At 45.8% G+C, this 272,025-nt stretch overlaps 7 protein-coding genes and 1 long non-coding RNA gene across 41 annotated transcripts; 4 read left to right on the top strand and 4 right to left on the bottom strand.

Annotated features, from left to right (window-relative positions):
• The first annotated feature begins 12,738 nt into the window (after positions 1 to 12,738).
• LOC142601921 (uncharacterized) lies at positions 12,739 to 17,548 on the top strand. Of its 2 annotated transcripts, XR_012835495.1 has the most exons (3): positions 12,739 to 13,030; positions 14,287 to 15,106; positions 16,485 to 17,548. It is a non-coding gene; the product is annotated as an uncharacterized LOC142601921 (long non-coding RNA). The 2 variants fall into 2 exon arrangements; XR_012835494.1 differs by lacking the exon at positions 16,485 to 17,548 and having other exon boundaries at positions 14,287 to 15,149.
• A 25,176-nt stretch (positions 17,549 to 42,724) lies between these two features.
• PHF21A (PHD finger protein 21A) lies at positions 42,725 to 172,777 on the top strand. 29 transcript variants are annotated; one of them, XM_075754509.1, is made up of 20 exons: positions 42,766 to 43,193; positions 55,395 to 55,522; positions 55,599 to 55,808; positions 74,996 to 75,036; positions 79,512 to 79,647; positions 83,796 to 83,828; positions 85,876 to 85,941; positions 144,915 to 145,115; positions 148,748 to 149,002; positions 150,795 to 150,881; positions 153,086 to 153,382; positions 155,102 to 155,200; positions 156,289 to 156,340; positions 157,165 to 157,244; positions 157,702 to 157,762; positions 160,179 to 160,342; positions 166,802 to 166,957; positions 168,798 to 168,873; positions 169,202 to 169,305; positions 171,185 to 172,777. In XM_075754509.1, exons 5-20 carry the CDS (start codon positions 79,594 to 79,596, stop codon positions 171,437 to 171,439), a joined length of 2,040 nt encoding a protein of 679 aa, XP_075610624.1. In that variant the 5' UTR covers positions 42,766 to 43,193; positions 55,395 to 55,522; positions 55,599 to 55,808; positions 74,996 to 75,036; positions 79,512 to 79,593; the 3' UTR covers positions 171,440 to 172,777. The 29 variants fall into 29 exon arrangements, with proteins under 29 accessions (XP_075610628.1, XP_075610624.1, XP_075610632.1 ...); XM_075754516.1 differs by having other exon boundaries at positions 42,787 to 43,193; positions 150,798 to 150,881; positions 171,185 to 171,735; XM_075754526.1 differs by lacking the exon at positions 160,179 to 160,342 and adding an exon at positions 160,085 to 160,107 and having other exon boundaries at positions 42,787 to 43,193; positions 150,798 to 150,881; positions 171,185 to 171,735.
• Positions 172,778 to 181,375: 8,598 nt separating this feature from the next.
• Positions 181,376 to 207,066, bottom strand: LARGE2 (LARGE xylosyl- and glucuronyltransferase 2). 3 transcript variants are annotated; one of them, XM_075754497.1, is made up of 16 exons: positions 206,946 to 207,066; positions 200,400 to 200,554; positions 188,101 to 188,274; positions 187,541 to 187,797; positions 187,053 to 187,135; positions 186,645 to 186,768; positions 185,934 to 186,105; positions 185,650 to 185,754; positions 185,270 to 185,382; positions 185,033 to 185,158; positions 184,725 to 184,880; positions 184,454 to 184,617; positions 183,892 to 184,170; positions 183,428 to 183,574; positions 183,087 to 183,282; positions 181,376 to 182,964 (listed from the first exon to the last, which is right to left on the bottom strand). In XM_075754497.1, the coding sequence occupies exons 3-16, from the start codon at positions 188,198 to 188,200 to the stop codon at positions 182,767 to 182,769; spliced, it is 2,220 nt and encodes a 739-aa protein (XP_075610612.1). In that variant the 5' UTR covers positions 188,201 to 188,274; positions 200,400 to 200,554; positions 206,946 to 207,066; the 3' UTR covers positions 181,376 to 182,766. The 3 variants fall into 3 exon arrangements, with proteins under 3 accessions (XP_075610612.1, XP_075610614.1, XP_075610615.1); XM_075754499.1 differs by lacking the exons at positions 200,400 to 200,554; positions 206,946 to 207,066 and adding an exon at positions 190,366 to 190,471; XM_075754500.1 differs by lacking the exons at positions 200,400 to 200,554; positions 206,946 to 207,066 and adding an exon at positions 188,394 to 188,416.
• A 21-nt stretch (positions 207,067 to 207,087) lies between these two features.
• On the top strand, positions 207,088 to 213,542 carry PEX16 (peroxisomal biogenesis factor 16). The gene is made up of 11 exons (XM_075754535.1): positions 207,088 to 207,285; positions 207,450 to 207,485; positions 207,749 to 207,825; positions 209,091 to 209,224; positions 209,530 to 209,636; positions 210,134 to 210,214; positions 210,653 to 210,805; positions 211,145 to 211,217; positions 211,516 to 211,635; positions 211,845 to 211,909; positions 213,039 to 213,542. Exons 1-11 carry the CDS (start codon positions 207,129 to 207,131, stop codon positions 213,095 to 213,097), a joined length of 1,062 nt encoding a protein of 353 aa, XP_075610650.1. The 5' UTR covers positions 207,088 to 207,128; the 3' UTR covers positions 213,098 to 213,542.
• Positions 213,543 to 214,456: 914 nt separating this feature from the next.
• Positions 214,457 to 215,683, top strand: FREY1 (Frey regulator of sperm-oocyte fusion 1). Its single transcript, XM_075754536.1, has 4 exons — positions 214,457 to 214,811; positions 215,031 to 215,104; positions 215,217 to 215,422; positions 215,562 to 215,683. The coding sequence occupies exons 1-3, from the start codon at positions 214,576 to 214,578 to the stop codon at positions 215,351 to 215,353; spliced, it is 447 nt and encodes a 148-aa protein (XP_075610651.1). The 5' UTR covers positions 214,457 to 214,575; the 3' UTR covers positions 215,354 to 215,422; positions 215,562 to 215,683.
• MAPK8IP1 (mitogen-activated protein kinase 8 interacting protein 1) lies at positions 215,665 to 240,064 on the bottom strand. The gene is made up of 12 exons (XM_075754501.1): positions 239,950 to 240,064; positions 233,263 to 233,368; positions 226,288 to 226,521; positions 222,405 to 222,486; positions 221,309 to 222,184; positions 220,054 to 220,129; positions 219,423 to 219,595; positions 219,029 to 219,138; positions 218,765 to 218,887; positions 217,668 to 217,738; positions 217,191 to 217,289; positions 215,665 to 216,733 (listed from the first exon to the last, which is right to left on the bottom strand). Exons 1-12 carry the CDS (start codon positions 240,033 to 240,035, stop codon positions 216,661 to 216,663), a joined length of 2,109 nt encoding a protein of 702 aa, XP_075610616.1. The 5' UTR covers positions 240,036 to 240,064; the 3' UTR covers positions 215,665 to 216,660.
• A 3,968-nt stretch (positions 240,065 to 244,032) lies between these two features.
• Positions 244,033 to 271,121, bottom strand: CRY2 (cryptochrome circadian regulator 2). 3 transcript variants are annotated; one of them, XM_075754496.1, is made up of 13 exons: positions 271,067 to 271,121; positions 269,194 to 269,250; positions 263,671 to 263,779; positions 259,985 to 260,127; positions 252,460 to 252,644; positions 251,056 to 251,144; positions 249,867 to 250,007; positions 249,070 to 249,381; positions 247,857 to 248,008; positions 247,514 to 247,716; positions 246,957 to 247,046; positions 246,323 to 246,464; positions 244,033 to 245,837 (listed from the first exon to the last, which is right to left on the bottom strand). In XM_075754496.1, the coding sequence occupies exons 2-12, from the start codon at positions 269,199 to 269,201 to the stop codon at positions 246,325 to 246,327; spliced, it is 1,572 nt and encodes a 523-aa protein (XP_075610611.1). In that variant the 5' UTR covers positions 269,202 to 269,250; positions 271,067 to 271,121; the 3' UTR covers positions 244,033 to 245,837; positions 246,323 to 246,324. The 3 variants fall into 3 exon arrangements, 2 of the variants coding, with proteins under 2 accessions (XP_075610611.1, XP_075610610.1); XM_075754495.1 differs by lacking the exons at positions 269,194 to 269,250; positions 271,067 to 271,121 and adding an exon at positions 266,690 to 266,928; XR_012835713.1 differs by lacking the exons at positions 244,033 to 245,837; positions 269,194 to 269,250; positions 271,067 to 271,121 and adding exons at positions 246,692 to 246,834; positions 266,690 to 266,928 and having other exon boundaries at positions 246,328 to 246,464.
• Positions 268,430 to 271,689, bottom strand: SLC35C1 (solute carrier family 35 member C1). Its single transcript, XM_010306573.2, has 2 exons — positions 271,067 to 271,689; positions 268,430 to 269,250 (listed from the first exon to the last, which is right to left on the bottom strand). Exons 1-2 carry the CDS (start codon positions 271,608 to 271,610, stop codon positions 268,691 to 268,693), a joined length of 1,104 nt encoding a protein of 367 aa, XP_010304875.2. The 5' UTR covers positions 271,611 to 271,689; the 3' UTR covers positions 268,430 to 268,690.
• Positions 271,690 to 272,025: the final 336 nt, after the last annotated feature.

Below are 272,025 nucleotides of genomic sequence, written 5' to 3'. Positions count from 1 at the left end.
AACAGGATTATGGATCCCTGTCCTCTCTGATCCTTACTCCAACCAACACTCAGGAAAACCACTTATAATAATCCCATTGAAGAAGCCCTGATGTTTTATTAATCTGTTCCTGCTTTCATGGCTCCACAGACTTGAGTCCCAGCTCCTGGCAGGGGCTTTCTTGGTCACAGGCATATGGAGAAAAATATAAGACAGCGGTACGTCTCTCCTGGAAGAAATGAGCTGAAAGCTGCCAACAGTGAGGGTCCTGGTGCAAATTTGAGGCAGGCTGGAGCCTGTGCTTGAACCAGACACTGGGTTTCCATCCATCCAGGCTCTTGCTCCGTGTTCCCCACGGGTCTCGGGACTAACAGCACAACCCAAGGTGCTCCTTGGCTACTTGTTGCACAAGCAGCTGCGTGCTACCTCCTGCACACAAAAGCCTTTATACTTGCATACACAATGGGCTCTTTCAGTTACATTTACTTTTACCTTATGTTTCAGTCAAGTGTAAAGAGCCTTTGGGTAAAAGGGTCAGAGACATAAATTCAGCCAGGATGGAGTTCTGCTGAGAAAATAATGCTGTTCCTCCTTCCCTAAAGGTAAAGAACCTCTCTGTCAATGTAGGTGCCAGTGGGTTTCTGGCAGAAACCTTTGCCACTGTAAGATGTGGAGAAGAAATATGTCCAGGCCCTTCAGCAAGAAGCAAACCTCTATCTCCAAGCAAGGAGAAAGACATATTTCCTTTAACATCCCAGTCAGCGGGGTTTGCAGCTGCGAGGAGAAGAAGGGCCGAGCCCTGCGATAGCAATGGGGTGACAGCCCAGGGTCACGGAGCACGGGCAGAGCCACGACAGGGGCAGCTTCCACCTCCCGCCGCTAAGCAAACACGGATATCGCTTTCCTAACTGCGAAGACTCACCGATGAAACCAAGAGTTTCTGGTTCAGTGCCTCACCCAAGTTAACACAAGGAGGCCTCTTCTCAGGACACATGCTGTATTTATCCTCAGCGCCAGGCCGAGGAAGCTGAGACGGTGTCAGCTCCAGCGACTGTTTGCGCAGCATGGGTGGCAGTGTCATCAGAAAAGGTCAAGCAAAGTAAACCTCACTTGTTTGTCTGCACTCTGAAGGAAAAATGCTTTGGCACATTCAGATAGTAATTGTGAAGTCCATTCTGAAAATTCAAATATCTTGAAAAAAATGAAGTTGCCTGCTCAGAGACCCTGCTTCTATTTAATACTTTTAGTACTGGACATAACTGCCCAGACACAGCTCCCCCATCTATCACTGCTGCACCTTTGCAGGCAAGGAAGGATCCTAACAAACCTCTCTGGTATCATGCTGCAAAGCTGCTCTGTCCTGTCTTGGAGAGCTCTGATAGGGACCCCCATCCCTAGCACTTGTGTAGGGCTTTGAAATGGACACCTTCCCCCGGTCAGACAGGAGTGCAGTCCATCACAGGCAACGTGAACGTTACCTCTGCCTTCAGTGAGTGTTGCTGCTGACCCTCTGAAGCCAAAAGGGAGAGGTATTTCTGCAGGTGAGCAGTTCTGGACTCCCAAAGAGACCTGGGGAAAGGGAAAGTGTTGACGGGGTGAGGGGAGGTGATCTCAATTTGGAAAGAGTCGCACGTGCTGCTGCAGCTGGCAAGGGGTGCCCGCAGCGAGGGGGAAAGGGACAGGCCAAAGAGCTGGCAACTGCAGTGCTTGCAACACTGGAGCAGTGTTAGCAGCATCACATGTCTGTGAAAAAGGCAAATGCCACACTGGGATATAGATGTAGGAATCCTCCTACAAAACCTTTACGATGTGAAGCTCCCCTTCTGCTCTGCAGAGGACCAATGCAGAATATGGTGTTAGGCAAAATACCATGCCCATCTGGGGTGCCACCCCTCAAGCAAGATGGGGACTAACTGGGCTGGGTCCAGAGGAGGGCAGCAGGAATGACTGGAGAAAAAGGGGACCCTAGGAAAGGACTGAGGGAATGGGGCTTCTTTGGTCTAAAGAGAAGACTCTCACACCAACAGTCTTTAGGCATTCAAAGAGCTGCAGGAAGTAGGAAGGCAAGAACTGCTCTCCGTTGCCACACTGGAGGGGACAAGCAGCCAAACAAGGTGCCTGGGAAGTGGCAATGACACCCTCACCGGAGCATCTTTAAAACCAAGTTCTGCAGCCATCTGTTGGGATAGATAGGGCTGATCAGGAAGCCCCTTGAGGCAGGGGCTGAATCACATGTTCGCTCAAATCCCTTTTCAGCCTTATTTTCTCTGATGTTGTATTTAGATTTATTTGCAATCTGATCACAGCAGGCGACCAAAACAGCAACCAAGTATGTTTAGATGGAAGAAGTCTCAAACTGACAGCAGATAAGCCTTCCCAGCCTCACGACATTTGATGCTGCGAACACACATGTGTGACCAAACTCATTTTATCAGTGCTGAGAAGTGAATCATCAACCCAGTTTTCCTAAGAAAGGAATCCTGCCTGGTCTTGCTCCCACTGCCTGTCCTTATACCCATGGAGAGAGAACTGCAAGTCCCTCATAGTCCCACCTTGCATTCACTTTGCCTTCACCCCGCACCATTGTGAGCAAGACGTGCAAGACTGGAAGCAGCAGCAATCCAGGCCATTTTGCAGCCTGCAAAGCTGAAGCTTTTGTTCCCCTGGCCCAGACCGAGCCAGGAGGTTTCACAAACTCATCGAGGATGAGTGTTTCTTGAGGAATGTGGGGCAAATTGCCCATGTCAGTGATTTTTGGTTTGCTGCATGCAGGCTCCGTTGTTACAGGAGGGGTCGTCTGCCTGGGATTTGCCCTCATCTGCAGCCTGGAGAGCTACTATGGGGATGAGTCATGCTGTTAGAGCTGCTTGCTTTGGGGGTCAGCCTGGCTTTTTAGGACTGCCACCACAGCAGAGCTTTTACTTCAAGTCTGGCAAAAGATACCATTTGTCCTGTTTATTTTTCCAGCTTTGGTGTTCATATGGATGGAATAGCTGGTTTCTGCTACAAGCCATCTTCCTAGCCACGAAAGCTTTCTGGAGCTGTGCAGGCTCCGTACTTTGGCCCTCCAGTAGCTCTTCATAGCAGTCCTGCCTTTCTTTCTCTCCATCTTTTCTCTGGATTTGATTACCTCTCAGTATATTGCTTGGGGTTTTGCTTACTGTTTTATGCCACACACTGCTGCAGTGCAGGTCCCCTCTGCTCCTGAAGTCCCGCTGAGAGCAAGGTGAGGATGGAAACCCAGTTCAACCTAGTTCAAATAAGAGGCTCTGCAGTCCCTGGGCAGTCCCTTAGGAGTCAGGCCACGTGCGATGGCACAAGTAGTTAGGTATCCAACACTCAGGCTGAGATTTCTTCATTTAGGTTTTATGGGAATGATTCAAAACCCATGAAAAAGTCAAGATGGGAGGGGAGGAATCCAGCAAAACGTCCTTTAGCAAAAGGTAACTTTCGAGGAAGGATTTGCAGACGCTGGAGCCTTTCTCTGCCCTCTGCTCCACAGCCCCGCCTCATCCGGGAAATCCGGCTCCCTTTTGATTTCCTTCCAGCGGCTGGTTTAAACTCTCTCACACACATGCTTCTCCCTCCAGCCAGCTTTAGCTGCTTTCTATTTCCTCCTTCCTCCTGGGTGCTGTCTCCCAGCCAGGTGCCCAGCACACCTGCTCCCACCACCAGTGAGCAGCAGCAGGACAGGGAGGGGAGCCAGCAAGTAAATCACACCTATTTCAGCTCCCTGCTAGAACCAGAGAAAGGGGGGGCAGACCTGTGAAATCTTCATAAATCTGCTGCCACAGCTCAAAGAGGGAATGAGTTGTGTTGTGCACGTTGCTTTGCATGCAGCTACCCAGACCTGGTGCTGCATCAGATTAAATGTCTGCTTGCAAGCAGACACGTTTCATTGGTAACCACTGAGTCCGGATAGGTGCGAGCCATGCTGGAGCACTCAAGTGAGGTGCAGACACACACGTGTGCCTGTGCCAAGGGGCTGTACACCATGACTTGTGCTTTTTTCCCCCGCCCATGCTTGGGAAGTAGAGGGAAAAGTGAAGAGTATATTAATTGCATGTTTGCATATGGCAAGGATCCATGAATGCTGTGGTTTCAGTGAGCACCCTAATGCTATGTGGGGAATGAAAGGGAAGCCACAGAGCTCAGCACTGCAATTATTATTCTTTCTGGGGTGAACTTAGGACCCTTGGATAGATCTAAATTGGCCTTGCAAACCAGGAGTGAGTGACAGGCAGGGAAGTGGGGAATACAAGACCTAGGGAAAGGAAAGCCTTGAATACAAGACACCAGACTCTAGCAATGTCCCTCTGTGGAACCCGTTCAGCCTCCTGGGAATGCGGCTGAGCTGCCTGCAGCAGGATTAGATACATCGGAAAGTAAAGCCCCAAAATAGTAAATGGATACTATAACAAAAGGACTGAAAACTCACCACTTCAAAAGTAAATGATAAAGGGGGGAAAAATCACCTTGTACCTCCTTCACTTCTTCATGGCGGGCTAAGAATGCTTCTTTGCCTCGTCACACAGCATCTGCCCTCCCTGCTGTATAACTCTGAAACAGCAGAGATGGCCTTTTTGGTTTTTTGGGGGGGTTGTTTTTTTTTCTGGAAATCTCCCTGAAGAACCAGACAACTTTGAGGGTGACTAACTGAATGAAGAGTAACTCCAGTCTGAGTGCATTTCCTTCCAGCAGTTTGTCAGCATTTGAAGACACTGTAAATAACTCCCCTTCAGGAAATTCAGGTGAATGGGAAGCTACAGAACAGCAGAGGAGCGTGGCTGCCTCAGCTTCCCATGCACTAATTTTTTATGTATTCTAACAGGCTTCTAGCCTGCATGGTTGCAATGCCAGCTTGCAAAAGGAACCCAGGCAGCCTTCATGGGGCTGCAGACAACCTGAAGAGTCATTCTGAGGGAGCCGTATTGCCTCATTTCTCTTAACCATTTTCTACATGTCAAACTTTTTCCTGGGAAAGATGAGGGGAATAGCTGCACACTCCGTTTGACTGAATTTTACCCCAAGAAGATACCTTGCATCAAGGAGTTGGAAGCAGATAGCTTGGGTGTAGGAGGGAGCTGAAGAGCCTCTGGAACAGGACTAGCCGAGCTGGGGCAAGGAGACCGCAACAGCTCTGCTTTGACACATTGCACGCACCATTCAGAGTCAACTCCAAAACCCCAGTTACCCGCGTGATGACTAGGGGGCAATCCCTGCTGTTTCATGCCACTTAGCCCCTCGAGCATGGCGGAGAAGTCAGACACTCGCATCTTGGCTACATCCAACATGATCTGCCCCAATCGGAGCTAAGCAGATCCGGTGCATGCTGGCTGGTTGGAGGAGTAGGGGGACAGCATTCCCTGCCTTGCCAAGGGTTAAAAGCAAGGTCCGGATCCACAGGCAGTCCTGCCGAGGAGAAAAGCACAACCCAGCAATTCAGGCATGTCTCACCCCCGTTCAAATGACATTGTTTCAGTGCTGTCTGCCTCGCCCCTCACTGGTAATTACAGACTTTCACTACAGGGGAAAGAGAGACACGGCAGAGGAAACCTTCATTACAGACTTATCTCCTACAGCAAAAGCAAGCCCAGTGTAATGTCTGGGGCATGCTGCCAGAATCAGCCACCAAAGCAAAATGCTTACATTTAGGACAAAAATAAAAGCGGGAGAAGTGTTAAGTGATTTGGGAAGATCAGAAGCCCACCAGGTTGGCTGCTGTACAGCGCTGGGTGTGGGGAGTACTTTGGAGGAACTGGAAAGCCACCCTGGTTTTAAGCAGTGCGGTTTGCATCTTACATTCTTCCTTCCTTCCTCCTTCTCCGTGTGCTCGTGTCCGCTGCGTGTGTCCCTTTGTCACCCCTGGCAAACACCAGTGGGCTGGGAAGGGATGGTTTCCCTAGGCTTCCTAGCTTGATGTTCCTCAAAGGGGCAGATAAAGCTGTAGGTGTCCTTGGCTGACCCCCCTTTGCACACCCAATTACAATATATGCTAATGAAAGGGCTTCTTGTATCCAAAGCTGGGGGCTCCTTCTCACCTTGTCTATACCACAAGGGCCCAGAGTTTGAACTCTGTTAGAAAGGATGCAGGAAAGATGCAGGAGGGTTTTCCTTCCCAGTAGAACACTCCTCTGTTGCAGCACATGACTGTTTCCCATTGCTGTGGTGCATCTCTTAGGGTTGGCCTTGACCTGCCTACAGGTGGCTGACACCTTCTCTGGCAAACACGGTCTCATCCCCACTGCTTTCTTCCTCGTCCCAACTTTCTGTTGGCAAATGACATAGGTCCAAGCTAAGTTGCTCTTCTTACCCCTGGGCAAGTGTGAAACTGGGAGCCGCTATCATGGCACGGTTACCTCAGTGTCTGTGGGAGAGCTCATTGCAGTGATAGAGAGTTTTCCTGCAGAGCCCATTTCAGTTGCTGGTGGTAACACCTTGCTCTTGCAGGATCTGGGTTTTGATGCTGTATTAGAAAGATCCTTTAAACCTAGAGGCCTTGTCCCCAGGCAGCTAACAGCAGGGATGGGAGAGGACCAGGAGGAGAAAAGTGTTCAATCAGATTGCTCTTAAGATGTGTCTGGGTAACTGGCTGAATTTTAATTGTTCTTTCCTACTCGGTGAGTGAGCACAGGAAAAGATTTACCTTCTGGCCTTTCCATTTGGGCATGTTGACATTTCCAGGCGGCACTTTCCTCTGATGGAGAGGTTTGACGTCAGGTGGGCTGATTAAAGCCTGCAGTGCCTCTGACTCATTTGGCTATGGCCTGCGCAAGGGGATTTGTAACGTGTCTCTTCTCTTTCTATCACTCGTTATGGTTGGTTTTAAATAAATAAAGCTAAGCTCAATTCACAACTTCAGGGAAGATGCAGTTCGGCTCAGGCTCAAATATGCATTGCCATGGCAACAGATGCTGTCAGACACAAGCAGACATGTCACTCTCTGCAGTGAACTCCCCTGCCCAGCTCTCCCTGCCCGAGCAGAAGGCTGGCACTGCCCATGCCGGTTGGACATGCAGCTGCATTTGGGAGCAGCCCGGTGCTGGCCTTGCTGCTCTCCCAGCCTCAGAAGAGGTCACCTGAGCCAGCCAGCCGCCTTCTTGCTGAGCAAGAACCGCTTTAGGGGCAGTGGGGTTTGCACAGCTCCCCACTTGACCAGCATTTCCAGACTGAAAAGCCCTAGCGTGGCTTTTTCAACCTGCAAAAATAAAGAGAGGGACTTCCTGGGTCAACAAGTATCATACAGCTGCAGCCAAGCGTGTAATGCAACCCTCTTCATGCACTGATCGAGCTCCGAAATAAAGAGATAAAAATTATCTGCTGCCTTCCAGAAGCCCCACTGAGCAAAGCCCTCATGCTTGCTAGATAGATGCCCAGCAAGGAAACAGAGATGCAGAGAGATGTGGTTTCTCCAGCTGACTAGGGGGTAGATAAGCAAGGCAAGGCAAGGCAGTAGTTCCTGGTTCCTCTGTCCCGGAGTACCTGTCTCCTTGGCATGCTGAACATGGTCCCTTTGGTACTGCTGTATCCTGTACAGCTCTTGATTCATCGAGAGCTTGAGTATGGCAGCAGCCCAAAACGTGAAGCATGAAACATGCCCAAAGGCAGCAGCAGTAAGGAAAAGGCTCTTTGAAGCACTCAAGAACTCACTGCCCACGGCACTGTGCCTGTGCGTCTCTAATGTCCACTGATGTACAAGAGAAATGAGAGGTTCTGGTTTGTGTGGCAAATGGGGCTAGCGGCATTGCCAGATCTTTCTTTCTGCAGGCATCTCAGGACATTTAGTGGTTTTCTTAAAGCCTGAGCACCTGGAGTCCCGGGCACGTGGAAGCTTCTCACCTCCCCTGCTCTTTTCTTAGATGACCTCTGATAGTTGCAGGGAACTGGCTGAAAATGCACACCCCCATGGCTACGACACAGGTGGGCAAACCTAAGAAACCATCATTTACTAGTTTCAATTCTATTATTTTTAGGCCACCCCCACTGACTGAGCTCTGAATTATGGTTTTCGCTTTGGATCACAGGGGAGCACAACGCACGCAGAGAGGTACTTGGATGCTCTCCCACTGACCTGAGCTGCACCAAGAGGCAGCATATAGCCCATTGGACACTTTGGAAGAGCCAGAAAACAACCTGAGCCAAGAATCCAGTCTTCTCGCATAGATCACTAAGATTGGGGAATGGTTTCAAGGTTAATCTTCATTTTGTAGGTTTAATGCTTCCCCAGCTGAGGTGCCAAGTCATTTTTCTACCACAGCTGATTTGAAATTAACCTTACCTCCTACAGTCACTGTACCCTGCCACATCAGGGAACTTAATAGCATGAGAAGAGTCTGAACATGTGAAATGTTTTTATGACTGCATAGATTGAGCCACATTTCCATGACAAATCACTGAAATCTGAGAAATCTAATTTACAATACAAATTCCTTTCCTTTGTATGTCTTTCCCAACTCAAATTCAAGTCAGAAACTCGCTGGGTTCTGCAGTAACTCTAATCTAGCAAAACTGTGGGTGTAAGAGAGATGAAAAACAATTGCATGAGGTCTCCAGGGCTGGTCCACAATGACTCCAAACCCTAAATTGCTCATCCCTTGAGCGTGGTTTACAACTGCAATGGATCCTGGCGGAGCTGTGTAACCAGCACTTAAATAAAGGGGAGGCAGCAAGCCCTCCTGAATCAGTGGCATCTGTTCTGGGAAGGGCTGACCCAGAGACAGCCACAGCAAGAAGGTACTGAAACCCACTGTCTCCTCCTAGAAACAGAATTGAAGGTCACAAAGTAAAGACCCCTGCAACCAGTGCTGGCCTCTGATTAAAAATAAATCCCTTTCATGCACAGACAGTGGTTTGAGAAGGGGAAATACTGAACTGTGGTGAAAGCTTGGAGAGTTGATGGCTGGGCATCTTGGAATGGAAACACAAGTGGCATCAATTCAGGTACAGCTCTATACCCTCAGCCATTGGCATCAATGTACAAGCGTGCTCCCTCCTCTTACACTTTATTTTTTTCGCAGTAAAACTGATTCTTATGGTGCCTTCATCTGCGAGCAAATGTGAAAGCAATTCGGTCTTAGGAATGACAGAGATGAAAGGCTGCTTGGTGTCCTACCCCTGCCACCTCTGGAGCCAGGAAAATCACGGTCCTCTGTGGACAGTTGGTGCTTTGCCCCAGTACAAGAATTAGCATCCTTATTTCCAAGGGATGGGGGCTGCCGCTGACTCTCGCCAGAATGATAAACAAAACCAGCACTGTGGTGTGGTCCTTCCACCCCCTGTATCATACTCTCAGGGCTAGCAGACAGCACAAATATTTGGGCACTTACAAGGCTCATTACATCATTTAAAATGCAGTAGAGGAAATACTGGTAGAAAGCCTTATATAATTGGCCCACATAAGTTATTGCTGTCAGTTATAACTGCGAAGTAACTGTGAGAAAAGGATCCGACGTTTATAGGGGTGGAAACATCCTCCATTATGCCATGCAAGGGAAGGGCATGGCTTGCAGCCCCATGAACCCTTTGAAGAAGACAGGTTTTCATGAAGTACCTGAAGCAGGGGATTGAAAATGGAGAATCATTAAAAACCCTCAGCACCCTAAACTCCAGACCAAACCAGAAATGTTTTTTATGAGCAGGTCAGTATATAAATATACTTCCTATCATATCTGTATTTCTGCGGAAGCCCCTTAAGTTCCCAGGAAGCACGCAGTGCTGGCCCCTAGCAGAGGCTGGGCTACTGACCAAGGGAGGCTGTGACCCAGAACAGCAGCTCTTACGATCCCATCACAGACAGAAAATTTTGCAGTATCCTACGGAAATATTAGTCCTGGTGCCAGCGAGTAGTTCTGCCTCGTCTTTTGCCATCTGATCAATCCCGTGTAAGTCACTCTTCCTTCACTGCAGGCTGCCATCCTCTCCTCCTTGACCAGATACCCAGTGGGTTATTTTTGTCTTGGATCACACAGTCCCAATGTTACAATTACATGCTGACCTCAAAGACTTGCTTTTAAAATTACCCTTTTTTTTTTAGCAAACCCTCTGTCTAGTGGGTTGGGTGGTTTTTTATTTTTTATTTTTATATCTAAATGGTTAAATAGTGGGTGTGGTTGAGGAGAGAGGAAAAGAAGAAAGAAAAAGAAGCAGACAGAGCAAGCAATTGAGGGGGAGGGCTGTGAGGGTCACAAGTGTCCTCCTCAGGACAGGGAAGTCCATGTGCTCCAGAGAGGAGGCACTTGGCTTCCTCTCTTTCCTCAGCAGCATCTTCTTTTGGAGGGTCAGTTCTCCTTGCTGACGAATGTCATTTCACCACAGAGACACTGTCAGTCCTTCTTCCTCATAGCTACACCTAGGGACTTATTCTTGCAGCCACTACCTAAATGCAGCGACCCAACACACCAGTGTCCTTCAAACATGGTATGAAATTTGGGACTCTCCTGCAAACACTCACTGATGATAAACTTTTTCTAAACAGAAGAGACAGAAAAACAACTCTGAAGTGCTCTGAAAGGCCTAGAGATGAACAGGTCTAGGACAGCAATAGGCAGACACAACTGCAGAGATGTGTTCATGGTGAAAACCATGTAGGATAGGGGTAACATGTCCATGTTGCTGCTCAACTGACAGTTCCATCAAATCCCTGCAAAGCTTCACAGAATGCACAGAAACTTCTTCAGAAGAGGAGAGATGAGCATCTTCTTCAAGGATGGAGAGTAGGAGGGAATAGGACACCAGTCTGTCCTAGCAAGGAAAAAAACGGAAGGAACTCACAGGCTGACAGGAGAAACTTGAAATCTGCAACTTCTCACATCCAGGGTGCTCACACAACTTCATCAGTTGCAACACACTAGGCCTTTCTCTCCATGCTCTAAATAGCTTTAAAGCCCAGCTGAAAGGGTTTTAAGGCTGACTGGAGACACAATGAATTGACTCCAAGTGATACAAGGAGCTTTGGTTGGGCTGGTTGTGAAAGCTGGCCTTTTAGCAGCCCTCTGTCACCTGGCCAGCAGCTGCGCTTCCAGCCACCATGTTCTTGTGCTGGTCTCCTTCGTCTTTAGCCATGCATATTGTTTCCACACTGTTCTGCACACCTTATCTTCCTATAGTTTCTTCTGCACACCGGCTACGTCTCAGTCCTGACAGGGTGAGCTTTCATTGTGTCAAACCTCCCCAACAAAAAGCCAAGAGTAGTACTTGCAGAGGAGACCTGCAAACAGTGCCCTGAGCTGCAGGTATTTGAGAAGAAGGCATCTGTCACTCAGTGCAAGCCTGAACCTCTGCTCTGTGCTGTATGTGGCTCTGTGGGTGTGTATGTGTTCAATTGTATAAGACAGATCTGAACACCATCAGACTGGAAATGATCTCAGCATTTCTGGTAAAGTCAATGTCCCAGGTGTTTGGGAGGGGATGGTCCTCTTCCCTTCATTCCTCCTGCAGCTCCCCTTGGACACAAAATCTTTTCCTCTTCTCCACGTTCTACACAGTTGTGTTGAGGTGTTGCCCTGTGCTGTCACACAGCTGGCCTCACCCACATCCGCAGTGGCCGCATTTCACAGTGAGTGAACTGATATTTGGTTTGGGGAGGGGTTTTTTTGGTCAATTTTGTGAAATGCTTTTGAAGCCTGTGAAACTGAAATCAATTTGATACCCACTGGAAGAGAGTACAGGCACAGCCCAGGCAGGGGCAGAAAATAATACCAGAGCTCCAGTTAAGTGATACCTACAAATCCTGGGTAGGGACATGATGATGATGAACAGGCATGTAAGGACTCACCACTCCTCTCATTTGGATTTACAGTGCCAAATCCACCTACCAACATTTGCTGCGTAGTGTTTGTTTCACTGGTATCAGTCAGCAAGACATCAGTCAAAGGTATTCATCTCTGAAATAAAAAAAAAAAAAATCAAATTCCAAACTCTGCTCTTTTAATGAGCTCCAGTAAATTTGCTCCCTTTCGCAGTCCTGGGGTCAATCAATTAGCGACTGCCTAGGGAGAAGCTTAATTAAGCTCAGATAACACAACAGAGGTTTCAGCCCCTTGCCCTCCCTCTGTACACATCCTCTGTTACACATCTGGATAAAAGCTTCGCTGCAAAGCCTGGAGAGAGCAATCGCTTCAAGCAGAGAGTCCCCAAGAGCACGTCTGAGGTCCCAAAAAGCATTGCAAACTCTTGCATCATGCAGAGGCAGGAGAAGCCAGAGCAGCTAGGAAGTGAGAAGATCCATTCTGGCAGCTGCTGCCACGGGGATAGGGTGTCACTGGGAACAACAAAAGGTGTTTTTACTGAGGAAACGTTGTGCCACGAGTTATTAATCTTCTAGCAGAGGCAGGAATCCTAGGGCTGCTCTGATGGTGCTGCTCTTGCAGCAGGAGTGAGCCAGCCATTCAGGACTAGTCTGACAAATCTGGCTCCAGCTGCTCGGCTTTATTAACGACAGAAGCCCTCAAGGGGTGGGATCCAGAGGCATCACAGAGATTTTTTTCCCCTTTCCTAAGCACAAAAGACAGAAGTGGAATGTAGCTGAGGAATGCTTCGCCCTTGGAAGGGATGTAATAAATCTCCTTGGATGTGATATTTGGTTTATTTTGTGGGAGTCATTCAAAAGGAAAATGCAGATTGTGGGGCTTAGCACTCAGCCTATGCTGGCACAGGATCCCCGACAAAGAATGTCCATTGGCAGGGAATTTCCTGACTTTGCAAATGAGCAAACGCCTCTTTTTCGGTTACTCTAAAAGCTGTCTTGCTATTATGTAAAAGGTTGCTATAAGGCAGACTGCAATCGGTTCTTCTCCAGATCCACCAGAAGAAGGGCAAGTAATAATCGGCCTGATTTGCAGGAGGAAAGATTTGGGCTGCGCTCAAGAAAGCGCTTTCTTCCCAGGATGGTCTCCTGGGTCGCAGGGGGCTGCTGGGGAGGCTGCGGCATCCCGATCGCTAGAAGCATTTCACGCACGCGTCGGGCACTGCTCCTGGGTGACTCCACCTCGGAGCTGGGGGGGGCGGGGGGAGATGGCTTCGGAGACTTCCTGAAGTCCCTGCCAGCCCTCTGGTGATTATTACTGTATGATTATTATTTAACAGTGGGAGTGCCGCCTTTGGGACAGGCGCTTAAGGAGGATTCTTCCTGCACTGAAGGTCACTGGACTTCGGGATAGGTTAGCAGGCAGAGGTCGGGGAAGAAGAAAACAGAAGGGAACTGATGTGCAGATGGACTTGATTCACTGCAGCAGCAGGGCAAAGAAAAAGCCCAAAGGTGACTGTGGACCTACCACAGAGCAAGACGAGGCCAGGCATACTAACAGAGGTGGGCAGGGAGTAGGGAAGCTATTACTTCTGGGGTCTATCAGTGAACTCCTTGGGGAGGTCATGATGGAGGCCTGACGGATGGCAGTAAACCATCTGGGAACCCTAAACCAGGATTGAAGAGGACCTGGTGAAGAGGAGCAGACTGCATGGAGCCAACCACAGCTGCCTGCAGCAGTTCCACCTGTAAGGGAATCACCGTAGCGGAAGGTAGAGGGGGAAGTAGAGCTGCAGGGCGCTGGGGCAGAGGTGGAAGAGTGGTCCCAACACACACTTGGTGACCCCTGCTGCGAACCACAGGATCTGCCCAGGCTGTGCCCTACTAACAGCAGCTGAGTGGTGGCATCACTGATGGTGGCCAGAGCTCCCTCGAAGGGGTCAGCTACAGAAGCTGTCGGCTCGTCACTCCCTCCATCCTCCAGAAATGCAATTTTGCTCACTCTGTCAGGTTACTGGGGGGATTCCCCTTTCTTGTGTACTTGTGAGAAGAGATGAAAAAGAAAAAAGGTACCATTAACGAGGAGATGTTTCTTAAGATTTTAATTTCCTAGAAGAGGAAGTGTGTGTTTGCAGCCCTCAGTGGAGGTACTAAGGCCCTCACAATAGATTTTAAGACAGTCCTCCAGATTGTTGCCTGCCATTGTCACCTGCTGGAAATGACATGTTTTCAGCGTTTCCTTTCTTGTCAGGGAACACAAGTATCTTCTGTTCTGCACCCTGTGTTTTCATATGGAGAGGAGCTGCCCGTGTAAAGCAAGTGACCTTATCAAGAAGTTAGCAGTCTTGGGTTATTACCAGAGCTGGACTAAGCACTTTGCTGCTGTTATCATTGCTATTGATTTTACATTTATAGAGAGCTGCAAATTTACACAGTACTTAATAAACACAAAGTTTCCTGGACTGCAACTAGTGACAGGAGAATTAGGTGGCCTTTTTTTTTTTTAAAAAACAACTTTTTTTTTAAACAATTACATGATATTTCTGTATTATTTTTTCCACTAGAACAATAGGGTGAAGATCAGAGGAGTTGCTGTCACACTCCTGTATGGCCACACACATCAGGACACAGTGAGAGCAAACGGATCTAACATCCTCCCAGACGGAACGGCAATTTTATACCACTTACCCAATGATGTCATCCAAAGTTTTGGACAGATGTGTCCAAAATGTGCTGGGTAACAGTGAACCAGCACAAGGTCCTGAGTTCTACTCCTGCCACTTTAAATTTCACCCTGGTTTTCCAAAGATGAAGCATTTTCTTCCTGCAAGAATGAGGCTGTGAGTCTCCGACCAGGATACAACATGGGATATCGCTGGACTGACGTATCTGCGGGCGGGAAAGTCCAGTAATATAAGATACGCAAGTGAATTCCCTTAGAGCACAGCACCATTATCAGCACAAATATTTTTACTCTGGACAAATTATTTGTTCATCAGCTTAAAAATGAAAACCTTTTCGTGGGCATTTAAAGAATGTTTTTTCTAAAGGGACTTTTGAGAACAGGATTAATGGCCCCTGTCCCCTCCACCACACATCCAAAAATATCACTTTCTGCAACACTTTGTGGCAGAGAGACTCAAAAGAAGGAAAAGGAACAGCAAACAACCATGGGGACAGGGAGGCTGGAAGATGCAAGGAAAGAGTAGCAGAAGAAAGGGAAAGGACCACACACTGAATCCAAATAATCTCCAACAAATTAAAGTGGGAGGTTGAACAATTCCTGGATGAAAGCACTGGTTTAGGCCTCAGGAGATCTGAGTCATCACACAGTGGTGCTCAAAGGGAATTAGAGACAGCAATGAGGTTAAACCCAGTGTTTAGGTAAGTGGAAACAAATACCTGAAGGTGATTTGGGGGGGGGGAAGGCTTTACATGCAGAGATGACATGTGCCAAGGCTGTGATATGGCAGAAACTCTGACAGGAAACCCTGTGCTCCCTGTAAGTGTATCCTCCAGGAGTTTGGGTCCTCTGCAGCAAGTTCTGTCTTCAGCTCCTCACAAGTAGTCAAAAGTTCTGCCACTCTTTGCTCACAGCTTTTGCTGCAGAGATCTGGCTGTGAATTGAGGCGTACCGCTCACGCAGTTTACCTTGGCAGTCTGTGAACGTCCTACTGCTGGCTGCAGGGTGTGGCCGAGTGTGCCCAGGCCCTTTCTGCACAGCTGCTCCATATCCTTTAGAGGCTGGCATGGACGTATGGCCCAGCCTTGGAAAATATTATCATCTCCCAGAGAACGCTGGTCCTGAGCTGTACCCAATGGAGGCCAGGCTGCACTCGGGGAAAACTGGGATCTTTAATGAACAGCTGGGTGAAACTCCCTGGGCTCTACACACAGAGAGAAGTAAATAACTAGGCTTTTGAGAAGTTCACCTGAGAATATTCCCTTACATCTTTGCCCTGACACTGTGCTTTCAGCCCAGCACCTGCCTATGTGCTGTAGTGTCCCCTGATTTGTATGTCTGGAGCGCTGGCCACTTGTGGATGCAGCACATTTCCTTGTCTTCCACCAGACTATCCCAAAATACCTGACAAGGCATTAACAGCTTGAGACTCTAAGGTCCCACAGCAGTATTTTCCCACCAAGCATTGTTTCTAGTGAGAAGGACCCTGGGAGCAGGTTTGAAGCCCCTTGGTCACACTTCAGGCACATCCAAGCTCAGCTCTGCAAGGCCATCTGTCCAGGTATCTTCCTGAACCTCTCACGTAGAGGCCAAAGGCATTCTGTCCAGCTCTACGTCATGATCACACAGGGAATTACATATTGTTCTAAATGCAAAGTTTTCCTCCGTATGCTACTGCAGATCTTAGCAAAACAATCGTGAGGGCTAAGCCACGGCGGTTCTGCTGTGCACAATTTTATTGCAGAGTCCTTGCCAGCGCTCTCCACAGAACATTTCAACTTCACTTTAACCCACCATTGCTCCATCTGCACATCTCAGTGCATTTGCCAGGCACATACAATGTGATTCAATTTGATCTCGGAGTTTCTCTACATGGGCCAGTAGATATCAGAGTCTGAGTATACGAGTTATTTTCAGCTCGTCTGTGACATCCAATTCCACCCACCAGGCTTGCAGAGATATATAAATCATGGAGGTGTCTAAAATAACAGGCCCCGAGGAAACATCTGTCACCTCCAGAAGCTTGTGAAGGAGGAGGATGAAGCATTCAACTCAGCAACTTACTGAATTTTATTTTAGCTCCAAGAAAGCAGAGAGCAGCAAGTCTTTCTGACACAGCCCAGATGCCTTGGCAGTTAGATTTTCACATTGCCTTCACACTGTATTTGACCTGTGAGCGTAACGCAGGCAATACAGAGATGCTCAGCAATTTGGATGACATTTGTGCCACCTCACCTTTATCTTCAAAAGGAATGGATTGCTTCAATTCCTTTTTGTTTCTGGATTTTTTCCCAAAAATTGACTGGCTGGTTGGCCCTTTGCACCCAATCTCTTAATCAAAGGAAGACAGAACTTGCTGTGCTGGAACCTACCGATGGCTGCTCTAGTCCTGAAACCTGCCACCTCCTGTGCTGATGAAGCATGTGGGCCAGAGCCTTGTATATCCTACAGCTATTAACCTTTTTACATGAACAATCGGGAAGAGAGCTGAGAAGTTATATTTTCGCTGTCTCCCTCCTCCCTTTTGAAGTGATATGATCTTCTCTCTCGGACCCCAACTTCACTCGTTCTCTGCTGGTCTTCATAGTGGAAGAGACAGCAATGGAGCAGTGGAAGAAGGAAAAAAAAAAAGCAAATTACACTGTATGGAGTGCTACTTATAGGGTGAATGCTGGCAATTTGTGAAGCATGTAGGTTTTGGAAAAAGCAAAGCAGAAGACAGATGGTGCTGCTCTCCCTATGCTGGCAGAGGCAACCACTGGAGAGGAATCAGGGCCAGGCACAGCTCACAGGACTGGGCGTACGGGTGGGGGAAGGCAGGATCCATCTTGGCCTCCGCACTCTCCGACCTCTGTACCAGAGGCACCGGTTCTCCCCGACCCAGGGGTGCGAAGCAGAGAACGGGAAAACCCAGGCCCCTCCCACCTTACCTGCCAAATATTTACGTTACGGTGGGTGGAAATATTACAGAGGGCGAGCGGGGACAGCGCAGGCCGCCGGGCGGATCGCGGGGACCTGACCCCTGCCAAGAGGCCGCTTCGCCCGGCCCTAAGGGACCCCGGGCCGGGAGCACGGCCGGCAGCCCCTCCCGCCTGGCCTATCGGGGGCCGTCTCCGGGTAGCCGCTCTCCGAGAGTCCCCCGCTCCCACCAGACGACCCGCCCGCCCTTCTGCAGCCGATCCACCCCCCCCCCCAGCTCCGTCTCCCTCAGCCCCCGGACCGCCGTGAGGCGACGCACCCCCCCTTCACCGCGCGCGCATCGCCCGGCCCGCGGCGGCACTGCCCCCTGGCGGCGGGCGGGCAGCACTGCCGTGTCCGTGTCCGTGTCCGTGTCCGTGTCCGTGTCCGTGTCCGTGTCCGTGTCCGTGGGCTCAGAGCCAAGCCACCTTGCCACCGTCGAGGTGGTTTCGATATATAAACCTGCACGAAGGACCCACTTCCCTGGATGGAAAAGGAAAGCTAAATATTCCCTCCTTCAATTTATTTCACGTCGCCAAACTATATTGATGATTTTTAATTTTTTTTTTTTTTGAAAGTTTGCGCAATGTAACGTCATTTTATTTAAAAAAAAAAAACAACCAAAACCCAAACACTTGTCTCTGCTGTACCTCAGTACTGGGGAGGTGATGATAAACTTGGAGGGGGAGACGGACGGGATGGGACGGGAGAAGGCGGGGGGGGAGGGGGGGGGGGGGAAGGTTAGCCCGGGCAGCACCGGGAACCGCTCGCACCCGTCACGACCGCCAGGGGGCGCTGCCGCAGCGGTCACGGCGGGTGAGGGCGGACCCGAAGCCGCCGCCATGAAGGCCCGACCCCGCAGCCGGAGGTGTTTGGGGTTTTTTTTTTTTTTGGGGGGGGGGGGGGGTAGGATAGAACACAGGGGATCCTAAAGCTGCCTTTCATAGCAAGAGGGCTTTGCGTAGGGGATGCTTTACGTCACTGCACTGATGTATATGAGCAGCGGACTCGTCCGAATGCATAGGTGGGTCCGGCCATTCGAGTTCTCCCCGGAGGATGCTCCGCATCCTCCGGGGAGAACTCGGACGGCCGGACCCACCTATACATCTTTATATGACTGCACTGATATATGAACACCAATGCCAAGACGGATCCGAGATGTAAGTATGGAGGAAAATCTTGAAGGAAGAGATAACTGAGGATGTAGATTAGTCGTCCAGGCTGGCTGTGGTTTTGTGCTTCCTACTCAGATCTAACGGTGGGTAAAGGTGTTTTTTTCACTGGTAGCTTGGCTCCTAACTGGTATGTTGTGAGTGGCGTGATGTCTCACGCAAACTATAAACTCACTGAAAGACCCGGGCACTGAACGCCCAGTAGCCATGGCTATACTGGTAGGAGTTGCTAGCTGGCAGCTGGCTCCAGTCTGTCTCCACTGCCCTGGCAGCAAGGTGGCCATGCAGTGAGAAGCGCTCTTGCCCATGGTGTGCCAGTATGTTGATGGTGTCGTGTCATCTGTTCCCTGCAGGAGCCTGGGGCTGCAGTGCAGAAGGATGGGATAAGCGAGGAATTGATTCTTTCCACTTTTCCAGCCTTTTGACTCATGTTCTGAATTGCACCAAACACCTACCTTTTGCAAAACCACCTAGTACGTAAAACAAAATCCAAACAGAGCTAGGAAACAAAAGATAAGTGCAGAGTTAACCCAGGTTAGCTCCCCGCCCTTGTAAAAACTGGGATTTATAAGGGGTTCACAGCGCTTGGCTAAAGGGAAAACTCTGTATTCAAGAAGTGATCAAACTTATAATAGGTAGCAGATAATTACAAGAACATGGAAACTTTCACAGACATTAATGTTCTTGGTGTCAGCAGACTGAACTGGCAAATATATATACATTTGGCAAAGTGATGTAAATGGTAGCAGATCACCTTAATCAGATGGATAGAAGAAGGAGGTGCATCAGGACATCCTTACAGATTCTTCACACGTGCAAGAGCTGATCGCCAGTGTCATTGCTGTGTCAGTATCTTTAATGTTTTATCTTTGATGTTGGCTCAGCACACTCTCGGACCTGCAGTTTCTGCACAGAAGCGGCTCCTTAGGCTGCCTTGGGCTGCCAAGCTGTCTCCAGGTCACGTGGAGGAAGGAACATCCACAGAAACAGGAGTGGAAATCAGTTGAAAATCTATAGAGGGATGCTAACTTAGGAAAGATCTGCTAGAAAAAGGGGTTCAAAATGTGCCAGCAAAGCTGAGCATGTTGTTTGTGTATTGCATTTGGTAGGAAACTATATAGAAAATTGCCTGTGGACTGAAAGCACAGAGATATAAAGGATTACAAAAGGCACACTGGGGCTGAGCTGTCTACTCCATGGAGGGCATGGGCAGAGCTTTCCCAGCCACAAGGCACCACCAAGACTGCAGCGAAGTGCAGCAAGCGGAGTACGACACACAGAAGACCTCAGTCTGAAGTCCAAATCACGGACACGTGAGATGATGATGTGAAAGAAAGAAGCAGGAAGCTGCTCAGGAGCAGCTTGTCTTGGAACCGTTCACCAAACATCTCATCCCTTTTACCAGATATCGCATGGGCACTTTCTCTCTCACATGTAGCGCGTGCTTATTTAAAGGGGGAAATATCTGGACGATTGGCTAATTCCTCAAGAGATGGCAACTAAGTTCAAACAAATTATATGCTGAATAAAGACATAGATTCCACTGGGCTTCTAGTGATCGTGGATTTTGATTTGGTTAAAAAGTCGCCAGAACCAGAGTCTGGAGATATTTAGCCCTGGAAGGTTATTTTCCTGTCTACCCCAGTACCTGGTTACTGTTTCTGACATTATCATCTGCTTTAATAAGCAAATTCCCTCCAACAGCAGTTGGCCCTAATATATCTTTCCTCTATTCCCATCTCCTTGGCCACATATTGCTTACTGTGCTAAGTGCTAAATGGCTCTTGGAAAGTGCTAAGAGTGTGTTGTGAAAGGGCTAAGCCGAGTTTTACAAACAACTGCCTATACAGAGAAATAGTCCCATCGGTAGGATGGTGCCAGGAGGCCCAGCAGCAGTCTGGTTGAAGTCTCTTGTTTTGACAAGGCTGGAGAACTGAACTTCACGGTTGCCTTATTAAAATAATTTAAAAAAGACATTTTCACCTTCTGGAAGTGAAGTTTTTTTGACCCTAACTGAAATGAAACCACTGGATACCTAATCAGAAATATTCGACAAGATCAGTATGTTCCTGCTAACCAGGTCAAGTTCATCTGCTCTGCCTGCTCCACCAGAAACCAGCTCAGCCGGCAACCTCAGCACTCGATAATTCTCAGAAGTGAAGAGTGGTTCCTGGAAGACGATGTGAACAAAGCACCAGGCCCACCAGCCCTGGTGTGAACTTGGCTTCTGAAGCCTCAGCCAAAGTCAGGGTGAAACCCAAGGCAGCCATTCTGCAAAGAGGCACCGAGACGCCAACGCCAATTCAAACGTTGCCAAACTGTATTGGGTTTGCGTGGCAAGGTTTTGGTAGCGGGGGGGCTACAGGGGTGGCTTCTGTGAGAAGCTGCTAGAAGATTTCCCTGTATCTGATAGAGCCAATGTCAGCCGGCTCCAGGATGGACCCGCTGCTGGCCAAGGCCAAGCCAATCAGTAACGGTGGTAGCGCCTCTGGGATAAAAAAAAAAAAAAAAAAAAAAAGAGAAAAAAACCACCAAGGGCAATTGCAGCTGGAGAGAGGAGTGAGAAGATGTGAGAGGAACAACTCTGCAGACACCAAGGTCAGTGAAGAAGGAGGGGCAGGAGGTGCTCCAGGCAGAGGAGGAGAGATTCCTCTGCAGCCCGTGGAAAAAACCATGGTGAGGTAGTCTGTCCCCCTGCAGCCCATGGAGGTCCATGGTGGAGCAGATATCCACCTGCAGCCTGTGGAGGACCCCACGCTGGAGCAGGTGGAGACACCTGAAGGAGGCTGTGACCCTGTGGGAAGCCTGTGCTGGAGCAGGCTCCTGGCAGGACCTGTGGCCCCATGGAGAGAGGAGCCCACACCAGAGCAGGTTTGCTGACAGGACTTGTGACCCCATGGGGGACCCACACTGGAGCAGTTTGCTCCTGAAGGTCTGCAGCCCGTGGAAGGGACCCACGCTGGAGCAGTTTGTGGAGAACTGCTGCAGCCCGTGGGAAGGACTCACGTTGGAGAAGTTGGTGGAGGACTGTGTCGCGTGGGAGGGACCCCACACTGGAGCAGGGGAAGAATGTGAGGAGTCCTCCCCCTGAGGAGGAAGGAGCGGCAGAGACACCGTGTGATGAACTGACCGTAACCCCCATTCCCCGTCCCCCTGTGCCGCTGGGAGGAGGAGGTGGAGAAAACTGGGAATGAAGTTGAGTTTGGGAAGAAGGGGGGGTGAGGGGAGGTGTTTTAAGATTTGGTTTTATTTCTCATTACTCTATTTTGTTTGGTAATAAATTAAATTAATTTTCCTAAGTTGGGTCTCTTTTGCCCGTGATGGTAATTGGTGAGTGATCTCTCCCTGTCCTTGTCTCGACCCAGGAGCCTCTCATTATATTTTCTCTCCCCTGTCCAGCTGAGGAGGGTAGTGATAGAGCGGCTTTGGTGGGCAGCTGGCCTACAGCCGGGGTCAACCCAGCACACCAACTAATCACCATTGTCTGGGCACGGGCAGAAAGTAAACCGTCCGATGTTTTTTATCTTCTCCAACAAGTCACACCATGTTGGGGCCACCAACAAGCATTGGCCAGTACATAAATTTCAACCTGCAAGTAGAGGGGAAGCTTCACCATATAAGAAGCCACTTACTTGCAAGAACATTTCAAGAAAGGAGTGGATGGGGTCTTTTAAGATAAGCAATTTCCTGGGTGACCCAGCTCAGTCTGTGCTCTCGCCTTGTCTATCTGCTTAACTGTTGGAAGATGTGGATCTTGCCCCCCGTGCATATGAATTGGGATCACAAGACACCTCTTTGCCCTGTTAGTCACTGTCACTTGGGGGATCTCTGCAACGCTGGGCTGTAACGTGGGTTTGATCCAGTGAGTGCTGGCATGGACTGGCTTCCAGCCCGAGTGAGCAGCCACTCTGTGACTAATGGGTAGAGTTACTTGTTTTAATTCTAACCCAATAGGTCTGCAAAAAAAAGCCTGTCTTTAGTTAGTGATTATTTTGTTTATTTTATAGGGTGCTTCAGATACTATCAATTTCTGTGTAAAAGAGATGTAGTATCGTGAACATTGAGCGCTGCCTTGCTAATTGTTTTAATTTTGCAATTAAATTTTTGCAATTAAATTACTGCAGGTTAGGTGCTAGCTAATACATTTAAATCAGCCCAATGAATTGGGTTTTTTTTATACAAACAACACATTTTGAAAGCACATGTTTCCCTTAAGAAAAATAGCATCTGCAACCGTTTTACTGAGCTATTTGGGTTCTGAAATGTGTTTATTACAAAAAATGCCACAGAGCCTGTTATGTCCTATGTAGTATTTGCCATGTAAGCTATTTATAAGGCAAGTTATTTGTAAAGAAAGCCATTCACAAGGAAAGTTAGTTTAAGTTATTTAGAAAGAAAAGCTAGGCTCACGATCTCATTTTATAGATGGAGATGTTGTGGCACAGGGACAGGTGAAACAGTTTTCCCAGTGTCATGCAGCCAGTCCGATTAGTCCCAGCTCCCACCACCTGCCCGTTCAGGCCTCTGCCCGCTGAGCCACGCACTTCTCCACGGTGCTATTTGTTCTTCTCCCCCTCACTCCACAACGGACAGGATAGTTCAGTTTTGTTGCATCCTTTCAGCTAGAGGTCTACTGCAGAGGATACAGCTTCCTAAGTAATGATGGATCTCCATAGAGCTTCTCAACTTCCCAACTTTTACTAGAACCCTAGGTTTCTTGATCAATTTTCAAGTCCAATATACATCTGCTAATCCCATTTCACCCAAAAGAAAGGAGACATCAGTCACTAAATTTGGCCGGTGGAGGTTAGCAAACCCATATTTGCCACTCGCCATTGGCTACACTTTCCTTCCCCTGGTTGAGAAACAGGGTGAAAAACTGAGTGGGTTCCAGGATTGCTCTGTGGTTTTGGTTGTTTTTCTTCCTCAATGAAATTCAAAGCTCCAAGATTCAAAGAAACTGCAGCCAGCTCTAGTGAGAATTGAAAGTGCGGAGGAAAATATTGTCATTTTTTTTCCCAGTTAAATCACAACAGAGACTAGCAGCTACTGAAAGGAAAAATGTCCACATGGATGTAGACAAGACACAGCTGACAAGCAGAGACTGCCTGCACTGACAAGGGCTTAGGCACTTTATATTGCCTCCTGGAAGCCTCCTGGGATCTCCTCACCAAGATGTTCAGAATGGTCTCAACAGGGGAGGCTGGAGACATAACTCATGGTCTTTTTCCACCAGCCGCCATAGGGTTTCTCTGCAACTTGGTAGGCAGGAGGAAGTTGCTCTGCTTTCACTGTCGAACTGAATGTTGGCATCTTGGGGGTTTACAGCAAAATAAGTCATCTTGACTTCATTTCTCTGGTGGCACAGTTTAGCTGTGGCCACCCTGTGCAAATGCCTTGAGCTTGTTTCCATCTGCATCCTACATTTGCCACCCACTGGCAGGCCTGGGCATATCTACAGCATCCCTGGAGGAAGCTGGTCACAACGTGTTGAAGGACACCGTACATGGCCACCTCGGTAGCTCCACGACTTCATTCCCTTATGTCTAAATGGCAGAGGTTTTCATACCTTACGGGGATCTCTGTTTTGAAGCAGAAATGTCTTCTTGTCCCACTCACAGTGATCAGTAAGAACTTTTCATCTTTACAAGCCAACAGTTACTACATCATTCTCTAGCCTTGCCCTTCTTAAACAAACCTTCTTAATCTTTCTTCGTGGGATGTGCTTTCAAAGCCTTTTCTCAGGTTTGCCGCTCAGCTGCGAAACCTTCAGTTCATGTCCGGCCTCTCACGTGCCAGGAAGAGCAAACCGGTCACCTCCTGCGTCGTGCACCCAACACCCTGCATTAGCTCTGCCTGTTTTTTTGGAACAGCATCATACTGTTGACTCCTATTGAGTTCATGGCTCACACCCCGAGCTGCCTTTCTGCAGTACTGCTGCCTGGCCACTTATTCCCCATTTTGTCTTTGTGCTTTTGATTTCCTCCTCTTAAGTGTAGCACTTTGCACTTTTCTTTACTGAGTTGTTGATTTTCTCCAATTTAGCAAGATCATTTTGAATTCTCAGTCCATCCGCCAAACTGTTTGCATCCTCTCCCAGCTAGATGATGTCTGCAGATTTTATGAGTACTCTTTATTCCCTCGTCACAGGTTGTTAATGAAAATACTGCATAAAATGGATTCCACACAGATGTTGGAAGGACCCCGTTTGAAAATTCCTCTAAGTCTGACAGAGAACAATTGCGCTTTAAAGTTGGTTTTTTTTCACCAGCCATTCATCTACTTTATGAGGATTTCATCTAAACTATATTTTCTTTGTTTGCTTAGGACAATGCCATGTGGAATCGTGTCAAAACCTTCTGAGAATCAAGATGTACGACAACTGTTACTTCCTCCTTACCTGTGAAGAAGGGTGTATAAAGCCCACACTGACCTAAGCTGAGAAAAGTGTTTTTATACGGACTTGAACTGCTTTATCAGTTTCCAATCTTCAGTTCAATCGCTGCAATTTTGTGTGTAGCCATAGCCCGAGTAATTGTCTCCAGTATCTCAGTGATTAAAGCTCATTCAAAATTCCAGCAAGCTTCAATAAAACATTTTCCCCCCTCGCTAGGACAATATATAGTCAGAGATCAGAGACTTTTTTACAATCCCAAATTCAGCGAGGGAGAAGTCAGCACTAATATACACGTAGCAGCAAAAAAGTCCTTTGCAAAAACATGGAGATGCAGGTAGATTCTTGAGGATATTTCCTACTTCGTAAAATCCACATTCAAGGAAGCACACTGACGTGTGCTAATAGTTGTGTATCACATCAGTCTAATGATTTTAATTTATGTACTGTTCTGCACTACTATGAAATTCCTGATGCAATCAGTATCATTGCAAGAAAGTAAAGCTGTTCTTACAGATGAGTTACAAATCCTCATTAGCCATCAGATGTTACATTAGACAAGCATTTGCTATATCCTCAATATATTATGCACATTTTAGTGCTGTTTATTGGTCACCTCTGTACTTAATAGCCTCCATCACCCCAGTATCTAAGCAACTTGATCCCGCATCACCTCGTGTTAAATAGTGGCCCACCTCTAAGAGTCGCTTTTCTTTTTAGGGAAACCAGTAGTTCATCCGAAGGAATGAATGGTTATGATTCTGTAACATTGGAAGTGACTAATCCAGTGTTGTAAATGGGATAAAGGAAAATGGAATGTATTTTGAGAACAAACAGTAATCATTGACACAGTAATTTGCATCCCTAGATGTTATAATAATGACTAAGTATCACTTCCCCTTGTTTGCATAAGCAAGAGTAGGCAGAGAAATCCAGTGATTTGGCTAGTGCACCGCCAGCAAGCCCCTGGAGAAGAGAAGATCTGAAGGTAGATTCGTTTTTCTTGCGGATTGTTTTCCTGTAATCTGCCACATGTTTGAAATACAGTGTTACAAAAGGTGTGATCCCTTCCAGTACTAAAAACTCCGTAAGGATTTCACTAGTTCACACCAGAAATAGCCAACAAGAGTTGGTCAAGGCTTGTGGCGGATTTGAGAGAGACGGGGCGCAGTGCGTTGCCTTCGGAAGAGCTGGTTTGCATGGGTGACTTGGGATTCCTGACAATTTACATATATTAAGTGCCAACAGCCTCAATCTGTGCTGTCTTGCTGATGGAACGAACATATTTTTGCTGCCTGAGGAAACTTTCTGCTCTTCAGAAAGTGATTGCAATTGTAAGGACCAAAGTATATTCAGTGACCCTTTCTGCTTCACGACCAACTTATGTGGATTCAGACAGGGAGTACTTGCTAGGAGTGGATCCTAAAGGTGTATTTGTACAGTGAACAGCTCTGCACAAACAACTCTAGACAGGCAGTCCCCCGGAATTCAGAACCACTGCATCAGAGGGATGGAGTGTTCACAAGCTGAAAAGCAAATATGTTTAATGTCTTAATTTTTTTAGAAGAAAATTAAGCACCTGGGGTACAATTTGCTTTGTACTAAATAAAAGGAGTGCAAAATATCATCAGTAGGACCAGTGACAGCATTCTAAATTGTCTTTGAATTTTACACTGGCTGCATACCACAGGACTAGGGCAAATAGCAGTTATTACAACCTTTACTTAGCTTCTCCTGACAAATATAAAGGGTGAGGCAGCCTTGCATTGACATACGGCCAGATATAGGGAAGACATACCTAGAAAAGGTAATCGCTCTTTATTAATTATTTCTTTTCATGTGGTTATGGGTCCAAAGGGAAGGTCTACCCAAAATGGGTAGATCTTACAGACTTCACTGTCCCAGAATAGGATAATTTTTAACAAGGGTCAGTCTAGCGCTTCTCTCTAGTTCACGTATCTAAACAGGGGTCAGACTTTACTGAATACACGATGTCAGAGTTATTGGGAGTGTGTAGGGTTCAGTTAAGGGATGCAAAGAACAGAGGAGCAGAGTATCTAGCTGCTGGACATCTCCTCAGGCCAAAGAGGAGTACCAGAGCTGGTGAGGACCAGGCTGTCCTGCCAGAGGGATGATCCTGGCTCATCTGTGGACAAGCATCTTCAGGTATTTCAGGTTTGGTGGAAAAAAACCCTCAAAATGCCCCAACGAGTTATTAACCCCCGTACCTGACACCCACCACCTGACAGCTTTTCAGGCGTGCTGTACCTTCCTCCCTGCTCTTTGCCTTTGCATTACAGCAAAAATGCTGCTGGGGTTGCAAGGTCTCTCGTGTGTGAATAACTGTGCCGTGCTGCGGGTTGATTGGCACCCTTTGGGCATCACTGCAATACAGATGAAAAAATATTTGTTTACATTTGAATAGGAGATCGGAAACTCAGTGATTCTGACTCATTGCCACAGTGCCAGATAACTAGGAACACCCTTATCTTTTCCACTGCGTTTTCCAGCTGGGTTGGGGTTTTTTTGTGTGTGTGTCTCTCTCCCTGCACCGCGTCTGAGTGTTTTCATGACTCTTAGTTCTTCTCTCTTTTTGCCTCCCTGATCTCATTTCCCTTCTTTTACTTTCTACACGCTTTGTTTCCTCGTCAGCTTTCCTTGTAGCTTGTTCTTCTCAAGTTCTCACTATAAGTGCTTCTTTTCAGGCTTGTCCCTCTCACGGGCTGTCCCAAGCCTGTCTTCCCACAAGGAGAAGGAGAGATGGAAATATTTGGGCTGGAGGGAGGGCATTGGCAGCAAGGGAAAGCTGGGGGCCAGGGGAGTTGCAAGCGAGCAAGGAAGAGGATGGAGGGAGAGGAAGGCAGGGAGGGACACTTACTGTGATACAGGCAGGAACAAGAAGAGGAAAGAAAATGTCAAGGAAGGATGGGGGGGAAAGATGGGAAGTTAGGGAAAAGCATTAGCAAGAGCGAGGGGAAGTGAAAGATATGAGAGAGAATGTGCATTAGGAGGCAAGAGAGAAGGGAGATTTCATGGAGGGGAGTAATTAAAGGTAGAATTACACTTGTAATGAGGAAGGCACTTGGGGCTGAAGGGAAAGAAAGGGGGAAAAGAAGGAATGAAAGAAAAAAAGAAAAAAAGAACAGACGAGGGAGAGTTCATGGGGCTGGGGGCAGGGGGGAAGGGGCTAGAAAACAGAAGACAACAGTAATCCTAAAACATAGTGTGAGAAAAGGTGAAGATTGTTTGAATCGTGGGGGAAGACAGAAATACAGGAGGAAAGGAGAAGAGCCTCAAAGTATTTCAGAATCCATCCCTAAAACAGCTCTGAACTGAATATTTATAAAAAATATCACAACAACAATATGAACACATATTTTCTTAAGCATTGAAATATTTTCAAGCACACTCACTGTTCCTGGTCCCAGCCCTTACCGCCCTTACTTCACCATAAAATCCTTGATGTCCTGTAGAGCCCTTCCCCGTACAAAGGACGCAATGTAAAGCCACACACTTGTTACTGAAACAGCAGTGGGGAGGCAAGAAGATCCCTCCATGTGTAAACCCCAGTATCCTCCCCATTACTTAACATAACTTGCCTCGGGCAGCAAGTCAAATCTTCCAAATATTCACTGCAGTGAGAGATAGGAAGTGAGGAACTTGCTTATCTTTTCAGGTGGATTTCACAGTCTGGTTTTCTCTCTTTGTTCTCACTTTCTCCCTGGTTCTGTTGTTTTTTTATCTTTTCCTTTCACATTTTTCAGCCCAATTTTCACTTTCTGCCTACTGTTCTCAAACAACTTACTCAGTTTCGGATTGTATTGTCCTCACCCACCTCAATCTGATACCCTCTGGGGGTTCTTCTGTTGCCCATGCCTCCTCTTCATCTCTCTCCCTCTCTCTCTCCAGGTGCCCACCTCTAGAAGCCATCTCCTACCTAGCCCTGCCATAGCCGCATATATCACCAAGACTGGGTACTCTCCCTGATGATCTCATGCAACTTCCCAGGGTACCGTCAGTATTTCATTCCTTCTCATGAAAGGGAAATATCTAAAACATTACAGTTCCTCTTTGAACAGCAGTAGAAAGGAATATCCCTCTCCACCATGTGTAGGCCCATCACACATCTATTCTCTATTCATTTTCAACGCTTAACCTCGTGGTCTCTCGTCCCCTCTGCTTCATATTCAAACATCCCTAGTCTCTTTTGACCTTCTGTTCTGATCCAAATATTTGATCTGAATTAGAAAAAAAGTGCAGGTTCCTTTTTCTCTTTTTACCCCATTATGGCTGGCAGGCCTTCCCCCACCCTGGGGTGCTCTGCCATGCTTTTGAACTGCAATGAATGGTAAGGCTGGAAGATCAGGACCCAAGAAGGAATGACAGTGCCTCACCAGGACACTTTCTGAGCCTCACCCTAGCTTGCAATGCACGTTCCCACCTTGCTCTGCCGCACAGGGACTAGTGCACAGCAATCGCCCTCTTGCCTTTGACCATGGAGGTGCTTGCCATACCCAAGAGTGCTGCTCAGCCCTGTGTTTCCAACCCCTCAGCCAAGGCTCGCTGCTAGGCCTGGGAGCAGACATGGGAAGCCCGTATAAATTTGGACGTGGATATTTTCCTACACTCCTCCCATCAACTGCATAAAGATTGCCTGAAGTACTGTTTAGACCAGGTGTCTCACCAGGAGATGAAGGCACAATGGATCCTGCCAAATTAAGAAGCCAGCGACACAGCGGACATGGTGCTCAGCACTATGGGTGCCTTCCAGCTGAGTTGCCTGGTACCCTCCCAAACCCAGACACCCAGAGATCTCCAAGCTCTGCTCTTCTGACCCACCATACTCAGGTACCCTGGCAGCACCATGGAGGTACCCTTGGGCAACCTCTTCTCCACGAATGGAGGTTCTCTGGTCCCCTCTATATTGCACAGTACTGCACTCCAAAAGCTGGTGTGCTTTGAGCTAACTACCCATCCAGATGGTTGTATCCTGACCCTCAATATTGGCATATTGAGGTCAATGGACTGAGGCATGTAAACCTCCCCGAATGTCAAGCGGCCCCTGCACGCCCCTCACAGAATCAATGCACTGCAGCGAATCTGAGGTGTCCTGTCAATGCCAAACTGAGATGTCCCGCATCACCACAAATGTAGGCTTACGGGACGGTTATGAATCATTGCAGTCTGAGGTCTCTTTCTTGAGGCATTGTCCGTATCTCTGGGACTGAGGAACCTCAGGTGGTCACAAAGCAAGCACCTCAGTCCCCTTGTAATGGAGGTGACCAGCTCTCACCTTAAAATACCGAGGAATCTCAGCCTCCAAATTACTCTGTTCTGGGTCCCACTGCATGGCAGCACCCCGGACCACTCCAGATGCAGGTGTACCCCCCAGGCACCACCCTGCCCCAACCCACACACTGTTGAGATATCCCAGACCCCCACAGATGAAAGTGTCACAGGGGCCTTCCACACCCCATACCACTTGGAGTCTCTCTCAAAGTGACACATGCTGAGATGTCAACAGAAAGGAGATTCCTGATTGCACTAAGCTGTGGCAACGTGGAAAGACACAGCCCGCAGTTGTAGAGGACTCCTTATTACCACATTCGGTTTCTTCTTCCAGGTGAAGATAAGGATGATATCTGAATAATCCTAATGCTTCACGCTTGTTCTGGCACAGGCATATCCCCTCTGCAGATGTTAAGCCCAAGGTTAGAACTGGCAGTAGCAGTAAGACGGGTAATGGCAAAGGGCACATTTCTCACTGCATGCAGTTTCAGACCGAGATAAGGGCTGGAGTTGGTTAATGCCAATGCTGTATATTATGTTTTCAGGGATGGAAATAGTCTTTTCCTCAGCTGTTTGCAGAGTGCTCAAAAAACATGAATCTCATCTGAATCAGGTGTTGGTGCTGCTGTACCATGACAAGCACTGGTCATCTGGGACAATCTCTCCTTGCAGCGGAGAATCCCCCTGCTTCCCAGCACAAGCTCCTGTGCCTGTATCATTTCAAAGCACATCTAGGGGGCAGCTGTATCTTGAGCCAGAGGATGCAAAATGACACTATTGTTTATCTATCTAACCACAGCATTTTATCCTCAATATTGAAACAAAGAAGGAGCCTCTAAACTTTTCAGATGTGTAACAGAGAAGTAGGACAGACTGGCCTCAGAGGCAGATTCCCCACCACGCAGTTCACACCAGAAACCAAAGGAAGAGATACGATCAACTAGGAAGCCAAAAATCAGCAAAAAAAAATCTCTGCTGCTTCTGCAGCTGCCTGATGGTGAAAAGGAGCCATCTCGATGCCAGAAGGAGATAATCCGCTGACAGCCGGTTATGCTAGTAAAGATAAATAAACACAAGCTATTCGATCCCCTCGAAGGACTCCACGGTAGAAGGGATGTAACTTCCTATCCCTTAGCTCTTTACAAATAGCAGAGAAACATTTGTTTCTGGGGAATAATTAATTTCTTTCAGGTCTGGGTGAAAGTAGAATTGCTGAGGGGTGTGGTGAGCTGAAAATGGTCTTTTAGCACCTTTACCTATTTTGACATTTTCCTTGAATTTCTCTCTAAATCTGTAGAGGAGGCATTTCTTTCTCCATGAGGGCAGGCAGAGTTTGAGGTCTTTCATTTTATCCATCAAGGTTAATATTCCTCACACAGTCTTCTCATCTCTGCCAGGAGGGATTCCCTAAAGAATTTTAAACTTCTGAATTAATTCCCCAGAAATATCCATTGATATAATTACTCCTTGGCCCTGTAAGTTCAATTTTGCTCATACTGAAGCCATATAAAGTAGCAAACATCCCACGCAAGTGAGGAAAGACATGGTTCATGTGAAACTAGGGAGTTAAAAATATATTTTGCCAAGTCTCAATAAGATATTTAGTAGTGCTGTCATTGCCATGGTCTAAGGATAAAGAAGGGCAAGTCTTGAAGGTAATTATACATATATATGTATATATATTCTGACATCAACCAGTATCACTGGGAAACATAAACAAGCTTTTAGGCACACAAGCCTAACTTTCTTTAGGTCCAAACTGGAAGCTGCAAATTTCGTACAGATATTTGTAAATAGAACTTCATTGTTGTCATAACATGCATGGCTTCCTCTCTGAAGTGCTGTCGCACAGGACATTTCACCTCCCTGATCTCACAGGTCCCCTCAGGAACAAGGGATCCACTGTTCCCCTAAGTTCACACGGTGCAGGGAGAAGGGTGTGGATAGCGGGGTGACTTTTCATTCCCTCCCAGTAACATCTCTGCTGGAAACGAACCAGCCCCTGCAGCTCCCAGTGACCACCCCTCTTCTCTTGTGCACCTGTTTTGGGTTTGCGTGGCAAGGTTTTGGTACTGGGGGGCTACAGGGGTGGCTTCTGTGAGAAGCTGCTAGAAGATTTCCCTATATCTGATAGAGCCAATGCCAGCCGGCTACAAGATGGACCTGCTGCTGGCCAAGGCTGAGCCCATCAGTAACGGTGGTAGCGCCTCTGGGATAACATAGTTAAGAAGGGAAAAAACCAAAACCCCTAGTGACAGTTTTTGCAGCCAGAGTGAGACGATGTGAGAAACTGTGCAGACACCAAGGTCAGTGAAGAAGGAGGGGAAGGAGGTGCTCCAGGCAGGAGGAAGGGACCCACACCCACGCTGGAGCAGTTTGTGGAGAACTGCTGCAGCCCGTGGGAAGGACTCATGTTGGAGAAGTTGGTGGAGGACTGTATCCCGCGGGAGGGACCCCATGCTGGAGCAGGGGAAGAGTGTGAGGAAGAAGGAGCGGCAGAGACACCGTGTGATGAACTGACCACAACCCCCATTCCCCATCCCCCTGCGCCGCTGAGGGGGAAGAGGGAGAGAATTCAGGAGTAAAGTTGAGTTTGGCAAGAAGAGGGTTGGGAGGAAGCTGTTTTAAGATTTGGTTTTATTTCTCATTATCCTACTCTCATTTGCTTGTTAATAAATGATTTTTTTTTTCCTAAGTTGAGTCTGCTTTGCCCGTGATGGTAATTGGTGAGTGATCTCTCCCTGTCCTTGTCTCGACCCAGGAGCCTCTCATTATATTTTCTCTCCCCTGTCCAGCTGAGAAGGGCAGCGATAGAGCGGCTTTGCTGGGCACCTGGCCTCCAGCCGGGGTCAACCCACCACAGCACCTCAACAGAAAGCGTAGTTCTTCATACACATTTGCCAAGTGGTTTACAAACAGATGTCCTCATGTCTGGAAATAAATCCTCAAGACTGCCATGTTTTCAGAACTCTTCCCTCTCCACTTCCTCTTCCTCCTCCTCCTCTTTGTAGCGGTGGCCCCTAGTGGGAAGCTGCTGGGTGGGTTGACCCTAGTCTCCATCTCTCCAGGGAAGAAAGAGGCTGGCTGGGATGGGTGTGTGTCCGGGGGCAGCTGCAAACCCACCACGGGGGCCCAGCAGAGCCACACCGGGCACCACCGGGCACAACCGGGCAGTCTCCCAGCCGGCTTCTGCCTGGCGCCGGCTGTCTGCAAACAGAATTTCAAGCGGTGGAGAGATAGGATGCTGTTTTGGATTGTAGAGACGTGTAGCACAGTTCCTCCACGGCCTTCAAACAGCCCCCTTACGTGATTCCTGTTCGCACAATCTGTTTTTATTAAAAGATAAACTGCCTCCCATTCCAATAAATGTGATATGAATGACAATGTAAGGCCTGTTTTCATTCTCAGAAGAAAAAAACCCAACCCACAGTACAAGAAGTTTCACTCTATTCAAGTAAAGAGCAAAGTCTATATGTTATCGGCACACATGAATAGAGAAGAAGCCTCTTGCACTGATTATTTTTCTCCTCCACCAAAATATTACCACTTCCTTTATTCCTGAACTCATAAAAGTGACAATACTGAAGGAGACCAAAGATGCATCATCTAGCCCAGCCTTTTTCTGATAATGTCCTGACTCAGGTAATTAAGGAGGACTGTAAGAAATGGGGTGCATCCAAAAGGATCTTCCTCCTGGAAGCCTCTGGCTATCAGTGGTAAAAGGGCTGAGTCAGATGTGGCATCCTTCAGTAGATTTGTTTCACGCCTGTCTGAACCCATTTATACTTTCAGGCTCCATGAAATCTTGCAGCAATGAGTTCCAAACGTAATTACGCATTGAGTGAAAAAGTATTGGGTTTTGTTTGGTTTAAACATTGTCTAACCATTTCACTCAGTGCCACTTACTCTTGCATCTTGAGGAATGGTGAGCAATCGCTCCCTATTCTCCTTCTCCATGCCACTCGCCACCTAGCAGGTCTCTTGTGTTCCCTCTCAGTTTTCTCTTATTTCAACTGAAAAGTCCTAGTTCCTAAGTTTGGGGGTTTTTTCTCAAGGTGAAAGTTATTCCCCTTCCCTTTTGTTGCCTTTCTAATTCTAGCTATCTTTTTTGAAACAACATCCTTCAGCATGGTCTGTGGGGTTGGGCTTGTGATAAATAGGCAAAATACAAGGTTCCATTGAATTTTATAGACTTGGGATAACTCCCAACTCCTTGTTTAACTATCTGGCTGATGGCAAGCACCGAGTCGATGGTTTCAGGAGCCCCACTGGTATTACCAGTGAGACTAAGGTGAACAGGAACTTTGCAATGTTTTCAAACTATCATAGGCTTTTACTCAAATTCACTATGGTATTTCCAAGTCCACTGTGAGAGAATCTAATCAAATTATGTCATGTTTCCACCTGATTCCCTAATAGAGTTTTGAAAGAAACAGCCTTTTCATTCTGTCCCTCCTAGTGAGAGAAAAATGTTTATCCTTACGTGTACTATTCATATAGGGAAGCGATACCAATGGGATTTGTGAATATATTGACATTATCTAACTGTCTTTTAGCTGAAAAGCATAATGTTGGTGTATCTTACTGTTATTAATCAATTTTGAACACAAAGAATGCACAAACAGGCTTAATTGCCAAATTCCCTAACTCTTGAGTGATATATTTTGCAACTTGCCTATCACTCAAACAACAGAAGATTTGAGTGGAAGATATTAAAATCAATTACACATAAAATATCTGTGTACACCTCTCTCTCCACACATGTGTCTCTGAATTTATGATGCGGTAGATGTATTGTAAGACACGACTAAGTAAAAAGGGCATTGTCTCACTCTGCAGATGCCTTCCATGTCCGTCAGGTTTACTGACTCTTTTTTGATCTTCGCTTTCCCCCTTCCCACTCTGTTCAAAACGCAGCTGCACTCAACTCCGGATTATCTGAGAAAGTGGCAAGACAAGATAACGCAGCCAAAGCAGAAACCCAGAAATAGCCAGACCTGCCCGGGAAGCGCAGAGACGTGGGTGTCACGCCACAGGGACGGTGACCCCAGAGGATGCGAAGGGCAGGGGGCCACAGCTCCTCAGAAGCTGCAATGCCGTGTGGCACGGCGCTGTGTGAGCACAGCAGCGCTGCCACCAACCCAGCTAGATCAGCATCGGTCACCTCGGGGGTACCTGCACCCACGACACACTTAATCCCAGATAATCTGGAGTTGACTATTTATTGCTAGGCCATGAAAACACAGCCTGAATCCCAGCACTGGCACTGGCCTCTCTGTCCACCGAGTCATCGTTAACTCTCTTATTCTCGCGTGCAAAGCCAGGCACAGCTCCGCTCCTGGATTCCACCTCCCCATCCCTCCTTCATAGCAGTTGTTTCACAGCTGCTCTCCCCTCCACTGTCCCTGTCCCTGTGCTGGGCTACTTTTCAGTACAGTTAGGGCAGGACAACATGTAATAAATACATGGGATTCCAGTAGTTTAATACTTCCCAAAGCTTACCACTTCTGCACTGCTCTCAAACACTGATATTCTTCTTGCTATATCATTCTGTAGGAGAAGATGCTGCTCAGCTGGTAGTCCCAAACTGGCAGATCAACTACATGCATAGTTAAATACTTCAAGAGAACTGAATTGCTTTTTAGGTGCTCCATCCACTCAAACCCCAGGCTCTTTAGGTATCAAATGGGGTCAAAGTTATGCAAATATTTTGAAAACCACAATCAGTACATATATTTGAAGTACTTCACATCCTGAAATTATCATCATCACCTAGTTTTCCTAAGGCACCTTGTTTCCCCACCCCTCCCCTGTAATGCCCTTTTAAACAGTATGTTCCTTGGGGCAGGCTCTGCTTTATCACATCTCTCCTGCAAGGTGCCAAAACGACCATTAACACCTAAAAGAACTAAAAAGGCATGACGTCCTGTCTACTGGTGGTGTACCCTTTATAGGAACGGACATTTTTTTGTAGACGCTGTTTGCCGCAATGTCTGATCTCTGTGCATGTGGGAGGTCTACCTGTTGAGATGTCTATATGCCTCCATTGCAGCCTGGTAGTTGCCATCACGGTCTACGGTTTGTGCCCTTGGTTTCCCATTCTGCACTTCTATTTGCTTATCAGGTTAGTGACACACTGAAACGCTCCGTTACAAAAGTTGTCACTTCCTTGAAAACTTAGCGGTTCCATTTCCATCCACAGCTTTCCAGTTCTACTAAACTTTCTCCCCTCCAAGCTCCTCAAAAAGAAAAGTGAGAGAACTTTGCCGAAGTCATCTGGAAAAGGGTATTTTGATGGAGACTAGATATCCCTAATCACTAGTGGTCCAACAAGCTCCAGCTGAAGAATTTAGTGTGGTGACTAACATTACAACAAATCAGCCTGAATTAGGAGGCATTACGTTGTTTAACAAAAAGGGTAGTGAGCCAAAAAGATCCTCTTTTACCTGATAATGGAGCTGCAATTGCTCCTAGGATACTTCATACTGCTGGCTTAGAAATGAGAAACTGTTCCCTGGACCGTTTGCATCTTGCCACACAATTTTTAGCTCATTGTGATTCTAAAGAGTGTACGGGATCCGTAAGCATGCTTAGTCAGCCTGGCCAGCCACCTGAGAGCCATGAGCAATGTCCCTTTTATGACTGCTCACATCTACTTAAAGAGAAAAGATAAAAAAAGGGGCAAGGAACCCCATTCCTCTTGATTCCCAGAGACAGCATTGCTGCTCAGATCTTCCTTCAATCTAGAAGTGGCCAGACCACCAGACCGTCTGAAAGCAGATGCATCTCCAGAAGCAGAGCAATGGCTTGTGAAGGGTAAGGTACACTCTGGCCTCCCCAAATTGCAGGTCTGATACAGAATTACTAGTTGAAATAGCCAGCATTTTGCTGGAGGTCAGCAAGGATCTGATAAGGAGCCGCCAGCCTTCCTGACTTTACATACCGAAACCTTAACATGACTGAAACACTGAGGGCAGCCAAGGAAGAAGAGCTCTGGGAGCTGCTGGCAGGTACGAGAAGGTGGCGGGTTCTCACAGGTCCTCCCCGCTCTCTGGTGCAACAGGCCAGGCTACCCCCTCTGAGCTACAGTCCTCTACTTTCTGTATAAAATAACCAGCATCTCCAGTAACCAAAACAGTAAGCGATCAGGGGAAGAGAAAGCGAGACAGAGTCATCTTTTCAAGGCTAACCTCGGAAGAGCTCGCGTCCCCAGTGAAATCCCACTGGAGAAATGATGCTGTGCTGCGCTGACATGCCTTCCCTGGCTCTGCTGCTGGGGGCAGCCTGGAGAACATGAACTTTGCAAAACGAACAGGGCAGCCCGAAGGCTGAATTACCTTTCCTGGAATATAGATCCCAGGCAATGCACTCCTATAGATGTTTTTAGCTCACCCAGTCAACCGCTGCCTTCCAGGCAGAACATCAGAAGAGCAAGATTTGCGGTTGCACCGCTCCCGGCTGGACTGACTGAGAGCTGCCGAGCGAGCAAGTCCTTTTGGATGAGCTGGGGTAAGCAGGGGCCTGCTTCATTGGCTGCTGTAAGCAGTAGCCCCTATGTAAGGCAATAATCCACGGTTGAAGTTTTGTGTTAAGCAACACGGTTTGTACTTAGGCTGATGTCCTGAATGGCGAGCATCTCCTGTGCATCACGTTTTCAGGCTCCATTCCCAACTGGTGGTCTAAACCGTCTGCCTAATTTTCCTTATCATCTGGAAGTGAGTGATGCCCTGTCCTTCCCCGACCCTGGGAAAGAGGAAGGTATTTGTTGCAGAAGCAGCTCTTTGCCTGGCTCCTGCTGAAGAGATAACCCTGTGCTCAAACACCGATGAGAAAAACAGGCTGGTTCCCGACTGTTTTCTTAGGCTGGGGTATGTCTTGCCTGAAATGGTCTTGTGGCTTTCTCTTTTAAGCACGGCTGCACAGGCTGCCTCCCCTCTTATTTGCAGCCATCCAGCATCCCTGCCAAAAGCACAGTGAAAATCAGCAATAGGCAAGTAACTAACTCCTGGTTTATTTTTTAAGGCAGTTTTGTTGCTGAAAACCAGAGGAAGTGCTACGTGGCTGCTACGTGGCTACTCCGCTGTCAACTTAACCTGTGACCTGTAGGTTAGGAGCCTTTGCGCTCGCTGCTAATTCCTTTTAACATGAATTGCTACAAGACCATTTCTGCACGTTAACTAGCATCTTCTCGGATTTGGCTCTAAGTATTCTCAGCAAACAGCACTGTAAGATGGGCTGGATATAGCAAAGCTAGCACGTTATGATGTAACTAATTATTTTGAACACTTATTACAATAATTGTCAGTAATGACAACTGGTTACTCTTGAGACACCCCTGCATTAATACTTTACATGGACCGTGCTTCTTTCTCCAAAATTCACCCAAACTGATGAAACATCATCGAACGAGAAACATCATCATTAAGCAGCTGCTTGCAAATTCTCATCGAAAGCCTGTTGATTTTTGTGAGTTTTCCACTCATTTCGGAGAGGCTTCGGATTTGCCCTGTACTTGTCAGTGCTCTTAGGAAACAAACTTGGCAAAGGGGATGGGGTGAGTATCCAGGGTGATGTGATCAGGCAGAAAGGAAAATCTGGACAAACCAAACTATGACTTTTGACGAGCAGCACGAAGACCACATTCGGAGGCAGAGGTGGGGAGGGCAACTTTGTGCACACTCAGAAAGCAAAGGAGGGATTTTTTTTCCCTAGGCTTCTAGCAAGGTTTCCTTTCACTGCAAAGAAAGCGTGAAGCCAACAAACAAAAGCAGCCAGTTTATTCAAGCATTTAGCTGCGCATCGGACGGTACCGTTGCTTCCAATTTTGTAGATGAAACCACTTCTAATGCTACTAGAAGGTGAACGCTACACACATACCTATGGAGACCCTTTTTGCTGACGTGGAAGCAAAGCTAAGCAGCACGGAGGCTGGGACGACTCCTCTTCATCATCGCAAGTCTCAACAAAGGAGTGGTGCATGTGCGCTGTTTTTAAAGGCAAAACTTTCAGCATGTCTGTGATAATCAGGATCTGTGGCTTTAACTGCGGAGTTCGAGGTATAAAATGGTCTGAGCCACTCTACCCGGCTGTGACCCAAAGATCACCGTGGGTAGCGTGCACTGAATATAACCAGTATCGCGAGATACCCACCAGACTCTGAGTTCTAAGACAAACCATGTAAAATTTCTTTGCACATCTACGGTAACAGCTAATGATTTTTTTTTCTTTGAACTTTGTCCAAAGTTCATCTCTAAAACAAACTTTAGTCAAACTGCGTGTATTGACTCCTCGGCAGAATAAACATGCTGAATCTCTAATAATGCTTTATCACTCGTTCTACCTTCTTTTAACTTGCTTGTTAACCAGAAAGATAAAAACCAGTTGAAATAAACAGGCTTTACTTGGTATTTATTTTTCTGGTGCCTCTATCAAAAACTCTGAAGGACAAAAGCAACTCTGGTCTGATTGTTTTCGGAGTAAGCTGACTCCTCTTCTTGCTTCAAACCCTAACTAAAACTAAAATCCAGGCTGTTGTCTAGGTTGTAACACTCTGCCTCCAGGATTTGAACTGCTGGTAGTAAAAGTTTGTGTGGAGGGGGGCAAAAATCTGAGTATCATCGGGGCTGGGATTTTCAGAGGGGTTTAAAAACTGGTTATGGATTCAAGAGTGGAGGGGTGAGAGGAGGGACGGGGCTGGACAGTCCCCCAGCCCCAAGAGAAATCTCAGCAAACTAAAGTGCAGATCTGACAGTAACTGACCTGATCCCTGTATTACTTATCTATTGAGTGGCTGTAAAGTAGAAAGAAGTATAAAAAGCAAATACGCATTTATTAAAAAAAGTGTCATATTTTTATTATACTAACCGTAACACTTCTTGTCACAGTCTGACATGTTAGAAAACCAACTGTGATGGCTGTTAGATTTTTTGGTAGTCCCGTGCACATGACCTCACCTGTTAACCCATGAATGGTGCATCTATCAGTAATTACTTGATGAGCAACCTTGTATTTTCTGTTTATATTTTTAGTACTCCATCAACCCTGCTGTTCAGAATCATACCTGGCTTGCAAAAGAAAAAACAAAAGAAAAAAAAGAAAAAAAAGGAAAAAAAAGAAGAAAAAAGAGGAAAAAAAAGGGGGGGGGGGGAGGAGAGAGTGCCTCAAAAAGAAAAAGCCAAACAATGTGGCAGTGGAAAAAAAAAAAAAAAAAGGCATTTTTGGATGACTCTATTTGCTTCATACCTTTTCCTTTTTGTGCCTTTAAGGTTTGTGTCTTCAAGCTCATATCTACAAACCCACAGGCTAGAAACTTAATTTAAAAAAAAAATAAACCCGAGTTTCTTGCATAATTGTATGAGTCCAGGAGCTACAGCTTTAAGAAAGGCACCAAATGTTGTAAAGTTCACAATTAAATCACACACAACTTGGCAACCGATGGAAAAAGAAGTAGAAAATTAGCAGTAATTAAATAAAGAATGGCATGGTAGCCCAATTTTTTGACAGTTGAGAGGGAAACTTGCTGTAAATCCCTGCTCACGTTGAGCACACCAGAATCCTCCAGATGATAAAACTGTGCATTACTGCCCAATTACGACGAGTCCCTGAGTTACTCATCATGACTGCTTTATGGATTTAGTTTCACAACATAATAATGAGTTCATCGTGGTTTCCTGAAGCATCTGCAGAGATAATGCAAACACTTACTTTTCTTCCCAACTTGTGAACGTTTTGAAGAAATAAAGTGATGCTAGAGGCTGTTAAAAAAAAAAATAAAAAAAAAAATCGGGTTTTGCATTGCATCAATCCCCGGCTTTCTGTACAAGCTCAAGCAAATTCCGCCGTGCCCAGGACATGTCCCACTGCTTTAGCAATGGTGGCTCTGATATAAAGGCGAGCTTTTAAGTGCTTCTGAGACTCTGGAGACTTTCAGAAGCCAGAGATGCACTGGGGGTGCATGCCATGCCTGTAACTTCGGCTAGTTTATCGCCGGTAAGGACTGACCCTGCACGGGTTGGCTGTTTGGGTTTGGGCAGCGCCCAGCAGCCCATGGTGCTGTGGCTGGAAACTGCGGGGGGAGCGCTGGTCCCCGAGGTGCCTTTTCATGCGGACCCAGTCCCTTCTCTAATATTTTCATCCTAACAGTCGTGTCCCTCCCCCCATAAAATTCACATTTATTTGCCTTTCATGCCAACAGGCACCGCAAAAACGTTAAAATTCATTATATAGAACTTCACTGCTTTGAACCTGCCTATAAAACTTTCTGACTCGCCACGATTTTTTTTTTTCCTTTTAGGAGAGGAATTAAAAAAAGGGAAGAAAAAAAAAGGCAGGAAAAGCTGATGCGCTGCCGTTCCCCGCTGCTCGCACGAAAGCAAATGGCAGCATCGCCCGGCACTGGAGCAGTAAGTTAATAAATAAATAAGCAAACCCCATTGCACGAACGGCAAGGCGGAAAGCGGCGGCGGAGGCCAGCGGAGGAGAGGAGGGGAGGGAAAACCCTCCCCGGCCGCACGGCGAGCGGCTGCGCTATTTCTGCGAATAACATGGCAGGGCCGGCGATGCGCCGGGGAAGGAGAAGGAGGGGAGGGCGGCTCTTCCTGGGCGGGCGCGGGCCCGGCCGGCCGTGGCGCATCAGCCAAGCCCCTCGCATGGGGACGAGGAGGAGGATGATGCCGCGCGTCCTCCCGCCCCGCCGCCGCAGCGGCAGCTTCCTGCGCCCCCCCCATCACTGCCCCCCCGTCACTGCCCCCCCGTCACTGCTCCCCCCCCCCCCGCGGCCCTGTTGCATCAACTTCCTGTGCGGAGCCCCTCGCGGCGGGGCCCCGCGCGACTCCTCCCGCCCGCCCCAGCTTCCTGCGCGCGGCCCCGCGCCCGCCGGGCCGCGCGCCCGCGCGCGCCGCCCGGCCGCGCGCGCCGCCCCCACTGAGCCCCGCGCGCCGGCCGGCCGGGCGGGGGGAGGGGAAGCGGCGGAGGTGGGGGGGTGAGGGGCGCGCGCGCCGGCCGAGCCCCCCCCCCCCCCTTTCACTCCCTCCCTCATTAGCGTCGCGTCCCCCCCCCCCCGGCCGGTAGCGGCGGGGCGGGGCGGCCGCCCGGTGCCCCCCGCCGCCGGCCGCGGTGGCGCCGCTCCGGCAGAGTTTGGTGCCCTACTTCACTCTACTTTAGTTTCACTCACTTTACATCCGGGCTTTTTCCCTAGGCAATGGGGGCCGCAGCACAGCCCGTTCCTTAGGCAAAGGGAAATAAATTCGCCGCACCGACGCGTCAAGTAGTCCCCCTCAGGAGGAGCCGCCGAGCCCGCCCTCCCGCCCTCTCGACTGCCCCCCCCCTCCCCGGCCCGGTCCCGGCCGGTGGCGCCCCGCCGCCGCCGCGGGTTGTGTGTGGGGGGCGTGGGCCCGTCGGCCCGGGCTCTCCCTGCTTTCCCCGCGGGTCTCCGGCGGCGGGCCGGGCCGAGCCGGGGCGGGCGGGGGCGCGCGCGGCGGCGTGTCGGGAGCGCGCCGCAGGCAGGCAGGCAGGCAGGCAGGGAGGCCGGCGGCGGAGGGATCCCGACGAGCGGTGCTGCGGCCGGGCCGGGTGAATGGGATTGAAGAAGAGTTCAGCTTCTCGGCTTGTTTTTGTGTCACAGTTTCTCTCCTCCTGCGCCTCTCCGGCTTCGTGCCTCCCTCCCCGCCCGCCCCCTCCTCCCCGCCGCAGGAGGAGCCCCCCGCGGAGAGGGGGAAGGAAAAGGACCCCACAGAGGCGAGAGCGAGTGAAGAGGAGGAGGAGAAGGGAGCAACCTACCATCTTCCACTCCCCGCTTAGCTTAAAGAAAGTGAGAGGAGGAGAGAGAGAGAGGCGCCCAGAAGAGGGGGACAGGGAGGCCCGGAGGAGCGGCGGCGCCGGCACCCTCCCCCTATGAAGAAGAGTCCTCCCCCTCACAGAGAGGTCCTGCCAGGGGGACCCCGGCCGGCCCGCAGCAGCACCGCCGCCGCCAGCAGGGTGTAGTATCCCACCTTTCGGATTCGCCTCCTCCTCCCTGCCCCCCCCCCCCCTTGCCCCCCCGGGCGCCGTCCCCCTCCCCCTTCCCCCCCGCGCCCCCCGCCGCCGCGGGGCTGGGGGCGCCGAGGATGGCGGCGGCTCGCCCCACACTCTCTGGCCAACTTGGCGATGAGGAGCAGCAACTTCGCCGCGGCCCCCGGCCCCTCCCTCGGGGGGGGTGGGGGGGAAGAGCGAAGCGTCCCGGGGCGCCGCCGCGGCCCCCCGGCCTCCCCGGCGGGCGCCGGCAGAAGTTTGCGAGCGGGAGCGGGAGAGGTGGAGGAGGGTGACACTTGGGGTAAAAGGAGGAGGTGACACATTGGGGTTGGGGGGAGGAGCAGGGGAAGGAGATGACACATTGCACTGGGGATGGGGTGGGGGAGGGAGGCTTATCCCCTCCCCTCCGGTTTCCTTCAGGATGATTATTTCCAGGCCCTTTTCTCTCGGTCGGGTCCTTCGCCGCGATGCTGTCGGGGAAGTTTTATTATTATCTGGGAAATGATGCCGCTTTCGGTGATGGATAATTCGTAGTAAAGCCGCCGCTGCGTTTTTTTTTTTTTTTTTTTTTCTCCCTTCTCCCCTCCTTCCTTTCATTCGTCTTTGTGGCCCGAGCAGCGCCGGGAAAATTCCGTTTCTTCTGCAACTTGTTATTCTGGAGCCGGGCCTGTCCCCCTCTCCCTGGGGCTGCCCTTCCCGCACAGGTACGGAGCTCGGGGCCGGGGCGCCGCCGGGGTTTCCCACTCCTGCTCCGGCACCGCTGCCGGCATAGGGGACGGCTACTTCTTTATTTTTATTTTTTCCCTCCCTCCTGCGTCTGTGTAGGTGGAGTGGGGCTCTATGTGGGACTCTGCCATTTGGTACAGTCCTCTTGTGCATGCTCCTTTCTTCACGTGCCTTTCTGCGGGATTTTTTTTTTTTGGTGGTGGTGTGCGTTTTGGTTTATTTTCTTTCTTTCTTTTTTTTTTTTTTTTATTATTCCGAGCTTTGCTGTTGGTAGAGCTTTTCTGCCAACCACCTCTGCAGTTTGGTGGGAGCTGGCGGGATTGTATGCTGAGATTTTTAGGTGAATTCGTATTGGATTAATGTATGGAGCCCTTCATTCAACTTCTTCTCAAGTGTCAAAAAATGAGGCTATGAACAGATGTGTTTCAATATGGAGAGATTTCCAAGTTCCTAATTCTTGGGGGTGGAGGAAAGAGTGCCATTGGAGAGTGGCTTTTGTTTTCGATTGGTGAACAAATGTCATCACATTTCAGTCACGTGCTGTAATATTCTTTGTTCAGCTATCAAAGTATGATATCTGCTACACCTGTTCCTACTTTTTAATTGTAAGTAACGGTGATTGCCTGCAAATCTTATAATTGTGGATAGGCGCACTTCCCCTCTTTCTCCCCCTCCTACCCCCTGGATGTTTGTTTGGGCCCAAGTGCTGAGCTTGACAATGAACTTTTGTTCACTGTGGAGACTGCGTGTAAAAACGTCCCACTGGGGGTAATAACTTGCGTGTCGCGAGAAAGTTGTGTACTGTGATGTACGGTAGGTCTGAGCGTGGAAAAATCAGGTGGGGATGTGCGCTCAGTAATGGCAGGGCTCCAGTAAGGGATAGGCTCGTTTGGGCCAGTGAAGTTTTCTGAACTGGATGTACTGTTGCTTGTTATCGGGTTAAAGAACAGATACTCCTATATACCCGTGTGGATAGGTAGATATGTCTTTTTTTTTTTTTTTTTTTCTTAGCTGTGGATTTTCAGGTATCACAAGTAAAAAGGATTTTGCCTGTTTACTTTTTTTTTTTCTCTCCTTCATTGTGCTAACTTCTAACAATGAAGACACCTGCTTAGTTTCAGTTTTGTAAGTCAGCTTCCTCTGGTTTTCCTGTGCTTGCCCAGAGCTAGCTGGTGAGGCTGGATATGCTATGTAGCAGGGGAATGTTTAACTTTGATGAAAAGAGGCTTATTTTTGTGAAGAAAATAAGATTCTTTTCAAAGCCTTGGGGAAAAAACCCCACAACAACCATAGAGATCTACAATTCATGACTTCTACCTGGTTAACATGTAATGCTAAAACTTTCACATCAAGCTTGTTAGTGATTGTGTATTATATAACTTTAAATAGTGACATTAAATTACTAGTAAGAACAGGATCTTGAAAGAAAGAAACAAAAAAATGTGCATAACTACCCATATTAGTTGGAGAAGTTAATTACTACACTTTAGTAGAAAGATCACAGGCTTTGGGAATTTTATTTATATCTGGGCATGTTTCACGATAGCTGAATGAACCTGTTTCTTTGGGGGCATTTTTTATTATTATTTTCTAGAAAGGAATTCTGTAGCTCAGTAAATAGAAGTTTAAAAATGTATTTTAAAAAAATAAATGCTTCTCGCATGTTTTTAAACCTTTCAACTTCACTGTAGTAGAGAAATTAGATTATTTTATGATAGTTACATCAGCTAGAAGTTTGAGCTGATGCAGAGTGAGTGTGAAGCAACCTCTTTATCCATTGATTTCATGTTGCATAGTAGCACGTATAGAGTATCACTTCAAGGTCTTAAGAGACCAGTTGTCCAGCAGAAGGTAGGTGCTTGCTCACTGAGTACTTACCACCAGCTGGATGTCAACTATGTCATACCCACAGTTTTTATCTATACTGACCTGAATGACAAGAAACTTGGAGTGGATCCCATTATGACTTTATTAGTTAAATGAAAACTCACTAAAAGCTAACATGGTGTATAAGTCAAAATGTCGTGTTAAGGAATATTTTGTTATTAATAATTATTTTACTATTAGTCATCATAAGATTTCTACCTGAAAGCTTTTAATCTTTGCTCTTCTCTATATGCATCCTGAATTGGATTTGTTGTGAGGCAGAAGGTGGCATTTGAAAGTGGTTTTTCTTCCTTTAGGGAATGAAAATACAAAACTTTCCTTCAAAGAACTTAAAGCAAAAGTAGGAAACTGAAACTTATGCTGCTCGGAGAAAAAATGGTGTTGTGTTTTCCAGCTTCAACAGTAAGATCTCTGCTTTCAGTTTAGGTTTTGTAAAGATCTCTCTTCCCCCTAGGCCATTCAGCTTCAGTTGTGTTTCAAGCATTTGGCCTAAATAGTTCTTACTCCAACTTTACTTCTCTTTTGTAGCGATGAGGTTTTGTGTGTGTCTGTTAAACATCACTGTAAAAATTATGATTTAAAACAAAATAAAAATCCTTGGACTGAATCTGTACAAAGGAGGCAATTTTCATGCATTTTTGTGTTTTCTTTTTTTTTTTTTTTAAATTTAATTTTAGGAAAATAAAACATGTTTTAATGGCGCCTTGGAAAGTTGTGAAATTCTGTGTGCAGTTGGAAAGCTTTAATAGTGAGCCTGGCTATCACTTGGATTGTTCATGCAGTTTGTTTATAATGGTCATAATTGCATCTGAACGCATCATAGCTGCTCAGTTCCTTTATACTTATGCTCAGAGCCCTGAAGAACTTTATTCAGTCAAATGAATTAATACTACTGGAATTTGTTTACAATGGAGATTTCTCTTTCATTTCAATACCAGTTTGTAAGAACCTTGATGGACTATCTTATTTCACATGTTATGGGCATTTTGCACAGGTACCAGAAACTCAAGATGAACATCATGTGAGAAACACATGTCGGTGACTTAATCTTTTTAGTATTGTTTCGGGTTTGTTGTTTGTTGGTTTTGCTTGTTTAAAATCTTCCAGAAAGCACTTAATAGTGTGATAGGGCTTTGCTTTTCGGAGGGCCATCGCATGGTGATGTGAGCCGTAAAGCAGACCGGCCTTTAGGAGAGGCTCCTTGTGTAGAAGGGGCAGTGCTAAAAACCTATTATTGAGCTTCTAATAGTATTTCTTTACTGTCCTCTTCACCCTTTATGTTCACAACTGTGCAGTCACATGCGTAGCTGTAGACTAGAAGTGTAAGACTCCACAAAAGGCCTGGCTCCTGTACGTTCGTGAATTGCCCTTGTTCAATTACTCTGTGCCAGAAAGCAGCTCACATCCTGTTTCTGATGTATTTTAACTGCACAAAGGTTATTTAGGAACAAACTATATGCTGGAAAGGTGGGGCAGTGCGCAAAAGGATTTTGAGATGCCTGCCGAATGCAAGGGGCAAGATATTTACTTCTGTACCCTGTAAATAGAGGGTGAACTGAAGGATAGTTTTTATAGGTATCTTACATTAATATTTCATGTTCAGTACAGCACAAAGCCAGTGTCTGGCTTGTGCTGGTGGTAGAGATATGCATTATGCAGGCAAAAAAGAAGTTTATTTACATTTGAGGGGGGAGGAACTTTGTATTTTCTTATTTTCCTTTTTTTTTTTTGCCTTATTGCAAATACAGTCTCACTTAAAAAAAAAAAAAAAAGCCCCTGTGTTTCCTTTATAAGTTTTAAATAATTTATGGCTCCTGCACCTTACCAAGTTCCTCACTGGATTAAAATTGGTAAAGTTTGATTTTAAGTTTGTTTGACTCTGCTTTTGTTATGTCAAAACCTCACAAAAGCAAAGTGGCGAGTGTAGATATAGAATGGCTATAAAATGTTCAAGAATCAAGAGAGTTTTAAAAAATGTGTGTAGTACTGAGGAAAGGTGCACTGGCATGACAATCAGACTTTACAATTAGAATCACCTGTCCTTAAAATAATTTTTAAAGCTGTAGAAAGTTCTGAAAGATCCCTTCCTTTGGTCTGAGGGGATTGCCATGCCTGTTGCCCTAACAAAGCCCCAACTTTACCACAGAATCTTTTGTTTTAATACTCTGATCATCCCAGGATTTTGAGGAAAGAATGTGGTACTTGGTATAAGCTTCTCTGCAGCATTTATTTTCTGTTTTACTGTTTAATTATTATTTCTGTTGGAATTATGAAGTACCCCGTGCCTTAAAAGCTCTTTGCCTTGCTGGCTTGACTTACTATTCATTCCCTCTTACCTGAGATTTCTTTTTCACTACCATTGCAAACACTCACCCTTTGATTAGAGATTGTACACTCGAAGCATGCTTTAAAAAACCCACCCCAGAAAACAAACACACACCCCCCCAGCCCCCCCCCCCCCAATACTATTACACCCCCACTCCCCCCAGCCCTAGCCTAATGTTTGTTGTTACTGGTGGGAATGCATTTATACATAGTCTGTAAGGAGTGAGGCTCTGCTTAATTCGAGCTCATTGTAGGCCATGTTCACGCAGCTTCTATCCCTTTTTTAATGTCAGATTTCTTAAAATGTATGTTTCCCAAATTCTGCCCTTCCACCTGACAGTACTGCGCTTGTGGGACAAAAGGGAATGTTACCAAGTTCACTTGCTACAGAAATTGTGTTGCGTGCCTCCTAAGTGAGGGACTCTACCATTGCATGTGTAATTAAAAATACGTTTTGAAAATGTAGCCGATGTGTTTCTTGAATGGGAGTACAGATATGTGAATGGTTAAAACAATGAGATTTGAGGCTGTGACTCTGAGATGGTCTGTGCTTGGACTCGGTCTCCAGGCCTGCAAGAGGAGAACTCTAGCAGAGCAGCCGAGCTTACGGTCCGTTTGGTTTTGTTGTTTCTGCCTGCGAAATACAAGCTGTCAGTACGAAAGGGAGAAGGAACATTGATTCCTTCCCTTGTTCCTCTACAACCCTGCAGATCCAAGTGTTGTTAACTATGTGGATCCTGAAGGCAGCATAGTTGCAAATAGTTAATTTAAGAAATCAAGTGGTAGCCTATTGAAGCTCTAAATTGTTTTAACAAAACTTCTGAGTAATCGCAATAATTATTTTCTGATAAGCTGGCTGATAGTAACTATGGCAACAGCTGTCTTTGGCCTATGGACAGTATTGCTGTATTGACAAAACCTTTAGATGCTCCCAAGGCCTCTTGCCTCTATAGGGAAATGCATCAGGATGTCTTTCAGGTGACTGAAGCGTCACCATTTGCCTTTCTGTTGCAATGGGACGCTGTCTTTCTCTTGGGTCAGAGTCTTGGTCCTTTTTTTCTTCTGCGTGTTTTTGCGGGTGCTGCCTGCTAACCTGGAAATGCTGCAAAGACTGTCTTGTTCTACAAGGACTAATGAAACATATAAGTACTTAGATGGAATTATATATGCATATTGTTGTTTTTTAATAATAATAATCCAGAGCTCAGGGAAAAGAAAGGAGGACTTACTCATTTTGATCCCTGGTTGTTTCCTTTCTCGATTAAAACCTTCTTAGAACAGACTGGTAGGGGGAGCTGCCCTTCCCTTTACTGAAGTATAGCGTATTCTTCTCTGAGGCCTACGCTGAGATACAGCTATTTAATTTTCAGCGAAGCACTGCTTCTTTTTGGAAGAGAGGCAAGCTCCTGCTTCAGTACGATTTAGAAATGGAGGAAGAGAGTTATTTGTTTCCAGATTACTAAATTCTGGACAGGGAGAATATGCCCTTCACCAAACATACTTTTCCTATTGATATTCAGAAGAGCACTCTTTAATGTTAATAAATGTAGCTGTCTTGGGGGGAAAAAAAAATTCTTACTGCGCTTCAGTGTAAAGATGTTAAAAAGCCACGACCCATTCTGCATGTTTGAAAGTAGCTAAACTGCTGATTATTCTTCAGGAATTATTGGTTAGGTGACTTGTTATTTTTACTGAAATCTTAGTCCTCTTAACTTTGATGTATGGGAACTGGATATTGATCCAGCTTACCTGATGATTACGAGCAGTGGTTTCCCTGTACAGTATGTGTATGTTGTGTGCTGGCCCGTGGAAGCGTGCAATATGGCCTACATCTGGTCTCATCTTCGGTAAGAATGTGGTTCGTGGAAACTACAGGCCCCAGTATGCAGTGCTGTGTTTTTATCTGGATAGCTTGCCTGGATTGTGATATACTAATGCATCCTGGGACCTGTAGTTTTCATAAGCAGAAGTCGGAGACTCGGGGAGCCAAGTGAAAGATGCTATAATGTTCTAGGGACTGAGTCGCTGATACCATGTGCCGTTCTTAGTTGGTCAGCTTAAACCTGTGCTGCTATTACTGTGCAGCAGGGCGTATTTTTATTTACAAGTCAAAGACAGTTTATAGTTGGGTAGTGTGTTTAGGGAAAAGCAGTCGATGAAAGAAGTCTTCCAACTGCCTATGTGTTTTTGTACAAAGAATATATTCATAACTGCACTAATACCTTCATTTGCTATTGCGGGTATCCTGTTCGATATTCTGGAAACTCTTAATCTTTCAAGGCAGCGTTATGGATGGAAACATTCAGCAGAAGGCTTCCGTTACTGGCAATATGGCTGCCACGTTCTCCTTTCAAACTGCTGCCCAACTGTCACAGTGGGCTTCTGTCAAAGCGAAAGGGGATTTGAGTGGCTTTTTACCTGCTGAGGTCTCACTTCTCTGCCCTGTTTCTTGGGGTTGAGCAGTGACGTGGCTGCCTTATGCAGCAGAGCAGGGGAGCCCGTTTGTCCCCTGCTGTGGGGGTTAGTGACGTCACTGCTGGTTACCAAGGAGACGCAGGGTCTCAAACTCAGGTATTGGCAGGTGCGACCAGAAGCAGAGCACATCTGGCAGTTTGTCTGGTGTGTTTGAGCCCTGACCGCTACGCTTGAACTCGAATTGGACTCGTATCAAAGAAGGTGAAGTGTTTATGGAGTAGGGGTAGAGGAATAGTAACTTTCAGAACGCTTGGGGTTTTTTATATCCGTAAGATTTGTGTATTTTCACGCAAGAGGTTAACTAATAACGTTCAGTGGAATTTGCTAGAGTTAATGTGGACATTGATTTCGGTTGTTAGGCCAGTAGCAAGTTTAGTATTCGCTGTAGTCTTGTGTGCCATGCTTTGGATACTGCAGTTGTCTTAAGTGTTTGCTCACTTAAAAATTAACTTTAACTGATCCCAGTCAATTTCTTTGTTTTTCAGTTTGTGTGAGATAATAATAAAAAAAGGTTTGTATTTAACTGCTGAACAATATGAAATAAACCTTTTTGATGTTTTCGGAAGAATTAATTAGAGCTCCAGTCTTGCAAAAAGTCATGTGTATTTTACTTTAAGTCCTGCAGAAGTCAGAGAGAATATCTGAATGCCTAAAAATGGAACCTATATAAGTAGTAGTAGGATCAAGGCCTCCAAACTATTAGTGTTGGAAAGTAGCTTCTTTGTATTTTTGTATTCACCACAATTAGCTTATATCTAGGTCTGTGTGGCAAAATTATTCTTTTAGTAAGTGCCCAGAAATTCCACTTATTATAAATTGAGTTCATATTTGCTTCATAGTTGTGCAAAAAAAAAAAAAAACCACCAACAAAAAGTTGCTCTCACCTTCACCTGTACAGATTATAAATATGACAGATACTTAGGTGGTAATAGCTTCTTTGAGGCAGGGGATGTATTTTGTCAGCACTGATGCGTTGTACATGCTGTACATTGCTGACACTTCTGTTTAAAACTGATACAGAAAGGTAAATCTATACAGAGATTCATCTAAAACCTTACATATGCTGTAACTGTAATAGAGTTTGTAAACAGTTAGTAATATAGTTTTCTTTAAGTGTTCCCAACCCCTTCATAGCCCATGTGGAGCAAATTGCTGACAGGACACATGGTTAGCTGAAATAGTTACTATTAGTATATTGACATGATTAGAAAGGCTGTCATTGTTGCTGTGCAAGGATGAAATTCCCTCTCATTGACTGATTGGGCCTACACAACAGGCAGGAGAAGAAACCAAGATAAATCTATATGTAGCAGAACGATGATGTATCTTGTCCTTCAAGGACGTTTTACCCTCTGTAGAGAGCCTGCGACAGTGCCCTTTGTAACACTGCTGTATCAGGGTATTTTAGATAAGGAATGTGGGTAACAGGGATGTACAAAAGGGTTTGATGCATCGTTGTAAAGAAAAACTCCTCTATAAGTATTTCTTATCTCGTAAGAGCAAATATGTCCTGATCTGCAAGAAAATCCTGGCCCTGTGCAAGTCAATGAGAAGCTTCCCAGTTGAATCAAGAGTACCAGGATTTCATTCTTTTCCCTCAAAAAGGTAGTTTTAAGTGGATTTTGCAGGGCTGAAGCACTTGACAAAGTTTGAAGAATCTGGTGTCTGTTTAAGATGCTGCTGCTGGCCTTTGGGGGATCTTGCACCAAGTACTTTGTTTCCTAGTGTCTTTGCTGTTCCTTTAAGAAGTGGATAATATTGAGCCCCTGTAATGCTTTGTAAGAACTTAAGAATCTATTTATTCAGGGTTTTTGCTTAATTTGCTAACACGACAAAATTTTACATCAAGGACTAATTTCTGGCTTTCATGCATCCAAGGAATACTTTTTGTCTCTGACTCTTCCTTCTTGCCAGTGTGACAAAACTACCCCAATTAAGATGTTGAGTTTGAAATTTGAATAACCTGACTTGTGACGGATTAGAAAACAAACCAAACAAAGCCCCTACAAAACCCTAGCACCTCCCCCAACTAACAAACCTTTTCCATAACTTTATAAAAGGATTACAATGGCCTATATTACTAATAACAAAGTTTTTTTGCGAATTTGCATCTAGCTGGAGCTCCAGATACCTTACTATTTCACTGCTGCTTAGCTTGCAGTAATCATTTCTGATAAGCATCTTTATCATGTAAATCTATTGTGCGTAGCATGAATTTGTGGTATTAAGGATGCTCTTGTCGGCGACCCCAAACGGAAAGGATGTGGCTACCTGACCTTCCCTTATTACCCTTTGAGAGTACATTCTGGTCAGGAATAAATTGGGAAGCACTAGCAAGGTTTACGCTGTTTCTGAATACCAGGTACCTGCCCTTGAGTCAACCACAATCCTACTCCCAAGGAGGAATCCCACCATGCCCCTTATTTTGCATTCGAAGACAATCCTGCTGAAATCAGTGGATTTGTCCCCATGAAACTTGTTTCAGAATCAGAGACTTGGTTTCCATTTCCCACCTGCATTTTGGCATATTTTACCAGCTGTACTTTTTCTTTGAATTTCATCCTCTGAAGTAAACATGGAAATCTCCCCCTTCGCATAATTCTCATCTCTGTATGGCAATTTCTTCTTGGCTTAAAACTCAGTGTCTTCTCCCACCTTACTTCTTGCAGGAATTATATTTGGATGCCTGGCTGTTGATGCAGAACTCTAATAGATTGTGCAGTGTATAATTTAATCAAATGTTTTTTCCTGTGATGATGAGCTGCAGTTTTTTGCAGCCAGTCAAAACCTGATGTTGGCCTGTTAAATGCATGCTCCAGGTTAGTTCCTCACTGTAGTAACAGTATCTTCTCAGCTGCAGAGTTGATCAGTTCAGCATAGGTCTGTGTGTGAATACCAGTACCTCAAGTTGTTGTTTTGCACTGACATTGTCATTGCCACAAAATTGCGTGAGCAAAAATACTGATCTTGGGCTCCTTCCTGATGTAAGATAAACATGTATGACTCCTCAAAAGTTGGGACCTTCTTTCTGGTTTCCCTTTTCTAACTTAATCTTACCCTTCTCTGCCCGTGATTGTTTTTGTCCAAATACGCTGATTTTTTTTTCCTTATGCCAAATATATTGTTAATATAATGGATGATTTCATGATCATGTATCATAAGCCATCTTACTCTAAGACTTTTGAAAACTTAAACTAAGGAAAGGGACAAGTATCTCTTAAATCCCTGTTGGTTGTATGTAGAAAGTACTATATGTGAGACATGTCTGTATTTTTCTCTTGGATATATCAGAAACTCCTGCAGCTTCTTCAGGAACTCCTGCGTAATACAGGAAAAGTGGTAAATACAATCTGTATGTGTTTTCCATAATTTTTGCCATTTTCCCACATACGCAGGATAGGTTTTAAGCCTTCAGCTATGCAACCTCCATTGTGTTGTGATTAGGTTTTTGTTTTCTCTACAGTGCTTTCCATGCTATGGTCTTTGGTAGTCCAGTAGGCAGTAAGACTTGTATGGGCTTCTTGAGGATCAGAAGTTGTATTAGAAGGGACTTAAAGTCATGCAATAAACTTTCATGTATGTTTCTGGTCCTCATATGGCTTTTTTCCACCTCTACTGTGTAATAACCGGAGTCTAAACTGAGAGAAGCTAGAGTTTTTCTCAAAGGGTTTTAAAAGGAAAAAAAAAAGCTATCCTTGAAACAGCAAGGAGAGGAATATGTAAGGACCATGTGATGAAAGGAGCGCATGAGAATTTCTCTCTGTACGTGTGAGGAGAGAGATGTGCTTAAACATTTTTTTTCTAGCACAGCAATAGGACCATTAAAAATCTGGGCATTAAATTTTAGATAACAATTTGTTTAAAGAGTAACTTTGCAAAGAAGTTACTGTAATGATGGGCACTACACTGATACCACAGTAGTGCAGTGATTGTAAACATATCATTGCGAGTGTTGGTCTTGGATACTACTGTGGCATACGTAGTACTAGTTTGGTGCCCCACACAGTTTTGTCTCATCTTAATGTCTGCTGTTACGGTAAGCCTTCTTGCTGTGTGGTGGCCGTCTCCATCTTCTCAGACGCTGTTGGAGAGGGGCTGTTGTGAATGTGGAATCAGTTGGTCCCAGGAGGGCAAGTGAAGGATGTGGTGATGTTGGTGTGAGGGGATGTGAAAGAGTGTCCCTCAGCAGCACGTTACTGCCTTCTCCTCTGGGTGAAGCCCCTGGGGAGTAGGTCCTGGCTCCTTGGGAATAAAAATAATTTCATGGAGAAGGAAAATTGAATGCCACTAGCAGCCTCCTTCAAACTGCTGATCATTTTAAAAAGCATAATCATACCATACTCTGTGATACCCTTTCACACTCTATTGGCATTGTGAAAGTTGAAAATGGTATTGCCTTTCAGTTGGTTATAGTAGCCACTAAAAAATGGATAAATCTACAGTTTAGCCTTTCTAGTTCAAGTAAACAGTCAGTTAAAAATCCATGGCAATCAGTGCAAGTAAAAATGTTTTGGACACTTTGGTTTTTCTTGTAGCTGAAGTCTGCTTTCATTGTACAGCAGTCTTGCACTCAGCTTTTCTACCCTTGAACACTAATTGTATACTTATGTGATTCCATGTTAGATTGGCACAGTGATTCAGTGTTATGTTTATGTGATATAGCATGTAAATCTTTTTACTTATATTGAATAATCATGGTTTTGAGATGAAAGGAACTTGTATTAAGTGTATGGTTACTTGAATTCTTCCTTTCAGATTAGTGATTACCATCAGTACTCCCACACTGAGTGTGACTACCCCAGCTACAAATACCATTCTCCAGATGCTACAGTTCCCATTCGTGTGCTTTTGAGAAGGAAGAAAAAAAAAAAGGCTTTTAAGGGGTAAGGAGGGAGAACATAATAAAAGGGGAAGAGAAGACAGAATTTGAGGTTGATACCTGTGCCTGTATATTTACAGGGAGCAGCGAGAGCCAGCTGACTGGAACGTAGGGGAAGGAAGATCGGAGCACATCAGTGAAATAATTTTGGAGTGCTTCCTGTTGACTTGTTAATACTGCATGGAATTTGGCCCAGGCAATCTGCTGTTGTGAATCAGCATAGTTTATTCACTTGAGTATAGGTGTGCCTGTTTATTATTTGAGAATCTGCTCCACTTGAAAGATAACAGGTCAGTCTGGTAAGTAGTATTGTTCCCATGTTTCAGATTAGAAACTGAGGCAGAGAGAAATTGATTTATTCCGCATTGCAGTAATTTTATTGGAGACCTTAAGCTAGGAACAGAGGCCCTCGCTTGTGTGTTTAATCTAGTAAATTGCCTGCTTCCTTCTAGTCCTGAATCTTGCTATGTTGTGAGCAAAAACGAGCCTAAAAATGATTTATTGATTAAGTATGAGTGGTACCAATAAGTAGTGCTTGCCCCAAAGGATGTGAGACTCCTGTGAAACTGATTGTACAAAATAAATAGGGTACTTTGTTTTTGAAGTTTTGGACGTACTTTTTTTTTTCATGAGGTTACCTTGGGTTGAAGGAAAAGTAGATGTTTGAATGGGGATGGGAGACCTGATGCATAGATAATGATTAATAAATGTGAATTTGAAATCCAGTGAAATCTGAGTTGCATAGGTAAGCACTGGTGCCAAGAAACAGTCCTAAGTTCTGCAGAACCTGAAAAAATATAGAAGAAAGATGGTGGCAGCTGTTGTTGAAATTTTTCTGTTTCTCTTTCTGGCTCTCTTGCGTTATACTACGGTTAATACAAGAAATTGCATATTACCATGTAGGCATGATTATGATTTTACATATACTGTTACATGGGCGCATACCATCCTAAATGTATCCAGAGGGTCAGAGTTAAGGTTTAGTGCTTACATTTACCAAATTGAAACACATCCAGAATGTACTTTGTCTATGACTAGTGTGTGAATGAAGTTCCAATATCTTTACTGCATAATATCACTGCTTCTGTATCATACTTTCAGAGTCTGGTACAAAGGACTTAACATAGCTAGTTGCGTGGAATGTGCACAGCAAAAGTAATACTGAGTAACTAGTCTCATCAGTGCTGAAGTCTTAACTACTTGTTGAAACTATTCTGTGTATAGCTTATGTGAGCAGAATGCTCCAATCCTCCCAAGTGAGTATTGTTGAGGGACAGATATCTTGTTCTGTTAATTTGGGCAAACCCCTTTTTCAAGTGGAAAATCAGTAGAGTCAGCAATAACCAAATTTCTGTATCTGTCCCAGTTGGCTGGGTCCAGCATTGCTTCCACTAGCTCTTTTAGTGCTGCTTAATAGGGACACTATATTCCAATGCAAACCTGAAAGATATGGCTTCCTTCTTGTTATGTGCCTTGCTGTCTTACTGTAAATAGCTCACTTACAGGTGTGAGTCTAGTGTTTAGAACTCCATGTGATTGATTCTGTGACTACCCATGGCATTAGGCTCTTGGGCTCTGGTGGGGTATTACATCATGTTCTGGAGTGTCTCTTAATGGCACTGCTTGTGGTGTCTGCTGGTGTCTTAGAGTATTTGTGGAGATCAGGAACTTTGGCGTATGCCCCTTTAATGTTTCATTAGAGTTGTTCATGGTTTGAGATTCTGGTTCTGCATAAGCCTGGGGTTGACTTTTGGCAGTAAGCTGGTTTAGTACACTCTCTTTACTGAAATGTTTTTATATTGTGCCTTCTCAACTCTGTAACTGTGGAGACAGCTTCAAGGCCAAATACAAGGCAACTTCAGTAACTACTGCATCTCATACTTTATGATGTGACTTCTATGAAGTAGAATTCTGGTTTTGGTGGTCTCTTGATTTATAGATGGTTGTAATGAAACTTCCTGGTGTATCTTCTTGTGTTAACAATTTAGTGATGGGCGTGCTTCTCCTGTTCATGTGCAGTCAGTCCCACTTACATCACTACTGCTTACTGAAATGATGTTTCTAAAATAATTCTCAGGTATATTGCCTTGGCATTAAAGGCCTGAGATCCAAAGAGATATTGTGGGCTGGCACTGTGTTTTTCAGAGAGAATACTTTCAATTATTGTTCACGTTGCCAAAAGAAACAGTTCTACTTTGTATGCCAGTGTCATGGAAATGTGAAGTAAACCAACATGAGAACTGTATTGCACTGGAAAGGTTAGCCTGCATCATCACTAAGACCAATGGCTTGGAATTGCAGGCAAATGGGCATACATCTGGAGACATCCATACAGTTGTCCAGTTCTTCCTCCATCTCCATGCAGCATAATGTGTGAGAAGAGAAGAAGATACATCAAAATCATTGCCTGCATTTGGGAATATTTTGGAATCAACTGGGTTTTCCTGTGTAGTAGTTGAAGTATCAGCAGATATGGGGGAAAACAGAAACTCCCCTGGAACTTAGGAGGAGAGCAAGAGAATAAGCAATTTTTTTTTTTTTTATTTTATTTTGAGCAAAAAATGTGAAAGAGATTTGAGAGGCTTCTTGGTCTGCATGGAGCTCTCTTACACCTTGCTTGGTACTAGAATTTGCTCTCAGTGAGAGATGGGGGACTTCAGAAGAAAACTTTCCAAGTTATGTATCTGGAAGACAAATTATGCATCTGTGATGGGCTTTACTGGTGGGATGGAGAAGAGAAATGTTGCCCCATGGATGACCAGCAGAAGCACTGAAGGATGAATAAACTTGGTACACACACACACACACACACACATTATTATTAAATCTTCTTGTGGTTCTCTTGGGGATGCCAGCAAATTCAACCTGAAACATTCAGCCTATGACAGCATGGAGTGAGAAAAGATCTAGTAAATCTGAAGTTCCCAACTACAAATACAAATGCCAATTTCTTTGAATTGTTAGTTTGTAGTGCTATTTGTTGCCTGTGTAGTTTGCACAAATGATCTTTAGGATGACAGGGGCATTATGTTGCTGTTTTCTTTCAGCAGGACCAATTTCAATGCTATTACTGTCCTGTATAACAACCTCCCCTCACAAAACAAAAGGAAAGAACCCCAAACCAACCTGTATGATTTCATATGCAGAATGTTATTTAAATAACAAAATGATACTATCCCCAATGTGAAATCAAAACAAAATATAGCGCAGCTCGAAATTCTTATTTTGTTGTCTTTTTGTGTGACTTAAGAGATTTCTCATGTAAATTGGATCATGGTCAGCTTTGTCACCAGTATAGCTGAGCAATAATTTTGTTCAGGCAATGTCTGCATCTTCATGAAACTGATCACTAAACTTCTGCTCTTTCTTATACGTTTTTATCCTTGATACTTGCTTTTTCCTGATAAGGACAATAAGCTTATTGGGTACATCCATCTTCATCTTACTGCCTACAGCAAAACTGAAAGGTGGTGTATACTGGGCACTTGGTTTGTTTTCCAGACCCTTCATTTCCAGACCCGTTGTAATTTGTGCTCTAGAAAATGAAACTTCTATGTTTCTCACAGATTGAGACCTGCTTGTTTATCCTACATGGCTTTCAGCTTGGTTATCTTCAAAAGCTCATCTGTCAGAAGAGAAGGAAGCTGACAGTGATGAGAGAGCAGACATTCACCAAATTGTTTAGGCAGTACTTTCTCGCAGGATTAGCAGTACTTCCTAGCAGAATTCTGTTTGTCCTGGGCCTCAACTTGAGGTTATTCATTTTCTACGACAGTAGTACTTCTTCAGCTAGACCTCGTAATTAAAAAAGGAGAGCATCCAGTACCGCTCCAGGGTCAGACAGGACCTGATGACTTTGGCAAGTTCAGTTTTCTTGGAGAGGAGTCAGACATTCATCTACATACTCCTTTGCATCCATTGGTTCAGGACATCTTTCCTCCGGTCAGCTGGGAGGAAGCCAAATTGTTGCCAATCTTAAATGGGTCTTGGCAGTTTTTCCAGCAAACATCCATGGCTTATGTTTAGTGCTGCTTTCCAACCTTCTGGGTCTTTCTCAGTTAAGAGAAATTAACTGCCTGAATCTCCTTGGGTTGACATCCTGATTAGTGATGGACTTATTATAGGAGAATTTTTCAGCATTCTGATGAGTTATATAAAAACAAAAAAACCCCCCATGCCCTTGAATATTTGATCATGTCTTTATTTCAGTGTTTCATTATGTTACGCAATAGAAACAAACCAGTTTGATTACTGCTTCAGAAGTTACAATTTCTCCTTTTAACATTACCTGCTTGAACTATAGCCTGGTTTATTTACCAGAAGATCCAACCTCCAAACCAACCCAAGACATATACCAGTATGGCTGCTCAATGTGATTAAATGTAAGAACTAACATACTGTGCTGGACCAAATGTCCATCTAATTCAGCATCTTGCCTTTATCAGTGGCCAGCAGCAGCTGACTGAATGGCGTAGGAAATGGTTGAATTCTGTCAGCTGCTGAAATATTAACAGTAAATTTCTGACAGACACTTGTTGAGCTGCTGACTGAGATGGAAGCTACATTTGGGCTATTGCACTGTGAACAGCAACATCAAACTACTTATAGGTGAATTTGCTGCCTTTTTGAACTCATTTATATCCGTGGCTTCTATAGTGTTCCACAACAGCACGTTCCACATGGTTTAACTGCATTTTCTGTGTGCATGGTGGGTTGATGCAAGAAAAATAGTTTCATTTGTTTTAAATGTGCTCCCCAATTGTCATTCCTCTCTGTACCATTTCTAGCTCTCACCTTTTTGAGGTGGAGCAGCCAGAATTACGTGCAGTGTGCATCACCTGTTCGTTCTCTGTTCTAATACCTTCTGAGATTTTTCTCTGACTTTTTGCTGCTGGGAGTTGAACTGTTTGCTTGCAATAATCTCAAAATCTTTTTTGTAAGTGGTAATGCCTAGTTTAGACTCATTGTTGTGTATTTATAGCTAGGGTTATTTTTTCCTCCAAGTATGTTACTTTGCACTTGTTGACACAGGATAATAAAATGACAAATGAAAATCAATCATTCAGTATTATCAGATCCTCTATAAGTCTTTGAAGTTTGCTTTAATTTTAACTATCTGGAATAATGGAAAGCATCATAATGTCTGCAACCTCCCTTTTTGCCAGATCAGTTAAAATTACGTTCACAGACTGAACCCTGATCCTTTTGATGGTTACTTCCCAGTTTTTTGACTGTTTAATGTTTTATTTTCCATCTTTTAATATAGTCTTAAGAAAGGGGAAGGTCCTCTCATAGTTTGCTCTACGGTGGTGTGAAATGTAGAAATGGGTTCACCTTCCTTTTGGTTTTGTTGCAACATGGTGTTTGAACCTTTTGCTGTTCAAGATGTATATATTCCAGTGTCTCTTTTTTTTTTTTTGCTTTGAAGTTGGATGTCCAAAAACTTCATTTCATTAAGATTGTAATCTTCTATATGAATGCTTAGAAGAGAATGTTCCTCAGAGATGTGGGTGGTTTGATTTTTTTATTTTTATTTTTTAATAGTTTAAACGGCCAGTGCTTTGTAAGCTTAGTAACATAAAATATATCACCTCTGGAAGGTAGTGGCATTTCCTGCCACTATCTTTCAATTCTTTCCTCTTCCAGTTTGTGGAAGTCCCTGTCTTCCCTTTTTAACCAAGTCTGTCATGTTTTTTGTCATGACAAGCTGTAAGTTTATTTTTTGCATAAATATCAAGAATCCACTGCTTATCTCTTTTTGTCATCTTAGTAGGATTTTCATAGCTTTTATTTGAAACAGAGTTGAAAGCTAAAACTTTTCACTTGCCCAACATTGTTCTCAATGAGGGATATTGTGATCAGTTTTAAGGCAATTTGACTGTTCAGGCAAAGGGCAGATGTTAACTCCCATAGGTTTAATCCTTGTTTAACTAGAACATCTCAGTTTGATTTTGGAGGACTTTGTATTAACTAGTTGAACTTCTAGGAAAGTGGGAACAGACACTTTTCAGAGAAGAAATATTGCTAGAAAGCAGTGCTGCTTTTGATTATTATGCTTCTACATGTGAATTTACCTTTTCCTTGCTGCTGTAAGTATTGATTGAGGATTAAATAATTAGACTGAGTAGTACATGCATTCTTTCTTATATCTAAGGGGCAGGAAGAAGGGCTATGACAGACACTCCTGTCCGGAAGACTTCTAGCCTGGAGGACAAGACGACTAATGCTTCATGTATGAACAGGCAGATGTGACATCCAGACTGTAACAATTTACCCGCTGGAGGAATTCCATCCTTTACTTCAGCTTTGCTCGCTGTGTATGGATTGTGCAGATTTTCAGATATCTAGGTGGCTTAGTTTATTGTTGGGGGAATCAACCCTCTTTCAACCTCCTTGCTATTTGTGCATTTGGTAATTTGAATTATAGTTTTACATTATTATATTTGGAAGCTCTTAGCAGCTTGTGCTCTTGTGTGGGTGCATACTTGTGATGCTTCACAAGTTGTGGAAAAAAATTTTTTTGGTAGGCTAGTATTAATATGTTGTGGAATTTGAACAGTCTTCTAGTGCACTGTGTGACTGCAGCAGGAACTTAATAACTGAAAAAAAAGTTTAATTCATAAAAATTACTGTTATCTTGGCTGCTCGTATAAGAACTTTTATGCAGATTTTGAAAAAGTAAGACTGACAGTTTTAGATGTTCATGAATGAGAAGTCTGAATAATGTGTTTTGGTTTTGTAGCACATGTAACCTAAGCAGCTGGAGCTTGCTTCGGTTCTCTGTCTCTACCTGGAAAAAACATTTTTTTGTGTATTAGTGAACTTTATTCAGACACTTCTAAAAACATAGAAGCCAAGAAATGAATATTTACATTGTTATAAACCAGGTTTCATTATTGTGGGTTTGTATTTGGAACATGAAACACTGTAAGTGACTTGATAGAGGCTGTTCAAACAAACTGGTTCTGAAATTGGCAACACGTGCTACTCCTGATCCCAGGATCCTTTGGTCTGTTCACTAAACAACTATCCTGTCCTCTTAAGGAAAAAAATACTTCTTAGCATCCTGCCTTCTTTCAGGACTGGGGCCTGTAGTGTGTATGAAAGGATGATATACAAGCCACTTCCCCCACAGAACCTGTGCCAGATATTATGTGCTTGTTAATGCAACTTGAGAAAATAGAAAGGGCTGAAATAATTGAAATTCTTAATGTTTCTCCAATAGATGATTTGAAAATACACCATTTAGCACCGTTTAAAATGACAATAGGGACTATTATTCACTAGGAGTGACTTCCCAGACATTAAATGCCTCTTGTTTTAGAATTCTTTAAAATGCGTGCGTTTTGTTTTAGGAACAGAAATACCTCCTGCCTGGTACAAAGATATATGTTACCTTGCAGCAGAGCGGGCTGAAAAGGGTGTGGAGAGTGGTGTCCTCCTGCTTTTCCTTCCTTCTAGGGCAGGTCTTTCTTGGAAGACAAGGGACTGAAATAAACCTTGTAATTTAGTTCAGGTGTGTTGTGCAGGACAGAGAGGGGGAAATGGCTGCTCAGATTTCGAGATCAGAAAACAAATCTGTAATGGGGAAGAGAAAATAAGTCTTTCCAAGGTGTGTATATAAACTTGTTCTCACTTCTCCATCTTCTCTTTGTTGGTTGTTGTCTAATAGTGAGTTCCTTAGGACTCTGTCATAAATGTTTTATGCATCAAGTGTTGTGAGGGTTTCCATTGCAAGGAGCTAGTTAAATCACTGTTTAAATAATTGTATGTTTTAAGAAAAGTTGCATATACTCCGGTTTGTCTGGGAAATATTTTAATTTTTAATTGCTGTGGACTGTTCCTTGGAAGACACAAAATGATTTTTTTTGGGGGGGGGGAGGCTGGTTTTGTTTTGGATTTTTTTGTTTTGTGGGGTTTTTTTTTGGTGTGGATTTCTTATTTTTAAAGAAAAAGTACAATAAAACCATTTTTGCCTCTACTATGCAGGTAGAATGTGCATTTCTCTACCTACCTCTAAGTCTTAGTGTTCTTAGATTATTTTTTTTTAATGCAGTATTCTGATAAATATTTGACCTGCAGAATGTTACCCCTTTTTTGTTTGGCTTGGGGAACATGAATTTTGAGAATTCATCTTTAGTTCCTGCTGTCGTGTGTCTCCAGTAGTTTTGTGTCAGTCTCATGAGACTGTATTGCATCAAGTACTTTACCCAAAATGTCATTCAGGTTAAAGCTGTTAAAAAATGCAGTTTTTACCTCAGTGTTGTTCCATCTTGTCTGGATGAGAAAGTTCATGCTATAAGGAGACAAAATTTTTTTTTTTTTGTCTTTAACCTGGGTGTTGCAAAGCTACAAGGTAGACAGGAATTCTAAGAGCTGAAAAATATTGAATTAGGTAAAGTAAAAGGCTTTAAAGTAGTTGTCAGAATGGGATTAACCTGGCAGAGAACTAAAGTTCTCTATAAGAGAACTCTTAAGGTACTCGGGCCACCACTTAATTGCACTTTTATTTAATAGTTTTGTATGAAAATAAACAGAGGAGTAAGGAATTGGTGTTGAGAGAGAGAAATGTGTGAATATTGAACCACTGTTGGACTTGTCTATCTGTTGAGAGAATGGGGAAATCTGAATGTTCACAGAGCCCAGCAGGAAGGAAGCGAGGAAGGGATTTTTTCCCCTTAGAGGTATGCTGCGAAAACAGTGATGCAGCCTGGCAGACTAAGTCCTGTTGCATTCAAGGAACAAAAAACAACAGCTGACGATGGCTCAGAAGCTGCAGGGTAGCTGGTGTAGTAAAGAAGAAAAAAAATAGGGCCAAATCTTGCAGAGTAAATTGTGATTCCCTCATCTTTTTAAATACAGACACTACAGCTAAAGGAAACAGAGGAAAAAAAGCTGATGCTGGAATGGTCTGGTAGCTTAAATCTGAAGGGAAATGGGGAAGAGGGGTGGACTCCTGCTCATCTGCAGCAGCATTGCACACAGAGCCTACCTGGTTTAGGCCTAGCGACAGTTGCGTTGGAGGCCTTAGGAAGGCAGATAGCTCGGCAAGTGTGTTTTCTCAGTGTGACGTACTTGGGAGTGTGTACAGCCTGCATGCTAAATGTGAGTGGCTGGGTTTGACTTCACTTATAACAGTTCTAAGAATGTAATGAAATCCCTTCTCACTCACACTTTTATTTTGGGATGGAGGGGGAGAGAAAGGAGCTTTCAATATTCTGTTCAGTTCAGAGTTTGAAACAAGCGTGTTTTACCTAATTCTGTTTACTGCCTTTTTGTTTAGACTACTTGTAAAGCATGTTGATGCCTTTAAGTGCTCTATCATAATTTATCAATATACAAAACTAGAAACTCATGAAAACCCTAATGCTGTTTATTTTCTTTATTTAATCTATACACAGAGCATACTGTACTTATTGTTAGAGGTTCTTAGGTTGATCTTTTACTTTTTTTTTTTTTTTCCAGTGAGTCTCTGTGCTCAGGAGATCAGGAATGCCAAAATAGTACAATGAAATAATAGCTATTTAAACAAAATAAGTTTGACTAAAAAGCAGATCAAATTCAAATGTAGAATGAGAATGTTTTTTGGGTTTGGGTTGTTTTTTTTTTTAAGTAAATGTTAGAAGGCTGTACTTGGAACAGGTGTTGTATTTATTCAAGAGGAGAGGAAAATGTGATACCTTTCTGGTAGCAGCAGAGGGTCCCAGCTGCCTTTTACAGGGTTCAGAGCACCCAATAAAATCAACAGAAGTCTGAGACTTATTTGCATGGAACTGTGTGAAATCAAGTTGCCAGAATTCTTTCTAGAAAAAAAAATCCCTTATCCCTTCTAGTAGGTGAGAAGCATTACCTTTTCCATCTTGTTCTTAAAATTTGAAGACAGATTAAGAAAGAAGCAATTGTTCTTTGATACTTTTGTCATGTGAACATCTGTTCACTAACAAATCATTTTCATATTGTCTTCTGACAATTATTCAGAAGCCTGTAACATATTAGAGCCAGTGATCTGTAGTGTTGTAAAGGCAAGAATTTATAGTTTCTCATTTTGAGCCATCTTGCTTCCTGTTAAAACAAAAGTTCTACAAAAGATAAAATGAGCTCCTATATTCTTTTAAGTATTTTTCAGCATCGTAAAATACAGAACACAAGAATGTACACTAGCAGGTGATTTTCAAGTTTATGCTGCTGTACTTTATATACATGAAATGGCTTATTTTTTAATGCATGTGCTAAAATAATTAAATGGAAGAGGCCAGTTTATTATAAGAACTGTGCCAGACAGGAAGTGTGGACCAGGACTTGTTCCAGTATGTTGATATGAAAGTAGACCCATAGGAAAAACAGCACAGGTTGGTTTAATTTTACTGGACAATACAATAAACAAGTAAAGAACTGTTATTCCCTGTGCCACAATGATGATAAGCAGAAAATAATAGTGATTTCTATTCTGCTCAAGTACAAGCAGAACATACAGAATTCAGGTGCCTGGCAAACTCAGATGCCTCTTTTTTCCCCGTCCCCCTGTAGGTCTTCCAGTCACAGAATGAAAAGAACATGTCTACGTGACTGGATCACTGAAAACATAACTCATGAATCAGACTTCTGACCAGGTGGGGAAAGTGAAAGATGACTGCTTGATGATTGTTTTAGTTAAAAAGAAAGCATCAAAGTGCTCAGGCTATTACTCTCTCTAGCACCTTGGAACTCAATGACTGCTGAAGGAAGGAAGGAAGTCTCCCTTCTGCTGCTTAATCTTGTGCTTGGTGCTACCCAGACCTATCGGTGAATCACTTCAACTTTCTGTGGAGTGTGACACCGCCCCCCCCCCCGCCCCCCCCCCAAAAAAAAAAAAAAGAGTGCAGACTGATGGTGGTAGGACTTCACAGCTGGAAGAGAACATAAAGGAGAGCCTTGGTCAGATAGATTAGCTGCCTGTGGGAGTGTTCCAGCTGCAGCATAATTTAAATGAAAGTGGAGAAACTGGAGGTAGAACTGTAAACTCTGAGCAGAACTGGGATTTACTTAAACCTTCTGATGTACTGTTGGTCTAATCTTTCCTTGTCCATGCTTGAAGAACTATCATTCAGTTAGCAGGTTTCATGGACGCATGGAGTGAAGAGCTTTACTGGAAGGACAGTATCTGATTTTGAAAGAGCTTTATAACTATGGAAGTATGAAAGATTGCATGTTGTTGTAAGGTGCCCTAACATATAATCACTAATCACAATTCATCTGCATTTTTTAATGTTTGCTTATTATTACTTTTGTGTACCTAGCTTCTGTTTGATGTTTGTGGGAAGGTAACATCAGTAGAAGCTTGCATAGTTTATCTCCATAAATCTGTCACTGAAAATCTCCCTATTGCTCCTTGTGGTTCTTAGCCTGTGATGCTTTAAACTGATGGTCCTTGTGATTGCAGGGCTTGTCTTTTTTTTTCATTGTAGATGCATGTTAAATGTCTTTGTTCAACAAATTCTCACATTTTGGTTTTCTATTTCTTATTTTTAAAATGCATTGTGTAATATCTATTTCCTGTCTGTTGCATGCAAGTTGCCCTTCATCAAAATGTGTTTAACAGGGATTTATTCCCTTAACTGATACCACCTTTAAGTAGTTTTCACTATACTTTGTAACCATGGAAATGGTATACAGATAATATTTATAAGGTAGAAGGAAAAACAGGGTATCTAATGGGACCCCTGCTGTTCTGAAATCTCTTCAGCAAAAAAAAAGTCCAGACTGTTGGGATTCTGTATAAATGTAATAGGAAATTTTCTGTAATGCAGAATGATTTTCTAGAATATATATATTCACTTTAAATAAATTAGTTCATACATTCGTGTTGGATAGTCCTTTAAAAATTCATATTCTTTGACCTCAGTTCTCTCAGCTGTGTAATCACAAAACTTTGTTCTTCATTGAAATCCTAGATTTAAGAAAACTCTAATTGATTTGCAGTCACTCTGTGCTAACACTGAAACTGAAAGCTTGTTTTTGCTTGCTGGTACTGTTCTTAAATGCTTATTTTTTTTGGACTGTCACTTACACTATTTCCTCTCTAAAGCCTGGAAGAATGAGGAAAATAGTTATTTTGAGTTGTATATACCTCCTTTATCCTGCCTCCCCTCTCCAGGAGCAGGATCTTGCCATTCCTTAACTGCTGAGGATATCTGGGAGGGATTGGTTTGTTTTGTTTAATTTTATTCCTCATCTTTTAGTGTTTTGCTCTTTTAACTTTTTTCACTTGTTTGGCATTTCCCCCTGCTGGCAGATTGAGTTAATAGCACTTCTGCTGTGGAAATGGAAGGCCGTAGTTGTCCTTGAATGTCACTGGTTTGTGGTTGAGGCGTTGGCTGCTTTCTGATTTCCCCCCCGCCCGCCCCCGAAGGTCTCTGGTAAATAGATAAAATTCAAAGAAATAGTTTGTACAAGCAGGGGATGTGCACGTACCTGAAGTTCTCGCCATCAGAAGTGTAGTAGCACTTCCAGTGATAGTCAGGGATTCCTCTAGTTTTGCATTTCGTGCCTGCAGTCTTGCAGCACTACCCAAATTATCTCCTTTTGTACTCTGGACCTCTTCCCAAAACTCTTAAGGCATTTCTGCCTCACTAAGACATCATTCCTGCAAGACAGTTCTTTCCAAGATAAAGTGGATTGCTAGAAGGGGAAAAATAGTTTGGCACTCAATATGAAATTTCTCCTCATCTTTAAAAGAAGAAATCGGAGATCACAGAAGTTGAATTTGAGGGGAAAAAATACTTTAATCAGTACCAGTGTAGAATTTTCTTAATTTTTTCCTTGTTCCTTGCATCTTCAGTTGTTAAATCAATTACTAGGATTTCCTGTGTTTTTTCTAGAAAGTAGCCTTCTCTCCTCACAATTCCTTCTCCTCTGTCTCTGCAGTATGAAAGCAGGGCAGAAACTTCTCAATGACTGGAATGAGAACTTTACAACACACCTTAAGAAAAGTAGAGGTTAATGAACTGATTTTTCTGGGCATGTTTTTAAAAAAACAAAACCCTACAAAAAACCCCAAACAAAACGCTAGCCTACAAATAACTTACCTTTGAATTTCCTGTAAATTTTGAGACAAAACAGTGAGCTAGTAGAGCTGGGAGCAGGCAACTCCTGTTTTCTATTCATCTTTCATCTTTTTTCCCTCCTGGCTGTAGGTATACTTTCTAAATAAGTTGAAAATAACGTTTAAAAAGTAAAAAATTCCAGTTCTAAGACTTAACAGATTAACTGACATTTTTTGAAGTTTAATTGCTAAACTTTATTTTCTAAAAAACCCCCACATTTCTAGCAACTTAATGGAATATGTCAGAATGCAGCAAAATTTTTTAGAAACAAACACTGAATTCTGCCTTCCACTGATTTATATCTTTATATTATGTAAATATTTTAATTTTTGCAAAAAAATCCTTGGCTCCCTGCTTCAAATACGAAACTTTGCTGTTGCACTGTTAGTAAAGCATAAACTTATAGACTTAATTAGGACTGCCATTTCCTCTTAGTGTGTGTACAGATAAACAATCCTTCTAAATAACGAAGTAATTCACTAAAATAAAAGTTCAGGCCATCTAGCCTATTACATGAGTAGGAGTTTAGCCACACTACATAGAAGATGGTTTTGTGTTTATTTGAAAACTGGTGAATGGTAACTCACTGAGTAAAGTGAGGCTTAGTGTTCTTGTTAGTTTTTCTCTCTCTGCTGTACCAGAACTTTTGAATGCAACAATGTTGTAAAACATCCCCATACACTGGTTTCTGGGTACAAAAAGCAGAATTATACTGATGATAACTTTATGAATGTTAGAAGGGATTAGATGGGGAATACATTGAACCCTTGGTATCAAGTCAGGAAGAACTTCTGCCAGGCTTACTAATGGCCATAGTTTAGAGAGGCAGTCTTCCTGTAATTTTACTAGTTTAGTTTTTATTAAAAAAAAAAAAAAAAATCTGTTTCCCTGAATGCCATATTTATCATATGAAAGGAAATAGAAAAGCAGGGAGTTGAATTTGTTGTGGGTTGTTTTTGTTTTGTTTTAAATGGCAGCACTTTAATCTTGTCTTTCTTTTTTTCCTTTAGAAGGAGGGAAGGTATATGTGTGTGAGAAGTGGGAGGATGAGTGTTTTATTTTAAAGATGGCTTAAATGGTTAATCCTTGGCGAGTTAAATTATGGAAACTTTTTCAAGTGTAAGTGGCTTTAGGATGTGCTTCTCTGATTCAAGAAATATACTAAGACTGTTCAAAGAAGAGAGGGTTTTGTGTGGGTAAAAAGTGCAAAGCCACATACCTTAAATCTGCTCAGGTGAGAGAGACGATCCTGAGATTTTAAAAAATACTTGTGCTAACTTTCCACTAGGCCAAATGTGGTTTTTCATTTTGCTAGAGAGCGTGGTATCATCGCCCACCTCACACTCTAGATGCCAGGAAAGACTGCGTTCAGGAAGAGTTATTAATGCCTATCAGAGCTGTAGTCATAGGACAAGCAGAGCTAAGAGAGTAGTCTTCAGCAGCTTGTATGTGTTCGACTGTCATGGCAAGTTTTGGTTGATATTTTAAAAATCAGATTGTGAAGTGGTTTTTGCCTTTACAATAGGGATGGTCTTTTTTGCTGTGATGAGTCTTCTAGCATATTTTCTGTATGTTAAATATAGTACTGCTTTTGCAAAGACGAATGATGGTGTCGCATACTTCCATTTAAACGTAGTTTGGTTTTATACACTGTTTTAGAGAAGGTGAAGCAATCTATCCCTAAATGAAATCAGCTTTTGGTGTCTTAAACTGCAAATTGCATCTGTTTCATAGCTAATCATAGCAGCAGAAGGAACTTGAAGGCAGAACTGAAGCTTGTAATTTGAATCCTGGAAGTTGTCTGCATGCATCAATAGAAAATCCAAGCTCCTTGACCCTTTTAGTGGGAGTTACCCACTAGTATTGTGTTTGGATAGGGAGAAGGAAGAGAGAGAAGTTACAAAGGAGTTGTGCAGATGGACAAACTGGAAGGCGTGGCTGGTACACTTCAGTGCAGTCTCAGTTATCTTGGGCAATCCTGTCAGTCCCTTTGCCACCTGCTTGGCATGTGTTACTGGGGCTGACTGGGAGTTCTCCCAGCTGCAGCACAACGGCAAGATCAGATTCCCTGCACTGGCACATGGGAGGCTTGGATTTTAATCACAGAAGCGACAGCACCAGCGCTGCTAACAGTGGTCATGGAAATGTGAGCCTTATAATAATGTAACTTGAAATAGCTTGTGTACCCCCTGTCTGGGCTGTGTTTGGTCTGTCTGTTTCTTGAGACTGCAGAAATCTTGTTCTGTTAATGAATATGAGTTGTTTCATTTCTGACTTGAAAATCACAGTAAAGTAACTTATGACTTGTTTTCCTAGAAGGTACTGATAGAGTACACTCTATATACAGGATGCCTTTCCAATATAGGAAGAAGAGCTGTTGCTTTGAGGACTACGCATCTAAAGGCAGAGATCCAGAGAAAATTATTAATCTTTTCTGTGTGCAGTATCTTTTGCACCCCAAAAACCCCTCAAAATTAACTTTTTAATTAATGCTTTACCCTTAATATTGTCAAGTAACACTCTGAAATGTGAAAGAATGTCAGGCTCATAATTGCCTGTGCACAACAACTACTCCTTTTTCATCTGAGTCCATCCCGTGCACTGAACAAGACTGAGGTCCTATTGGCAAAAAAGTAAAAAATACATAATTAAATATTGTAATGTGATATGTACACGTAAAGTTCCTGATTAAAGTTACATGGTTTAACAGTAAATGTGTGCTAGCTGCCAGAGTTAAGAAAAATACTAACTAAAAATGGCCAAATGTGACTTTTTTAATTTCTCCCATTTTTTCCCAGATGAGTCTGGTTACAGTAGCATAAGCTTTATTGTATAACTTAAAAGTAATAATAAGTATCTGATTGGTGTAACCAAACATCTTAATATACAGGTACTTAGCATTTAAATAGTCTTAAACCTTCAGGTGCTATATGCTAAAATGTTTAACCACCACCTGTAGTTTTTCTGATATCCTCAGGGGCTGCCAAGCCTTAAACGTAGGAGTTCTGTGTTTGAGGTCTTTGTTTTCTTAACAGTCCCATGAAATGAGTAACTTTTCTCCTTATTTACAAACTTCAACAAAAAGTTTAAAGTTGATCTGCAGAATATGATTGTTTTGGTAATGGTGGTGTATTTTTCCTTACATATGTTGTCTGGAGTTGTTGAAAAGGTTAAAAGCCTGTATTTTTTTGGGGGGTGTGTGTGTGGGGTGTTCCTTCTTGAAGTGTATGTATATATCAAACCACCCTTCCTGTTAGTAACACTAACATCAGATTCTCAACAATCAATTTCACTAAGAAAAATGTATTTCTAAAACTCTGATGTTTTACTTGGTTAATGCTAATTTTAATTGCTTTTTGTTTTTAGCTTGTAGTAAACATAGTAAGCATAGCAGAAGCTTTTCTTCTGATCGTATGTATGTTTGGGGAAGACAACAGTGTTCTTAAGAGGTGGATATAGAAATATGATTCCCAGAGCTGGGGTTTTAAAACCCCTAAATATTGCAGAATATACTGTTATAATCTGAGTTACCCATGCAGACTCATGCCTCGGACAGCTTACAGCACACGTTTCTAGAGCCTTCAAAAGGCAACCTCAGTAAAATGAATAGCTGAGATTTTGTGATACATTTCTACTTCCTGAAGTTTTTGTTAACAAAACCTGCAAAATGCTAAATTCTTCAGACTTCTCTGTTGATATGGGTGATTCTGAGCTGTCTAATCTTAACTTTCTAATGTGTTTTGTAGTGAGAGTGAGAGAGGCAGTGTGAGTTTATTTACGTACTCTTGCTGTGAAAAAGAAAATCTCATTTCATCTATAGAGCAGATTTTATGTGGTACCTTTTTCATTAATACTATTCCAGGTTGGTTCCCAGTAGCCACAAATGCAGGGAATTGTCAAGAACCAAAGCTACAGATTTAGTTGGTCATAAACTGTTCTCTATTATAAGAATGTTAAGAGCAATGAAAAACATAAGTCTGTTTAAGATATTTGGGGCTACCAACCTTGGATCTTTGTTCTTCATTTCTCTGTCTCAGTTCCCTCTCTAAGAAAACTTGCCTGTATCAGGCACAAGTTTTTCTGTGGCTCTTGTTAGTGTGCTGCTTATGATGAAACCAATTCTTTATTTGCTGTAGAGCTCAGATGTTAAATTAAAAGAATATATGCAAACTGAAAACTCAGAATGAAAAGAAATTATTCAACTGATAGTTCATTCTTTAAGCTTGTCCTCTCTGCTAAATGAGACAGAGATGCCAGTAAAAATACTATACTTTCATGAGGGCAGATTTAAAGCATTTTGTATTTCCAAAGGCTTGACTTTCAAACATTAACCTATTCTAAACACTTAAGAAAAAGCCTGTAGTAAATTACGTACAGAAGAGGATGCAAATGTATTTCCATTCCCTGTCTAGGTCCTCTGTAAGTGACTTCTCCAAGGCAACACAGCAAATCACTCGGTTAGTCACGATTAAACTCCTGGTGTTCCTAACTTTGTCCTCGGGAGCCCCTGGGTTCTCAGCCTGGGGTTGCAGCCCTTCAGATTGTTTAAATGCAATCTGAAGATTTGTAACTGTGCAGTTTTTTTCTGCACAGTTTAGTCTTGATGAAGCTAGGGTTCTGTTATGGAGGCAAGTCTCTATATAAGGGGGGGGGGGGAAGGAAGGCAGGAACAGTTCATCATGCTGTTATTTTTAAGTGACATTTTTCTCTTCAGTTTTTATTGTGTACTAGTAAATTGATATATTTATTTTTTAAAATAAAAATTATGCTGTCTTATTCTAAGACTGTATTTGCAGGTGTGTAGTACCGACCATTTTGTTTAGCTTTCCAGAGTCTGTCATCTACAGCAGTGAGATTTTGTTTTTATTAATAGTGTGGAGATGTTGTTGTAGTTGCTTGTTGAAAAGAGACAGTTAGTGCTTGCATGATGGAGTTTCCTCTACAGATTTTTTTTTTTTTAGGCCAATGGTATAGCTGATTGATACTGGGAGGTGGAGGTGACAACTAAGGTTTTAATACTGACAAAGAAACAACAAGAGTTTGAGAATCACACTTGTCTCTTCAGCACCCTCAATAATGAGGGTATTTCAAATTCTGTAGCATCCAGAGCAAATGCACTGAATTTGAATATAGCCTCAAAATAGTTTGTCCTCCCCAGTTCATATGCTACCATCTTAGCAGTTGGATGTTGTTTAAACTAACCTGAAATAGCTCAAAAATGAATTTGACACCTTATCCTCTGTAATATCTTGTTGTTCAAAATGCACAATAAAACTTGAGACTAGGAGTGCATCAGTAGTTGAAGTCACTACCAGCAGTAGGCTTCCTGTTTTCTGTTCTTGGTGTTCATCAGCACCCTGGTTCTGCTGGTTAGTAAATGTAAACTCCTCCACTTGTGCTGGTCTCCATTGAGAGGGAGATGATTATGTGGTTTTTCTACTGCCGTATCTATTTATAAAGCTGGGGCTTAAACTTCAGCTTGGCGATGACTTACGTGTGGATAGGAAAGTATCTGCAAAGATCTTGTTAGCTGTGGAGTTGAAGCTTAAAATAGGCTAATATTTTAGTATTTTACTAGAAAATTGGAGTATTTTGGAGGCTTTTTTTAGCATCAGGCAAAGTAATTGAGCAAATGAGTTATCATTTATATTTTAGCTATCTTTTTAGGACTCTGACTCACGAATTTTTTATGATTCATATGATGATGATTTAAGAGGTACTACCTTGCTCCGCTGCTAAATGTTGTTCTTCCCATGACAGAGGCAGCGTGATGGGCAGTGTATCTTCTCGGCCTCTGCGGTTCATGACCTAGCATATTAGCTTAAACTGCCATTGATTTCAGTTTACATTAGTACTCTGGGATTTGAGCTCTAGTGACTGTGCTGACACACCACCTGCTCTACCATCTTTGTTGTGTTGGTATAATCTCCAGCAGACGTGGTGGGCAAATGTCTGGGGTGGCTAACCTTGTCATATTTAGCTGCGGCAACTGACAGGGCTTGTGATTTAGATGTTAATAAATGTGATGGAGAGGAGATATTTTCCCCAGGGGAGGGGGATGCAGGTCTCTCACAGAAGTAGAAAAGCTTGTACCTGTAATCTCCTCTTCCCCTTGTGACAGTAGTAGTTTGTATTTTAATCCAGATTAGAATTGTAGATCTCCTTGACTTTTTCTGCCATGTCAAACAGATTTGCTTTCCTAGTGGTATTTTATAGTTATTTTCTGCATTTAGAAAAAAAAAAAAGGCAAGCTGAAACCTGAAAAAACAAACAGAAAACCCCTCCCCAAAGAACTCCCACCCCCCCCCCCCCCAAGTTTCCAAATCTTTGAATTTTCTTTTTCTGTTTCAAGCTGCAGTTAAGCTGTTTGTAATTATTTTGTTTTTGTTTTGTAGGAGGGGGTAGAGAGCTGAAGGGAATAACTTTCTCAAAACCGGTAAGTACTTCTTCCCAGGACTAAGATGGTTTACCTAAGAATAGATGATACAAAGAGCTGGCATCCATTCCTGGAAGAGTTTGATGTTTACTGAAACTGAAATCCTTTCTATTCTTACATTCAGAAATTAATTCTTAAAAAGTAAATGTTACTGATGGAAGCCCCAGTTCTATAAATAAAATCACTGTAGGGCTGAGATTTGGGCCCAAGTGTCTGTAAGTACAATGGACATTTAAATTCATCTATTCAAAAATAATTTTTTTTTTTCTGTGTAAGGTGAAAACCAAATTTATTTGAAGGGATTTTTGGTGCAGAAAGACTTCTGTCTAAAATTCTAAGTTATTTAGAATCCTTCTATACACACAGAAGGCATTCATGGCTTTTGTATGGATTCTACCTTTGGGTTTTTTGTATATAAATACCTTGTGAGCTGTGTTTTTAGTGTACTTTCCCAAATTGCCATAGTTTAAATAGCTTTGTGATATTTTAGAGGTTCTGATGTGGATTGGTTTTAATTGAGATAATAATAGAGAAGTGCTAATGGACGTCATTATTGTAGAGTTTAAGGTTTTATTCAGTCTCTGAATATTTATATAGTATATAAACATCTACTACCTTAACTGTGATGCATTGGGGTACTTATCCAAGTATGAAATTTTAAGTCTTGAAGCAACCACGTAAGAAATGAGGGATTATTTATAACAAATGCGTGCCAGCAAGAAATTGAATGGAGGACTGCTGCCTCCAATAGTTGAATGAATCCAAGGAATGGCAAATTTACCTCTTGCTCTCAGTGCTCTTCCTGGCTGAAGCTTGGAAGTTTGTCTGGTGTGCAAGAGGTGCATCTACTTCACAATCCTCTGCTTTTCTTTTGGAAATCACTGATTCTAGCATTGAACAAGGCATTTGCATGTTTTTCTTTAAAAACTAATGGGACGTTTGCAGACCAACCCATCCATGCAATTTCAATCACCTACAAGCTTTTTAATTAAAATAATTCTACTGTCATAAGAGTAAAGTGGAAAATGCAGTATGTTTTATGATTAATCCAGGGATGGTTTTATACATCTTTAGATTTGGTATTCTAGGTAGCTTTTAAAGGAAATACTAGTGATATTTAACAAGCTGCCCTCATAGATATTTCTAGACATTATTCTACATAAAACAAAAAAATACAGTCTAGGATTTGGATGTGAGGAATGATCACTTTTTTCCTTTTTTTAATTAACATTGTATAAGTGTTCAAGGTACTTCAGGGGAATTTTGGTTAGTTATTCCTGCTTGGGGAGGGAAGCTACAAGTGCATATTCTGGAGTGTTTTAGTTCTAAAGGTGTACAGCTAAATAACAACTGTATATATTTCATATTCAGAAGTCAGCAACTTGAACAAATTTTTAAAAGAACATCTTATTTAATGTGTTCTCCCACCCCACCGATGATTTAGATGCTTAGGACACTTCAGAACCTCTTAATAAATTCTTCACTGTCCTTTGTCTGTTTCCTTGTCTTTAAAGTGATGATGGTGATGAATGCCTCAGCTGGGATGCCATGCCAAATATGTGGTATCTTATTTGTAATTTAACAAAATTCTCATAATTGCTTGTTCTGATTCTCCTTTTACTAAGGAGCACACGTGCTGCTAGCCAACAAGTACAGCAGCTGGCAGAGGTGATTGCAAAAGATCATTCTTTACTGTGTGGTCTTTGCTGATAAAGCAGCATTAGTTTCTCTTTCCTTACATATCAGACACCTAGTTTTTGACGAGGAGGTTGTTTCCTGTGTTTAAAATGTGTTTCAGTGTAACTTTGCTGTCAGAAGGTAACTGGAAGTAAATGATACTGCAAAGCAAGTTGCTTTGAGGCTATAATGGGAATGCTGAAGGAGGGGAAGTAGGAAGAGTTAGAAAACCTACCAAAAAAAAAAAAAAGGTCAAAAGTTTGTTAATCTCTCTTGCCTTTTCTTGGAAGCCTCCATCTTATGAACAGAAATGAATTCTTCAGGATGTTACAGTATGGCACCTATATAAGTTTTAAATATATTGAAGGAGTAAATTTCAAGGAATCTTAAAATCTAACTTTTTAAATTACAATGAAAGAAAAATCTGAAATTGTAACAAATATTTTGGGATGGAACTAAATGAATGGTGTGTTACTAGAATTGTTTTGGTTATTTTTACTTGTCACAATACATGTTCCTCAACAGGACAGTGAATTATGTTTGTTCATGTCTACACCCCTGTAAACATGGCTAGGCTGAGCAACCACTTGCTTCTGCAAAGCACTATCACTTTTTTCTTAAACCTATTAAAAATTAATTTTGAAAAATCTTTCTAGCTGTTCAAGGCATCTAGGAAATTAGGTTGGATTAGTTTTTATGAACCATCAATACTATTTCTGTCTGTCAAATTAAGTTGTGTGTTAATAGTAGTTGCTCAATCTTTATATGTTGGTGTTATGTTTTGTGGTTTTTTTTTTTTTTTTTTTTTTACAGAAGTACTGTGTCATTTTTCCCATGAACTAGTACTGGGCTTTACAGACACATGTATTAAAATTATGGATATTGTTTACATTCTCAGTTGAGATAGTCTCTTGTGCTGTTTTGCACTTTGAAGTTAATATGTAGTTATAGAGTGATACTAGCTATTCGTCATGAGTGCCTTCTCGTTCATTGAAGATACACTGAGAAGGAAACTGTGGCCATATCTGCCTGTAGTTTTACCCCAAAATCGCATTTCCAAGCCTTATGAAGGACTTTTTACCTCTGCAGTGGGTTCCAGTTTTCATTAGGCAGTTTCCCATGTGGTTTTCTGAAGCATGGTTTCTTTTGAAACTGCAATGGTAGGGACTTAATGCAGGCTATAGTTGTTCTTGTCAGTGAGTGGAAGTAATAATCTGGGATTCTGTTTTCTCATTACTGTTTGTGGTAATAGAACAGGGAACTATATGTAATTTCCATGTATCCCTTGATACAAATTACAATTTTATAGAGAGTAGTGCTGCAAAGGCAGCTGTTCTCGCTCGTCTCTGTCACATGTGGGAGAGGCCCTTGCAGAAGGTCATTCCATGTGTTGACTAGAAAGTCTGATCAGGCCTTTGTTATTTAAATAAGTAACTTTAAGCTAACAGCAGACAGCCCTGACAAAGAATGAGTTTAATGCTTTTTAAAACCCCTTTATAGTCTTCTCTTTTGGTAACATTTCTGTTAGGAAAGAGAAACAATTAATTTAAATAAACAAAACACCCTACACCCCCCTCACTCCCCCAAACTTATTATTTTCAGGAGTTCACAAACTTGTCCAGCACTTCAGTTTATTGTAGCGAGACAAAGTTAAAATAAAATTCTCTAACTTATGAGAGTTATTCTGTTTTTACAGCCTACGTGTCTAATGTAAACTGTCAATATCCTTTTGAAAACAATGAAGGCCTCTGAGTTGGATGTAATACCTGTACAATAATTGTGAACAATATTAAAATAAATTAAAAATGGGACTATTTTAACACTACAGCAATTCTTTAATGTGTGGTGTCTGCATGGAAAAGTGACTAGAAAGATTGCTGTGTAATGTTTTCCAATGGCTTTTATGTGTATGTATTTATAGATGTTTTTTCATCCAGTTTTTACACAGATTCCATTGTGATTTGAGCATATGGGATGGAAACAGGAATCTTAATCCTGTTTCAGAAGCTGATACTTTTGACTTATTTCTGAACAAAAATCTCATGTCCAACTTTCAAGGCTTTTAGAAGTATGGCTGATAATGCTTTTCTATGTCAGAGGTTGGGGGGATTAATTTGTTTTGTAGTACAGCTGAAAATAGTAAACTTGTACTCATGTTCTACAAGTAGAATTCCAGTAGAAGGAAAAGATTTTAAAATTAATTATTTCGAATAAGCTTCTTTATATCAATCTTGTATTCCTTCAAAATAGGTTTCAACTGAAATGACTAGCTCAGCACAAACTTTAGTCAGTAGGTTATTAATATAGTAATGTTGTTCTGTCAAATTGCATGCAGACCATCCCATCTAAGAACGGTTCTATAGTATCATGGAAGTATGTTAATGCATTACATTCTGTTTAACAATTTATTGACATTTGGGTTGCAGAATTTTAGTCTCCAGAATATTTTCTCATCCACATGGATTTTTAAAACACTCTCAGTAGTTAAATTTTCTAATTTAATATGCAACTGCAATAGGATACTGGTAGGAAGTAGCTGCCTGCAAACTAAGATAAGGGACAAGTATGAGAACTTTGGGATATGTGGGAAGTAACAAATTTGGCTAAATGACTCTGAGGCAGGCATTTTGTACAGCCTGTAGATTTCTTGTGTTGGAAACATTGTTTGTGTTTACACTAGAAAGCTGCAGTTGAACATAGTTCACTACTAAATTCCTGTCCTGTGATAATCTCCTTTTTTCAAATAGACTTTTCTCCTTCACTAACCAAAAGAAAACTTTTTTTTTTTCTTTCTATAGCACTGGTGTTATAGAGGAAATCAGAAACTAAAGGCACTGGAATCAGCAAAGACACTTCTAGAGAAAGTGGAGAAGGTAGAGAATGGAGCTGCAGACTCTACAGGAGGCTTTGAAAGTGGAAATTCAGGTTCACCAGGTAATTTGTATTCTTTATACTTTTCAGTAATAGCAGCATTAGTATTGCTGATAGTATTACTACTAATGGTAGCATTAAGTAATAGCACTACAACCATAGTAATAATTGTTTTACAAGCTTGAAACTACTTTAGAATTTTATACTCTGCATTTTGACCCCACCACCTGTTGTTTTTTAGCAAATGTGAAAAATCTGCATATCAGGCTGTGGGTGGGATTTTTTTTAATTATTATTATTTTGTAGCAGTGATAAAAATATTCTAAAATCTCTTTGTTCAGCAACTTCTGGAAGGTTTTTATAACGTTCTGAAGGTAATTTCAGTATTCAGTTGGCAATGGAAGAATATGGTGGAGGAACTTTGAAGTGAAATGTGTATAGTGCTGCAGTCTCATCTGACGCTTCTCTTCTGGAGCATCTTCTACTTTAGTACCTTCTAAACTTTAATTGTATAGTTTTGCTAACCAAAACGTTGTTGTGCTTGGGCTTGGAAATTTTTACATGTTGAGTCTTTTTACTGGTAGCCTGACTGATACTGTATGGCACTTGAGTTGCAGTTTCTCGTTATGTTACAATACAAAGGAGAAATATTAAAAATAATAATAAATCTAATTTAGCAAGTGTAAGAGGACATATGCACATTAATTCTTGGAGCAAAATTCTTACAGCCATAAACACAGAGTAGCTGCCAACTTGAAATGTTAAATTTATCAATGAGACCATTTTTAAAGACAATTCTCCAAGTATTTCTATTGGGTATCTGACACTCACAACTGTTACACAATGGATAAAAGAAACCCATAATATAAAACTTGAAAAATGTTTCCGAATTGCCTGGTGACTTGTCTAAACAAGCATTCTAGATGACTTGTTCACTAGTTGCTGCAATGATGAGTATAGTGCAAGAACTTGAATGGGTGGATTAGTAAAATGATGCTATGTCTGCTTTAGCAAAAAAACCAACTTTCAACAAGGGAGAAAAACGTGAAAAAGCTAAAAATTAATTTCCAGAACTACAGACAGGTACTTTATTCCAATACTTGCAAATTTTGCTCTAACTGCAAGACCCTTGCATTCAAAACTTCAATGCAGTTTTGTTATGGGGGTAAGGAAATTCAGAAATTACCCATGGCGTATTGCTGCAGACATTAAAATGTTTAAGGCCAGTAAGTATTCAAGTATTATCTGCTCTATGGTGATCAGAATGCTAGTCACACTTGTGTTTGTATAAAAGTATTTACTTCTTGTGTGTATCTTTACTCCCCTTTATGCCTAAGCTAATAAAAATTTTAAGACTGTGAATTTTGAATAATATTTAGCATCTGTTCGTAATGATGATGATGAACATGGATGAAGACTGAAAAATGTCCAATGACTGTTTTTTTAACAGCTTCAATGTTTTTTGACCCTGTTTGCCTTAGCTTTGCCCAGTCCTCATTAAAAGTGAGCTCTGCACTGAAATAAACTTTAATTCAATTTGGTTTTAGTTGGTGAAAGTAGACAAGCCATTATATTACAAGAATGTCTGGGTTTTTTTCTTTCTCAAGATACTGTATATTCACATAATTAAGGCTATTTTTGTTTGTAGAATAGCTTCTTGTTTCCTGCCTATTCTAGTTCACCTCCAGAACTTTGTCTAAAGCTTTGCTGCTGCTGCTTTGTCAAAGTGTATCTTAAACTGCCAGTAAGGACCCAAAGGAGGTGTTCAGTTGTTTAGAAAAAGCTACTTTGTTTTGTTTTGATGATCGAAGAATCCTTCGTAAATGAAGTCTAACCAGGTCTTGCTATATCAGAGTACAACTTGAATATTCAAGTATCTTCCATGTCAAAGCTATATTGCTTGTCCTGAGAAGAGATGCATCGAATCTAAGTAGTTCATTCTGCTACTGTGTTGACTTAATTAAGGTTATTTTGAAACAGTCTGCTCTTCATAGTTTTGATCACAAGAGGTGTTAAAGGAGTTATATTTAGCTATTCTCACAGAAGGGTTGGGCTTCAGGGATGACTCCTCGAGCTGATGTGTGGAAAGAACTGAAAACATCCTTTTCCTTCTCTCTTTTCGTAGCAAAAAGATCAGTAGGTTTTAAAATATCTTAAATTTAGTTTGCATTTCAGGTCAGTGCAAAATAGCTTTTTTTTTTCCTTATGATTTGGTGACACAGTATTGTGTGCTCCATAAATTTAGCAATACTTTATGAACAGTTTACAGTCACTGACTGTATTGTCTTATGACTGAGTCTGTACAAGCACTTTGTATAAAAACGAACAGATTTGTTGCTTGTCAAACTCTGATATGGCAGAAAGCACCAAGGAGAAATAAACTAAGCACGTAAGCAAAAGGGTAACATAGCACCTCAGCACCCGTGACACTGAATGGCAGCAAGACAAAACAATAACATTCAGTGTAGATAAATGCCAAGTGATGCACCTTGGAAAAACAATCCCAGTTTCACATCTGCAATAGCAGGCTGTGATTTAGCTATGAGCACTGAGAAAGGACTTCTTGTAGTACAGAATATTTAAATGTTGCATGCCGTTTTAAACTTTGTCTCCAGATGATAGAGACGAACTGGAGAAATAAGGGAAGGGTGCTAAGAGTGAACAAAGCAATGGAATGATTCGTGCATGACAAGACTTTCAATCTGAAGAAGCAATGACTGATGGGGGAATGTATGGTGTGGAAAAAATGTAGGAAGAAGGTGAATAGAGAAACAGTCATAGCATCATAGAGTATCTTGAGTTGGAAGGGATCCATAAGGATCATAGAGTCCAACTTCCAATTCCTCTTGAATCAAGACTGGTTTCCATAATCTTATTTGCCTCTCATGCTTGCATTATCAGGAGGCAGATTCAAAAGAAAAAGGAAGTCCTTTTTACCTAAGAGACCTGGAGTTTAACTTTGGAACTTATTGTCATAGAATCTTGAGTGTTTTCCTGAGTTCAAAAAGCGATTAAGGCAGATTAATGGAAGAAAAGTGTGTAACTAGCTATTAAACCTAAGGCATAATCATTGAAGACATCAGAGATGTAAAGTTCTAAAAGATGGGAGATAACAGTCTATACTTGTCCAGCATAGACATCGTGCTGATGCCTCTGTTTGCTATTGCCTAGTACTAGAAAGAAAATGCAGCAGGTAAACATGTGGTCTGACACAGAATTATCTTTGTTATGCTTTTTTCTGATTAATACTGTTTTTAGTTGGAGAAATGAAATAAACTTTTAAAGAGAATTAGTTGAAAAAGTCTGAATTCTCTGAGTGGTATCAATGCAGGTGGAATGAAACATATGTTTTTCTTGCTTGCCTTGTCCTTCTGGTTTCTTTTCTCCTTTTCCTGATTCTGATGAGAAAATGAGGAAGAAAGTACAGGCTTCATATTGTTCTTTGCATGTGTGGAAGGGACATAGCAATGTGATGATTAAACATGTCTGTAACCAAAAAAAAAGAAATTGGGAATTTTTGGTTTATATTGCCTCTTCATTCTGGGCTCTGGTTTTCTTTGGTGTCAGCCTGGTAACTCTTTTCTTGCTTAGCAATAGACAGCATTCTCCTGCAGCTGCCTGAAGGAAGCGAAGGAGGAAGAATAGTGAATGGTAGCCATCTGTCTGCTTTCCCTTGGATGTGGAGGGCATCTCTTCTACAATGATCTCAATCTCTCTCTGAGGGAGAAAAGTGGCAAAGATACTTCTGAACATGGGTCTTCCATGTGGTACCAGCCAAACTAACACACAGGCGGACCCTTAGTACTTGAAACGTTCTGCTCTTGAATATACAAACAGCTTTTGTGCCCACAGCAGTTATCTGTGATTTGTGTTTCTTGCGACTGCAAGCAAAGAAGGCAGCAGTTCAGGAGGAGACACAGCTATTAGATTGTCTTACCCAGCTGGCTTAAATTGTCCTTAAAAGGCATCACTTGTTCAAGAGCTGTTTAGGAGAAGGAGCAAAAGTAGTGGCTTAGTGTGGTAGTTTTGCTATATTAATAAGAATGGATTTGGAAATTGTATAATACTGGATTCCAGGCCTTGCTATTGAAATGCTGTAAACTGAATATTTTACTTTTACAAAGGTTCTTAAAAAATGTTGAATTTTAAACTGTTCAACGAGATCCATAATGAAAATCTTCATTGTATTCTTACATCTTTTTTCTTTCTAGAAATTGGTTGCCCAAATGAAGCAAGATCCGCAGGTAACTATTTATTTTTATATTACATTATTTACCCTTAAAAATACAGGAAATAGCAGTGCATGAAGCTTGACAATTTTAGCTATTTCTTGATCATGTTCTTCCTTGCTAACACAATGTTTAGAAGAAAACCATTATGAACAAGTCTTTAAACGATGACTGTTGGATAGTTTAAAACAAACCCAAAACTTTTGCCTTTATGGACCCTTTTTCCTCATATTCTTAATATTTTAAATCAAGTGACTTGCGGGCTGTGGTGCAGTTCAAACATGCAGTAAGATTCCGATTCTGTTAGAAGTAGTTCTTTATAAAATCTGCCATTAGTAGCGTTTTTTTTCTTTTTGAGTAGCAGACAGTTCACAGTTGTAGAAGAAGAGATAGGATATTTTGTCCAAATAAACAATGAACCTTAAAGCTGTGTTCAGATTGTCTGTCTTAGGTATCCAACTTCAGCACTGTAGTGTCCAAAGAGTGGGCACTTGGCCTTGGAATTTTTCAGAGCTACTGAAGTTGGATAACTAGACTCCTTGTGTAGGAAGCAGAAGTCATCCCTTTCGGAATGACTGTGTAAGGAGACTGGGGTTTATCTTGTACAGCAATTAAGCACTCTGGTGTGCTGAATGAGGAGTTTTGCAGAGTTCTCTAACCAGTCTGAAATGTTGAGTAGAGGGATAAAGGCAACTTACTTGAGGCTTGCTCTTAAGTGCTTGTGTCCCCATACAGTACTAAATGCCCTGTAATTTTTCTGACCATATATTTTTCTGAGTTCAGCGGAGTGGGTGGGATGAGCAGGGAGTAGGGTGGTATTAGAAAACTTGCTTTCTAGAACTTCCTTGTTCTAATGGGATTTGGGTAAGGTCTGCTGCTCGCTGGGCAAGTCTGCAGTTTGCTTTCGGTTCATATATGCTGAAAGTCAGGTCATGTTGCCAGCAGCCATGCAAAGTTCCTGGAGTCAGGTAAATCGGGTTCCTGCTTCCAATGCTCTTAATGTGTTTTTATCCCAGATTATTAAGTGGAATCTAGAAGAAGGGAGGATGACTGGTCAATATCTGGTTTTGCCAGAATTGTGTGTATGTTGGAGAAGACTATCCTCAGTAATGCATTTCAAAATTGTATGGAGGAATATAAAAATAGGGAAGTTGTCTTCAGCATGAAGTTCCTGTAATGATACTAGTCCTATGTTGTAATACTTCTGTGTAGCACAGCAAGCCTGCATAGTCTAATGTAAAGAGTTTACAACATAAATGAAAACAAAAAAGTGGAAAAAGAAAAATGCAGAGAAGCTTGCTTCCCTGTCATGTTTTTACAGAGCTTCACAGGCTTTAAACTGAGGATAGACTTATTTTATTTTATTTTTAGTAGGAAAGAAATAGTAAAAAAAATGTTTTCTGGCTGCATCTTTATACTGATGCTTACAGCTTTCAAATCTTAAACTTAAGAAAGTGCTATTGTAAGCAAAGTGCTGATATGGATGATGTGCTAAGGCAAATGTAATTCTCTTAAATACAGTCTAAAGCATAAACTTATATGGAAGTAAAGACTTAGATATGTTTGCCTTCATTTGACGTGTGTCAATTAGGATTTAATAGATATGTTTGCTGATGCTCTACACAGTCAAATGGATGATAATGTCTGCATAAGTAGCACAGGTGAGAATGCTTTAGGTAACATACCATAGCATACTACTGTATACAATATGATACTATTGTATTACATATTAACAAACAATTCTCATTTAATTTGTAAGCTTGATGAAATGTATAAATGTGCTTTATAATGCATTAAGCACTAATGGATGTTTTAATGAAATCTTCATTCTGAACTGGGCTGTCTCTGAGTGCTAGAAAGGTCCTCTGATTATTGATGCACTCAGTGACTTAAATAAGGCTTTGAGCCTCTTGCATTGTATTGGCTGTACATCCAGAAGTGCTGTGCTTGTAGTACGTTATGCAAAAAACCAAGAAAAAACAAAACAAAAACCCCTTCCTGGTACTATTCTATGTTAACAAATGGAATATCTTTCTCACAGATATTTTTTCTTTCTAATCAGAATGCTGATTTGAAGAAACAGCTTCATGAACTTCAAGCCAAAATCACAGCTCTGAGTGAGAAACAGGTAGGAAAACAAAGATGTATTTTTAACACCCTATTCTAAAGATGTCTCTTTTCCCAGCTTCCAAGAGAGCTGCTAAATTTTTAAGTGCAAAAATAAGTGTGGGCAACCAGACATTTTTGATCTTTATTTGATTTCTCAACAAAAGATAGGATGAATTATTGCAAGTCTATCAAACAAGCAACTAGTGTAATCAGTGGAAACTACACCAATTTTTCTTGTGTCTAAACTAATGTTTTATACAAAGGGAGCTGGGAAAATGAATTTTGTCACTTTCTTTATTGTTATCTTGAAACTTATTCTAAACCAAACCATTCCGGTTTAGACAAATCTTTCGATTTTTGTCTTAATTGGTCCACACTGTACGTCTGGATGAATGTGCTGGAATTTTTTTTCATGTCTAGACCAACTAAATTCATGTCAGCTATGGCTACCTAATAGACAACTTGGAAATTAGTTGTGTATTGTTACTGTGATAAATTACACCACAATTGTCTTATGTTTGCCATTTGGTAGGAATTTTCTTTCACAGGTCTAAAGTATGAGTGATAATTGCAACTGAATGGTTAATAGAAAGAGTGTGGAACTTGAAGATGCATCTTGTGGGTAAACAGAAGAAAAGTAACATTGAGAGATCTGCAAAAGCTGTTCTCACGTTTTTAAAAAAACAAAACAGGAACACACACACAAAAAAACCCCATCATACACAAAATTCCCCCCCAAAACCTAAACCGACTTAAGCAGTCCCTTAATTGTATTGGTGCTGTGTCAGTAATGGAACCCAATTAGGTCAACAGATAATACCTTTGAAGAGGGGAAACATTTTAGAACGTGTGTGTAGGTAAGAATGTAATTACACATCAGTGTCACATCTAGATACCTGCATTCATCTGTTATTATCTGCATGTGTTCCGTTTTGAGAATTACCTTTCCTAAGGAGATGGGCAGACAGTGATTAACATTTATCTAGAGATTTTGTATACTAAAAAATTACAGTACACTTTAGCCATGGAACAGTGAGTCTAGGAAGGAACATGTAAGGATAAGAAAGAAAATGTTTTGGTTTTTTTAAAATGGAATACTAATTCAACAAAAACTGAGGTTTTGCTGATGTGGTGGCATGCCTCTCTTGAAGATGATTTATTCTCTAAAACCAGCGTGAGCCTCTGCATGTGGCTATGTCTCACAGCAAGCAGCTTCAGAATTCTCTGGTAAGCTCTGGAGGCCCGTGGTAATTTCAAAATTAGCTTGCCTTGATGCCATGAAGCAAGTCATATTGACTACCAGTTCACATCGTCAGCAGAGACAGGCAGTGAGATGGTAAGAAAGAAGTAAGTATATCTTACTGTAACTTTTAAACTTGGATTCATAACTCTTTAAAGTTATGTCTATGCTACTATATATTTTAAATTACCTGTCACCACAAATGCAGCTGTATCCTTTCTGCTGAAAATTACAGTTCAAAGTACTAAAGTGCATTTGTTCATGGGATGAACATGGGCTAAGTTTCCAAAAGATTTTGAAAAATAAGTTTCTGACTTCAGTTCCATCACACAGTGAATACAGTCAATATGAAATCACAGTCCAGTTTCCCTCTTTGTATTTTTATGGTTTTGATTATCAGTACCACAGTGAACTTCTCTATGATTGTTGAAGTTGAAATATTTTGTTATATCTGCCACTGGACCACAGGGCTGCCAGTGTCACAGGTGATAGTATTGTTAAAGTAGTATGGCTGCTAAAATGCAATTGTCACGGCAAATGCGAGTTCTAGGAAAAAACTCCACAACTTTGCAATGCAGAGAAATGCTCGCTACCTCTTATTTGTAGGAATCTGTTGTATAGGCATTGGTAGCTTAGCAATGCAGGAGTTGAGTGGCATTTTAGAGACTACAACAAAGCCCTTTTTTCTGTTCTCACTTTCATTTCTCTTTAGGAAAAATAATAATTATTTTTGAGACAATATTATCCAACAATTTAATTTTAACACAGCATGGAGAAACATGCAATTTTGCATAGTAAATAAATACTTTACACTGTGCAGTGCATTTCTTAAGGAGTTCAACATGTGTTATCTGTACCCTTCTTTAGAGCCAGGTAGTCTTAATGTCTGATGAATAAACTCCACTGTGGACAGTTGTGGGAGGCATAACTGTCACTGTTTAAGCTTTTAATGAAGTATGAAAATCCAAAAGTTCCAGTGTCTGTGCAGCGTCCCTACTTGGAGACAGTGGTGTAGAGCTGAGACCCTGGTGTTAGAGAGGCAGAATACTGAAATATGTCTGGCTTCTGAAATAATATGTCAGCCTAATGTACCTTTTTTCTTTGCTCTTTTATTTAATGAAGTTGCATAAAGACTTGTGCAAGAACCAAGTCAGTGGTAGGTTAGCTAAAAGCTTTTAGTTGCTTTAGGACTTCTCTCCATTTCTGAAGCGTTGTGAGAGTAGTGCCGACACTTGCTGCCAGTCGCTGCAGTGATTCATAGTGGCTTAGGTTTCTTGCTGAGAATTAATGATGACAGCTCTGTTCAGAAGTTTGTGAAATTGAAGAGATCTGGCAAAGTACAAAAAGAAAGCAAGTAGGCTGTGCAGTGTGTAGGCTTAAACCTAAAGAAATTTGTTAGCTGATGCAGGGTTAAATTGTTACAGCACAAGGTATGTCATATATTCATATGGGTTTTTTTTAAAATGTCAAAGAGGTAAAATAAATGCTTTGAGTTGTTTCACCTGAGAGATGATGGAGCAATGTATACTGATTGTGTTATCATATGGAAGAAAAACTTCAAAAAGAAAAAAATTATTTGAAGATAATTTGTATTTAAAGGACGGTAAACACGAATCCTTCAGATGATTATTTTCCTCTGCTAGTTTCTTTATGTTATTACTGTGGAGTTCTAAACGGTGCTTACCTTATTGCCCCCAGATTAGAAAAATAAGGTGAATTCAGTTTAACAGTCTCGTTCCTCAGCTATGAGTGCTGCAGTTTGGAAACCCTGAACGCATTGGATGTAAAACTTGTTTCCTCTTACTTCCTCCACCCCTCTCCTCAATAGAGAAGTCAAGAGTAACTTTTTGCGAAATGGTTTTAATTGCTAAACCTAAGCTTGGGTTTTAAATATGAATTAATTCTGTTGCTGTGTAGCACTGGTTTTTGTTACGTTTTCACATCTCTGTAAGAAAGTAATAGTTTTAGCACTCTTTCCTTCACTTCGTATTCCACAATAGTGTCTTCCTTTGGTGTTCTGTTTTGTGGACTTTTACCCACCATTACCTATCACTGCTCAGCTTTTGTCTGGGCTAAGTACACTCCTTACAATAAAAAAACCCCTAAAGAATGTATTCTTGATTTTTTCCATGAGGAAGTTTACCAGTGTGTACTTTTTTACTTTGAGGAGGTGGGGTGGAGACCGTTAGCAGTGACGCTAGTGAAAGACTGAGGTAGAGCAGGGCTAACATAAAGGAGCAGGAGGGATATAATCTTGAAGTAACACCTTTTTTCTGCTTCTTTCTCTCTGTAGTTAATTAAAAAATAATAATATGATCTTGCAGGTATATCATCAAGTACATATCATAACAATACTTTTTTCCAGTGACAAGAAAGAGGTCGTATTTATTTGACTAAAGAAATGTAAAGAAAGAAGTAGGCAGCAAACAACTGATTTTTAGCAATATCATGTCAAATACAGAGGAATGTCTACATCTGTCCTTACAACAATTTCTTGGAAAAGTTGGAGTAACATTCTGTCTTAAATGTGGAAGAAAGCTTGTGGGAATAGTCTTGTGACCTTATGGTAAAAAGATGATGGTGATAAGCATATACTAAAGAAATTGCATGGCTCTTCCTCCTATATATGAAAATGAAAATAAAATTAAAACGTCTCTTACTGTAGTTGCAGTGAAATTCATTGAATCTTCAAGAAAAGTGTCTTGTGAAAACTAGACTTGTATTCTAATGCATTTGCTCTTGACATGGAAAGAATAAAGTGGATCCCTTTGTTACTCTGATTTCTGAAGAGCTGTACATATTTGTAGGAAAATGTACTCCAAAATAGTTGTTAACATAGGGATGCTTGTGATTTTCTTACAGGGGGAAAAAGTTTAACATACTTTGTTGCAAAGAATATAGTTGAAACTGTAGAATATCTTCAGAAAAAATGCACACTATAAAAGCGAGCTTATCTCTATTATTATGAATAGGCAGATCTGCTGACTTTTGCTTGTCTTTAAAGTTTACAGCAAATCGAGGTAGTTGAGTTTATTCTAAATCCTGTATGTTCAGGGTGAGACTCCATTTAACCTTGCCACTAAAAAGCAAGTAATGGGAAAGGATATTTGGGGGGATTTTAAGAATGGTAGTGTAACTTAACCGTGGTTTTGTAGAGTTGAATAAATGTAAACATGTAGTTTAGACTGACAGAGGAAACTTACTATTTAAGTCTTCAAAACCTGTCAGAAATAAGTTTAAGCATTAATCTTGCTATATTTATTACAGGTACCATAACTAAGTAATGAAAAGATTGGTAATGTGCATAAATTCATCCTGTGAGACTGTTCTTCATGAACGCTTGTCATCCATAGTAAAGGTGAATTTTTATGGATGCTTTTTGAACACATTATCTGAAAATTGTACGCGAAACATGTTCCATCATATTCTGCAAAGATGAAAGGCTGTGTTTTGGTGAGAGGAAAGTAAGCACAAGAAAGCTGGAGAGCAGGAAGGAAACTGGATACAGTTAATGGGTAGAAAAGAGCACTTAGAAATGCTTTTGCCTAAGAACATAGGCAAGATATGCCTGTATGTATACCCTGTATACCTAATGAACACCATAACAACTTCAGGCCTCAAAATCTGGAAATAAATAATGAAGTTGCTCACATCTCACTCCTGCCAGTTTTGTCTGGAGTTTCTAATCCCTCTTTTCCCCAAGATCTATCAAGGGCATATTAAAATGCTACTTATGCTGTCAGTAATGGAGGAAGTGTGCAAATATGCCATACGAATGTGTAGTACCTAATAACTTGAGGCAGGTGGTGCTTAATTTCAGTTCCAGTTGTTTATCTGGAACTGTACGTATTACTGAACACCTATCTTTTTAAAGTAAATGGCATGAATGATAAAGATATGCTAATTTCCATGTAACTGCAAGCATCCATTTATGCCAGCTGTTTATAAAGCAGTCTTAAAATATATGAAAAACAATATTGCACCTTCCCAGACTTTGGTTTTAATAATGAAACCCTGTAGTGATACACTTAGCTCTGCCTCCTTCCATAATTGACTATTCCTACATTCCTTTCTTAGACTGAAGTAGTCACTCATTTTTCCTGTCAAAAAGATCCTGGTCTACCTGGATGTAAGGAGGAGTAAGTTAACTACCTCTGTGAATAGTCAGACCCTTTTGAACCCTCTGGTCAGTGTGAACAGCACCTGTTTAGAAGGTGAATGCTTGTTTGAGAAATTGGCATGAGCTTACTATTTTAATCTTTGGTATTTATTTAATTTGCATCCAAATATTGTGTGAAAATGTGAATATAATGACTTCTCATTAAGTTATCATCTTCCGTATTCTCAGGATATACTGGCTGAAACAAATTGTGAATGTACAGGTGATTGTAGAGAGGCAGAGTGCATGCATCTCTCCCTGCTGCCTCTTTTGCCCCAAACTCTTTTGCAAAGCTGATATTATAATCATTTGCATAAGACTGAAATATTGCTAAGCTTTTGTAACGCTTAAATCATGATTAAACCCATACTGGCATCTAAACTTAGATTTCCCTTTTTTGCTCTTAACGTAACTCCACCTAGACGTCTCACAGTTGGTTTATGAACTTAATAATATTTGCATATCTGATATACATTAACACTGGAGTAACTTAATTTAGGAAATGCAAGTGACCACTTCATGATATCATTAAAAAGAAGAAAAACCCTCCACACCCTCCTCCTGCTACACTTCCTTTTTTTCTGGCTCAGCTTTTAATTTTTGAGTTCATGCTGTATTTAAGCCAGATTTGGATGCAGCTGGAGAACTTTTTAAATTGAGCCTAGTTGGATACATCTTTCATCTTCATATAAGCCAGGGCATAACTCCAAAATAGCCTGCTCTGCTTGAAAATCAACGTTGTAGATCGAAAATGGGCAGTTAAACTACAGTATTTCTTTGAAAATCCCCTGCTGCTGCTGCGAGTTGGTTACTAGGTGCTCCTGCATGTTTTGACTGGCTGGATAACCTCACACATCAGCAGTTATTTCAAGGCCTACTATTCCCTTTTCCTTTTTGTACTTGGAGGAAAGACAGGCGAAACATCAGATTGTGATGACTGGGATTTAGGATGTTTTGTATAGCACCCTTAAAGGCGTCTTAGTTGGAGGCTGGGAAAAGGGATTAAATCTGCTAATGAATTTTTATAAGTGAAACCAGATGAAAATAGCCCATTCTCCTCTGTTCTGCATGAGTCAGTGGAACAACCTCACAGCCACAGAAACAGTATTCCGATTTATTCCAAGTGTATCAGTGTTAGAAGGGGAATCAAATCCGGGGATCTGCTTTTCAGAGCCTTATGGATCTTTAGTTCCTGTTGGGAGTTGTTTGGTCCCCAGCTTTTCTGAAAACTCTGAATTTTGGAAGGGAGAAGAGGGAAAGCGTGTCTAATGCTTAGAATACAGGCAAAAACTTGTCTTTGCTGTTTGTTCTCTGCTGCCTGTTACTTGATTTGAAAATAAGCCACTTCCTGAGATTGTACTTTTTTACACAAATTACTGAAGGTAGTACAGCTATGGGCTAAAAAAAATATTAGTAAAGATTATCTTATTTAATGGTATTACACCAAGAACAAGACTTGACTAGTCAGCATTAGGTAGTATTTTCCAACATTGAGATTACATGTTACACCCTCACACCACATTGTGGAACCACTCAGTTCAATTCCTCACGCTTATTTTTGAAAAGGACTGAGATGAATGTGATTACACTGCTTCTGTAGTGCCAGTTTGGAATTGGATTCTCTTAATTGTACTGGCCTTTACAGGTGGACTGTGATGGACACTGGACAAATAAAGAATATATATGCCTTTCTGGAAGTGATTTAGAGAGCAGATGACATACTAAGGAAGCATGAAAGGGCCAAATGCATGTACGGTGTCTGTAAAAGTTTATTTTAGGGTTTGACTTTTCTATTTGAGCAAGTGTTATCTGCCCTTATTGCTTTAGTCACTATGAGGTTTTTTTCCTCATTTTATTGTGGAAACTGTGATAGGCTTGGGCCTTGAAGGGCTTAAAGAGAGAGCAAACTTTGAGGATTAAAGGGTAAGAATGCCCTTGATGGGGTTTCACTATATCTCTGTGCTTTCTTGTCTATATTGACGCTGTTGTAGGGAAAGAATGTGGTCTTCATCCTCAGGAAACATTGGTGTTCACTGAAATTATAACCTGGTATACATTTTCTGTCCATAGAAATAATTAAGAGTATTTTCTTCAAAATGCAGGTCAAGTCAATGTGAACTACTATTTGTGGGCATTATATATAGGCAGTTTCTTTCAGCATTGTACTCATTTCTGGGTTAATTTTTAAAATACTTGTTCTGACTTTTTGGAAACTCCAAAAAGTGTATAATCACTTTAGATAACTTTCCCCCTGCTGTTGCACTGCAATAACTAGTTAGCAGAGACACCTGACAGAGAACTTCACTGTTAGGGAAGATAGGTAGTGGAGGCCAGATAGCATGTAGATTTTCTTGGTGTGTTTTTTGTTTTAATTAGGTCCATTATTCTCTGAGCTTTTCTTATTTCCTCCTTCATGCTAAGTCTGTCAAAACTGATACTGATGTGCAAGGTGTCCTTCTCAACTTCCCCACCCTTATTGTACTGTAACAGGTAGATTTAGGTAGTGGTGAGTGGAGAATTCTGATGGAAATTTTGCTGGAATTAAGTTTGAATTACTATGGGGATCAATAAAGAGGTGGAGAGTGAGTACTTTCTGGGAGGCAATTCAGACAAGGGAACCTATTTTTTACCATTTTGTGTTGCTTTTGTGAAGGTCCACCCCTCACTCCACCGACTGTAGAAATCTTGTAGGGAGATTGGGCTTTGGTTAACTTCTGTGAGTTCATTACCTGTTTTCCCTACAATATTTATCTGATTTGTTCTATGCAAAAGAATTCTCGTTCTAGTCTTATTTTAATAAGGAGAAATTCAAAGTGTCTTTTTACAGTAGACTTTTGAAAGCTAGCAGAGAGAAAGCCCTTGAGTTGTGATGAAGCGCATTTCTTCTTTGCCCTGTAAGCTCCCTTCAAGGTTAGAAGGTTAGGTGAGGTAAGTTAGAAACGGTTAAATAGTTGTGATTCCTTTTTTTCCTTCTTTCTTAAGATTTCCTCAGCAAAATGTTGGCAATGTGCAATAGCAAATGGATGCTAGCATGTAAAAGAGTTGGACCTAGGCTTCCCTGAGCCAGCTTTTTTCTCACCCAGTAAGTAAAAACTCAGTGATGGTGTTTGTACTGTTTGTATAAGGTAGAACTTGTTTGCCTTTTTCCTTTAAAAATAAAGAAAAATTACATAGGAACTCTTAATATGTGACGTGAATTTTTGAGACATAGGCTTTAGAGCTGCTTAATGTCCTGCAGAACAGTGCGTGGCTATCCTTTTATTTTAGACTTCTGAAAATTTGAATACTTGGCAGTATTTAAGCCTGTGGAGTCTTGTTCCGTATCCACGTGCTCTCTTTATAAATTGCTTCATGTTCGTTCTAGTATGACAGCTTTTCAGAGCAGCGCTTTTTCCTTTAGAGTTGCAGCCAGCCCAGAGCAATGTGGAAGTGTCAGCAGCTTTCTAGTGTCAAAAGCTCCGCACGCACCTTTGGGCTGGTAACAAATGCTTCAGCGATCAACTTGGTCAAAACTGTTCTTGAATTCTCCAACTTATTCTAAATTTTTTCGTATATCTCTCAAGAAACAGAAATATCGCATTCTCTGAGCAAATCATTTGGGGGAAGCAGTTTTACAGCAGCCCAGAACACTAAGCTCCTAACAGTTGTCCGCTGGGTAATTGAAATTGTGTGGCCTAAAGATACTGTGTTCTCTGTTTGAAACTCAGAAACAGAAGATGATTTTCAATTTCTGCTTTTTTTTTCAAATGAGAATGGCTTACTGGCTGTCCAAGATTTAGTTCTGTCTGCCACATGAGAACTACTTTTTCAACATGTTGTCTTCTATAATATGCAGGAATCATGCACTTGAAGGTTTGGTAGGTGTTTCTCCAAGCTGTGTGGTGCGGTCAACATGCTGGAGGGAAGGGATGCCATCCAGAGGGACCTTGACAGGCTTGAGAAGTGGGCCTGTGCAAACCTCGTGAAGTTCAAGGCCAAGTACAAGGTCTTGTACATGGCTTGTACATCCTCTACGGTAATCAGAGGTGCTCTCAGAGCACTGGTGCTGGTGTACAGTGCATATTAAATAATCTATGTAGCACTGTTACAAGGTAAAGGGTAAGTTTTGCCCTTTCCTGTTTCTTTATCCTGCTTTTCTTTCTGCTGTATTAAGTGATATAAACACTTCTTATTCCATCTTTTCATAATGGGTTTTACGTCATTTGAATTTAGCTACATGGAATTGAACTCGATGTACGTCTTTTCAGAATAATCTTTGTGAGTTCCAAATTATTCAGAAGTTACTTAAATGAAAATCCCTTATTCAAAGCCTTGCAGGTGATAGATTCTTCTCCTTCACCTTCATAGTTTGCTTATTTATATCTTTGAATGTTGTCTGTTTTGCTAGCTTTTAAAGTATACATAATTTCTCTCTTTAGGAATGTGTTTTTTAAACAGTATGAGAATTATGGCATTTAGCAGATAGTCAGCTTCCCTTCTGACCTCTCCTGCGTTAGCAGGAGACCCACTTAACTGACACGCATACAGTCATCTTGAGCCTTAGCTTTCAAAAATATTTTAGTGGGTCAAATGTCTCCAAAATTTCATTACATCCTTTATTTGCCTTTAAAATATTAATGATCTGCTCATGCAATATGCTGATTAAGACTAGAAAATGCTGAGATAAAAAGTTCATTTTACCACGTATGGTACTCAGGGTTTCTCTGTGTTTAGTTGCATGTCTCAAACCACATTAAATATTCTATGACCTCTTGAGTTGAAGTCTCTTCCTTGAAAAGACAAAGTTTGACTAATTGATCACATAATCTCTCATAAACTTCTGTATGAGGGGAGAAATGGGTTGTGGACTTAAATTTGACCCCAGTCTGAATCATGTATGGGGGTGGTATTTTCTTGTTGGTGTGTTTTGTTTTTGTTACAATTGTTCCTACAGCCCACAGGATAGAGTGTCTGTGCTCTCTTGGACTGGCTGGGATAGCCAGTAAATCTGTGAAAACAGAGTCCTTACTCCCTCCCCACCTAATATTTTGAAAATTAGTTGTATAAATTTCTATAAATTTTCCTCTAACAGTGTCTAATAACTGCATCAAATTCTAAGGCCATGCAGAAATATTGGGCTCTGTAATAATCTTGGACTCACTTGATAAAACTCTCCACTAAGAGCCGGGATCACTACTGCAATGTCAGGCTAAAAGATGAATGCTGTTAACTTGGACTGGAATGGAGACGGGAGTGTCTCTCTGAACCAAAAGCAAGAGGAAGGCAGGACTGCGGAGGCCCTGGGTGACCACTTAGCACTGTTAGCAGCCCTGGGGCACTGTTTGCAGCCAGTTCCGAGAAGTTGCACTAAGGTTGATTTTGCATTACTAGGGTATTTTTTCTTATCAGTGGGTTTGGGTATGGGGTATGTGTACTTCTGTTTGAAGACTTGGTAGGAGCTTGGCCTATTCTCAGATGGTCTTTTGTCTGCCTTGCTGGGGAAGGGGGAAGAGGCAGGGTTTGTATCTCATGACTTCTTCAATATGGGAGAGTAAGCTACAGTCAGAGATAAGATGTTTATTGATGCCAAGAGAAAAGCTTGCCTCTGGTGCATGGATTTGGATTATAAGAGCAGTTGCTCCCAAAAGCACTTTAAACTCCTCGGAAGAGTTGCAGTCCTGTTTGCCCATCTAGTCTCAATTTGCCCAGTACTTCCCAGTGTCCATTACTGCTTTCATACCTGCTTTTAAGGAAGGCTGTCCAACTGTGCCATGTGTTTACCTCGCTCCTACTTGGACTATTCCTAGTCCTTAGAGATGAAGCCCTTTTTGCAGCCCACTTGTCATTTCTGGAGGTCAGCAAAGAGTAGAAACTGCAGAGAGAGGAATGGGATATGTCACCTGAAAGGATGGTGCAGCTTGTGCATATCCAGTTTGCACTGACATACCATACGCTGCGGTGGTTTGCAACTGTGTAATGTCCCCGAAGCAGGCCCATGCTTTCAATGTGTTGGGAAAGCTGTGAAGACAGTAGGCATCGAATGTAGTGTCATAAGAAATAAGAATTGCCTATTGTAAGGCTTTGGGTAACTTACTGTTTGTATTTAAACTGCTTTGGTAAGGAGTTGAATTAAGTCTGTATGAAACAAGTTAATAAGAAAGTATCTTTAAAAGTCATCTTCCCCCCCCCCCCCCCATGCATTCCCTTACCTTACCTATCTTAAAAATACAGATTATTTTGCAGTCTTGTATTTTGTAGGGCTGAGGGCATTTCAATAAATCATTTAATCAATTGATGTGTGGCATATAATTTATAGAAAGAGTTTGTCTATGTTGCCCATTATAAAAGCCAAACATTTCTTTAAGAAGCTTTTGTACCTTTTTTTTTTTTACAACAGACCTTTAGTAACTCAGACTAGAGAAGTACCTGCTTTTTTAATAAATGTTAATCTTGTACTAAAAATAACCCCCAAACCTGCTTTTTAAAAATTGCTATTTTCTTTGTCTTTTCCTAATGGTCCTTGAAAGACTGTAAGCAGGTTGCTGAAGAAATATCTATTTAAGAACATCCTGTGGTTGGGCTGATGGTAACACTTTGCAGTGTCATTATCTGGAGTTACTGAAGCACTGCGCAGGAGTGAGGAAAGTCAGGTTGCACTTCTTTACTTCGTCGTCCTCTGGAACCAGTGGTTCCAGTCCCATACCTTGTGATTTTGTACGTTGTGATTATATGGCTGCTTTGATTAAGCTTCAAATCAGACTGCTGCTGTGAAAGCAGTTACTTGCCTTCCTGTCTGGTCTAACCGCTTACCTCTGCTGCTGTCTTATGCCAGAATTAGCGCTCATGTTGCTGTACAGTAACTGGAGTCAAAAAGTTGTCTGGCTGAAGACTAACTCTGAGATATGCTAGTTCTTGAGCACGATACAGTTTGCTCACTTGGCTTGTGTGCAGTTGAATGAATGCTGCTTTTGGCATAAGGGAAGTGGCAGAAAGGAAAGGCTGAAACAAAGGAAGGGTGAAACAGCTTTCATTTGACAGTTGCTTGAATTTATCCTGACTAAACAGCTGTGTAACCACAGCTTTGAACCCGCTCTGTAGCTTGGTTTGTCTCCTTTTTCAGGGGACCAGTTAAGGTAAATGTACCTGCAGCTCCTGAATGGCAGGAAGGAAGGCTGTGTCTATCTTGCTTCTCCCACTGGAATAGCTAATCCACACAGTAGCCCTATAGGTGAAGCAGACATAACACACATGACAGTAAACTGGAATGACTGGGATTTAAGTACAGAGGATGGAGATTGTAACAGTTGCACATGGAAAATTTTTGTTAAAGCTTTGCATTTTCTTTGTTACCATTGATATTATTTTCAGTATAACCTAACACAAGATGTATGAAGCACAAAAAGAAATCTAAAACGGATCTTCAGTGTTCTTTGAAGAACTGAGTTTGTATAACTTGAGTTGTACATAGGAAAAACAGCTGAGAAGGTTTTTTGGAAGCTGTTTGACAGCAGAGAGCAACCTGAATTCTAAGGAATTATTATTTTTGTTAAGCAAATTTCAAACTTAATTGGTCGGAGACAGAATTTTTAAATTCTGCCTGAGAACTTCTGTTGCAAGTCCTGAGTGTTTTAATATAGATCATATACACTGAGGCCAAGCAGAAAGCAGTGAGGAGTCTTCAAAATCTCATATAGTCAAAACCCTTGTTTATGTGTTAATCTCTGGCTTTGAATAAAACTGTTCACGGACAACAGAAAATCAGACCCAAATGATAGTCCACTGTGGGTATCCTCACTTCTGCTGCCCAATTATGAAAAAGGAGGAAACCTCTAAATTCTACCAAGGATGTGAATTTTCTGCAGCTGCTTTTGTTTTCAGTGGTCTTACACAGGTATAGCTATGGTGAAAATTTGTCCTGTATTTGGAGCTTGGTTAACAAGTGTGGGGTTGGTTTTTTTAGTGCATGAATTTGAATACAGACAATTTTTTTTTTCCTTCTGAGTTTTGCAGAGTTGATTCAACATAAAAAAAAAAAGTAAAATTTTTTGTTTGGTGTTTTTTTTTAGACTTTAAATGTATGTAGGGATCGAGCTACTAAGGAAGACAACTTTTCTGCACTCATGTTTCAAAGCATAGTTGAGTCTGTAACAGAAAGCTGGCAGTATGACTTACACAACCACTTTCAGAATCAAGAATTCTAGAGGGTAACTTCAGTCTGATGCTGGTAGGGCATGTTTATATTTTGGATCAGTACATAGCAGTTATTCTTAAGACGCTTACCGCTTGATCATTTAAAAAATGCTAAAGAAACTCAAAGAATGCTAAAGCATAAGAACACAGACACTCTGATTTAGTTGGTCACAGGTACGGGTTTAAAAAAAAATAATTACCATTTGGGGCAGGCACTTGTAAGAGGTTTTTTTGCTTTTTCTAAGCAGGGCAGCCTCTGATTTTTCTGTTCCTTTGCCCCCTGCACATCCTCTGTCATAATTGCTTTATATGGTAGTAGGGTGATGGGTAAAGATGTCTGAGAGGAAAGACATCTGTGAAACTTTAACATGATGTTCAGTAATTTTTCACTGGTGTGCTGATGCAGTCAGGTTGTTTCTGGACAAACCAGCAGCCAGGTCAGCCAGAAAGGAATTCTAAATGACAGACTGACATAATGGAGCTTAAAAACAAATAGCCTCCCTTCTCCCCCACCAAGCTATGACAGCCAATACAATGAAAAAAGAAACTCCCAAGAAAAGTCTCTCCTCTTACCATCAACCTCGATCCTCACAATCTAAAGAGTGAGAAACTCTGAGACAATAACAGTAAGCAGAGGCAGGGCTCTTTTACATGGACGAAGTAGGAAACATCCTTTGACCCTAGCATACATTTGTGACAGCCTGTTCCCGTGTCCCCCCCGAAGTGTACTGTTAATAGAGCGCATAGTTCAACTCTAGAGACACAGAGAAACTCCTACAGGATGCTTCTCAGAAGTGAGTTATGCCTCAATGATAAGAAATAAGATTGTTATGACACAGGAAAGTGGAAAAAATGGAGAAGTTCAGGCATGGGGTACACTCAAGAGCATGTAATGCAAGTTTTATTTTTGTAATGTGCATTCAGGGCAGATACCGTAATTGGTCTTTTGATAGGGTATGGTAAATGGAAAACTTTAGGTACAAAGGGAGCTCCAGAGGTCATCTAGTCCAACCTCCTGCTCAAAGCACATATGTATTTCATGAGTACAAGTGATACCAGTCTCCCAAAAGAGATTGATGGCCTGGACTTGCATTATTTGAATAGAAGTAGAACCATTGTTTTCCTATTTGTATTACTTAGTATCCCTGTCTGAACTCAATGCATGTGCCATCCGTCTTAATATGTGCACACATATATTTGACAATTTATTTTCCTGGGCTGGAAAACTTTCTCCATTGCAGCATTTTAGGAAGATATTTTGAAAACACCGTTGTTTTTCTGAAACTCTTCCAGGGCATTAACACTGCTGCAGCTCTGCTGGCACTAACACCAAGAGGAGTGGTGCTCTATGCAAACGGTTTTTGTTACTGTTGTCTGCTAACTCTTAACGTGAAAGTAAGTAACCAGTGCTTTTCTCTTGTGCATCCAACCATTATTAACTGCAGTAGATCTGAGCAGGCACTATGACAAGGAGATAAATGTTTTCATTTGTCCATCTGCAAGGTCTTATTCCAGTCTGAAAAGAGTCTTAAACTGAGTGTACCAGCATCAGTGTTTGAGATCTTTCTTAGTCAAGTCTAGTGTAGAGCTACTGCTAAACTTTTATGGGTTTTTTTTAATGTGTCTTTTTATGAGGAAGTGAGGAGTGCAAAACTTACTGCATTTTCCCTTGAGTGTCAGCTCTGTTTATTCTCTGTATACATGTAAAAGATAGCTCTAGAGCTAGCTCTGTCCCTTGTACAGTTAATTAGCCCCCCTGCTGTGGTCCTAGATTTGTCCTCTTGCTGTTCAATGATGTGTGTGAATTGACTGAAGAACATACACTTGGTGCAGGCGTATGCAGGGAGAGAAAGCCTCCAAGAAACACACAGAAAGATGATGGGGTAGCATGTGGCTTTGTAATCTGTCATGCTGAATGCTAGCTAAAGCTTGCAAAAGCTAGGGGTTTCAGTTACAACAGATGACTACAGAAACGGCTTACCATTGTATGGTAACACCTAGTCAGTTTTTAAGGTGTTACTTTAGGAGCAAACCATAATACATGATAAGCGTCAATAACCTAGAAACATTCTTCAGTATTTCAAGCATTTGAGAACTCTTGAGTAACTACATAACCTTATACGAGTAACTGTTAAAGGACTGACTTGTGCTCTTAAACCACAGATGCATGGAATCCTAAAACAAGACAAGATGCAAACTCTGGAAAATCAGTAAAATAGTAAAGCTGCCTGTGAAGTTTAATGAAAGAGAAATAAAATTTTTCCTTTAGTGTGTATTTTTATTACAGAATTAACCTGGCTTATTCTCAGGATTTTTCACGCTCCTATTTCTATACAAACTTCTATATAAATGCACGCACCAAACTTTCACTGACTTTGGCATGATTTGAAGCTCACCTTTGCTGCTGCAGCTCCGAGTCTGTATTAAGCAGGAACAGTATATTTTTACACTTATCCTTTTAATCAGCCATTTCTGAGTAACATTGTAGTCATTGTATTGTGAGACTTTTTGTAGTTTCTTCCCATCGTGTACCTGTAAGAGTAGGCAAGTTCTAAAACTGGGAAAGACATACCACTTAATGCATACAACACAAAAGCAACCTGTGCTAGGTCCTGAAATCCTATCAGCAAATTGTAGGTAGTTTGTTACCTATGAGAGGATAGTAACTGGGGATATGGCAATGCGGTGTCCCTGCTCACATATCAGCTTGAATATGGATGCCAGTCATTCTGGCAAGTTGCAGTGATAATATACAACGTGCTTATCTTGCCTTCAGGGACATGGTGGTGTAGAAATTAAAGCCCTTCTTATGTCCAGCCTGAGGTGTGAGTTTTAGCCTTGCTTCAAACTCCCACCAAAAACTTTCCCTTTGGTCTCTGCTGTGTTGATAGTGGGACTATCTGATCATTCATGCTGGGCAGCTGTGTCTGCTGATTGTATCAGTTCCTTTGTGTACCTTTGGCTATAGGGACTGTCCTGCTCTAACAGGGCTTGTAACCTAGATGTGGCTTGGTCCTTGAACTTAAAAGTTTATTCCAAGTCCTATTACAGTCCTTGCATATACATTTTGTGTAATATGATTTAATTCTTGACTAGGTTGCCCACTGGAGATGTGGATTCAAATGCGAATTTTGCTTAACTGTGAGCTGGCAGATGCCAGTCTGTAGTTAAGGATGCACACTAAATTACATAAGATCTCTGATGGTTTCCTCTAACTCACATGCTTCTTTATCCCATCTGCAAATGCTTCCAGATTTTGCACAGTTGATTAAGAAGGAGCCAAAAGAGTTTCAGTAAAAAGAGCCAGGAGGTATTCCCACAGATGCTGTGAAAGAGGGCATATCAGCACACTTACGGCTCTGTAGAGAGGGCACATGGATGCTCTGTAATGTGGACAAACTTCAGAGCAGGGATACTAGCATTTGAGATTTCTAGTGCTGTTGAAATGATAAAAATACAAAGGGAAATAGTGGGCTTTCTGTTTAACTAGAGACCCCAAAAGGCTGGTTTAAAATTTAATTACACTTATGATACACTGATTCCTGTTGTTCACCCTAAAGCATCCCCGCTGCTCACTGGATGATTTTCAGTTGCTTGGGAGGAGGAAGAAACTGAGAAAGTACTCCTGAAAGCAAGGGGGGAAGGGGAGAACTACAGTTTTGGTCATCTTTGTTGTGAAGTTTATCAAAAGAGGAGGAGAAAAGATGTTTACTGTCTGTATTTTCCCCTTACTATTTCACCATATTCTCTCTTTACAGAACACTTTTGTGGCACGTTCTGTTCAGTGAGTAGGTAAAAAAAATCACAGTCTGGAAGTTAGGAACTGCTCTGAATTCTAATTCCTACTTTCCTGTCATTCACTGGATGTACTTACAAAAGCCTTTTGCTTCTCTGTGCCAGATCCCTGATCAATTAAACATGGCTCAGAGTATGTCATCAAGTAACTAAGTAACTGAAGATACATTAATTTCTGTTTACAAACTACCTAGATTATGTGGAGAGCTATGTTACTATTATATATAAGGGAAGTGATACTACACGTGTGGGCATGGACATGGAAGGACCCTGCTGTCCATATAGACTATAGCTATGCATAAACATTACCCCAGTATGTCATCTAATTTTATGAAAGATTTCTTTTTTAGGATTATGTTTTTTAAATCCTTCCCGTATGTGGAAAAATGTTCAGATGTATTGTGGTCTTTCAGGGAAGAACATGCACAAGGCAAGAAAAGCTTTTTCATTAGGCAGTAATGATTATGCAAGTGCTGTGGAGTGGCATTGCTTAAATAGCACATTTAAGGAAGGGAAGAAAGGGAGCTTCTGCAGGACCCCTGCTCCTCTCCCCACAAAAGCAGTTAAAAACAACTCTGAGCTAATTCTGAATTTAACCATAGTAAGATGCAACATTTTAACAATACGTACTTGGAAAACAAATATGCCTCAGTATTAACTGGGGGTTTTTAAGCTTAGTTGAAGCTCCTTGCAGCAGGATGATCAGGTCAAAGGCCAATCAAAGACTAGCAAATAGTTTTACTTTCTGTTGAATTTCAAGAAGGTGTAATCTAGATAGAAAGAATGTCTTGATGTAGGGGGGTTTTGTGCAGATTTGGATAGGATGTAATGTTTCTCGGCTTATTTTCTTCAAGTATGCTGTATTAAGAGTTGTCAAAATCAATCTGTCCTTGAGCCACTGATCTCAGGTTTGAAATGGATTTGGATAAGTATCATGGCGATAAGTTTATGGTGGCCCAAACCATAGTGCCCAATGAGAAAGCTTTGTTAATGTATGGCAAAGAGAGAAACAGGTTTAACGCTGTTAACCACAAATCCAAATTTGCCCAGTTCCCTTGATTTACTGCAAATTCAATTATTAAATAGCCTGTTATAAATCATTAAATGCACATTTTAAGGTTCTAAAAGAGATTAATTTTTCATTGTTTTCCTCACATGTAGCCACCCTATCTACAATTTATAGTTCTGAGGGCTAGGAAAATTTATTAGAGGATTGTCCTCCAGGATGCCAAAGTGAAATGCTCACATCAGTAATCCTGCCTGGAATGTTTGCTTCTGGCATCATCACTTTTAGATATAAATATTCATATTTCACCTGGAACAAAAAACTGCTGATTTTTGAAAATGGGTCATTTTCTTTAAAAAAGACTCTTTTGGCAGTTTTCATTATGTGTATGTAACACTACATCAAAACTGGCGAACTATGTGGCAGTGTTTGTAGATGTATTCAGCTGAAACTTAGCTACCTTGACAGCCCCCCACATGGAGAGAAGAGGGCTTGTTCACAGCCATGTGAAGAAGGCTGCAAATGGGAAAAAGCAATGTCTTGTAGTATGGACATCGTTTGCCTTGTTCTGCTGTTTTCTTATTCACTTTAATTCATTTAGAAGTGATTATGCTGGAAGTCATGTAAATGAAGATTTTATTCCCCAGTGCATGAAATGAAAGCACAATAATTGCTCCAACATGTGGAGTTGTAGAATGTAGAATTTCTACTTTGTAGAATTTACTTCTGTAGAATAACTCATAAAAGACTCTCTAGATCAATTTGTTAATGTTTGTGTGGTGCTTTGAAGTATTAAATTGCCTCATAAGCAATAGGGACAAAATAGCGTTATAACATAGTTTGGTTGCTCATACATGAGGAAGGACACATTCTGTTACAATACCGTTGGTTTGGTATAATGTCATAGTGTCTGGACACCATCTAGATGTGTGTAGGTGGGAGAACCGTCTGTGTAGACGAGCCTACAAATATAAACACCTATTTAGGACAAGGTCTTAGTGTTCAGTAATTTTACCTGTGAATCTGGAACCTACTTTCGTGCTTCATTTTGCTATGAAATGAAGTGTGGAAGGGAAGAAAATAGTCAGATCTATTCCTGGTGATCTTCACTCTGACATATTTACTTAATCTTATTTAGGAAGTTTTGAGCTTCTTCAGAAAAAAAAAACCAAATCAGATTTTTATATCCTCCAGTGGTTCTTTATTTTTGGTTTGTCTGTTTCTCTTTTAATGATGGTTCTCCTTTGCTTTGAGAGAAACTCTTAGAAGACAATGGAAATGTAGTAATAGATTTTAGTTATTTGCTAGTGAGGGGGTGCTCTCATCATTTTATGTTGGAAGGACAGAAAAAGAAAAGTGTCAGCTATACAGGTAGGGCTCTGCCTTAAGGTAGCCAGTGTATTTTTCTGTTGAAAGTTACTGCCCTGTCAGTAGAGGGAAGGAACATATTGCATGCTCGGACTACACCAGTTCGGTCTTGTATCATATCTCAGACTCCTGCTAATAAGTTATTATATACAGCAAGATATCAGACTGAACAGGTCTGGTTGAGGAACAAAGTTATCTTCTGTTCTATTGACTGATTTACTTTGCCTAAACTAAATCCGGAAAAATAATAGGTCAGTAGGTGCAGTGCATCGAGTGACTAGCTTGTGCATCAATTTACATTATTCATTCAGGAAATCTCAGTGCATTCCGGACCACTCCTGAACGTTCAGAATAAAAATGGCACAGAAAATGATACTCAAAGCTTTTTGATTAAAAGTCTGACCTGTTTACCTGTTGGTGTGTATGATGGAAGAGGTAAATACACTATACATGTGTCACAGTATGCGTGGGGGAGTTAGTTGCCGCAAGCACCATTGTATTACACCTTCTCTACTGCCCTTGTGTCATTGGTAACTATTGAACATTCACTTCCGATCAATTGTAAGGATGTCTTTCTGTACTGCTACTGCAGAAAGTAAGCTGAGCTAATTTCACAAAAGGACAGCCCAATTTTTTTTGTTAAAAACAGTTGTCTTGATTTTGGTTTAGGAGGAGAAATTCTGTACCAAAAAAAAAAAAAAAAGTCTCAACAAATATTTCCCTGCTTTTTAAAGCAGGTTGAATTAAATGGCAGAAGATGAAAAAATAGATCAAAATTATTGAACAGTATCTTTTGAAGTTTGTTTGAATTTAACTTGATATGAAACAGAAATATGTAATTTTTATGAATAAATTCTGCATGGCTGGATTCAGCAGTATTTAACAAGTTTACAAAACTTTTATTTAACTTTTATAGTTTACAAAAAGTCAGATCTGCTAAATGGACCAGAATATTTACATTACATTATGTAAGTAATGTGTCAAAGAGTTTATCTGTGGGTATTGCTAATTATTTAATACAATGTGTAGCATATTTCAGCCCCTCCCCAGGCTCGATTCTCATCAGTTAAAATCAATAATTTTTCTGTTCACTTGAATTGGTACAGAATCAAGCCTCCCACAGAAAACTGTTGTATTTTCTGAATATTAATATATAACATCACTAAGAAATAAAATAATTGAACTCTAAGTCTCCCTTCATGTTTTAAAGAGTAAATTTATTTACCTCTGTTGTCAGAGAAAATGAAACAATTGATCATGAAATGGAAACAGGCCAGAGGAGAAACCAGAAACATGCTCCAGCCATGGGCAGCCTGTGCAAAGCAGCCTTCAGAGCAGCATTCTCGGCTGTTATCGTGGACAGTATTGATAGCTTACTCTTAAAGATACTGAATAGTAGAAAGGTGACAGTGTTCATAGCACTTACAATCACTACACCAACCACAGAACTTTATGAATATTTTAAAATTATTATTGTTAATGATCTAAGATATGCATGCAAGGCATGAATTAACTATGTAGTGTATTTCTTTGATTAATGTAAAAATGCAGGCTCTTAGTGGAAATGGGTGTGTTCTTAAGCTGTTTTATTGGTCCTGCTCTCAATTTTCACCTACTCAAAAATGAAACTCTCAACCACATTTGGAAAGATGTCAATTAAAAATTAGAGCCAATTCTTGAAGTGCTCTTTGGGGTGAATACCCACTGAATTGGTGAGAAATTGTCTTAGAATATTGGGAATGAGAAACAAGTGAGTAGCTCAGGGATTTAGTCCGTATGTAGAAGAGAAAGTAAAAGAAAAATCCTTGAAACACACCATCAACAGCCCTAACAGTAGTTAAACCAGGCAATTTATAAAATAATATTATTTGCTATATTTTTTTGCCAACTTTAGTATTACATCCTAGTTGTGTAAAGATAATTTATGTTTCTGATCAGCTTTATTGATTATAATATATGTGTTGCGAACACAGGAATTGCTGTCCAAACAAAACAGCTTTTAATAGTGGGGTTTTTTAATTGTGAAATGAGTCGTTAATCTTGCTTTTTGTAGGTCTTAGTTCTCCCTCAAATATATTTTATTTGTAGTCAGCCTGGCTTTGTCCATTTAATATCTGAGAGGAACCATGGACTAAATCTTCAAAATTAGGACTTGCTGTCTTTCATGAAGGTGCAGACTTTGGAGTCCCTACTCATCACCTGCAAATGGAAACCAAATTTGTAGTTATTTGGACCATTGTGTAAAATTTGTCTTTCTTTAACTTTCAAATTATTTTTTAAAGATTGCAGCAGGTGTAATGGAGTATAAAATTACAGCCAATCTCTAGAGTTCTTTGGAATAGAGCAGACCTTCTGCAAATTTTTCAGTGTCTTTTATTGGACCGATACAAACGCAGTCCTGTTTGTTTCTAAACATTGGTGAAATGGGTTAATTAAAACTGTGAGTAATCCTCCTTTAAATTAGGATGTGAATAGTGAAAATGGTCTGAGGTTTGGTACTCAGCTGGTGGAAAGCAGAAAAAAAATTCAGCTCCTTTCATAATCTCTAGAATCTCCCCCAGTTATTTCATGAGATCTTACTAATATGAATACATTCACAAACTATGTTTTATTCTGCTTCTCCATGATATCTCCAGATCCATTTTCAAGTATTAGGCAGTCATTCATACAATGTTTCTCAGATATCATGCCATCAGCTGAAAAATGGCCAAAAATTATCTCCTTTTGTAAAATCCAGATACCAGTGAAGCTGTTACATGTTTTGCTATTTGTTTCAGCGGGGTCAAAGTTTCATCTCTTGCCCTCTTTCTGTCCCAGATTCTTAGTTTTCTTTTTCTGCTACCAACAATACGGATTTCTATTTCTATATTATTCAGGTGTGCAATTGTTTTTGTTTTTTGCTTTTTTTTGGTTTTTTTTTAAGTATGTTCATTCCATTGGTGGTTGTCATCTAGGTCAGCTATAAACCTGGTGCTTGCTTTCTTAGCATCTTAAGACATGCTTTTTTCTTTTGTATCCCCATGGGCAAGCCTCATTTCATGCCATGTCTTAACCACTGTACTGTCTTCAGCTCTGTTCTAGACATGTCTATTATGGCAGAAGGAATAGAGACTTCTTTCACTTCCTAACATGTAGCTGTTAAAATAATCCTTCCTGCTTGCTGATTTAATTGTCACTCTTATTTTTGTATTCCCCCTACTGTTCACCACCCATATTTGCATCAGATTTGAGTTCCTTTCAGTACTTTCAAAGTTCTATATAATTCTGCCCTCCCTTACTTATGTTCCCTTGTTGAGTTTCCTGTCTCTCCCTCACCCGCTCCACTTCTTTAATGTTCCCACACATCCATCTGTCACTTCTTGAGCAGTTGCTTCCATGTCATCTTCCATGTTACCATCTATACATCCTGTGACCTCCCAGGACTCATCTGTAGAAGTGCTCAGCTTGGCCACATTTAAGTCCCACGTAAAAGCACGCTTCTTCTCTGCTGCTTTTATGGAGCTCAGTTGGATTTTATTTATAAAACATAATCTTTCTTGTTTATTATTCCTCTTTCTGTAACTTCTGTTGCTGTATCTATAAACTGTATGCTGCTCATATTACCAGTTCCCTTTAAGTGCCTAGACAGATACCAAAATGTCTGGAATAATTTAAGACATTACCAGCAGCAGTTAAGTGTTCTGTACCTCAGCTAATCAAATACTTCAAATGTTTTACAAGCTGATAGTGACCAAACCTGGGGCAAAGTGGCCTCAAGTTTTCCTTTACAGAGGAATAGAACATAGAAGTAGGAGTAACTTCTAAGAGGGTTGTAGCCAGACTTACAACGTGATGTCTGAAGCCCAAGCTGTCTGGAAAGCAACTAGTATGTTGTTTGTGTATCAGTGCTGTACAACGGGTTTAAACAGGTACAGCTTCAGAACTTGCATTGTGCTTGCAAAGATTACTAATGATTTTCTGCATGATGTGTGGTATCAGTAAGTGCCTGGGCAGGAATAGGAATCTATACATGCTAATACTGACAAAACTTGAAGGACAAGTGAAAAGCTCTGCTTTTTTTTTTTTTTTTTTTTTTTTAACATGTCTGTGTTACCTATATCAATACTGCAGTCTTGGAAAAATCTAGGCATCTACTCAAAATTTCAGTTCAGCATGATCTTGCTAGCACTGTATTAAGAGTGCAGGTAGTTGGGTCTTGGGTTTGGGGTGGGACACATTTATCAGTAAACACTGGTTTGGCTCTAGGTGCAGGATCCCATCCGAAAAAATCTAAAGCAAACAGATCTCTCTTGTGTTGCTCTAAAAGAAGGAAGACATAAGATTAACCCTGATCAATGTCAGTGTTCTGTAACTTGATTTCTTTTGCTGAGAGCATCTGCTTCCAGCTTTCTTGAACTTTACTTTAAGCACCAGTAAGTGCAGTGTACATGTTGATTTCAATATTTTAGAGGAAGTATGCAGTAGGAAAGGTAGACTTTAATTGATCCCACTGAAAATTCTCACATACAAGCTCTATAATATAATATGGGTGTATTGAAATGAAACTATGTGCCTTTGCTGGAAATAACCACTAAACTAACTGGACTTGGAACTTTTCAGCCACATAGCATGTAGAAGAATTGTGAATGCATTCTTAATTACTTGGAGCATTACAACCATTAACAGCCCTTCACGAACATTTTCACTTGTGTACTTTGTCTTAAAAATACTGGTACTACTTGTAAGGATGTAGTCTGATATAGTGGTATCCGAGCATCCAGTTTTGCCAAAAGGATGAGATAAAAACTAATACTTATCTGACAAAGTAATTTTCCTGTGGTCAAAAAAAAACTTTAAGGACAGAAAGTAAAAGTGTTCAAGTGGGAGTAGTGTCAACACTTAATGTGTTGCAAATACAAAACCAGAGATCACTTATTTTAATTTTTGTAGTAAGAATTGTACTCTGAGAGTCATCCTTTATATAATAATTCCAGAATATTAATTATGATAAGTATTTTTATAGCATTTCTGTGTATAACATCAGAAATAAGTTGGGTTTAATTATAATTTTGAGTTTTAGTTTGTATGTGGTTTAAAAACGAGCTGGCAGACTTCTGAGCATGCTTTTCATCATGTTCATATTTGAGTAAGTACCTCAACGAGTTGGATAGTTTGTGTTGCCTGCGTGATAGAGGCACAGACTGGACTGTGTTTTCTGGTTGTTGCTGCAGGCCTCAGTGCTCAGGTGCATATATTATTTCCCAGTATCTAGTAGTAGGACAGGCAGTTGTTTTTCTAAAGACAGCTGAATTATAATACTAAATGTTTAATTTATAGAAGACAATGCAAGTGTGCAGGCCAGTTAGTCTGTACACATATATAAATCAGGTAAACAGTAACGGGTAAGTATAGAATTGCGTTTATTGTGAATAATCTTAAAAACAAATGTATTTGTGCTTGTGCTTGTCACACCTATTACAGAGCCTGGAGAAAATATGCAGAAATCACTATATCATGTTAGAAATCTAATAGAAATGGAGGGAGAAAGCAGAATGATGAGAGACAGCTGCTGCTGCCGCTGCTGCCCGGATTGGCAGCCTATTTATAATCGGGCAGGCTGGTAGCTAGATTACTGTGCTTGGCTGTAACACATCAGATACCAGTGATGATTGTTTGTATGTATACGCTAAGCATTTTATTTTTTAAAACAATGCATGTTTTTCACATTCTAAGGAAATTAAATAGGTGGACCAACCCAAATTTTCAGTATTTTAAATGGTTTTGAATGGTGTAGTACTTTCATATCAGGAAACTCTATTTAACAGTTTGTTACTGAATTTTTGCATGAATCAAACATGTTAAGGTAGTAGGGCTTGTTCACATGTCCTGAATGCCATCTCAAATGATAATGTCGGGTGAGATTGAGCATTGCACAAATCTTGGCTGTGTATGAAAATAAGTCTGTAATAGTTATCAGCCTGTTTCATGTTTTGCTTTTTTTTAGCTTCTTTTTAATGGACATTTTAAACACATGCAGTGGTATTATCTTAAAATTACCTTTTTAAATATTAGGGCAATTCCATTCATAAGCCACGTGAAGTTATAAAGGCAGAGATTCATTCCACTTTGAGGTGATTTCTGGCTAGATGTCTGCATAACACACAAGGGCATAGAGCCCAAGTGACTTATTTCACTACTCAGATGCAGGAATTTTACCAATTGATTTGATTTCATGTAAAGGTCAGTTCCCTCTAGCATTTCACTTTCCCCAGTACCCTCAGCTCCTTTACTCAGTAACTCTGGCAAGCTTCAGAAATCTTAAAAAAATCTTAAATTTTACATTAGGAATTGTTTTATGTTAAGATTATTGTAACCAGGCTGATGCACAACTAAGCAGTGAATGGTATTGCATTACATCTTGACTTGATGTGCCATTTGGAATGTTCCTGATAAGGAGATAGTTAAATAGTTTTACATATTGAGATAATGTAGTTAACTTTCCTTCTTTATCAAAATATGCTATGAGATTGTAATTGATTTGGTACCTTAAATCTTGAGAAAAATTAGATTTTCTGTGCTTTGGGGGAGAAAAGGGGAAAACAATGGCTAGGAGGAGTCTTTTCTTTACATAATGATGTCATTACCTAAATAAATGTGGATGTAAGATCTTCACCATGCTACCTTGTAGCTGTGAATTCTAAAAGTTATTAAACAAAATTCATTTATTTCCAATTGAAATTGTTTACTTTCAATTTTTTTAATATTCCTTTGCTCTTCAATTTTTCAAGGACTAAGGGGGTTTTCTTTTTTCTGTAGCATTTATTCACTCACTTCATCTGAATCAATTATATAAGCCTAATTTTTTATTTCTCATATGAAAATTGTTCTAAGTCTTCTATTTCTTTGTGTTGTCTCTTACTAAACAAGTTATATTTTGGTTGTTTCTGAGAACAGAATTAGGGAAAATACATATTCAGGTTCCTAGGCCCACTGCTAATTTATATAGTGCGGCATCATTTGTGTACTGCATCTTCTTTGCTTTGTTTTTTAAAAAATAATTTTCCACATTGTGTAAAACTGAAATTCCAGAAGAAACATTCCAGATTTTTAATTTCAGATGTATTGATAGATCGATTTTTCTGTGTCATTGCTGACCAGATTGTCTCTGGTAAGCATTCAAAGAGCCTTACATTGAAGTAAAGCCCTGTAATTTCTAGGATTTCTTTTTGCATCTTTAAGATAGTTGTAGTGTTTACATTTGAATACACTGATGTTTATAAAATACCTGTTTCTGTCAGTTGCTGAAGTCCTTCATATTAAATTCCTTCATACTTTTCAAGGTACTTTATATATCTTCTCAGTGACTGTTTGTCCTGTGATTTTATTATCTTGATTCCAACATCCTCTCTTTGGCATCTCAGTTATCATATCAAGATATATGAAAAGTAATGTTATAGGCATATATTCATCTTCTGCAAAGAAGACCTGATACAAAGACATAATTTTGTTTTCTCTGCAAATTTTTGACCGTAGCTGTCCGTTGATTCTTCAGCAGCCCAGCAGACTGGTGGCTTCCTGCTTTGATGCATTTCAAGAATGCCTTGGTATTGCTGTTGCAGCTCTGTTATTTGCTGTTCACATTTCCTCTCGTGTCTCCTTATTTCCATCTTTCATTTCACCTGTCATAATTGATACTTCCTGCTATTGGCTTGCTAGGGGTGAATTTTCCTCTTTTGAAGGACGCATATTTGCCTCTAAGAACCTCTTCAATCACACTGTTGATGAAATTGGTTTATTTCTCACTTTTCTGAATGCTTCTATTCTGTATGGGTTCTTTCTTTGCTTGTGTTATGCTTTCTATGAGTCTTTTTTGCTTGTTAAAAGGCTTTCTGGTAGGTATTGGGGTTTTCATTTCCCTGCTTTTATTGGTAAAGCCTTTTGACCCAGGTCATTTTTCTGAAGTTTTAAGTTAGCGGTTAGTGTTTGGAAGTCCAGGTGTACAGCAGGTGCCCTTGAAGGGATCCCCTGAAGGGATCCTCTCTGGGCAGTGTTCGTACATGTTCATGTCCAGTTAGCCATGTTGTGTGTCTGTAGGAGCTTCCAGGCTTAATCGGAGAAACTGGTGAAGCTTGTGAACTGAGCTGTGGGGTAGATCTGGATTTTTTTCCTTACCCTTTGAAACCTAAAGTAACACAATGCAGGCAGCTGTGGCGATGCTTTTAAGTCTTTGGCTTAGGTTCAAAGGGAGTGCTTTCCATTAGAGCATCCCCTGCCTGAAAGTCGGATACCATGATTGGAGCCAACATCCCCATTTCACGGCCTTCCCCAGTCAGGCTTTCCGCTCCCGTTCCTTTCCTCTGTGCTTCAGTGACCACCACCTCGCGTCGTCTTCCTGCTACTGCACCGTCTTTTCTCCTTGGATTTTGTGTCCCTGGCAGGAATCTGTTCCAGTCCAGGAACAAAGACCAGACCAGCTCTGGGCGAGCACACATATTTTTCATTTGCTCACACATGTCCACTGCATGTTGGAATATATTTCCTTTCACTAGTCCCCAGTCAGCACCCACGGAGAAGTGTTTCTTTTGTCCTTATTTTCCCAAAGTTTTTGCTTGCTGGGGAAGATGGGGGGTGGGGAGGGGAGATAAGTGAAAGTCTCAGTGAAAGTGCTGACCCAAAGCAGTGTCAGATTTTGCTCAGAAAAATCAAAATGTATGTGTAACATGTCAGGTGAGAGAAAGTTTGTTCACTGGTTAAGAATTATGTTGGAAAAAAATGCTGTGCTGTCAAGGGAAGTGAAGCCAAATTAAGAGCAACAATGTCCTGCTAGGAAGTTATTTACCTTGAACTGATATGGCTTAGTATATACAGTCTGTTTTCCTGTGGTGAATAATCAGAATAGCCAAAGGAGACAATCGCAGTCTTTCTACTTCTGTATGATAGAAATACATGCAGGAAGGTATGCTCTCCGTGTAAGTTTGGAGCCACCTTTTTCCTGCTTCATGTTAAAACCAAAGCAAAAGTGGGCCCAGGCTGGCACTTGGTTGCTTTAATTCTGATGAAGATAGCATTGACTCAGTTGAATTGCATTGATCATTGAATCAGCATTGATTCCTCATTCTTCATAGTATTAAATAAAGGTCTCTCTGTGTTTGTCTATATCAGGAGAAGTAATATGCATTTTTAGTTGAAATTAATTATTATAATAAGGTGGGCAAGATCATGGGCTAGAAGCTCTAACAGGACCTGCTGAATCTTGCTACAGAACTGGACACCCATTTCATTAATTATGGAAAATAATGTAACAAAATTTAAAAAATAAACTATAATAAAAATGTTAGCCCAGACTGTCAAATGTCTAATGTTATACTCCTGGAGAAAACTTGTTTTCACAAGCTCAGAGCCCCATCTGCTTTTATTGGTTGTAGTGCCTTTAAAATTAGCCTTTTTTTGCTTAGGCCTTGACTTTACATTTGGGGGACCTACACTTGCATTTTGGCTTTTAAATTAATCTCTGTTTCAGTTTTCCCATATGTGAAGTTACAGAATAATGAATACTTTACTCCCTACCAACATTACAAGGTTATTATGAAGATTAATTATGTCTGTAAACATTATATAAAGGCCTGAATATTGCCAGCTATTACTGTGCTTTATTAGGTATTTCCATGGGTCATCCTATAGGTAAATGTGTAACATTCAATGATGAGTAGTTAGCAGTTGATAGTTTAGAAAAGAAGAAAAAAAAAAAAAGATTGTTAATTCAAATTCTTCTTTTTATTTTAAAGTGTAGCTACTTAAAATTATTGCAAATCAATGTCATGCCCTGTTTCAATTTGAATAAATCTGATTTTAATAAAGATACTATTAAACAATATGAGGTTGTTTCTGACATCTTAAAGAACTCAAATGAATGACCTCATGGAAATCACTTGGTACATTGCTGGAATTAGTGTGTATGTGTTAAATTGAATTATGACAGTAGCAGTCCCTTCTGCAGGTAAAGAGCATATTTCCTCATTTATGTGTATTCAGTTAATTTAGTTTCATAATTACTTCATAAAGAGCTGAAAAACAATGATGGAGAAACTTTTCTATCTTAATCTATAAGTAAAAACCAGCTGAAGAAGCGTAAGATCTACTAATTTTAAAATCTTGAAGGACATGTTCACTAAAACCAGTTAATTTTGCCTTGTCAGTTGTCCCTTCTCTGTTTATTACATCTGTCTTAAATGCAAATCATGCCTTGGTAAGCTTCGATTCCCCTCAGATACACAACATATTCAATATATTTGTACTGATCTTCTTTAAACTGTATAGTGTTCTGGTACAATGATATTCTTCTTGCCACAAATTATAGTAAGAGATTAAAAAAATAAAACTCTAGTAACATGAAATAATCATATTTAAACATAGTAATATATATGTGAATAATTTGAATGAATGTATGTTTAGCTTTATTTTTACTTTAAAATTACATTGATCTGAGCTACTTTCTGGTTAGCAAAAATAGGTAAAAATTCTAGAGACTGTTTGTTACATTGTTTTACAGATTCATTGCCAGTGAGAACCAGCTTTTTTTTTCTAAAAATACAAATTCAGAAAAGATTAAAACCCAGCTGTTTAAGTGAAGATTTTCCTGTTCAAAGGAAAAATCAAAATCGAAGTCAACTTCCCTGTGAGCCCTAATGGATAAAATGTATCCTTAGATTTTAATTGATTTAACTCACCTGATAATGTAGTGGTACCTATAGATCTTTGTGTCTAGGAGTCATGGAGGATGACAGCGTTGTCAGAGTCTTTCTCCTTGTATCCATATGATCTGTTTTGTTTATAATGTCACTAGTGGATGTTCGCGTCTTTATCTGAATACCTGGTGGGAGAGGTGTGTTAGAAGCAAAGGTCAACAGCATCATGCTTTTGCTGCAAGGTTGTAGGTAGCAGTTTCTTGTTACTATTCTGTTGGGTGTTAGATCACCTCTTTTCCTTCCCTGTGCCACACGTGTGTTTTATTCCAGCCACAGCTGAACCAGCAGGGCTGAAGAAATGAGTAGCCTCCAGAAAGGTTGAATTTATTAGTAATGTAGTGGTGTATAATAGTAGCAGGTAATCACTGCCTTGCCATCAGCAACCAGAAGTGAATGTGTAACTCTCCATATTTGAATTACACTAACCTGATAGTTTACATGCTGCTGTTTGATTTTTCAAGAGGATGATTCTACAGTGCACAATTTTTTTGGTGAACAGTTCTGTCATTTCAATATGTTCGATAGGTTTTTGTGTCTTTTTAAATGGATGGACTTAAATGAAGGGTCTTTTGAGGGCTTGATATGAATTAGAATTTCACATTTTAGTCACAGCATGGTTTAGTCACACCTGTTTGTGCATGCTACCCTGATTAATATTCAGCTGATGTCATTTTGATGTAACTTGATTTGAAGCTGAAGTCCTGAGCTCATCAGAAAGAGCTTCTAGTGGCAAATGAGAATGCTGACACCCCAGAAATGCTTTAGAAGACTTTAAAAAACATGAGAAGTAGCTTTTTCTCTGTATATTCAAGAAGTTAAAGCAGAAGCCAACTATTTAAAATGAGAAATTGCAGGCCCTCGGATAATACAGTGTATATCTCATAGGGTGCATGTGAAGGAAATACATTAATTTTTAATTGTCAAGGACATAGCTGATACTATGTGAAGCGCTTTGAAAGCAGGTATTTTAAAAAATAATAATGTGTTGATGTATCCCAGGTCAAACTTCAGAAAATGTCTCCATACCTGTTGATAGGCCTAGGCCTTCAAAACATTGTTATTTCCTTCTGGAAAGAGGGAGCTGATTTTCAGATAGGTAATACTGGCCTCTGTATATTCCTAAAAGTCTAGTGTTGAATTATTCCTTAGTCTTGCTATTCTTTTGTAGCTTTAACCAAGATCCTGTCACAGGGAGGATGGGCTTTTGCTACAGATACAAGTGATATACCTTAGTTTTGCAATTGTTGCAAAAAGTCTTGTAACTTTTGCCAGTGCCCTGCACTGAGCCATGTTACTATAATTTGTCATCTCTGTAAGAAGTAGGCTTGGACACCTGCAGGTTATTAGAGATGAAGAAAAGGAAAGTGTTACATCATCCTGCCATCACACATTCAGGTACTGTTGTTACTGCTTTCACATTTCTACCTGAAGTTACACAGAGCATCTGCACAGGTAGACAAGCATTCATTATCATTATCTGGGCAACTGTGGTAATTTCTGCTGCAACTGAAACCAATGATACAGTTTTTACTCTTTCTAGCCTCAGCTGGCAGCTTTTAAAGCCAGGTAAAGCTGTTCAAGTTGGTGACAGCATTGGCCGAGTTTGACCATGCAGGTGAATCCTTGAGGTTACAGTTTTGTGTGGTATTACAGTGTGTTTTAGAATCCAAAATGAGCAATGAAAGTACTATAAATTAACAAAAGGCAGCATTTGAATTTTTCCTAGTCCACAGAAGTGTTTAGGAGTCTTGTAGCTGACTTAAATGGATTCTGTATGCTGTGCTGTATGGACCTGATACTGGAGTTCACTTTAACGTGAAAATGATCTTGACAAGCTACTTTTAGAAGAGGTTTAAAAATATTAATGGACATGATAGACATTTCAGAAGAAGTTTTGTACAGATTGAGAAGGGTCAGCAGCTGCTGCTCAGCTTGAATGGCAGAGATAATTGTGACCTGCTAGTCAGCCACCCCATACAGACAGGCCTCATCATTTTATCAGTAGCTTCTCCTTAAAGTGACTGCTTATACTTTGGGTTTCTGCATTTGGAAAGGTCTTTGGAGTGGAGGGACACACAGCAGTTAGCGGCGTGCGTTACGTGAGAGTGCTCAGTGACTCTGTTACAGGCAAAATGCAAATGAGAAAGCCTGTTGGACTCATCTGCCAGCACCTATTTGCTGGAAGCTGTCATCTTTTATAGCATTTTTTCCTCTCCTTAAGAAATGGGGTGGGGGGTGGGGGAAATATTTGTAGAATTAGGGTATAATTACACCCAAGTAACAACCTCATTTTTGTTTTTCTGAGGCACCTGAGGGTAGAAAATGTTTTTAAGGAAAAAAGGCTGTGAGATTTATTTGAACAGCTTTAAACAATTTAATGCTGTGCATATTGCAACACAGTCATCTTCTGCTTGTAGTTTGGAGAGAGTGGTTTTGCAGATCAGAATTTCTGAGTTGTGATGTTAGAGGAGAACCCAGTTCTCCTCAGTACACTCTGTAGGCATTTTTTTCATTACTTTGTATACAGTAATGAAAAGAGGAAAGTAAAATAAACACGCCAGAAATATTTGATACAGAAGTTAATAAATGAATCCAAACAAGACCTAGGAATAATATTGACTTTATTGGTTCTTCTAATGGAGCAGATAGAACCTGTAGGTGACATACAGCTTTTCCAGGTAGAGGCTCAAGACACAGTCCTCCCACTAAATCAAAACATAGCAGAAGCCCTTGCATGTGATTCTCGGTGGAATCTGGGTAGCAGTATGCCCCTGGGATGTCTTGCAGAGCTGTGTTCGCTCCAGGGGAGGCGACGTGGCAGTGACTGAATGATTGTGGAAGTGGAATTTTATAGTTCATGTGCAGTGGAGTGGAAGAGAGGGGGGGTCCCAATAAGGCAGACTATATGGGAATACTTCATATGTATGGTATCTGGTGTTTTCAAACGCAGAAGTAAAATGCTGGTGCGGGGACCAGCATATTCTCTCAGGGGAAATCCCACCTCTTTATTATCCCTCTTCTCTTCTCACTCATCCCTGGGAGTCTTGGAATCTTTTCTACGTTGTGGCTAAGAAGGGGAGATTAGAAGTGTCCCTGGCCCAACTCCACATGCTACCAGGCACTTAGAAAGCTCTTGGGAAAAAGAGATGCACTTTTGTATTATCTCGAGCTGAAAGGGGAAATGAATGTCATCTGTCACTTTTTGGGCAAGTACTCCAACCACAAGGACATGTGCAGCCAAGCACTGCTGGAGTAATGTGGGTAGATGCCTAAGTGTGCAGAAGAGATGGGATTTCAAGCGTTCTTTCTGTTGAGGATTTCCTTTAGGCAGGATTGGACTAATGGGACTCTAGATGTTGTAAATCTTTCTTTTGTGTTAACTCTCCCTAAGCGCTGCATAAGGTACGGAGGTGGCCCAGCGTGGTCATCAGTCTGCGCGGCGTACGCAGCCGGGATGATGCACTCAGTTCCACAACGTGGAGCTGCACTGCACTAGCCAGTAGGAAAAAAGGTTAAAAATAAGAACGAAGTAACTTGGAACTCAGTAGCTCCAGGAACTAGAGAAGTGGCTTTTCTTGCAAGACAACTCGTTTGGATCCAATTCAGTACTAATGGTAATTCCTCACATTTCACATGCAAGTGGTGTCAAACAGACTTTGGTAGCCTGCTATGCTTCTGAGGCGCATATACATTGGTTTCACCTACATTATTTTATTTTCTTATCTTACTTTACCTTCTATTAGTTTAGATGAATCAAAAGCAAAGGAGATTGGGTTGGTAAATTGCCATTGCTTTTCAGTTTCTCATAGGTGTAAAAAGCAACACCTGAAAATGTCTTTTGTGCAGCATTATTACCATATTACTGACTATGAATTGTGGAAAGCGAATTTACAAGAAGTAGCTTCCTTTCTCAAATTGAATGCTTTATTTAACTGTTGTGGTTAGTGTATTTTTACTGTTTTATTTCCTTTAAAAGTATTAGCTTCCAGGAAGATTTCAGACAAAGTTAATATTAATAATTTTAAAATAAAAGTTTAATTATTAATAACACCTCAGAAAGTCAGTAATGCACTGGAACAAAAACGGTGGCTTCCTGAAACAAGATTCTTGGAGTAAGATTCTTCAATCAGTGATTTCCAGCAGTATCCAGGAAGACAGTACAGTAGAGCGTTAGGGTCAACATCTGGCATTCTCATTTTTAAAACCTCTGTTTTTTTTCTGTTTCCGTGCTTTCTTAAAAAAGTGCTTCTGTTTTAAGCAGAGAGATGTTCTTGATTGGAGATGAGAGAAAAATTGTTACATTTCTGTTTGATTCCATGTGCCCTGATACTTTTTTCTTTATTATTACTATGACGTTATTTTTAGTTAAGTTCATCCTTGTACTTTCCTTATTTAAACTTCCTTTTCACGTGATTCTAATTTTATGTAGAAATTTTTGTAGCATATTCCTCCTCAGGAGTTCAAACCCAGGTTGAAGGGAACAAAGTTTAATGTTGTCAGTCTTTTTGCATTCGCCAGTATCAGTTTAGCTCAGCTCTTCCAACTGTTAAAGGCTTACTTTTGCTTATTAATGTAAACAGCCAGAAGACTTAGTTAAGATTAAAGTCTTAGTATATTAAACAATTGAAGAGACAAGTTCATTTTTTTCCCTGAAAACAGTGCAAAAATGTCAGGAGAGAGGAAAGGAGGATTATTTTCAAAGTGTGTGGCTACATTAAACTAGTCCTTTATAAAGTTTGGGAGCTGCAGATTTATCTCAGATATATGAAGTTAAGAAAAATCAGTTCTTGTTCTCTGCAAGGCTGGAGTTTCTGCTGACCTATCAGCTTCTTGGGCTTCTGCTCCCAGAGAGCTGCTGGGACAGTGGAGGGCGGCGCGTCTCAGCCTCCACATGCTGCGACATACGGTGTGTGGGACATAAAATGTATGAGAAGCAACTGAAATTTCCAACACCTGTCTTCTGTTTGTATGTCCTTGTAATTTCAGTTATGGTATTTTTGTCAATGATGATTTTTTGAAGAAAATATTCATGTGAATTGAATCAGACAGTTACTTATGAAAGAAAACTAGGGAAAAAAAAACAAACAGATTTTGCTATTGGCTACCATAATAAATATGTTACTTTTGGTCCCCATGCAAGTGGATTAAACAATGTCTGAAACAAGGACCTTTCGTTAGCTCTCAGTACAGCTCACTCTTGACTGAGTTAATGGGATACTGGGAGAAGTAACAAAAGCAGTTTGTTGGTGTTTTTGCCAAAAACACAGCTATTTTTAAAGTAGCATTTGAATGTGCATTGGATTTCCTTGAATCTCTTCCTATTTTGAGGAGAGGCACCTGATTAGAGCTGTGGTTGTGTGCAGGATAGTCAAATAAATGGATTTGACACGTCATCTTAAAGGCTGGAGTGGGTGAGTCTTTTCTTTTGTCTTAGGACTGTGTTTCATGTCTGATATTGCAGAAATACCCTTGTGCAATCTATGTTAATTCATTTATAAGGCAAAATAAATAGTTTGTCACCCTTACAGGTTGAATGGTTTGGGGCCAGGTTCAATAATAAAATGTTAGAACTGACAAAAACATGAAGAGCAGTGAGTGTTCCTTGCCTTATAGTTCACTATACCTTCCTTAAGGCTGTGTATTTTGTAGAACACCTTTTTTCTCAACTTCTGCTTAGCAGAGATGCACATTGAGGAGATTGAGTCAAGCTCTGAAACGTTGAAATCTGCGATGCTTGAGAGGTCTGGAATGCCTGTGGGACAACTGATACCGGTACACATATCTGAACAGCGCTTACTAGAGGCCTGGCTGTCAGGCCGGCAGTAGAAGTATCTGCTGGTCTTGAACATGAAAACCTTTTTGTGTACACAGATGTGGCTATACAGATTGCTGTTAGGGGCATGTGGAAATTAGTATTTGTTTTCGGGCATCTCCAACTTTGTATGTAATGCAGAGCACATTTAAATCATACTCTGCCATAACTGACAGAAATGCAGAACCAGATTTCTTGTAATATTAGCTCACATTCCTTATATATGTGTGTGTGTGTTTGTGTCTTGGTTATGTTGTTCTCATTTGAGGACAGAGGAAACTAGGCTAGGCTTTGCTGTAAGTTAGAGGAGCCTGAAAGCCTTTTGTTGGACGTGTGCTCAGCTGTAGCTCTGTTGGCCATGAGGGCAGTTAAATGTGAGAGTCAGTGTAAAGTCCTGGTTTGGTTGTGCCCAGCAGGGAGTAGTGCCTGAGCTCATGTGCCAGCTGTGACACATCTGGGGAGGGACCTCTGCCTTGGTGGAGGGCCCGGGCTGCTGTTCCCTCTGGCTTTCCAGCTGCTTTGAGCCGCTGGAACAGCGCACAGCAGCTGGAGCGGGATTGGCGATGGAAGTCTCTAAAGTCTTGTTCGATCTTCAGCTAGAGCCTTTGCAGAGACTGCGATTTAGGAGTAAATAACGTCACGCAAGAGAGGTGCAGTGCTACCTGTGGAGCTAAGTCTAGGAAAAACTTTGTTAGGAGATGAGGGGGTAGGAGATTGATTTGAATGAAAACGTCATAGTGTAACAGTAATGCTTCAGTTTCACTACAGATTTAGATGTTTTTTGAGGCCTGAAAAATCTCTTAGGAATTCAAGCTTAACAGCGGTGTGAGGTTTTGGGGTTTGGGGTTTTTTTGTTGTTGTTTTGTTTTGTTTTGTTTTTTAATCTTGCTGCAAATTTTCATCTCCACTGATGCCTAATGAGAACCCCCGGGGAGAATGAGGAGCGGTCCCCGCCGCCCGCCGGCCCCACTAGATGGCGACCGCTCCCTCCCGGCGCGGCGGGCAGCGCTCCGGGCTCCCGGGGAAGGACGAGGCGGGGGGCACCGGCTCCAGCGCCGCACGGTGACACTGAGCCCTCGGGCGGGCCGGCGTGGGGCGGGCACGGCTCCTTTCCTCTGGGAGAAAAAGGTGGATTTCTGCATCCTCCGCGTTTTGTAGTGCATGAATGAGAATAGCGTGGTGGTGCACACCGTACGTACTTCTGCTGTGTGTAAACACTTGTAACGGTGTTAGTATTTTTTAATGATTTATGTGATTGCTAAGCTTCTGATCTCTCTGATTTGTTATGATTTTAGAAAGTGAAGGTAGAATGTAGCCGGTCTCTGTTGAAACAGGAATTTTCTCAGTATCTTCCAAGAAAAAAGAAAGTTTTATAATAACTGCATTAACAGCTAAATGATTTGTTAGCCATTTTGGTGGTTTGGCCAGTAGAAGAGTGAAGCGGAAGAGATGCTTCTTATTTTGGTTTGGGGTTTGGGGTTTTTTTGGTTGGATTTTTTTGTTTGTTTTGGTTTTGTGAGGGTTTGGGGGGTTTTTTCCACTGTCCATTATTTTTAATTCTGTGTGAGAGAGAAAAATTTGTGAAGTTTTGTTTTGGAGTGTATTGTTTTGTAGCAGATTCAGCTCATTTTAAAGAATGCAAAACTTTGTGCAAGTTTTTGGGTTGGTTTTTTGGGGGGTATGTGTGGTTAATGTGAAATACCTATTTATGTGCATTAAGTAGGTCATTTCTTAGAAGACCAGTTCTTGAGGATGGCAGGGTTCCTGCTACTAAAACAACTTCCATGTTCTGTTAAAGTAATTTTTAGTCTGATTGTGCAAACACACTTGATGAGTGCAAATTCTTCCAGATGCACAGAACAGCAAGTACTTTGAACAGCATGAGCTTATCTTTAATGCTTGTTTTACACTGACAGATTGTTAGCGTTCAGCTTTCTTACTTTTAAAGACCATTCCGACCCTAATTAATTGAAAATTAATACAGAAACATTTGCGGAGGAAAATTTTTGAGAACATATGTTTTTCCTGTGTGCACATACATAGTATAATTGAGTTGATTTGGAAAAAAAGTACAAAAGCAGGAAACAATAGGCCGAAGAGTTTGGTACTGTGATTGGGTTTGAAACAAAATACAGCAGCAAAAGTATTTACCTGTGTTATAGCAATACTTATTCACTCAATGTTGTCAAGAGTTTGCATAAGTGAAAACAAGAACATCAATTTGGTATCAGATGCAACCACTTAAATATTTGGGCTTGTAAAAGCTTACTTTTAAGTATTTTTGGGTTTATAAATGTTAATATCTTTTGGTTTTAATTTGTTTCTAAAAAGCCTGTTAGAAGCAGGTAAGTTATCTGCTTTTCATCTGCTTCATCCTATTCTGTTCAGCAAACTTTGCTGTATTTAATGTGTTTTTATTCAATGTGAATTTAACAGTGGTCTTATTTACTTCGTTGTTTGTGCATCTTCAAGACCGATAATGCTGGTTCAGTTCTAAAATTATCACTTACCAGCTGCTAAAAAACATACTGCTTTGGTTTCTTGTGCAGGTTATTTTCTGTATTTCAGTATAGTCATAAAGCCAAGACGATGGAAAAGCTTTAAGTCTAGTGATCCTTGGTAGTTCTCTAGTCTCATGGGTTTTAATAATCCAGGAGAGATTATCTACCTTTTCGATCCCACCCACCCCCAAGTGTGTCAATTCTGGCTGAAACTCAGTATGTTATAATACATATATTGAAAATATGAACAGTGTTAGAAATTTTAACGCAGGTTTCCCAATAGTATCTTGAGCCCTTGCAGAAAGTTAAGATCAGCAAAACTCAGCGTTAGGGCTCCTTTGATGCTGGAGCTAGTCTGTAGGAATTATTTGCAAATACTTTAGTATTAATCTAAAGTCAATCAAACCAGTGTTAAGTTAAAAATATTTAGCTGGATCATATGGCAGAGCTGTTTTAAGGGGATTTCCTAGATGCTTTATGAGGTAACCCCTCTGTTTCTCCATTGTGTTCATAACCAAACAAGCAAGATGCATATATGCCCAGGGAGATCTGCTGTGAATCATTTCGCTGTGGCAAAGTTTGTAGGAAGTGGTAGTATCTTTGATTCAAGTAATTTATTCCCAATCAGGAATGTAAGCCTTTTATAGTTGCAAAATGGAAAGAGCACATTTCAAGCTATGAACACGCTGAGAACAGTCACTCAGAGGTTTTAATTGAAAACTGTCAGTCGGAGAGGAAGAGGTGGGTGGTATTTGTGAAGCAGAGTGAATGTCAGCAGGGGCAGAGGTGCTGCATTGGATTGCCTGTGTTACCATCAGGATACGAATCTGTAAGCGATTGCTGCTGTCAGCAACAAAGTGGAGGATGAGTGTGGTTGCTGTTTTTAATGATGGACAGATTAAGTTATAATATCAAACAGTGATATATGCATACAAGTAATGGGGCAATAAAAGAGGGTTCTGTGGAGTTGAGGAAGAGATGTTCTGTCTAGGGAGTCAGCTCAGGGTTTCTAATGTCAGCTGTGTGAAAAGTAGTCTAAACTGTCCGGAATTTGTGAAGACGGGGCACATGCCAAGCATTATTTATTCAACCGTCCATCTGTTTCTGTTGACTATACATGGAGGCAAAGGATGATTTATTTTTTAATTACAGTATTAGAAGAGTTGAATACCATCCTGGGTACACAGTGTAGATGACTTTTCTGAAAATAACTCTGCTGTGGTCAGCTAAGGTACTGAAAGGCTGCAAATACATTCCCTGCTACTTCTAAAAAAAAAAAAAAAAAAAAAAAAAAGAGAGAGAGCACTTTGCATTTAGTGTTGATGATATCCAGAGCATGAGGATCCCAAAAGGACAAAATTAACATGCATGGATGTGTACCCTGAATACTTTCTTAGTTTCAGATACTTGGGTTTCATGGAGTTTGATAGTTGGCAAAAGCAGCAGGCAGCTATAACTCCTTGTTAATAGAAATTTTTGTTGCTGAATTTCCTTAACTTTGGTGTTCGTCCACGGGTGGTTTTTTGGGGGGGGAGTGTTGTGGGGGTTTTTTTGGGGTTGTTTTTTTTTTTTTTTGGTTAAGAAAGAATTTCTTATAGGGGTCAGTAACCAGTTACGCTGTTGTGGTTGCATGAAACTGATAGTTGAACGACCTAGTGGAATAGTGGATGCTGTGCAGTACACAAGGACAAATTTCTTCCATGTCCTATCACTGCAGAGAGGAAGTTCTTTGCTTTAAAATGTCTGAGATAAGTGATTGGCAATAGAGTCTGTGAGAGGAATCCACTGGCCTGGTTGTTTGTCCTGGTCTCTTGATACTTACACCAAATTATGATTAGAGTAACTTTAACTGTGTGACGTCAAGCAGCTTCATTGCCACACTACCATCCCTTGCAACTTGCAGCTCCTTCCTGCCGTTATTTCCAGTTCATTCTGTTCTTCCCATTAAACTGTTACAATTCTAGTAAGCATGAGCACTTTGCAAGTTGCTCTTTTTCATTATGCCATTCCTTGTCTTCTGCTTTATATGCAAAACACAGGTAGGAGTTACATGATGTGACTGCACAGCCCCAGCTGTATAGCTGAAGTTTAAGCAGTGTAGTCCAAGTTTAAAGCTAATCATGCCCAGCTGTGTCCTTAGTCACGCTTCTCCATCCTAATTCATCACTTCCAGCTAATTCCCAGTAGCTGAGCAGAGTTGTCAGCTATTTGAATTTTTATTACAGATGTGTAATTTCAGCCCTCAGCTCTTCATCCCTCCGTACTCAGGCACTCTGGTCGTTCTGCCCGAGCTCCTTGCAAATCCCTGGAGCATTCTGCCTGAGATGCTGCTACCGTCACCGCAGCGTGTCTCCCTGGCTCTGCTCACCATTGCATGGGGTGAGGGAACACAGCAGAGCAGCCTGCTTTTGTTCAGCCTCGGCCTGCCACACCACGTGCCAGCCGTGCTCCTGTCAGCAGCGGCGAGAGCCCTTGCAGCATTGGGCTGTGATGTTCTCAGGGGAGTCGGCTTTGAACAGGAAGGCTTGAGGTGAAAGAGGAAGGAAGAGGAGTGCTGGGGAGTAGGTGACAGGCAGGTGCTAACCTGCACGTTCTCTAAATCCACAGTCCCCAGGTTGTAGCTCGTATGTTAAATACGGGGAGAGGCTCAGACGCCAGTGGGAGGCACAGCCGACCGGTGCGAGGGGTGGTTGTTCTCAGCTGGCAGCGCCGGGTGCTCCTGGGTGATGAGGTGGCACTTCCAAGACAGGCTGATGAGTCCTGGCGTAAGTAGTACTGGTTAGTGTGCTGCAAAGGGGAATGATTTATGAAGAATGAGTGTCTGCAGTTTTTAATAAAGTGTTTAAAGATATCCACACAGACCCAGATTTTAAGGCTTTCTCTTCCAATTTTAAATGTTACAGTCCCTCTAATTTTGGATTATTTTGACTAGGCACAGCTGTTAAGCCTTTCTCTCCTCTTCTGCCTCTCCCCTCCCCAAAGAACATAAGCCTCTAAAAGTCCACGGTTATCTGTCTTACTGTGAGCCTTGCTGGCTATCACATGTTTAATGAAGGCTATTAACTACCTTGTGATTAAGTTGAAAGAAAGAAAAGAGAGTAACTTGAAATAGGACACTAAAAAGACAATACCTAGCTTGTATCAGAAGATTTAAAACCCACACGTTTTAAAAATAATGTGCCTTAAAGTACACATTTATCAAGAAATTCTTTAACTTGATTTGTTTTGGGAACCACTTCTATGTTTGTCACATCTGAAAAGCTTACAAAAAGCTCTTACAGGTGTTTCTTCAGAAGGCATTTCACTCGTGTTGCCTAAACTGGCTTGCCTGTTACAGTTACCTGCCTTCCCAGCACATTGAGTCAGTCAATGCCTTTCAGAAGTAAACTCACCCCACCTTTTTAACACCACCACATTAAATGTTTTTGCAGTTTTGTTGGTGTTACTAAAATATCTTGCTATTACTAATTTCACTTCTTCGGGTAGAATACGGACTATTTTCTACATCTGAGTGTCTTTTGCAAAATATCATAGAAGGCCAGATCAGGGGTAAACAACAGAAAAACAAACCGTATCGCAAAATATAACTCATGGCGTTAAACAAGCCATACAAAACAGTGGGATGACAAATTTGCCAGTTTATAATGAGTTAAGCAAATTAATAAAGTCATGTTATTTTGGGGACCTGTTTTTTACTATGTCTGATGGTAATTTTCCAGTAGTCTAGTTTTAATGAAAACATTTACTCATGTAAATGAGAGTTTCTGTTTGTTTGTGTTGACATTATTATTTATTTTTGTAGAGAAAAATCCCTCCTTTCTTTATCATCTACTTTCAGAAATCTTTCGGAATGTGCTGAGGAAATGTCATCCTTCCTTTGACATTCATGTTTTGTTTGGGTTTTTTCTTTCATTTTAGTTTCTATGAAGTAGTGTAAACTCTAGCTTAATTTGATCTGGCATCCCCGCAGTTGAACATTTGTAAGTATCTTGTATTGTGGCCCATCTGGGTTGCCATGGAAACCGGAGACCTCCATCCTCCTCCTTGTTGTTGGAAATGGAATGCAAACAGGGCATCAAAGTGACGTTTTTCTAGTACAAGTGAGAGGCCTGTGAAGAGCCAAACAGAAAGGTTTCTTATTGGCTTTATGCTCTTGTGGCCTGTTGTAGCAGTTCTTATAGTACACCCTGTTTTCTCTTGAATATCTGGCAGCTGGGTAAGAGAAAAAATGTGAACATCATGAAAAAGCCAAGCTTGTGTGGTTAATCTTGTCCACAGCTTTTTCCTCTCTATCTTTTCTTGATTTATTTGTCTTGGATTGGGCTGTTAACTAGTAAGGAGGTGCTGAGCATGTTACTGCAAATCATTTGCACTGCAAGTGGCTGAAAGAACCAATTATGTAGCACGTACGTGTGACTTAATGTTTCTCTGCACTGATCCTCTATCCTCTTACAAGAAAAAACAGCCAAAAAATTCTGGCAAGCGTGTTAAAAGTTTTTCACTTGCAAAATAGTAGAAATGCCAAATGATAATTCTACAAAACTGTATGGATTTCACAGATATAATTGCAAAATCACACACCATTTCCCTTCCCCCACGTACGCTCCAGCTGTGTACTCAGCAGTTCTGCCGGCATGCTGGTGAATGGTCGTATCTCCTCCCCAGGACAAAGAACCTTAGAAATCGCCGCTGAATACTAACCAGCGCAGCCAATTGTACATGACTGTGGATTTCCAAAATAGGTTGAGAAATTATTTTCTAAATAGCGACTTGCTCATCAACCGAGAGACAGGCTCCGTCAGCATAAAGGGGGCACAGGAACAGTTTGGTTTTGTGTGTGGGAGAAAAATCTTAGTACAGTCTGTTCATGCTGAGCATGCTGTTGCTGGCCTAAAAGCAGCTGCCTCTATAGCCTCCACTGCTGGTGCAGTTTCTTGAGCGATGTGGGTCACTGGGCAGGCTTCTGATCTTTAAATCGATTAAGGAAATCAGTTTCTGCCCCTGTGCAAAAGATGGGTCCTCCAGTTCAGAGAGCTACACAGTGTGAGAATCTGTGCTGAAAGCGTTAAAGGCTTGGAGCAAAAACTCCTCTTTCGTCATTGCTCTGGTAAACTGGAAGAGGAAGACGAGGAATGTGGAGGCAGAACGCTACAATCCTGCATTATTTGCCTAGCTCTTAATAAATACATTCGAAATGCAGAGCAGGAAAAGGCCACTGAATTACTATTACTATTTATATAGTACAAGTATGTGTTAAATATTTAAAAAGATTTTTGCAGGCTAGGTTTTTGGCCTGTGAAACGTACAATCTAATTGTGCAACCTACCAGCGGGGAAACAAAAGAGGAAAAACGATTAAGAATGTGGGTCTGTAGGGTTAAATCCAGCATGGTTTGCTGGTCAATTTTTGCTTATGTGTATATGAAGTATGAACTTTCTTTCTTCAATGAGATTGAGATTTTTTTTCAAGGTATTAGAAATAACTAAGTATGCCCTGCACTACTTGTGTCACCTCAGACATCCCTCTGGGCGTAGGCCTGATGTGTCAGTGAGAAAGGACTTTAAAAGGGGTTTGTGTGACCAGAAGTGTGCCTTTTTTTTTCAAGCCAATCTAATAAAATATAATGCTTTCTCCTGCAAACCTTGCCTGCCAGTGAGACTTGCTTGTCAGACTTCTCTACTTTCTGGCTCAGCTTTACCTTGTCTCTGAGTGCCCTTTGCTTGTGTGAACCTGTTTCTTACTCCTTTCTGTGTTTTCTGATTATTTTTTTTTTTGAGCTTGTTTTTTGTTTTCCTCTGAGCTTCCTCACAATCAATGACAGCTTGACTGTCTTCCTATGCAGACTGATAAATGTGTTTTGAATTAAGTGTGGTTTTGATACGAACATATTTATACGATCCTCCAAACAATTACCATAAAAATCCTACTCTGTTCGTACCGAATACTGCCTGTACAGCGTGAAGTCAAGTATTTCTGTTTGCACATTAAAATATTTACTTTTTTTTTTTTAATTTCTGCAACATCTGTCACACATTGACGTTTTTATTACAATTGGTTAATAGTTTCTCAACCTTTGGTCATGGTGTTTCTTTTTGTAAAGTTAGATCGCTAGTTACTTACAGAGTTGCATGTATTTGCTGATACAAATGTGTGGGTGTGCGGTATAGATCTTTTAAAACGTTCTTTCCTCTGCTTGCATCCTGCCCCAACTCGAGTTGAAATACAATAGAGGATAGTTTTATCAAATCAAATAAATATGCCCTATTTTCTTGAATATGTGCCATGTCCTATTTGTTAGAACACAGAAAGAAGCCCTGAAGCTTTTTTCCCCAAAGCACCCCTGCATTTCAGTGTCAGTTTGCTTCATTCAGAGGTAATATGAGGGAAAATGTTCTCTCAGCTCCTTCTTTCCTCTAATGCCCCCCATACCTCAGAGCCCACAGAACCAGCTCCCTAATGTTGAAACTCCCCTCATGCTTCTTATTTTGTGGAGGTTATCTGAGAAGGAGGGTTGTGTGAGGGCTTACTTTTTATGGAGTAGAATTTAAAAGGATACACATTATGAGTATGAAATTTTAATTAGGCTCTGATTGCAAAGACAGTGCAGCTTTAAGGTAGTTCACTAGGTTAATAATAGAGCTTGAGATCCCAGTGTGAGTGAAGTTACCAGACCTGAGGACACAAAGCAAGATGGCTTGCTGTAACGGCCTGTGTTTCAGTTGCTAGGTTTCTGTAATCTTTCAGCCTTTCTCAACAGCGCAACATGTGTTTCCTTTAAAAAAAAAATAAAAAAATTCATCAGTGCGAAACCATGGGGAGGAAAACTACTGTTTTGTGATTTACAGCTCTTAGAGACCAGCATGATAGGTGTCTTTAGAGATACTGGAGAGAGACTCGCTGGTTTTAGAAGTCCATGCATTCTGAGCTAATGTTTCCAAACATATTCACAGCTGAATTGTCACACAAGAAATGGAGAGTGAGGGCCAATGAAATAATACTTCTGAGTTTCACTAAGGCTGTCTGATACCTCTGAGGGCAGGTTTAGCTGGTCAGACCGGTTTGTTGCATGAAATGTGTTCATCTGGCAATATATTTCATGGTCTCTGCAATAAGTAGCAAGTCGAGCATATGGTCTCAAAAAAGAACTTGCACTTCATTATGTAATGAAAATATACAGTAGTTTTTGTTTAATCCTTTTTACAAAAAAAGTTAATTTGCCATTTAAATCTAATATGGGCCTGCAGAGGCAAAGAAGAAATCTTGGTCTCTCCCTAAAAGCACACTTATATATGTTTAGTATTGCATGAAGAGGAATTACAAGAGAGCTTATTTTCTATTTCTTACCTCTCTTTGACAGAGAACTCCTTGGAGAATTACAGAAATTCATAAAAGGCTTCTTCAGAGTTCATTTTACATCTGTAACATTTACAATCCATCTTTAAAAGTTTGAACAAAATACTATTAACAAAAATACTCCCCCCAAAAAATCCAAAATACAGAGAGTTTTAGCCGGTTGCACTAGGACTCTCTTCCTACCATTTAAAATGGGGTTTTCACATTTGTGATATCAACAGCCCCTTAGTCTTCAAGAATTAGTACAACAACAGTATAAAAAGTCTCAGCAATTCTGTTCCAGGAGTCCTTCACCAGACTCTGTACTTCTGTATGTGTTAGGTTAAAAGATCTGCTCGCCTACCTCATGGCCCCCAAAACCCTCAAGAGATCTTCTTTATTGATGTAACAAAAAAGGAAAGTACTTGCATTATTTTTGACAGGTCTTCTCAAAAGAAGAGAATGATGAGCCAGTGTAGAGCAAAATATTTCCTTCTGAAATATTTCCTAAGACGTGTGGGGAAAAGAACAAACATTATCAAAAAGTTCTGATGAGGTGCATTTCTCGGGCAATGAGTTAAAAAAAGGTCCCGTCAACTGCAATGTTGCATTCTTCAGAGGTGAGCTTGGCCTACTTGCCAGAAAACAGTGTTCCAAATGGTGTTAGCAGCAGCGGCTGACTGCTCTAGGAAGCAGAAGCACCTCTGCGATGCTTTATTCTGAAAGCAGTTTCAACATTCGGTGCTTACAGGCAGGAATTTTGGAGCTTTCAGTCATGATTCTAGTATGCACTCCAAAAAAGATGAGAGAGCAAGTTATAGAGGCATTAGGTACGATTTGTGTATACATAAATTCAAAATTCTGTTTTACAGAAGTAAGAGCTAAGTGTTGCACAAAAATGTGGTTCTGTCTTCCTTCACGGTGCTGTCCTGACTGTCCTGGCAAATTTTAATCCTAGCTCAAACAAGATTTCATTGCATTACAGCATTGAAGTACTATAGATACATTTTTACAAAACAAGAGATGTGGATGCTTTAGATAATTTTATTCAATGTCCTAATCAGGTTTGTTTCAAATGTATTAGGTTTCAGAATGAACATAATCTTTAGTAGAGAAATTACATCTGACAAAATTCATCTTGTGGCTTAGTTGATATTGAATGCATCCCAACAACAGCGTTCATTGTTCATCCAAGAAATGATTGTTACAAAGGTACTTGTGTCTGCACTTTGAGTAAGCCTGTCTTGGAGGGAAGAACTAACTGTCCTCTGACTACTCAGCTTTCCTGAAGCAACCTCAGCAGCTTCACAGTTTTGGAATCACTGTGTTCGGTCATGAATTCTGAATTTATGTCATGTATTACAGGCTTAGATGGCACAAGTTAAATTGCATTAAAGACTTGAATTGGCATCTTTCGATCAAATTTGGGAAAGGAGGTCCAAAATCTATTAGAAAATTACTTAGACATAGAAAGTGGGTCTTATGTTAAGAGCCTTTAATGATCACTCTGAAAACCAAGTCTCTTCAGGATACTTTAGGTGGCTTCAGTAGCAGCATTTACCTTTCTAAGAGAAGGGCCACCTCTATTTCCTTTGTATTGGAGGGGATCTTTGGCAACATTCACCAGAACTCTGAAATAAAATTCCTATACCATTCTGAACAAGGATGCTGCTGGATCCACAGCTTGGCTTGTAGTGCAAACAGATTTTGTTTCAGACACTACAAAGTTACCAAGACTTGGAAAACAGCAGATCATTTCAAAATATTAGCTGAAGGCTGGGAAACTTACCGTAGAAGAGAAGTAAGTTATATTTATTTATAGAGATGCATGCAGATGTGAGTATCACAATACGTTAAACATAGGAGAGGGATGGAAAAGGATAATGGAAGTAATAGCAAAAAGAATATCACCATCACTCACTTATATAGGCCGGTTCTGTATACAACTTTATGTTGTGAAATAATTTGAAACAGTTAAAAATTCCAACGGATAGTATAAAATGTCATTTGAAAGTGCAGATTTTGTAGTGTTTCATTTATTTTTAAAATAATTTGGATTCTGTTCCAGATTGTTTACAATCCCTCCTTCCAAATTTGTTTCCCTTTTATCTGTGTAAGCATGTGCCGACACTGTTGCTCAGTATACACAAATGCTAATCTACCTTCATGCACATGGAAAATAGCTTTCCTGGCACTGAGTTTAAGACTCCCATGGAATACATTATTAATCGAAGAAGCCTCTCTTTTTAGAAAAGCCTATCATTTATGTGGTCACCGTTGAGAAGGTTATAGATAAATATAATGCTGTTTGTTAACAGTGTGGTCTTCAGAACATACAACAAACGACCCCAGATACTGAAAGTGCATTAAAAAAAGATTTAAATTTCAAAAGTAATTTTCCTTCTCTGTACTCTGGTTGCATATGCTAACGTGATCTAATTATAATGTAATGACAACTTCATTTCTATTGCCCTGCATGCTTTAATGCTCTAAATGCATTTCTCTTGGCAGGTCTCTGCAGTGAGGGGAAAGCATGGTAACTATTCAGTTCCCTGTAGTGAATAACTCCCTAGTTCTGCATTTGGCTTTCAAATGCTAGATCATATATCTGTGAAGTTCAAGGAGTAGAGTTGTGACGAAGTGGGTAGGGTGAGGCTGGTGTCCGTCTGTGTATAATTTAGCCGAATATGACTGCCGCTCAGTAACAGCTTCAGCCCAGCTTCTGCTAAGCCTGCAGTGCCCAAGTGTTCCTTTAGTTACACGTGCTGGTCCTGCAGACTCTGCTGAGCCTTATCAAATACAGCCAGTTGGTGCTGCTGGTATGAAAGCGCAGGGGAGCTCTCATGTGGAAGGTTAATGGAGTGTAATTAGAAAGAAAAATGAACTGCTCAACCACTCTATCTCACTCTACCTGCTCTGAGAGTGACAAGTGCTCTGATCTTTTCTAAACCCTAGAGCAGAGGTTTAACAGTATAAAATTATGACAGTATAACTGTCAAACAAGCAAGCACACTGTGAAGAAGTAGTATGAACTTATGGATAGGAATGTTTACATTCCCTTATGTGGTCTCTGTTAGTACTTTTTTCCATGCTGGATATTGTTCATATATTGATATAACAAGTCTCAAATGCATTTTCCTTTGAGGTGTGTCCATCAAAGCCAGAAAGATCTTTGGTGTTCCATGTGTGGCGTCTTCGTGTCTGTGCCTCACGTAACTGCTACCTTGCAGGATGAAGTGATGGCACCTTCCTAAGGCTTTTTGATGCCAAGGAATTAAGCTTTCATGGAGAAGACTTCTGGCAGAACCAAGAACAGCTATGGTGGTTTATGTTCCAAGAACTAACTGAAATTTGAGATTTAGATACATAATTTGAGATTAGATACTAATGCCTGATCCTGTTAATTATATTAGGTATAATGTATATCTGTTGAAAACTATCATGTTCATAAAATGGTTTTTGTCTTTTATCTAGCACACAGTTTTGTGGGTTTTTTCTTTAAAAGAATACTGATAAACCTCAGTTGTGAAACTGTATCTAGGGAAGTAGAGGGAAGCCACCACACATCAGATCCAAAAAGAACATGGATATTAACCATTTTAACTTCCCACATGTTAGAGGTTATTATATTCTACCCCAGTCGTCCCGTGTGATGTCTTCTGACTTCAGGCACGCTAAGACAGTTTGGTTATCAGGGTACTAAGTTTTTGTCTTCCACGTCTCTGTGTTCCAGAAAACAGGTGGTGGATTGGGTGGCCAGTTATTCTGAAGGCTCTTGCAGTGTCAGCAGGTTGATTAGGGGAAATTTGCCCAGCTAATCCTAGCAGGCAGTCCACATCCTGCATTGCAGTGGAAGGGTAAAAACCAACATCCCAGCAAGTCTGACCTGGGGAAGTTTTTTCCCATTCCAAGTCTAAAATCAGTAAGAATCTAAATATGTAAAGAAGGTATACAATAAACGGCATCAAAGGAAGAAGATAAGCTTGCTTTGCTTAGCTTCTTTTCTCTAGCCACGGCCAGTATCTTGTGTTTCAGAGGAAGGTGAAAAAACAACCCTGAATATATCTGGTGGTTTGTGCCGCTGGACATGTTCACATTCTGAAGAGTGAGGCTGTCTTTATGTGGAGCTTCAGTGCTGGAGAAGCGTGCTGGGAACAGTGCTGGCATTTGCGCCATCCCTGGTAAGGGATGGGAACGAGCAGAGGTGTCCCATGTTCCAGGGCCTGCCTCCCCTTGGGTGTACTGTACAATCTCCTGCAAAATTTAGATTAAGCATTTCCTTTAGAAAGCTATATAACCTTGTCCTAAAGACTTCAAACCATGCTAGGCCATTACCTCTCATATTAGGCTGTTGAGCATTTAACTATCTCTGCATCTTATTTCAAGGTTGAATTTGTCTACCTTCAACTTCCAGCCACAGAGTCGTCATTTTACATTTCTCAGAGAAACTAAAAACCCTCCCATCATCAGATTTCTTTTCCATGTATAAATACCTATACTCAGTGAGAAGTCACCTCTCAATAAACTCGATATGCTGAGCCCCAGTAAGCCTCACATTGCACAGCGTTGTTGGGTCCTTGATTATGTTTGTGGTTTCCCTTTGAACTGTCTCCAGTACCTCTGCATCCCCTGTGAAATAGTTAGCTCTCCATTCTTCTGGCAAAACGCCTGTTGTTGGGTGTTTTTAAAGAGAGGTGGAAGTTCACCCAATCTTCAGTTGTTGAGTGGTTTCAGCCTCACTTAGTGAAGGCACTGTTTGCACTGAGATAAACAAACACAGGCACAAAGTCCCCCCTCCCCCTGCAGTTTAAATCAGGAGGCTAAGGAAGAACCATTGCTCTGTTTTTCAGAGAGTCACCGTTGATTGATCCACAAACCTTGATACAATTGAAGAACAGCAATTTGGGTCTTCTGCAGTGATTTAATTTGATGTCTTCTCTGGGAAGCAGGCATATTTCTTTGTGTTGATCATGCTTGGTTAACTAAAGGGAGTAGTACAGCAGGTATATTTAGCTGGACAGAATATCTGTATTTGATATACTGTTCAAGTGACTAGGAAGAAGATAAAATCTCTCTTTTGCATGAGATGAACCTATGACTTTTTGCTCTGATAACTCATTCTGCCTATGAAGTAGAGATCAACAATGAATTGCTGTGTGATGGGGCTTAATTGAATTGGCGCTAAACAGTACTTGGTTGATGACATAGACAGGGAAAAAGCCTGTCTACTGCTGTTAGTTTGTGATGTTTGTAAAGCAACTGTGGAAATGAAATATTAGATGCTGTTAACAACATCAGAGTAATCAACAGGTGGTTGTACAATACAGTTTGAGCATCCAGATCTCTCAGTTCACAAAAGAACAAGTTTGCATTCTGTGGTGAAATAAAACCAGTGGTTTGGTCATGGGAATAGCTGTAGGATGCACAAGAGTCCTGCTGAAGCTGATTAATTTTTAGGCAAGGGACTGTGTTACTGTGCAGCAGTACGCTGTAAAATTGCTTGATGACTGTCCTTTCTATTTGGGTTATTCAAACATGTGAGGAGTTACCAGGTTAGAAAGTAGAGTTTATTTAGGTTGATCGTTTCTAAAACATTAAATAAGTTTTCTAATTTCAATTGCTGTGCTTGCCTAATTCAGACAAATTCAGTTTAAAGGCTGTCACATTATGAGGTAAATCAGAGGTAGGAGAAGAGAAGCAGCGGGACTTCCCTGGCAGAGGTGTTTAGCTTAGGCAACTGGCTACCGTGTATAGATGTGAATTGCTTTCCCATGGGGGTGGTTGTTCCTGTGTGTTCTCCTGCATAGAAATAATAATCCACACTGTTTTTTGTGCTGAGATTTTATATCCCAAGCTTCGGTGCATGACAGATTTTACAAGACCACATTATACACTTCTGGAAAGCTAGGTTCAGTCGGAGATCATAGAAACATACTTTATGCTGAAGTACAAAAGAACCCTTGTTTCATTTCTGCACAATCTAGATGGCTTTTTTTTTCCCTAATGAGATTTTTTTCCCTGAAACAGACAAATGGGGATAGAACAATACAGAGATGGGCAAGATAAAATTTTCCATGGTAGTCAGCAGTTTAATTTTTTCATTTCTTCAGCTTTTTCATGTTGAGGTGATCCCGGCATCCTTTTACCAGTTTGTATTTGTACTTGGGAGTATTTCTGGGAAGCAGAAAAACCTAAACCAAAACAAACCTTGTCAAACCTTGTCAAATTAAAAAGAAATTAATTTCATTCCTTTCATTCCATTCCTCCTTAATTACATTCGAAGTACTGCACTTAACTGTTTTTCCTGTTCTGTTTTGCCTGTTGTCATACACTTAATTCTCCATTCATTAATTGCTTCATTGTTTAATTATTGTAGCTGTTCTTGCAAGTTTCTTTCTGCTAACATAAGTACTAGGATAAGAAGATAAATATTACATCTATTTAATATATGAGCTGTGGGAAAACATATGTGTACTGTTCCTACTAGTTCAGTCTCTGTTCCCTACCTTTTGCAAGAGTAAAAATTCTAAAATGGGAAGACAGTGATGCATAAGGCATTTTATGGTACAACATTCCCTTCCAAAAATTAATTGGTCTTGCGGTGCTGCAAATGGTAAAAGACATGGTACTGAAAATAAAGCAATCAAGAAGTCACATAAAGCAGAATGGCACAGCAGCTATTTTTTGTCATTTTCATTTATAATTCTAGCTATATTTTTAAATAAAATTTAAAAAATGATAAGCATTCTCCCCTATTAAGAATGAAAGAATGAACATTATTTTCAGAACTGACATAATTCACTTCTGAATGATTTCTAGCAACTTCAGGTAGTGTTCCTCTATCATAAAGGAAAAAATCCCACATTGTATTTCAAAGTACGTATGTTCATGTGTGAACTGTTTACTTGTTTCAGAATCACACCTGCAGTAATTATTTTAAATAGTCTAAAATATAATGAAGTGTAATAAGTTTACGAGTATTTTTAATGACAAAAATACTTTTCACATCATGCCAATGCTATATAACAACATTTATCTGACAAAATGTCAAAGTAGATTTTTATGGAATGAAGATTTTATTTAAATACCGTTTTACACAAGGTACTCTGTGCTGTATTCAGTAATCATATTAAAGATATTAAGACTGCAAAGCAAGCTCATTAATTTAGGGAATACCAAAATTATCTGTACTGTCTTGGTCCATCTCTAGTGCTCATCAGCATCATAAGTGTATTGCTCAGCTTATCCCATAGGACCATCATGGCAGAGAGAGGAGAAACATTCCGTTGCCCTAATATGCTCCGCAGCCCCTTTTAGACACTCAGGAGAAGTCCTTGTATCTTTGTGCAGCTTTTAGCCATGTTTTCTGTGGGCTGAATGCAGCATGTGCTCTTTGGGACGGTTACTGGAGTGTTGGCAATGGAGCCATTGACTGGGTATGGTTAAGAAATCTGTGTATTTAACAAAAGCTTAAAAAAATAAATTAGGTTTTTTAAACTATAAAAAGAAATAGTGCCCATTTCAGCAATCATGCTGAGTAAGGTGTTGAAGGATGAGGTGAAGGTTGTCTCCCAGTCCCACTGCTGCGTTCCCCTTCAGCACACAAGGACCCCTGCCCCAGAGAATCTTTTCTGACTGAAGGATATAGGTGCCAGTTTGATCACCTTCAAGAAGTAGGAAATTATACCGCACTTTTTTCTTGGAATAAAATTTTTTCTAATTTAGTTGTTTTTTTCTTTTTGTTGATAAGAAGATCTGGGTATGAGTCAAGCACAGCCAGAAGTGCAAAATTTCATAAAAATACAGGGTAACCACAGAAAGAGCTGAAAATATTTCTGTAGTCCTTTGATAACTCTTTCAATGGAATTAAATTCCAGTTGTTTTGTACAAGAGTTTTTTCCTCACTGGTGTAGATTCTGCGTCATCAATTTCTATAATTGGATTTCACTATTTTAAATTTTAGATACTATCTTAAAGCAGCAGATGACTATACAATTATTCTCTTTGCTTGCAATCTTTCCACTTCCAAATTCCACTCCCAAAACGCACCCTCTTTGCAGGTTAAAGACTAACTGTGCCAGGGCTTCAAAATCTTTTCGCTTCTTTCTGCCATGGAAGTTTTGATGTCTTTCTGTTTTGTCGAAACGCAGAGATATTTCACTTGTCTCTGGGTAGCGGCAGGGGATGGGGCTGGCAAGGAGAGGGGAGGAAGGCCGGAAAGGAAGATTGCAGAGCGGTAAAATTCCCTCCATCTTCCCCACTCCCAAGTTGGAGCTTATTTCAAATCAGTACTTTCTCTTACCATTTCACTCCCAGCAGCTGGCAACTTTTTATCCCAGAGACCATGTCTTGGTCATTAGAGGGAACAGGTAACAGAGGATCCCTAAGAGCTGACTTCCTGGAATTGGTGGAGCAGGAAAGCGGGTCACTAGCAGGCAGTTGAGCAATTCAAACCACATCAGCTTTGTTTTCGTGATATAAAAGATATGCATTGCAAGGCTGTTTAGTACTTTACTTTTCTCTCTCATTTTTAGAAGATTTTTATGTTTTAATTTTTATAGATTTTTGAAGTTTAAAGATAGGCCTGTCCTTTAGATACATATGCTTTTCTGAATGTGTTTCCTGGATGAAGAAGAAAATGTATCACTACTTTGTTATTGATTGATTGATTGATTAAAATGGAAACAATGCTTAGCTAATAATGTTATACTTAGACCTTACTAAGCTTTAAGTTTGCTCCAAGGATTTTCCCTATCTTATAGCAACATATTCCTGGTAGTTTTTTATACGAGCACAGAGAAGACACCTTTTGGCACAGATCTATGGCCAACAAGACAGAGAGGCAGATTTTCCACTTAATCAAACCAAAATAATCTTCTAATGCTGTGTTAGGACCGGGCCTGTGGTATGAATGAGAAAATGGTATCGCTAAATGTCACAACACTGATTACAATTATTACCTTTAAGAAATGGTCATATAAGATGTCTGGGGCTCTGTGAACTCAGTGGTGTGAACAGTTCTCGATGACATCGGCAATGAAGATGTCAAGACAGCAAGAGCTATGAGATTATGTAGTATGCTTACAGGGCACTGTTTGAGAAAATGGGTTTTGAAGTTGTCTGATAGTAACCATTGCAGAGGGCTAGCAGTTACTTTTTGGGTGGAATACAGTTTGGAAGAAGGGATGTGATTATTAATTTCTTTCATGTTCTGGATGTAAGGAGAGGATTGGCATTCAGCTTTGAGGAAAATTCAGTAAACTTGAAAGACAAATGCTTTTCGTACATTACTGTTGCAGGAAAAGAAACTATTTTAGTAATATGGGGAGGGTTAGAGCTTTCTGACGTGCAGAAAGCTATTATGTTGTGTTTATGTTTATGTGTTTATGACTGAATCTCAATTTAAAATTTTGAATTTGTTAGTAAGAATTTAATTAAATTAAATATTCTTAAATAAGAGTGGGAAGGAAAAATGGCAATGATTATGTGTAAAGAATTAGGAATATTTCTTAAGAGTTCTGTGGTACTTTTAGATAACCTCAGTCTTACTGGCAATCTCTAAGGCACGTAGCTGGGAGTTTATACCAGCCTTGGCAAATTTCAGTCATATAGATTGTACTTTCTGCAGTGCAAACCGCCTTCAAAATCGATTAAGAACAGTCAAATAACTGAAGAACAAATTTCAAATACAGGTTTAATGAAGTATTAAACCTGATTGTAGACAAGTTTCTTTCATACTGTCTTCCTGTTTAATCCCCTACAAAACGAGGCTCTGCTAACGTTGCTGCAGACAGACACGTGCCAGGGCTCTTGTGTGGCTGCAGAACAGCGGTTCCAGCAGGACGCCGTGGAGGAGCTGTACGGTGTCAGACCGATGGCGTGGGCTGAGACTGTGCAGAGGAGGACGCAGCAGAGGGTAGTGCTGAAAATGGGCGTAGATCTGCTCTTAGTTCCTGTATAGGTGCAACCCTGAGGCTCTCGTCTGGTTTTGCTAATTAAGTGAAGTAATTTTGGAATATGTTGTTCAGAGTCCCTCTTGATCAGTACTAACAAACAGATAATCCCAACAGTCTTGCAAATAGTAAAATTATTTCTGTAGTTTCAGTGTGGTATTTTTACTGACAGTTGGTAGAAGCAGCTTAATAAACTGCGTAAGCAATTGGCATGCACTGCAAACTTCAGTTTTACTCTCTGAATCTTAAAAGCATTAGATGTTTCTTCCAATTTAATATCTGCATAATGGATATGGATGGCAGGATATGCTGCTGCCAGGCAGCTCTCAGCAGCCTCTAACAGGCTAGCGTAGACTTCCAGAGCAACGGCGTTTTTCCACTCACGTTATCCATCTTGTGCCAAATATGCTGAGCCTCAGTTATTGCACAAGGCGCTAACAAAAGTTGTGCTCCGGTCCTGTTTTTCTCCAGTTCTGCACGCCGCGGTTCGGGCCCTGGGGGTGGAACAGGCGGCATGTGAATGTGATGTGACTCACCTCACTCCTGCTCCCCTGCTCCTGTCCTCGCTGGCTCTTGCCCTGCCATAGCAGTATGGCAGAGGGGTCTGCCAGCGTGCCTCTCTCCCTCCTCTCTCACTTTTTTTTTTTTTTTAATCCTTTCATTAATGTTCCCTCCCATTGTAAAGAACAAGATGGAAATGAATTCTTGGGCCATTGCTGCTGATTTCTTCCAGTTAGGGAATCAGTAGAAGAGCACCATTATCACTGAATTTCATACAGGCAGCTGTGGAAGACAGAAACTCTCTGTTCATGCCGGGTACAGTAATTCTTTAGCCTCCCGTGCAGTGTATGTGCAGTCCATTTTTTGGCAGGTATTCCATAGGCACGTTGCATTATTTCCTCTCCTACTTTGCTCTGTTCTCCTCTCCTCCCTATCGGGTTACTCTCTGGAAATGTTTTTTCAGCTCTTCTGTCTGCTTGCTGACATGGCACTTTGGTTTGCATGTTAACGTGGTTGATCTTTTCAGAAAGCAATTTTAAATGATTGTTCAGTTACTACATATACGAGGGAGCTGATAGACATGGGCCATTTAAAACTATGTAAAATATCTGAATTAGAAAAATGCCTTCTACACTCCTATTATTTTCTCCTTGTTCTAGAAGGGAACAAACAATTTACAGCTTTTAGGCTTTGACAGCTTTTAGCACTTTTCTGGATGCAGTGTAAAATAGTTCTTAGATGCTGCCATCCATTACCAACTCCCTGAATTTTCGGTGAGGTTGGGCCTGTGTTCCTCTTGTCATCAGAGCCGAGCATGCATCCCCAGCCAGGGCTGGGGGGGGGTTGTAGAAGCCAGGCAGTCCTCCTTCTGTACACCTCTGGGTCGCTGAATTCAGTCTTTTGCAAAAAGGTCAGTCATGTGAGCTCACACACTTCAGCCTTATGAAACAGGGGTGGTTTTTCTGTTTGTGTGTTTTATTTGACTTTTTAAAGTTCCGATTCTCAAACCTGCCAGTTTGGGAGCCTACAACTTTTGTTACCTTCTTCTGGGCTAGAGGTACACATTCAGTGTGTGAGGCACAGCGCAGTTTTAACTCCTCGTAAGCAAGATACTCAGAATCAAAAGTCTAAAGTATATCAACGAGAACGATGCAGAGAACAGATGTTTTGTTAGCTCAGAATTTCATAATCCGGTGTGAAAAAAAAGTGAAAAAAATTGTTTCAGTTGTAAATAGTTGGATTTTTTTTTTGTTTCATCTTTCTGTTTTGTGCTGTGTCTTAATACTAATGCTTCAAACCAAAAATAAAAACATGTGTCAGAGTGCTTTTTTTCTTTTCCTTTCTGTGTAAGTGGAACTGCTTCAGGCAGCCCACTCTGTCAGCACCTGGTAGAGGTTTCCTGACCATTTCTGTTTCCACTTTCTCAATTGAGCCCTTACCATGTCTGTTGACCTTACTGTCCTCCTTCAAAGCCAACCTTGCTGTATAACTGTTTTGCAGTATGCACGTGCTCTTGATCAAGGGACCTTAAGTATATATCTAAATCTTTTTAAAGCTGTGCTAATTTGGGGGTGTTTGGAGTAGGAAAAAAATGCCCATTTTTTATCTTGCCCACAGAAAGTAGAAGAGTCTCATGATGTTTTCATCCTTGTTACAGTAAAGTATAATATGAACCTAAATTATGAGCCCTTATTACCCATGTGGTGACGTGGTTACTTACCCTGCAGGTCACCTGGTCTACTCTTAGATCTGCTGACAATACACAATGGCTACCAGGAGAAGAAACTTCTCTTTTAAATTGTTTCAAACTCATGGAAGCTATAATGTAATAGGAAGCCTTTTAAGCTGGGACGAATAAATCTGTGCAGTTTCCTTCCCACGTAGGTAGCCCTATCTGATTTTCTTTCAGGTGGCAATAATACTGAACAGAATGACTATATATCCGTGCCCTTCCTATTCCCCACTTTTCACTCAAACTGGCTGTCTCTCCACTCAGTTTCGATGCCTGGTGCAAAATGGCATCCCCATTGCCTTGAAGCTTCAACCTGAAGTCCTTTTCTCATCACTGTGTAGGAATGGTGCATGTTTGAAGGAGACAGAAACTTTCGAATCTCAATGCTAACAAGTCTCAAGTGAATATATTCATGAGGTCTTGCAGTGGTTTGTGAATAGGCTGAATTTTGGTGAGTGGCTTTCTGCAAGGACAGCAAGGTCACCCTGCTGGGCAGCGGTACTCCTCTGTGGCTTATTTTGGCGCTGTGCCCATTAGATAACACCAATATTTAAAATTCCAAAACGAGAAATCCCACTAAGCTACTGAGCAGTTCTTTATTCACATTAAATAAAGGTAACTTTAGGTGTTATTATCTTCTCTAATATGTGCAGCTGAATAACTGTCATCGTTTCTGTTTATGTTTTTGTTTATCTGGTAGAAAAGAGTGGTGGAACAGCTTCGAAAGAATTTGATAGTGAAACAAGAACAGCCAGACAGTAAGTTTCAAATACAGCCGTTGGCACAGTCAGAAAACAAACTACAGACACCACAGCCGCAACCACTACAACAGCTACAGCAACATCACCATCAACAGCAGCAGCAGTCTACTGCACCCTCTCCAAATGTGATTGGATCACAGGTGAAAATCTCTACAATAATTCTTTTCCTTGCTAAAGGTGAAGTTCACTAAAAAAAACATAAATTCAAAGAAAAGTGCAGAGAGAAAATGATGAACTTTCGCTTGTGCCCATTAGTGTACCGATATGAATTTCTTTCTATACATATGCATGTATGGGTCTTGTGGGTTTTTTGGGCAATAACCTCCTAACTAAAGAAAATTATGTAGTGTTTAAAAGTAGAATCATAACCTCACGGAAAAGAAGGGTGGCAGTATCACCTTTCTTACAAATAAATGAAAGTTTAGCAAATGAACCTGTCTTTTTCATAGGTGCATGAATGATTGTCTGTCCCTAACCCTAACCCAGTAGGTCTCAAGAAACAGTAAAGACTTTACAGGCACTCTGTGTGAGGTGTATGATTAAGAAAATATTTTTAAAAGACTGACAGAGTGCCCGTTGAATGTGTGAACAAAATATAAGGAAAGAGTTCCCTCTTCTTTCTGCTTGGTTCTTTTAAAACAGATATAACTCATATCAAATAATACTTACCTGAGTTTGCAGGGATTCATCTAAAAGTATACAGTGTAAATTGCAAAGTTTGAGTTTTAGAAAGTAGTGTCTTTATTGGGAAGGTACACTGAATTTCAGTACAGTATAGGATTAGAGACATAATCCCAGATCTCACCAGAGAAAGTGGTCTGCTTCTACTAAGAGGAGAATTCCAGGTTTCTCCTTTTCAAATACTTAGGATCCCAAAAGTGTGCAAATAAAACAGCTAGTAAGTGCAGGGAAGTGTTTTGTAAAAAGAAGCATATGTGAGGTCTTTTTTCCTGTTGATGCAATCTCAGCAGCTCACGTTAACGTGGATAGGCAGATGGCAGAATTCACCCATGAAGTTTGACTTTGTGCACATTGCAGTGAATCACAACCATAGCTTTCACTGATTGTGTTTCTTGCCTTCCCTTTTCCTGGAAGTAGAGAAGGGAGAAATGGTTGGGCTGTTAGTTCTCTCATTAACTCAACAAGTTGTTTCGGATGAGCTCTAAAAAAGTATTTGTGTGGCTTAGGTAATTGTATTTTTGAGAAAAGAGTATTGAAGAAATGAAGCAAACTTAAGGAAAAGACATTTCTGAGAAGTAACATCAATATCAAAGCTAAAACACAACAAAGAAATAAATATTACTGTGTCCTAAAATATTTACAGGCAAACAATGGATCACTCTTTGCTATATCACTGGTCTCTCTTTTTCAGTCAGGAAACATGCCTGCAAAAGCAGTTTCATGTGTTTCTCTGTATTCCACACTTTGCATTCATGCATTAACTTCCAGGTCATCTCCTGGGTTGTAAAAATTGAGGTTTTGTTCAAAGTTAAAGAGCCCTCTAGTGAAACAGTGAAAAAACTGCTACACCCTTCTATCAGTGATACAGTTGTACTTGGAAAGGCAGGTCGTCCTCTCATTTGAATAAATAAGCCAGCTTTTATCCTTAACACTCTTCTGGTTTTATGTTGGTATAATTCTGAGGTAACCTTACTTACTTCTGTACACATTTTACATCTAACATTGTGCCTCTGTCCTGTTGCCCCTTGATCTCTTTCAGCAAAGTCAAATATTTTGTCTCTCTGGAAAGTTTTTTTGTGCCTACTTTTGTAAAAAATACATTTTTCAAGGCTGTGTCAGTAAAGAGAATGCTTTCAATGGTTATTTTCAGAGTAATTCAATTTAGGAATCAAGGTATATATGCTGCCTTAATAGTGACATTTTAACATAATTAATATGGTCCCATAAGAAGGGGTTTTAAAATTTTCATAAAGCAGCAAGCCTGCTAAAAGGTCATGTTATTGTTATGTTATTATGTGAAATAATGCAGACTTACTATGAATGCCACTTCGGTATAAATTCATGCATTGAAAACTTTTAGAATAACCAAGGTAATTAATGCTCAGCATTATTCAAGCTCTGCGATCTGCTGACTGAAACTATACTCTTAATATTTACAGACTTACTAGAACCCCTTGAAAGAGTCAGAGTCTTGTATTACGTGATTGATTACACTTTCCTTTTAAATGTTTAGTTTATGGATGACTGTAATACTTGTGAAAATGATACCATGTTACATCTCATTGGAAAAGCTTGAATAATGTTACTGTATTAGAGGAATGGAGCCTCTTGCTTTGGAGAAGGTGCAGCAGAGGTTGATTCTCAGATAAAAAGTTTAGGGAATTGTTCATGTTGTGACAAGGAAAAGTTAATTATGTCTGGATTTTATATAAATGTATAAAATAGAAGTACTTGCGCGTAATTAGCAGTTAGGGGATGTGGTTTAAGCATTAGGAAATTAGAGGTGTGAAGGTAAACTGTGTTTTTGTTTAAGGAAATAATATTGGTGAAAATACTGAAGAATCCAACTGGAAATATATTTATATTACTTTATTAGAAAGAAGAGAAGGGTCTTGTGTGATTAAAATCAAGGAGTCTAAATGAGGCATGTTCAGAACACGAGAAAGGCTTCCTGATCCCTGGTTCCCCATTTTTTCCTGTCACAAAGCCTAGTGCTGACATCAGGAGGGAATAGTTGTTATTTCATACTAAGAGCATTTGATCATGCCAATAACTGTTTTGAAGATGCAGTGCCATTGGTACAATGGATTTTTTACACCAAAGAGAAAAGAAATAAGCTCACTTGCCATTCTTGTGAGTGTCACTTGTCATGGGTTTTCTGTGTGCATTGTGTTCTGGTTTTATATGGAGACCCTCTTGCCTCGTTGCCTTTTGAATGAGATTCGTAATTGTCCGTTTCCCTTAACGTCTTAGAAGACAGTACATTTTAAAACAAAACTATGAAATTATAGTTGTTTTAACTTTGGAATTTGTGGGCATAGTGTATTCAGGCATTTCAGATAAATGCTGGCATTAAGTGATTCAAAACCACTCTCTTTAAAACAGGCTGATAGCAATCCTGGCGTCACATATATGTTCCAAACCCACCCCATTCCACAGAAATTAAACTTAACTGCCTGCAGCTGGAAGGACTAACAACCAGCTCTTAGAACTTCAGGATAGCCCTACTGATATTTTTAGGAAAGTAAGTTAAGGGCTAAATAACTGTATGTATGACTAAACCTGAAGTTTGGGATAGCCAAAATCAAAATATGTTTTTGTTCTTAAAGAAACCAATTTATGAATGTTTTTTCCCTCTTCCTCTGATTGTGAGCATCTCTGTAAATAATGTTTCCATTTGAAAATTTGAGGTTTAATTGGTGAGAAGCTAGTATGCTGGTATGTTTCATAAACCTCCACCTTATCGGTTTGATATTGACAGTATATATTTGGAAGTAATAGGAAGCTAAAAGATCCAAAAATGCATATGCCGCTACTGACGCTTGATTGTCATTTTCTCAGGAATTTGTTTTGAATCAATCTGTAATGCTGCACATGATTACAATAGACCCCACAGGTGCCCCAAATGAGAATCCTTTCTAGCTATCTGGGTTTCAGAGGCGTTAGATAATGTGCTTGTGTGACATCAGGTGGATAGACTCAGTGCTGCCTTTTCTTTCTCTTACTGTCTATTGTTTCTGACTAACCAACCCATGTCCTGTCTGATAAGAAGTGTCTCTGTCTCTTACAGTGTATTTTCTGTTTCCTTTAGAAAACTGTAACTACAGCTTCTATGATCACCACTAAGACACTACCTCTCGTCTTGAAAGCAGCAACTGCGACCATGCCTGCCTCTGTTGTGGGTCAGAGACCTACCATTGCCATGGTTACTGCTATCAACAACAATCAGAAAGCAGTCCTCAGCACTGATGCGCAGAATGCACCAGTCAACCTCCAGACAACAAATAAGGTCACTGGGCCAGGAGCTGAGGCAGTCCAAATAGTGGCAAAAAACACAGTAACTTTGGTAAGCGTTTCGTGTGTTTGCCCTGCAGATACGTGTGGGTTTAGTTTACAAGAGGGCTATTGGAAAAAAAATAAAAATTAGCAGTCAGGTTTTTGCACAGAAGGGAGAATAGTAGGGACATGTCATGAGTGTTCACTAGTTGACATTGTTAAAATGATAGTCTAAGAGAAAAGCATTTGCTGTCTACATGGGTTGTTATTACTGTTTTGCTTTATAGAATTAAATCAGTGCTATCATCACCTCTGTGTAAAGTTTCCCCTGTTAGTAATTGTTAGTCATGGGGAAGTAACGATTGTTTCGCCCCTATGTAATCTATGTGGCTGTGTTCTGCAGAATTCCGACTCTTTTCTTTGGCGAAGGAGATGTCAGACTTTCTTCATTTGATGAGTTTGGGTTTTCATCTTAGATTTTTTGACGTCAATTTCTCTCGTTCCCTTTGCATGATAAAATCGCTGGTGTTAGGCACATCACTTAACTCTGCCCACTACCATGTCTTCACTGACCACTTTTTCACACGCATATACAGATCTTGTTTCTTTAAGCATATATTTTGGAAAGTGCTTTGATTACATCACACAGTCTTTTCCAGAATAGTTAGCTGCCTAGAAATAAAAGAAGCAATGTTTTAAAATCAGGTTATATAGACTTCTTGGTCTGGAAACCAGGCATTGTATAGCATTGTGACAGGGGAATTTTACTTCTGGAGTAAAGGTAAAGGCTTCACTAAACATAAATCCAATTTATCTTTATTTAAAAATACAGTTTAATAATGCAAATGGAAGTAATTTTGCTTCCTAATGAGGCATATGTTTGTAATCAGAATAGAGAAGACTATTTGAGTGGAGTTTTTTTCTACTGTTCTCTCTTCCCATGTCATCCCTTGCACCACTCTCATCTGTCTTTTGTATCTGTGCTTCATTTCTTTGCTGATAAACTTACTTAGGTTTGGGGAGGTGATTCTGTTTTAATAACTATCCATGATTTATGTTTCTTTAGCAATTTTCATCAAAAATCTCAGAATATTTTCCCAAGCATTAATTAATCAGTACAAGACCTTTTTGAAGTAAATTGCAATCTTCTGTGGGTGGGCAGAAGTACAGAAGGATGGGAACTAACGTGGACATTAATTTCAGAGAATCTCAATGAGTACTCACTCAGGGTAGCTACTAGTGCTATTCAGAGTTTATCATGTGGCAGCTCCATCCAGCTGATTTCGGGTAGACAGGGAAGTACTTCAGATGCCTTAAAATCAGGTCTTAATTGTTTCAAGTGAGTGGCTTGCTTTTGAAAATTTCAAGTTGTGTATTTAAAGCCCCTCATATTGTCAATAATATCGCTTAAAAGAGTTGTAACTTCCAGATCTTCCATCTTTGCATGAGATATTCTCTCATTCTTCTGTATGCCATTCAGTGAAAGGACAATGGTTCATATAGCTGGACATCAAAGTCCGTTATTATTTTGTGTCCATTGTATAGCCAATTTTTAACTATTTAAACAAATAGGCATTTTCATTATCTTCAAACGGAATGGTTTTAGATTGCAGAGCACAATAATTAGTACAATTGAACTAAAAGAAAAGATACTTTCAAGCTATGAAGCAAGGTGTGTAGGAACTAGAAAGTAAGATTAGCTCTGCCTTTAATAAATTTCTAATGAAGAACCTGTTACTGTGAAAAATTGTTTAGTGTGGAAAACCAGGAACATCAGGTCTGGAAATACATTCAGGGTGTTGATTTTGGTGAACAACTTCAAAGCTATTTTCCTCTTACTGAACTCTCTTGCATTCCTCTAGCAGGTTCAGGCTACGCCTCAGCCCATAAAAGTGCCGCAGTTCATCCCTCCTCCCAGACTCACTCCTCGTCCAAATTTTCTTCCACAGGTGAGTGTACAGAGAACAAGCAATAGAAGAAAGAACTTTATTATAGCATAGATAGGAGATACTCTCTATGAACATCATTGTTGTCAGTCTTTATTGGTGATGTGGTAGAGGAGACAATTCATCCTCATCAGGTTTGCGAATGATGCCAAATTTGAGGGTGCAGTCAATGCTCCTGAGGGCAGGAGACCTAGACAGGGGAATGGGCCAGCAGGAATCCCGTGAGATTCAGCAAGGGAAAAGGCAAAGTCTTGCACCTGGGATGGACTAACGCCCTGCATAGGTACAGGCTGGGGACTGGCTGGCTGGGGAGCCACATTGCTTAAAAGATACTGGTGTACAACAGCTAAACTAGTGGCGTGCCTCAACACCAAAGAAGCCTAGCAGCATAATGGGCTGTGCTAACAGGACCACAGCCAGTAGATTAAGGGAAAAGATTATCCACCTTTCCTCAGCGATCGTAAAACTGGATCTGATATACAGCATGCAGTTTTGGACCCCCTGTTACCAGAAAGAAGTTGATAAATTTGAATGAATCCACAGGAGGAAGGCCACTAAGATAGCTGGGGGCGGGAATATATGACCTGCAAGGGGAGGCTGAGGGATCTGGACTTGTTCAGTTTGGAGAAGAGGTGTTGGGGGCACCCTAACAGCAGCCTTATTTCCAATATCGACAAGGAAATTAAAAAGAAGATGGAGACATAGGTGCTTGGCGGGAGAATTATAGGCAATAATCATAAATTAGAACAGGGAAAGTTTAGACTGCATATAAGGAAACAATTTTCTCTTTGAGGACAATTAGGAGTGGAAGAGGCTTCCCAGAGATGTTGTAGAAGCTCTGTGCTTGGAGTTTTACAAGACCCATCTGGGCAAAGCCCTGAGCAACCTGGTCTGCATTTAGTGTTGGCCCTGCTCTGAGCAGGGGGTTGAATTAGAGACCTCCTGAGCTGCCTTCCAACCTGCCTGAGTCTGTGATTATGAAATTTGCATATGATGATCATATATGATCCTATTTGCATCAAATGAAATGAACCCACAGAACAGGCGTCAGCAAAATCGAAGCCTCACCCAAGGCCTTAAATTGCTTTAATTGTTGCTTGGTGCTCCTGAGCACAAAAGGAAAAATGGCATCTCTCTAGATTTTTCCCAAGTATTTCTGTATTGCCACAGCGTGACCTCTGTTTGCAGCTGAGCAGTAAAACTTGTGTTTTACTTTTTTTCATGGTTTGGGAAAGACACAGATTGCTTCTTCATTTAAGAATCATCTTGGAGGAACTGTTTCATTTGTAAGAAATACGTGGTGCTGTGAATAAAAGTCTAAATCTTTTACAAAAGAAAAAAAGGGAGTATAGGCTAGTATCTGATTAAGATTTGAGGATGGTGAGATCTGTTGGAATGTGACCTAGTTTTCAATGATAAAATGTGTTATGGAGTATTAGAGGTAGATAGGACAATAGAAATTAAATAAGGAAAAAGAATTTATTTTTAGAGAGATGTATTCTACTTCTGTGCTCTTTAATGATGTGATAAGTACAAACTTAACAATGGGCAAGAAATAAGCAAGTATTGGTGGTGGAGGATTGGAAGATTCTTGTGGCTCCTTTCTTGTGAAAGAAGAAAAGAGTAATGACCGCGTTAACCTGTAGCCTTTAGCACTTTCAATGAGGGATTAATGTATAATTTTGACAATTTTTTGCTTAGCAGATTGGTTGTGCAGGTGTCTAAATAATATATAGAATTGACAAACGTAACAGGGATTTGGTGAAAATTTAAATTATTTCTCTCAGGGCACAGTCATGATTTCTTGGAGGCTCAGTATAAAGCCTTGAGATACTCTTTTAACATGAGAGCCTCAGCTGTGCCTCTAGATATTACATGCATTTTTTGGCTTGCCAAACCAATGTGTTGATTTAGATACAGATAAGACGCTTGGCAATAAGCATGCAATATAAGTGTCTGTGCATCCAAATACCATTTCAGGGACAGTGGCTGCGAATGTTATAGATGGGTTTTATGTAAGTAGGTTTGAAAATGTGGCTTTACCTTCTCATAGCATACTTAGGACAATATGCTAAAAATTATGTTCTATAAAAAAATCAAGAAACCTTATGCAGATTATACAGGCTGAATTGAAAGACTTAGTTAAAAGGTTCATCTGAGATATTGATAGACAAATTTGTCTCTTTTTCTTTTTTTTTTTTTTGTAGGTTCGACCTAAACCAGTTGCCCAGAATAACATTCCTATTGCTCCAGCACCTCCTCCAATGCTTGCAGCTCCTCAGCTTATTCAGAGGCCTGTGATGTTGACAACAAAGTTCACACCCACCTCTTTACCCAACTCTCAGAACTCCATACATCCAGTTCGTGTAGTTAACGGGCAGACAGCAACCATAGCCAAAACTTTCCCTATGGCACAGCTCACCAGCATCGTGATAGCAGCACCAGGTACCAGGCTCGCTGGACCTCAGACCGTACAGATCAGCAAACCAAACATTGAAAAACAGGTACAGATAAGAAAGTGTCTACTAATGCAACGTACTGGCTTTATTGCTTTACTGTGCCAGTTTGGAGAGGAGGACAACCATGGAGAAATTTTCAGTGGGTACTGGAGATCCTCGTGTTCTAACAACAGTACCAATTATGGAATGACTTGCAACTCTTAAGGCAGAAGTTACCATTTTCTTTAATACGGGCCATTGGAATCTTTTTCTCATGCTTCAGTGTTTTTATACTCCCCCTACTGCCTTAATTTCAGTAATTTATAAGCTAGCTACATCACAGGGCTGTACTGCTGTGTTGGAGAGCACGTACAAACTGAAGTCCGTGTTCATATCAAGCCTTTAAGAAGCACTAGAAAAATATTTTCTTTGTTTCTGTTTTTCAAAGGGTGGCTAGGGGAAGGGCAAAAATTATGCAAAATCGTAGGGGTATTTCATATGATAAATGTAGCCACTTCTGGAGGCAAAATAGTCTCACTCAGCTTCTGAAGACCAATAGTTTCCTGTGACTAAGTTGGATTGATTGAGTGGAAAGGAGACCCTCAGAAACAGAGGAATTTAGGTGTTTAATTTTAAAGTGTCTCTCCAGAAAAGACTTGTAAATTAAAACATGAGTTTAGTCAGTGTGGATTGCAACTGAGAGTCCTTGCCGTTCAGTTCAAGCAAAGCAATCTTCTGTTTCACTTTTAAATCTTTCATATTTTATACATTATCTATAATATATAATATTTCTGTAATTTATATAAATGGTAGTATATATTTCATTTATAACTCTTTCATAGACTAATATGCCTTGAAGTTACAGTCTGCTCTTGAAGTCATCTATGGAGACTGCGAAAATCATGTGCATCCAAGATATGCTCGTGCTCATTCAGTTCTGCTTATGAATTCTCATGAGTAGGTTCTTGTGTACCTCAAGGCTGCTCCACGAGTTATGCCCTTTTTGTATGATTTGAAGTTGTACTTACTGCAATACTATACTTTTGATGCTTGTTCCTTTTGATGTCAGCAATATTCATTTGCTCTTCAAATAATAACTGGCAATTCAACTGTTGAACAACATACAGAAGAATGGTGGTGGTATAATAATATGTGAATTTTTCTGTATATTTTCTCCATATCATAAAGGGGAAAAGTTTGTGTCTCTGTAGCTTTCCTCACTCAGTTTGTAGCCTCAGCAGCTGTCCCATGGGCTGAGGATTGTCATGCAGGGTTTGTGATACCATTGCAGAAGATTATGACTTCAGAAAAGAAAAAAGCTTCAGAAATATCTGAGATCATAGGAATCGGAGAGACAGTTTTTGAGCCATTCATAATTCTATGAAATATGAAGACTGAGGAGTGAGAAGTACAAAATGCGTGTGCCGTGCAGAATAGTTTCTACCTGGAAGTCTTCCATGGGATGCTTTTTTCTTAAAGTGTCTGTTAGTTTTGCCATACCATTTAGTGATTTCTGTAATGGAGTTAACTCTTAAGCTGACCTATTGCTTGTGTGGCTGCGTGGGTTAATGGAATGGTAGTAAGGCTGTTGCATCCTTTCTTAAAGGAAAACACTTTATTTAACATTCCTCTCACATAACATTCCTCAATTAAGTCTTTGTTAGTCCACTGCCAGCTCTAAACTGTTTTTCTCCTGTATCTGTGAAAGTATTTGTTTTGCTTTATTAGTCAAAGTAAAAAAAGTCATTCTTATCACTGAAAGAGAGAAACACTGTTTCTTTTCAGACTATTAAACCGCATGTGGAAGCAGAAGAAAAGCAAACAGAAAGTCGTACAGTTACTCCACCTGCTGCACCGAAGCCAAAACGAGAAGAAAATCCACAGGTATCAGAACACACCCAGAACTTTCTTTTAAGAGAAAAAAACCCCACTCTGTCCTTCAGAAAATATTTTTCCTCCCTCTTTTCCCTCAAGACTCCTTAACTTTAACATTCCATACATTCCTGTTGGACAGCGGTAGTTGATAAGGGTACAGAATAAGAAATCTAAATAAATATAATGCATTCCATTTTTCAGTTCTGGAATGCATTTGACTTCTGAGTCTTTTGTAAGTTAGAAGATCATAATTTCCCTCTGATATTTCCTTCAACCAGGAGGCTTCGATTACAGTGTTGATTTCCATTTCTTTGAGGTTTTAGAATTCTGGAGTTATTTTTAATGCTAGAGAAAAGTATTTTGCTTTATAAAATATTTCTGCTCTGGTGAACAGGTTGGAGCGAGTCATGTATGTTCACATTCTGCCTGAGTTTTATTCCAGTTTAGGTCCAGTTGGGTTTGGGGGGAAAGAGTGGCCAGAATGGCTCTTTCTTAAAGCCTTTCTGCCATGTGGAGCTTTGTAACTGATTACAGCTAAATGCTCTACTACATTTGTTCTTGTAGATGGATTCAAACTGACTACTGGGTGAACATTCACTCTTGTCAGTACAAATTCTGATTTTTACGTGTCCGTGCACTTTCTGCATTAAAATTAGAATCCTTTAAGAAGAGCCATAGCCCTTATCAAACAGCAAATGTAAACCAGAGTTGCTCCTTGTAGTTTGCAATATATGGAGAATGATCTTCAACTAGCAATGTTTTGCTGGCAGTTGAACTGTGTTGGTATTTACCAAGAGCCAGTCACAGTTGGTTCAGTGCTGGACTGAAAGTAAGGAAACTGCTTTCTTGTTCCCAGCTCTGCCAACTCTGTGATCATGAGCAATTGGCATTTCACTGTATCTCAGCCTAGGTTCCCATCTAGAAAATGGAACTGTTGTCTATCCTCTGTAAAGCAGTTTGACATACATGAATGAAATGTATTACTAATAACATTTTTGTTGCTTAGTTACCCGTCAACTGACTTTAAAGGGCCTAAGTGACATAGCTCACCCTAACGGTTGAACTTGTTATGATCTTTTTTTTCTCTCCCTTCACAGAAACTTGCCTTCATGGTGTCTCTGGGACTAGTTACTCATGACCATCTGGAAGGTAGGAAAAATGTCTCAAGTTGGTTCTTGAGTTCCCTGTTTCATGGACATTCTGAATTGGAAGTAAAGGTCAAAAATATTTCTGTATTAAATGCAGTAATTTTTTTTGCACAAAAGTACATTTGAGATGTCTGTGCTCTTGATCTAACTTTGTTGTACATACCTTTTAATTTTTCTTATTATACTGATGCAAAGCAGTTGCTTATGCAGCTGAGATCAATGGTTGGGAAGAAAGTGTATGCTCTGATGGTAGGAAAGACGTTTGTGACAATCGCATTGCTTTCTGGACAACCCCTGTATCTGCAAAGTTACATCATGGATAGTTTTACTGTAACCCACATCTGGATTTATCATTTACTTCATGATTTCATGGGACTGTAATCTGTAGTGAATGAGTTAATAGGTTATAATTAGTATTATAATTTGAACTCCTTAATCCTATACAGTGAAATGCAGCCTAACATTTCACTAGCTTGCATATTTCTGTACTGTATTTATTTTTAAGTATCAACAAGGTTACCATAGGCTTTTTGGTTTAGATCCCAGTTAGACTGACCATGAGTTTAAAATGTCTTAGTCACAGACTAGTTGGCAAGAAGATGGCAGTCATTTCATTAGTTAGTTGAGCAGTGTATTTGTACTCCTTGTCAGCTCTTAGTTTTCAAACCTTCAGAAATAAGCAGTATAACAAAGTTGCCTATATTCAGCATGATTGGTGTTCTGTAGAAATCTTCACAGCTCTCTTCACATGCAAACTGAATTCTGAGGACTTTACATAATTTCTGAGACCTGTTGTTTTCTAACCTGAATGCTTTGTTTTACAAGAAATCCAAAGTAAGCGACAAGAGAGGAAAAGAAGAACAACAGCAAATCCAGTGTACAGTGGAGCTGTTTTTGAGCCTGAGGTATTAATTTTTTGCTGGGGAAGCTGGTATTTTCATTCTGAGCTTCTGTGTCTTTCTGCCATGTTGCTGCCTCCTAAGTTATCTCAGTTCTAACTAGACAGGCAAGCTATCATTTATAACTCTAAAGGCCATTGCAACAATATGACCCTCAGATTTTGAAATAGTAAATACATTGGGATGTTCTTCTAATACTTAGGTCTTTTTCTGCCTTCCTCTATGTAAAGCTGACGTTAAATGGCAGTGTGTGTTAGTCTGACCATTAGGTCAGCTTGCATATCAGCCTGAAGCAGTCCAGGTGTCAGAAGTAGTGTAAAAAAGCCAACCTTTCTGAAGCTGTGCTTCAGAAAACAGAGCATCCAGTAATCTCACTTAGTACTACTGTGCTGTTCCTCGGGTATTGCATATAGTTGTTGCCAAAAATGTTAGCCGACAAAAATTGTTATATTCTTCCCTGCAGCGCAAGAAGAGTACAGTCACCTACCTGAACAGCACAATGCATCCCGGGACACGTAAAAGAGGTGAGGAATACTTAGACCTGTCTCCCTGCTGTATTCCTCTTCCTCCATCTTGCATTTGCAATCCCCTTGTTGATTTGAAGAGCAAAACAAAGAAGTACTCTACAGTGCTTCATTTGTCCAGTAAATTTGCAAGGTAGACAAAGATCACGACTTCTAGGGATTAGCATAGCAGTTATGTTTCATTTCAGTTTCACTCTCCAAAAAAAAACAACAAAACAATAGGTAGACCAAAGTGAAAGGTGAGATGTTTGAACATCATTTAGTGGTATAAAGCTGCTGTCAAGATCCTCTTGTTAATAACTAAATTGTATTGTTACTGGCAAGAAGAAGGTGGTTATGGAAAAAAGTGTCTGTGCCCTGAATAGGACAGGAAACTTAGTGTGACAAAAGCCTTGTTCCCCACTGGGAGTAGAGATGGGTCCTTCAAAAGAATTTATCTTGAGCAAGAAATCTATCGTGCCTCTACTGAGCACTTTTCTGCAACCAGAGTGCCTCTTGTCCTAAAATGAGACATGATTTTTCATACAGGTGTGTGGTATTATTCAGTAGAAATCCTTCTGTAGATCAGGTGAAATTTTAAGACTTAGATTATGGTGAAACAGATGAGTCAGAACAGCATAGGAGAGAACATGATACCATTTTTTGTGCTTGGCATCCGCCACACATATATGACAATCTTTCCCTGACTTTTGATGATTTTCTGCAGTCCTTAAAGACTCAAAATACCTCCTTTACCCCTGAGTTTGCTGTCTAAAAAAAAGTAATCAATCAGATTAAAAAAACCGCAGTCCAACCTAGCACTGACCAGTTCCATTATCTTTGTTTTTTGGCTGCAAGGTCAAATATTCATTTGATATGTGCTCTCCTTGATAGACCTCTTCAGTCCAGCAGGCAACGTGGCAAAGCTGACACTTCTGCAGCTATGCTGTTTCTAAATAAAAGGCATCATTCTCTACTGCCATCCTCTAATAACATTCAATACATTTTTTTAAATGATATGATGATTTAGATTTTAGAGAGAATTTTGCATTTACTCTGTGGATAAGTAAATGTTCCTTCTTCTACTAATGATTTCTTAATTTTATTTTATAACTCCATGTGAACAGTTACTGTATCAATGAAAATGATTGCATGCTTTTGTACTTGATACTCTCTTAGCCTGGTTTTGCACACTGACTGCTATTATACTTTCTTTTTTTTCCCTCACACCCTGTTGTGAGCCTTTACCTTGCATCAGCACCATATTAGTAGCACACATTTTCAGTCGACAAAAGATTTGGATGTATACATTTGTTTTGTGATTTAATATAGCAATATATTAGGTGAAAAGCTTATGAAAGCATGTGCCCTTGAGAGCTTTAGTTTAATTCTAGATGGTGCTGAGCATGTCAGAAATTTCAGCCATGGACATCACTATCAGAAATCCATTTCCAAGGGCATACTTAGTTCTGGAACATATCCAGACCTTAAATGCAAGGTTTAGCATGTTAATAGGTATAGACTGACAATCTGTAAACATAAGATCTGGGGAATTATTCCGAGATCCTAACTCCTTTATGTTTACATATCCATAAATTACCCTGGAGAAGGGAGGCAGAAATGATGGTTACATACTGTTTTTTTGCTGTCTTGCTTTACATATGTAATTTCATGAAAATTGTTACAAACGCATTTTGCACTTCTGCTAGTTTAAAGGAGCATATAGCAGTTGTGCATAATCAAACATACGTGACAGAAAGTCTAAGAAAGAATACAGAATTTGAGGAGAATTACAGTGGAAGGCCAGTGCTAGGTTACAAGTGGTAGTGCTGGTGTTATGGGTCAGACAACAGGACCAGCCTAATTTAAAAAATGTACCAGTAGGGTAGAAAGTGCTGATCTGTGGGTGAGTGGGTTTAAAAAAAGAGGAAGAAAAGGAGGGGGCTGGTGAGTGTTGGCCTCTGATAAAGGACTTAACCTTTGTGTAGATTTTTGCTGGCACTAGAAAGATAGGGAGGTGTGGGATAACAGTAGAAAGGATTTAATAGTAGTCATTGTAGCTTCTCTCTAGCTTTGATGCCAACATATTTTCCCTAAAAACTGAATAGCCTCATTTCTAGAAGTGGCAAGTGTCCCCACACTGCTTTTGTGGGAGTGATTCTTTGACCCTCTACAGAGCTGATTTCTATTTCCTTCTGAAATACATCTTTTAAATGTTCTTTCCTTGCAAAATTCTACTTAAAGATTTCTAAAAAAATGTTTAAATCTTTGCTTCTGTCCTTCCACTTGTAACTTTTATATTAACTTCCTCTCTGTGCTACATCATTTCCTTTTTCATGCTAGCCAATGAGGACCACTGGCCAAAGGTATGTAAGATCATTTTTCCTTTTTTTTTTTTTTTTTTTTTTTTTTTGTCTTCCCTGTTGTTAATATGTAGGTCGTCCACCTAAATACAACACGGTGTTGGGGTTCGGGGCTTTGACCCCCACGTCCCCTCTGTCCGGTTATCCTGACTCCCCTGAAAATGAAAAGACAGAGACCACATTTACTTTTCCCGCAGCTGTTCAGCCTGTGTCCCTGCCTAGCCCCAGCTCCGCAGACGTAAGTAACGCTTGGGGAGGGGGTGACTTTTAGAAAGATACGCAGAAACAGCTACAAGGAAAGTCGTTGAGAATTTCTTTCTTTCTCACTCATCATTTGTCCTGATTCAGTGCAGTGAAACGGTCCAGCATTCTTTTAACACCCTTCCTTTTTCCTCCTGCACCTATGTTCTTATCCTGTAGAGATTTTATTTATAACTCCTTTAGTGGATTGAAACATTGAGAGGCACCAGGCATGCTAGATGAGCTCATTTCCTTTGTGCAGTGTCTGAGATCTTGTCTGGCTGAATTGAATCTGTCATCCATGAAAAAGGGGGAAGGGGAGAATGAAAAGTATTGCTTACAGACCAACAAAAAGTTGGGGTGTTTTTGTAATGAGGGAAGGAGGGAAACTGCTTGGATCACCCAGGACAGCCAGGAGCAGCGTTCACAGCACTGGTTATGGCAGTTCTGGTGTACTGGTGTGGCTAAATAGGTCGCCCCTGTGGTCAGATCGCAAAATCTGTCTTGAGTAAAATCTGGTCATTTTGTTATAATTTATGAAGAACCGAGTGTCCTTATTTTAAGTTAATTCAAAGATAAGATTTGCTACTCAAAGCAAACCTTTTTTTAATTTGCTGAGAACTATCCAGTTATTTCATTGTTTCTATTTCTTGCAAAAACATGATGAAAAAAAATAAAGGTCATGCATAAACTTTAGAAGATAAATAGAGTGGGAAGAATTAGACTGAGTCGCTGTATAGGTCCAGAAGGACATAATGAAGGGACTATGTACACTATGGTTTGTCTGAAAGTGTACTGTGACTGTTTTCACAGGGTGAAACAATTCATTGCACAAAAATTCTCAGGAGTTGTAGTGTACTTCCAGTAAAGTGCTTGCACTTTAATGACTAGTACTTACTGAGCACAGTTTAAAAATAGAAAGGTGCTCGCTTATTTCTTCATACCAATGCTGCAAACTCCTGCAATGTGAGTCAGAGCAGTCTCTTCCCCCCCCCCCCCCCCCCCCCCCCCCCCCTTTTTTTAAACATATTAGCACGTATAATTCAGGCCCAACCATTTGAAAATGGGCTTTAAGGAAGAGTATGGCCACTGTATTCTCATCTGTGCAGTTGCACCACTGTAAGTACATAGACTGACAGACCAACTCTACAGGCCACGTACAGTAGGGAGCAGAAACCACCTTCTTGCCTCAGAACTGTATTTGTTCTGCAGAGGTAACAGGAATAGAAATAGTACAAGTGTGTCTGAGTCACTGAAATAAATAGATGCAATTCTGATAGCCAGGGAATATGTATATGAGATTAAAAGGTTCTCTTTTATATAGTGACTTTTGAGAGCAGAATAGCACTTGACTGTAAAAACACTTTCCTGGCAGTCAAATGAATGGGACTGTGCAACAGCCCCTCAGGGAGAAGGTGGGGCAGCTCCATCTCTGGGGACTTTTAAAACCAAGCAGTACAATCAACTAGCAAACATGCTGGAGAGCGCATTTTTTTACATTGGCCCCAAGAGAAGGACTGGATAATGTGGTGGGGGTCTTTTCCGTCTCTGACTTGTGTGTGTAGACTGCCGAGTCTTTTCCCACTGTGTGAGAGCTCTCGAAACAGTATAATGAGTTGTTGTCCTGTTTTCTGCAGTGCCTGGTGGCAGCAAGCTAAATCAAGAATAGTGAATTTCTGTAGCATTCAAATCCACTTCTGAATGCCCTGAATTTTCTGAATTTGGATGGTATTTAGGCCTAGGTTTTAGATTGCTTTAATATTCATTAATTAATGAAAATGGCAGTATTTTAAAGGAGACAATGGAAGATTACACAGCAGGTAATTAACATTCTCTCTTACCTGAGCATATTATAGCACAGTAGCACTCTTTCCCCTTTAGAATCATATATAAATTTCCTGTAACGTGTTTCCAGACAAGTTGTTTCGTTTATACATATGCAACAGCACTAATATTTTTGTGGGTTTAATTTTTTGAAAGAATTTTATCCAAAAGTCCCATTCAATGCATATTTGCAATGAATTGGGTTAATTTGGTAGACTTTTCAGAAATACTTGGTATTGCATTCCATAGAAGATAAAATACATGTAAAAGCAGAAAATATATTTCAAAGTGCTCATAAAAATATTTTTGCAATTAAAAATAGTTAAACAAAGTTTGAACCTTCAGGCAAAATATTGGAAAGGAAGTAAATATGAAATCTGTTCTTCTGTCATTACATGTTATAATTCTTACTTGCTAATCATAAAGAGAGGAATAGTTTCCCATGAGCTGGAAGGTAGTCTTCTGTTAATATGTTCTCATAAAATTGCTGTATAAGCTTGTGCAGTCACATCCCTTTTTTGTGATTTGGCTTCCCCTGTTTATACATTTGGCATGGCGCTTCCTTTTCATATCTGAGTTTTGAGAACTTAGCAATACTTGTAAAACCCTTTACATGGATGCTTCCTTGGCTGGAAAAGTGCTATATAATGCTGGAAAGTACTATATATTTAAACACCAACAGTACGAGTTGTGTTGGAGATGAAGACAAAGAGGAAAATTAAGTGTTTTCATTTAAGGAGCTTGCAGCTTAATTAGATATAGAATACAGTATATACTGAAATACTCATGCCACAGTTTATGACTGGTGCTACCACTGAGAAGAACTGTCCTGCCTGTCACCAGCAGTCTTTTCTCATCCCTTAAATGTCTCCTGTGTTGTTCCAGTGCAGATATATCTGAGGCCACATTGTGACCTGCATAACGGAATGGGTATAGCTAAAAACTCTTAGTCTTAGCCAAGATCATGCCCTAATCCGGTTAATTTTATAGATACACATGTTCTTGTGCCAGCCTCATGCAGGAGACAGAAATAAATGTCTGGGCATATAGAGAGGGCAGAATCACTTCTTTTTGCAGTGAGGCCAGTCCATGTCACATTGAAGAGGGTGTACGCTGTTAGCAGATGATGTGAGTATAGAAAGGTCTCTTTATTCTAGATAGGACAGAAAATGCTGTCTGTACTTACAGCCTCCAGCTTTTGGGCACTTAAAAATGAAAACATGACAAGTGCATGCCTAAGTAAAAGACTATTTCAGAAGTTTCAGTTAAAACAATTGAGCAGTTCCTCAGACAGATACAGAAGAAAACTGCAGATTTGCCCATCTTTAAAGTATTTTTGCATTAATTTGCTGAGAAGGTCTAATTCCTATAGGCTTTAGAATGGAAATTTGATATTTAGCACTTGAGTAATCTTTGTCTTTAGCCAACCTATGAAAATTACAAATCAGGCCAAGCACTTGGCACTAGGCATCATGGCCCAGAACAGCCTTCTTGCCTTTCTCCTGCATTGTCATCCTCTGAATGACAAGGATAAATTTTGAAGGGAGTATGAAGCAGGAACTTGAGATGGGATTAGTGATAAGGATGGAGGGGTAGAAAGGAGAAATAGAATCTGGAAAAAGGAAGGAAATAATTCAGTAGGCAGGGTTGAGCAAAACTTCTCTTTTTTTTTAATCTCTTTTTTTTTTTTCTTTTTTCTGTTTGGCGATTGGCTGTGAACCACTTGGTTATGTGTGATTCTCCCTCATGCAGTAGTGGCATATTCATCTGGAAGATAGCAATTGCCTTTGACAGTCAATTACTCAGCAGTAAGAATAGTGCAAAAATCTCTATTCTAGTGATGGTTTGAGTCTGTGGTCACAAAATGCCTTTTTATTAGTAAACTCTTTATATCAAAACAACGTTTCAATTGAGAGGAGCATTAGAGAACATTCCAGTTGCAAAGTCAAGCCCATAAAAGTTAGGAAATGACAGGATTATTATTGCTTCTGATAACCTAATTCACTTAGATCATACGTTATGATCATCATCATTTATACGGTCATGAACAATTCCTGTGCAGAATATTTAGTTTTCCCATGTTGTTCCAGTGAAATGTACATATAAGTATAGATATTACATATTCAAACATGCAAACTACATATACTTCTGATTTGATACTGTATTATTCAGTTCTATTGCCTAAAGCCAGGCCCTGCTGCTCTAGACATTTTATAAAACTAAGGAAAACTGTTAGCTGTCCAAAAAGCTTTCATTTATTTTCCTGGTTTCTTGGTGCAGAGGAAGTAGAGCAAAAAGTGGCATTAAATCACCTTTTATGGTCACTGTTCTGAAATTATTCTTCAGTCTTTTCAGCCTGTAGCATGTGTTGGAGTAGCCTCAGCAAGCTCTGCTCTAGCCTAAATTGGCTGCCTATAGCCTTCACAGAGCTGGTCCAGAAGCTGAGATCAGTGGGGTGCAGGTCAGACCATCAAATCCAGCCCCCCTTTATGCATATATTTATTAACTGCCCATAAAACCTGGGGCATTTCTTTGGAATCAAACAGTGGCTGGGGTTTTGGTAAGGCCAGTTGTTAATTCTGAGGAAATGCCCTGAATTTTGCATTACCAAAAATAGGATTGTGGATTTTGTGCATGTGTGTTGTCATGTCAGCATGTTCAGATGCGCTGTACGCTGATCCGCTATGTCACTTCAGGTTTTGCAGTGTTCAGTTGAATTTAGAAGGTTCTGGGTGTAAATTTCTAAATGTCTGCCCCTCAAGAAGCAAATGCATGTGTCTTTTGTGTTAGGTCTCTTTCTGCAGGGTATTAGGCAAAACAGGTTTGAGTTTCAGCACACCAATAACTTTGCACCTGAGCCAGTTACCCAGTGCCATCAATGCAGTCTGTGGCAGTGAAAGCATCTTAACACATGTAATTCTCTAGAATGAGAATTTTCCTCTAAATTGTGAGAATTTTCATCTTAAATTTTTCCTTAGGTTGCAGAGTATTTTGTTTTAGCTTATATGACATCTCCTGCCTGCCTTCTTTTCCTTGTACTTGCAGAATGTATGATAGAGGAAAAGAAGTTCTTCCCAGCCTGGTTACACAGATCACTTCACAAGAGGCATGAAATGTCACTCATTTAATTCTTCACTTAACACTGAGGAATCTTTGGTGTTAAAGGATGAAATAAGACCAAAACTTGGCTCTCAGTGATCCCTGGTAGTTATGGAACCAAAACCTGGCACTGAAAATTCACTAAATATTGATCCTTTACAAAACATGACATCAGTGCTAACCTTGGGAATTAAGAGAAGAATAGCCTTCTCATTGAAGAAAGGCCTCATCAGCAGTAGAGACGGGGAGTAGAAACGGGAGCAGATTGCTTGTGTGTCATTCTTCTAATATGTTTAATATTTTATCCATAGTAGAGATTAGTGTCATTTTTCTTGCCTGGTGACTTAGTGTGAGTGCATGGCCGAGTCTGTTGTCCCTCCAAATTGATAGAACTTACTCACACACGTGAAAAGACTGTACAGGTCAAAATGAAACCTTGCACACGTTACTATTTCATACTGGGGGAGTGTATATGTGCAGTTTGGCTCAGCACATGCATCTTAAGATCGTGATCTTGTAGATCTGGTGTGTGTGAAACCTTGACTGAAGTTGGTGAGAAGTTCAGGCTCCAGGTGGGGCCTTGAATATGTCAAGTTGCCAGGACAGCCTGCAGGTGATGAGAGGAAGGGGCTGGGGTGCTCCTCTACTCCTCTGTGGATGCTAAGCCATCTTTCTTTCATGCCTCTTTGTTGAAATATCAAAAATCCAAAGAAAACCAAACAGAAACACCACCACCCCCCCAAGCATGAGATGGGAGTAACAGGAAGAGAGAGAGAGAGGAAAAAGTGACAAAAATCAGACCTACCTTTTTGAGAAGTTAATGGCTGTAGAAAAAAATTCCTTCTGATGATGATGCAATAGTAACTAAACCTAGTTTTTTTAAGAGACACTGCCAGTAATGTTTTCAATTCTTTTTTTAAAAAGAATCCTTAGTTAAAAAATCTCTCTTGGTATTCCCTCATCCTGGCTCTCAGCCTATGTTTCACTTACAAGCACAACACATTTCCCTTCCAGTTTCATTTTTAAAGGTGACCTAAATATTTGACAATGTTTTAAAGTCACTCAATTGGGATTTCTTACATACTGTTACTGGAAAGAGACAGCTTCGTCAGCGTTCCTGAAGCAGAGTTATGCTTAAATCCAGAAATGGGAAGGGTTAAGAAAGTGGGTAGCTCATCACTTCAGGGGGGAAAAAAAAAAACCAAAAAAACCCAGGGTAAAGGGGGAATCTTGAAGACAGTCTGTGAGGTAGCAGTTGTTAAGAGAAGCTGTGGTAACAAGTGTTTACTTTTGCCTTGGGAAGACAGAGGGAGTGTTTGGGAGGACAGATGTCAGTGTTTCTGACATCCTGCCTGGTTTTCCTGTTTCATGTCCTAAAAAGGGTCTGACCATTTGGAATCCCTTTAGACATAGTTTGTGCTGTAAATTTTGGATTCAACTAGGATGTAGATGTCAAAGGTCAAAGTTCACTTTTTGTCTTCTCTCTCTCTCTCTCTTTCTCTCACCCACACCCCCCTTCCCCTCAATTTTATAGGGCGATATCCATGAGGATTTTTGCAGTGTTTGCAGAAAAAGCGGGCAGTTGCTGATGTGTGACACATGTTCACGTGTTTATCACCTGGACTGTCTGGACCCGCCTCTGAAAACCATTCCCAAGGGCATGTGGATCTGTCCCAAATGTCAAGACCAGGTATTGTTTGACAGATAGGGACAGTTATACACAATGCACTGTAAAGATTTTTAAAAATAAAAAATTAAAATAACGGGATCACTTGGTTTACTTAAATCGAGACAGTCTGACACTGAAAAAATCTTTCTGATCTGTAGTAAGGCTTGTGTGAGTTTAATCAAATTACCTCTGTTGGGATGCGTGCAAATACAAAACTGTAAAGTCTTGCTCCCAGATTTGGGGTCCTTATTTGTTACCCTTGTTTTTACTCTTTTTCTTGCACAAATATTTGAGAAAGGTTTGCTATGACCCATAGAAATTTTCCTGTTCATCTTAAGCTCATTGTTTCTTCAAAAGTTATTAATATATTCTTCTGGACAAATAAATAAACCATTTGCACAAGCCTACCTCAATAGGTAGAGCAAATATAAGCCCCTGTTTGCTCATATAAATCAAATATCAGAGAGGTTGTCTTCAGTGATCTCTTTAATAATGTCATCCAGTATCAGTATAACAAGGATAGGTGAACAGTTTGGTTCTTCTTCCTTCCAGATCCCTTTCTGAAAGTACACAATTGAAGTGAACAGATGATATGATAATATTTTGTTTATAATTGCATTGAGATTACAAGACAAAGAAGTAAACTGTTGTATTCCTAACCCTTAGATGGAACTCCAGAAGTTGCAAAGGATTGCTGATAATCAGCAGCCTGAAGCTGTTAGCGTTCTGTCTGATTTAGCATATTGCTTGGTCGCCCATGTGACCTTTGGTTAGCCAGATGGTAACATAAGAAAACAGACTGTTCAGAATATGCTGTTCAGAAGAAAGAAAATGCAAAACTCAAATAACTTGGTCAGTAGTTGCAAGTGAGGAGGGGGTGTTACCACTTCCCTGCTCCTGCTCTTGCTTACTCTCACCTTATCCCTCCTCTTCATACTTCTATTATAGCTTCCCAGAAAATTAGGGGGAAAAAATCAGAATTATTTCACTGAAGAGTGACCGAGTCCTCCATCTTCTGAGACACCCCTCCTATTCAGTTACTAAAAAGACACAATACCTGTCTTTCCTCTCAAAATAAAGTTTGTTAGGAAGGAATATGTAGGGAGGATCTGAAAGACACAAATAGTGCTTACCCTCATAAAGAGGGTTTGACAACTCTGTTAAGATCATAGAATCTTTAAGGTTGGAAAAGACCTCTGAGATCATCAAGTCCAACCGTCAACCCAACACCACCACACCTACTAAACCATGTCCCAAAGTGTCACGTCTACATGTTTTTTGAACACCCCCAGGGATGGTGACTCCACCACATCTCTGGGCAGCCTGTTCCAATGCTTGATCACTCTTTCGGTGAAGAAATTTTTCCTAATATCCAGTCTAAACAGATGATTCTGCTAAGAAGGGGTGATAGGACGGTTTCGTGTTTTACTAGCCAGGAAGTGGGATGTTTGAATATATGGTATGGAGACTGCTCTGTGCCATGAAAAGTTTTCTCCCAGAACAACTAAGATCAGCAATTTGTCTGAACCATGAAATAATGTTTATATCTCCTGGCAAGTTTGAGTTGATATGTTATCCTTTCATTACTCTTTTAAGTTGTTCAGTTTCATTAGTAGAGTAGAGTAGGAGTGAATTTGAGAAAATGCTGACATTTGTAAGAAACAGACCTGCTTTGTGGGAGCCACAATACAGTTGTGAGTAATTCCCTCTGTTAAATCTCAGAACAGGTCTGCGAAGCTTCATGTTAACAAGGCTGAAACTAATGATAGCCATAAAAGAAAATCTTTCCCTCTTTCTCTCCTTTTTGCTTTCCTAGAGGTAGATGGTGTACCAGCTAAATCTGTAAATGCTTTTCTTTCAGATGCTAAAGAAGGAAGAAGCAATCCCATGGCCAGGAACTTTAGCAATTGTTCATTCATATATTGCATATAAAGCAGGTAGGAAAATGGGGAACGATACTTTCATTTCACTTTTTATTGTGGAAGATGTTCTTTCAGGAATGGGATAGAATGGTACTTCCTTTACAAAAGGAAATAAAAAGGGAGGAACCTTAATCACTAGTGAGCTGAAAATAGCAGTCTAAATATTTGTGAAGCTTTCTGTGATGCTTGAGTATGTAGGTGAAATTTTGGGTGTGATTTAGTGCACAAGTTCTTGAATCGACTTTAAACACAATTACCCTCTTTACATGAGCCAGTTTAGAGCCTCTGTCCACTGTTGTAACAGGAACAGTTTAAATATTCTGATTAATACTCTGTTTTGTAGCAAAAGAAGAGGAAAAACAGAAACTACTTAAATGGAGTTCAGATTTAAAACAGGAAAGAGAACAACTAGAGCAGAAGGTCAAACAGCTCAGCAATTCTATAACGGTGAGTATTGTCCTCCCAAATAGCTCTGCACCTGTGTCCTGGTGCCAGAATGCAGAGAGAAAAGTGTAGAGCGAGTCCATATACTAGACCTGTCTTCCACTGGATTTACTGAGAATTGGGTGAGCATTTTCCTTTGTTTTTTAGGACCTTGGGGACCAGGAATGAAATACAGGCAACATATACTTAGATTGAGTCACTTACACGTGATCCGTGCTGATGTATATTGTAGATGCGTGGTGACCTGTCATATCAGCAGGTGACAAACATGACCCAGAGCATTATTGTCTGTGGGCAGTAGATGAAGTCAGCTTCTCCAGCGGTTCACTTAAATATGAATCGTTGGGCCTCGGTGTCTAATAACAGTTACAGTCTTGGTGCGCTTTCCAGACCTTCGTAATACAAAAGTCACCATTTACTCATGACTGGCTCTCGGGCTCTTGACATGTCAGCAGCTGGATACTGTGCATGCCTTTGCGTAATTATTTAGACGATGTCATACTTCTAACCAGAAGCTGTAGTTTCCACCTTAGTTTATTGCAGTAATTGGAGCATACATATTAATTTGCTCTCTCTTCTCACTTGAATTTGTAAATCAGGCTCTTAATTGGCAGTGTAAAGTTTGAGCCCTTCATTTAGTGTAGCCATAGTCAGTAACACAGAATGAAAAATACTGAAATCTCTTGTAAGGCTGGATACATAAGTACAGACTTTTCTTTTTAAATACAAATGCACTTTCCAGTTTGTCTGTCTTTACCTATTAGAGCAAAAGTAAGTGTCCCATGTTTATAGACCCCTAAATGCCGAGGATACAACTGAAACAATTGTGAGCAAACAGGTGGAGAGAGGTGCTGGTTAGCAGTTTGGGAGACTGTCATCTTGTGCTTAGCAGTAGGTGGGCATAACCTGAGCAGCACTAGAGCACTAACACTGTTTCTCAGCGATGTACCCAGGCAGATGCAAGCCTTTAACATGAGGGATTGACAGTAGATGAGGAGAATGGTTTATTTTCTATGATCAAGTCATCGTTTATACTTTCATTGGAACTGTCTAAACAAGACACATTAGATCTAAATTTTGTGGTGTTCTTGTGATGCCATGAGCTGCGTATGAAAGTAGTAAAGCTGAAACCAAGGTTGCCATCTTCATGCAAGAAACTGAATGCTACAGACATAAAATAGCTACCATCTCCTTTTTCAGAGTTTCAAACATAGATATAAGCAGTTTTTCACCCTTGAAACATCATTTGTGGGCTCTTTTTAAAGTTATCTTACCCTGACTTGTAACTGATGAGCTAGCTAGGTTACTGCCGCTTCTAAGAGAAAGAAATAGCTACAAAATAAAATTTTCCAATGAAGAAGGGCTTGTTTTTCAAGTGCTCCTTTATTACTTGAGAGGAGGAAGTGATGTTCCTGCTAAAATGTATGCGAAAGCAAAGGCTGTATCCCATTAGCGGCACGCACACACGCTGTCAGCAGTCAGCTGCAGTAGGATGCTTGAGTTTGCAGATCTGAGGTAAAGAAATTTCAGCAATGCAATCCTAATAGAAAAATAATAAGAACATATACTTGGAAGTTTCCCTTCAAAAGGAACACAAAAGGATGAAGCTGTCTGTGTGGATTTGCAGAACACCTTGAGATGAAAGGGGGCCATAGCAGGTGATGGCTACGTACTGGCAATTTAATTCCTTAGCCTGCAAATATGAATTCTCCTGTGAACACAGTCCTGAGACTCTCTTTCTTCTAGGCTGGGAAAGTGGAACTGTAGCAGCAGTCTTTTCTACGTGCTTACATTTAGATCTGTGAACATCGTATTCCTTCTCTTGCCTTCTTTTGTTCATTCATAAGCTTGAACTTATTACCGCTTTTCTGTTTTGCTGCAGAAATGCATGGAAATGAAGAATACCATCCTTGCAAAACAGAAGGAGATGCACAGCTCCTTGGAGAAGGTAAAACAGCTGATCCGCCTCATCCAAGGCATCGACCTTTCAAAACCCATAAACTCTGAGGTCAATTCAGTAGCCATCTCCAATGGCATGGACTCCACTAACAATACTAATGCTGCCACCTCCACCTTAGCCCCCTCCCCTTCCCAGAGCTGCATGGTGAACTGTAACAAGGGCGATGAGACTAAATAACACAGTGAAGTTAAGAAGGAGCAAGGGAGGTGGCGGCGAGGAGGAAGAGCAAAATAATGAAACTCTATTAAAGCAAAACCGGATTTCTTCTGGAAAGTGCAGAATTCTTTAGTTCTTTGGTTCCAGAGAGAGCGTGAAGATGCTTGTGCCAGGCGGCACCGGAGTTTGCCAATTGATCCTTCTTATTCTGTGTGTACATGCAAAGTTTGGATCATGTTACATGAATAGTGCCAGCTGGGGGTTCTTTGCCAGCACCATGCCAAGTGAAATAATATATTTACTCTCTCTATATTTTACACCAGTGTGTGCCTGCAGCAGCCTCCACAGCCACTATAGGTTTGTTTTATTTTTGTTTGGGGTGAGGAGCAGGGATGAGGGAGGAGAGCAGGTTTCAAATCCTTATTTGCAGAACAGTTTGTTTAGCTAGGGGAAAACAAAAACAAGTCCAAAGAGCCTGTGGGCTTTTCCTGTTTCTAAACTCTCAGTACTATTAAACCAAAAAACCAGAAATATAAATTATCAAATCCCAGTGCCCAGAAGGGACAAGTCTATCAAATAAGCAGTATTTACTATTGTTTAGACAGGAGATGTACAAAAGGAAAGGAGATGGACTTTTCACTGAGTAACCAGCACATGTACAGGCTGAGGATCTACTGTCCCAACAGCTTTCGGTTAATCCTATTTCTTCACATTAAACAACTGACATGCTTTGTAGAATTGGTTTGGGTCCTCACACTCATCCAGAAAGCCTGTGTTGGGAATGGGAAAATAGAGGGCCAGAATCCAGGGTCAGCTTGGAGCGTTAGACGGAGGTGTCCCAAGGGAAAATGTGCATCGATTACTTGAAAATGAGATTCCAACCCTTTTCTATATTTATAAACAACAAAGGTATCCTGAACAAAGTAGCACATGACCCAGATGTGTGAACTGAACAGAGAAATGTCCTTTTCTTTCAACTTCCTTTCTCTTCTTTTGGTAACAAGAACTAAATAAGGAATAGAAAAGCTGTTTTTCAGGCTGACAGTCTAATTAAAGAGGTAGATGGGACCTTGCATGGTATAGATTAGAAGTAATAGTGTCAGTGAGATACAGTGAGTCTTTGTGAGTCCTTGTGTCATCGTTTTGGGCACTGTTTTTTTATGCAAGGGCAAAATCTTTGTATCTGGGGGAAAAAAAACAACTTTTTTAAATTAAAAAGGAAAATAAAAGATATTGAGGTCTTCCTAGTGTTACTTAAAATAAGATCAAGGTAAGAAACATTGTAAAAAAAATTACAAAAGTGCTATTTGTTTCCTAAACAAGTGATTTCTATTAAAAAGGTGTCAGAACTGGAGAAAATGCTGTGTACTTAGAATTTTTTAACACAGACTTTGCTTATTTATGATGACATTCTGCTGTGTTTGTGTTTTAAAATCCAATGGGACAGTTTCCATAGATTATACCATACATGCTACTGGCTAAACTCTAAAGAGAATCAAATCCTACAGTGCTGGATCTCACCCCACCTGGAGGATCTGCCAGGCTTGTCTCTGCTGTTACCATATCTCCCCCATTCTTTCACGTGTTTGTAACCCAGAGAAAAGCAATTGGCAACGCGCTTGTTTAAGGCTTTTGTAGTTTTCTGATACGGACTGATTAGAGCTTGAGAATGAAAGACAGTGAGTTGGTTGGACTGAAATCGCCTTCTGGTATATCCTCTTGTTTAAGAAGTTCATCTCTTATGTAAAATCTTTTCACTCTAGATAGCAAAGCTTGCCTCGTGCTTCCTCTTAGTGTGGGGTCTGTCTCAGCTTAGAGTGCTGATTCTGGTCGCTTACGGTTGTGTCCCAGAGCTGCCTAGTTTCACTACTGCGTATAAACATTTGGGCAAACCCCATTTCCACTGGAAGTACTGGGAAAACTCGCTTTACTTCCGGTGGGAGCACAGTTGAGCGACTACACACACAACGTGAGGCAGAGTCCCTGGTGTGGTGCCCTTGAGAGCACGCACTGGGTGGCGAGGCAGACCTGCTCAGCTGTTTCCAGTGGAAGAGAGAAAAGCTTTGGATTTCAAGAATGCATTTCAGAGCAAGAAGTGAATACTCAAGACACTACATAGCCTGAGAGAGTCTCTTTGCTGCCACAGCCAAGTATGCTTCTGCAGGATTCTTGGAGCTGTTTTCCTCCTTCTCCTTTAGGTTGCCCTTCTGACCTTTAAGGACTTTTATTCCTTCTATAGGAGTGTGCACTATTTTAAGCTCTGAGCTCAGAACTGATATCCCGAGTTCTCACATTTGTCTGTAGTTGGGAAAGTGACTCTTACGTGCACTTCTCAGCTGAACCTGTGATAACCTTGGCTCTGTCTTTTGATGCTTGAGTTCTGTTCTGGAACTAGCAGAGCTGGAAGCATAAGTTAGCACAAATGGCAGGGAGACAGCTGGGCAGACGACGCCAAAACTGATCAAACTAAAAATGTCCTTGCATCAACCCAGTTACCAGTGGGGTCATTACCATAGGGTAGCACTGAGCCAGCAACCCATAGCATTTAAACAAAGGACTTTGTATTTCAAGGGATGAAGAGAAAAAAACAAAACTTAACATGAGCCCTCTTTCTTTAGAATATGAGCCTGCAGCTAATGGCCAGATACTCAGGTGAAACTGCCTTTTTGGCCAGATTGTTTTCTAGTTGGCCACTTGGGTAATTCTTCACATCATCTTCTGAAGCATCAATTATAGTCCTGGTAAGAGACGATCTTGTAAGGATAGGTGCGCTGAGGCTTCATGGTTCTTATGTTCTGATTTCTGGTGTTATCTTCTGAGCTCTCTTGGAAGCACTGCACTATTTGGGGGTAGCAAGCTATGCCTGAAGACTTGATAGTCCTTCTGTTTTCTTTGCCAATTCAGGAGGGGATGGAAGTGAAATTCACTGGTAGCCGTATTTAAATTTGAGCGTGGTTAACCAGCCAGGGGATGTTAAAACAGCTATTACTGCTTTTCTGAGGTATCTGCTTGTCTCCAGAAGCCGAGTAGATAAGTATAGACTTTTATGTCCCTTTTGTTACAGCATTTGTGTTCCAGACTGTAAAAAGACGCCTTTAGTTAATCATTACCTGGCAGAGAAATGATCTTAACTTAGACTTTTTGATGCTGCTAGGTAGTTTTCTCTCTCGCTGATCTTGTTTGGATGCTTTCCCTCCTGGCTCTGCAGCAGTATTCGTCAATAGGCAAGGAGCATTCCCAGGGCTGCACTGACACTGGCAATGATGCTGCTACACATACACAAGTAAATTGGGGTTATCTCTGCCCAATTAGACACACAATAGGGTGGAAGGGGAATTGGCATTTGCTAAATACAGAGGAAAATGTTTTTTTTTCTAGCTGCTTTAAGAGGTTCCAATCAAGGGAGAAATTTAAACTCTTTGACAGCTTAAAGCTCAAGCTTGTCTTCTGGGTTTGGATGGTTGGGGTTTTTTTCTCATGTGATACTTGAGATAGAGTGAGTTTGTACTAAAACTTCTGCTCTTTGGGAAGCTGTCATAATGACTGGTGGTTTGTATTTCCAAACCACCATCGAGATATTAACCAATTCTTATGTCATTGCTTGTCATTGCGGGGAAATAAGTGGCTTTTAAATCTCTGTTACAAAGAAGGAGATGAGACCACAGAGGAAGCTCCTATCAGAGACGGTCCTGGCTCTCAGCCCAGTGCTAAGGGCTTTAAGAAGTCACCCTGCTTCCTTGCTCAGAAATAGAGTAAGCATTGCAGAAGTAGGTTTTTTCCCCTTCTCCTTGCAATCTGTTCTTTAAACAGCTGGAAAGGTGCGTTGTGGTCAGAGTGGGAAAGCAAGCATGTGACCTGGCCAGAATTAGCATTATCATTAATATTCTCATTATCTTCGTTTAGAGCCAGCAGTGGTTTTAGTGCTGTACAAAATGTGGCAAAGGCAATACTTCTAGGGATGACTGGCAGGTAGGGTGAGTAGCATGGGTGGTTCTTCAAGGACATTGATAGCCAGGAGTTACCATGTTGGTAGGATGAACTAATGGTTTGCATGAGCAAAGCAAGGACTTCGTTGCAAGTAAGTTTCTGTCAGTGGGGATATGAATTAAAAGCTGCTAATCTAGAAATTAAAGAGGTGATAATTTTATGGGCAAATTTCTTGGTTTTGTTGTTGGTAGAAAAAACAATATTGTATTTTATCCTTCCTAGCTGACCAGGCTTAAGAAAGCACATCTGTATCCCAGCTGTCTAGAAATGTGAACCTTAATTCTGACCTCCTTGGCTTCAAATCATCTTCTTCCCTGTACTGTTGCAGAGACAGCCCTGAAAAGCATCAGCATCAGCATTCGGGAGGACCCAGACTGAAATATCCCTGTTAGCCCCACCAAGCTGTGGCAGCCTACAATACAGGGAGTAAACTCTGAAATTTACTTCCCACGTGGATACAGTGGAAAGTATTCATGAATTTGCAATACACATATTTTCTCTTTCTTTTTTTCCCCAGCTGGGTTGCACCCTGCCCTTTTTGCTTCTGAAGCACTAATGATGAATACATATTTTTTAATGAAACATGTTTTTAAAATATCATATTTAGTTGTTAAACCAAAATTCACTCTTTTACTGAGGGCCTCGCTCGGTGAGCTGCTCAGATAACCACTGAAATACCAATATTACACTTCCTTGGGGACCATGCCCCTTTGGGCAGAATTTGTTGTGTCTTTTCAGAACTGTTTTTGACCCTTCTTCACCTCGATTTGTCCTCCTTTGGGATTTTGAAGATCCAGGGCATGTTCAGCCTTGCTGGGTTACTGCAGAGAGTTTTCTGACAAGTGTGTAGAAACTCTTCAGAAGAGTCAGGAACCTGGAGAAAGAGGAAGATGTTTTGTCATGCAGCTAGTTCTTCATTTGGCGCTTAGGCTTGCCTGGCCAACAAACTACCTCAGCAAAGGCCGTTCCCAAGCACTATGTGGATTCTGTAGTTTCTGGCATTCAGAAGGCAAAAGGTCTTCAAAGAATCCCTCCAACAGCCAGCTAGGTACTGGTCTCTGAGGGCATGCGAGCGAGCCTTGCAGCAACATGCTGTTGGATCCTTGTTGTCAGTGGTCAGACCTGGACCAGGGAATGCCTTAAAAATCAGGTGGGATTAGGAAAACACAAGAGTTGCAGACGTCTTGTCTCCAGGTTATTGCCTTCCTTCTTTAAGCCTCAGTCCTGTTTGTAACACGTACAGAATGGAATGTAATACTTGAAAAATATGACTCTCTCTGTCGTTTACCTTTAGCTCCCATTTTCCCCATGTTTATCTTTTATCTGGGACAAGAACTTTCTGCATCATTGTGTCTTGTATAGGCTGAGCACATAGTTGAAACTTGCCAATAAAGAAAATTATTTATACCATGCACTGGTAAGCTTGGTAATTATAGACCCATAAAAAGACAAACACCTCTCCTAGAGGTTAATTTAATATGTGGGCTTGTTTCAGAAAACCAAGACCTTACCTGTGTGAGGATCTGTCAGTATTACTAAATTACCTGAGTAGAGAGAATGGAAAACAGGCCTCACCAAGAGTGTTGGTGCTGTGAAAATCGCTGTGCTGCGCTGGAGTGCCACACAAGACCAGTGGGGCCAGGGCTTGGGTGCCAGAGTTGGGTGCTGCAGGGACAAAGGGAAGGACAGAAGCCTCTTTGGAGACCCAGGGGCAGTGACAAGGGGTGCAGGGCTGGAGACAGGGGAAAGGAAGAAGGGAAGCAGGAGGAGCAAAAGAAAGGAAGATTATGTGGGGTAAAGCAGAGCAGAGAGAACTGGAAAGAGATGAGAAGGAAGGAAAGTGAGGGTAGGAAAAATCCAGGAGCAAAATAGGGCTCCATTGTGAGGAGGTAGGTATCCTTGCAGTTACAGGGTTTGAAAGAACAATGGAAAGACTAGAACGAAAAGGCTCTTTATCCCACCTCGGACAGAGATTTCTGACTTGGGTTGATCTGTATTCCACAAGGACCACGTTTGGTGGGAGACAAGAGCTTCTTGGCTGCAGATGGGGAAGGAAGCGGGCACTAAGTCATCCCTAGCTCTGCTTCTGCTGCCAGGTCATCCCATCCTTTGACTTCTGTGCTACATCATGGGACAAGGCAGATCAAGCAGACCTTGGGGCATCCAGAGCCTGCTTTAATCTGGACTGAATTAATTAAAAATTTCCCTGGCTAGAAATATTCCCGGGACTAGCCAAAGGTTCACCTCGCCAGTGTGGTTGCACCTTCCTAGTTCAAGTGTCATGATCAGCCTAGTTGAAACCAATGTCAGGCGGAGGAGATGATGCCGGGCAGGACCTGTGAGGCAGGTACTTCTCAGCTTTCTTTTGGAGTATCTGTGCAAGGTCCCTGTTCTCTGGGCCATCACATCTGGCAGTTCTGTGCCAAAACCTCTCTGTGCATCAATGTCTCCCTGTTTTCTTAGGTTCTGGTTTATTTAGAGACACGTGTAAAAAAAAAAAAGCAGTTCACCAGAGCAGCTAGACAGGAGCATGTGGTTAGTTTAACGTAACCCTTCAGGAGCTGAGCCTGGGGAGCCGGGCTGAGGGCCTGCCTCAAGGCTACATTGAGCAGCAGCCCATGGGATGCCCTCCTGGGAGAACGGCTGTGCCGGCTCCAGTGTGTTAGCAGGGTGGTAAGCTCTCTGTGTCTGTTCTTTGTCACTCCATAGTATCCAAGCAGGTGTCAAATGCTTCAGAGAAACTCAGCCCAGTCCACATCTAGGAAGGAAGAAGTACTTAAGAGCATGTTTACTATTGGGAGGGCCCAGGGAACTCAAAAGCCTTGTAAGCTTGGCTCTGTCTGTCCAGGGTGGAGAGGTGGCACGGGACGGCAGGAGCAGAAAGCAGTGAGCAGTGACCGGTATGAGTCTGCTGGCACCCAGCAGGCTTTTCACCACCTGGAGAATTTCCATCTTTTTTCTTTCTCCTAAATTTACACTGGAAAACGTAGACCTCGACCAATTCCTGCCCTTTCGTCGCCTGCCTTCTTTTATCTGTGGTGTTGGAAAAGAAATGAAGTATTGTTGCCTCTGAGCTTGGAGAAAGCACTTTTCTTAGCAATCAGAATGGCCTTGGGGGTGTAGCTCAGGCGGGGAAGGGAGGCAGTGTCTTACGCAGGTCCAGCACTGGCAGTGGCCGGCTCCCAGCGCTGTGTTCGGTGGCCACCCTTGATTTTGGATCCCCAGCGCCGAAGGTTGATACCGCAGCAGCGCTGGGAAGATGCTGTGCCCATGCAAGCAAAGGCAGGGGCTCCCCTTGCTCGTTACCCTGATCTATCAGGCGGGGCATGCCAAAATTAAGCGGGGGGGATGACACTTGTTTAAAAACGAAAGGAAGAATCCCTCTGTGCCTCACATCCCCTCTGTAAAGCGGGTACCGGCCATTCTGACACTGCAAGAGCTGTTTTTCATGGGCTGCAGGCACTGTTGAAAAAAGAGGTACAGTCGCACTCCGTGCTGGCTGCATGTTTCTGCTTGTTCTGGGCTAATGTGGAATTTTTAATCATAGTCTCATATGTTTCTTTTACTTTAATTATCACTGGCATCAAAGCAGTGATTGACTCTAGAGCCAGGAGTAGCGTCTTACCATCAGCTCTCCCTTCCAGAAGGTACGTTGTCTCTGAGTCATTCCTGATGCCATCTGTGACAGGCAGCCAAGACCCTCCATAAGGAGGGTTTTTGCTACCGCACAAACTCCCGAGGCTCGGGCAGCTTCCTGGCGGCCCCATGCAACCAGAGCCAACAGGCAGTCGTGCCCCATGGGCTGCTTCACTCATTACAGCTGCAGGGCCCCCCCCAGGCACCCTCTTGGCCACCTCTTACGGTCCCACAGAAGCAAAGCACGGGTTGGTGTTCCAAACTCCATTAAGCAAAGATGAAGCAAGGTAACTGGGGGGACATGGCTGGCACCAACCTATTCAGGCTTCTGCGGAGGAAGGAAACAACTTTGCTGCGTCAACAGCAGTGGAACCCGTGGCGCAGAGAAGTGGTGGTGAGCTGCTGCTTGGCTGGGAGGTCTGGTGCAGCAGTGGGGTGGCTTCCCATGTGGTGTTTTGTCTTTTGGGGGGCTGACTGGCTCCAATCTGCAAACACCCACCTTGTCGTCCGCAGCTGATAGGCGGGTTGCAAAGGCAGCTCTGCTTGTATAGAGAAACTACTCAGGCCTCGATCACAGCTTCACGTTCCTGCGATCGTGCCGGCACCATCTCAGTAGAGTTGTCGATGCCACCACCCCACCTGTGTGCCATGCTTCGTCCCATACCCCCAGCGCGTTACTGAGACCAAGCTGTAAAGCAGGCGTCCTGGCTTGGGGTTGGACCAGGAGGTGACGCTGAAGGGTGCCGTGTCTGAACCCCGGTCCCTCCCCAGCCCGCCCGACTTTCTCCAGGTGCTTTTGGTCAAGAGCCCCCAGTTCTGGTGGCGCAGCCCCCCATGGCTGCAGGCCTGGCGCTGCCAAGGAACGGCGGCAGCTTCTCTCCCAGCTGGGTTTCTGCACAGCAAAGCCATGACTCTGCCCTCCATGAGCCGGTGCCACCTGTGCTGCCCCTCTTCCTGCCAGTCTCCCGTCCTTGCAGGCCCTGGTGTAAAATGCCCTTTCTGACCGGTACCACTCTATTGTCACAGAATCACATCATGAGAACACCAACTCATGAGCTGGTTTGGGTTTTTTAAATATCTCTATTTTTTTTAGCCTGATGCTCATAGTGATCTGCAGTCTCTTTGCTGCCTTCAAGTCCCTTGTGGTTTCAGTTTTGGTACAAATGTGTTTAGATTTTAGCAAATTAAAGTTGGGGAGGGAGGGGGTACAGAGCATCTGATCAATTTGTATTTATTTATTTTAACATTTTACTAAATAAAACACAATAAAATCTCTCGTCTCCTTAGCTGTATGTACCAGGTGGGGACAGCCGGTCCCACAGGCACAGGGGATGGCATGGTGCCCGCAGAAAGTCCCCAGCTCTGTGAGAGGTTTCCAAGCGTGGCTCTCCACAATGGCTCGAGGCTTGCTTTCTTGGCAGGGAGAAGGGTGCTGCGTTAGTAGAAATGAATTTTAGCTCTAAAAGGAGCTGCGCTCAGTAAGAAAATCTCCGCAGGCTCTGACTCAGTGGTTGCCTTCAGCTGATGCCGCCTGGCAGAGGGCACGTGGAGATGAAACCCGAGCCAGGTTTACTCCAGGTACCTAAAGCCTTGTAGGCACATTTTGGGCTAAGGACTGGCTAGGCTAGGAAGGATTACCTGAAAATGATGGCACACGGTCCTCCTGGTATAGGCACAGCAGTACACCTCCCAAAAAACTGCAGAGCCCGCATTTCTGTAGCCATCTAACTAGCAAACAAATACCCAGAAGATGCCTGCTCCATCCTGGCACTGCTCCACCACTGTGTCTCTAGGACAGAGCCGGCTAAACTACTGTCTAGATCTGATCTAAACCTGTGGTGTCGCTTAACATGGAAGCAGAGCGATACCAGCGAGCTTTAGCTGTATTAAAAGCCGTCTGCTAGGGACTGGGCGGGTGGAGCTGTGCCCGGCTTCACAGTCACCAGCACTGTCTTTCCAGCCCTTTCCCAAAAAAAAAAGCCTCAACAGCTTGTACCACCCCGCTGCAGCGGCAGGAACCGGTGGACTTGATCCCACCGCAGTCAGCAACCACCAGCCATTTCAGAGCTGGCAGGGGATGGGCGCACGTGCCGCTTGGTGACACGGGCATTTCTTTTGCCTGCTGTTGTTCCCTGCTCCCCAACCCTCCTGCTGTGCCAGCCAGAAAGGGCAAAGGCTTCAAACACACCCAGCAGAGCAAGCCCAGTGATGCTTTTCCCCGGGTGAGGCTCAGGCTACCCCTGCATTGCTCTCCTCCTGCTGATTTCCCTCCAGGGAACACATGCAAGCTCGCAGCAGAAAAAAATTAATAACCAGGCAGTTCTAACAAGGATGTGAAAAAGAATAAAAAAGCTTTAATTTAAAAATTAAATTAAAAAGAGAGAATAAGCAAGAGGCGCTTGTGCCCTTTCCATACCCCGCGCTTCATATGGCTCCTCCTAGCTGCTCCCACCACGGACGGAAATCCTCACACCTGCACAGAGCTGGCTCTTGCAGCCCAGAGTAATGCTAAGGAGAGAACAGCGGAGACTGCAGCAGCAACTGGCCTGGAGAGCCTCCAGGGCCACCAGCAAAATCACCCGGGAGGAAGAAAGGATTAAAAACAAAACAAAACAAACCAAAAAAAAAACCAAGACACCCTTATCATTTAATTCTTATGAGAAAAGTATTAAATAATTTAAATAGCGTGAGGAAAGCAATGCATCCTCTGTGCTCCAGTGTGTGATAGCAGTGGAATAGTGCCTGGCCAAGCTGTTCCCAGTGCGGGGACCCTGCCACAGTGCTCGGCTACGGTCTTCTCCAGTGTCAACCACATCCCTGACTGCGGATGGCAACATCTGCGCTGCCAAGAGCTGGGGACGAGCAGGGTGGTCCCCTGCCAGGAATTTCTCCAAGCATGTGCTTGCCCACGAAGCTGCTGCTTTGCCCATCGTGATGGCTGCCAGGCATGGTCTGCAGCCCTGCCAGCCCCAGGACAGGGCTAGTTACCAGCACGGTTGTGTCTAGCCGGGATGTTCTGGGAGCTCACTGCTGGAGACAGCAGACAGCCCGTCCTGCTCTGGGTGACTCCCACACCACCAGTACTGGACCAACCCCACTGGAGACTTTGCATCCATAGGGATGGGGAGGGACAATATTTCGCCCTGTTAACCGGCCAGCCTCGGTCCGGGCTTGAACCAGGTCTCCACTTCTCCTGGTGCTCCCTGGCCCCACCTCCCAGGGTGCTGGGAGGCTTTCTCTGAGCCTGGCACCACACAGGATGCAAAAGGATGCTCTACATCCTCATCTCCCACTCACCAAAGCCCCGATGGCGTGTGCGGAGGACTGAGACCTGGGACCAGAGAGCAGAGGCAGAGCAGGGTAAGGTACAGCTCCCAGGCCTCTCAAGGGGCTGGGCCTCCAGGTGAGGTGAGCTAACGAAAGCTGAGAATCCAAATCTGCTAAAACAGGGGAGGGAGGAGACCCATCCCACTGGCCCCTGGCACAGGGGAGTTCCCCTGTAACAGGAAGGCTGCTGCTCTGAAAAAAACTCTCGGCCATGCCGCAGCAGCTTGACCTGCAGGCACTGCCCGTTCTTGCAGCTGGCATCTTCCATCTTAGCTACGGGCATCCCATGGCTGGGGTGGAGAGGCTCTGCTGCTGGCTCGGTTCCCTCAGGCCAGGCTGCAGCGGTGGGCCGGGGCAGGAGGGATCCGCTAGCACCCTGCACCCGCTGTCTCTGGGCATCACAGGCTCCTCTCGGCGGTGAGGTATTTGAGTGCGGCAGCCCCATAGCGCCGCGACAGGTCTTGGTGGAACTCCTCCCGCAGCGTCTGGAGGCAGCCCCGGTACCCCGCGCTCAGGCGGAACTTGGAGATGTCGAAGCTGGGGGCGTGGGGCATGTGGATCATGAAGGCGTTGGGCAGGACCAGCAGCTCATACTCCTGGGGGCAGAGCAGCAGCCCCTGCCATCAGTGTCGGCTGGGTGGTACCAACACTTCACCACCTGGCCAACACCCCCCAAGACCCGGCACCTCCACGGTGCCAGGAGCAGCCCCACACCCACCTGCGCATCCAGCTCCATGATGTGGGACACCTTGTTCCAGCCGAAGCCCACGAACCTCTGGTCGTACTTGGGGCAGTCTCGCCTCACTACAACGTAAGGCTCGAAGTCTGGCTGCCACGCCACGCGGTATGGCACAGTGGCCGTCCGCCACTTGGCATAGTCGGTTGGGGCGTGGCCTTTTGGCCACACGTGGTACCTGTGGGGAGAGATGGAAATGAGAGAAAACTGGCAGCTCCCCGAGACAGGCAGAGGACGCAGGGTGTCCTCTGAGCTGCTGCCCCAGTCACAACAGTACAAAACTGGCTTCTGCTGTTGGACGGTGGGGCAGCTCCAGTCCCTACCTGAAGGTGTAGAGGGAGCCCATGTCCAGCATGGAGAGCAGCTCTGCTTTGGATTTGGGGAAGGTCAAGCGGTAGTGCAGGGTCTCGAACGCTGGCACGATGAGAGCTGCCTTCCTCTGGGGCAGCTCCAGCTGCTGGATGGAGTTCCTATGGTGGTAAGAAGGGTGTGAGGTCTCCTTGGCTGTGAGCCGTGGTCACAGCCCCCTTCCTCAGCCCACCCGCCACTCCAGAAGAGTATTAATGAGTTTGGACACTCTGTAGTGGTGCCATGCAGGGGCAGGAGGGACGGGGCACCCCTCACAGCCATGGCTGCTTCCTCATCCACTGGCATCTGACAAAAGCAAGGGCAGGATCCCAAGGTTGAACACAAAGGAAACAGTTTCTGCATGTTGAGGAGAGCTGCCCAGGGCATTTCCTGCAAACCCTGGTGCTTGGGGAGCATGGCAGGCTGGAGAAAGCCTTACCTGAGGTAATCATAGAGGCCATACATAGGCAGGAAGTCAATGTCCGTCAGAAAGACGTACGGTGTCTGTGTGTTGGCCAAGGCCACGTTGCGCAGGAGGTTGATGGGATAGAACTGCCCCTCCTTGTAGACGATGTGGTAGGCGACGTTGCGGCGGGCACTCAGCACCTCTGAGGCCTGGGCGTAGCGCAGGAACTGCTGGGCCTCTGCGTCTGACATGTACAGCGCCAGGCTGATGGGGCCTGCCCAGTGTTTGCAGATGGCCTCCAACATCTGTAACCTGCGATGCAGAAAGCACTGCGTGAGCCGGAACCCTGCTCCATGGCAGCTTGGCCAAACTCAGAACTGGGTGCCTGTCAGTAAGCCTCGAGTCACCCTCTGTGTTCGTAGCAGGGTAGGAAGAATTGCTGCTACCAGGTTAGGGTGTTGCTCCTCACTGCAAATCACTGGTGTGAGGATGAGGAACCCACGTTAGAAATCCCTGGTAGTTCCTGAGCTGGGGAGCCACCCAGAGGCAGTGGAGGGGGGAGATCTGACTTCCCACCAGCCCCACCAGCAAGTACCTGTCCATGGAGAGCTGGGCCACGAGGGTGACATCGGTGGGGTTGGGAAGGGCCAGGAACTCATACTGCAGGAAGAACAGGTGGACGCGGTGCTGCGTGAGGTGTTGCCGGCGGAAATCGTAGCAGGGATCATCCTCATCCAACTCCTCCAGCGCCTGCTGCAGCTGCAGTGCCGTAAAAGTGAGAGACAGCAGGAGCCCCAGGGTGGCTGCGTGGGGTGTCTGCCTGCCCCACGCTCTGGGGCCAGGGGCAGAGTTGCAATCGCCCTCACCTGGTTGCTGGGCGGGCTGGGGAGACTGGCACAGCCGAAGAGCTCCCTGCGCAGCAGGTTCCCGTCGTACTCCAGGAAGGTCAGGTAGAGGTTGCGGAAGAACTCCACGTGCTTGTTCTTCACCCGCAGCTTCTTGGGCGAGTTCCAGTGGATCACCTGAGGGCAGCGGTGTGTCACCCCGCGGAGGGGCAGTCAGCAGCACCCAGCACCCCCCAGGCGCCCAGATCCCATGCTGACTCCCCCGGACCTCCAGTGTATGCGCTGTCCCTCAGGCCCTCCCCAGTCTCAAAGGCAGCAAACCCACCCACCTTGAGATCTGAGACCTCGGTGTAGCACTGCTCTGAGCGGGTGTGATCAGAGAGCTGCACGTTCCAGAAGCAGGGGAGCCGGTACACCAGGGACGGGTCCTGCTTGATCACTGCGTTAAAGATGTCCTAGGAGTGAAGCGAGTGCACAGGTGGATGAGGAAGACAGCATGTCCTCCCTGTGCCACAGCGCTACAGGAACGCAGCAGGGTTGACCACCCTGGAGGAGGGACCATTTACCTGATCGGCCAGCGAGGTTGAGAGCATGCTCATGAGCTCTCGCTCCGCCGTCAGCCGCCACATCTGCTCCCAGCCCAGGCGACGCAGGCGGTCCAGCAGGAGCAGGATCACCCCTGGGTGCCGGGGAGGAGGGCACCGGGTCACCAAGGCAGCACCCAGCCATCACAGAGTTGGAGCACAGCAGCCTGCATGCCTTCAGCCCCTGGGACATGCCACTTCTCTGCGCCCACCAGCACGATCTCGGGACACTGGAGCAACCCCCTTGTGCCCACCAGACTCTCCTGCCTCACCTCAGCCTTCCCCAGCCTCCCCGTGCCAAGTGCCGCCTCAGCTGAATGCACCATCAGGCTGCAGGGCCCACCCCGGCAGCCCATGCTCACCTGTGTTGAAGCCACGTCCCAGGGCCGGCCATGGTTTGTGGTTTTTCCAGAGGTTGCCCAAATACCAGTCGCTTTGGTTCTCCACCAGCCCGATCACCTGCTTGTCTGAGGAAAGAGAGGGACGTGGATCCAGCCCATCTTGCTGCAGGTTCAGAGGGCCCAAGCAAACCCACTGTGCTGGTGCTGTGGCACATGGGGACTGCCACCCCAAAGGGATGGCGGGCTCACAGTGCCCGGGGCCCTGCCAAGGGCCCCAGCGGGTCCTGGGGGCACCCTGTCCTCACCAGAAAACTTCCCAAAGACAGCCCAGAGCTCAGCGATGTCAGTGGCGAAGGTGATGTCGGTGTCCAAGACGATGACCTTGGAGAGGTTGGAGGGCAGCGCCTTGGTAAGTGTCAGCTTCATCAGCCCGTAGATGCCGGAATAGTGCTTGTTGGGGATCCACGACACCTCCGGCTGCAAGGCGACACGGCCTCAGGGCTGGGCATGGCCATGCCCTTCCCTTGCCCAGGCAGGACAGCTGTGTGTGCCCAGCACCCCATGCAGAGGAGGCCAGCAGAGGGGCACAACAGAGCTGTGGAGCCAGCCGAGCCTGCAGCATCTCCTCCAGCTGCACCACCAGCAGCCACACACCTCTCTCCCCAGGCCCTTCAGGCGCTCGCTGGCTGCATCTCCTTCTCCTTCCCTCTCACCTTGGCCTAGCTCTTCCTCCGGTCACCAGAACGCTCACCTGAACCCCAGCGTTTCAGTGCTCAGTGGGGGACCCAGCTCTGCCGCAGAGGCAGTGCTACCCTAAGAGGCCACCCCACCCCTCCAGCACCAGCCCTGTGCCCCCCTTCTCAGCTGGACCAGTAGCGAGTCCAGAAAGGGGAGCAGGTGAGCGAGGGACCAGCAGGAAAAGAGTTAATAAACACCCTCCCCCTCGCCCCTCTCTGCTGCTCCCCTTGACACTCCAAGCACTGGGCTGGGATAGCAAAGCGGGGGCAAGTGCCTGCCTTCAAGTCATCGGCGTTGTAGAAGCTGACGTGGACGGAGGGCACCATCCAGGACTGGAAGAGCGTCTGGAGGATCTGGTGGGCCACTGAGTCCGTGATGAAGTGAAAGTGGAGGGGGTTTTTCCTGCCAAGGGCAAGTGCAGCAGCACTCAGCACCACAGCAGGAGAAAGAGAACATGGTCCCCAGCCCTCCCACAGCTGCCAGAGGACAGACACCAGCTGAGGGGGCAGGTGGAGACAAACCAGCTGCCTGGGGGAGCTGAATCCCCCTCTGGACCTCAGCCTCAGCAGTGGCACAGGGGGTAGAGAGAGGCCCTAGAGCCCCTCTCCCGCAGCACTGCCCCCCCTGCAGCAGCTCATCTGGGATCCCCAAACCAGTGGGCCTCTGGCACAGCACTTCCCTGTTACCTGTGGAAGAGGATGGATTTCACCAGGGTGACCACATCCCGGCTCGCGTTGTGCCCGGCACACACAATCGCAACGTGCAGGAGCTGCCCAGAGACAAATGGAGCCTTTTTTGAGACTGGACCCCCCCCACAGGACCCTGTCAGCTCCTCCCTGGAGCCATGCTATGGGGAGAGACTCCATAACCCAGCCCTTTCCCTCGGGAAGGAGGCCCAGAGATAGGCGGGGGTCCCTTGGCTCAGAAGTGGGGACCAGGAGTCTGGCTGCCACTCATCCTGTCTGGCCTCCATCTCTGGAGAAGCAAGACACCCTCACCCACCGGCTGTGGCCTGTTGAGCACCATGGAGAGCCAGGATGAGGCACCAGCATGGGCAGAGCATGGGTGAGCAGTGCCAGGCGGGTTGCACATACATCCATGCTCAGCCAGGGTCCCAGCCTCCCATCCAACATCCCCCATCCACCACGGCCACCGTGCGGGTGGCATCACCCACCTCACACTTGTGCACCATCTGCTGCTTGGGGCAGGCCGTGCGGTTGCTCCTCTCGCCCCCAGGAGGGTCCCCATCCTCGGCAGAGACCCCCCACTGTGGGCTGCCATCACTGCCCTCCGCCTGCATCTGGCCGAGCTGCAAGCGGAGCTGCTGGTTCTCCTCCTCCACCCTGCGCACCCGCGAGGCCAGCGCCTCCCGCTCCACGTCCCGGCTCGGCTGCTCGCCCAGGCAGGGCGGCAGCAGGAGGAAGCGGCCGTCTGCAGAGGAGACACAGGGCATGTGATGGGCACAGCAAGGATGGGCTCGGCCAGGAGGGTCCGGGTATGGATGGTGGGGCAGAACCCCAACTGAGAGGTCCCCGCACACCCCATATGTGCCCAGCCAACATCACAGCTCTGCTCCCCCGATGCCCAAGAATGCCCTTGGAAATGCAGAGCTCAGGTACACCTGCAGTGACTTGCATGGCCACACAGCAACCACCCCAAGACTTCAGCCTCCCCTGCCCACCCTCTGTTGCGGACTGTCCCTTGATCTGAGGAGGAAGAGAAGGACCTACTCACATTCGAGGCTGCCCACAAAGAGGTAGAGCCAGGAGAGGAGGATGGCCAGGGTCACCGTGGCAAGCAGCAGCTTCAGCTTCACACGCCAGGAGCGCAACATGGTGTGCCGGCAGGACAGAGGCGGCGAGGATCAGGTGGGCAGCCCGAGCCCAGCAGGCCCCGGCATCCTAGAGCCTGTGAGGGGCAGGGGAGCAGAGAGAGTGGTGTCACCTGCAGCCCTGCAGCCCACACCCAGGTGCCTCGACATCCCCCAGCACGACGTCCCCCATCTCCTGCTCCCTCCAGGACACCACCTGGGTGAGCACAGCGGCAAGACAGATGCTCTTCACCACTCCAGCAACAGCGTCTCCCATCCGGCACCCTCCCACCCCGTGCTGGGGCATCTGGACCCCTCCGTGGCCTGTCCCGCCACCCTGCTATGACCGCACGGCTCTCAGGGGGGCCCTCAGGGGAGGGAACGAGTGTTCCAAGCGATTTCACTCCAGCTCTGTTCCTTGCTCTTTGCCATCCCACCGGCAAGGGGAGAGCAGGAATGGCTCCCGGGTGAGGAGGGTGGCCGGTCACGGGGTGGTTAATGGAGCCTGCCCTTGATAGGGAGCACAGATCCCTCCCCCACCGCCTCAGGAGGCCAAAGGGGCCGGGACTGCTCTTGAGACGCAGCCTCAAGGACACGGCGGGCTGGGTGGGAGCGCAGCCCACATGGAGCCAAGCGAGGAACCCTGCCAGGCACACTGGCTCCTTCCCAGCCCTCCCACCGGTGGGCTCGGGGGAACTCCCATACCCAGGTCTGCCACGCCTCGCCCTCTGCTCACTGCTACCTGTCCCGACCAAGTTTGGTGGAAAAATCCCAAACGCTTCAGTGAAACTCACTTCCTGGCACTGCTGGCTCAACAGGGCACGCTGGGGGACCCCCCCTTGCCCCGCTGCGGCAGCTCCGGCCACGCGTGCTGCGCTTTCATTCCTCAGCGGCGGCCAGCCGCTCCGGCACCAGAAAGAGCACCACGCTCCCCACCTTGCTCCTGCACCCAGGCCCAACATGGGGACAGAATGCCCATCTCCAGAGAGCCCTGCCTCAAGGTCCCGAAGAGCCAGGTGCTCGAGGCAGACAAAGACCCCACAACGCAAGGGAACACCAACCTCTCCCCGCTCCGCGCCCCTGCCCGCCTGCTGCAGCTTGAGACAGAGCCCCCTGCCCTCGGCGCAACATCTGGAGGCTCAACAAAAGCTGCTGCAGGGATGAATGGACCGGATTAGGGTCTGCTCCCCCCTGCACACACCCTGCTGGAGCCCATTGATGTGCAGATGCCCATGGGGCCACCAGCGCTTGGGGGCTGAACCAGGCAGCCTGGAAGGACACATCCTGAGCAGCCCCCAAAACCAGGGTGTAATTGCCTGCCCACTACAGGAATTGCCTGCTGAGGGCAGATGGCAAGGGTGCCAGGAGCAAGGGATATGCAGCAACAAGCTCAGGCTCTGCGAGAGCCGGGGCAAGGCCAGCCCAAGGGAACACAGCCACCGTAACCCACTGGGGGATGCAACTGAGCCCCCATAGCAGCAGGCATGGCACCTGAGGGCTGCACCCCTTTTCCTGGTGGAGAAGGGGTCCTGCTGGCACCACAGCTCCCTGCAAGCAGGGCCCAGCATCGCCCTAATTACTGCTCTATAGAGCAGGCCAAGCACAGGCATGGCAGGGAAAAAGGAGCTGACACTCAGAACACACTGGGCCCCAGGTGTCCCTTCTCCCTGCCACGGCCGTGAGCCATGCTGGACCCAGCAAGGTCCCTGCACTCTGCTGCCAGCCCGCCTCCCTTCCCACAAGCTGATCTCCACCCCTCCCACATGGCCTGGCATCCCCCAAACTTTGTGTTGAGCTGGCTGCACAAGAGGCAGGGGCAAGGCAAGATGAGGGAGATTGGCTGGCACCAAGCAGTCTGGGAAGCCGAGGGACTTTAGCACGAACGAAGGAGAGAGAAGGTAGGGGCACACAGCAGCACCCCTCCTGGTCCCACTTGCCCCCGTGGCCCCTCTGGGGGATGCCTCACTGCGGGGAACCGCACTCCGTCCCCAGCCTGCATGTTAGCACGCTACTGGGACACAATTTCGGGGAACAGGACAGGACCAGCAGCACACCAGTTGGCAAAGACCCTCCCAGAGGCACCCAAGGACTCCATGCATACCCCCCACAGCACCCCCACCCCTCCCACCGTCCCTTCTCCCCCTCCACACCTGGCCCCTCACCTGCTCCCCAGGAGGTGATTTCCTTACCTGCCTTTCCCCTTTGCCTCCTCCCCGGGCACTTCCCAGCCGGCCGGCAGCCCACTGCTGCTGCTCCCTCCCGGGTCTGCCGTTCCCTGTCCTCCCTTTACTCCTCCCTTTCAGATCTGACACTTCCCCCCCTCCTCCCTGCTCTCAAACCCAAGCTCCCCCCCGCACGCCCCGCGCTGGCCCCCCTTTCGGAGGAAGAAAGAACAAACAAAACAAGAGATTAAATTCGCTTTCTACTCAAGAGCCCCCAGCGCCAGAAGCAGAGAGTTGCCCAAAGTAAGATGGGAGGAATCTGCCCTCCCTCCAGCCCCCTTTCCACTCCTAGGCCTCAAATATCCCTCCTTTGCTGAGATAAGAGAAGCATCGGGATTATTTACCCCCCTACCCAGCACCTGCTGCCTCCTTGTCCCGGGGCAGGTGCAGGAGGCTTTGTCCACACGGAGGGATATTCGGGGGGCTTTGGAAGGCAGCAGAGCCCACTCCATCTCCCCTCAGCTGGCAGAGAGGGGCTGCTCAGCCAGCCTGGGATACCAGCGTGGGGTGCAGTCCTTGCTACCCAAAGAGAAGAGGTACCAGCTGCCACGTGAGCACAAGCCCCTCACCTGGATAGGGTGCAAACACCACTGTAGGTTTGAAAAGGAAGGAGCTGCCCCCCAGCCCAGGAGATCCGGGTTTCCCGAACAGTGCAGCATCTCCCAGAGCACCCGGAGTGAGCAGGATGGCTGCAGGGAGTGAGCAGGATGGCTGCAGGAGGCCGGGGCTGGGAATGCTAACTATGCAGAGAAGGCTCTACCTGCAGCTCCCCCTGCCCTGTGCCTGGCCCCAGGGCTGGGGAAAGGCAGCAGGTTCCTGACCAGGGCCGGAGGGGAAGGAGGACCCCCCCTGCCCTCCTTAGCCTTGGAGGGAGCCTGCTGGAGGATGCCCGGAGAAGGCAGGGTGTGGTGGGAGGAGGTGGCCACCGGCAGCAGACAGGAGGGATTAGGATGCAAACTGCCTGCATAGCAATTTAGATGAAAACTAAATTGCCCCCCACCCCGTAGGCAAGCTGCGGCAGCAAGCCCCAGCCTGCCTGGCAAAGAGGGAGCAGCGCCTGCAAAGGCAGCCCCCGAGGCCAGGGGCAGGCTGGGTCTCCACCCAGGCAGCACTGAAATCACTGCCCCGGGAGATGCATTTACCTCCCGCTCAGGCAGCTCTTGCTTGCCCTTGCAGAGCCCCGTTACAACAGGCAGTCACTCCTCAGCAGCACCTTTCTGCCCACGCAGCCCCGGCAGGAAGAGGAAACCTCCAGGGTGCCCCTCTGAGCCCCGTGGCTCCCCAGAGCAGGAGCCCTCCTTTGCTCCCATGCCTGGCTCGGGGGCACACGGAGCTCAGCCCCTGGTACTGTCCTGTCCCTGCCCCGTGGTATCCATCATGTAACAAGTGTTCCAGCTGAGGCATCAGCTGCACAGGGTTTACCCATGCTTCTGCAAGAAGCCCAGACCTCCTGCAGCCTCCTGCCAACAGCACAGCTCCGGGGGAGGAAACCACCTCCTGTCCTGGCTGACCACAGCTGCCTCTCTGCGCGCTTTTCCCAGCCTCCCTATCTCGCTCGCTCTCGCAAGCGAGGGCCCAGTGCCAGGCCCTCACCGGCCAGGGCAGGAGCAGGTAGGCTGCTGGGGGAGCACAGCCAAGTCAGAGGCTTTTTAGGATGTCTATGGTGGTGAGGAGGAGAGGACAAGCAGGAAGGTAGCTACACTGCCTCTCCTCCCCTGTGAAACATTGAAGGCACAGCAAGTGGAGGGCAAGGCTGGAAGCAACTCCCAGGTAAAGGGCACAGCGGGTACCAGCAGCCATGGAACAACACGCAAGCATCCCAGCTCTACCCGCTCCTGCGACCACGGTACTCGGCCTCTCCGCCCTCCCTCCTCAGTCTCCTTGCTCCCGCCAGACAAGCACAGCCAGCAGTAAGATGAGAGGTTTCCCAATACTGCCGGTTTCTGACCCCAGCGCAAGGGTGCAGGGCAGAAGTGCTGTTTGCAGCAGGTTATCCTCCCTCCCCCACGCTCTCCCTGGGAACAGGGTGAGTCCTGCTTGGGCAGGGATCAGGACATGGCAAACAGGACAGAAAGAGGCACCCAGGTCCCCTGTCTTGCAGGGAGAGGCTGACGGCAGATACTGGAAAAGGGGCAGGGAGAACCCTGGTCTTGCCTCATGCCTAGACACCCCTGCCTCCAGTGACAGCAGGGCGATAGCCGGGGGACAGGGAGTATCAAGCCAGCAGAGCTGGGCAGCTGCACAGACACCGGGTACATGCTCACACCAACCTCTGAGGCATGGGCAGGAGCCCAAGGCTGCCTGCCAGCTACCCCTCCATGCATAAACAGCACTTGCTCCCCAGGCAGTGCACCCACCTTGCTTGCCCCAGGCTCCCCCCCAGAGCTGCCCATGTGCTCCTTGCTCCTCCAAGATCCCCTCTTTTTGTAGTAACATGACGACTCGGCCTGGCTGGCCTTCGCTCGCCCTGGCTCAGTGACTATCAGGTGAGCAGTTAATGTTTAGGGAGAGCTGGCAGTGGGAGCGTTCCCATCGCATTCACATTTCCCCCAGCCCCGCAAGCACAGCAGGGAGCAGCCCTGTTTTCCCGCAGCACCGCAGCTGGCAGCAAAGCCCAACTCAAGGTGGGCATCTTAGCCTGCTGTCACTCCTAGAGCTAATGGCACCTGCAGAGGGGATGCTGGGGCACAGCAAGACCATCTGCAGGTCACAGGACAGCAGCCATGATCTGCATGGCCAGGGACAGCCCCAGGCTTGCTGCCCCCCTACCACTTCCCCCCAGGCATTACAAGGGAAGAGGTGGCCAGGCTGTCCCCAGACAGGGGAGGAGTGATTTTGCAGAGCCACACTGCTGTTGTGTTACCTAGCTGTAGGCAACAGAAACTGCAAATTCTTCTCCCAGGTCTCATTTTTGGAGCTTGGAGAGCAGCAACAGTTTAGCTGACCTGCTAAGACTGCCTCAGCAGGAGCACAACACGGCAGCTTCCCAGGCTCGCAGGAGGTGAGAAAGGACTCAAGAGCCACGGCGAGAGCTACACAGCAAGACTGGCAACTGAGAAAAGGCACCATGCTTTGAACCGAGGCAATTGGGGATGATCTCTTCTGCTTTTACAAAGAGACGGGAAGGGACAGGCTGGTTCCTTATTCAGCAGGTCACCTTTAAATCATGTACTGCAGCACCCTCCTGACAAAGCGCCTGATGATTCGGGGTCACCTCGCTGCCCCCCTCCCCATCGCTGAAACACTGCCACTTGAAGGGGGCTGCTCCAGCCGGCGACACCACACAGGCAGGGCAGAGCAGGGCAGCTGCAGGAATTTACAGAGGCGGAATGGAATTTGGCCAGGAGAACAGGATTAAAACCCCATGCTCCGGATTACCACACCATCCCTCCCTCCCCGGTCTTATGATAAGCAAAACTTAAGTAAGAATTTCACCTTTGTATTTCCCTGGAAAGAGCAACCTGTGGCAAAACAGCCACCATATTCTAGAGATGGGATCAAGCAGCAGCCACTGAGTTGGATACCAGCACGTGAGCTGTGAAAGAAGAAAGTGTCCCCACCTCCCCACTGTCCCCAACACCACCAAGCTGCAGAGAAAAATCCCAGAAAGGTGAAGATCTACCTGGGGCAGCAGTCAGCTGTGCCTCATTCTCGTGCATCAAGCTTTCCTCAGGCCCCATAAGATTATCACCGCACACAGTTCTGCTGCTCTCAGAGTTCAGCTTTTCATTCTGCAAAGGTCACACGGAAAAGCCATCTTCTCTGACAGAAGCGTAGCACTTGGGGAACAGGAGCTAACAGTCTCTGAAGGGTGTTAGTTGAAGCTCCAAGCTTGGCTGAAGCAAGGACTTTCATCACCAGACTGTTTCCTTGTTTCCAGAGGAAACAAGTTCAGGCTGGGTCTGACACGGGAGCACGCCTCGCTGCTTACCTCCCCGTGTCTGAAACCCCAGGAATGCATCAGGGAGTAACTCCTCTTGGCAGGGACTCTGATCACGAGGCCCTGCTAGACAGTTTGCTTCTGTGGAGCGGCACTGCAGCCAGCCTCCCTGTCCACAACTGGGCCCTGGATTCAGCTGCCCGGCAGAGCCCCAGCTGGAGAGGGCTGTGCAGGGCACGCATGGGGAGTCCGGTCCCACAGCAGAGCGTGCAAGTGTTGCGTAGGAGGCTTAAGCCTACCAGACATCCTGCAATGCTTACAAGTTGGGCAGCTGCAATTTGCCACAACTCTGAGGCAAGGCAAGAGGTGGCCACCCAGCTAGCAACACAGTCCCTAGGTGCTTTCACTCCCGTTAGGCCCAAGAAGCTGGAAGGATCCAGCTGGCAATAGCCTTCAGCCACACCTGTGAGGACACCAGGGCAGCAGAAAGCAGGGTGCTGGCTTGCATTGCTCTGCACATGCTGCATTTGTCCTTCACTGCAGCAGGGGACCAGCAGCATAGACCCTGAAAGCTTGTGTGTGAGAAGAGCTGCAGCACACCAGACATGATGCCCAGGATGCTCAGCCAGACATGCCAACACCACCGGCTGGGTCTCACCCCAGGCTAGAAGTAAGGATCACCTCTCAGGGACCAAGTCAGTCCCTGCCAGCCAGAAGCCCCTCACCCAAGGGCCATCCAACACCCCCCCCAACCCCCCAGCATGTTTCTGGAGCAGACTACCTTCCCCCAGCACTCAGCCAGCCCTGTGCCCTCAATGCCAGGCTCAGGGCAAGGGAGCACCCCACATGGCTATGCCAGTCATGGTTTTCCCACTGAGCCCCTGCTTCCGCACAGCCTGCTGGGGTACACCAGCCCCACTCCAGCCTGGCACCTGAAAGCATCCCCAGTGCCTCCTGCCTCCCATGAAACCCTGCCACATGCTGCTGAGACCCCCAACAAGCTCACGGAGGAGATATCTGTTCAACACACTGCTTCCAGCTGTACCTCCCTGGACTACAATTTGTTGGATGCCAGGAGGATACTCGGCAGGTGAAGTATTGCCACTGACTGGCCTTTTTCTGGGTCTGATGGAGCATAAGCCTGACTCAGGACAGCTGCACTGAAACTAACACAGAGGCTACAGAGTCTTAAATCTCTTTCACGTATACCCTAGGCACAGGAGGGACCAAGCCTCGGCACTGTGCGGGAGCACTACAAAGAGCAGGATGACTCTGCCCGTCTCTTGAAACAGAAGAGGAGCAGCATTTGGGCTGATCTCCAGCTCCCTTCCTTCTGCCAGGATTAAGTTTCTAATATCTGCATTTTTGCTGACATCCATGCTGCAGCTAATGGCCAGCTCTGAATCCATTAGGTTCACTGTGTCCCAGTCTCCGGATGTGCTCCGGGCATCAATACCTGTTCACCCCTGCCATTTCCTCACGCTCCCACTGCCGTGGGCTTGCGGCAGACAGCAGTTCCTGGGGTTAGAGCTGAGAGGCAACAGCAGGGTCAGCAGTCAGGAGCTCCCGCTTCTATGCGAGCCACTCTGCAGCAAGCCCTCTGCCAGCTCCAGCCCTGCCATCAGCACAGCTGGAGCACGCAGCAGGCGTCATGCCCCATACAGCAAAGTGGTGCGAATTTCACCCTGTGAACTAGTGATGCCTTAAGTTTCCAGCTAGCAGTGCCCATGGGTAGGGATGGACAGGAGATTTCCTGCCCCCCAAAATCTCCCTGCTCCCCTAAAATGCTCTTGAACAAACTGCACCAGGAGCTGCTTCCTGGTGGGACAATGGTGACCATATCCCAGCACATCTGACCAGACTTAACCCCTACACGAGCTTGTGGAGTCTGCACCATTTCATGCAAAATTAATTAGGTTAATTACAGGGGGAAAAAAAAAAAAAAAAAAAAGAGGAAAAGGGATTCCAACAACCCTGGACCGGCACTCTGCCTGGAAGAGTCCACAAGAGGCATGACACCATTCTCCCCGCCACCTCTGGGAAGGTGCCAGGGGCATGGCTCTGAGCCAGGCCCCCAGGTGTCTGCCGTGCATTGTCACCGGCAGAGCTGGGTAAGTGGTTTTGGCTGAATAGTTATTGATTGAAAACTGCAGTTTCCAGACAGCTCAGAGTCATTTGCTACTTCACAACAAGTTTTGGACAAGAACAAAATGCTTTGTTTTCCAAGCAAAAAGTCTCATTTTGCATTGTTTTGTTTGAAATTGAGCTGCATTACATTTAAAAGAAAAGATAAAGGGTCCCTCAAACTTGGCTGTTGGGGGGGGGGGGGATGTTCCATCTAGCTTTTCATTTTGGGCACTAAATCAAGCAATTAATTATTTGTTCAGCTCTGCTGTCCAGACAAGCTGCAAGCATCACAAGCCAAAGGGCCAGACCAGCTCTGCCCAAGCAGCAGAGCTACGGAGGGTGTTGGAGTTTTCTGTGCTCCGGGCTCCTTTCAGACACCTCAGGTCAAGCTCCCTTGAGGCCAGCAAGCACTCACCTGGGCAGAGGAGAGCACGGCCCTGTGCAAGGGATGGCAGATGCCCCACCGAAAAGGCTTCCACCTGCCCTAGGTGGGCAGCAGTTCAGGATACACAACCAAGAGGTCACAGCCACTGCTTGAAGGACACGCTAGGAGCAGAGCTTCCCATGCAAATTGCCCTCCGAGGTGCAAGCACACCACACCAAGGTCCTTCTCTAGTCCTGCTGGTACCCAGCATTGGATCAACTCTTCTGGATGCCACCTCTCACAGTGCTGAACTCCACTCTGGCAGCCTCGGCAGCACAGGGGAGCCAGGCGTGCACACGGGGCACCTGACAGGGAAGGGCAATCCCTTCACTTCCCCTGCGTGAAAAGCAGCTGTGCCACAGAGGAGGCTGACACTCACCAAGAGCCAGAGCTCACAGATGCAGCCTGGTGCCTCTTCTCTTACACCAGGGACTGGCCCAAACTGGGAGCTGTGCTCAAGCAGCCGGCTCCCATGTCTTCCTTGCCCAGAGCTATTCCTGGCACTGGTGCTCTCAGTGCTCAGGCAAGGCTGAAAGCAGAGCTTGTCCACAGAGGAACAGCCCTGCACTATAAATAGCAAACCAGCAAGGCTCCGGGCAGGCTCTAAAAAACCCAAGCACCAATAGTGCTGTCCACTCGGGGTGCCCTGGGCATTTTGTAAGGCCTGAAGTGATACCTGAGCTACAGAGAGGCTTACACGTTACAAATAGGCTCTGACAGCACTGTGGAGGAAGAGCTGCTGGCTGAGCTAAGAGATTGCAAACATACCTGCAAAAAAGCATATGGGGCATTTTGCAAACTGGAAATGAGGTAGCGACTGATGGGGCAAAAAGGAGGGGAAGCGGATCCCAGAGGGGAGATGGTTTCCAAAGCCAGGTGGTGGAAAAGAGAATGCTCCCAACACCCAAACACCTTACTGACCATTCCCCAGCACTCCTCCCCTCCTGCTGCTCCTTGTGTTCCCATCCCTGGGGCTTCTCATGCTGCTAAGCTAAACGCTGAACTTGCACACCAAAGGACAAAGGCAGGGAAGAAACAGCATGCCTCAACTCAACCGAGCAGCAGATGAGTGGCTCAGGACAAAAGCTCATGTCCTTTGCAACCCACAGCCAGCTCTGTGCAGCACCCAGCCTGCACCAGGAGTGGTACAGAGGTGTGAGAGCTCAGCCCATCCTGTGACCATCAGGGTCAAGTTCCTCTCCTACCTCCAGGAAGGAAGAGTCTTATCCTTCCCACCACACGCATCCTCCCTACTCCCTCTTCCCTGCTGGTGCCTCCATCTGGAGCAGCAAATACTCCGCCTTCCCCTTCACACTGACAGCGTATGTCCTATAAAGGGATCTCAACCTCCACCGATGAGGATACAACCAGCTTCACGCAGCACTGCCAGGCACCAGCCTCTCGCTCTCAGCAGGGAGCCCTGTGCTTTCAGCAACGCTGCAGCACAGCTCGCTTGGGTGTACGCTGGAAACCAGAGCGCAGGACAGACAGTTGGGAACATGGGGAGAGGTGCGTACGCACAGGGAAGGCACAAGACCTGAACTGAATCACCCAGCATATAAATACACATGCGGGGAAGCAGTTGCTTCCTCAGACATATTTTATTTTTGTCAGAACAGGAAGACAGCACTCAAAAAAACCCAAAGCTAAAACACCAAACCCTTGCTTTATTGCTTCTGGAGCACCCAAACCAGCCAGGACAAAAGAAGCTGACTACAAACCCACCTTGAGAATTTCGGAAGCCCGCAGCTCACTTCCCTCCTCCCCCACAGCTCTCCTGTTCCCCCTCGCCCTTCCTCTTCTGCGCAGCAAATGAGAGGTAGAGATCTCGAGTTTGGCTGAGTTTCCAGTCTGGGGACAGAAGCTCGATAACAGACTGGGCAGGATGTGAGCACCCGTTGAGGAATAGGATTAGTAACCCCCTAATCTGCACATTTTGGAGTCTAAGCACTTTACTCCGCTCTCTAATTAAACCACAGAGTGCAGAGATTGCCAGAAGGGGGAGAACAAGGAGGAAGGAAAGGAAACAGAGGCTGTGGCTTAAAGGCTGTTCCTCATAGCTTAAATGCAAGGGGTGTATTTCACCTCGAGTACTTTATGCCAGGGCTGCTGAGCATCCTGTTGCCTCCTCAGATCCAATCCATAGCAGTGATGAGGGCAGGATGAAGAGGAACCTGTGCAACGGCCTGGTGATGGCAAAGGAGGGAGCAAGGAGCTCCATCACAGACGACGAAGCTTTACCTGTGGCCTGGCTGGCCACGACTCCCCTCCTGAGTCGCCTTCCCCCTGGGAAGCCATACAAGAGCCAGGCTGCGTTTTGTCTCCACTTCCCAGACCTGTCTGCACAGAAGGGCCTTGTTCAAGTGCTTATCTGGCTGCAGGCTGGGGAGGGGCCGGTGCCTTGCTGCCCTGGCACCCAGGCAGGACTTTCAGCTCTGTGCCAGGCTCCTTCGGGGCTCCCTGGCAGGGTAAACTTTCCTGGCACAGGTAAAGAGGGAAACCTTTTACCACAGCCCACGACAAACAGAGCAGTTCAAATAACGGCCCATTTCCCTTAAGCTCTGTTCAGGCCCACATGCCTGTGCAGAGAGGAGGCAGCAGCCCTGAGGCTCCGTTCCTCGCTGCTGGCACTTCAGCACGCAGCGGGGACGGCCTCACCAGGGAAGCGACCCTGGCAGCAGGGAGAGGAGCTCTCTGGGCTGCAGCACACCGCAGCCCCACAGCCCGGGGAGCAAGGCAGCTGGTGGCATGGCTGGGAACGGGCTTCGCCTCCCAAAACGCTCTGCCTCACCAGACCGAGGCAGGGGGGTGCGTGTGTGCAGGGGCAGCCTGTCACTCCAGCATCCCTCTCTTCCCTCACCCCTATTCTTTGGAATTCCTCTCTTCTGTTTGCTTTGTTTCAGCCCTCAATGAACAGGAAGAAAAGGGAAGGAGCCTTGACAAATCCCATCAAGGCACAGACATGCTGAGGCTCCCTCCTGCTGACATGCCAAGCCCTGCACTAATGAGAGGTAGAGGAGAGAGAGGCGGCCACTGAGAACAGTGGCCCCACAGAAACATTTTGTGTAAGGGACAGAGGGAAAAGAAGCTGCTGGGGTAGAACAACGCCAGTACAAGCTCCCAGCCTTCAGAAGGGGGTCTTCCCATTTCCCCTGGCCTGGGGAGCTTGTTCCAGCTCCTCAGCCCAGGTCCCAGTCACCTACTGCCCACTACACTCAAAACAAGTAATAGACCATAGTTGTTTTGGGGGAGAAGGATCCAGACGTACAAGGGAAGTTCAACTGAAACAGCTGTAGAGATGGGATCACACATTGTCCCAAGGATTCATGCAAGGAATCTGGTCTTTCCCTCCAGAGAACAGGGCCACAGGGCTTTACAAGTGCCAGTGTTGTCTCCAGAACCTCCCCACAGGTCCCAAATACCCACATGCCCAGTTAGAGAGAAAACCCACAGAGCCAAGACCTTCTGCCATGTAATTATCCCCAGTTTACCAATTTGGGTACAGAAGCATTAAGACAGGAAGGGAGCAGGCACATGTAAACCATCTACTTAACAAGCAAAATAACTAACCTTTGGAGGGTGTTGCAGGAGTACCTGGGAACAGCTGGAGAAGCTGGCAGGGCCTGGTGGTGGCTGTGAGGACCACACTTTAGCCAGCAATTCTCAACTTGAAGGGCAGATAACACATCTCAGCTGTAATTGAGGGGTTTGGAGCTTGCCATCACCTGAAACCCAAAAGACAAACAGTCATGTGAAGAACTACTGCATGAGAGCTCTGGGGACAGGCCCCTGCACAGCCAACAGTGTCACAGATCAGCAGCACCCAACACCTTGGTCCTGTCCCTTTCCCCCCGCCTGTTACAAAGCACAGCTCAGTGTCACCCAAGGATACACAGACAGCCCATGGGAGACTATCTGCATGCTGCATGTTCCTAGTCCCAGATCACTGCGCTGTCCTGTAGCACATTCCCCACCCATGCAAGGAGGACTGTACACGTGTCCCCAGAAGTGCTGGCAAAGCCACAGCCACCGTGCTCCATCACAACACACGTGAGTCCTCACACTGGCTTCAGCAGGATGAGGAGCTGGGGTAGGGAGGAGTTGAAAGTTCCCTGGACCCCTCCCAAAAGTGATAGCAGCGGCAAGTGTTTAGCTTGTGAGGCGATGAAGGGATTAACTATCATGTCCAGTAACCTGAGCCCCTGTGACATACACTGGGCAGTCCCAGGAGGGGGGTCAAAAGAAGCTGTCCAGATAGATGCACAACGGGGAGAGAGAAGGGATGCAGGCAGAAGAGAGAGAAGGCGGACAAAAACCACCAGGCAACTTGCACTGCAGAAGCAGAGCAGCCCGCACGCGTCGCTCCTCAGAGGAAGAGGATGTCCTCCTCCTGCTGGGATCTTGCCAGCGCACCCCTTTCCTCCTGCTCCCATGGAGTTGGGCACCCACACCCCACAACTGCAGGCTGGAATGGATGAGCACTTCTCCCAGGAGGCTACAGGGATTATGACCTCCTTATCAGGAGATATCCCAAACCAGCAGCACAGAGCCACGCAAATAAGTTGGGGCAAAGGAATCGGAGAGAAATTAGGAGTTTTGATTTAAAGCCCTCTATCCACACATCATTGCTCCGAGATGCAGGAGGAATGGGACCTTCAAAGGAGGTAAAACCTACCAAAACCATCTTTCTAGTCTGTCCCATCTGTTTCAAAACCCCAACAAAGAAGGAAGTGTGCAGTGTGCTGGGCACCAGCCCAGCCACAGCACCCGTTGCACCCCTCTAGCCACAGCAAACCCCAGATCAGCCTGGCACAGCACAATACGAAACAAGGAAGGCACCATCAATCCCAACGAGGGCTGGAGATAAGAAATACTTTACAACAGCTCTTCACCTGAACAGTCAAACCCACCAACCCCAGCAAAGAAGTACAACACAACTGCTCAGCAAAACTGTCCTCCAGCAACAAAGCCTGACACTACTTCTGCTTTGTGAGCCTCCCACAGTATCCCTCTACAAGGCAGCCAGTGAGAGGACACCTGTAGACAGGAGGAAACACTATGGCACACATCAGTAAATGGACATGTATCCCCTCCATCATCCCTACTCTGCTCATCCTGATCTGTCAGCTCCTACCTCATACTGGAGGGGACTAAGAGTGTCATGGTTTAACCCAGCCAACAGCTAAAACAACCACCCAGATATTCGCTCACTCCCCACCCCCCAGTGGGATGGGGGAGAGAATTGAAAAGAAAAAGGTAAAAAAATCTCATGGATTGAGATAGAGAGAGTTTAATAGGACAAAAAAGGAAGAAAATAATAATGATAAAAGAATATACAAAACAAGTGATGCACAGCACAGTTGCTAACCACCCAGCCCCAATGCTCGGCTAGTTACTGAGCCACGCACGTCTGGGCCAAGTCCCTCCGTTATATATGCAGCATGATGTCATATGGTATGGAATATCCCTTTGGCCAGTTTCGGTCAGCTGTGTCCCCTCCCAGCTTCTTGGGTGCCCCCTGCCTTCTCGCTGGCAGGCCAGTAGGAGAAACTGAAAAGTCCTTGACTGCTTAGCAACAACAAAAACACCAGCGCATTACCAACATTATTCTGATCCTGAATCCAAAACACAGCACTATACCAGCTGCAAGTAAGAAAATTTAACTCTGTCCCAGCCAAAACCAGGACAGGGGGGAACCTTGAGGACAGATACTTCTGGAGCAGGAGGAACAGGGCATGAACCAAGATGCCAAATCTGCCTGGCACACGCCACCTTTGCAGTCACAACCCTCCCTCTGGTGCTACCAGAGCCCTGCATCTATAGGGAGCAGTTCAGAAGGTAAGAGCCAAGTCCCTGATACCCACCTGGAAGAGGAAGCAAAAGACCAAGTAGTTTCAATAACAAAGAGCTGGAAAACCAAAAGCACCTTCAGCAGAGCTAATCCTGAGCGGGGAGAGCCAGGCATGTGCTTGCCACACACAGCAGCACTGCCCAGTGGAATCCACCACAGCACGGTCACCAGTGTCACCAGGAAAGCAAACTTTGCGCACATGGCCAGAGCCTGCTCTCCAGGGTGCAAGCCCAGGTCCAACGGCTACAGCCCAGCCACCAACAGTTACTTACACAGCACCGCACACGGGACCTGCATGACCCGCAGTGTGGTGGGACTGATCTCCAGGTCTGCTGCTTTCTCCAGGTGGGGTGAGGGGAGCTTGGGTGAGGCTGGGAGAAAGGCAGATCAGAAGCCACAAGCAGTTGCCCTGCTCACCCTAAAGCAGTTGGAGCACCCTCTCCCTCAGGGCCCAGCTGCATCTCTCCCTGGGAGGTTTCCATTAACCCAGGCCAATGGAGAACTGCGTGTCCAGAAGTTTTTTCCAACTGCATCACATGGTTATTAAAAGACATGGCCTCTCCCTCTCAGCCTTTAACACAGGCAGATTTGGGATATTACAGGAGAGACTGCACGTTGCTAATGAATCAGGGGAGAGAGTTATCCAAGTAACAGCCTGGGGCTCTAAATGGCTTTCTGGAAAAGGCATCTGGAGGCAGGAGGCAGTCACTATCTCACAGCAGGGCTCTGCACACAGTGCCAGATGTGTTGTTCCGCCTGGGAAGCCAAAGAGAGTCTCCCTTCCGAGTTGCCAAGTCTCAGCTAAGCTGGGAAGGGCAGGGGCACCCTGACAGAGAACAGCAACAAAATGCCGTCAAGTCAAAACACACATTAAAAGGCCCCTTAAGCTTGTGTGACCTGGGTTTCCCTTCCCCTTAGGCTACCACTTCAAGCAATAGACCTGTCAGCAACACTTCAGGAACTCAGGGACTACACCTCCAACATCCCCTGCCAGCTGCTGCCTTTCCAGGTCCCAGGAGGGCTGTCAGAGATCAGAGGTGTGAGCTACCACCACCAGCAATGTCATGCTTGGAGCTCGGTGTGCTTGTCTCCTCATTTGGACTGAGATTTGGAGGTCTCCTGAAAGGTGTTGGCCTCCAGTGAGATATCGTGAGTGAATCAGGCCTTCCATTCTAGGCAGAGCTCATGTGTCAGGGACTAAAATACTCTCTGGACGTGCCTCTGTCTACAGGAGCAGGTCACAATTTATCCCTAGCTATCCCAAAGGATTGGCTGAGCTCATCCAGAAGTGAAGAAAATAGACGGCCACACGATGGTGTGGGCAGGAAGGGATGCCCCAAGGAGACAGGGTCAGAAAGACCATCTCATCCCACACCCAGACTGCTCCCTTCCCACCACGGCTGGAAAGATCCACATCCGAGACCTCACACTGCCAGGCTCCTTCCCTCCTGGCAGTGGAGGGACAGCAGGAAAACACGTTTGGGGAGAACATCCACTTCCCCCACAACTACCAACGTCCCAAGACACAGCCACGCTTCGATATACTGAGTCTCTTCTTCCACATCCCGCTTCCCACCTCTAACGCTGGCAAGTGCTGGAAGAACACATCCTCACCTACCCCAGCACCCCGCAAGGTACATTTTGAGCAAGGCTTACTTAGGATGAGCTGTCTCAGACCCAAGGCAGCGCTCTGTCTGGGGTCAGGCTCTCCAGAAATGGCAGGGTCTCGTGGATATGAGCAAAGAGCAAGATGCTGGCAGCCAAGCAAGCTGGACTTCAGCACTGTACCCAGTGATGGGCTGCCAGAGTGTTTGCTTTTTTTGGTTTGCTTCTTTCCCTGCCATTAGTGCTGAGCCTGCACCCCTCATCATCAGAGCATAGAACTATTTGGCCTCAGTTACAGCCAGTGGATTTCCAGTAAGCACGAGTCCTCAGCACCCAGACTGACGGTAAGTGCTAGAGAGGAGCTGCTCAGAGAGCTTTCTGAGTACAGTCAGGAGAGAAACTAACCCCTGAACCCAGCCTTTTCACTCCTACCCCCCCCCCCCCACTCTGCTGTGGGCACCGTAAGCCAAGGCAATTTAAGTCTTACCCAGTCTCCTGGGCTCTCTGCTGCTCTGAGAAGCTACCCTTCCTACAGCGCTCCTTTGCGGCATACTTACCATAAAAAGGCAATGTGATGCTACTCAAACTGTCCTCCAAACTTGCTCACCGCAGGAGGGAGATGAACAGAAAGGGGGACAGGACAGACAGCGGGTGGGAGGGAGGCTGGGGGGCAAGGGATGCAGAAGAAGCATCTGGCGAAAAGCTTCTCCCTCAGAGACAGAACTGCACTATCTAGCTATGCTGTTCGAAGTAGCCCAAGGACTTCGTGCATCAAGCTTCACCTCTGGCTGAAGACAAAGTATCTTTGGCAGCCTCCTAGGCAGCCGGCTCTCAGATTGCTGTCTGGCAGAGCCAGAACTTCTCCTTGAAGGAGAGCAGCTCTGGCAGTCTGCACTGGATATGCCCGTAGAGTAACCAGCAGCACACACCTACCACCAGCAAGCTGTTCTCCAGAACTCTGTCACAGGCTTCAGGTGCCATCTCACCCACCTTGGTACCTGCGCTAGCAGCTCAGCCACCGTGAAATTCAGAGGCGCTCACAGATAGCGCCACGTGTGAACGGAAAGTTGGGTCTAATCCATGTGATTCTAACTAAATAGGTTTGTCTAGCACCAGACTGTTCTCCAGCAGTATCTCGTGCCCTTTTTGAACTCAGCCTGCTGGAAAACAAACCCTCAGGGGAAGGGGGGAGAAGAGGCGAGATCAGTAAGGATACAGTGCCTGCCCATGCAACTGTAATCCTTGCAGAGGAAGCTGCAGGCACACACTGCATCCATTGTGTGGAGGTAACTGGACAGGAGGAAGGAGGGGCAGCTTGGCAGAGCTCTGTTTGCACTCGGCAGACCTGCGAGAGGCCACGAAACGCCCTCCTCACCCACCCTGCGCACCCTCAAAGCTTCAGCAGGGAGGCGCGCAGCTGCGTCCATGTGCACTGCTGCCGATCTTTGCACCGCCAGGTGTGCCGAGGGCCAGGCCCAGCTCAGGGGAGCAGCGCGCCGTGGCCCGGCGATGGCCGGGCAGCCTCAGCGCGGGGTAACTCTCCCCGGCTGGGCAGAAGGCAGAGCTGGAGCACGGTCCGTGCAGCCCAGCGCTGCTCAGCACGGCAGGAGAAGGGTCTACAGGACCGAACCCAGGTTTGGGCCCTCTTCTGCAACAGGCTGCAGCCAGACGGGTCTCGTGCCTCTGCCTGTAAAATGGGGGTTAGTGCCCGAGTGCGGTAACGACTAGAGCGTGGCTGTGGCTGTGCGAGTGCCGGGAAAGGGCCGGGAGCACTGACAGCACAGCCCTGAGCACCTCCGCTTCCCTCCCTTTCTCTCCCGGGCAGGGCGAGAGGCTGCCAGGCACCATGCAAGAGGAACACGAGGTTGGCAAGCTCCCGTCCCCAAGGGCCCCCACAACCTTTTCCAGTCCCTGCCCGCAGTTTGCGGCCCCTCGGGGCAGCACCTCCTCCTGCCCCGCACCCAGCAAGCGGGCAGGGACCGTTCCGCCTTTGAAAAGAGCGGGGGCTGCCCCTGCCCGCTCGGTCGCACCTTGCGCTTCCCCAAATGCCGGCTCGGGTGCAAAGAGCTGGCTGCCCGGTGCCGGCCGAGGGGGGAGCCAAACGCGGTCCCTGGGTGCCCATCAGAGCACACCCACCCCGGGGGGGGGCACAGGCCCTCCCGGCTGGGACAGGAGCTCCTGCACGTCGCTCCCCGCCGGGTGATGTGGCAGACGCCGCTCCGGCCCACGCTCCCTCCCCACCGCCACCGGGAACTTTTTAGAGATGCCGCCGCCAGACCCAGCAGCCCCCCCGAGCAATCCCACACAGCTCTCCGGGGAGGGGGGCGGGGGGGGAGCGGCCAGCGCTCGTCACACCGCCGCCAGCGGCCGCAGCCGCCCCGGGGCACGGCGCTGTCCGGCTCCCAGGCCCACGGAGCGCCAGATCCACGCGTGGGCCGAACCCGCCCCGCTGCAGCACCCGAGGAACGCCTCTCCCGCCGGGCCCCCCCAAACTGACCCCTACCCCACCTCTGCGCCCTGCGGCAACCACGTCCCCCCTCGGGACACCGCTGACGCCGGCCCCTCTCACGCCGGGAGTCCGGCCCCACAGCCCCACAGAAGCCAGCGGCCCCACAGCCCCACAGAAGCCAGCGGCCCCGCTCCCCCAGCCCGCCCCGTACCTGCCCGGCCGCTGCCACCGCCGCCGCTCCCGGTCCTTTAAACCCCCGCCCCGCCGCCCAATCGGCTGCGCGGCGCTCGGCAGCCGCACCTGGCCCGTCCCGCTCCTCTCGCTCGGCTAGGGTGGGCTGGGCTGGGCGCGCAGGCGCGGTGGCGGCCTCCGGAAGCGCGCGGCCGCGGGAGCCATGGCGGCGGCGGCGGCCCCGGTCCTTGCCCGCGGTGGCGGCCCGGCGGCGCGGCTGCGCCTGCTGTGCCAGCGCTACCAGGAGTACGTGAGGCGGCACCCGGCCGCCACGGCCCAGCTGGAGGGCACCGTGCGGGGCCTCTCCTACCTGCTGCCAGGTGCGGGACGGGAGCGGTTGGGTCCTCGTCCCTCCCGCCGGGGCCTGGGCCGGGCCCCGCTCCGGCACCTGCCCGGGGGGGTGCGGGGGGCTGGGGCCCAGCGGGGAGCGGGGGTCTCTCCCCTTGCCGGGCGCTGGCTGGTAGCCGTTCTCCTCCCTTCGCAGGTCGCTTCTCGGACTCGTACGCGCTGTCGGAGCTGGGTAGGTGGGCAGCGGGGAGCCGGGGGGACGCGGGGCGCCGGGGCCGGTGGCGTGCACTTGTGCAGGTGCATGCGGGGCCGTTCCCCGGACCCCTTGATTTCTTCATGCCTGGCTGCATATTCCAGCAGCTAATGGGAGGAATCTGCACGTTTTGTTGCCCTTCTTCCCTCAGCCCCTCCTGGGGGAAAAGGCAGCAGTCCCCGTTTGGTTTGCTTACCGTGCATCCCTTAACTGCGGTGTTCTCGTTCCCTTTCCTTTTTTAGTGTACTCTGCCTCCAATCTGCTAGTGCTATTAAATGACTGGATTCTCCGAAAGGAGCTGCAGCGGAGCCTGCCCGTGGTAAGGCTGGAGTGTGTGGGAGGACTATTTGGGACACATGCTTTCTTCCTTGCAGAAGTTTTCAGGGAGTGTCTGTAGAAACTAACAGGTCTTTGCTGTGGCCTCTCTTTGCTATCAGATACATAGACGCCAGAGGCAACCTCTGAATGCAGAAGCAGCAGCCCTGCCTCATAGCTCCTGGCTTGGAGGAGTGGCCAGAGCACTCCCTGGACCACAGAAATCAGGTCCTGACTTGCACCGGGAGCTCCACTGTATTTTTGAGAAGCTCAGAACTTGAGATAGGCAAAGGTGTTGCCAAATAACCATTGCTGTTTCCAGAGCACTGGCTCTGGAGCACTGAAGCTCTGATTCCACCCCTCAGGCTCTTCCTTTGCATATACTATTGAGCAAAACAAGCATAAGCATCTTGCTTCTATGCGTCTCTTGCGAGAGCCCCAGGCTTGCTCCCAGCACTTGTTAGACCCTTTGGGGAATCAGGAGGAGGGCATTTTTTTCCAGACAGGCCTCTTCTGTTGCAAGCCAGCTCACTGTGTGGGTTTGGGTGTTGGCAGCTCTCTGGCTAGAGTGTCAGGCATGTAACAAACAGAATTGCAGAAGACTTGCTTCTCTGGTTGTTAAAGGCCAAAGTGAATTTCAGCTGTATTGTCTTTACCGATGCTTTTCAGTGGGTTAAATCCTGTGGTTGACAGCACCAGCAAGCTCCCATGTGGGGAGCAGGAACCCAGGCTGGAAGAGCACCCGCTGTCTTGGGGTTCATGCCTGGAATCTAGAGCGTGTTCTGCAGGCATTAGCTCTGCTGTGACTGTGGGCTCTAGGTCCCCTTCCCTCTACTCCAAGCATATTCTCTCGTCAGCTCTAACCAGGGCAGAGGTTCGTTGTGTATCCCAACTCTGGGACAAGGAGGAGGAGGGAATTTTGCCATGGAGTTCAGGCACAGTGCCACAACCCAGGAGACTGTCTTGCTGGGTCGGTTGGGGTAGAAGACAATCCAAGATACAGCTGTGATGTTCTCCCTGTTTCTGGGGCAGGAGCTCTGTGTGATACTGTGATGTCTCAGTCTGCCCCTGCTTGGACGTACAGAAGTGGGCTTGTGTGTAGACTCTGGCCACAGTGGAGGCACCACTTTTTGTGTCTGGGGCTGTGACTTCCAAGGCCATCTGGTGTTTATTTCTGAGGGTTCCACCAAACTGGGCTGTTGTTCTGCCCTGTGTAACTCCCAAGCAGAACCTGCATCCTGTCCCCCTCCTCCCCTCTGTGTTTTGCAGTCGCTGCCCCAGCAGAAGCTGCTGACCTGGCTGAGTGTGCTGGAATGCGTGGAGGTCTTTGCAGAGATGGGGACAGCCAGGGTGTGGGGGGAGATGGGCCGGTGGACCATCATTGTCCTCATCCAGCTGGCTAAGTAAGTGCCATGGGCAGAGGGGAAGGGTCAGCGTGCGCTCGGAAAGGGAATCTGGAGGGGACTCAGCAGTATCCCAGGAAAAAGCCCAAGCAGGACTGAGCTGCCAGTCCCTGAGGCTGGGGGAATTTGGAGCCCCACAGTGCACTAGATAGCGTGCCATAGAAGGGGACACTTACCCCTCTTGCCTTGCCAGTTGCCCTGGGCAGACCTGAGTGTTTGCCTCTTCTGTGAAAGCCACCCTTCCAGCACAACAGGAACCCAGCTCTGTGGCCTGGTATTGAAGGCTTCCATGTGTCTGCTCACAGAGCCATCCTTCGTCTCCTGCTCCTGCTGTGGTACAAAGCCGGCATCCAGACGTCTCCTCCCATCGTGCCGCTGAACAGGGAGCAGCAGCAGCCTCTCCACTCCCAAGGTGAGCCCACGATGCTCTCATCGTTGGCTTGGCGCCTTGCTGGGCCACGTGTCTTATCCTGCTAGGAATTACTCATCAGAGCAGCGGCTTGGGAGGCACAGGGAACTGTCAGCTTCAGTACGCAAAGCTGAGCTGCGTTGAACTTTCCACCCTCTGCAGAGCACAAGTTAGTGTGGTGGCAGAGTTGTCCTACAGTCTGGAAGGAGGGGGTGGAGGAGTCTAAGCCTGGACCCACTGGCTGAACTGTGACTGAAGCTGTGTGTCCCCTGGTCTGACGGTGAGGAAAGAGATCCTAGGCCTGGGCAATGTCAGGCAGATTTACCTTTTCACCCTCTGACGGCTCTGTGTAGCGTTAGCCCCTTCAGGATGGTCCAGCTTGCACTACATCAAACTTTCAGTCGGGTCTTCTTGATGGCAGTGTAGGGAAGGGTGCTGCCAGCTCTGGGGTGAAGCGCATTCCTTTGGAGCCTGACCCCTGTCGCTGTTTTGTTCTGCAGACATGGAAGACAACTGCTCAGGGAAGGATCAGACCTATGTTGGCAGGCGTTCCAGCCGTGTTGTGCGCTCTCTCCAGAGCAGTAAGTAACTGAGCCCGTTTTTCTGTCGTTGCCTGAGCTGTTTCTGCTCCATGCCCTTTATGAATGACCTGGGTGTGGGCAGTAAAAAGCAGAACCTTGTATTGGGGCGTATCCTGCCAGTCACTGGCCTCTGTGGTTGGGGGGATATCAAAGCAACGGGGATTCAGGCACATGCTGCAAGGCTAGCACTTAAATTGTACTTTCCCAAGTGCAACAGAGATAACCCTTCAGCATGGTTATGCTTTGAGGAGCACAGATCTTATGAGTACCTCTCCCTGCTCTGAGGGTGCTGGTCAGCCAGAGCAGTTGCTGTGTGTGAAGTTCTTCAAACTTTCCTGTTTCACACCTTCACGGTGCAGAAAGCAGTGGGGTGGTGGTGCGGGGAAGTGCGGTAGGAAAGCTTTATTTGTGTTAGCGACCTGATCTGCTTTTTTTCAGCCCCATCCCTGCAGTCCCGGCATTGGGGGTCCCCCCAGCAGAGGGAGAAGTCGCAGAGCCAAAGAGCAGAGGAGATGAACCAGCCTCCCACCCCTCTAGGTCTCCAAGAAACCATCGCAGAATCCATCTACATTACCCGTCCTCTGCTCCACCGTATCCTGCCCTGGCTGCAAGCCGGCTCAGCCATACCCCGGGTGCCGGCAGAGGGTGCTGCCGCTCAGTCCTGGTGCAGCGCAGTGCCACACAGGCTTCTCCTTCCCCGCCGCTGCTCTGCTTAGGCGGGAGCATTGGGACTCCTCCCTGCTCTTATGCCTTGATGGCCACGGGAGTTGTGGGGGCAAGTCCTCCAGCCCCTTTCCTGGGCCCCCCGCACTGCCTTAGAGCGTATCCTCCTGGGCTCAGCAGAGCTTTGCTGGTACCCACGGGATCGCTTGTCTGCGTGCCTCGTTAGGCATCTCTAGTTCTTTCTGTTCCTTGACTGTGTGTTCCTAGTATTGAGTTTAGGAGTGTGGGGCCAGAGATCGTGGAAACCCTGGCTCCTCTCAGCAGTTCTGGACATCTCTAGGTCAGTCTGAGGAAGAGTCTGTGGGTGGTTGAGGTTGGTGGTGGCTGAGCATCACACTTCCACCTGCTCCCCAATCCAGGGCAGGCCCTACTGAGAGAAATAAGCACAGGGGCTGGGCCTGGTCTTAGCTGGGAGATTGACACATTTAGGTATCTTCTACAACACTTAGCGCTTTCTGTTCTGAGCTGGTGCAGCCCGCTCTATGTGGAGCTGAGAACAGAGGGCATTTAGAAACCCACTTTCTTTTCCCTGCTGGCTGCTGTTGCCATGAGTTAGTTCTCTGTCCTTCTCCTTCCAGTCTGAGTTTGCTGAGTGATCTGAAAGACCTGAACAGGCGAGAGCGAGCAGAGCTGAGGCGACGAACCATCCTTCTGCTGTACTATCTGCTGAGATCTCCTTTCTATGACCGATATTCAGAGTAAGGGGCCCCTGCTGGGCTTTTGCTGAAAATTTTTCCTTTAACAGAAATAGCGTCAGGGGACTGGGTGAGTAGGTCTGAAGAGGTCTGGGTGCCTGTAACCAGGTTAATCTGAGCCCTTGTGTAATAGCTGCCATTGCTGTTCGTGCATTTAACAGCTGGGGCAGGAGGTGTCCCACTGGACTTGTTCATACCTTCTCCCTTCCTAGGGGCAGGATCCTCCTCCTTCTGCGCTTGTTGGCTGATTACGTGCCTGGAGTTGGCTTTGTCACACGTAAGTGGGCCCTACTGCTATATCCCTGTTTCTGTTTGGTGGAGAAAAATCAAGGGAGTTGGGCGGAACTTTTGTCAATTGGTTTCCAACCTGAGGAATTGGCAAGTCCCTGGAATGGTTAGCACCAGTGCATCCTGTATTGATGCTTGTGTTGTTTAAACTGGAACAGGAAAGGATTAATTGCTTCCTGGCTATTAGGGGACCAGTGCTCAGCCACAGTGGTAAACTTCCCTGTGCCCTTCCGGGCTGCAGAGCTTGGTCTCTGCCACCTCAGCCTGTTCTTCTGGGCTCCCTTTCTGCACCTCAGCTGGTGCACCAGAGCTCTGCTTTGCAGCCCGTTTTTGAACTCTTTTTCTTGATCCCCAGTCTGCAGTGCAGACACGAGGAGTAAACAGGTGCCTAGAGTTATTGACCCAGCCAGAAGCCGATTGTAAATCAAAGGGCTGAACCAGGTCTGTCTTCTAGTCCTTCACCAGAGGATCCCTTTATTATGGGCCAGAATTCCACCTCCCCCCGTTCCCTGCTGATGTGAAGCCTTTAGCGGAGTGATTCGTTGCAGTAATGTGGCATTAGATCAGCCTTGCATTGTGGGATTGTTGTTTCTTTGGGGAGTTCACAAAGCTGGCCAGCTCAGGAGCCGCTTCTTCCAATTAATGATTTTGGAGAGGCTTTGGAGCCTGCATTGAGCCATGTGCTACATAAGCATTTTCACTCTCCAGCAGTTGCTTCTGTCTGCACCTGCTTGTTATTGCTGAGTTGTCTTCCCTCTTTCCTGTGCCACAGCACTGTCCTCCTGAGTCACTGCATGCAGGTTTTCCCCTTGCACACTGTAGAACCCCCTTCCCACTAGTGTTTGGATGTGTCAGCTCTGAGGGGGTGGTGTCCCACACCGTGGCCGTGCTGACCGTGTTTCATGCCCTGCTCGATCCTGCTCTTATCCCTGGCACCACATCCCAAAGTTGTCTCATATCTTGGCAAAAATAACTGTTTGATTCTTGGGTTCATCTGGGTTGTATAACTGGAGATGTGGGATCATTGGGTATCGTAACAAGGGGGATATACCCCGTATACATACAGCTTCAAATTCTTGCCTTTCTACATGCATGATCCCTCTGTTCTCTTGTTTCAGGGCCACTGATGGATTACTTGCCTGCTTGGCAGAAAATCTATTTCTATAACTGGGGCTGATGAGAAGACGACGATTATTCTCTGCCAAGATCATGGCTGGACATTTCTAAGGAGGGCAAGCAGGCTGGGGGAGGGATGTTGATAATGTCTATTTTTTGGTTAAACCATCAATGAGAAGCTTCCGTTCTGCAGGGTGGGGAGGGGGGTGTATGTAACTTTTTTTATCAGATCAGTCTGTGAATGATGGACATTACATGTGTGGAGAGACCCTGGCCACCTCTTTGGACAGTTCTGTGGCTGCAGCGATGGTGACGGGACAACCTCTCTTTTTTTAAGCACTTGATTTTTCTCCTTTTGTACGGCTGCGTAGTGTTTTTTGGAGAGCATTGTCTCCCACCTCACGGCGCTGAGACTGACCTGCAGCCTGCTTGTGTTGGCCGTGCCTGGCCGATCTGCTTGGAGCGGGCTTGTCTGTCAAATAAACTGACTGAACGGAAAGAACCGAGCTGAAGGAGCTCTCTTCCCCTGTTTGCCTGGGATCCCCTCGTAGCTGGTTGCCAGCAGGTCTCTCCCTCAGGAAGAGCAGCTTTCGCAGTTGCCCGTGCTGGGAGATGCTGTTGTCCCTTAGAAGCCTTTTGCTCTGGCCTGTGTCAGGCAGGGCCCCACACGTTGCTCAGCTGATGACTGTGGTGGCTGTGACTCCAGGTGCCTGCTTCAGTCCCCAGTTTCCTGGGGTTCCCCTGGGGGTATGGGGAGCTGCAGTTGCAGGCTGCTGGTTGCAGAATGGCTGCCAGCTGGTGCTTGGGGGGCTTGGCCAAGGGCAGAGGAGAAATTATGAGATTAATTCAGCAAATACTGCTGTGCCACACTTCATAAAGGGCCCAGGAGAGGCCTGGACAGCCATGGCCATCTTTTTGTATCTGCTAACTGGTGGACAGTTGAGGCATCAGTCTGCTCAGTGAGCTGCTGTGGGGGCTCCCTTGGCCAGGAGAAAGGGCTTGCCAGCTGGCAGTGGCTGTCCCGCAGGCAGCTGCCAGCCCTGGGAGCTGGAAGCTGCCAGGTGTGTTGCTCTCAAGTGGGTGACAGGAGCATTCCTACCTCAGCCATCCTTGAGGGATTCTGGGGCACAGCCTTCCTGCCTCAGCACCTGAAATAGGGGATGTACCTCCATACCCCCCCCCCCAATGGGTCACCGCAGCAGGGGAGCACAGGGTTTTGGCAGCATGTGGGGTCTGTGTTGCCACCTCAGCTGGTAGCAACGCCCTGTAACCCAGCAGCAGCATGGAAAAGCCACGAGTGAGGGACTGCTCCCTGTGTTTGGGCTTTTAAGCAGAGGAAGATGCTGAAGGCTGCAAAGCCTGGAAAGTGTTGGGGGGGTCCACTCCTGGGGACAGGGAAGTAGTGAGGTGAAGGGGTTTGCTTTTGGAGAGGTTGAGAGAGAGGTGAAGGGTGGTGGTGAGACACAGGGAAGCAGCCCTGGAGCTGTGGCTGCGTGGAGGCGTGTGCACCCTGTGCAGGGAGGGCTGCGAGCAGCTGGCATGGCCTGGATGGGACCAGGCAGCCCAGGACCAGAAGCTCACCTACTGGGAGGGGGTAGGCAGGAATGCTTGGGCGGGGGCCTGCCTACTGCCCAACCCAGCGGTGTCCCAGGGCCACCGGGGTGGCTTCTCTGTGACCTCACTGTGGAGCTGGTGTCAGGGCGCGCCATGCAGTGCTGGCTCCTGCTGCTTGCCCTGCTGCTGGGGACTGCTCTCACGCAGCCCCTGCGCCAGAGGTGATGGTGCTTCCCCCCCTCCCTCCTCCTCCTCCCGGTCCTGGTACCTGCAGAGGTACCCCATGGCTCCTGGCCCAGGCATGGGCAGACATTTGTGGCACCAAGTCCTGAGAGCTGGCTGGGCTGGGCGAAGACAAGCAGCGTGTGGGAGCTCTTGTGCCAGCATGAGTGAACACCGTAAGGTCTTTACTCACTCCTGTCCTTGGTAATCCTCCACAGGGTCAGCTACTCGGTCCCCGAGGACTTCTCTGCTCCGCTGGAGCTTCCACAGGAGCACTTCGGACTGGTGGATGGTACAGTGCTCTCCTCGCCCCCTCCAAATCCCCTTTCCATGCACTCACCCCTCCAGGTGGGTGGTTGTTCCCAGCCCCAGGGCTGAACCTGGCCTCTCTGCTCTACCCTCAGATTACGGCATCAAACCCAAGCAGCCTCGCTTCAGGACCCAGGCAGCCCGGGAGCGGCCGGCGGGGCTGCGCAGAGCTGGCAAAAGCAAGCGTGATGAGCTTGACTTGTTGGAGTACTACTACGATGCCCACCTGTGAGCCAGCGTGCCTCTGTGCCCACCACAGCCTCTGGGATGCCCCGCCTGTTCTCTGCTGCTGCAGGACTGGGTACGTGTGGAGTGTAGGAATGGGGGTGTGGGGGGTGTGTGGGGTGTGTAAGTGTAAGCCCTGCTTTGGGTGGGGACTGGAGCAGATAACCCCCCCAGAGGTCCCTTCTGATCATCATATGATGATCTCTGGCCTCCAGGGATCTCGGACCAAACCTGAGAAGCTCCAGCTACTCTTGGGTCCCAAGGGAACAAGCCAGGGCCCAAACCCGCTGCGGTGGGACACAAAGAGCACGGCAGCCCTGCGCCATGAACCATCATATTTAATAGTTGTTGCCATCACAGCAGATCCAGCTGAAGCACAGAGACAGCTGGCTGCAGGGACCAGGAGAGCTCTTCTACCTCCCCGGTGGTTTGCACACCTCCCTGCAGGCTTTAGCCCTTCCCTGCCCCGCTTCCGGCAGGGACCCAGCTCTGCACAGGGGCTGAGCCCCACCGCCCCGGGGTGGCCTAGCCCTGCTGCTGCCTCTGCCCCTGCAGCTGGGGGGGGGGAGAGGGGAAAGGGGCAGAGAACAGCCCCCCTCCCAAGGGTGTAGTTACTGCAGGGAGGTATTGGGGGGGACTTTTCTCTCTCCCCAGGGAACAGGTACAAGGGGGGGAGGGTTGGGGATGAGGGCAGAGGCAGGGGTGAGCTGTCTCAGCTCGTCCTGGTGCTGGCACGCCTCTGGCAGAGGAGATACTGGGGCTGCCTCTGTCATCCCTGCCCAGCAGCCTTGTCCCCAAGGCCTGGCAGGGAGGTGATGCCCACCCAGGGCAAGCCCATCTCCCAGGCGTGAGCCAGCACATGGGTCTTGTTTGCTGTAGCTGCTGTGTCTTCATACTGCGAGAGTCCGACTCTGCCACTGCATTAAAAGTCACCCCAGAGGGATGTGACGGGACGCTGGGCCATGGTCACAAGGAGGAGATGCTGTCACCCCAGCCTGCAGCAGGAAAGGGCCTGAGCAGACTACTGCCCACCCCTCCGCTGCTCACAGGCAGGGCACCCAGCGGGTGCTTCTCCAATAGAATAAACTAAGAGTATTTTGTACAATAAACACAATTTGTCCAGCCCTCCCCCCATCCCGTCCCATCCCCAGCCCGAGGAAGGGGAGTCATGAAAAGAGGTGGCACTCCATGCCCCGGGGAGCCCTGCCCCAGGCCTGCTCCTCCTCCAGGCTCAAAGCAGCTCTTGTCCATGCACGACACGGGGAAGGGGCGAGATCGCAGCCCTGGCTGTGCAGGAGGTGCCTGTGCCAGCCCCTATTCCAGGTAGATGTCCTCTGTGGGGCACGTGTACTCCACATACTCCTTGTAGAATTGCTGAAAAGCCCTCCTGCAACACAGCACCGGGCAAAGCTGAGCAGCGTCCTCCCTGCAAGGCATTTACAGAGCCCCACTTCCCTTCTCACCCTCACTCCCTACTCTGCAGCCAGTTTGACTCTCCAGCCTGCCCCCCCAGCTCCTGGCCCCTCCTGCGTCAACACCCAGAGCTGCCATCAGAGCTGCAGGGTCTCCATCCTTGCTCTGATCCCCTGCACAGCGCCTGACTTTCAGCCATCTGCCTGCAAAGCCTTGCACTGGGACTTGTTCCAGTGCTGTCAGGAATATGCTGCCCGTAGCCCTGTCAGCCCTGGCTCTCGCCCCAAGCCTCTCATTTGAGAGAAGAGGTGCCAGCCTGCGGCCACGTCCAAGCACCACACGTATGGGGAGATTGCAGGATCAGCCTGGCTGCCTCGTTCCTCCTGCCCTTTGGGAGTAAGCGCCCCTCTCCCTGCCCAGCCGGGACTCACCCTACAGACTCCGCCAGTGGCTTCGTGGACTCCTCCGAGACGAAGACATGACAGGCAAATCTGTGGTCAGCAGGGTGCTTGGTGATGAACCCAAAATATCTGAGGGCAGAGAGAGCAGGTGTGACCGAAGCAGCAGACAGACAGGCACAGGTACCCCAGCATCCCTGAGGTGTATCCACCCTTGAACAGGGGGGACCTGCACACACACCACCCCACCCCCCCCAGCCTCTAGTGACCACCAGCTGCCATGGCCCATGTCCAGAGCTGGGATGTAGTGCCCATCCAAATGCTGCTTTTGCATGAAGCTGCGGCGCTGGGCTCACAGGGGAAGGGGAGCCCTCAGGACCGGGGCATTGGGAAGCCTCCCCTCCCCTTCCCAGCCCCAGTCATGCTGCCCCCCAGGGAGGGGGAAGGCAGCAAAGCCTCCGTGCTGAGCTGCTGGTGTCAAGAGCTGCCCTGCACCTCCTTACTACTCACTTGTTGTTCTTTGGATGGTACCCACAAAAGGAAATGTTCTTCAGCTGGAAAAAATGGCTACACTTGTTTACCTGGTGGGGGGAGAGAGAGAGAGAGAGAGACGAACCGTCAAAGCTTTCCTCCCCCCCCCCCCACTCTGCGGAACAGCCGGTCTCTGGCTGCTGGAAACACGTGCTTGGGCTGAGCAGTGAAATGAATTGGAGCCTGATCCTGGGCCGCCACCAGCAGCACTTTCAGGATGGCCTCAAGTACCTGCACACAGGGTGCTCTTCCAGGCAGCCCTGCTGGCTCCCACCCGGCTGCCTCCAGCAGCTCCTGCCAGCTTTCCCTGGAGACCCTGGGCTAGGCTGTACTCAGGCTAGAGTCAGTGCTGCTGTTCACCCAGCACACACCTCCTCCCTCATGAAAAAGGCTCTCAGAAATACCAGCAGATAGAAGGTGAATGGATAACTTAGAACTAAGTCATGCAAGCCTGGGTGTTCACAGGGTCCCAGCCAGAAATGAGAAATATAATTTATATGAGTTTAAAGAGCAACTAAGTTGATGGCATCCTCTAAATACAGGCAAGACTTGTAGAAACTGCAGCCCAGGTCTCTGTCACAGCACTCGGAGCCATGAACTGCTCCTATCCTCCAGCTGTAGGAGAGGTTTCCCAACAGCTTGCTGCAAAGCCCTTGCTTGCCTCTGCCCAGCATCTTGCCACGCTTTGCTAGGCTACTTATGCAGAACGCTAATCAGCAGCCTGCCCTAGCCAGCTAAAGAGATTACCGGGCAGACCTGGAGGACACCACTCAAAATAGTAGCAGAAAGGTTTAGGAGCAGCTGACAGATTACCGGTGCGGCTCAGTTCACAGCATCCCAGCACAGCAACACGCTTGGCAGCTGCAAGGGCATCAGCCGGCGGTACAGCCCCAAGCTGGGATCCTGTGAGGCACAGTGGACCCTGACAGTGGGCCTACAACCCCACTGATGGTGTTTCTCACAGTCTTAGACAGGTGGAAATCCTCCATTTCCATATGCAAACATGACCTGTAGCACAGGGGGCATGAGCCAGCAGCCAGGGAAAGGACGAGACAAGCAGGGACTGGGGCACTTACTGCCTTGCTGTGCTCCTTGGAGTCATCGGCTTTCACGGCAATCTTGACCCCACGCACACTGATCTCCAGGACGCAGCTGGAGGGTGGGTTAAAGTGCACAGTGAGGCGGCGCGTGGTGGCAATCTGGGGGGGGCGGAAGACAGACAAAGCCCTGGCACTTGTGAGCAGTGATGATGGCTCACCCTTTCCCTTACCCACTGAGGCTCTGCCCTGCTGCCAGGAGGACCAGGCGCTCCTGCTCCCAGGGATGGGGTGGGACACTACCTTCTGCATGGCTGCGCACAGCACGTCGTTGCCCTTGTGATAGGGAACCTGCACCGAGCCAAGGAACTTCACCCGAAACTGGTCCACCCAGTCGCTGCTCTTGGCCAGAGCTGGAAGAGAGAGCACGAGGTGGGGATCATCTCCAGTGACTGGGAACGTGGGCTGCGATCCACCTCCCCGCTCCATATTCCCACCCCTGTGTGTTTCCCTGCCCAGGGAAGGCTTCCCGCAGCACCAGGTCCCGGCATCGCACCAGAAGCTGCCCATTGCTCCCTGCTGGCTGCCCAGCTTGGCCCTCCCTCCATCCCCCTGCTCAGCACCAGGCTCTTCTCAGTGGAGAGGAGGTGGACACAAGATGGGGGACATCAGCAGGCTGCGCGCAGAGGCTTGGTACCTGTTACGTGGTCTGGGTCCTTGGTGACTTCGATAGCATAGTAGGCAGGAAAAATGCCCCGGTCACCCGTCCGCATGTTGTAGGCCTCATACCAATAATCTTCTGCCTGCACCTCCACCAGCAAAGGATCGTCCACCTCCAGCTCCAGCTCATCCGCGTGGCGAGGCACAAACCTGGGCAGGGAGGCACTAGCACCTGGCCAGCCAGCAGCACTGGTGGCCCTCTCACTGGCACACTGCTGGGGTAGGGGCAACACAAAACCCGACGCTGGCCCAGGCAGGCAGCAGCCTGGCAGGTGTAATTACCCATGGGGACCCGAGATGCTGAATAAAGCATCTGAGCAGGTTTAGGCTCAAAAGGTGTCAGCACCCTGGTACCTAAGGCAAGGGTATCCCTGTGCACCACTCATGATGCTCCCCAGAGGTCCCAGCTGACCTCAGAGGTCTTGCCCCTGCAGCAGCCTGGGCAGATGTTGCTCCTGGGCAGGACACGAGCCATGGGCAGTGGTTTGGTCCGTGGGGCATCCCGAAAGCTGGAAACACTGGGGTTTGGGCTGGCCCCACTGTGGTGGGAGGGCAGCACCAGCTTTGCTCCATGAGGCTGGCAACACCGCTCGCACCTGCAAGCTCACCTAAAGACAGCACGGTGGGTCTGCTCCTGTTCCTCCCCATTGATCATGCAGGAGAACAACCCAAAAGACTCGGCACCTGGGGATGAAGGCAGAGGGGGACATCTCAGTGTTGAGGGGTCAGCACCACAACCAAGGGATGGACATCAAGCCAAACAGGCTGCTGATGGTCCAGGGGGTGGCTTGGCTAAGACAAAGCCATGCAGTGCCACACAAGAGAAAGGCAGAGCTAGAGCTGCTGCACTGGTGCCCGGTGGTCCCCGCTGGGACCACGACCTCCCTTTGCCACCCCACACAGCTGTGACAGCTGGTGTCAGCAGCACTGTGGGACTGGCTGCACTGTGGGATGCCCTGCCTGCTGGGGCATGCCACCAGCCCCAGTGCTTCTCCAGGCTCAGGGAGGAGGGGAACACTCCAGGAGCGATGCTGTCCCCCAGTGAGACCACCCAGCCTTACCCTCAGCACAGCCATACCTTGGGCTAGCCAAAAAAGCAGCCTGAATTGTAGAATCATAGAATGATTTGGGTTGGAAGGGACCTTAAAGATCATCTAGTTCCAACCCCCCTGCCATGGCCAGGGACACCCTCCACTAGACCACGTTGCCCAAAGCCCCATCCAACCTGGCCTTGAACACTTCCAGGGAGGGGGCATCCACAACCTCTCTGGGCAACCTGTTCCAGTGCCTCACCACCTCAACAGGGAAGAATTTCTTCCTATTACCTAATCTAAATCTCCCCTCCTTCAGCTTAAGGCCATCACCCCTTGTCCTATCACTCCATGCCCTTGTACCCAGTCCCTCTCCAGCTTTCCTGTAGGTCCCTTCAGGTACTGGAAGGCTGCTAGAAGGTCTCCCTGGAGCCTTCTCTTCTCCAGGCTGAACAACCCCAACTCTCTCAGCCTGTCTTCAGAGGAGAGGTGCTCCAGCCCTCTGACATGGCCCTCCTCTGTCATGGCCCTCCTCTGGACTCGCTCCAAAAGCTCCATGTCCTTCTTGTACTGGGGACCCCAGAGCTGGATGCAGTACTGCAGCCTCCCCCACCTGCACGTCGCAAGGCTTTTCCAAGCCCCCCCCCCCCCCTCCCTGGCCACCAGGCACGAAGCCACAGGCTGCAGCAAGCAGAGCTGGGGCTGGTGCCTGCTGGTGGCTCTCCACCTCGCTGTGGGACCCTGAGTGTGCCCTCAGACTCGTACCAGGGATGGGCAGGGCTGCCCGGGCAGGCAGCCACCAGCCCACCTCCCCCCAGCACCCAGCACTCACTGGAGGAACGCGCCCGGCCGCTCATGAAGACATTGAGGAACTTCTTGGAGAAGTGGATGTCTGCCTCGGGGGTGGAGTCCTCGGACAGGCAGACCGAGTCACGCTTCAGTGCATCCTCCTCGTACTCCTCACCGATGGCCGACTCGTAGGGCGAGGAGACGCAGTTGTCGTAGACAGTGGCCGAATCGCTCTCGTCGCTGTAGCCCGAGTAGCACTGCTTGAGGCTCACCAGCTCCAGCTGCACATTCTCGTCCACCACCAGTGTGTATTTGACCGAGTCGTAGGAGAGGGCGCTGGTGTCCGAACTCACCGAGGCTCTCTGAAGGTTGTGCCCTGGTCGGGAGCCACCGCTCCCCCCACCACAGGAGGCCCTGGGCAGGTTTGTCTTGTCAGGGGAGGACATGTAGTCCAGCACCTCGTCCTCCTCGCTGATGGAGGGGTTGGTTTTCCCTGCCAGGGCCGAATAGCTGGAGGTGTCGATGTCAGAGCTGATGGACATGCGGTTCTCACTGGACTGAGACAGGAACGGCTTGTCAGTCTCCAGGGGGTCTGAGTTCTTCTGCACGGGCGTCAGGTAGATCTCCTCTGTGGCCTCCAGCCTCACGTCCGTCTGGTAGCGGATGCGGTCCCGGTGGGCCTCGGGACCCCTTGTTGTCACCACCACCACACTGGCACCATGAGGTGGGGGCCGGCTGGTGGCCTGGTGCTTCTCAGGTGGCCGGGACGAGGTGACACAGGCAGGTGCCATCTGGGTGGCTGCTGTGCGCCGGCACGGGCTCTCCGTGGACGTGCCCCGGTCTTTGGTGGAGGTTGTGCTGTTTTGGTGATTGACCTCATCACTCAGGCAAACGTGGTCGTGGGGAGGGGTCTGCTCACCTGGAGGGGGAGGAGAGCAGCATTGACAGCTCTGCAGAGGGTGATGCTCCCTGCCAGGGAAGGTGGCCAGGGATGCCACCCAGACTCAAGATGGACATGCACCCTGCATCCATGTGGGACGTTCACCCCAACCTCCTGCTCCAGCACCACTTGCACCAGGCTCCTGAGAGCCACAAAGGGGTGCAAGGAGCTGTCCCTGGCCAACAGCCCAAGAACTCACCCGTTTTCAGAGGGGACGACGACCGGGACACCCGCTCCTGCCAACTGTGCTTTTTCCCCAGAGAGTTGTTATTCAGAGTGTCCTGAGGAGAAGAACAAAGCCGCCTTGTAGCCCAAACAGTAAACATCGCGTGGCGCAGCAGTGGCAGCACCCATCCCTCCCCGGGTCCACAGCATCCTGCTCAGCTCCCCCCGCGCCTGGGCACGTGGTGCTCAGGGGACCCCCCCGCCAGCCCCACATCTCACCATGCCACTGCTGCGAGAGCTGGTGTGGTGGCCAATGCAGAGCAGGCAAGGAGCCAGCCGGGAAGCAGACGGCCTGACCTGGATGGATGTACTCATCCACCCCAGGGAGACTCACATGCAGGAGCCCACGGATGGATGGTCCCAAGCCAAAAATTCAAGACCTGAGCCTGCCTGGAGCCTGGCTGGGCTGGGCAGGCACGCTTTGCTCCCACCCTTCAGGCCTTGCCTACCTTCAAACCACCCAATGTTATTAAACAGGGGAAGTCCCGAGGGCCAGGGGTTGTACTGCTGCCCAGCTGGGAGCCAGCTACTGGATAGACTGACATGTGGTACTGGAATCATCCATATTGGGTGTATATAGGGGTATACATACGCACACACCCATGTATGTATGGATACATAGCTATACATGCACACACACATATATATAGAGTGCACTGGCAGACATCAATCCTGATCAGCTGGAGAGGTGAGGCAGGATCAGGCCACTGGTGCTGCCCACACTCGGGTGAGTTTCTGTGGGTGCTGTGCCCTGCCCGCCTTGCCATGGGTGGCCAGCCATGCGTGTGCACACATGTGTGTGCCCAGGGGAAGGTGTGCTCAGCCTCTCTGTCAGACCTGGGGACAGGGAACCACAGCAGTCTCGTGTCTGCAGGGCTGGGAGAGGAGTCCTCCCCAGCCCCGAAGGCCACTGGTCCCCCGGCTAACAAGGGTCCTCCTGCAGATGGGGGACCACTCCTCCCCGCCCATCTCCGCAAGGGTGTTTCTCCCTGCCACCACAGCAGTGGCGTTTTCCACGCCGTTAGCTTTTGCTCAAGTACTAAGCCCCGCTGGGACTCCCTGGATTTTCTCACAGCCTTATCGCCAGCCTGCAGCTATTACCATCAGCGCAGGAGCTGCCCCCTGCTTACTTTGCTTCCCCACCAACACGAAGCAAGCCTTTGCCCTGAAGCTCCACTGAGTCGCATGCTGCTGAACCACGGCTGCCAGATCCCTGCCTCCGCACAAGGAAGGAACGGACCCCCACCACAGAGCTTCGGCGACCTCCCAACACTGCCTCCGTGAGCCCCTCCTGTGCCAAGGCAAATAATGGCGCGTCCCCGCTTGCCTTTCCCAGGGACACGATGGGCCGGGACGCGGGCCAGGCGAGCTGCCGCAGTGACAGCCTCTGCGTGCAAAGTGCCACGGGGCCAGCACATGAGCCAGCCCAGCTGCCCAGACCAGGACAGGAGACAGCGACGCAGCAGGCTCAGCCGACCGAGCCCGCAGGGCCAGGGCACTCTGGGGTCAGTAACACCCAGCCAGATTGGAGAGGCACTCACAAGGTCTCAAAGGATGAACCTAGCCAGTCCCAGCAGCTGTTTCTTCCCCTCCTGGGAAGCTGGGGATGCTCCTCTCATCCCAGGCCACCTACCTGGGATGACTCTCACAGAGACCCCAGCAGCAACCATGACATCACCAAGCCAGCTCCTGGCCCCGCAAAGAGAAGCTGGAGCAGAGGGTGGGACAGTACCCTGCCCATGCATGCCCTGCCCAGCACGAGGAGGCTGGAGGCACGGGAAGCCAGCCCGGTGCCAAGGCTGGGCATTCAAGAGAGGACGCACGGCCATGGTCCCTCTTCTGACCACCTGCAGGAGGTGGGAGCTAGGCGGGCCAGGAGGGTGCAGGAGGGTTTGGCACAGGTGGGGGCAGATCTCAGGTCGATCCTCAAGGGATGCCCTCCACCCTGTCCTCTTCTCGGGACATCGCGTGTGGGCAGGGGTATCTGTCTATCTTTGGCCCAAGGTAGGCATCCAGAACAGGCACCCCAAGCACTTTACAGCCATCTTGCCTCCAGCACTTCTACCTCTTACTAGATGCCACTGACAGCATTGCCCTCCCTGACCGGCCATGCCCCAGCCCTGTGCCCCCATCCCTGCTGGCTCCAGGCTCCCACTGCCAGCTGTGGCAAAGCCCCCACCTCCTGTTCCCCATGTCCTCAGCTCCGGCCATGCCTGTGGCCCCATAGCCTCCGGCATCCCCCTGCGAGAGGACCATCAACTCCACCTCCCCAGCCCACCATCCATGCAAACCCCCCACCAAAATCCCTCTCCATAGGCCTGCTGTCACCTCTGGACACTGGTTAGGACCAGCTGCCCAGGAGGGGGTCCTGCTGTCCCCCATCCCCCCAGTTGGATGTGGCTGCCACGTGCCACTTGCTCCTCAGGGTCCCTGCGCAGGGTGGGACAAGGCTGCTGCTGTCCCCTTGTCCATTATGCTCCGTGGGGCTCCCCCTCCTCCCCAGCCATGCTGCCTTTGTCCCCGGTGCCAGCTGCCCCGAGGGCGCCCATCCTGGCTCTGTGCCTTCCTTTTCCTCCTCCTCCTCCCACCCGTGGCCTCAGGCAGAGAGCTGGCATCAGCTGCCGGTGCTGGGCTGGTGACACCCAGCTCTGACTACTCTCCATCTGTCACCCACAGGGACACCTGCCTCTCGCTTCATGCTCCTCAGCTGAACGTCACTGCGACGAAAATCCTCCTACTTGGCAGAAGGCATGGGCTGAATGCAGGAGGGTGGCAAAAATAGCCCTGCGCGTCGCGCACCTTGCGTGGGTTCGTGAAGTTTGCAGGAGAGAAGGGGCAAAGGGATTCTGGCTGCCACTTAGAGGGTCAGTGTGCGGGGCACCAAAATGCTGTTCACCCTGCAGACAGCAGCAACCCCAAGGCTGTGTGGGGCGGGCAGTCTTGGGGAAAACCATCCAAAACCTCGTGCAAAATCTGAGAGCGAGCGAGACAACAGAACCCCCTTATCCTCCCAGCCACCATTTTGGGCGTTGCCATTCTGTCTCTCAAATTTTGCATAGGGCATTGACATTAATGCTTCTTTTGCCTGGTGTCGCTGCTCAGGAGTGGAGGCCGCCGAGCCCCCATGGCTGGGCACAGAGCACCCAGTGTCACCATCCTGCCCTGGGGCTGGCACTGCCTGGGCCTGGGGCTGGAGCCCAGCCAGCTGTCGGCCAGTGGTGCCCCCCTGGGCTCGCCAGCCCTGTGGCATGGTGCCCTGGCCCAAGATGGCTCAGTCATGCGTTCCTTACGACATGCCTCATTTGCTCCCCATCCCCATGGGGTGCCCTCCCCGCTCCCACCTTGCCCCTGCCCCACGGGCTCTGCTGGTGGCACAGCTCAGCCCTGCCACACTGATGCCCCAGCGTGGCCTGTTCCCTCCCCACCTCGGCAGCAGGGAGGGCAGAAGGACCCACCCGGTCCCTGAGCCCCCCCATCCACCCCCGCCGAGCGTGGTGCCCTGTGCGGGGGGCACAGCCTGAAGGGGCTCGGGGTGCGAGGGGGCGGCACGGCAGGGAGAGAGCACGTCCCCGTGTCCCCCCCCCGGTGCCTCCCGGGCTCGCAGACCGCTCCCTCCGGCTCTGCAGTAGGGACCGAACCTGCGCTGCGACCGGCCCGGGGATGCGGGCGGCGGCGGGCAGGGATCCCCGGGCGGGGGGCGGCCGCCCCGCCGCGCACTGCGGGGATGGGCAGCAGAGCCTCTCCCCGCCATCCTTCCAGCGGAGCCCCGCCATCCATCCCTTCATCCCTCCGAGACAAAAGCCCCCGGCGGCGGGAGCATCCCTCCTCCTCCCTGGACGCCCCCGGCCCGTCCTCACCTGGCTGCGAGGCACCTGCGGGAAGAGGTTGAGAGTTGTGGGTCTCTTCGGCCTGTAGACATCCGTGGTCCCGGCCGGCGGGTCTTTCTGCAGCGGCTCGGGCGCCGTCTGCTCCTCGGCCGGCGCGTCCCCCGCCGCGTCGATGAGGTCGAGCTGGAGCATCTCCGCCTGCAGCCGGCTGGCCTCCCCGCCGCCCGCCGCCCGGGCCCCGCCGCCCTGCCGGCTCACATGGCCCTGCCGGGATTAGCGGCCGCGATCAGGCCACCGGGAGGGAGGGCGGGCGGGCCGGCAGCCGCCGCGCCGCGCCTCCCGCCGGGGCCGGGGAAGGGGGGGCCGGCGCCAGTGCCGCCGCATCGGCACCCGGCGGCCTCTTCCTTTTAAAGGGGCAGAGATGTTATTCCCGAGGCCGGGGAGCCCCGCGCCCCCTCCCCGCCCCCCGCCCCCCCGACAGATTTGGGGCAGCATCCGTCCTTGCTCGCTGCCCTGGGTGACGGGACACCCACATCACCTCATTCCCGGCAGGTGCCTGTAGCTACATGTAACCATCACATTCACCACAAACTGCACAAATGTGCACACCCAGATTTCATCTCGACATAACAAGGACATTTTTTTACAGTGAGAACAATCATTCACTGAAACAACCTCCCCAGGAATGTGGTAGAGTCCCCATCGCTGTAGATTTTCAAGATGCAACTGGACAGGGTGCTGGATAATCTCATCTAGCACCACGACAGGTTGGACCAGGTAGTCTTTTAAGGTCCCTTCCAGCCTGGGCTGTCCTATGATTCTTCCTCTCAAGGCAGACTGTGCCCTTTCTTGGTTCCCGTCCTGGCACCTGGGGCCTATACAAGTGTACAATCATTCTGGCCGGAGGTTTGACCCAACCCCTGCCCGGAGCAGGTCGTTCAGGGCTTTGCCCATCACACCTGAACACGGACAGAGAACCCACCGCCACGTTGGTCACTGGTGCCAGTGCTGCACCACTACTACTTTTTCTCTCTGTGGGCTTGACATTTTCACTGCACACCTCTGAGAGGAGTCAGGCTCATTCTTCCCTGTAACGCCCATTACGCAGCTGGGGACACCAGCTACACCCCCCCTTGGCCTCCTCATCGTGAGCGAGCCTCTTCTCACACACCCTGCATTTGCACACATCGGGATGTGAAGCCGTGCAGAAGGCATGCCCGACAAGCCGGCAGCCTGGCATTAGCTTTCCAGTCCCCCGCTGGCAACGGCTGTGCTCTGACTGGGAGCAGCCCCACTCTTTCCTCTTGCACCCTTGGAGCAAGGTGGCCACCATGGCCTGTGAGGGCTGCGAGGAGCGGATGCCCTCATGGCTGCGTTGCTGGGCGAAGAGGCACTGATGTTCTCCCACGGCTGCAGGTGTTTAAAGGTCAGCGGTTTCCTTCCCAAGCCACCTTCCTTGGAGTAACCGGAGCTTGCACATGCACAGGTTGCTGCAGCCAGCAGTAAAGGCTGCAACTTGGCATTAGCAGGTTAAATTCCCCGTGTTATCAGCTGTTTGTGGTGACTGGAAAGCTCGTCAGCGGGCAGAGGTGGAGAAGGGCATTTTTTTGCAGCTGATGCTATCCATGTCTCCAGCTGCATGGAGGATGCCCCTTGAGCCGTGGGAGAAGTAACAGCCGCAGCAGCTCTGGCAGCCCCTCCAAGACCTCTCGGTGCTACCAGCTCCTAAACTGTCGGACTAAAGGCAGTGCAGGCAGGGCTCTGCCTGCTGCAGGCACAGTACGACCCCTCTCATGGGGCCATTTCACCCCAGTGTCTCTGCTGCAGTCCTGGCAGGCACCGGGTGAGCACCTGGAGGAGTACTGCCACCACAACCCGTCCTCTCAAGGGTTTAAAGATTTAATTCCCTTGTTTTTTAACATTAGCCTTCATATGACAAATTCTGTTTCCGTGGCAGGTCACACCAGTTGCTTGTGGCAAATCACATGGATTTTAACACGGAAACAGAGGCAAAGGAAAAGAACTGGGAGGAAATTCTGGCTAAATAGATCCTAGCTAAGGTAGGTGTGTTTGAGCCAGCTGGTGACGTTCAACCTACACTGCTAATGCTGCTGCCTCAGTAATCCTGTATCTGTAGCAATCACTCAGAAAACTCACAGAGGAGTGAAAGTCCCAAAAGGATGCAGAAAAGCAAAACGGTACCTGTTTTGAAGAAACGTGCACCCTAGGAGGGATGCACCATTCCAAGTTCAATAGCTAGAAGGAAGCTACAACCACTGCAGGTACTTATTAATGGCCTGTAGCACAACAAAATGATTTTGAAACCACACAGCAATAGATCACCTTACCACCTGAGTGGGACCTGCAGTGATCTGCAAAGCGAGGGCAGGGACTGGATGTTGGGAAGCCTTTCTAACTGGAAGGACACTGCCCCACCAGAACAGGCTGCCTCGGGAGACTTCTAGGAACAAGTTCATGTAACCTAAGGCCAGCCTGAGTATGCTCACGCCTCAGCGCAGGTGCGATGGTGAGGTGACTTCTCAAAGTCCCTTCAGCCTGTGGGAGAGATTAGGGCCCGTGGGAGAGCAGTACCAGTGCCCGAATACTGCTGCAGCATGTACCCAAGATGCACATCTAGACCCCGATGCAGTCATGGGGAGGCTCACACCTCCATTACAGGTCTGTCCCTGGGACGGCCGCAACGCTAGAGCGCTCCTGCTGCTGCTACCTCCCACCCACACGGTGCCATCCCAATGGCAAGAAGTACCAGTGTCCAGCAGCTGGTCTCTGATGGTCCTGATGCTGAGGTCCATGGGCCCCAGGGGGGCCGGAGCAGCGCGAGCCCTGCTGCAATTGCAAGGTGCTGGGAGCACCAGGCTAGCCAGGGAAACCACCTGTGTGGGGGCTGCTGCCGACCCCAGGAAGGGACGGGTGCTGCTCGCTCCCCAAGGAATGAAAGGCTCCTGCAAAGGGAGGGCGGTGATACACAAGATGATGCTTGAGTGACTCTGGTCCCTACCCCCTGTGGTCGAGCAGGCAAAAAGCTCTTCCCTGCTCCCCTACCCCTGCAGCCTTCCCTGTCGGAGGAGGAGTGAGAAAACCTTTAGCTAGGAAAAGCATTTTATGAGCATGAGGAAGCAAAGGGGACTTGCCAAGCAGCGGAGACAACTGTGTCCCCTCTCCCTACCACCCGGCTGTGACTGCTTTGCTCCCAGCTTCAAAGCGCCAGGAGAAAACTCACTACCCCCAGCCTGGCGCAGCTGCACCTGGCAATGGATCACAGGGACAGTTTCACGGGACAGCCTTTGAAAAGCCGCCCGGAGTAAGCAGCTGCCTTGCTGCTGTATCCTTTGCTCCCAGCCCATGCAACCGGCTCCCCACGGGTCCCCGGATCAGCAGGTTGGCCGGCTCCTTGCAGCTGCTTCCCCCTTTGCAGTGAGTCCCTCTGGCCATCCGGGGCTGGCTGCTGCCAGCGGCACGCTGGATCAGACAGTGAACATCGAGGGGAAGCCTGGCATTTCCAGCAGTCTTATTATGCTGGAAAAACAATGTTTTGGGTTTTTTCCTCCACCTATGTGTATCTTCATGGCTGGTTCAGGCCTTTTCATGCAGATCACAAAGGCTCAGCACAGCCCTAAATCAGCTCTTTTCCTTTGGGCACTTGTTCTCATGCTCTCAGGTATTTCCAAGAAGGGTATTTCTTATTGTCTTTCCTTTTTTTTTTTTTTTTTTTTTTTTTTCCATTCATTCCTGTATTAACCATTTTCCACAGCTCCTGGAATGCAGATGAGGCACCGAGCCTTTATTAACTGCAGCCTGGCTGTTTGCTGGGATCCATCTTGCTGAAACCAGGGATCTTCACCCCGGATTTCCAAGTCACCAAACCGAGGCCAAACCTGAAGCAAAGGCCTGGTACTTCTGCTGCAGCCGTTCCTCTCAACACGCCCGACTGGTGCCATTTGTGAGGCAGGGGTGATGTCCCTCACCCCAGCAGCCCCTGCTCCTCCCCAGCTGGACGCCTGCCCTGCAGTTCAACAGCCCCGAAAGGCAGCTCTGCTCCTCCGCTGAGCCCTCTCCTCAGCGCACCCCTCGCTTTTCTCCCAGTTTTCATTCCTCCGGGGCTTCTTGTTAAAATTAAGGAGTTTTTCAGCCCCACTTGGGATTATTCCTCATTCTTAGCACATGGTCTCCCATCCATGAGGTGGATAGAGTTCCCTCTTGCACAAACATCAGTCTACGCCTCTTTGCAGTTTCTGTGTCTCTAAGCCACTATTTCTGGAAAGCTGCTAAAATAGCCCACAATGAAGTCATCTTTGTTTTTCCAGGACAAAAAAAAAAAACCCCAAACCCCACCTCTGTTTGGATGTTGACCTCTGCACCGGCCGCCCGTTCCTGCCACGGGGTTTTGCTGCCGAGCGGCTCTGGCCGGACCCCTTGCCTCGCCAAGGTCACCGGCCGTCCCCATCCGGCAGCCGCCTTCCCAGACCTCCGGCAGGGTTTGTCCCCTCGCTCCTTCCCAGTGCTTTCCCGCTCGCTGCTGGGTTACTGTGCCTGCCCCTCTCTCCGGAGACTTGCTGCTGCGTCAGGAAACTTGGAGTGGCTGGGTGCCCCCAGCCCCGTGGCTCGCCGCGCTCCCCAGGGCCTGTGTTTCCCCCTTCCCCGTTGCTCTCCGCTCCGGTGTGACCCAGCGGGCCGGCAGCTCGCTCTCACCCTGCATCCCTCGCTGCGTCACCGGGCTTTCGCCAGCCGCCTGGCACTGCGGGGATGACCGGGACCAACCCTCCGTCCTACGTACCACGGGTGCTCTGCGGCACCGGCACCGGGAGCTCGCCACAGGCAGCACGTCGGCATGGGGGCCCCCCTGGCCCCGGCCCCAGCGTCAGACTGACTTGCTGTCAGCCATCCCCACGTGATGCAATTAGCTGGCTGATGCCAGCCACGGGTCATTACTGATTTGCTGGCCCCCGTGCCGCACACAGACCCGGCCAAGCTGCTCCCTCTGGGCCTGGCTGCTTCCATCAGGCAGATACTGCAGTCCCGTCGCCCCAAGCTCACTCTGGATGGCAATCGGGTTGGAAAGCTCCCCGGCCTTCGACTTTTGGGATTGAAAAGCCCCTCTCGCCGCCGTTGCTGTCGCCGCTTTTACTTCTGCTCCTCGAGCAATCTTCTGTGTCCCATATACACCATTTGGACATATTTTTAGTAGGCATTTTTCCTGAGCATGGTAGGCTTCTTCCTTTGCCGTGTTTATGAATAGCTCACTGCTTCCCCAGGGGCAACTCGCATCCCCCTTCCACCCCGGCAGACTCTCAGTGCACCCAGGCATCTGCGCAAACCAGCTCTGAGCCCTCCCCGGGGAAGGCACGAGGCTCGCTGCTGGAGCCCGAGCAAACCCTCTGCCAAGGGTCAGGTCTCTGCATTGCGGCACAGGGGTGCAGAAACCCCTCCTCAGTAAACTGTTTGAAGTGGGTGAAACAGTCTATTTTTCTTCACCCTTGAGGAAGGGCTGCAGCAGTCGAGCTGCAAGTCCCCTCACCTCCTTATTCTCTCCCCGCCAAACCTCAGCTAAGGGCTGGCACTCTGTGAAGAAAAAATAAATCCTGTCCTAAGAGCCCAAGTGGTGCTATAAGCAGAAGAGAACTGGGACGGCTAACGGGAAGCGTCCAGCAATGCACCCACAGCCCCTGCCTGCCTTACCTGTTGCAGGCAGGACAATCTTCCCGAGGCCCTGCGCTCATGGACACCCAGCACCGGGTTTGCCATTGGTTTTCCCTCCAGCGTTATCCCTCCTTTCTTTGGCATACCCAGCCCATGAACCAGGGCTCTCCCCATCCTTCTCTGGCTATAACGTCGCAGAGCAGGAAGAGCCTGTGGCTGGAGTAGAGATGTGGAGTGGCAGCCCCATCTCCACGAGCAGCCACCTTTCTGCTGGGAAGGTCCTGAATTAGAGCAGGGAGCACAGCAGGACACCTTCACCCCCAGCATGAGGGCTGTCTGTACCCTTCTGCCCGCAACTGGGGATTCCTGACACCGCAAACTCACTTTCTAAACCTAAATCTGTGACAAATTCCTCTGCCTTTCCCCTCCTCACTGTGTCTTTAACAGTTTTGCAGAGGAAATATTTCTCCTGAGGCATGAAATTATTCTCAAACTGTTTGGTTGCTCCTCCAGCATTTGCATCCCGTTAGTATGAAACACTTTAGCAAAATACAGACTCCCTGCATATTTCCAAATCCAATGTAATTCTGTTTATCTCCACGTTTCTGCTCCCGTGGCCTTCTCAGGCAGTTCAAATAGCAGTGCAAACCTCACCAGGGTCTCCACAGTGTGCCCCAGTGTGCTTAAGGCAGATGGGAGACCTACCTATAGCATCTGCACAGGCTTCACGGCTCCCATTTTTATTTCACCTGCTGCCTGCTGGGGTTGGAGCCGCTTCCTCCATTCCCGTTTCACTGGCGCGCCAGGTCTCCTGCTTCCGAAACACCTGAGGATGGCTCCTGCTAAAGGCAGCCAGAATTAACGCCTCGGGTGAGTGGAGGAGGGCTCTCACCACGCCAGCCCAGCTGCACCTGCAGGTCCAGGGATGCATGTTGGGGCAGGAGGCACAGCTTGTGCAGGACCCTCGGTGCCACCTCGCACACGTCCTTGCTTCCCGAGGATGCCCATCAAGTGCCAGAGGCTCGCTGGCCATCCCGCTCAAATTGGGGGGCATGCCCCCAGTTGCACCCAAACCCTTAGACTCATCCCTGAGGAATGAACTCATACTGCTCCAGAATGGTGGGGACCAAAAGGCACCAGCTCTGAGATGCTTTCTCATCCCCTGTGTTTGACTGGCTCAGAAAGGTTCTGCGCCATGCTGCAGTGAGGAGAGGGCACTGCTGTGCGGAGGGGATTGGGGTCGTGGCTATGGGCACCTTGAGGAAGCATCACTGGCCTGGGGACCTGCTGGTCCTGCATGGGAGCTCTGCCCATTCCCATGCCTGTCCCCATTCCCATCGCACTTACCCGGGTGGCCAGGCTCTCCTTGCAGTGCAGGCTGATTCCACACTCATCGGTGATCTCGGAGAGGTCTTCATCCTCAAACTCCTCGAGGCTGATGTCGTGGGTGAGCCTGGAGGGACCAGAGATGGGGTGGTCACCCACTGTGCAGGTGGTGGGCAGGAGGGTGCAGGGCAGCGTGCTCCCTGCAGACAGGGAGCAACACTGCCCGCCCCAGGAGAAACTCTCCTGGTCTTTTCTGGGAAGAAAGACTGGGAAGGGGGCTCCTTCCAAAGGAAATGGGTCTGTCCCCACTGAATGGCTGGGCTTGGCATGGTCCGTGGCTGTGGGGAGGCAGGAGGAGCGTGCCCCAAACCAGCCCCTGCCTGACCAAAGCCAGCAGGGATGTGCAAATTGGGAGAGGATGGGACAGAAAGCGCAGCCAGGTGTTCCCAGGAGGGTTCAGCTCCCACCATCCCAGGAAGGCTCTGGGGTTGTGCCAGCTGGGCACAGACACTGAGCGGAGCAAAGGCTGGGGTTACAGGGAGGGGAAGGGCTGGGGGTCCTGGCAGGGCACAGCTAGAGGATGGACCCACTGGGACAGGTGACCACAAGACCCTCACACCTTGCAAGCACCACAAACCCACCAGCCATGGCACGGCCAGCCCCCGAGACATGACTCGGGGGGATGTCCCAGCCCAGGTGCCTTCAGTAAGAGAGGACAGCTACTTCCCTCTGCACCAAATTCTCTCCCTGGGGTGACTGCGGGCATCCCAGTGGCCATTGGCCATCGGTGCTGCCGAGCCTGCCTGCGTGGCCTCAGGGGTCCCTTAGGGCTGTCAGCCCCACAGGCTCGTTACACCTCTTCAAAAAGTTTACAGAGATTTCCTTTTAGTGGCTGGAAGCATGCTGACGAGCGGACTCCTCTCGTCCTTGCCTGCGTCCCCGGGGGGGACGGCGAGGTGCTCCTGGCTTCCGTGCATTAAAACATTTCTCCGTGGTGGTACCGCAATGCTCCTCTCGCTTATTCATTACCACAGGGGTAAATAAAAGAGCCCAGCTCAAAAGTCCCCTGCCAACCAACTCAGGCCCCTGAGCTTTGTCTGGACTGGCTGTGGGTGCTGCTTTGCCTGCTGCTGTTTCCATTTGCTCCCAGCTCCTCAGGCTGGGAGATGCTTGGGTGGAAGCACCGTGCTGAGCTCAGCACCCCTCTCTGGCTTGGCCCTCACCAGCGGGGAAGGAAGGAGAAGGGTATTTTGTGACCTGCAGAGCTGCCACGCTTGCTTTCAGCATTGCTCGCACACTGTGCCCCCCCCCAGCCCTTGCAGTGGCACCAAGCCAGTGCCATGGAGGGGCAACACTTCCCTTGTCCTGGAACCCGGTGGGGGGGAAGAAGCAGGAGAAGCCCGTGGGGGAAGTGGCATCTCCCCTCCGTGTGTTCAAGGACCCTGCTAGCAGTGGGCTCCCTGGGGTGAAGGCAGCCCCTGCAAGATGCCGTGGGGGGGGCATGGACACAGCCTTCAGCACAGGGTGGGGTGTCCAGACCCCCCCTCATCTCTCCCCCTCACCCATCTCCTGCTGCTGCCCACGGGAGGGAATGTGGAGCAGGAAGCACAAAGCACGAATCGATTTCTTCTCCGGTTACGTGGGTCACCATGGTAGGACACCATCAGCTGCTAATGCTCGGGGCCTCCACCCGCCACAGCACGGGAGCACGGCAGGCGCCATGGAGTCCTAGTGAGAGGCACAACTCTGTCGAGGGGCTGGCAGGGGCTCCCCAGTTCTGCGGGAGCAGCTGGGGTGGGCAGCAGTGCCCCCCACTCTGGGATGGGGACAGACAGCCCTGCCCACACTCTCGGGGATGGGGAGGCGATGTGCAGGTGTCCAGCAATGGCTCTGCCTGCAGATGCTGGTGGGCGGCAGCACGCAGCCGTCCACCTTTGCCGCTCCAGCGCCCGGCTGAGACGCAGCTCCCTGTGCAGCCGGGAAAACTTTGAGCTCGACTAGGTGCCAAGTTTGCTCCTGTCCTGCAGCCACCGCTTGCGGAGAAGGGCGATGTGCCCAGGGGTGAGGGGCTGCCCCTCATCCCCCTGCATGCCCGCAAGGACAGCCCACCCCTCCCCGAGGCCCAGCCGATCCCCTACCATTTCTCCCACTGATCTTCCAGCCAGCTCTCCTCCTCGGTGCTCGACTCCATTTTCAAGGGCAGCTGCATTGAGGAGGACCCCCTTTCCCTGGGGGACACGCTCCCACCCCAAGAAAGACCCCCAGGCCCGAGGCAAGGAGAAGCGAGGGAGATGACGGCCGAGCCCTGGGCGTCTGCTGCCCCTCTGCCTGCCCCGGCGCAGTCTGTGGCTGCCGGCGCTGCTCTGTCTCCTCACTGCGCAACCTGGGGAAGCTCATTAAAAATAGATGGAATCAGCTGTCCTGGAGGGGAAAAAAAAAATAACCTCCCCAGCTGAGCCAGTGCCAAGTCCCTGCACTCTGCCGGGGATGCTGACTGCGTCCGCCTGCCAGCCAGCCAGCCCGGCTCCTGGTGCTGCTCCAGCACCCGCTCCCCAGCACCCGCAGCGGGCACAGGGGATCTGGTTACCCCGGCACGGATGCTCGCGCCACCTGGCCTCCTCCTCCTGCCCTTGTAGGATCGCTGGCCAAGCCAGGGACGAGATGCTCTGCCCCCACCGCAGTGACGGGATCCCTTCCTGCGGGAGACAGGAGCATTCGTCCGGCTTCTCGCCAGGTAGAGCGAGGCCGCTCACCGACGCAAAGGCCGGAGTGTTTCCAGCACAGCAGGACCGGCATCGCAGCCGGCTGCATCCCCCGAGCGGAGGGAAGCAAGAGGACAGCCTTTGCCAAGGGGCAGGGCCAGTCGGCACAGAGCAGTGCCGGGAGCGCTGCCGCTTCCCGTCTGCCCCCGCTGAACCCCCAGCCCTGCTCCTGCCTCAGGCAGGGCCGTGCCTGAGCTTCCCCAACCTCTAACCCGTGTCAAGGGCCAGACAAATACCTGGTCAGCTGCTCTGCCAGCTCCCACCCCTCTTCTGCTGCAGAAGGAAATGGGGGCCCTTCCCAGGAGGGGCTGCCAGGTGCTGCCGACAAGGTGTTGGCATAGTGGCCTCAGATAACGCTCCATCACCCCCACGCCTCTCGGACCCACTTGCCACCCACCAGCATGCCGCGGATCCTGAGCCTCTGTGGAGCAATTCATCCCTCGCCCCATTGGGAATGGATCCAAAACAGCTCTGGCAAAGAGGCACCCACCCCAATTTCAAGATGAGGACAAGACATGCCCCTCCCCACCAGCTACACATACACCGCTCTGGCAGCGTATCTTGTGCTCCACTGCTGCCCATCGCAGCACCGCCCTCCTGCCCCATGCTGGCACCCACCCCAGGAGCTTTCCTTGTCCCCCCAGCCCAGGGGCTGTGAGTGATGGGTGCACCTCCCACCAGCCGGACGGGCACTGCCAGCTGCTCGGGACCCAGCTTTGCCCCTGCCCAGATTCGGGTGGGTGACGTTTGCAGGAGTCCAGGGCACTGGGTGGCCTGGAGCACTCTGCTGAGCTAACCTGTTGCTGGCTCTCACCCCACCAGTGCCATGCCACCGGCAAATGTCACTCGTGATACTGCGTTCATTGTCTCTCAGATCCCTGATAACGGTATCCAGGGCTCCATCTTCCCTATCAGCTCTGCCTGGAGGCACCTCGGCTCGAAACCTCCTCACTTAATGCAATGAATAAAGAAATCTCTATCTCTGTATTACTCCAGCCCTTTTCTCCTCTCACATGGATGCTCCAGGACTTCCTAGGAGATACGAGGAAGACTCTCCAGTATCCCCCCACCCCCTGTGCTGGAAACACTCCTGCCTTTCTCTCTTGCTTCTCAAAGAGGCTAAAAAAATACCAGAGAAATGAAACAGCTCTGACTCCCCTCGGCTCCATCACTGGCAGTAAAAGTCTGAGCAGGACCTACACAGGTATTTTGGCCAACTTCCCTTGCCAGCGGCAGCAGTGGAGGCACACGTGCTACCTGCGTGCTGCTGCAGGTGGGCACCACGGCATCGCAGGTACCCCCCGTCCATGAGGGTGGGTGAGCCCTGCATCTGCAGAGGTTACGGGTGCTCCACTGAAGGACGTGCCGAGAGGCACCCGGAGGCTGGCAGCCCTGCTGAATGCACGAGAACTGATAAACTCGGGACACTTGGGAACTGCAAGCGAGGGAGCACACGTGTGTGTGTGTGAGCAGGAACAGCTTGATCGCAGTCCTAATGCTCTGCTCCCAGGCACAGGAAAGGGCTGTGATTTCCCACAGGGCTCCCCGAGGAGCGGGGTAGCTCCCCCTCTCTCCCGCCCCATGCAGATAACTCCCTAAGGGTTTCCTTCCCTCGGAGCCTTCCTGCCCCAGCAGCTAGGTGGATGCTCTTTGCTTTTATTAGGGAAGCCAGAAGGAGAGCGAGGAGATCAGTCACTGACCTCCCAGGTCCCAGCTACATTAGAGCTGCACTCCTTGGGGGCAGCGGGGCAGGCAGCATGGCGAGCACTGCGAGGCCCTGCACCCAGCTGCACCCCAGTTCTGGAGGTCCTCCTGGCTAAAGGAGGGCTCACCTCACCATCCTTCTCCTCCCACCTTTTCTCAGACAACACCAAAACCATTGCTGGCAATGAGGACCTGCCAGACCACCACCCCGGCCTCTTCAGAGCTTCAGACCCCAGCCCATCAGGCCGCTCACTGGCCAGGACCAAGTCCTCTCTCAATTCAAGCCAACCGATCACCTAACACTTGTACCGCCATGTTGCCACTCAGGGAGCTGGAAGAGCAGACGAACTTACCAGAGGGGACAAAAGCAGAAACACCTCATCCTGCAGGCAGCAAGCTGGGGCAGAGGGCAGGGCTCACCTAGGACCTCGCTGCCAGCCGCAGGCTGAGCCCTTGCCCTGAGCCACGCTTGTCATTGCTGGCTCCATCCTTGGGGGATGGCCCCTCGCTGAGCCCCCGCAGCAGGGACGCAGGACCCGTGTAAGCCAGCTCACAAATGTTTCACAAGCAGAGCTCCCTCCTCACACGCCGCTCCCCGCCACAACATCGCGTCTGGTCTGCCAGACCCTGCCCCAGGCTCAGGAACATCACTGACATCTCCTTCCAGTTCAAGGCTCACGCTCCACGCTTGGCACCCGGGGAAGATCTTGCACCCCTGCCTTGATTCCCCAGCTTTCTGCAGCTGCACAGCCTCCCCCACGGAGATCGGTTCTTCCCCAGGGCACGCTGCCAGCGCCCTGGGCTCCCTTTCCGAAGGTCTGAGGTATAACAAGAAGCAGCACCTCGCTCTCCCTCCCAGGGCATCGCTGTTTGCTGGGGAGCGGGAGGGTGCCCAGGGAACAGTCGCTGCACCCAGGACAGTGCTGGGTGGCAAGCCCGTCCCTCTCGCAGGCCTGGAGCTGCTCAGCCTCCGGCCCCTGGCTCGGTAGCCAAGCCCCTTCTCCATGGTGGATGTTTCCAGAGGCAGCATTTAATCGCTCGATTTGCAGGGTTTACCCGGCCATGTTGCAACAGCTCCCAGCAGCTCTCACAGGCAGCACTGCAATAGGAGGCAGCTGCCGAAGCCCTGGAGCCACTGGGAAAAGGGGCTCTGAGAGCAGAGGATCCCTTCAGGGGTAAATTGCCTGAACACCACCAAAGCACGACTGCACCTGCCTGCTTCCTTGCAGGGACCCGCTGGTCCTCAAGCCTCAGGGGCTGGGGCCTGCCAGAGGCAGGCATGAGCTCAGTCGTGGCCCCAAGAGTGGACCAGCCCCTCGTCTCCCTTCCCAAAATCTCACAACACAAAGCAGCCAGTACCGATCCCTCCTTCTCAGCCAGATCCCCCACAGCACCCCTGGGTGCCAGAGGCAAGCAGGGAGCAATGGCTGACGACGGCACGGCCGCCAGAAGCATCGAGCCTCCCCCAGATGGCAAGCAAGCAATGCCGGGCACCGCACCCACGGGCAGGAGCAGCGCTCCCTTACCCGCCCAGCGCATCCCCATCCCAGAGCTGCCCTCGGGAGGCACCGGAGCCTCTGAAGCCCCCGGCCCCCGCAGGTTGGCACCTCCAGCCGATCATGGCCTGGCCCGTGCCATTGGAAGTCCCCGTGAGCTGGGTTTCAGAGGAGAGACAGCCCCCTGCATCCCAAATCGATGGGAGTTCTTGGTATTGCTGAGAGGATCAATTCTGGCACTCTCCCACCTTTCCTGTTTCACAGGGGTGGGAAGGAAGTGGGAGCACCTGAGATTTCTAGGAAAGGGCTAGAAAAAGGCTTTCCTGGGGGTGGAGAAAGAGATGGACCTTTTTTTTTTTCACGAGGAATAGGCATTTGAAGAGGAGATAAGACAGGTAAGGAGGGGCTGGAGGGGGACATGGGGCCGAGCAGGAGCCTGGTGGGAGCTGAAATGGTATGTGGGGTGAGGGCCAACAGGGGCTTGGGGGGCAGGAGAGGGGGGCTGAAGCAACATATTGGGTGAGCGGGCTGAAGCAGTGATCGGGGGGGGGGGGCTAGAGTGTTGGGGGTTCAGCGGTGTCTGGGGTGGGGGTGCCGAAGGGATGCGCGGGGAGGAGGCAGAAGCGCCGGAGAAGGCGGGGGCCCAGCGCGGCGGTGCGGGGGGCTGCAGCAGATGGGGAGCGCTGCCCGGGGCGAGGGCAGGGGCAGCCCCGCAGGGGTCCCGGGGGGAGGAGGTCGGCCGGTACCTGAAATTGGGGGGCGAGGCGAGGTGCAGCCCCAGGAAGGGGGAGGAGGCGGGCGGGGATGCGGCTCCTTTCTCTCGCTCCGCCATTCTGTGGCTCTCTCCATGCAGGCGGAGGGCGGGCGGGAGGGAGGGAGGCAGGGAAGGAGGCAGGGAAGGAGGGATGGAGGGAGGGGGATGCTGGCGGTGCCGGCGGGGAGGGACATACCTGCCGCCGGGGGTGGGGCGGGGGGGGCAGTCGGGGGGAGGGGGCAGCCCGGGGGCTCCTTCCCGCGGCCCACGGCGGCAGCTGCAGGACAGATGCGGCCGCAGCTGGAGGCGACACCCCGCACCCCGTCCCCAGCCGCACCGCCGGGGCCCGGGGAAACGCCAGCCCCGGCGGGGCAGATGTGCCCGCAGCTGGATCGCCCCCCCCCCAGCTGTGCCCGCAGCTGGAGGCAGCGTTACCCCCAGCAGATGTACCGCAGGTGGCGGCAACAGCCCCAGAGCCCCTGGTGCGGGTGGTAGCCAGGGTCTCCTGCCCGGGGCTCAGCCCCCCAGGGCCGGGGGAGCAAGCCCGGGAGCGGGGCCGGCAGAGCGGGCAGGCAGCAGCCCAGGGCGAGGGGCCGGACACAGACGGCCACTTCCATGGGTCTCCTCTCCGGCGGGGACATGCCTGGAGGCAGCCGGAGCATCAGCTACAAATCAAGCTGCTCTTTCCTGCCCGGCCAGCAACAGGTCTGGCAGCACCAGCGCAAACCCTGTTCCCACCAAAGGTTGCCAGGGCTGCAAGCACAGTAAGGTGCCTTAAAAAAAAAAAATCAACTTATACACACGTTCCACAGGCACAAGGGGAGGAAAAAACGTTGCAGGTTCCTCTCCAGAACAGGCAGACCCACTCTTGCATACAGCTGGGCCCCAGGGAACATCTTATCTTGGGTGAATGTTATTCGCTGACACCCTTCCCCACCAGCCCGAGCAGCACCTTTCTCTCCCCTGCCTCTCCTCCTTTGCAGGCTCCTTCATAAAACTGTGCAGGTTGTGCTGTGCACAGAAGTGGACACCATCAGTATTTTTAGGTCTCAAGGTCAGTTCGGTACCCAAACTGGAGAACTTTTTGTGTTCCCTGCATGCCCACTGTGCTCCCGGCTACTGTCTGTGACAGTCCTGGATGGGGTGGATGACACTGTTTTAGCAGTTCAAACTTTAAAGATCAAGCAGGTCCCATCAGCATTTCTCAAACCACGGAGCAGACTGTCTTTGAGGCAATGGTTTTAGTTCTTGGCCAAGACCCAGGATGTCAGCTGCTCCTCCAGAGGAGAGCAAGCAGAGCCCTCCAAGGCACACAGCCCTGCTCTCACTCGTCAGTCTTGATCTCTTGCCAGACAAACTCAAAAGAGATGTTACTCCTGGGCCAGTGCGGAAACAAGCAGACACCCACAGGGTCACCTCCACGGGTACCTCCGGGGCAGCCTCCCAAGGCGGGGGTAGGTGTCCCCTTTGCAGTTTGGATGCACAGACTGAATGGTCTTACATGGAGGACTCAAGAGACTCACCGGCATCCATTCAGGGACTGGGGAAGCTTTGTCACAGATCCATCTTAAAGCATAAACCCCGGCTACCAAAACATGACTCCCCTGCAGCATGGCTGTGGTTTGGGCTCCGACCTGGGGCAGAAGCTAAGGCTGCTGCCTCCTCCTGCAGCCAGATCACCCCCAGCACATCTCACCAAGAGCTCCCCCCGGTCTGGTCATCAGGCCCTTCATCCCAGCCCTGGCTCAGGGGGCCTGGCAGGACACCCGCTCTGGCCTTTCTGGCTGCACTGCTAGCCGTCACATCTATCCCCTTATACACACGTTTGAGCCCATGGCCTCGGGGACAGTGCAGGTACACCTCCTGCAAAATGGAGACTACGCTTCTGTCCTAGCCCATATCTCTGCTCACAAGGCATCTGCTGTCTTTTTTGTCTCTTTCAAACTGTCCAACTGACCATCAGATTAATTTCAGAGCAACTGTTCTCAGGCTTAAGCTAAACCTAGGGAGAGTTTACATGCTGAGAGAGGTTTTCCTGTTTCTCTCCCCCAGCGGAGCCACCGGATGCAGTTGTGATACCAGACTAACACTCTGCTTGCTTTCCATCCTTCTCACTGCTCCAGTTTCCCCTCTGCCCCAATGCCTGTGGGTCTGGCTCCCATATCTTCATATCTGCGTGTGTTTTCTACTTTCAAACCTTTCAGCCAGCCCCTCCAGCTCCTTCTTTGTGCAGATAGAAGAGACACGGGGTAAGGGAATTTCCCCAACCACCAGTGCATGGAGCAGGCAATCACTCCCTGCTAGAAATCCAAGGTTAGCCAGTTTCTATCCTTAGCCACATCATCGTCATTCCTTTGAGAGGGAGAACAGATGTTCTGGCCAGCACAGAGAAGGAGCCTCAAACCCAACCTCTCCAGGTTTAATTAACATTATTACACTCTGGGTAGAGAAAGCTGGACTGAGTTTGCTGTCATCCTGACTCTTCATCTTCTAAGGCACAGGCTGCTATTTTCAGAAGGTTTTTGTCACGTACGAGCCACTTCAAACATTGAAGTGTTACTTCCTTGAGCCCACAAGGTCCTTGCCAGAGACAAGGGAACACCTCAGCAATAGGACAGACCTTGACTGTACCCCCACTCAGTTAACCAACACGCCGTACGCATTGCTCTCCTCATAGGCCAGACATGCCCTTTTCTCTCCAGCACTGCTTTGAAACACTCTAATTTGCATCTTCAAAAATTGCCCTTTGCATCTTAAACTTGCTGAACAGATTAGGCTCCAAATTTTAAATGCTTACATACACAAAATGTTTTAAAATTGTGTCTTGGCTTTGTTGGATTGTTTGCAATAATCACTTAGCTGGTGGTATCTGAACATACCCAACAGCTAAGGCCGTAGCAACTTCTGTTCTAAATCAGCCCCATTGCCAAACCTAGACAAGAAATGTCACGGCTAAATTCCTAAAGTCTTGCTGGTTACTAAGAAAATAATGTACCACATATAATTCTCCAAAGATAAAAAAAATTTCCAGTAACGGGTCTACACAGGAGCACTGAGCAGAACTCTACACCAAATGCGTTGCTAGTTACTAGACTGCTCAGTCATGGCGTATTCAGTAGTAGCTCATGACTTGGCTGAAGAACTGCAAGAGAAAAGGCTCAATCACTGACAGGAGACCCGTGCTGAACGACGTTCACATTGTTCATAGCTCTGTAGCACTTCACTGCTCCATTGCCCACCCTCTCTGTCTTAAGGAGCCTCCACACCACCCAGGGAACATCCTGAAAGCCACTGTGCTTACAGCATCAAAACCCAACTGCTCTCTCTCCCCAGGCGAAGAGGTCACCGCATGCCTGCTTTGGGGGTGCCTGTATCACATCAGATATTGCCACCTAGCCCCAGAAAACAGCTGTTATTCCAAGAAATGGAAATCCCCAAACTGGCACTAATTTCATGATGCTCTCTTTGTTATCTCAGCCTTCAGCAATCCTCTGCTCCTTCCTGAAACAAAGATCCTATCTTCACTAATGGTTATTGACAGCTTTTTCTTTCCCAAAGAACTGGTCAAAGTGTTAGCACCCACAAATTAGGAAGAGCTTGCCACAAAAACATCTACATAAGAAAGCTGCAGCCTTGTTCAATCTGCCATCTTGTAGTTAATTCAACACACATGATCCCAAACATTACAGAAAACAGTGAACAATCATTCCCCAACTCCTGTGTCACAGTTTCCACACAGCTTTATCGTTTCAACCGGAAAAAGATATCTGAGTGGATGAATCCCAGCCTACTTAACAGGTTTCTTGCAGTAAGTTTTCCCCTTACCTTTGGCTGGTCTTGTGTTTCTCTGGGTCCTCCCCAGTTCTACTACCTGAACTGCAGTTCTTCCAGGTGCCACTATCCACATCACAGGCGCTGACAGAAACCTTGCAAACGTGATTTCCTCCTCACCCACAAAGCCTTCTAAGAGATCACTTAGGAGATTTTCCCTCCCCTCCCTTTGGCTCCTTACTCCCATACATCCAGCCCCAAAAATGTCACTTACCAAATAAAATAATTTGGATGACAGCAAAGAGAGGGTTAAAGACATTTATATATAAAAGTCATATTTACAGACCATTGCCTAAGCATGAAACTCTGCAAATGACAGAAGTCACAATTTCTGTAACCTAAGTGTACAAAGTGCATGTCTTTCCCCTTTCTTCTCTCTGTAGCAGAAGATGGGGGGGGAGGATCTCTTTTTCTTTATACCTTTCCACCCTCAAGACAGTGGGAAGTAAGGTCTGGGCAGACTGAAGGAGACAAAACCTGTTGATTACTGGGTTATCCACCAGGCAGACTCTATGAATAGTCATTAAGAAAGTAAGGGCAGGAAAAGTGATTCTTGTTTACTTGGTCAGGCTGCCCAGTGGATTCCCTTGGGAAATGGAATCTAGGGTCAATGCCCCAGGGTGATGACCGGGAAGGAAAGTTATTCATCTATTCAATAAATTAACTCACAGACCTAATTCAAACACTTCAGGTACCCCAGACACATTTGAGTCAGTTTCTATTCCCAGTCCCATTGCTTTGGGTTCAAACACGGGCTCCAAAACTGAATCTGATTATCCCAGTCAGAGTAGGAGACAACTCCTGTTAGTTGCATAAACTCACAAATAGCCTCACGCTATCTGTGCCAGGCAGGGATGAAAGGTTTCGGACAGCAAATGAGAACTTTGCCAAGAGCAGCCCATTGCATGAGACTAGCTACTTGACCTAATCCCTCTTGAAAACAGCCAAAGAGAGGCTCTTCTGCAGTACTACCCTCCCTTGTCCTCTTAAGGTGGGAAGGCAAGCAGAGGTGCTCTGCCAACACAGTGTTGAAATGACACGTAACAGGACCAGGACAAGGAGTGTACGGTTAAGAGCAAGGAGAGCTACACGATTGTCCTGCTAGACTACAAAGCACCAGTGTGAATGCAAATGGCAAGGAGGAGCAGTGTGCAGAGTATGAGGTACAGGTATATGAGTATACTGTCAGGTGTAGCTCCCTTATTATTTGGGCCAGCAAGCTTCTGGGAGACTGCTTTACTCATACCAAGGCATGATCTTATTCTTTGAAGAATTCCTCCCTCTCTCAGATTCCCTCCCACCCAGATATCAAACCCCTCTGAAGCTGCCTGTTCCAGGCAACAGCACTATGGCTCACCTTGCAGCAGAGAGATTCTTCTGAAGGGCAAGTTTTAAGTGCCTTTCAAGTGTACAGTTTGTATCTCTTTGTTCCTGTGCTACAGTTGTCCTTCATTTCGCTTCCACCCCACATGAGTACCACCCTGATTTACTCGGAAAGTATTTACATTCCCATCAGTCTAGCCTAATGAAAGAAATGCTGAGTTTTTCCTGTTCTCTTGCAGGATGGGTACTCTATTTTTGACATTGTAGCAGCTTCCTTCTCAGCTCCTACTATAATTTGGATTAATCACCGCACCTCACCGCCTAGTACTAGTGATGAGAAAGGATATTCACTACTTCTGAGACGCGCAGATGCTGCTCCCTAAATCAATGCATCAAGTCACACACACTGAGCCGTTGTCAGAAAAGAAGGATACACCTGGGAGTGAGCAAGTTGATAGAAGGCTCTTGCCCACTTAAATGTGGGCAGATTTTGGGCGTGGCTGAGGAGAGACATATGTGGCTCTTTGGAGACCAGAAAGCCAAATATTCCCAAGCACAAGTAATGCAGCGCCCTTTTGTGGCAGCTATTGGAATTACACATTTATACGAGACCCCAGATTTTCTGTCGCAGATGACAAGTTCCAGTCCCTCTGTGGCAGCAGTCCCTACTCCTCTGGTCACCTCTTCAGCACTCTCACTCTTCACTTGCAAGGTGCCTGTGGCTGGCTGTAGGAGAAAGCAAAAGACAGAATTTGCCTTGAGCTCCTCCTCATACTGAAAAGTTGGCAAAACATGCAACCAGCTCCTTCCCTCCTGGGATCTGGAGCATTTCAGGCAGATGACTGGACCTGCTTGCTCCCCTCCTCTAGCCCGTACCCTCACCACATCTGCAAATCTGCCTGCAAACCCACTCTGTGGAAGGAGCAGCAGCCTCACTAGAGCAAACCCATCAACGACTGCGTTCTGATTGTTGTAGCAACAGGGTACTGCTCTCTGCTGGACAACGGAGTTAACAGCTTGTCAAACAAAAGCAAAACAACCAGAGGGCAGACCACTGCCAAACTACAGGGCTATGGAATTACAGTCAGGAGCCATCTCCCTCCACAAGCAAGTCCATTTTGTTCATTAAAATGCAGGGAGCAAATCAGATTGAGCCTTGCGAGGTGCCAGAACAAGGAAGTTTAGGCCAGATCACACTAGGGGCTACTCACAATCATAAACTCTTGCCAGGGATCTCTGGAGCGGGGAGGCCTGTCACTTTGGCTCGTTTGTACAGTTCTTCGGTGCACAGCTCTTCCGCTCCCTCGTGTTTGCGCTTTGGAGAAGCCTGGTCTGCTTGCGACAGCCTCATCACTGTAGAGGAAGAAGAGTCATTGCAACGGTCTCCCTTGCCTTTAGATCACCCTAGCCTAACCTGCCACGGAGCTGGGAGAAAGGAGAATGCAGTGCCCACACACACAGAGATGTTACGAAAGCCTCCTTGACAACTTTTGAAAAGATTTCATTAAAACCAGAATACTTAAGTCCCCCAGAACAAACACAAAAGTATCCTCCTTTGATGGAGGACAGCTTAATTATACCTGATTAGCTCTACAGGGATCTACACCTCTCCCTTAAGTGGCTGCGTATGATCCCATACACGGAATGAAAGATTCACTCTAATGAACTCCTTTTCTTCAGCCCTTTTAGAAATGACGGCTCACTGGAGACTTCTGAAGAAAGCCTAAAGGAAGGTGAATGTGATCTATGTTTTCCTAGCTACACACCCTCTTCTTATTAGAGGTGCCTGTAGCCTTTAAGTCAACATGAAACTATCTTGGAAGCACACAAATAGCTCCAACTGACCTGTACTGGTGCTGCAGCCCTGCCCTGAAGCTGAGTCTGTGACTGGGCCACTGAGATCTTCCACACATGAAGGGACTGATGCCAGCAAACCTAGGGAAAGGCAAGAGGATCAAAGTTAAAAAAAAACCCAACACCTGAGGTGGGAGAAGCTTTTCACATGGAAACACCTTAGTGATCACCAACCAGCATGTCCGTATCCCAGAGCAGGATGAGTTCAGAGCTGCGCTCACCCAGTGCTGGCCACAGACAGACACCGTGATCTAGTAGCATACGATGCTCTGCCTATGTTTTTTCCAAAGTGAAGAATGGATAATTGGTGGCACAGGGATGGCGCCATGTCATCACCAGCTCTCAAAACTAATCAAAGCCCTCTCTTACTCTCCAAGAGCTCTGTGGAGCTCTCCCTGGAAACCTACTGAGCAGATTTGGCAGGGACTGCTTCCTCTTGGAAGGACTGGCCAGAGACACCAGTGCTATCTATTTTAAATCATCACCCCCTCCTCCTACCATTCCATCTCCTATTAATGACACAGCCTTTTGCAATTGTGGGTACTTACAGAGCCCCCTATAGCGTGACAGCTGCTGGTAGATCTGCTTCATGCGTTCAATGTTCAGTCGGCTGGTCTCCGCGTGGTTCACCATGGGTTTGGGGTAGTCCACCCCAATGATGCACTTGGCTGCCTTCTGTACAGACTCTGGGGCATTCCATGGTTCATAGATATATCGTGAGGGGAAACCCTTTAGTTTGGGCAGATATCTCCTGCAATACAAGTAAAAAGATGCACAAACACCACTTAAAGTGCAGCACTGCAGCGTTCACAATGCACAGAAAACGCCATGCACCTGAATGACTCAGGCCCATAGAACAAGCAAGAAAGAAGCTCCAGTCACATCACTCACTTAACATAGTCACCACTGGGGTCTGTGCGACGTCCAAAGCCCACGGGGCAGTAACAGTGGAAGAACTGCTGGAAGAACGCACTGCACGAAAGCCACATCCAGCTGCCTGCATTTACACTGAAATCTGCATCCAGCAACAGTTCGTCAAATACCTGCAGCAATTGGAGGAAAAGGCAGTGAGAGCTTCCCCAGGCAGGACTTTGTGGCAGAAGGACCCAAGATGCTATTTCAAATGGCAGGCACTGAGCTGTGAGAGCAGCTCCTAGGAAACAGACCAGCAGCAAAGAGGCGATCTGCTGGCTGAAGCCAGCTGGCTGGTCAATACATCTCACTTCCTGGTGCTTTCACATAGAGAGACACTGTCTGCTCACACTGATAAAGTGCTGTCTTATCTCTCATGCAGCTACACACTAAACAACTACCTAGTGTTGCAGCAAGCCTTGGGTATTGATCTAACCTGGGAGGCATAACAAGTGCAAAGCACCAACCCTGGGAAGCAGGCAGATGCTGCGCAGAAGAACAAGCACCAAAGCAAGAAGGAAGAACCCCTCTGAAGGTCCCAGAGCACACTGAAGCGCGGAGAGGTTTCAGCAGTAACTCGCTCACATCCATGCACAGGCACTGTGCTTTTAGCACCGACTTTCAGCTGTGCTCTGCTTTGTGACAAGACACCCTTGCCTCCACTTTTTGCGTAGGGTAGTATGTACACTGGACAGGTTCAAGCTCTCTGTTCCTTCAGATGGCCCAAAAGGAGGGTCTTTTACCTCTTTCCTCGAGAGACTCTAGACTCAGATTTCACAGTCATGGAGCGTTCCCTGACCGGCATGGAGATGGATTACACAATGAGGAGAAAGGTCCAGTTATAAAGTGATATTGAACTTGCAAAGAAAATGGATGGACTGAGAGAACTTTTTTTTTTAAAGAAAAAAAAAAAAAAAGCCCCCAAAACTTCAGTTCATATTTACCAGTGGGTCCCACTAACATTTAAGTTACGGTTACTGGAGGCTCTTGATACTGTCAGAGCCTCATGACAGAAGGCAGAATGAAGTCACACTGTTGGCAGGCCAAGAGCCTGCTAAACAAATCCTCTCTTCCAGGCAACTTTTACATGCGAAGCAAAAGCCATACCTGTGTGCCCATCCTTGCAGCGAGTGCCAGGGAGACTTTGTTTTCCTTATGGCCTCCTGCAAGCCTCTGGACATGCCAGACTCACCCTGACTCCCGACTCCCAGCTGATCCAGAGGTCGCCCCTGGTCAGGAAGCAGGCCACCGCATGCCTGGCCAGATGGTGGATCCAACCTTCCTGCCTCAGTTGGGTCATGATTGCATCGATCCAAGGGAAGCCTGTCTTGCCCTCTGCCCACTTGGCCAAAGCTTCAGGGTTCCTGTCCCAGGGGATCTGGATGCAGATGGGGTTCCCCTCCATGCGATCAAACTTTGGGTTGTTTGTGGCTGCTGTGTAGAAAAACTCCCGCCACAGAAGCTGTCCGTACAGAGAGAGGGGGGGCGTGCTGTTCCGCTTCACCTGTGGAGAAGGGAACAAGGGTATTCACAAGCAGGGCAGGACTGGCTTCACTAAGCTGAACTGTAGGCCACCCATGTGTTTACACACAATTCCCAAGTCAGTTACTGACAAGGCCCACAAAGGAGCTCAGTTCCAGATCATCCTTTACCAGAAACCCCACACGGTAAAGTTAGAGTGCTGCTTTTAGCTCAGTATACTGACAAGAGACTTGAACGACCCACAACTAACAGCAAAAAAGCTCTACACAGCTCATGACACACAAGTCCACGCTGAAGAACAGGGTATCAGCAGATTTAAGGTCTGCTTGACTATATACAGGAGAATCACCTTTGCTCACCCAAGAGCCTCTTCTGCAGTAGCAACAAGCTTAGCCCAACAGCCAAAGGTAATGGTAACTTTTGCAGCTGTTCTGGCACACTGTCTGGAAACCAGCATCGTGCTATGCTCAAAACTAGCCCGCTCTCCAGATGAACCTTTTGTCTTACCTTCTTATACAGCTCCCAGAGACGATAGTAAAACAAGCGGCAGGACAAGCAGCCAAAACGCAGGTAGGGACTGAGTCCTGTAGGGCTGGCCAGCAATGAATTGGCGTTCATCCTTGGTCTTTCGTAATTTGCAACCCATGCCTAGACATATTCAGGAGAAATGAGCCAAAACCCTTCCAACTTTGAGGGACACTACTAAGGACAGACCTCTGTGCAGGTGGCGAAGCTACTCAGGTCTGTCAGCAGTCTTCTGTTCACTTCCAACCACCGTTGGGAGAGATCTCAAGCGAGCAATCCCAACCCTCACACTTCATTCAAGAAATGCAAAACCTTTACTCCAGGATTTAAACTACTTAGTCATTTTGGACAAGAAAAGGACTAAATTTGCTTTGCAGGCAGGAGCTAATAACCCCAAGAACTATGAGGGACATAGGCTAACGTCACTGTTTATATCCAGGTATGTCTTATCTCATTTCAGACACCGAACAAGAAAATTTGGGGAAATTCAGACCTTTTTGTGGAGTGTTACATTGACAGTTTATTCCCCCTTCAGCACAAGAATTTATGCTTTGATCCTTACATCTGCTACCAGGCCATCCAGCATTAAAAGGATACAAACTGTTTAAAATTGAGTCATGTGTCTGCAGCTGGGTCACCTTGCATTACTTTGAAATTATTTGCCTTGTGGACTGTACTAAAGAACACATGCCCCCTAGAAGAAATTTGGGTGTTTCAGTACGGGGCTAAAGGAATGCCAGCCAGTCAGACAACATATTAACAGGCCGATGTACAAGGGGAAGGTATTCTTTTACAAGCTATATACCTCAGATAAAGACAAAGGAGATGGTGTGCAGTGTGTAGGCAGGGACTGAGCAACTTCTAGGGGAGTTTTCAAGTTTGCACTCCTCTAAAGGAAATGGGAGGGGTAAACCCCAAAGAATCCTACGTTCTTCAAAACAGCAGCATAATTAATACACAGCTCTACTACTTTGGGTTTGAGGAAGCCCAGGAGCTACCTGCTCCACGCACAACCCAAGATCACAGGAGTACAATAGCAAACACGCCTGCCAGAGATGAATACTGCGACCATCGCTAGGAAGAGCAGGGAAACAGGGCAATGGCCAACGCTCAACATTTTTCGTTTGGTGGCACAGCCTGCAGGAATCGCCACTTAAATAACAAGGATTACCTTTCTTTCCAAGTGTTTATCCAGCCGTGCCAAAGCTTCCGTCTCACCTCCTTGCCAAACTGCAGGGGCAAGACCATCCGTAGGAAAGCCTGAGGGAAAGAACTTTGTAAGATTTGAAGCCACACCTCGACAAAGGGTATAGATGGGATTAAGCATTAATAACAGCAAGACACTACGTACCGCAGTTGCCTAACGTGACTTACTTGCTGCTCTAGTCCTTCTACAGCGGGCAAATCATGGAACATGGGGAGAGCCTCATGATTCTGCACTACAAGGGCCTCTCCCTGCAATGCTTCAGGCAGCTGTCTGGGGACTTTTCCCATTGCTCATAACCCAGCACACTCTTTTTTGTGTCAGCACTACCCACAGGGCTCCACTCCAAAGGCCAGAGCAGAAGAAACGTCCGCTCCACTGCTCTGCCTTACAAAATACCTTGCCATGGACACTGGCAGCTCACTAGACAGCCTGGCTGCTCCTGGTGGGGCTCCTATTCTGCTGAAAGCTGGTGCTGGGGAAGGCACTGGATCAGTGATGAAGAACTGATGCAAAATGGAAAGTAATAAGGCAGTTACCCTATGCTGCTCTAGGCTGAGAGAGGAGACTCCCCTGGCAGCAAGCAGAGTAGTGTAAGGTTGCAGGCAGTCTTGTATTAGGCCAGACAATAAAGGAAGCAGATCTACCCGGGGCTGCAACCCTTAGAATACTCCTGTTGTGAAGTCCCCCACTTTTACATGACTGCTGAAGCTGCACCTTAAGGTACAAGATGATACTCCTATAAAGCTGGTATGGAGCCTCTAGTTACGCACACGCAGACAGTATTCTGCATTAATCCTTTCTTCCCTTGCATTTAGATTCACTTCCCTGATGTAGGCATTGCATTCCTCATGCCTCAGCTCTCTAGTTACCCTCCTTCTCCAAGAAAAACACAGGACCACAAGGCATAGCAAGATGAGCAAAAGAAACTTCTGTAATATCTTGTGTCTTGCTGAGCTCCCAAACTGGTGAATGAAATGATCTGAGCCTGGTACACAGTTAGTTTACCTCTTCAGGTCTGTTACACAATGTGTTGGAGATGGCAGTAGGAGGAAAGCAGCTGGCGAGGACATGAGACACTGATACAGTCGTTACATGCTCAGTATAGCAGAGAACATAAGGACAGACGCAAAACGTTTCAGAGCAATGCTAAAGGGGACGCTGTGTGTCAACAGTAGTGCAAGGGACAGCGATCTGTTTCCACGCGGTCCAGCACCCACCAAAAACATCAGGCTGCTTCTATGGCTAGAGGCAACCCAGGTCAGATGAGAACACTGGAGTTGTCCTGGGCACATGCCAGCCATCAGAAACAGTTTCACTATATCCCATTTCAGCTGGCAGTTAACCCTTGCCTTTACTCTCGACACATACCCAGCTCTTCCAGGGATGGGACCCCATACACATCGTCGTGGTTCTCCTGGATGTCCACTTTACACGTCTCCATCTGCTGGCTTATTACAGTGCTCACTGGCTTCTTTGGGAGTTCCATGCGGCTAATGATGGCCTGGAAGCGCTTGTAGGTGAGGGGTGGCTTGTGGCCGTTCAGCTCAATTATTCTGGAGACAAAATAAGCAAGGTGAAACGATACAGCCTTGCTACCACAGAAGACACAAGGAAATGACAGCCAAACTGCATCCCACTATCTCTGCTCACAACAGCCTTTCACTTTGGATACAGAAATCCTTATAGACCTAACTTCCACTTGGTGCATCCCTCAAAGGGATATTAAAAACAAACAAGCAAAACCTCCAAATACACCAGAAAACAGAACTCCACACCCAAATTCACCTCCATAGGAAAAAAAACCCCAAAACAGCTCCAGCTGAATGAGGCTTAGCATCACATCTCTCTCCCAAAGCCCCTCATCAGACCCCTGTATGAAGTAGCAATCTGATTACTGCCTGTCTCCCCGAGATGGCAAATCCCAGACCTGCATCTGTTCCCCCGACACCTTGTGATATCCTAACCTGATTCTGGCCTTACTTCCTCCCCATCTGACACAAAAAGTCCCAGCCTGTTAGCGACCCCTCCTCCACCCATCCCAGATGAGACAAATCCCAGTTTGCGTCATTTCTCTCCCCCCCCCCCGATTAGAGAAATCACTGTCCTCCCCCACACCATAAGGTCACAAGCAGCCCTGTCTCATGCTATTCACCTGTGTCAGATCAGGCTATGGAAAAGAGAGCCACAGTTCCTCATTCCTCTACTACACTAAGCATCCACAGCCTGCTAGGACCACGCAGTCTTATTTTTCCTGGGACAGAAAGCTTTGAGAAGTCCCCTGGGCAAGGAAAGCTTCCCCAGGGTGAAAGATGCCTTATTTTAACGCCCTCTCCAGCAGGGAGAGGAAGGAGTTAACAACAAAGCAGACAGCACAGGGATCGCCGGCATTACATAAAGTTGAGGCAGCCAACCCCACAGCTCACACAGGAGCTGCAGCAGAGCAGCCTTCCCCACCCATTACAGTCAACAGCTTATGCAAGGGGCCGGGCTTAAAGCCGAGCGTTTCGGCAGACGCCATGTGCCTTCCCTTCCCCCCGAAGCCGCACGTGTAGCGAGGAGGAGCGACACGCCGGCCCCCGGGCCTTCCCCGGCCCTGAGCCCTTCCTCACGTGTGCTCCACGGCGACCCAGCGTCCCGCGCTGCTCAGCGGCGGCAACGGGGGATCCGGCCCGGCGCGGCGCCGCGCCGCCCGCTGCGGCCGCCTCCACCGAGACCAGGCGCGGAGCAGGAGCCCGGGCCTCCTACACGCTGCCAGCCGAGGGAAGGGGAGCCCTGAGAACAGGCGGCACAGTCGCACAGATAAAAAATGAAGCCTCCTGCGGTTTCCTCCCGGTTTTGTGCTTCTAAGTTGTAAACAGTGGGCGAAAAAGACACTAATGAACGGAACAGGGGAAGGAGGGCGGTCAGGATGTGCAGAAAGTGCAAAACACCGTACGTTTTTAGTGTGAGGCTATAAACATCATCACAGCGTGGGCACACCGCGCTCTGCCACCCCTTCAAGCAGGTGTATTGAGGGGAGCCTTACAGGCAACATACTCTGTCCTGTACCTTCATACCAGAGAGCATCTCCTCTGCTCCTCCTCACGCACTTTTCAGCCGGCTGTCACTACGTAGCACCCCAGAGATAGTAAGAGATTATCAACTCTGATGGATACTACCCACCACAATCTTCTCTGTGGCTTGCTCTGAGCACAGGGGCCCCCAAACAAGACCCTGAGTTCGCAGAGATCCCCAGAAAATCAGCTCTGCGGCTGGAAGAGAAGTGAGGCATTTCCAGTGACAGCACTGGCGAGGCTCCCTTGTTTCCAGAGGAGTTCAGAGCTCAGAAGTGAAAACGTGACAACGCAGCACCCTGTTTGCCCTGAGGTGCCTCGGATGGGGGCGGGGAAGCCACTTCTTGAACAATGCTTCTTTTTTTCAGTCCTCTTCCACAGTTCTGCCAAGGCTGCAGCTCAGTCCGAGATCCATGCTACTACATACCACGTCCCACATCCACAGCTAAAGCTTTTGGGAACAGACAGCTACTTGGAGCAAATCGCTGTGACTTGCAGGTGTCTGTATTTGACATCCTCAAGAATGTGAATACGAGTGAAGTTACCTAGTACAGCTCCTAAATTCCTAAACAGACAGTTACTGGATCTGGGACACAAGTCTTTAAGAGGTAGCACTAGGACAAGTTGCACATTTCACAGCACCTGACACTGGCATTATGCAACAAAATTTGAACCTTTCACAATATTGCCATGAAAAGAAGTATCAAATATTTGGTATTGTACAATATTGGATATTATACAATACATACTGGGTACTGTAGGTATTGTTCAGCTTTCTGTGCAAAGATTTGTACAGGAAGCCCCCCTAAAAGCAGGAGTCCTTTCCTTCCTCCTACTGTCCTTCTAACCCAGGCAGTACAATCTCACAGGACTTTCCCCAATGACAGAAAAAGGGAGGACCCTCCTCAGGATTTAATGCTCCCCCATTTCATCCGTCCCCCCCCAACACAACTCACAGACTACATGTGGCAGTTATTTTTCTAGTTTGCTTGAAGTGGAACAGAGAAGAGCAGAATCACTGTATTCGTCATACAAAACCTAACCTTTCTGGTGTTAGTGAGTGCACACAAAAACAGCTGTGCTACAAGACTAGCAATATACTGCCTAGCACGATCTGACAGTAGTACCTTGATGCCAGAAGTTATGAGGGTCTTTTTTACTGTCAGTCACACTTTACCTTAAGAAAGCAGGCAACCAAAACCTGACCAAACATAATTCTGGCACCACTAGGATTATAAGGTATCCTACAGTCAGTCACCTGTGACAGCAGCGTCTGCAGACTTCAAATGCACACCCTCACAGGGGTCAGCTTCTGACTCACATCTCCACAGCAGTGCTCCAGCAGGATGGCTACCGGGCTAGGGAAAGCTGCTCACCTCAAAAACCTGGCACCTCAGCTTGCTTGCAAATGACAGGGCCTGGTTCTGGCAAAGGACTAAGTGTGCCCCCCCCCCCAGCTTCCTCGCACGAGGAAGAGCTGGCTGCCAGCATTCAGCAAGCAGGCTGCTCAACAACTCACCCCACTACCAATTCACACGGACTATTTAGTTAGCCTCGCCGGCTTATGCAATTGCTCTGATTTAAATCCTCGCTCCAGAGGTCGTGTATGGCTATGTGTACATAAGACAAGGGGTATTTCTATAGATTCAAAGAGGAGATGGAGAGATAACCAACAGATATGCCACACAACAGACACTGGACAAAGGACAAACAATTCAACTTCTGCAGAGTCACACACATGAGCAGATGAAAGATGGAAAAGTGACTTACTTGATGACAGGCTAAGTGTCAGCACAATGGGAAAACACCGGACACCAGAGCACCATGCAAGACAGATGAGGATAACAAGATATGGCAGGCAGAAGTTTGACTTAACCTTCTTACATAGAAATAAATCACTTTTTTGGCGTAATGTAATTATGAACTGCAGAACCACCAAGGTATGCACACTTCCCCAGCACACTTCCCCCATTAAAATGCATTTCAATAGCAGCATGTACTATCATTTCAGCATTAGACTAGAATATTTGAGGAAAAGCTGCTCCTAATGCATGCTACAAACATACAAGCTCACAGTATTCTTTTCTGACCTAAACCACCCCCCCTGAATAACCCAGGCCTGCCTGGGATTACGGAAACCACAGTGCTGACCGTCAGCAAGCAGACTGCAGAGGATTTAGATCCTAAGGAGGAGAAAACAGGCAGATCCAGAGAAGGGACAAAACAACCTGTCAGCTGGAAGTTGTCAGACAGAATAATTGTCAAGTAAAGGCTTTGAGTAGTCTAAGCTGATATGCAAGCGATTATCTTTTCTGACTTCTACAATCCGAACATCACTAATCTTGACTAGGAATTCCTAGATTTTCTTAGGAGTATTTTCCAGCACTGATGCTGATTTTCTATAGCCCTCTCCTTGTTGTGGAGGAGAGGAGGGGAAAGATGCTCTGATAATCACACAGCTATTGCTGGCAATGCCAACAAGGAGCATATTGTAATCTTCCTACTGGGTAAAACTGGTCAAATTCACAAGCTAACTGAACAGGCTCTTTGTAAACGTTTAAAAGGAGCTGCTGGTGGTGGTACCAGGAATACACTGCAGGGAACAAGAGAAGGACTGCTGGAATCATTTATGTAGAAGTGAAAGATTAGCCTATATTGTTTAAAACCAGGCCTGACAATCTCGTCGGAAACTTGATTAAAGAAAGATGAGAAATAGGACACTACCACGAGGTTACTAATTATGCAGGAAAAACAGTAGGCTGAGCAGAGGGACAAGACATACCATGAGTTAAAAGACTGGTTAACATGACTGGAGAGCAATATACTCTGAGAGAGGCTTCCAGGAGAAATACAATATTAAAACTGTATTACCACCTGCTGAGAAATCTCAGACATGCCAAGAACCAGGAAATGTCAGAGTAACTGGAGACTTCAACTGCCTCCACACAGACTGGGTAGCTGTCACACCCCGGGTAGCTGTCACACCCCGCTGCTTGCCAAAAACCAATTTTCTAGTTGCCATAAATGACTGCTACATGGAACAATTAATCACAAACCCACAAGGAAAGGCAATTCATGATTTAGTCTTAGACAGTGCTAAGGGATAGCTGAAAACATTAGTTATCACTTGCCTGCTCTAACCGTGACTTTGGTATGCATCAATGTAACATCCTTCCAGGTGCAACAATACCATGATAGCTTTTATTTCAAGAAGAGAACTGCATAAATATAAGGAAACATGCTAAGCAAAAAGAAAAAGCTGAGATGTAAAACACCAACAGGCAACACTGAGATGATCTGAAGATGGCGTTGGGGAAAAATTCAACAAATGCACACAACCCATCAAAAAAGATTTCAGAAAGATCACAGAAGGAGTCTAAACAATTAAAGAATAGCATCATCAAAAATAATAGAAGGGAAAATCCTTCAGAAAAATGAAGGTCAAATAAAGATAGAAAAAATTCAAACTGGAAGGTTAAATTAAAAGCCACAAAAGCAGCCTCCTTGCACCTCCCTACCCAAATGAAAGTTTGAGAAACCTTTTTAAAAAAAAGCATAATTAGTGTAAAAAAAAAATTAAAAATCCCTTTACAGACACTGCAGGATATTTATAGGGCCAAGAGGTGATCAAGTAATAAAAAAAGCAGAGACTGTAACACCACAGCAAAAACCCATGCATTTGTTTTTGCACATGTATTCACTATGGAGGTATTCGGGGAGGTTGCCACTCTGAATTCCTTTAAGGAAATATATCAGAGGATGCCACAGACTTGGAGGTCTGGAAGAAACGCCACAAAATAAAGCTATGCTTGAACAGCAACAGCATGCCAGGACTAGCAAGGATTCACCCAGGAGTTGTAAAGGACATCAAGAAATACCCAAACTAATAGCTGCTGCAGGTAACACTTGCCTTAAAACTGTATGAATACTATAAAGAAAATAAAACAGGCAAATACGACTGCAGATTTAAAAAGCATTTCAAGGGCATCAGAGGGATGAGAGAATAGAGTCTGAAATGTGCATTAGGCAGATGGGTAGAAAATACTAATGCAATCAGTGAATGCATGGGTATATGCAATATGCTGGAGGGTTAATTTGGCCTTGGTTAAGGGAAGTTGTGCCTCAAAATCTGTTAGTGACATTTGAGCCTGGGGCGAGGGAGATTCAGTTGGTGTACTCTACCTGGATTTTTCAGAAGCCATCCAACTACATCACTCGCTGAAAATTTTTAAAGAAACCAAGATAAATTGAGATAAAGGAAAAGGTCCCTGCAGGCAGAAAATTCTTTGAGATACAGTACAGAGTAGGAATCCATTTTTCCAACAGAGGGAGAAATCCTACACAGAGCTGAGCTAGGGCTTGTGCTGCGCAACATTATTCATAAAATATCTGGGAAGGGACAAAAAAAGAGCATGATGATAAAGTTTACTGACGCAAGAAGCTATCTGGGATAGCTAAAAATGAAAGGCAATTAAAAAACTTCCCCATACAGCACATGATCAGGTGACAAAAAATATCAGATGAAATGCAGTATTGGTCATATTGTTTCTCCATATGCATGGCTATGCAATCTTAAACTTACTTAGATAGTAGCAGCCTCTCAAATAGCTATGACCATTCTGGAAGGAAGCCCCGAGACATCAGATCAGTGTTTAGCAGCACTCAGAAAAAGCAAAAAGAATGCCAGCAACTATTAGAAGACAGGAAACATTATAGCACTATACACATCCACGTCAGTCCTACATTTTGAACACTAGCTAGTTTTCACCACTGCTGTCCATCTCTAGAAACACCCAGAAGTATAAAGAAAGGTGACAAAACTTAGAAGATATATGGAACAGATTCCACCTGAAAACTCAAGTAAACTAGGACTCTCCACCTTGGAAAAGACAAAGATGACATGAGGAAGGATGTGAGGGGCATTGACATTGAAGGGGTGAGGATATAATAAGCATTGATGGGCTCTGCTAATGCAAAAATTAGAAAGCACTGTCTGCTTATGAAACAGGTTCAAGAAGAATCCCCCTCACTCCAAAGACAAACATTTTCATACAGCATGTGCTAAACTGTAAAGCTTCTTCCCATAGGAAATTATGGATGCTAAAGATTTACAGGAGGAAATCTACATTCAGTACTAGCACAAGTCATACATTCCATTGGGAGTTGGAACTAGATGATCTTTAAGGTTTGTTCCAACCCAAACCATTCTATGACTCTAAAAAAAAAAAAAAGGGCAAAAAAAAGCAAGCCACCTGTAAGAATAGTATTGAAACATAGTTGAAGTCAAGCATACTTAAGAGTTTTAGCTGAAAGACTGTCTCCACTGTTTAAGGAGATCATATATATATATGGAGATTACATATATAAGTATATAAAACTCAACATAAAGGCAAGACTCCCCCACAGCAAACACACAATAAAAACAAGACATTCAGGTTTTAGAATAAGGTAAGTTTGCCCCAATCTACCTTGTTCTACTTCTTCCAGCTGTCCTGGCACATCCATCAGTTAAAAGCCCTGCCTTCATAACCTGTTTGAGACAACAGCTCAACTGTCTTTATTACAATGAAGCAAAAAAAGCAGTCCACACAGTGAGGACATGCTCAAGGAGAGCAATCAATAGGACACCTTTCTGTACATTCACGTCACTGTCAGCACTTTGACGTGCTCTAATCAAAAGTGCGAGTGCGCAGAGTAATCCTGTTGACACCTTCTAGGCTCACACAGGATCACAGTGATCAACATATAGCAATCAACGTAACAGAGGAGACTGAAGCCTTCCCAGACGTGACAATCCCAGCCTAGCCCAGGCAGCACCTCTGCCCTTGCTCTCCCCGTACCTGTCCAGGTCATAGAGGGTGTGGGAGTTCTCTATCACCACCTCCACACCAGCCTCCTTGGCCAGTTTGATGATAGCTGCGTCTCTCTCCTTACCAAACGGCTCTGAGTCGTATTCAAAGGTGAGACGAGTGACTCCCCATTCCTGCAAGAAAAACAATACATACAGCTGTCAAACAGAAGAGCCTTTCTAACCCAGCACAATTACGAATGAGGATGTCAGAATTCCTGGCCAGTGTTAAGTCCTGGAAACTTAAAGAGTGTTCCTGTGAGGAATGGCAGTCTGGAGTCATGATAACCAAAGAATCAACAATTTTATCAGCTCTAGCAAACAGTGCATCTACTATGCAAATTCCTAAATGTTAGGTTTAAAACACGCAAGAGGAGGTTTCAGTTCTTATCTACTAATGTTCTTAGGTTACAGCTCAGTCCCCAAGCCTAACACCACCTTCTTTTGTTGCACATGCTGTCCAAAAGTAACCCTACCATCCTGTTCCAGCATTTGCAGAGAAAACATTTCAGAGAACTCTTTCAATATGACTGCCATTCAAAACCCCCATATTTTTATGTGGAGACTATCATTAAGTAAAAACAACGCACTCTAATTTTTTTTTCCAATGTCTCTTTAAAACCATCACATAGTAGAGGACCAATGTCAAACCCAAACAGCAAAAAAACAGGGTAGTGAGAAATGCAGGACAAAGGATGGCAACTGAGTGAACGTTTCTGGTCAGCACACCAGAGTATGATACTGCAGTTCAGATTTAAATTAAAGTTCTGCCTTTGGGGAGTTATTTTACCCTAGTCAAGCCAAGCACCCATTCTGTATCTTCACACCTTTAATAGATCCCTCACAGATTACATGGAATAGGCCTTATGAAATAGCATTCAGCCTCCTCCAGGCTTTTCTAGAGCACAGTTTGCTCTCAAAGACTATGGCCTAGTTTTCCTCAGAAAATGAATCCTATGAGAAGAGGTTTAATGGTTTCCACAGCGACCCTCCCGAGACATCCATCAAGCAGAGCAGCAGCCCACAGATTTGTTTAGCAAACACTTTAGTCAAACACAGCCAGAAATCTATAGAGACACTTAAAACCCGCCTCACACAACTAAGATGTGAACCACATTCTCCAAGTGAGACAGCCTAAGTCACCTCTGTGTATACAGGACAGGATTTTTTCCACTTTGGAACCAGAAACAAAGCACAAAGAACACATGTGATTAGTTCACTAAAACCCATTAAAAAATAATGCCAAAGATGGGGAAGGGAAATTAGAAGCAGAAAACAATTGTACAAGCCCCGTTCTCTTCTAAACTTTCAGATTAAATCCTAAAATTAATATTAGGAAGGACAGACAATTCAAACAGATATATAGCATTGAATATACATCTCAGAGAGGTCCTCCACTCCATTTTCAAAATAAGAACATGACAGCATCCATAACTCAGAGTAAGGGTCAAACAGACAAGTTCCAGGACCTGCCCTGCTCCTATGTGATTTAACAGCTTCCTTTTAAACTTTTCCTTTTTTTAATAAGGCAGGCTGTATCAACTGAAAGGCTTGGAAAAGATGGCTTTGGTCTTGAATAAACATACATTACTGCCTTGAAAGAAAGAAAAAAACCCCCAACAAACCAACAATAAAACATTTAAGGCTAACAGAGATTTTAAGTAAGACTACAAAACTTAAAATTCAGATATTTCCTACAGTTTTGAGAAGCCCATCACTCTATGTGCTACAGTAGCACACAGGAAGCAGAGAACAGAAAACAGAACCAACCAGAAAACAGTAAACTGTATGACAATAAATTGCTGCCAACATACAAAAGAAAAGTCGTGACTGACTTGTCTCTTAGTATCTAGCCTATAGCCAAGAAAAACTGTAGGGGAAAAAAACCCCACACCAAAGGGATTGTGAGCAAGCTTCAATGGACAAAGAGGTAAAGTTACGGATGTTTGTTCAGAGGAAGTAAGACAAAAAACCTCTGCAAAGGTTAACGCAAAGCTAACAAGTACACTTCTCCTCACGATATCCATGCATAATAGTGCCTTTCCAGTGACTGTTATCGACAAGATAGCTCAGCTACTGGCAGCAAGAGCAGAAATTATATTAGGTCTAAGTGTTGCATTACCACATGTGACATAACTCTCCTCTCCTCTCCACAACAGCTGACAGCAAAGCATGAGTTGCTGCTAATTCAGTGTTCAGTGCAGCAGCTCTGGAGAGGTCTGAATTCCCATGAAAGCCATATATTTACCAAATAATAGCATAAACCACCCCCTCACATTCTTTTGAGCTCTGTTACAGCAGATCTAAGATATTCATCAATTCACCTGCCCAGGCAAAACAGACTGCAGCAAAAAAGCAAAAATCTGGCTGATTCCACAACCATCTCTCCAAACCTCAAACTCTGCCAACTACTTTTTGTTTGTTGACCAAAGCAAGTGTTTTTCTCCAACACAGATTTAATTATCCTGTGAATAACTTGAACTAAAGTGAGGAGAGCATGGACTACTACTAGCCACAACTTATTTGCAGATCAAAAGACAAAAATAACCCAGACTCTGAAAAGGCTAAAAGCAGCACATAGTTTGTGTCATGTGTTAACATGCAGAAGCCAAAATAAATATCAGTGCCCCTTCTGACCTGCATAGTCTGATTCCCCTCCCCAGTACTGCTCTCCTCCAGAAAATACACATCAGAACCACTTACAGCAAGAAGATACAGATTCAAGTTTACCTCTCCTTCTCAGCAGCTGGTCTATTGCAGGCTTTGGGGACACTAGTTCTATCATACGCAAGGTACAGTTCACATGATAAACCCAACTCATAAGACTATTGTGAACTATGTTTTTTTCCTTTAGCTTTGCCACTCAAGCAAAGACACTGCCAAAAAGCTTCAAAGGCAACGGGAAATACAATCTTAGAGCAGGACAGAGAAGAATGATACTGCTTGAGGAACCTTGATATTCAAGGAGATGCTCTTGCTAGCCCTGTCGCAGCCACAGCACTGACATATCACTTTAGAAATGTATTCCACTAATCCATTATCAGCCACTAAGGTCACTGCATATTTCACCATCGTAAATGGTACATCAGCAGGAAGCTTGGACCCAAGCTGTATTCTGCTGCTGAGCTGACTGAGATGCAGCCTTGAACAGAAGAAAAGGAAGGTCAGCTAACATAAAAGCTTCTGAATTTTGAAATTTTAAGACAAAGCCCTATTTGCAATTCACATACAGATCAATATGCTTTTTCAGTTGTCTGTAAAGGTGTATGGACATAGTTTGCCCAAGTAAAAGCGGCAGGAAGAAAACGGCCAGTAGGGAAGAAGCTTTCAACACAGAGGAGTCAGTGTGTTACAGCGCAACCCTATGAGACCCAACTCACAGAAACAAAGGCAAAGACCACCATCCAAAAAGAGAAGCTCAAGCATCCTGGTACTACGTTACACCCTACTACTAAATTTCTTTGCAAGTTTGACTTCAAGAGCATATCTGGCTTCCAAGCTGGCCCTTATGGATAAAGTTAGTTAAAGAGAAGAGTTACAGTGAAGAACTAGTTATAGTTTAAGAGAAGCTGAGGGGATCTCTAACAACTAGCAAGTCATTAGTGAGTGAAAACACGGATAGCACTGGGATATCAGTTTTTCTTCACTATGTTCCAGAAAATTACTTTGTTCTCTTACTTTAAAGAGCCTTGGGAAGACATCTGTTGGCTGCCCTCGTACAACAAACAATCGAGAGTTGAGTTTCCTTAAACTGTTGTCCAGATCTTCCAAGGACTGGAGCAGAAATCTGTAGAGAAAAAGCAACAGTGGTTAGTGTTAGTCTAGTTATGGCTAAAAGACAACAAGGAGAACTCCAGCATGGAGTTTGCATGGAACTCCAGCAAACCTGCATCACCAAATCAAACTGAAAGTCAGGACAAGAAACAAAACCCAAGAATTCATATTGATCCCTGGTCTGTCTACCAACTGCTCCAGCCAGCTCCCAGCCAGTCATATGCATGTTCTGCTTGTCCAGATGCAAGAGGTTTCCAGGATTTTCTTCTTCCTGCAACACCCTTCCCATGTTCTGTCTCAGACCTGGCAGCACCCCTCCCGCCAGCTACTCTCTCCACATTACAACATGGAGAAAAGCATAAACCATGTAATTCCCAACAGTGTATTCTTTCATGGGTTCTAGGGCAAGAGGGGTTTTGCATATGAAGTAGAAAGATGTCGATACACTACTCCAAGGAAAGTAATGAATTACTACAAGAACTGTGCAAGTCTTACAGTTTTGGCTACAAAGGGGCGATGTCACAGCAGAGAAATGTGCACTCCTAGCTCATCAGTAGCAACAGACTGAGCAGCAAGACCTCCCAAGGCAACAATTATCTGTAGCTGGAATAGTTGCAAACAGAACTGCAATTTATCTTCCACCACGAAGACACGAAGATGAGAGCATGCCAAGATGTTAATCTATTCCTTCATACCCCAAAACTGTAAAAAAGCATTTAAGTGCTTTTTGCATTTAATGGTGTGACTGATCCCCCACTACGCTATAAAACAGGAAATGTATCATCTTTGCTTTCACAGCCACAAGTCACCTCATCTACAATGTAACTTGACTTTGTTTTGCTTAACTCTGCAAAAGACACCAGCTTTAAAACTTTAATCTCTGCGACAGCACGTGGCACTGCTGGCAAACTTGCAACCCTTTGTAAGGGAGCCTGCCTACCTCTCCCTCATTCCCCTACATGCCCACTCTGCAGCGTGATCTGAAAGACATGAGTATCTGCACCAGCTCCCTTAAGGCCACACACAGCTAATAGGAAAGCTAAGCTACAATTGCTCTGGAAACTGGGTACTTCCTCCCTCCTCAACTGCACTGCCCGAAACGCGAACTGGAAGCTTTGAGATAGATCAAGCTCCCTCTGCACTTCCTGAGGGAGAAAGGGACTCGGGGTTCATGGAAAGAAGGGCACAGTATCACAGTACAGAAGACCCAAAAGCAGATCTGGGCAGCCAAAAGAAACCACTCCCCTACCCCTAGCCCCCTTTCCATCTATTAAATAGGAATATCAACTTTCCAATGCGTTCTAAAAATTAAACAAGGGTTTGTCCTATATGGCTCACACATGCTGTGCAGTTAAATAATAAGGGATTTTCAACCTGATACATTTCTGGGAGCTAGGTAAACACAAACATTTGCTTTTGGAACACAGAACTCTAAATAAAAGCAACTGCATAAAAAAAAGCAAAACAAAGCCAAGGATCCCAATGGGAACCAATGAAACTCCAGTAAATAAAAGTAATTTGCCAATACATTTTTGCCTGACAGCGAATGGTGCTAATTTCTGACATCTGCAGTAGGTACACACCTCCAAGAAAACACGATTTTTTAAAACTTCACCTGCTGATATATTTCATGACTACAACATAAAACCACTATCTGCTTTCCTCCCTCCGCAATGTTGATGGAAATAAACAAGGATTAAATGGATCAGGAATTAATCTTTTGGGGGCACTGCTTTGGTTCTTCCAAATGGGGACAGTTAGCAACAACTGCAGCACGTGAAAGGCATTTATCTGCTGTTGTCTGTAGGAAGTCTGGTCTATGGCAAGATCACTTCAAGCTCCTAGGATATTAAGCAGTAACAGAATTCACAGTTTTCTGTAATTTGAACATCTACATTGTGGTCATTTCTGCACATTTACAACGCTTAAGCCATCCTCTGTGGTGGGTTCTAGAAATGCTTAGACATTGCCCACACTATCCCATCCCTCTAAGATGAAGCTAAGGTGCACAGCAGAGGCAATCAGTTACAACTACAGTCTCCCTAAGGCACAGCCACGTGACATTTCAAAGAGCACCTAAAAGGATTTTTAGCCAGGTGGCTATCCTGTCCAGAATCCCCTCGATGGGGTACTGCAGGGGGAGATTTGCTTTGTTTGTATGCAGGGGAGTCTTGCAGAGGAGAATCCCTACCTGGGTTTGATTTCCAAATGTTTAGGCAGCCAAGACCTGACACAACAGCATTATGTAATGTTACTGGGTACAGGTACATAAGGCCTTGCTCTCTGCCCAGACATGACTCACTCTCTATACATTTTCCCATTTGCAGAGAGAGCCCAAACACCTTCATCTCCACCCTCCTAGCAGCAGCCAAAGCATATTTCCCTAAAAATTTGGGGGGGGGGGAAGGCAGGCGTGCGCACATGCCTACGCGCACTCGGCAGCCGAAGGGCAGGGGGAAGGCGTGGTGCGGCCACGCAGCTCTGAGGGCTCTCTACGCGCTTGCCTCTGAATTCAGGAAAAAAGCGTTTCCTAAAGCGAAACCTCCATCGGTTGCTGCTCTCGTACATTGGCGCAGCTTGTAAGGAGAAAGTCTAATGACATTACATAAAGTTGAAGGCACCCTCCCACACAATCAGGCAATACCGCTCCGAAAACCGTGGCGAGGCCAATCGCGGAAGGCACCCTCTCTCCTGCACGGAGAGGACCGGAGGGAGCAATACGGGCACCGGGCCGGACAAGGCAGCGTGTGCTGCTCCCGCTGCTGTGGCGGCCTGACCGGCACGGCCCAGCCTCGACACCTAAAGCCCTCCAACTACCGCGGCAACCCTCCCCACCTCCGGTCCCGCCGCGTCCCGAAGTCTGCCCGGTTCCCGTTAGGCCCACCCGCGGCCTGAGAGCCCGGCGCCTCCTCAACCCACTCACCGCCAGCGGTTGATCCCCACAGCAGAAGAAGCAGCGAACCAAGGGTCCAGGATATAGATGCAACGAAGAGAAGTGGCGTCTCGCAGCGCTTCCTGCAAAGCCGGGTTGTCGTGCAGACGCAAACCGCGGCGGAACCAATGCACCGAACGGCAAAGAGCCGGAGCCGGGACCGGAGCGGCCGCCGCCATCACCGCCGCTAACTGCTACCGCTGCCCCCGCGCGCCGCCCGGTATGGTCCCGCCCCGCCGCGCTGATTGGCTGTCGCCGCGGGCGCGGCGACAGCCAATCAGCGCGGCGGGGCGGGACCATACCGGGCGGTGGAGCTCTAAAGACGCTCTGCCGCCCCCTAGCGGCCCCTCCCCGGAGTGAGGTGCGGGGGGGGGGGGGGGTCGCCGGTGTCCCCGTCCCGCCCCCCCCATCCATGGCGATACGGGCTGCAAGCGCCGCTCCCACCCTTCATCAGACCCAGAGAGCGACCCCCGACTTTATTCAGCAGGTTTAGGCCGTTACAAGTCAGTACGTACAACATTAAAAATATCAGTTCCCCTAAAAAAAAAAAAAAATAAAATTATATAACTCAAGGACCCCAAATGGCACCCTGCACCAAAAAGAAGGTACCTGTGGTCATGAAACCTGGAGCAGGAGCCCCCCTAAATTAGATAGGAACATATTTTGGGCAGAAATGAAGCGTCCTTCTGTAGGAGTGGGCAGACACCACACATGGGGCATGGTACATCACACCGGATCCACGGGGCAGGGTAGGAAACAGTCACATCAACTGCCCAGCATCCCTCTTCAAATACACTCTTTAAATATCAAGGGGCTAGGGGTTTAGAAAGGTGGTGTGACATCACAGCTGACTATAGGATGTTGCTGTTGATGCCTGGGATCAGAAGTCACAGCCGTAGAGCAAACTCAGGTGGCACTTACATGAGACCAGGTGGAGGGGCAGAGATTTCTACAGAACTAAGCATTCAGCAGCAAGTTTCAAAAGTAAAGGGATTGACACAGCAGAGCAAAACTAGGATTTTTGGGGGGGGTGAAGGATTCACTGAGCTGGCCATGGTAGGGGGAAGGGGTTGTGTTTAAAAGGAACAAGCCAAAAGACAAACTGCAAATGCCAGAGGAGATCCAAAAGGTAAAGAGGACAAGTGGTGTGAACCCCATGAACTGGGATCTCCACCCTTCAGGAGCAAGTGCTCCAGAGTAACTTTTCCTCTCCCACCTGTTGCTGAAAGAGGCAGAGGCCAAGCTCACTCCTCCCCAAGAAAGGCCACTTGAGAAAGCATGCTTCCCCTCATGGGGGGAATGAGGGAAGTTGCAGAGGAATGAGACATTTCATTCCCAATTCTTAGCATAATTTTCTGAACTAAGAAACAAGGTGGAGAGAAATACAGAAGACCTCAGCAGGATGTGATACTGACTCTTTGGAAGGGAGATTTGGAGGCACTGCTGCTGCTCAGGCTTGTACAGAAACAGAAGGGAGAGAATTTCACCATCCTTTGCATTGAATGGGGCAACAGGAAGAACAGCTGTTGCCAATCCTTTTACAGCAGAACACTTTCCTGGTGTCTATCCCCAACAGCCTGGCTACCTGCCTCTTCCCTAAGCAGAGATTCAAGATTTTTAACTTCAGACTGCATTCATTTAGTTAATTCTAGATCCCTAACTACACAAAGGTCCCATCCCGGTCTTTGTCCGCTATGCACCCACCCCCCAGAGATGCAAATTGCCCAGATTAGGTCAATAGCAACATCCATTTTAAAAAACAGTCACAAAAAACCTTGATTGCTTTCTACAACACATGCTCTCCCCAACTCCAATACAGGATCCCATGGATAAAACATGATCCAGTCAGGTTTTTGGCTCTGGTTCCTCACACAGTTCCCCATATACTTTGCAGGTCAGTTTTTTTCCTGCTCCCTGCTGCTCTTCTCCCCAGGAGGAAAAGAGCACCGAAGGTTAACCCCCCAGGCACAGAAACAGAGGTACAGGAGCTGCCTACACACCAGTCTCATTTCTTTCACTGCTTTTGACATTAGGATCCTCTTGTACCTTTCTCATCTCCAGCCCTTTCACCCATGTGTAGGCAAAGGAACCCCCCAGAACCATCAAGTTACTTGTCCACCATAAGAAGCTCTTTGTCTCCTCAAAGTAGATAACAGCCAGCACTGTTTGGGCACAGGCCTTGGCTGTCCCAGACACGTTGTGGGTGAGCGGGCTAGTGAACTTAATCTGAAGTCCAGCCACATACCCAATGGCAAAGCCAAACACTCCCCCCAAGGTCATCATGCCCCAAAAACTGGGGCTCCCCAGCTTGTCGAACTGGTAGAGGGTGTGGAACTCGCCCATCAGTATCATGAGGGGGAAGAACAGGACGCAAGCATTGACGTTGTTGTAGAAAGTCAGGCGCCAGATGCTACCATCCACCACAGGCAGCACTTTCTTGGTGTAGATGGCATTGAGCGAGACACACAGACTTGCTAAGATCCCAAAGAATATACCTGTCCATGACAGAGTGCCCTCTGCTCCTTCCTGGTCAACACCCAGCCAGAAACCACCTGCAACCAAACAAATCAGACATTATCTGAACAACTGCTGAAGGACTCAAAACATACTGTCAGCAATTCATCATCTACCTTATGCTGAACAACCACAACCACAAGTGGAGACAGGCTTAAGGGCTTCCCCTTTCTATTAAGTGAACCCACAAAGCATCATGGCTAGTGTCCTGGGAAGATTTATTTTGGGAGTGCAAGTAGTTTACTGTGGTATCATTCAGTCTCAGAGGAGTGATTCCCAAACTGAGCAGGCAGCATGAGTTTAGAAACTATTATTCCAAAAAGCCATGAAGTTAAAGCTACTCTTTGTATATAGGTCATTTTCAGAAGGAGATCATCTGATTTTTTTTTAATTGAAAAGGCAGCCAACTGACACACAGGTAGTAAGAAATATTCCTCAATGTTTAAAAAAAAAACAACCAAAAAGCCTCACAGGCTTTGCTGCACTATTAACAGGAAGGGAAAGATAGGTCAGAAAAGAAGATGGAAAGATAGTAAACACATGGATGCAATATTAAGAAGCTTGATAAAAAAAATAATCACAAGGCAGAAACTGAGTGCAGTATATTCAACATGTTGAACTTCTTTGATGGGTAATGCAAAGGCAGCCAAAACCACCTCCAGAACAGGAGCTACAGGCTTTGCATCTCCAGGGCAGAGGGGAAGATCTCTCCCCATCCAGCTCATAAGCAAACCAAAATGGTAGATGAGCTACTGAAGGAGCACTGCACTGCCTCTCCGTTAGCTGCTTCATGTTGGAGGCTATCTGGGAAGTTGCCTGCAGAGCAGCTATCGTGCTTTAAATTAAGCCCAAATACAAACGGGTTCAACACACAGGCAAGAAGGGCTTTATGGTCAGGCTACAGAGGATGCTCGGCTATGCTGCTACAGGCACACAGGCAATACTCCCATAACAAAAGAAGATGGTGCCAGGGGGACAGAGTCTTAGAGAAACCCTGTAAGGCTGGCAGACCCCACAGTCCTGGGCAATATCTGAACACAAGACTAGCTGAAGGCAACTGCTTGCATCAATTGGGTGGAAAAAACAGTAATTCTGTTCCTGTTCACCTCTTCTATGGAGAGAAGATTCTCTTGTCTCATTTTCATCCAAATCCATCCACTTGTCTAAGCACCAAAGTGAACCCATGTCCACCTGGAACCAGACTGAAGTCAACATTTCACCATCCTTGGCATCTAAATGGCCCTCCAGTGGGAGGCAGCTTCTGGCATTACCGATGCCTTTGGAATGAAAGACTTGTAAACAATTCCCGTTAAGCCAGTCAATGCCCTGCCCTATGTCCTAACCACACAGCCAGACCTTCTGGTGGTGTTTTACACTTGGCTTCATCAGCTAACCCTTCATCACATGCATTCAGCCTGTCTGAATTGGCTGGTTCCATTGTATGGTCCCAATGGTGCTGACATAAATACTTATTGTTACCAAAGTTAATAATCAACAAGCATGTGAGAAGAGGGAGGAAGGCACCTGCTGTTTTATGGCCTTTGTGGGGGGGGGGGGGGGGAAGGTAAGGCAAGTTAAACTTCATTAGAGAGCAAGCAAATTTTAGTGCTCAAAGGAAAAAGACAGCCGTGGTCAAGTAAGAGCAATTTGCCTTCTTAACAAGTTACCTACATGCTCCAGACAGGCAAAGCGGGTTGCCCAAGGCAGAGCAAGGCACAAGCCCTGAGCTACCTCACCAGGGAGCCACCATGCATGTAAGGGTGGCTTCCTGAGGGGAAGACACCCCATCTCCAGCTCTCTGAGTTAACGGGGCTGGCTGTGGGGTGGGTGCAGCCCTCTCCCTCTCCCCCTCACCTATGATGACTCCACAGGCCAGGAGGGCGTAGAGGGAGGTGGTCTGCTTGAGGAGCAGGTAGGAGAGCAGCACATTGAAGACGGTGGTGAGGGAGCGCCCCACATTGTAGAAGGCCACACCGACATACTTGAGGCAGAGGTTGTTGGAGGTGACCATGCCAATGAAGACGATGGAGAGGGGCAGGACGCTGCGGGACACCTTGAGGTCAAGGCGGAGGGTGGGCAGGCTGGAGCAGGGGGGCCCACAGGCCGCCCCCAGGCTGAGGCCCAGGCAGAGGGCAGCCGTCAGGGCACACTGGAAGAAGGTGACGAAGAGGGGGGCATCGAGGCGCAGCGAGGGGCTGTCCAGCAGGTACTTGTTGAGGAAGACCATGGCGATGGAGGTGAACCAGTAGAGGCAGACCACCACGGCGATGCGCAGGGCCCGTAGCAGGAAGGGCGCCCGCCGGCCCCCGCTGCCCTCCGCCGCCAGCAGCGGGTCGGCGGCCCCGCCGCCCAGCGCCATCCGCAGGATCCCCGTCCGCGTCAGCTGCGCCCTGGTCATGGCGGGCGCGGGCTGTCAGCCGACGGCCCTCAGCCCCCGCCCGGCCCCTCTCCTCCTCCTCCTCCTCCTCCCCCCGCCGCCGCCGGCCCCGCTCAACCGCTCACCCGCCGCCGCCGGCCCCGCGCTTCCCGGAGCGCTGTGGCCCCGCCCGCCGCCCTTTATTCACGCCCCGCGGGCGCCGCTCGGCACCTCCCCGGCCTGCGGGCCGCGCCGCCATGTCGGGGGAGGGCCCAGCCCGGCCCGGCCCGGCCCCGCCGCCCCGCCCCGCCCCGGGTCGGGCGGTGACAGGCAGCGGAGCACGACGGGGACTGTTGCTGGGGTCAGCGAGGGCAGTTAACAACCGGGGCAATTTAGCGAGGAGCAATCAACTGAGCACGATTCCTTAGGCTCCCCCGTGCAGCCAGAGGTGAAGGGC

Source organism: Balearica regulorum, chromosome 5 (genome assembly GCF_011004875.1).
Source record: "Balearica regulorum gibbericeps isolate bBalReg1 chromosome 5, bBalReg1.pri, whole genome shotgun sequence".
Lineage (NCBI taxonomy): Eukaryota > Metazoa > Chordata > Aves > Gruiformes > Gruidae > Balearica > Balearica regulorum.
The sequence above is the reverse complement of the archived record's forward strand: the minus strand, read 5'-3'. Positions and strand labels throughout refer to the sequence as shown.

Bases quoted from the DNA above. Each gene is read 5' to 3' on its own strand.
- PHF21A (XM_075754502.1), top strand. From the start codon at position 79,594: ATGGAGCTGCAGACTCTACAGGAGGCTTTGAAAGTGGAAATTCAGGTT. The intron at 79,648-83,795 runs GTAATTTGTATT...TTTTCTTTCTAG, and splicing joins TGGAAATTCAGGTTCACCAG to AAATTGGTTGCCCAAATGAA. The intron at 155,201-156,288 runs GTATCAGAACAC...CTCCCTTCACAG, and splicing joins AACGAGAAGAAAATCCACAG to AAACTTGCCTTCATGGTGTC.
- LARGE2 (XM_075754497.1), bottom strand. From the start codon at position 188,200: ATGTTGCGCTCCTGGCGTGTGAAGCTGAAGCTGCTGCTTGCCACGGTG. The intron at 185,159-185,269 runs GTAAATGGTCCC...CTTCACTCCTAG, and splicing joins CAACCTCGCTGGCCGATCAG to GACATCTTTAACGCAGTGAT. The intron at 184,881-185,032 runs GTGGGTGGGTTT...CGCTGCCCTCAG, and splicing joins CCGAGGTCTCAGATCTCAAG to GTGATCCACTGGAACTCGCC.
- PEX16 (XM_075754535.1), top strand. From the start codon at position 207,129: ATGGCGGCGGCGGCGGCCCCGGTCCTTGCCCGCGGTGGCGGCCCGGCG. The intron at 209,637-210,133 runs GTGAGCCCACGA...TTTGTTCTGCAG, and splicing joins GCAGCCTCTCCACTCCCAAG to ACATGGAAGACAACTGCTCA. The intron at 211,218-211,515 runs GTCAGTCTGAGG...TTCTCCTTCCAG, and splicing joins GCAGTTCTGGACATCTCTAG to TCTGAGTTTGCTGAGTGATC.
- FREY1 (XM_075754536.1), top strand. From the start codon at position 214,576: ATGGCCTGGATGGGACCAGGCAGCCCAGGACCAGAAGCTCACCTACTG. The intron at 214,812-215,030 runs GTGATGGTGCTT...AATCCTCCACAG, and splicing joins ACGCAGCCCCTGCGCCAGAG to GGTCAGCTACTCGGTCCCCG. The intron at 215,105-215,216 runs GTACAGTGCTCT...CTCTACCCTCAG, and splicing joins GCACTTCGGACTGGTGGATG to ATTACGGCATCAAACCCAAG.
- MAPK8IP1 (XM_075754501.1), bottom strand. From the start codon at position 240,035: ATGGCGGAGCGAGAGAAAGGAGCCGCATCCCCGCCCGCCTCCTCCCCC. The intron at 226,522-233,262 runs GTAAGTGCGATG...TAATCCCGGCAG, and splicing joins AGGAGAGCCTGGCCACCCGG to GGCCATGTGAGCCGGCAGGG. The intron at 220,130-221,308 runs GTGAGTGCTGGG...CTTCATCCCCAG, and splicing joins CGGCCGGGCGCGTTCCTCCA to GTGCCGAGTCTTTTGGGTTG.
- CRY2 (XM_075754495.1), bottom strand. From the start codon at position 266,877: ATGGCGGCGGCCGCTCCGGTCCCGGCTCCGGCTCTTTGCCGTTCGGTG. The intron at 251,145-252,459 runs GTATGTGTCGAG...TCTTTCCCTCAG, and splicing joins CCCATCCCTGGAAGAGCTGG to GCTTTCCTACGGATGGTCTT. The intron at 249,382-249,866 runs GTAAGACAAAAG...CCTTCTCCACAG, and splicing joins TCTGGGAGCTGTATAAGAAG to GTGAAGCGGAACAGCACGCC.
- SLC35C1 (XM_010306573.2), bottom strand. From the start codon at position 271,610: ATGACCAGGGCGCAGCTGACGCGGACGGGGATCCTGCGGATGGCGCTG. The intron at 269,251-271,066 runs GTGAGGGGGAGA...GTTTGGTTGCAG, and splicing joins GGCCTGTGGAGTCATCATAG to GTGGTTTCTGGCTGGGTGTT.